The following is a 203,339-nucleotide window of genomic DNA, read 5'->3' on the forward strand; positions in this document are numbered from 1 at the left end:
AAATCTACTTCGACGGACGGCGATCCTTCCGCCCTCCTCTATAATCATTTTAACTGGTCCCACATCTTCAGACTATTGGCTCTAAGAATGCAATTTGTAATGGCACGACAAGAAAATGCCCACATTTCCACGACCCCCCGTCCTAGATGCTCCGCAGATTCTCGACAATTATACTGGATAAGTACTACTGTTAAATTCAGGAAAACGCTTCAATCGGTAGAATAGTAGTTCAGTATCAAGGGAAATGAGTTCTTTAGTTTGAAGTTAAGTTTGCAGTTTGTGGTTTTGCGGGTCGACAATGAAAATTTATGTGCTACGTTATCTCTTAACGATAATTGGTTTCTGATGGACCAATTTTAAAAGAAGGTGCCAGAAATCAAAGTAAGGTATTCTTAGAGAATTGAAAATTGGTAGATCTGTTTTTTTTTGTTTCGTTTCTTAAATTTTATCGAATTTGAGTTTAATAATGTATACTTTGGTCTTCAATTTTGTGATAAATTCATCTTCACTGCGAAAATGTTACAACACAGATAGATTTCTTCTCAATTCTTTAAACAAGAAAACAAGAGAGTTTTCATGATAATTGTATGACCACAATAAAAAGACTCACTGCTTCTTGGTGATGAAGAATCAGAATACATAACGACAGCCAGGGAGATTCAATATGATTTATTTCGCACGTTGTTTCCTTTCTTTTTTCCTATCCTTTATCTCAAAATGATTGATACCACCACAACGTACGAATGGGTAGAGATAAATGAGCTTTCTCCTCTTCTCAGAGCATGGAGGGCTCTGGGTGAGTCTCACGTTGACAGACTTTGCCCCACAACTAACTTATTGGATATAAATGAACTGATCCGAACTCACTTCCCGCTTCTCCATCCATTTTCAATTTTCTTTTTCTTTCTTGCATCCTGCATTTGCACTCAATTCAATTGCAATCACTGTTTTTACTATTTTGAGAAGGAACTTGTTCTTTCCAAAAAATGTATCTCTCTCCTTACCAATTGTTAAATTTGTCACAAGTATTAAACTAAATCAAATCATGTCCCGTTCGGAAATCAGAAAGCTATACGAACATATTAGTATATAACCAGAGAGAGAGAGAGAGCAGTTAGTTGTCATCAAATTGTGCTCTTCTTGAGAAAGTTACGTTGTTATTATAATGATGTTACGTATCCCCAAGGGGTTCGACAGTAGTCCGTACCCAAAAACGTTCCCTCCGTTCTGGTAGCGTTTATATAGTTGAGGCACGCCAAATTTGTTAGGCTCAAGGCTGTGAAAGGGGTGCAGCGAAGCGTTACAATGAAAAATTGGTTGTCCATCACATTCCACGTATTAAGAGAAAAAAAACTTATTGAGATTAAAAGAAAATGGATATTCGTAGAAAGCAGATAGTTAATCAAGAAAAATTAATTCACAAGACAAAAAAGAGTTTGTGAACCTAGAGAATCATAATAGGGTTTGCAATTCGTATTATTTTTTGGAGAGAAAAAAACTGAAATTGAGGAGTTCAGAAGGTTCTCAAGATAGCTTTAGTAAAGTTCTGAAGTGTTTTGCATTACTAGTTCTTTAGTATACAAAATTGAGCCGAGTTTTTTCTCAAACTGTTTATATTAGGCAAATCGCTCATTAAAAAAAAAAGTGCAAGAGAAAGAAGTGTGAAAAATTTAGATCTGTGACAAGAGCCATCAAACCTTGATTGTTTCTGACCTGCTGCTACAAAACAGATGCGCTCACCTCTTTTATCTCTCTGTCACTTGAAACTGAAATCCGCTTCCAACTAGAAAATCGCTTAGCTCAAAACAAATAAATAAAAATGATGACTCTGAATAGAGTAGCCAGCTTAAAACATGATATATAAAGTATTTGGAAAGGAAGTAAAAACTGAATTATGAATAGGAACGACGTTCAATGAAACTATACGTTTTTGATGATTCGGACGGATGACCATGAATTGAAATAAAAACTACTGAAAGTGACCACTACGATGTTTTATGTTGTAGGTCATATTACTTTTTTGACATTTCGTATAGTATACTAATCAAATTGTTTAGTCTTAAATATATAATGCTTAGTGAGCTAATTTTTCTTTCATCGATGAAGATGATATGAAACAACAGTAAACTCACTTGAGGATGAAACTTCGCTTGAGGCAAAGCGTAGTTTTTGTTTCCGACTACCGCCAGATTTGCTCATCTGTAAGAATCTTGTTTGTAGAGAAAACAATTTTGAATGAAAAAAAAGAAAAGAAAAGATATAATCACACCCAAAGTAGACCAGAGAGAAGACAAGTGCAAGCATAAAACCAAAAAAAAAGAAGAGGACAAATCGCGTTCATCTGGGTTTTTTAATAATTCAAAAGCTAGAAGTGAAGAACAATAGAGAAAAAAGAGATGCGTCTTCAGACTCGTTGAAAATCTCAAATAAAAATTGTATCGAATTGCAAAGAAAGATGAAAAGTCATGTTTGTTTCGAGCCTACTACTTGTTTAGTGTTCACTCATAGGTTGCCATTCTTGACCAAAACAACAACTCGAGAAGTGTCAGAGAATGTTCACAAAAAGGATTTATGTGAAGAACAAAGTGTTGAGGAGTAGGAGACTTGTTTCTGGAGTGTGACTAATTCGAGTTTGATAGTGCTCGCAAGTTTTTTGTAGAAGATGTGCAACTCGGAACACTATTATATTAGTGATGTCAGTAAAAATCTTTTGTTAGCTTTAAAATTGAAACAAATTGAACATTGTGGAAAATTTATGTGGATGACTATTATTCTCTTTTTGTGGATTCATCAGAAAAAAATTGTGTCATTACTTCTGGGAAAAATATGATACTCTGAGATTTCTGCAACTCCTCAGACTCTGTCGATGCCTTCAAGGAAGTGTTGTTTTCGCGTCCTAGTGTACTCATCTTGCCATCAAAAAAGAGTTACACACAGGATGGTCAAGATTTATCGGCACCCTCAATTATTGACTAATTATTCATGGCGGAGAAGCCGAAAAAAGAGAAAGACATCACAACATGTTTTTCATGTGTGATGCTGTTTCTGCAATATGGATAAAGTATAAAACAAGTGTTTGAGGACAAAAAGCAGTATGTGAATTGTACTAAGAAAATGTGAAAATGAATGTGAAACACCTGCTCTTTTTCATTTGTCATAAAATATCAGAAGCAAGATTCAGGTGAAATATAAAAGTGTAACTTAAAATTGATATTTTAGATTGTAGAACAAAAACTAAAAAGGGATATAAGGAAGGTGCGTGGAGCTGACGGAAAAAGTCAAAGTATAAAAAAAGAAGTTGACTTGTTGATTGAGACGGAAATGTCCGTGGGATGGCTGACTAGTCCTTTTTCTTCTGTATCAAAGAAATGAATAAGAGAAATAAGCGTGGGAGATAGTTTAGGATGGATTCCGTCTGTGACCCCCCGTCTCACGTCTGCAAATCTCATCTTTCAACATCGGAAGTAGTTGTTTATTTGATTCCTTCCTAGAGAACATAGCAAGAAAATTTTGAGCAGTTTTTGAGCCATGCGGAAGTCTTCCCAAATTTCTTCAGACAGATGTCTCCCAAAATTTTTATAATTATAGCAATCCGGTGAAAAAGATTGTTATCCGGTTCGTAGACTTGCTGAACCAAAACAATAACTCAAAACAAGAAGTTATCTGCTAAATAAACAATTTTTGGCAGAGAAAAAAGTAATTTCACAGACCATTGAAGTTTCAGGAAAAAATATATTTCCTACATATCCAGAAGTAGAATCTACATGAACGTTCCCCAAAAACTCAAAACACTCGTTCCCTAGTTTTTTTTTTTCATTTTCATCTCAGCGCTTTCATTTTGAGCACAGAAAAATTCAATGTTCGGCATCGGGAATAAAAACAAAAACATACAAACAAACTTGATATATTATAAAAAAGGGCTTGTTGATTTAAAGTGAGTAGAAAATGATATCGAACAAGTTTAGGTTCGGTTCGAGAACGGAATACTTTAAAATAATTCAACTGCACAGAAAATTAGTGTCAGATTCTCCAACATATCTAATCATTTTCTATTTCTTATTCTGTTCTATTTTCAAACGACTCTAAATGTTATTCTAAATGTTATCGGTATCGTTTGATGTCCAAGAACTCTGAACAAAAATAAGTCTAGCCGTATCTCTTATTTTTCTCATAATCGCCCACCACCAAGTACTACAGCAGATGTCACACTGAGATCCAACAAAAAAATCCACTTGCAATCACAACTAGAAAATCAAGCATCACAAGGGAGGCCAAGAGTTCTTTTCGTTGTCTCCTACTTTTGTGCCTGTCCTTACTAGTTTTCGGTTCATCACTATGCAAATTGCTTGCTGTATACAACTTATGCACATTCTGAAGCGCCTTTGCCACATTTTTAAGGATTTCGAATGCGGGAACAAATAGATAAGAAACTACTGAAAAAGAGAAACGCGACCAGGAAAAGTTTTTGGTGGGACGTTCACGAAAGAGGATTATTAGTATTGGAGGGGGAAAGACGAAAAAAGAAAAGATAATTTCGAATGACGGATGAAGTGTCAGATTTTTCACTCGAGGTAGGTAAAAAAAAGCATTTCGATAAAAGTAATAAAGTATCAATGCTTTTTTTCTATTTTTATAATTGTGACAAATTTGAGGTATTACACCAGAAAATCAGTAGCGGTGGTCCAAAAAAGAACAGTATTTTTTGGAAAACTGCAAGGGGTTGTATAATATCCTGAAAACTAACACTTGGAGTCTAAAATTTCTCACGGTTCACAAAGAATTCTGAAAAACAAATAAACGCTGGCGTTTTTTCGCCATTATTGCGGTTCTCAAGCATGTTCAAGATGTCATCATGTCACATCTCAATGTCTATCATTGTTGACCACATTCTTTCTTCAAAATATAATTTCTCGTGTTCCAGGTTTCGAAGTTCACCGAGTTTTCCGTCTTCCAATCTTTCTGCCAAAAGACTATGCAAATGATGACAAAATTTCGACCGACTCAACTCAACGCACTGCACATTTTTCTTCGATCTGTCATGATTTTTTGTCTTATCACCATGTTAACAGGACAGACGAATTGATAAAGAGTCTTTTCTGTCATTGGAGTAAAGTTGCTGGTTTTAGTCACTTTTTTCACTTTTTATTGATGGAGTGGGTGAAGTTATTACTGGCTCTCGGAGCAGTGGCTGTTGTTTCCCAGGCTGCGAGACATCCCAAACTTCCACCATATCTTTTGGGACGGCCAACTGCTCATGGATTCGTAAGACACGGTGACCGGTTTTTTGACAACTTCGATACCCCAGCCACGAATTTGGTCAGATCCAATGTTACTCAAAAGGTTGACAACTTTGATGCAACCAATGGTGCCACGTACATTCAGGTATTCTTTAAGAATCAAACATTTCATTATAGCAAATGTTATTACAGAGATACTGGTACAACTCAAACTTCACTCAAAACAAGAATATTGTCTTTTTAATGATCCAAGGAGAATCTCCAGCCACTGATACCTGGATCAGTAACCCCAACTATCAGTATTTGCAATGGGCCAAGGAATTTGGAGCTGACGTTTTCCAACTAGAGCATAGATGTTTTGGAAAAAGCAGACCGTATCCGTAAGTTTATACGATTTTTTATTACAAAGTATTTCATCAAAGTTATAATATTTCAGAGATACCTCGATGCCTGGAATCAAAGTTTGCACAATGTCGCAAGCATTGGCTGATATCCATAGTTTCATCGGAAAGATGAACGATAAATACAACTTTAGAAACCCGAAATGGATTACCTTTGGAGGATCCTATCCAGGAACTCTTTCTGCATTGTTCCGTCAGCAGTACCCACAAGACACTGTCGGAGCTGTTGCTAGCAGTGCTCCGTTGGACTGGACTCTTGACTTTTTTGGTTTCTCGATTACTAAGAAATCAATAGTTACTGTCTTTTTCAGAGTATGCCATGGTTGTTGAAGATGTTTTGAAACAAACGAGCACTCAATGCTGGCAAAATGTGAACCAAGCCTTTACCAACATGCAACAACTCAGTCTCACAAAAACAGGAATCCAACAACTGAACAAATACTTTTCGTAAGTTTAATATCATTAGAGATATTTTGTTCAAGTTCAGAATTTCAGACTCACTCCAGCATTTGTTGACGGACAATACACCCAACTTGACATTGACAACTTCTTTGCAAATGTGTACAGTTACTTCCAGGGAGTCATTCAATACACTTATGACGGAAGAGTGAGTAACTCAAAAAATATTTTATCAGCTGCAATGCGAATCTATGTGAATACTTCAGAATGCGGCCACATTGGGAGGATTAAATGCTCAAAATTTGTGCGTTAAAATGAATGATGCTACTACTCCAGATGTTATTACTCGTGTCAAGAACACCATTGACTGGGTATGAGAAATAGAATAAGCAATTCTTCTGACTTTAGAATTGTTTCAGGTCAACACATTGAATGGAGATCCAGTCGGTGGACTTGACAACTCTTACACCGATATGATTGCTGTATTGGCTAATGCAACCTACGACGATTCAGGAGACATCGGTATGTTTTCAGATGTTGTTGGGTTGTATATGTAATAATTTTAGCTGCTAACCGAGGATGGATGTGGTTGTGCTGTAATGAACTCGGAGCTCTTCAGACTACTGACCAAGGAAGAAACATTTTCCAGCAAACTGTTCCAATGGGGTATGTTTCAATTTTTGGAACAAGGGTTGTCATACCTTCAATTCATTTATCCTTTGTTTGTTTCAATTCATATATTTACTCGGTTTCCAGATATTACATTGACATGTGCACGGCTATGTTTGGAGCCGATGTCGGTATCAACTTCATTCGCGACAACAACAAACAGACTTTGTACAAATACGGAGGAGCTGACAACTACCAAGCGACTAATGTTGTCCTTCCAAACGGAGCATTCGATCCATGGCATGTTCTCGGAACATACAACAACAACACCGCTAACCACATGACACCACTTCTCATTCAAGGTATTCATTAACTAGTTTTTCCTCAACAAACTTTTTATTTTTCAGGAGCTGCCCACTGTTCCGACATGTACCCAACATATGCAGGAGAACCAGCTGATCTTGCAAAGAACAGAGCCATCATTCACGATGAGCTGAAATACTTCCTAGGCCTCTCCTCTTAAAACTTCGATATTTTCTATACTTACATATCAATAAATATTGTAATAATTAATTTAATAACCGAATGACTTATAGACTTATATATTTTCAATAATACTATGAATCCGAAGGAGCCATTGAACCGTTCGGACAGCAAGATTTGTCCCCAGTGTAATGTTTCTCCTTTTTTCGTCATTTTATGAGCAGCCATTGGATATGCCCTGAATTGTCGGAAATGCCCTGAATGATATGAAAACCATATGAAAACAACTTTATAAATATTTCTGAAGTTGAAACTTATGTACAAGAGATTTATTGAAAAGAATGACAGTTGATTGAGGGACTTAGAGGCATTGAAAAAATATGAGGCACAATAAAAAAGAGTTGTGAAAGAATGATACATTGAGACATTATACATATAAAATTGATTCCATTCCTTGATAATTAAATGAGAATTAATTGATACACCTGGAAACTAGCATTATATACAGAAGATTGAACGTGAATTTATGATGAAAGTAAAATAATTGATGAATTGAGGCAAGAGTAAACTAACTGAAAGAGTGTGCTCGATTAGATAGTACATATGGCAGAAGCCGTCTACATTCTAGAACCTGAATAGTGTTTGTTTATAGTGGAACATATTGTTCCACTTCTCCCCCACTTAAAACTGAATGAAATTCAAAATTTTGTGGTTTCGGAATAAAAAAAAGGCAAACTAAATGGAAAAAAATAGCAGAGGCAGTTTGTAAAGCGAAAAGCAATAAGGTGGGCAATTCCATAATTATTCACTGATGACTGGATAAGCATACGATTGAATTCCAGAGATTCCTCTCACACGATGATTTTTGAGATCTCCAGCTTTGATTCTTCTAAAATATTTTATTTAGAAATTTCGAACTTCAATTTTTGTTCTCACTTGATTTTTCTCCTATGCACTTCTCCTTCGGAAATTCTTTCCTGTACATTGGACTTAAGGTTAATGGACATTTTGAATCCACATATGAAAATCTGAAAATGAAAAAAATTAACATAACGGACTTCTGAAAGAATTCACTTACAGTACAACTAGATTTCTTCCGAATGTAACTTTCCTCCAAATACTTCTCGTTTTTTGGGTCGTACCGATACCATCCGTAGTCGGTTGCCTGCACGTTTTTGGTAAGGAAGTTATTTTATTTTCTCAACATTTCTTACCTGATAAATCCAATAGTACTTGGTTCTAGTAGATCGTTGAGATCGGCGTAGTTGCACAGACGAATTTGCAGAGCCTGTAAAATTTCTGTTAGAGATTAAAGAAACAATCTCCACAATTACCTTTTCCTTCTTCCGTCAATGCGAACATAGAGGTACAATCATTAGCGTACTCGATTGGACACTCGATATCAATTGGTAGATCATATCGTTTGGGATCACGGAACAACTCGGATGGAATTCTTCCTCGGCATGTTGGACACTCCAGACCCATCATGTAGTTGCCTGAAATTACTTGAATAAAACGTTTCTTTCAGTTTTTTACCGCACTTTTCAAGCAAGCGAAACAAAATTCATGTCCACAATCTTGAATTCTTGTTGGAATTGATGGTGGGTAGAGACAAATGTTGCAAATATTGTCAGTTTGCCGGAACCCTTCCATTTTCTCTGAAAAATGTTTCTCTAGGAGAGTTGTATTTACTTGAAACTTACTGTAATTTGCTTCAGATATTCCTTGAAGCATATATTTTTTTGCCTTGTTTGGGAGAATCCTTCTGAAAATTATATTGTTATTTTCATAGACGTATTTTTTTCACTCACTTGATCTGATATTTATCATGATCATCTTTCTTCGTTCTAATCATTTGAACAAAATCCAAATCCCACGTATCACCAAAAACGTAAATTTGACACATTTTCTTTCCTCTATTGTACGACGTCTCAATGTGTTCTTGCACATTTGGGTGAAACTCGAAGCACCCTTCCTTCAGCTGAAAATTATATCTTTTCGAATACACATATGAGTCCTTAACATACCGTAGGACATCCGTAAATCCAAATGTATTCTCTCGTGTTTTTCTTTTTCTTTGAAGCCGGTGGCATTATGTTGACGTTGAATTTAGTAGCTGTAAAAACAATATTATCGAAGATGATGGTCAAAAATAAATGCAAATGAAGAAATACAGCAGAGAGAAGAAAAACAAATACAAACTGATTGTGAGCTACTGAAAATACACTAAAGACTCGTTATCTATATAGTGGTTGAAATTGTTAGAAAAAAAAAGAAACACTGAAATATGTTCAGTGAATAGCACAAAACTGAGAGTGTCGACAAACTGATATATGTGAAAATAAGAGATAAGGTGGCGTGTTCCAATAGGCAGCATGACATACTAAATTAAGTTCCGATTTTGCCTGCAGCCGGAAATTGAAGCAAAGCTACTTCATGTCGGTGAGGTTGATTTAGAAATATCTAAATTAATCCTCATTATTTTTAACGGAAACCGACATCATTGCTATTTTGTATAATCTATCGTTAGCCTTGTGACTCGTTACATAATGCTAATTTAAGAAACAAGAAAACCAATTGACTCTGTCGCATGCTTGGGCGGAAATGAATAATGTCCATAATATCGAAATTCCGAATTCAATAATTGACCTCGTGAGAGGGCACATGACACGCCATTGTTGTCCTGTCAGACGTTACCGAAGTCGTAGAACGATGGCATAGGAAAGAGTATGTAGCATGGTACAAAGGGTTTGGGAAAAAAGGATTAAAGGAATGAAGAAGGAGTTGGAGGACAATAAAAACAATTTCCAACAACAACAACAGCCACATTGATTTAAACATAGAGATTTGTAAAATGGTGAGTAAATGAGATTTGGCAGAATCAGAGAAAACTGTTTTTTTCTATCTTATCAGTTTTCTGGATTATCAATGATAGTGAGAACTTAAACGCTATCACTTTTTCACTGGATGCAGTGGAAAGCTTTTTGTTTTCCAAAAGAAGGGTTCCTGCGTTCAATGCTTAAGCAGGGTGTTCCCCCAAACGCTAGCAGACCTTTTTAAGTATTGGAAATCAATATAGAACAGCATTGAGACTGAAAACAGGAAATTGTGGCTAATATCAACCTGCTGGATGAAATTCGCAGGATTGTGTCATGATCGACAATCAGAAATATGAAGATGAAAAAGAAAAGAAAGAGCGTAAGAGAGATATTGTAAAATGAGAATGTGTAATAATTTAGACGAACTTTCGTTCACCCCTCTTTCCACCCCAACCCACATTTTCGCGCACTCTCCTCCGCTCGACTCTGGGTCTCTGCGGAGCGCGTGATGTGTGGCTGTATTCGTGTGTGGCGGGTGTACAATGTGTGTCCGTCCGTCGACCCGTTATACCCCATCTCTCGCAGTCCCCCTTGTTGTCCATTTTTCTTGTCTGTCTCCGTCCCGAAAGTGTATACGACGTGGTGTTTTGGAGGATGCAGTATGCCGTCTCTTATGGTGTTTGAAGGTTTACAAAATGCTATACTAAACGGCTTGTTGAGTGATTGAAACTGATAACAATAAAACAAACAGAGAAACAACAATACAGTTTTCAACAATGTAATTTTTCATTAAATTTAATTTCACTCCATTTGTAAATAATTTTTTGCGACAAGGGTCATGCGAAGCCATTTTTTGAGATAACATCGGTATCTCTAACTTGATCGATTCCATTTTTTCTGGTAGCAAATTCCGTCACTGTGTAACATTTTAGTGTAAAAATGAAGGATGTACCTCAAAACTTGAGACACAAATTAGTTATTTTTCGAAAGAACGTATTTTTGAAGTAAACATGTCACCAGAGTAACAAAACAGTTTCAGCGGCAAAAAAAAATTGTGTTTTATATTTTTGGGGACTGTTCAGTATTCTTTAAGAAAATTTCAGAGTCAATCTGCTACGGAAGTCATTCAACACAGAATTTTACGAGTCCAACATTTGCCAGGACATCCGATGTCTCTACTATGATTCCGCCATTTGTGCCGATACAGAACGTTTATTTAAAATCGCTATCTTCTCCACGGTATATCACTTTTATGTATAGTTCCAATTGCTTGAAGGGATAAAATCAATGGGCGTTATATCATTAGAAGGTGTGTACACTCAGGACTAGTGGGAACGATGTCAGCGCCGTCGCGCCGTCACTGTAGACGATTGAAGACGGTATGATGTGTGGATAGACGGGAGAGAAAAGGGGAAAATGAGATAAAGAAAAGTGAAACGAACTGGCATTTTCCGAAGGGGGGATTGTGAAGAGATGAAGAGGCGCGGACGACTACACAGCCGATAGGCGATGCAGTCCGTCCGGTGTCCGCCGCGCACCATACTGATCCACACTTTCTCCCAAAACATGCGGGTCTATTCGCTTATACTTCTCTGTTTCATTACTTTTGTCTATGGACAAGAAAAAGCTGAAGTGGATATACGAGTTTCAGGAGCATGCTCTCCAAGTGAGTTATTTATACGTTTCTTTATTTTCCTTAGTTGAACATTTGAACTCTTCTTTTGGTACTATAATATGAAAAACTAGGTATCTCATTAAAAGTTATCACATGACTCTGCTTTCATCTGGTCAAGATCTCTAACCAGAACGTCAAAATGACTTTCTAATCAACCAAAAAACCTAGCCACTGTGAATATTGACATTCAAAGAATGGAATTTTCAGTTTACTTGTCAAGAAAGGGAATCGACATCAACAAATACCGGCCGAGTATACGCTTCAACCCAGACAAAATCCAACTAATTCCAAAGAACCCAGTTATTCCAGGATGTATCAAAATCAAAGCAGAGGGTACTGTCAAAAATGATTTTAAATTTTACCGAATTTTATTTCACAGGTGTTGAGATTACGAGACCAACCAAGAACTTGATTGCTGAAGTTGAGATGAGAATCGGAGGAACTCCAGATCCAAACAATCCATCCCTCCCTTGTTCAAAGAAAATTGATGAGAAAGTGAATCAGTGTCCATGCGCTAAATTAGAGGGATCTTGGTAAAATTCTGCTAGTAATTTTCTTTTGGCTCATTTTATATTTTCAGTGTCTTCTGTGATTTCTGCAAACAACTCAAAGCCCAATCGTCTAAAATCACTGCTAGCAAGCTTAGCAGACCCGAACACAAACTGATCGATGAGGATTGCAAGTATGTAATGGTGTTTTCACTTCAGTCAATTATGTCAAAAGTACAAGTTTTCCTCCAGTTGTTCCGTTCATTAATTGCTAGTGAAAACTGGAGATTTGCGTGTACTTGTACGCAAACAGTCAGCTTTGCTTTTCAATCTCGCATGTCCGTATCATCCATCAATGTCACATATCAAAACATTGATGAATAAAAGTGCGTACACTAGACATGATACAAAAAGGTGACGTGTGACCAAACGAGTTCGGTTTCAGATGTGGTGACATGCAACCAGGACTTTACGACATTGAAACTGAGATGTGCACCCCAGAGATGGATGACTTCAAAGATTACATCCCACCAGAGATTCAAAACAATATTCTTGAGAAAAGACCTGTTAGTTTAATTTGTTTTTAAATCACAGTATTAACTAATTGGTTACAGATTTCAATGTTCATTACGGTCTACTTGATGGATATGGAACCAAGATCTTCAAAGGAATCTTACTTGTCAGCATTCGGAAAAGCTATCCTTCAAAGAAGAATGGCACAAAGCACAGTGGCCTGCTTCTTATTGGGAATTGACGTCAAACTTGCCCTTCCGTCCTTTGATTGAACGATGATTTTAATTATTATCACTATTAATATTTTCTCCTCACAACCTCAACATCCTCATCAGTAGCTTGTAAATTGGAACTGTCATCTTAATTTGAAAACCAAATAAAACTGAAACTTAATATTGTTACATATCCAAGGGAATTCATCGAAAACATCCTTTCGGTGATATCCAGTCTATCCTGTTTCTTTCTTCTGGGAAGAAAAAAAATGATAAGAATAGAAATCAGAAAGCAAGAAAAGAAAGAAAAAGCTGGCGCCTCGAGAAGAATAGAGAAGCAATTCATTTCAAACATGGAACCTCCGTTTTTGATTCTTTGTGTGTGTTCTATTCTGTTCTTTCGATGTGTAGCCTATAAGGACAAAGACAATAGTTCTGAAGAAGACAATGGGTTTTACAAATTTTTGTCGGACTCTTTCCAGGTATAGAATACGTTTCTGGAAATTATCCTCACATACTAACCCTTCAGAAAGATGAAGAAATTCGCCGTGCCCCTGAAGTTTTACCAAAAGAACGGAACAAACCTCCAAAAGAACATGAACCCGTGAAACTTGCGGATATAGTTCAGTTGCCAGGTAGAAATTACAAAAGTTGGAATTTAATGTTTCAAATTATTCCAGGAGGTTACAATCCACTTCCCGGCAGGACGTCTTTTGGAGACTACTGGCCTCTTATGCCTATGTCAAACCAATATCATGCTGCGGTGACCTATGATACGTCAAAAGGAAGAGTAGGGTTTCTGTATCGGGTGGATGAGGGATATATGAAAAGTTTTCTAGCACGTCGGCGGTGACATCCTTGTTCCTGTTCCTTATTGGAATAACTTTCTGAACATTGGAGGACATTACATCGAACGTTTCCAGGTTTTGAATTTTAACGCGATTGGAAATTATAAAGTTGTGATTTAGGAAGAATGGGTAAAAGTGGGATATGTGAACAGTCCAGTCAACATGCTTGGTTTAACAAAGGAACAAATCACTCGACTACTGTCAGACCCATCATTGAACTATAATAGACGTAACGTTTATTGTTGTATTGTTTTATAAAACAAATTCTTCCAGAAATTCATCCGAAGCTGCCAGTTGGTGCATTACCAAGAGAGTATGAACCAATTTCTTGCAAGCCACCACTCTGTAATCCATATCAAGGAACTCTTGGAGTAGGAGTGAGTTGTTTTCTTAATCAGCTAAAACGGTGTCATCATGTTTCTAAACTTTCCGTTTACAGGTTGAAGCAAATTACCACATAGAAGACGGAGTGGAAGGAGAACTTGATTTACCTATTCCACTTGGGAAAGATATTGCCTATCGATTCCCATTATCTGGAAATATACATTATGGTAAGTTTACTTTTTCCTTTTTTTGACACTATTGTTCATTTTCAGATCACGACGACACTTCTGTTAACTATGGTCAGAATCTGAGTCCTTTGGATCCGTTAGCACCAGGGTTCCCGGATGAGAAGAAACCTAACAAGAACACTTTTAAATTTCACACTTCTCAATGATAATCTCATTGCTGATAAGTTTCTAATAATAATAAAACGTTAATAAATTGTTATTTCTTGTTCTGTTCTTATCTCGACCGACAAAAAGAGAACAATGGAAAAACTCGCTTGATAAACCCGATCCTTGTGATATCAAATGTCACTTTTTGAAGGAAGGTGAACAGGAATCGAAATCTCGGGATTTTAAAAGGAAAAGCGATTTGGTTTTCTTGTCACATTCAAATAATGTTAAGACTTCTTGCAGTTCTTTTGATTATTTCTCAAACTTTTGCACAAATATATTTGAGTAATGATATAATGTTCGATTATCCAGAGGATCCTTCTCCAAGTTGTAAGAAAAACCCTTTATACATATGTTCACAATAAATTATTCTATTATTCAGACGTTCCTGTATTTGAAAATTACCCGGATGTTCTTCCAGACTACCGTGTGATTCCCTATCCACCACAAACCTATTCTTATTCTCGTCAGGTATGAATAACTCTTATCGTTCAAGTAATCAAATGTTATTTCCAGATGTGGAATGGCTGTGGCTGCGCAACCGCTAAAACTTATGCAGACTACATAAAATCGAGGCCAAGATCCAGAAACCAAAAATTGCTTTCTTATTACCAGTTGATGTAATAATGATATGAACAATCACTGTAGTTCCGTGTTTGTCATATGAATTGTATGTATTGTTTTTATGTTTGTAATATTAATAATTTATTTTGAAATAATAAGAATAATAATGGAGTTATGCCTATTCTTACATTTTTGTTTGTTGAAAGCTTCGAATCATCATTCACAAGACATATATAAGCTAGCCAGGTACGCATTATAATGAGAAGCCACTGTCATTTGTAGGCATAGACACATATTATGGACTATTACATCTTTTTGTTTCCTGGATCAAAACAATCAAAGTTTTTTTGGCCGAATTCAAAAAAATTGAAAAAAGTAAAACTTTCTGGACGAAAAGGTTTTTTATTTGATACATACACCTCAATAGAAAACGTCATTTTTTTCAAAACATTCTGTCTTCCAGTGTTGTTCTATTGATGTTCTATTGTTGTCATGACGTTGTATTCCTCTGCTTTCACCTTTTTTTCTTTTGAATGCACTCCGTTGGGATGCATTTCAGAAACAATTTTTGTTGTGGTGCTATCAATTTGAATGAACCTAGTATAAAACAATCAGATATTTCAGAACTTATGTCATGTTTATTATTGAGAAAAAAAACATGATGGCTGAGAAAACAAGCATAGATCCAGGCGAGAATACCCAGTGTTGACACTTTTTTGAGTCACTCTGGCTATTTTGAGTATTACAACTTTTAGCACTATCAGGTGTTGTATGGTGATAACACTACTAGTCACTTTTACTAGTTAAAGTTTTAAGGTTGTATGGTTCTCACAAAAAATGATTTGAAATTCATTGACCCAGTAAGTTCTGACAACTTAATACTGCATAGTATCATCCCGAAGTAAATAGTGTTCCAATTCCTTGCGCGTATCCGATCAAACAACCACCGGACGGACCGGACAACACACTGTACATGAATAGACACGCAGGTATGGTCAGACACCAAAAGAGTCTTACAAATCACACGCGGTATAGAGAGGGCATTAGGGTGCGCATAGAAACAAAAACATAGCGACACTCGCGCACCTCCACCTTTTTATGTTTTCTTTTCAACTTAAGACACTGGATTTTCATCGAGTTTTTTGTTTTTTTTTCTCTTAAGGCAAGCCAGTCGTTTTTCTATTTGTTCAATTGGCATATCACTCAAAACAATCTTATATGGTTGAGAGAGAGAAACGGAGAAGATATTTTTGCAAAGTTTTCTTTTCAATTTGATACATGAACTTGCAATTAGTTTGACACTCCATCAGATGAAGTACCTCTCGCTTTGTTACTTTACCGTCTTGAAAAGAAAAAAAAGATTTGTCTATGGAATCTATCTCTTTTTTTTGCGTATCATCATTAGTCTTAGATACAGTTCTTTCTCAATTCGTTCTTATTCTTCTCATTCGTGTTTGATATTCGATATGAACTACTCGGGTGATCATATTTTTAGACTTTGTCCCCAACTTGGTCTGCGAGCCGTGATGGATTCAAACAATGAAGCGCAAAAAGGTGAGTGGTGCTGTGTGACGGCATTTCTGTGCATTGTTTCGTCGCGGTGTTTGCACCACTGCATTTTATTTTTCTCGCTCCCTCTGTAAAAATTCATCGAATGTGGTTTTTAGAATGAGTATATAACAAAATTTCATGCAAAAATTAATTTAAAATGTTCTTCAATTTTTCTTGTTTTGTTTACTGTCAATTCCATAATTTTCAGAATGGGAGAAATTCGACGAGGTTTCGATGGAAGAATTCTCAATTGCCAGCAAAGAGGAATCTCGAAAAGAAGAAGAACCAAGTAGTGTAAAGAAGGATGAAAAAGTTGAAATACCTTCTCTAGATGAAAAAAAAGAAGAAAAGAAGAAAAATGAGGAGAAAGAAAAAAAGAAAGAGAATAAAGAAACAGCGGATCCACTTCAGTCGAAATCTGATTCAGAAGATGAGATAAGTGTTTCATCTTCTGCAGAAACAAAACCTCCAACTGCATATGAACCTAGGTCAGATTATTGTTTAATTTTGTACAAGCAATACATATTTTTCAGAATTGCGACGATTTCGCCTGTTGCATGCATGCCAATAGTTAAAACAAAAGCTCCAATTCCTTTGGGTAAGTACTTATAGATGCCAGAAGCACTGAAGGACATTTTCCAATTGTTTAATTTTAGACGTAAGTCGATTGGAAGAAGGCGTGCCAGGAATAGCAAAATCCAGTGTCATCTCCGATCCAAAAAATGTGAATGCGAAGGTACTTGCAACGGTTTTCCCGGATAATGTTGTCTGTGACTGGGTCACTCCTCCACACTACGATGCTTATAGTATGCCATCCATTCTGGCTATCGATATACCAACAGTAAGAATTTTCTGATTAAGAGGCGTTGTCTGTAAGATGAGGATTCCTCTTGGCACAGTTGCAAAAAGTTGTTTCAATCCGAACTCTTTTTGCAGCATATATACCCCTATGGTAGTGGTTCACAAACAATCTGTCACCTTTTTCAATTAAAAAAAAAATTTTTTTTTTTTTTTTAATTTCAATTTTTCAAATAACTTCAGGAAACTTTCGCAACATGTTAGGAGTGTTTTTGACTACCCCTACACAAATTTTCAGCCCCTCAGACACACCAGAAACCGTTCAAGTGAATTTCACTTTCATGTTTTTCCAACTTTTCTCGAAAAATCCCTCTAGAAGTACTCAAATTTCAAATCGTATTCGTATTCTCCGCAAAAAGTTCTATTAGCTCCAATTAAAATCATTGAAAAACCATTGCACCATTTTGAGATATTTCAGTTTTTTCAAAAATCACATAAGGGTCCCCTCTTATGAAAAAAAAAATTTCACGAAAAATTCCGAGAAAAAATTTGTTCCGAAAATAATTAGAATATTGATAAAAGACTCAAAATAAACCAAATTCGAGATTATACACCTCAGAAATTGGTTTCAACCGATTTCGTTTTTTTCTTCATCGAAATTTTTTCCCATTTTTTGACGTTTTCATCAATATTTTGTACTGAAGTACACAAATTACAAGTAATGTACTTATTGCTCGCTGAATTTAACAAATAATCAAAATAAGACAAATGAAAAACCATTGGACCATTTTGAGATTTTTCTATTTATTTCGAAAATCACATAAGGGTCCCCCCCATGGAACAAAATTTTTATCGAAAAATATTTCAACATTATTTTGATTCAAAAACGTCCAAAACTTTTTTACAAAACATTTTGTAATATTGCATTAATGTTCTGAACGTTTTTGAATCAAAATAATGTTGAAATATTTTTTCGATAAAAATTTTGTTCCATGGGGGGGGACCCTTATGTGATTTTCGAAATAAATAGAAAAATCTCAAAATGGTCCAATGGTTTTTCATTTGTCTTATTTTGATTATTTGTTAAATTCAGCGAGCAATAAGTACATTACTTGTAATTTGTGTACTTCAGTACAAAATATTGATGAAAACGTCAAAAAATGGGAAAAAATTTCGATGAAGAAAAAAAAACGAAATCGGTTGAAACCAATTTCTGAGGTGTATAATCTCGAAATTGGTTTATTCTAAGTTTTTTATCAATATTCTAATTATTTTCGGAACAAATTTTTTCTCGGAATTTTTCGTGAAATTTTTTTTTTCATAAGGGGGGACCCTTATGTGATTTTTGAAAAAATCGAATTATCTCAAAATGGTGCAATGGTTTTTTGATGATTTTAATTGGACCTAATAGAACTTTTTGCGGAGAATACGAATACGATTTGAAATTTGAGTACTTCTAGAGGGATTTTTTGAGAAAAGTTGGAAAAACATGAAAGTGAAATTCACTTAAACGGTTTTTCGGGTGTCTGAAGAGCTGAAAGTTTGTGTAGGGGTAGTCAAAAACATTCCTAACATGTTGCGAAAGTTTCCTAAAGTTGTTTGAAAAATTGAAATTTTTATGAATTTTTGGGTGAAAAGTCAATTATTGGTCATATTTTCCTATGATGACGTCATAGGCGACTGGTGACATATTTTTTTTAAATGACTACTATAGGCGTACATATGCTGTAAAAAGAGTTCGGATTGAAACAACTTTTTGCAACTGTGCCAAGGCCCAACACAAACATTCTCACTCTTACAGATAGTGCCTCTTAAGTAATACTGCTTTTATCAAATGTTTCAGCTGAATGGCGATGACTACATTGCGACAATCAAGACAATTGTGGAAGATACTCGATTCAAGATGTGAGCTTTTGAAAAGACTTGATTAGTTCATTAATGAACTAATTTTCAGGTTTTCCACAATCTACTCTCGACTGATTGCCATCTGGATGACATTCTGGATACTTTCTCTCACAATCACTTTACTTCTCCAATCAAAGGGTGGATGGCCTGTCATGATTTGGTGTCTCGTTTGGGCGGTGCTTCTCTTTGTTGGAATATACGTGTGTGCGATGATAAGAAGAAGAGTAAGTGGCGATAAAAAGGCAACAACGAAAAAGAAGCAGCACGACTCTTGTGGTAAATGGGGTAAAGAGCGAAACGTTTTTCTTTTCTTGCAGATACGGATCGGACTGAATCACGTTGTTGAGAAAGCAAATAAGATAATTGTTGATCGACACTTTCTTATTGGAGTGGAGGATCGCGGACAATTGAGTTGCCACAAAACTGTGGTAAGAGGAGAGCAAAGAAACAGATGAGCGTATTCTATCAATTTCAGATTCACTTCATCCGATTCAATGTTGGAGAATGCACAGCAGATGTAATCAAACAGTTGAAGATTCGAAATACTGGAGGATGTGTATTTGGAGAAGGTGCACAACCTGAAGTGAACGATGAAAGTGTTGAACGAGAAGCCGCTGCTTTGATATTACAATACAGCCAAGAATATGTAAAGAGCGTTGTTAAGGTTTGTAAGGTTCCTATTTTGGAGTGGAAGTGGAACATTTTATTTCAGAAACGTATAATTTTCCCAAGCAAACCAATTCACGGAGTTTCCAACTATACACCAAAGCACTGCAAGACTCAGATGTGCCTTTGTCAGTTTATTGATGAGGTAATAATTTTGGAAACAATTTAAACCGCCTGTTTGGCAATTCGACCAGTTGTGTCATTATACAAATCATGAAAACACAAACTTTTCCCATCCAAATACCGATATTTCAGAGAAAATTCAATGCAAAGCCAAAACGCTGGTACGTCAAATACATCTAACTGGTAGCCGACAGCTTCTTTCCATTTCAACATTCAACATTTGCTATTCTTGGACCTCCCAGTACCACAATGGACTTCTACTAAAATTTGTCATGTTACGAGCTTCTATGGGTCAGCAATGAATCCATTTCTTTCCGCACTATTTTCATCTTTTCCACTATTTTTTCATGCTCTTTTCTCTCCGAAAACCCCTAAAATTTCACATTTTCGTCCATTTCAAATCTCATTTATTGCGTTGCGTTTGAGCTCAATTAGTACATGCCAGTGCATGTTCGTTTCTTCAAATTGCCCACCATTTTCTCTATTCTTCCATTTCATCTTCTTTTGTAGCTCACTTCTTTTTTGATGCCCTTTGAATACTCTTTGCCGTTTTGTGCTATCCCATTCCCATCCATTCGTTATTCTTCTTCGATTTTTTTGACGACTTTCCAATGAAACATTTTCTCAATATATGAATGAAATGTTTTTGTTTTTTATTACCTTTTCATAACAAATGGGTCATATTTTCCAATTTCTACTTCCATATTTTCACTATTGTATGCTGCATGCCAAATGAGTTGGAAGAGACGAAAAAAGTGTTGAAAACAAACAAGCCGACATTTGTTGGAAACCATATTGTATTGACCGAGTCAAGCAGCAGTTTCCTCTTCCTCTCGCTCGCAAATTCTCTGATTTGCCATCTTTTCGCGGCATAGGTTTTGAGAAGAAAGTGGTCTGAGAAGAAAAATAGTGTTTCACAATTCATTTCTCGAATTTTCGGTCTTTTATCCTAGCTGTCTGTTTCTCATTCAGCCAACCAGCTGTTTCGTTTTCTCTCATTTACACGGCCTGTCAGGCCCACCCACACATGTTTTTCGATTCTTTGAATTTCGAACATTCTTTACTGATACGAAACAGAAATAGCTATCACAGAACGCCTTATTACATTCGTTTGATTATTGTTTCTGTGATAATACACTGCAAATCCTTTGAAGAATTCTGAGAGATAGATAGCATATTATCAGTGAAACATTTTTCATTTTTCTCTGGGTGCAGTGTGCATCACACTTTGAACTTACTTAATCTTTAATTATACGCATTCCTTGAATCACTAATGTTTCTATTTTCAGAGTTTCACCGTAGTCAACAATGCCACGAGATAGATTACAGGAGTTGAGGGTGAGTGATATCTTGATTCAGCGTGAGTCATCATGAAATATTCCTTACTTCAGGAGAAAGCTTCCGGAAACCATATTTATCATGAACCTGAGACAAAAGATCCAGCCAACCAGCCTCTCATCGACCCATCTGCCGATTTTGGAATGGTAAAATTTGATATTTTACATCTTTATTGCAAAATTATTTTTTTTAGCAGATAATTCACTTAAATTTTCTACATTTTCAGTTTCTGGAACGATGTTCGAACCTCCGACAAAGTCTGAAAAGTCTAGATGATGAGTATGACGCCATAGTACAACTTCATGGATCTCTTCTCTCAACCCCTGGAGCGGATGCAGATAACTCCGTCAAACTGAATAATCACTCACAGATGTTTATCACAAAAGCAGATCAAATACAGAAAAGTTTGAAAAGTGAGTTGTATTTCTAATTTGAAACATTCTTCATAAGTCATCTTCAGTACTATCGGAGGAAACTAGGAATTTACCTGCAAACGCGTGTGGAATCTCTCGGGCAAAGAACGAACAAGTACGGGCAATCTACAGAACATTCGAAACTATGATGATCAAGTTCAATAAGGAACAAGAAGAATATAAAGACAAGGCAAAAAGGAAAATAGTTGACTACTTGAAAATTAGTGAGTTAGAGATGAGTTTGAAAATGATATAATGCCTACTAATGTGTTCCAGGAAACATGCAGCTTAGCGATGAGGAAATCGAAGACGCAGTATCTTCAGGAAACTTGTCAGAACTGACGAAAGGTGTTATGCTGGCGTTGAATGAGAAGAAGGCACTGTATGATGATGTCAAATCACGTGCTGACGAATTGAAGAATCTGGAACGACAGATGGGAGAACTCGCGCAAATGTTCCATGATCTCCACATTCTGATTGTCAGTCAAGTAAGTATTTCAATAGTTTTTAACAAAAACCATGAACATTCATTCATTCAGGGCGAGATGGTGGACCATATTGAGAATAGCGTTCATAACGCTACTGAATATGCTCAGAGAGCCCGTGGAAACGTTGAAGAAGCTCGAACACTGCAGAAACGTGCTAGAAAGATGAAAGTGTGCATCATCATCGGAGCAATCATTGCAGTATTGATCCTTCTTGTCTTCTTCCAAGCTGCTGTGTGTCATTTTACTCCAATTTGTTGATTATTTCTTGAAAACTAGCTTTGTCGTTCTCATTTGTCTATTATTTCCTATTTTCTCAATTTTCTCAAACATAACAATAACAAATTGGTTGTGCATTTCATAAGTGGCACCCTTGACAGTTTATTCTGCTATTAAATTACTGTGTATCTTTTCAATTGATGTCAGTCACAATTTCGATCGCTTTAAGATCTTCTTCCTTTTTCGATTCGTCTCTAATTTCTGTTTCTCAAAGTGATTGTCTCTCATGAATTGCTTGTGTTCACTTACTTGTTTTATCTCTCAGCTTTTCCGCCAAATTTCTTTTTGATATATTGCGTGCCTTTTCTTTCAACTCTTGTAATATGTGTGAATCTTGCGTTGTTCATCAACATTAATAAATTTATGAAATTATTACTACAGTGTCAAAATATGTTTTTTAGTGAACCAATGTGTTCAGGAAAATTGATAATTTAAAAATATATTTTGAGAAAAATTAGATTAACATAAACAACCGGCTTATTTTAGACCGTTTTCCACAAACAAACAAGAATTTCATAACAAAGTTTCCCAATTGTCGTAAACAAATGCACATATTTCTTCCGCCTAATTTAATTAAACGGATTTATTACTCTGATCGTTTATTAAATGGCAATAAATATCCTCTCATATTTATATCGTAAACAAAAATAATGAAAAATCTACAACAACCACTCTATGATCGCTTGCATACTATAAAAATTTCATTTCTCAGCAAAATAGAACCATGAAAAGCGGACGGCAAAATGAATAAAAAGTCATATGAAATATCGGAGCGAAGCGTCACTCTATCTTTTCGACTGTGAATCGTTCCTTTCTCTCCGCAGTGGTTTCTTCTTTTTTTCAAATATTTCAGTGAGTAAAGGTGACCAGTTAAATCATGTATTGAAGTTTCAGTAAAAAAATCTTTCAGAAGACAATGACCAATCATCATATCGAACGTGATCTTCACAGCGCTTCTGTATACACTCATCAAGCTCGTTCGGATGTCGCAGAGGCAAGAAAACTCCAACAACGAGCCCAAGCCATGAAGGTGTGCATTGTCATTGGTGTCATCATTGCTATCTTGATTCTGATTTTTGCTTTTCTTGAGTCAAACATGTGCCAATTCTTGTCCATTTGCTGACTGATGCTTTTAATAAATTATTTTTTGTTTTCGCTGGTTTTCTTCAAAGTCAATATTTTCCACAATCGATAATCTTATCGGCTGTAAAGATGCAATCTATACAAAGTTCAAAAAACCGATCAATGCAAAATAGTTTATAGAAAGAAAAATCCGTTTAAAGAATCACTTAAGAAAATGAGTTAATTTTTTGGAATCAATTCGGAATGAATCACCGAAACCACGAAAAGTTGAATTTAATATTAGGAAAGTGAAAAGGAGAAGGAATTCAGCACACAAAACAAGGGAACGTTACAAAAAAACACAGATACAAAAAGATTAACGAGTTGATGAATAGAGCGAAGCGGCGTGTACGATTGGAGCAGGATCTGAAATAATACTTTGTGCTAATTGGCTTTGGAATTATTTATTGAAAGTATAAAATTACCTTAGAAATCTAATATCCCGCGCCCAACAGGTACTGGGCAATGTACTCGACTCCGGCGCGTACGGATGCGGATTGAGCGTTGTCTCCCTCATAAATGGCAATGACGATAGCTAAAAAAATAAATTTGATTAGATACCAAAAAGAAGTAAGGTAACCTTGGTTGGTCTTGGAAGCAAAAAATCCTGTCTGTTCCTTCTTTCCGAAGATTAGCTTCTCCTCGACACGTGGAACGATGTAATGGATGTTCTCAAGATCAGCTCCGGTGCCTGGAACGGAGTTGATGTCGTTGAAGAGAGCCGCAAACTTCTTCAGTTCTTGTTCGGAGGCCTGCAATACTTTCAACGTGGAAAATTATTTCTTTTTTAGAGAAAAACTCACACTAAAAGCGTTGGAATCTCCGGATCTGGCCCATACGGATCCATCCAATCCAATAATGGCAGCTCTCTTGATGGCTGGGCTCTTTCCGAACAGAAGCTTGATGTAGTCGTCCCAACCAGACATTTTAGTGGTTCTGGAAAGAAAAGAATGTAAAAAGTGTACTTCTGTATGTTTTTGAAATGAAACGAAAAGATGGTGGGAAGAAGAATAGGAATCAGGCCAGCCGTTATGAATCATTTCGTTGAGGAAAAAGCTTTTCAGCCTCCTCCTCCACACAAGTGATGCTATTGAAGGAATGAATCGGAGAAGAAAACATTTGTGGGAATATTTTCAATGTGGCCGCCAAACGCGGTATACAATACCAAAAAGTAAGTTATGAAAGACTATCGGGTGGAGGTGACAGTCGCGGGGGTTGATGACCGTTATCAACGCGTTGTGTATGTTGTTCTTGTAAGAAAGTGAGAACGCGCGCCCAAATGTTTTGATAAAATACAGGGTAACTTTACGCGGCGAGAAAGAAGGAAGAATGGTTGGGAAACAAGAAATTCGTGGTGACGTTGATGGGAAAAAAATAAAACAATCGTAGATTTGGTGGACACGTAATACCATCGATCGATGCTCGGTGTCTGTTCCATAGACACACAGCGCACTCTGCCTCCTCATTCCCAATACACTCCTCACACTACCCGCGCACACACCGAAAAGACACTCTCCTCACTCGCTCACCAATACACTAACGCATCTCACGGACGGATGGATGGACGGGGACGGGGCGACGGACCGGCCAGTGGACACAACAGTGAAGGAAAGGAAAGGAAAACGAAAAGAGAAACAAGGGAAGGACTAGAGAAGTGAAACACGGAGAGAGAGATGCAAAAACGCTCCTAGACCTCCCTTCAGACCCAGTCTGAATGCAGTCTCTGTTGCGACAAAAGGAGGGCGCAAGATGGTGTGCGGGTGTTCTCAACCGGCGTAGTGTCTCTGTGTCTTCTCAAGAATTATGAAGCTCGAACAATGAAGGGCACTGGCCTAAATGAAGGACAGGTCGGTGTTTTTCGCCAATACCTAGATTGGCAATCGGACGGGGAATGGGGACACCAGGACAAGTAATTGAAACGGATCATATCGCAACAGTTTTCAATAATAAAATGGTTGTAAACTGGAATGGTCGAATTGGAAAGTGAGTTATCGAACTTCGTAATTGTAATTGAACACAGACAAAGCGACTGAGAAAACTGAAGTATTGAAACGTTTCTGGAACAAAAACAATATAACATTTGAGAGTCTGTACAAAATCTACAAAAAAAGCTGATATAAAACTTTTGAAACTGTTAAAGTTCGGAAATCATGAGTTATTGTCATTTACGTGATAAAACGAACAGTTTGAGCCGGAACTTCAGGAAACCGAGGAGAAAAGCAGTGAATCGTGAAACAGTGCAAACTGTTTGTGGGAGAAAAGTGGCGAGCGCGCGACACTAAACGGCAAAAACAGTCGAATAGTGTATGTGTGTGCGGATGGAGCGATAGCGCCGTGCGCCCCGGGCACCCGTGGCAGAATGACGAATGGTTTGTGTTCCATAGAATGTTCTAGGAGTCGACTGAATTTAAATTCAAAAAAGTCCGGTAGGGCAGGATTGCATCTAGCCGAGTGAACGGTATAATGGGATCAATTATATTTCAAATGGTGTCTTTAAGCATGATGACAGTCAAACTTCGGTTTTGTGCATTTCGCCGGAAAAAAACATGGTTGTTTGGTCACACATCTTCATTCGGAAAAGTTTGTTTTGTTCTGAGGTGCGTAGCGCTAAATACTCCGGTGAAAGACGAGAAAAGTTGAAAAAAATCGGTTTGGAAGAAAAAACACATTCATGAATAGATAAAAATAGTGGTTGGGGAGCGTTGATAGGAAATTTACATGACATGAAAGAAAGATAAAACAAGAAGGTGAGTATGGTGGAATAAGTCAGCGGAGGGTGAAACCGTATTTGAAATGTCTACGACAGAAATTGGTAATTCTACCTACAAATACACGTGCAAAATATGAATCACGGGAAAAAAAAAGAAGAGCGTTTAAATTATACAGGACACATGAGTGGGAGGTTTTTGGCATGTAAAGCTGATATGCACACGGGGATTTCGAGATCATTTCGTATGAAGAGGGATTTCATTTTTGGTGCCAAGAATCTCAAGAAGCTTCTCGGACATGAAATATGGTCGTTCCAAACTTCCGTCGTTTTGTTCACTGTCTTCCACTAGAAAAATTAGAAAATTAGAAACCGAACGATTTGACAAAGTGGTTTGCACTTACGGAAACAAATGAAAGTAGTATCGACGGCCATTTCATAGACATCAAAGAACAGGTCGGCCATGAAGTAACTTCCTGAAATGGGAGAATTGTTTGTTTTTGTGTTGAAATAAGTAGGATTAGGGTCTTACCAATGACAACAATGACAATTGGCACAAAGTAGTAGTAGAGTTCGACTTTTGGAACACCTTCAACGACCCACCGGCCAGAGAAGTAGTAGAAACTGAGGATACCTGAAATAAATCATTTTTATTGAGAGGAAAACAAATTTGAACACCGCCAATTTTATCGATGGTGTCAAAAAAAAGTTTAAAATGCTTACCCATTCCAAGAGTGATCATAGCCTTTCCAAGGAACAGAAGTATTCCAGCAACCTTGTGGACCACTACAGTTCTCACAATATTCCTTGTTATAAGCAGGAATGAGTCTTTGGCGGATGAGAAGAAGTTCTTTCCGTAGATAGCAATCTGAAAAAAAAACCATTATGAACACTTAACAAATCCTCTAGCTTACCATAATATATGCATTCTTCGTAAGGAATTTGAAGAACATTTCCAGACACCAGAAACAGCATTTTAGACACATCAGGAAGTACTTGATAGCCTTGTTCTCCGACTTTCCAAGCTTGTGGTCGATATACTCCAACATCACACGGATGATTTTGACGATGGCGATAATGAGAGATCCAAAGGCAATCGATCCGAGGTTGTATCGAACAGCGCGGTTCAAAGCACGAATCACTGGGAACGTTGGTACATCGTGTCGTTTGTCACGAGCCCAGTAGTAAGAAGCAAAGGCTCCAGCCAGAGCAATGTCACCAAGTGCAGTGACAAAGCATGATAACCAAAAGAAAGCGAACAAGTTGTAGACTTGGAGCCAGAAGATGGTTTCACTTTCCTTCTCGATTCCAACGTAGGTACATCCAGCCAATTTGGCAGTGCAGTCACATTTGGCTGAAGTGTTGTAGATTTGTCCATTCGTCTCTTTCATTCGGCATACTTCTTGTCCTGACGAAGCTAACCAGATTGCGATTGTTCCCCATAAAGCGAACACTGCGATGTGTAAAAGGAACGGGAACAGAGGGAACAACAAGGTAGACATCATGCTTCCAATCGCTCTAAAATGCAATTATTGCTTAGTTTTCGTTTTTGGAAGGTGTTGTAAACTTACTTGCTGGATTCAGATATCAATGCGCATGCAATACTGATTCTCTGACGTATAAACAAGATGACTAGCAAGAAAATGACCAACAAGACGGATGTAACGATAGCCACCACAAACCAAGTGGTTGGCATCTCAAAGTAAGCATCGAATGCTGGATGGAAAGAGTAGTCGTCAATTGCTCCAGTTGATTTCAGAGTGTTCCACTTGATCCAACTGAACGCGGCTCCAAATCCGAGTGCTCCGAGTACCAGAAGAATCGAGATCCAGATGAGGAGAGATCCAAGAAGTCTCATGATGACTGTCCAGATGAAAGACAGAATTCCGGCGGCGAATATGAGGATCAAAGTTTGCCACCAGGTTTGTGACAGGTCATGGATCACTTTGTGGGTTACTGGTTGGTCTTCGACAACTGACTTCATAACTCTGAAAAAATTAATTGAATTTCTGTAGTGGTGGTCATGAAATCATACTCTGAACTTTGTCCAGTAATTTGAATGTCTTGAGGAATCAGTACATCGTCTCCGAATGTTCTCTTCAGATAATCCAATGAGTTGGAACTGTTGAGAACAGTGTTTACGTTGTCGACAGCATTGAATATAGCTTCCGGAAAACATCGTTGAAGTACTGGAACTTTTCAATTGCTCAAAACACTGTTCTTATTGGAATAGAACTTACCAGGTACAGACTTGACAGTGTAAGACACACATTTTCCTTTCTGGACAAGAGCTTGAAGCGCTTGGAACGTGGTGACCGAGGCTTTGTCGACATCGTCAGTACAGTAAACCACACTTTTCATCTTTGCTTGAATTTCGGAAGCCGATGCGGTTCGGAGCTGGAGGTACGAGAAGTACGTTGATGGACACTCCTCAACACAGATTTGAGTAGTTTGACATCCTCCGAGAGCAGTGGCGTATGAGATACACTTGGTGAGATCGAAGTAGAAGAGGTATGGGCGTTTGCTGAAATTTTTCGGTGATTGGATTTCGAATATAATCGATAAATTTTACCTTAAATTGTAATAGCCGTCCTGATTGACTCCACATCTTCTGAATTCTGAATCGGTTGGGTAGATCAGTCGCTGTGGATCTCCCCACATGACTCCCAAGCAGGCGACGATGACCCATCCGACGATGAAGACGAAGAACAAGAAGCAGCAGAAGACATCCGTACAGCCTCTGGAATTCAAGATTGTTATTACTATTTCAATGTATTTCAGTTGTAGTCTGAAAAGCAGGTGCAATTTTATGTTATGGAAAACGTCTAGTGTTTGCTTTTTAATAAGAGTTCTGAATAAAAACTCGAATAAGAAAATATTTTTAATGCAAAAATGCTAGTTGTACAATAGAGCGCATGTGCTCACCCCCATTCAACTGCCAAGGTTTTTCAGTTTCCAAATACACTTTGTATTTATATTACCTTTTAGTATACAACTGTGGGTTATGTCTTTTAGCCAAACGATCCGGTTTGATCACGTTGAATCGGGCAATCTGATCGGGTACATAGTTCGCTCTAGCCGGCTGAACATGGTAAGCCTGGTGCATCGGCGGTCCATAATTATCTGGATAGACATTATCCATACGAGTTGGGGACAATGGTGGAGCGGTTGGCATGGGCGGAAAGCTGTCCGATTTCTCGTAAACTTCCGTTGCCGGTACGGTACGATGCTTCTTACGGGCCATCTTTTCTACTGTCTAAAAAGTAACAAATAGTAGGAACGATTGGCCGAACCGAGAGAAAAAATGAGAGGAGGGCATTACGGTAAAAGAAAATTGACAGTGAAGACGAAATGAAAAAATCCAGAGACAATAACCATTATCTGTCTTGAAAACACTCGAAACACATGACCTTCAAGAACTTCTAATGCGCAGGCCAAAACCCATTGGGCAGAAGGCAAAGATAATTGCATTATTGAATTCGTTTCTTTGGACGTGAATGTCTATTTTATGAAAACATTTAACTAGAACAGTTGTTCTTGACTTTAACGCTTGAGATGTAAGACAACAAGAAAAAAGAGATGGAGGTCAGATCTACGTCACGCTTAGGTTTCAAATTTCAAGTTAAGCGGCCGATTGGGAGCAAAAAGTAGTACACGGCGACAAAAAAGTCGAGAATTGTAGTCGGATTGTGTTACTAATGCAAAGTAAAGAGTGTACAAAGTTTTCCTTTTGATAAAATCTAGAAGAGGTGAAAAAACAACGGAAGAATGGGAGAAGGTCAACTACCTCATCTAATTATTGGAAACAAAAAACTGCAAATGACCAAACAAGAATGGTCCTTACATAACACACAAAGGTGAGGAAGAGAGTAGATGACAATAGGAGTGCAAGAGACGCAGCATGCGAAAGAAACGGACCGTCGACTGTATGAGGGGTGCACTGTGCAATGCGGGAGGATGAGTAAATGAGTAGTGGTCACGGACGAGGACGCTCCTTTGCATGTCAACCCTCCTCCCGCCAGGAACAGTTTTTCCCGCGCAACCCGCCGTTGCAAACAATACGACCACTGGTCAAAATATTTCTGAGTGAGTGACCGCCGCCTATTTGAATTCAGTTCCAAAGAAGGGAGAAAATGAGCGGGTGGTCAACAGTGAGTATGACTCACAATACAATGAAAACAGTGTGAAGAAAAAAAGCAGAGAAAAGAGATGTAGCCGATTTAGGACGTGCTTAAGTTGTTTAATTTTGTTTATTTGTCCGGATTTTTTGAACCGCTGAAGATGAAGCAAAACTGAAGAGAGACTAATATGCGTGTGGATATTATTGAATGAAAATTGAAGAGCAGGAAATGAAAGAAGTGCAATGCAAGAACTTCAATAGGAAATTATGACGTTTCGTCTGATTTATCGTTATCCATGTGATTTCTTTTAGCTATCCTGGTGAAAAGAAACATGTTTGAGAGAAGTTCATTACACGGAGACAACCGTTATGATTATGAACGAGATGACTAAAAATTAACATTTTTAAAGGATGTTTCACGTTGGATTTATTTTCACAGATATTCTTCTAACCATTGATATTTGGAAAATTAAAAATAGTGGTTTAAATAAGACATTGCAGGAAGCGCAACTTATCAACAAATTATTCCGCTTCAAAAAATTCCGAATGAATTGAAAAGAAATCAACGTAAAAAGTTTTTGATAGTTTGAAAAAAGGTTGCGAAGAAGTGAAAACGAACACCTGATCGGATTTCAAATAGAAAAATGAAACAAAAACCCGCCGAGAACAACGATTGAAAAGTGTTGGATATCTTGCCGCACTCTCACTTCCCTCCTAGTCTCATCCACACCGTTCAGCATACATAAACTAGTTTTTTTTTCACGTAAATACATATATAGTCATGATGAGGTCGAAGGTTGTGAGAAAACTATCTTTTTGTCGCATCTAATATGAGAAACAGGCTAATGGAAAAGTGAGAGAAAGAAAGGAGTGGACTAAAAGGGAAAACTTGATAATGACGCATTGATGGAAGCTGGAATTCTTAGTTTTTCTCCTGATGTTGTGACGGCGGCAAGACGCGAAACCAGTAATAAAGTCAAGTTAAAGCAAGGAGACAGAAAAAACATATTATTAAAGTGTTTTTCAGGCGTAGAACCTACCAGAAGACAGGTGAATCTGCTAATGAGAAATTCGCAATTTAAATCAAAAATAAAAACAAGTGACATGTGAAAAGTCTCTATGGTTATATAATTCCTAATGATTTCTATAGAATTCCAAGTCGGAAGAAAATATAAGTTTTCTTTTTCCTTCAAAACACACGCGTTAGATTGAGGGAATCTTAGAAATCTTCTTTTTCCCATAATGATTTTATGAGGCAAAAGGAATCCATTGGTGGCAAGAAAACAAGTTTGAAGGAAGGTATTTGGTATATAGCTCATGTTCATTTTTGTTTTGTTTCAGTTACAATGTTTGCCGAACGCTTGACTAATAGTGGGTGTCGAGAAGTTTCAAAAAGTTCATGTGTCAGTGACATTGTTAAGAGAACTGGTTCAAGTGTTGTTGAAAAAATGCAAGAATGTTTTTAATCCTTTGGTACATCGTTATGTCGAAGTTATTGCGCTCAATTAAAAAACAAAATTTTTAATCAGACCTAAGTTCTTCCCGGAAATTAATAAATAGTTCCTATTCCTAATTAGTTGTTTTCCCAGACAAGATTATTCCAACTCCATCGTTTTCAGAATTACGCTTCTCCAATATGGCTCATGGGATATCAGGGCAGTTGAGAGGAAAACGAGACTCAAATGTCAGTTACGTCATTCCCCCAAATCAGAACTTGTGAAAAACGTCACACGTTGAAAAGAAATGCACACATTTCGAAAGAGATATTCATAAATGCCTCAACTGGTGAAGGAAGAAAAACGGATAGAACACAAGAAGAGTCAAATAAAAAATATTGCTCGAAGAAATAATAATTGCATCTATCCATCTATACACCTTTCTTTGAAAACCACTTTCTTTGAAAGAATTGCACCTGCTTTAGCTTCTCAGTTTTTAGTCACTAGTACGAATCCATTCTTCCTTTTCTTTTGAAAATATTTGAACACACAAACTGACCTTTTTCCCAAATTGAAGTCGCTCATCGGGTTGTTGTCCCGCCGTTTGGACTCGGCGGTCCCTGAAAATAATAGTTGAGCTTAAAGGGATTCCGAAACTGGGGATAGTTTCTTTATAATCCTGATGTTCCATACATGCAATACTCACAGATGTCTTATAGTATTTTCATAGTGGGCAGAATATAAGGAATTGAAAGTCCAGGAGCATTTTTTTATATTGAGCAAAAAGAGCAAAAAGTTTTGCAATGTTTACCTGCACTTTTGCTTTTTTTCACTCTCTCGAACTATACTTCCTGGAGCAAAATCTCAAACTTTTTTGCTTTTCAAAGACTCGTTGCGAAGAATATTCTTTTTTGTCTTCTCCTTTGATCATTATTAAGAAGCCCACCAATACTTTTATAGAGAAACAAAATTTCACCTGGGGCAGTTTGATTCGCCATTGCAGGGTAACTCCAATCTTGAGAAGCAGCTGAAATATCAATGTGACAGGTGGAAATAGAAATAAATGTGTTAAAAAAACAAATAACAGTTCAAGATGAGACTGAAAACGTTTTGTCCGAGAGTTGAAGTTAAAACTGAAGCCTTTCAGTCCTCTCTCTCTTCTCATATCTCTATAGTAACCTGCATAACATTCAATTTTCTAACTCTCACACAATCACACGCTATGCTTCCAACCTTTTTCCGTTGTTGATAAGTTTTTTGTCGGTTGTGCGAATCGAAACGGAACCCAATTAGTGGGTTGGCGGAAATCACTATGGAAACTTACTCATACACATCATTTGTCTGTCTGGCAAACGTGAGATATTGAATTCTCCTTTGGTTTAGAAGTCTGTCATTACACACATCACCACCAAAATTTTATAAACTTTTTATAAAATATGGATTTTTTACATGACGTAAGATTTCTTAGAAAGTAATGTTTTAACCTTCATCTTGTACATATACCTTTCTAACAAGGAGAACAACTGACCTTCATATCTGTAGTTGTATTGTTTCATAGCTATTGCAAGGCTAGGAATCAGAAATAAAAAACTGCGGCACAATGAAAGCGAAACACAACTTGCCACGGCTAACTATGTATTTACTTTTGGCCTACTCTTCCTTCCGAATGTTCAAAGATGAAAACAAATAGATCCTACGGGTTTGTAAGCAAACCGTGTGAATTATTTTGGACTGTCGAGATGTCAATCTAAGGATAAGAAAACAGATAAAAGAAAGTGAAATTGAAAGTACACACGAAGAGGAGCAGCACAGGTTTACACTGGTGCGATATTGAAAAAAAGTCTTTTCAGATGATAAAGTTTCAGAAACGGCAGAACAAAAAGATTTATTCAATCAATTCAGTAACGAAAAAAACTTTAAATTGTCTGTGTGTGTGCAGTCCTGTGGGAAAATGTGCTCATTAGAGTGGCTTGATGAGAATCTAACGCGGATGATGTGATGAAAAAGGAAAACAAAAAATGGTGGAACCGAATAGTACATGATTTTATGACGTCGGATGTGCTTTTGGGGGAACGGAACAGTGTTAATCTGAAGTACACAAGCAATCTGAAAATACCCAATTTCCACTTGCACTTTGTTCGGAACTCTCAGAAAAATCAAATGAATACATTTGAAAAGGGCAATACGATCTCATCAGGAATATCTATGAGCACTTTCAGAATTTTTTTTAATTTTTGAAACAACATGGTATAATCATTAATATTTGAGCAAGTCCAGAGTTTTGAATTTCACATTGTTCAAGTTGCTCAATCTTTTTCATACACTGAATTGATATCATACATTGTTCTTGTAAGTCAGTCAGTTTTTTAATATCACAATCAGTATCTTCCTTTTATTTGATTTGTGAAAATGAAAAATGTGGGTGTTGTTTGTTTCGAGGAGATGTGTTATGTTTTACGCATTTTTAGTTCAAGGTTTTTCTAAGATTCACGCAAACCATTCTTTTTATCAATATTACTTCAGTTTCTTATAACTGTCACAGTTCTGTTTTCAAAAATAATAATTTTAAGTTTGCTTTCCTTATCAATTTGAACATGTGATCTATGTCTGACCTAATTGAACAGTATTTCGCATTTCACATTTCTCAATTTCTACCAACATAAACCACGGTTTGTGCCGTAAGTCATGGAAGCTAATGTAGTGTAGTGATTTTTTTTTGTCTTTCACTGCTTCTCGTTTGCAGTACATATTTAACATCATACGTCTTTCATTTGGCTTCTATCTGCCTTCTTATCATTAACCATTCAAATGATAATCAGACACATAGTTTCATTTTCTCAGACCATATTTATTGTTGGTTTGACGTCTTTTCGTGGCTCCATTCTAACCGTTAGCACCGTTTACGTCTTGATTTTTCAGAATTTACTTCCTAATTTTATAATTTTTCATTTTCAGATGTTAGACCTATATCCAGTTCAAAATTTCACCGTTGAACAGATTGAGTACGAGAAAAACACCAGATTTCTTCAACCAGCATGGGATTGGATCAAGGTATAATATTTTCATAGGTTTATATCTAAACCGTCACATTTTCCAGAATGGAAATGAGCACATCTTGAGTTCACCACTCTTCCCACCATTTTACGCTCTCTCCATCGACTACACCTGGGTTGCCATATTCACATGTGAGCACGTACCACGGGCACGGTTAGATAACATAATTTCCGGTTTCTTTCAGTTATTGACCTTTGCCTCTATGATGTTCCATTCTTCAAAAACTCAAAAATACAAAAGGATCGTAAAGTGACATGGGAGTTGATGAAGCAGTCACTGAAACTTCAAGGATGGAATCAGCTTCTCTGGATTTATCCAATGGCTCTCGTTCAATTGATTTGGGTTCCAGACACCGAGTTGCCGATTCTTGCACCAACTGTATTTGAGGTGGTGTCACAAATTGCTATCTTTTTTCTGGCCTTCGATTTCACCTACTTTTGGTTCCATTATATCAATCACAAGGTTTGCCACTTTCATTCAACCTAAGATATGATTCACACACAAAACACGATTCTGCAAAATAAAGTAATGAGGTTATCAATGGAATAGGTTGTTGAAACTACGTATACATCTGAAAATGTATTATTACTATTATTATAGTTTTTTTTCAATATTTCTCCTACAGACGTTCTTGAAAAACACTTGGTTGTGATGCATATCAGGCTTATTCATTTTGGAAAAAAAAACTTGCTAAATAGATTTTCTGAACTTTGAATTTATTGCAGTTTTCTCTGAATTATCATATAAAAACACGTTATCTTGGAGATGACTAACTGATAAGTTTATAATTTCAAAAAGTACAAAAGTCATGACATCATGGAACATCTCAAATATGAAATAAGTTTTCAGGTGAAATGGCTGTATCGTTGGTGCCACTCGGTCCATCATATGTACTCATCTCCGTTTGCCGCTTCTGCTCAACATCTCCACCCGTTTGAAGTAAGGTCGCCAGAAGCTTATCCCAAAAATGAATTACATTTTTCAGTTGTTCTTTGTTGGCACATTCATCACCACAGTTCCATGGATTTTCCCAACTCATTGTTTGACCTACTGGCTTTGGTTCTTCGTCGCACAAAGTGTTTCCTATGAAGTGAGCGACTGAAACCGAATACACCAGTCTTTTTTCAAAAGTTCATTCAGAACATTTTTTCTTTCCTTCAGGTTCACATCGGATACGACTTCCCGTTTGCTCTCCATCGCATCTTCTGGTTCTATTCCGGCGCCCCTGCTCACGATATGCATCATTTGAGACCATTGACGTGCTTCCAACCATGGTTCAATTATCTTGATCGTCTTATGGGATATCACATCACATATGAGGATTTGAAGAGAATGACAGAAGCGAAATTCAAAAAGTTTGGATTGTATTCTGCTGAAGACGAGAAAGGTCTTATCAAAATCAACTGAAATTTCTGTTAATATGTGTTTCCATTTCTATTCAGTAAACGTTTGTTGCATTATAAATGACGAATTCGTGTTGCACGCAAAGGAAAAAAAAAACTCTTAAGAATGCGTCTCGCTCCAGCTCCAGACACCAGAAAAAGTGAAAGTAACCGAATTAGGGGAAAATGTGAAATGGAAATGTGAAACCATGAAAAGAAACTGGATCAAAAGATGAAAGAGGTCATGTTTGTTCAAAAACTTTAAAAGGCAAGGTTTTCATGTTTTGTTCCTCGATCCAGGTACTGTGTTCTTTGAACTTCAAACCTTGTTCAACATGCTCGTTGTGGCTTTCTCGTTGATGAGATTTGTACGACGGCCTCCTTTCTCAATGTGAAGTTCTAGTTGGCACAAAAAGATAGAAGAGATGTCGGCGGACTTCTGCCAAACTCAGAATCCTATTCAAATGGACGATTAGCGTTTAGTCTTTCTCTCTCACAGGGCCACCCATCAAAGCCGCAAAGATTCGCGCATCCAAAAACGTCGAAAGAGGATGAGGACCAATTGGAAATGAGACATGGCCAAGAAGAAGAAGAAGAAAGGAGCAGTCCTTCCCGCATATTTTCACTAGTATGTGTGTGCATTTATAGCCTTCTTCTTCTTCTTCTTCTTCTTCTTCCACAGCTCCTCCCACGTCGTTGGTGATGAGAGCGAAGAGGGCCCAGACGGGAGCCCCTCTGCGCTTCTTCCACTTGCATTGTCCATTCAGAATCGATAGCTGCGAGTGTCTTGCCATTTTGTCTACTGCATTTGGCGGCTGCTGCGAAGAACCTCACATACGTCTTCTTATTAAAATTTGGAACAAGCGACGACGGCCAACGGGTCATTTTCTTGTTTTGTCGTTATTCTCTATTGCGTGTCACATATAAATGGATAATGTCTGTTTCCAACAACGGCTACGAGGTAAATTTCTAATTTCTGAGCTTTTTTTATTGCTGGTTGCGTGCAGACAGGTTATTAGACGGGGAGAAAAAGAAAGAATGAAAAGCACATGCTATAATTGCAAATATTTGTAGGTACATGTTGAAAATGCATTTAGAAATGACGGAATAAAAATTCAAATAGAGATTCAAAAACAGGAGCAAGTGTACTGTAGTTTTTGATATCAAATGTATGGGATTCACGTGAATTTTCAAAGAACGGACTTCGCCCTTTTTATGATAACAACAAAGGTCCACTATAGTCGCCCAAAGTATTCGGCTTCATTTTATAGATAAGGGCCCAGCAGCCTTGAAATTGACAGTTCTCATTAAAAAAAAGGAAAAGATAACAGAAACTTTGCCGCTGTATAGAACTCGTCATACAGATTGAAAACTGAAAATAGAAATCTAGTGTTCCAGAGGGGTCGACATGTCAATCAACCGAAAACTCAAAATTTGAGAATGGGAACTTGTATTTGTTTATTGTTAGTGAGGTCTCACTGGGTGGTGTCTTGGCCTTTGCACACACTCTGTAATACATACGTCGTCTCAATTTTCAGATTTGGAAACCAGAGTCCGCAAATGGAAGTTCTTGAAGTTGGGGTTGACTGAGGTCCGTTTACGACCACGGGACCGAAGGTCAACATCGGTGGATCAGAAGCACAAAGGTATGTTTTTAAACTTTTGCTAATAAAAATTAGAGCATTTTTTCATGTCTATGTTATGAAGTAGATAGTATTCTTCTAATTACCAGCAATATTCTTTTCAGAATGCTCGTCTACCTCCTCAAGTCCACAACACCAACGGCCAAATAATATCGGCTACTTAACAAGTCCAATGGAAAGAAAATGTAAGTTCAATTCAAATGTTGTTGAAAACAACGGTATTTTTCCAGTCACACCCCTGACCATGAAACCATCTCCGTCTAGAAGGGATACTGAAAAGGATGCTCTTGAGTTTGAATTTCTAGAAGGGTGCAAGAAATCCGGAACGTTAGATATTGATGGTATTTTACTTTAAACTATTTTTCAAACACCCCCGATGTTTTTAATGTCAGGTGTCAAGCAGGCAGTAGATCCAAATGAAATCCATATCATCGGCCTGCTCGGAAGTGGTTCTTGTGGCGTGGTTGAGTCGGCAATGGTACGATCGAAATTGATGGCTGTGAAGGTGAGCATTACCACGTCGGAAAGCTTGATAGATGGTTGCTATAAATCTCATTGAGCTTCGTATCGAAAACCCTGACGTGCAATTTCGGCATGGAGGAAATGAGATTGACAGAATCGTTGCATACAGAATTCAAAAAATAGTGGGCCCTTGTTTTCAATGGGTTAATCTTGAGTGGAACGACCAATTGTAGTGGGGCTCTCGTGGTAGTAGGGAGCATTAGAAATTCCATTGTTTTTTTTTTGTTGATTCAATTGACAATGCAAAGAGAAAGGATGTGAGAAATAGAAAAAGGACCTCCAACCGACATTCGGGGGGAAAATGCACATTGGGATTTTTCTCTAGTTTCATTCAACATGAAAAATGAGAAAGGAAACCCGGAAGAAAAGGGTAAGAACAAATTTGAACTTTCGCATAGTGAGAACAGAAAATGATACATAGCACCCATGAGAGTTACTTTACTTGACACAGAATCATATATCTGTACGTCATTGCTCTCAACTTCATCTTCTTCAGACTATGTACAAGAATGACAATAAAGAAAACTTGAAAAGGATTCTCCGTGACGTCAGGATTATGTCTCTCTGCAATTCTCCGTTTATAGTAACCAGCTACGGATATTTCATGTTCAATGTAAGTAAAGGACATCCTTGGATATACAAATACTATTTTTCCAGTCATCAGTCAAAATTTGTATGCAAATAATGGCAGCTTGTTGTGAGAAACTATTACGGCGCATATATCACTCAAAATTGGATTTCTTCCCCGAATTCGTCGCCGGTCATATTGTCTACTCGGCGATTAGTGCGTTAGATTATCTGAAGGAAAAACATGTAAGTGGAAGAGGAGTGTAATGCTCTCAGAGCAAGATAAACATTTCCGGATTTGCAGTCGATTATACATCGCGATATCAAACCATCTAATATCCTCTTTGACGACAGTGGTAATATAAAGCTGTGCGATTTTGGGATAAGTGGTTTTATGACTAATTCGATGTCACACTCCAAAAGTGCAGGATGTCCTCCTTATATGGCTCCTGAAAGATTAACGATCGAGGTGAGAACAAAAATCAAAAACGGGGTTTTCGCATTTTGGGAAAATTGTGAGAACTGGTGGATGTCTCCCAAAGTCACAACTTTACATTTTCATTTTCCCAGACAAACTCCAAATATGATGTGAGAAGCGATGTATGGTCATTGGGGATTACAGTATACCAGTTGGTCACCGGACTATACCCTTTTCCTTTGAACGATATGGAATTCACAACACTAACTATCATTGCCAATTTGAATCTTCCATCACCAAGTTTGAAAAAAGAAGTAAGCTCTGGATATCGGGAATTGAAATAAAAACTTTCGAAATTTCAGACAACAAGAAGTTTCTCGCCACTTTTCATTGAATTTCTAGACTTTTGTCTGAGAAAAGATGTTCGCGAAAGACCGGAGTACAAACAACTTATGGTGAGAACTAATTTATAATTACGGAAAACCTGACGTTTGTTTCAGAAACATGACTTTTTCCTCGACTATGATCCTGCCAGTGGAGATTATTACAAACTGAAAACGGTATACTTGAAATGTCTCCAAGCCATGTTTTATGTGTAGTTTTCCAGATTAATGGTAACACTAATCAAGTAGCAGATTGGTTCAACGATATAATAAAACGATCAAAAACTGAAGACGAGCTGAAACCGATCCCCAATACACCTTGCGTTAATTAACAAATCAATTCAAATTTTTCTATGTTTATCATTGCAATTACATTTTTAGACGTTTAATACTTTGAACTTTTAGAATAATTTTACGAGTCAAATCATACCACGGGTTTTTCACAACTTTGCTTATGTTCTTCTGTTTTTCGGTTTGCTTTCACTTCCTTTCCACACCCAATACGTGGAAACACCCAGATGACTAACTTTTTCTTATCAATAAATATAATGGTCGTCTCTTATTGACATCTTCCCATTCTTTCTTCTTCGCTCTTTTTCTTCCGCTTTTTTATTAGAGCAACCACATCATAACTGGTTTGAATTTTAACCGCAGCTCTTTTTTTTCAATTCAGAAAAAGTTTGAAAACATTTTGAATATCAAATTTCAGGATGCCTCAACTTATTCCAAAAAGAATAGCCAGACCAAAATTAGATCTCCCTGAACTGAGAGAGCCGGAAGTTGACTTTTTGAAAAATGGACCATCTGGTCACATCTGTCTCTCTGGTGTGCGACTTGGTGTTCCACCAGACATGATCACCGGTGGTACAAGGATTGGAAGTGGCGAGGGACATGCGGCAGTTTATCGTTTGGTTTATAATGGAATTGTTATTGCACGAAAAGTTTGTTTTGTAAAAAAATTATTTTGAAAATATCGAGGAAGTATTAAGGATGTTCGTGTGCAATTAACTTTTGGAGCCGATAATGAAGATATCAATAAGATGTTGAACAAGAAATTACGTGAAGTTAATGTTATCAAAGGGTGCTCTCCGTGTCCGTTCATTGTTCATTTTTATGGATATTATGTTCACAAAGTAATCGGAGTAAGTTTAATTTCAAATTAGTTCTGTAAAAAGTTTTTTTTTAAATTTCAGTGTGTGAATATTCATATTTTCATGGAAGAATTGGCACTGAGTGCATCGTTCCTAAAGAGAGAAATTAGTGAGAGAGGGCAGCAGATACCCGAATTTGTAATTGGTCGCATCGTCTGTTCTGTCACTCATGCCCTGTGGTTTCTGAAGGAGAAAATGGTACTTTTATTATTGAAAACCACTGTCTTTAATGTTGAAAGCTTCCAGCAAATCATTCACAGAGACATCAAGCCATCCAATATATTGATCGATAATGATGGAAGAGTGAAGATTTGTGATTTTGGAATCAGTGGAATCCTTCAAAACTCTCTCGCTATCTCCGCAACAGGCGTTCAACAATACACAGCGCCGGAAATCAATGAAGTAAGTGCATTGGGTTTTTCACTACCATAGTGGTAAGTTTTAGCAATCGTTGGTTCACTCGCCAGGTTACTCTATCAAAAGTGATATTTGGTCACTTGGTATCACTATCTTCGAGTTGGCCACACTAACGTAAGTTCTTTGTTTTTATGATTGCTCACTCTTATCGAATACAAAAATGTGGTATTGTGTCGAGTCAATAGACTATTCATGTGAATAAAACAGTAAACAGCATGTTTCAGGTTCCCGTACCCTTCTGATATCTCAGGAATATGTTTGTCTGGAGCAATCTATAATTCAGCACCACCGCGTCTGCGAAGAGTAATTCAGTGATGAAGAAATCAATAAATTATTTTTTGTTTACAGGGAGCATTTAGTGACAACTTGGTGGACTTTGTCGAGAAACTACTTCAGAAAAGCAAAGACGATCGACCGAATCTCAACGGAGTTATGGTAACTAAAAACAACTGCACTATGCCCGCCGAGTTTCCAATTTGTTCTAATTGGTAATATTTGCAGGAGTTGGCTTTCTTCAAGGAGCATGACGTCCCGTTTTCTTGCATTGGTACTGGAGAGGGAAATGCGACCAACGCGAATGCAGAAAGACCGTCTGTTGGAAAATGGCTCGATGATTTTCTTTTCCCTGCTGAATAATTTTTCCGGTTATTTTTTGATATGTAAGGTTTTTAGTGAAACTTAATTCCTCTCTATGAATGTACATGTTAAAATACGGCAAGTCAAAGATTTTTCATCTTTCTGAAATATGTTTCTACTCTGTCATCATAACACAACTCACATTCTCTGTTATCATAAATCTTCTGACCACTACTCCAAATTTCAAAAAAAAAGTAGGCGGTACTTGAGTATTGTGTCTGACTCAATGGAGTAAATCAGAATTTCTCACGAAAACAGCAACAATGATGTCATTGAGATTTTTGGCTCGTCAATTGCTTATGAGTAATTGTAGCCTAGCATATTATTATTTGTATTTTTGTGATGGACACACGAATTCTTTCCCGTCAAATTACAACACTCGTACTAGGATCTGTAGTTGGTAGAAGATTCTTCTCTGACTCATTTCCTAATTCACATTACACCACGTTCTCTCATTCATTATCACTGTTCCTCTCAAATCCGAATGGAAATTTTTATTTTTCTCTGTGTTGGTTCATCTTGTGTGCATCGGAAGTTGTGTTGACCAAAAACGACTTGCTTATCAATAATTTTCGAGTTCTAGATATAAAGCTGTCAGGTCAATAGCGAATTCTCGAAACCAAAACTTTTGAATTCATCAACTTTGGTTTTCCAACTTCTACATATCTCCTTCACTAATCTCTGCTATTTATAGCGGTAAAAACCAAAAATGATCAGGATGTAATCGAAAAATCTGGAGGGTGAAAGGAAGGCAGACGAGGCAAAAAAGGAAAATAAATTAGCTCTTCCGGACTTTTATGACCTCTGATTCTATTTTGTTCCTTTGATTGCATCAATTGTTGCTGCACATCTTTATACTATTCATAGATTCATTTATGAGAAAAGTTTTGTCATTTTTTTCAGTTTTCAATAATTCCACCTAAGTTGAGGAAGAAAAACATAAAGGAACAAAAATACTTCCTTATGAAAATATTATTTTGGATCAAAACGGATATCCATGGAAATTTTACCGTGTCAAACAAACGTTCAACTCACATTTGTCTGACATCAAATATGACTCGTCTAGCTATTTTTCGCATTTTTTAATCCTGCAGGATATTGAGTATGCGTAGACATTTGGAAGAATAAAATATAACAAAGACCAGAAAATAGTTCAATTTTGTGCTGCTGTTCAGCGTAAATTTCATGAATGTCCTCTGTCTAAGCACCACTTTCTTATTTTTTTATGAGTTGATTCTGGAAGAGGAGTGACTTGGCAAAAGACACAAAAACGGGAGCACACATGCACTTTCCTTCAGTTTTCCCAGCTTCGCTTTGTCATCGCAGGAGTTGAAGCAGTTTTTTAACGATTCAACATGTGTTTTAGTTGTTATTTTTCCTGCAATGTTGTTCTTCTAAGTTATTTCTTCCTGAAAAAAAACGTCGGACGTTTGAGCCTGTCCTTCTGATACTCCCAGTGATTTTTGAAACTTGCCGGGGCTTCTTTGAGAAGGAAACGGGAGGCAGATAATGAAATAAATACATAGCTTCGAATCAAAAGAATGATTTTCTCACATTACTCATGGCTTCACCCTCGTATCTCTTCTTCTCATTTTTAACTCGTTCGTTGAAACTCAGTCTGAGATATTCTCAATTCAAAAACGCTGTTTATTGATACGTAATTCCATTACTTTTACTCAAAAGATAGGAGTAAACGATTAGTTTATGCTTGTTTTTAAGAAAAAAGGATTATTTATGAATTGGCGAAGAAGATAAAGACGGAAAGCCAAAATAGGAGAAAATAGAAATCTCTAATTTCTCTCTTGTCTTCAATTATCCTCATCTGCCAAAATCCTTTTTTGTCTGGTAGCTATGGTGACTTTCTAGGTGAGAGATGAATTTTCAGAAGAGACATGTGTTGAATATTCTAAATCCTTTTCTGTGATCTTTCCTCGCAATGTGGTCTCCTACAGATGTGGGATTATTAGAAGGGGAATGTCACTATTTTAGGTTTTCTGAGTTTCTGAGCTTCAGCCTTTTGCAAGATGTGAGAATATCATTGAGTACTAGTCAAAGGTATGAGAATGTTTTTGGTACATTTTTCTCGTTTTTCTCATGATCTGCAAGACAAAACTTTGATTTATTGAACAAGTCTATGAAACTTTTATAATCTTCATTTCTGCTTTCTCCTATGAACGGCATGCTCTTGTATATTTTGTTATTTCAAATAAAAGGAAGTCAAATAAGTCTTCACGAATCTGCTGAACCTTTGATAATCCAGGATAAGTTATTTTAGCAATAAAGTTTTTTACGCGAAAGAAATCTTTGTGCGAACGTCATGCTAATAATCACTAACATCATTTCGCTTATCTGCCGCCTAGAACATCCTCTTCATCGTAATAGGATTGCATAAATCTGTGAACTACTGAGCAGCCTCCTTAACACATTCCCAAATTTATTGCTTATCAACGTTATCTCTGACGTTAGTCTTCTCACAACACAATTGGTTTCTTTGAATAGATGTTTCTTAAGGCTATTTTTATAGAACCAGCCATGAAATTCTTCCAGACTTTTGTTGGTAGAGAGGTGACGTCAACTGATTTATAGAATTTCTAGACCTTTTGTTCATACAAGGTGAGTATGAGCTGTTCCTCTCTGTTCTTTTAGAGTTCGTTAATTAGGAAAATATAATGAAAAGAAAAAGCTGTGATGTCTTGCCCTATACCTCTTTAGTTCATCTTTTTTATAACATCTGTTTTTTTCAGCTTTTACTTTTATCCCCTTCAAAATGTATCTGTTTTTATGAAGATATGTGTCATCGTCATTGTTAAACGAGAACCGCAAAATTTTCTTGTCCATTTTCTTGTTTTTTTCTTTCCTGCTTTGAATTTTGTGTTCACGACCTCACATGGTTATTTCGGATTACTGACGACACATCCTCATTTACATGGCTACATTGATTTTGTTGAACGATGAATTGGCTATCTTCTGGAAAAAAACCAAAATTGATAAAAGTGTACGCGTGTGTGTCACATGATGTTTTTAATCCTTGCCTGGTATTAAACAAAAAATTCTTATGGCTCGCAGGGGGTTGTCTATAGCTGTTTTAGATAAAGATGTACGTAATCGGAGTGCCAGAGTGAGTTGATTGTCTTTTGCCTTTTGGACTCGTCCGAGTTGATTTGGTAATTTATGGAATGTCATGTGAGTGTCGAAAAAGTCCATGTTGAGCCAGCCTCCCTCTCTGGGAAACCGCCGGTTTTGCAATAGTTATCAGCTTTCCATGAAGATATTTCTATGATTTATTCATTTATCATCTTCTTATTTGCAACGTGTTTTTAACGGCTACCCACGATTTTATCAATATTACTGGGAAGTACCTTCTGAGCATCATATTTTTCATATTAAACCCTAAAAGTCTACTATCCAGCTGTATGTAAATTTATTATCCTTTTTAGTTCATTCTCTCAGTGTTCTATTCATTTTTTGCTCATCCAAGTGTTTTTTGAAGCCGGAAAGGTGGCAGAGGTCATTTCCTTTTTTCAAAGAACGGAATCATATCAACTCACGTTTTGGCTGGGTGTCATCTATATAAATTTTTCAAAACGACTTTACCAACCCATTTTGAATTTCTGAACTTGTGCGTTTTTTTCCAGACCATTTGTTATGTTGTTTTTTGAAAACAATTTAAACCAGAAGACAAGCGGAATTACATCTCCTCTCAGGCTGTAATTTTTAAATCCTACGTTTCCACTTTCCTTTATTTTTTTTCGTTTTCACTCCATTTGATTCTTTTTTCTTTTCTTTCCCATCTTACATTTTCTAAAAGAACACAATGATTTTCGGTTTTCATTCTGCTCAGTAGATGCCGTTTATTTTAGTTGCACCCATTTCGGAAACATTCAGAAAAAAAGCTAGGAGTGGTTTTGGATTTTTGGATTTTCAAACACTTCTGATTCATTCAAAGTCCATGTGTTTCGTTTTCTATTGAAAAGAGTACCAATTTCTTTTTGAGAGTGACGCTATTTGGGAACAAAAAAGCTTTTGAGATGTAGGGGGCAGCGTCAAGTTTTGAATTACTTTCAGAGTGTGTACCTACCATTTGTTGACTCGGTTCCTACCTAGTTCATTCTGAAGGCTCCATTTTGTTTTTCAATAGTTACATGTATGGTTAGCTATGCATTTATTGAATTACTGGTCTCTCGACAAGTACAAAAGCGTTCCTTCAAACAAAATGAAAAAAAAAAGTTCGTTTTCCACATGAATGTGACATGATGATGTTTTTTTTCATTTTCAAATTTTTGATATTTCCTAATGAAGTGTGACCTGAAAATTTCAATGATAGTATGACCAATGTATTACAGACTTATCAGAAAACACGAAGAGCCTTGTTCTTAAAAATAATACAAATTGTTCCTTCATATTGTTAACCTATTTACCCCCTTCAGCCGTCCTAATTTTATAACTCGTTCCAAGTATTTCTTGCTACTCACACTTTCAAATTATCTTCTACAAAATTGTCGTATTTCAGACGTGATCGGGATAGAACAACACAAAGGACACGGCTCAAGCATAGACTTATCAACTATGCAAATGGAGGTAATCGTAATTTGATCACTTCTCCCCTTTTTTTCCTTCTATTCTCATTTCTTGCTTTCCAAAGAAATCTCACACTGAGCAGCCACTACTCTCAAGTCCATACTCGATTCGGACTTTTGTCTCCGCCAAAGAAATTTTCTTTTCTTTTTTCCATTTCATTCCTGTTCTGGTTCTGGCTCATTGCCAGCTAATTTCTTGAATTTTAGTTTTTGTCTCGTGTACATTGTTGTTTGAGCTTTGTTCTTTCCATTCCTCTCCTCTTACATTACCAGCTGTATCAGGAGGCAAAATACGAGAAAAAGAGTAAGAGAATGAAAAAAAGACATATAAGAAAAACACTGAATCAGTGAGTGAAAGCTACTCAACCTCATTCCTCGCTATCAGCACACCTCCTAATATTTCTCTCTCCGATCACATTTTCTTCTCACGCCCTCTAAGTCTTGTGTTTTCCGTTTTCAGCCGGATCTCTCCTTCTCTGATGTTATCACTGGTAGCACTGACATAGACATGGAACGGCCTAATTCACGACTACATTGTCATCCGGAGGTGTCGTACAAGTGTACTGTACAGCCATATTTCTCTCTTCATACTCATACTCCAACGGTGTACAGCAATGTAACAAAGCATCGGCCTAGTCTCGGAAGTGAGTTTTACTCGAATTTTACATATGGTCAAATTTTTTCGAACTGTGTTAAAAGCAATACAAAACAAGATTTTTACACTAAAATTGTTTTCGTATACTAAAAAATCAAAAATCCTTTTTTTTCCTAATCCATATGTTTCTTCATAATTGTTTACTTATTAAATCAAAAAAACTAATTTATGCAACATAAAAATGTTGCCTTGTTCTTTAGTCATTTTCTAAGAAATCACGATTACGCAAGGAATTTCATTATTTTGCATTTTCGCAGAAAAAAGAGTATTTATCAAAATTGCTTGTCATTCTACCAAAAATTAAATAATTTGTCATTTTTTTCAGCACTTCAAGCAGCTGATACTCTTCATGCAAGGCGATTTCTCAGTGATAAGCGACGGAGTTACAGGAATCGAAGTCTTGTAAGTGCAAACGTATTTTAAGATTCAATTTTTTGTTGACGATTATAAAAACGATTGACCACTTCCGCCTCAATATTCAAATTTCGAAATTTGAGTAATCCAAAAATAGAGTGTTGAGTGTCGCTTTTTGTTTTTCACGGAAGCAGAAAACGACAAAATGGCGTTATTCGGGTGATGTCAAAATAGAGTGAAGAAATGTGCCGAAAATAGGAAAAATAATCTGTAGATTTGAATGGGCGGAGCTGAGAAACCAGAACCGACTTCTGGTGTTTTACTAATTGTGAGACTAACCAGGTTAACCATATCTCAACTAAATTATATTAGCTCTCGAGGTAAAACTCGCCTGGAAAACAAGAGTTCTCTGCCGTAAAGCAATGCATCGAGACTCACTAGTATGCTCGTCTCCGGTACTTTTTTTTTAAACTTTCAGCTTTCAATAAAAATAATTTTCCAGGGACCCACAATTGCATCCGCTCCATCAGTGGAACAAGAAGACTACCGAACACCTCGACCATCTTTTGATAGCAATGGATATGCTGGAAAAAGTTTCGATTTCAGCAGTGCCTATGGACACCATGGAGCATTTGGAGCAAGTGAATCTAATGGACTTGTTAAGGTACAAACGTTTTGTTTTTCACTGGTAACCTAATATCTTGAGTTAGAGAACTATGTGCGAAGTTCTCAATTTCCGTTCAAATATTTGGAAGTAAAATTGACTTGACTTTGTTTTACATGCATTTACAACAACAATGTGTAGGTGTATATCTGTAAATCTCGTAATTTTTGTTCAAAATGCAAAAATTATGTTCGAGATTTTGTAGGTGTACTCGAGATTGATGTGTTTCCCTATATCCGGTAGTTTGAAGCTTTTTTCGCTTTTCAATGATAAATGAGGTACAGATCTCTCATTGTTTTTTCGAGACCCAAGATTAGTTGAGATGCGATTTGATTATTCTCAGCTTTTTCATACTCTTATTTCTTAGCGATTTTAGTTTTTGATTTTTTGAATTGTAGCTTGAAAGCTCTTTTTTAAGCGATGCTTCATACTTTAATTTACGAATCATTGACATCCATGCACTTTTAAAAATCATGATATGATTTCAGGTTTCTGCTGATTTTCTCCGGTTAAACGGAAGTCGACAACAATTCAAAAATCTTCTTTCTGCTCGGAAAAAGCTGGGTTCCCTTCCGCCTGCGTACACTAGGATCGACTATAGTCGGGAGTCATTGGATTCACACTCCGGTGAGTAGTAGTCAGGTGGAGATGAGACAAAATAGGGATGTAATTGTACTTAAAAGCACTTGATACGGTAGTAACAAATGAGAAATATGTACGACCACAATAAAGATTTGGTATAAAATATGGTCAGCTGTACATATAGAATTCTACTTTTTTGAATGAGATGCTAGGTTATCAAAATTCGGTTGAGGAAGATGAAAATACTGAATGCTGTAAGTAAGTTTATTAAAACTTGATGATCCCTAGATCAAAAGATATAACATCATAATATTGAATCACTTTTCAGCTCGAGTACTCCCACAACATCATGGTCCTGTGATAACGGTGGAAGACACGGGTTCCCAATTGCGGATCAATAACATTAAACCGAGTGTGAATCAGAATCTGCTGGAGACATCATGTTCTTTTGAGAAAAGTAAGATTTATCTAACAACGAGGTATTGTATTTGGAAATTCTAGGAATTTAAGTTTGAGCCCCAATTTTCCTTGAACTTTTTTCAACTGTTACAAAAAAATCAAGAACAAAAATTGAATTGTGTTAGGATAAGCTCACAAACAAACAGCTCTGAGAAAAAATATGTTCTTCACAAATTCACACGTGTGCTTCTTGCCAAACCAAATGAGGGTGTGAGATTTCCTTCAAATGAGATTTCTTTCACATGTGTAATGTTTCCATTCTGTTTTCTCTATGATCAATTTGTTTGGTGTCACAACTACTCTTTTCACTAAAATATTAGTGAAATTTTGGAAATTCATCAAAAGTGCAAACTCAGTCATTCTCTCAACTACATTAATCAAGGACTCTGATCATGAAACATCAGGTGATGATTCTTATTCATTGCTATCATCTATTATTCATACTAGAATTGTTGGGGGTCTGGGTTGACACTGAAACTAACATCATTGAGAAAATACAATTTACACTTTTGTCTGAATGCATGCAAACCAGTTTTAATTTCCGGAAGGGAAGTAGGCAGTCATATTTTTTCGATTAACAACTGAACTGAAGCTTTCGAATTTTTGAAAAAGAAACGTTTTCTATCAAAAATCCGCTATCACCATGAAACATGAGCATCGCATGCAGTCCGATTTTTGGAAGAAGCGAAAAATATCGCAGTCAGGTAACAAGTTCTCTGAGAATTAGCTTAAAACTGAGAGAAAAGTCATTCGAAAACCAAATTTGATTTCAGCTATGGTAACACAATGTGAGAGCAATGGATCGGTGACGTCACACAATACAACTTCCGCTTTTCAACGAAATAACAGCAGGTAAACTAGAAAATGACTTCCATCTCTGGTATTGTTTTTTTTTCTCTATTTCCTCATTCTTTTTCCCATTTTCCCATGAGTTCTGCAAACACTTCCTTCTCATTTCTAATGATCATACAAGAATGTATATCCAAGTAAATCTCGGCTTCTCAACTAAAGTTTATTCTGGTTACAGATATGGAGTCCCTATTGATAGTATTGCTGTCAAACAGGTTTATCGGGTTCGATCGGAACGTCTGACCAATCGGTAAACTTTTGAAAGCAGCAAGTTTTTTCCAAATCGTTCTTTTTCAGAGTTCGAATCACGGATAGGTCACTTTACTTGGCTCTTTTTGGTGTCATACTAATGCTGGTTGAATCAGAAATTACTGCTGAAAGGATTTATGGTGTTTCGAAAGCACATTGGATCTCTCAATCCCTTCGAGTCGGTGTCACTTGTTCTACAATTGTTCTTCTATATCACATCATCCTATATCATTTAAATGATATTGTGGTAGGAGATAAATGGAAATGTATTAACTCTAAAACATATTTTTAGCTCGAACTGGTAGATTGTGGAGCTGATGATTGGAGAGTAGTGGTGACAACAGAACGTATCATTCAATTTTGCATTGAGTTCATTTGTTGTGCTATCTGTCCGTTACCTGGTAAGTGCAGAATACAAGTAGTAGATCAAAAAGATCAAGAACAATGTTACGTTACTAGTACAAATCGTGAATTTTTAAAATACAAAATCTAGTTTTTTGAATGAATAAATATATTTAAAAATAGAGAATTAGTGATTCATGTGTTAGAACGAACTCTTGTCCCCTAGAAAAATTGTTTTAATGAATAAGCTGATTACAGGGAGTGGTGATATGAAATGGACATTTATCGAACCATCGTTACACAAAGATGGTACAACTGAAGGGCGAACAGTGTCAACTCGGAGTGTAGAACTTCCAGTGGATGTTATTCTGTCCTGTTTCATGCTTTGTCGATCTTATTTGTTTGCAAGATTCATGGTTCTGCATAGCAAACAATTCCAGGTTTGAATCTTTCATACACGGAAACAAATCTAATGCCAACAATATTTTCAGGATGCATCAACGAGAACTCTTGCAGCATTGAACAGAATTCAAGTCAACTTTTCGTTTGTAATCAAAACTTCTCTCGACCAACAACCAGTTTTGTTTCTGACCTCGTTTACTTTTATCTTCTGGATCATCATGTCCTGGATGTTTGTACAATGTGAGAGATATGGATTTTCCGGGAAGAACCCTCAATCAATATTGTACTCGAACTCTCTTTGGTTCATTGCAATCACATTTATGCTGAATGGGTATGGTGACATTGTGCCACAAACTAATGCTGGAAGGTTTATTGCGATTTTTGTTGGAGTTGTGGTAGGAGGAATTGTTTCTGTTTCCACTAATCTCAAATTTTATATTTAGGGAGCTGTGATTTCCTCGATTCTTATTGCGGTCATTTCTCGGAATATCCTGCTTTCTCAAGGCCAACGTAATGTGAACAACTTCATGTACGACAGCAAATTAGCGAGGGAGCACAAGGAAGCTGCCGCACGGGTTCTACAACACACATGGCACATTCACAAATGTCTTCAAGGAGGGGAAGGCGGTAATCGACGACTTCGAACCTATCAGAGAAAGTTTTTGAAAGCAATTCACAAGTGAGGAGCAAATTAAGCTATAAACTATTTCTGATAAGACGTTTCTCAGGTTCCGAGCTGTTAAAAGTGAAATGCGAGAATTTTCCGAGAACAACAGTCAGAACAACCCTCAAATGACTCGTCTTGTTACTGATATGCACACTTCTATGCAGAGATTACTGAATGTTCAAGAGGAAATGAGAATGCAAATTGAGGTAGGAAAGCGGAACTCTGTAATGACTGATATACAGTTGTTTCAGGTTTTACAACAGAGTGTCCGTAATCATTATCATCATTCTTCTCCAAATGTTCCTCAACTCCAAGGTACATAGTACAAACTTTTAGCTTCTAATTTTCTATCAATGGTTTTCAAGGTCTTACCTCCTCTCCGGTACCATCTGAGCGCCACGACAGTCGCTCGTAACTACTAATCAGTGTCTTTTTTCCTAACTTTTGTTTCTTCGGTCACGTTATCTTTCATCAATATATTTTGCTCTAACCCTAATATCAACACATTCTTCCACACCCATTTCACATTGTATTTTTTTTCCTATTTTCCAAAAGTCAGTCCCGATTGAAAACAAAACATTTCGTGTATTTTTGTTTATTGTGTAAAAAGATGAAACAGAAAATTTAAATGAATATAAATTAAGTTTGAACACGTTTCTTCACATTTTGGTTGGGCTTGCACTCAAGTACTGATTCCTGAAAACATTGTTTTTGTGAAGTTTAACAACTTCTAAACAATTACCACAGCTTCGTGAGGGTTGTTTGCCATTTTTTGAAATGTGGCATCATTTTTGCGACTTCTGCTTCATTTTGTGGTTGTTTCAACACATCCGACACTCTCTTTGCGAAGTTTTGAACCATCGGATGGATGTCACCTGAAAAGTCTGAAAAGATCCATGTATTTTGGAAAATCTCTCATGTTTTCTACCTGGAAGTTCGATGTAGTTTGCATTTTTCTTGATTTTCATACCAAGTGGCGGTAGATTTTCTTGGGTGTCAAAAATGAGCTCGGTTTCAGATGTTGATGGTGTTTCTGAAAGATATTCTCATAAATTAATGTTCATATTTGAACAATTACCAGCTGTTAAATCTACTGTGTAGAACATCGATGTTGTCGTAGCATCAGATTCCGATGAAGAAGCAGAAGTGGTTGGTGTGGTTTGTGTGGTTGTCACTGTTGTTGGTGTTGGATCCCGGACATAGTTGGACGACAGTGAGTTGGCAGAGGAAAACAACGTCTCCGCTGGCTTACGAATCACTGGAAGAATTACAATTATGATAACTACCAACTAACTTGTGCGCAACCTTGCTCGAGAGTGTTTTCGAATTGAGGAAGGCTCTCTATAGTTTGACCCTCTGAATTAGTTTCATATTTAGTGAAACAGTCCGCAGCAGTTTTCATATCTTGAGTAATTCTGGAAATTTCTCTTTAGTTTGATGAGAGGATATGTACTTTATACCGGAAAAGTTTCCCATGACCAGGAATCACATAATCCGCATAACAGATCACTTTGTTTCGACTAATTTTTCCAATAATTGGGTTCCATGCTTCTTGAAACCAGATACCTGCAGCCTCGTTGGCGTCCTCTTCGTTGTAGAACAGGTCACATGAAAAACACATCATTTGTTTGCAAAAGAAAAAGAGTGAGATTTATTTACCAGCAACTGCAATTATTCCGCAACACGAGACATTGTGGACCATGACCGTCACATCCTGGGCTGTGTGGCCAGGGGTGTTCCAGAGCTGAACGTTCGCAGTCAGTTGCATAATATCCTTCTGAAAAGTTCAGAATTTGGAGAATTTCATGTCATAACTGATTTTTGAGACCCCTGATGTTCACAGTTATTCGAATTTGACAGTTTACAATGGACAACTTTGTTTGCACAACTGAATTAACACTAATAAAAATCCATAGTTTCCGTATTTTATTATTAGCATAATAGGATCAACGCCTACTAATAGGAAAATCGAATTTGATTGTTTCACCGAATTACTGTTTCTTACTAACCGTGTGAAGTTCTGTGGAGATGAAATTAGTGTCCGAATACTCATAACTTCCAAAAAAGTGTCTTGCGTTCGGGAAGAAATTTCCTTGTCCAAAATGATCAGGATGACCATGAGTAGTCACCACGTATTGTATTTCTCCCGGAGCGATGTTTCTCGATGCGATGCCTTTTAACATGAGCTCTTTTGAATGCACATCCGTTGCGGAGGGTGAATCAACAACAATGTAATGGCCACCATCATATACCATGCTGACCGACGCTGTCAAGTTCATACCCTCAAACGGAAAACATCGATTAGGGAAGAAAGAAAGAAGAGGGATGTATATCTAACAAGCTTCTAATTTTGGTTTGACTCACATGCTGAACTCTTTTAAGACTTCCTTCTACTAATTGCTGCACGTACGTTGGATTTTGTTTTTGTGCTGGCTCAATGTAGAACTGAAAAGATTTCATTTTGTTTTCAGGTTACCCACGGGGGCGACTACATATTTCCAAGATTCAAATTGTTTGACACTTGGCACTATCAAATGCAACGATAGTGATAACTATATGATATAATGATAACATGAACATTTTTATTACCTGAATCGTTCTACAGCTCACAAAACTAATGCAAACAGAAAGTAGATAGAATGAAGGTGTCATAATAAATAATTATCCGGAAAAGAAGTCCGGTCGAAAAGTTGTTCGTTAAAGAGAGAATAGTGAATGGCAACCAACGTAATCACAGGCGGCAAAAGAGGGGCTGTGCCACTTTTCTAAGGTTAAAGCTTTCTGTCGGCCTCTCTTTGTCCTACCGGCGACCGCATTAGCTCGTCCGGAATACCGAACAAGCATTGTGTGCATCGTCTATGAGCATTGTCTTTGCGTCTTCAAACAATACACTGATACACATCATGCTTCTGTCCAACTCGCGCCGTTTTTTTTTGTATTTCTTCCGTGCCGCTGACCAACAACCTACTAAGCACCGAGAGCAGAAACCATAGTATTGTCGTAAAATTTGAAGAATTTTCATTATAGCGTGGAAAAAGAAAATGATAAAATACTAGAATTGGGAACTGAAATGAATTATGAAACTTTGTGATGTTCGTCTTGGAAACAGCAGAATGATACAACAACCATGACAATTGACAGAGCGATGAGACCACCTGCAATGTTACAACAAATTCGAAACAAAGAATTGTTAACACTTACTTCCAACTCCAACTGCAACCCAGCAAATCGTGTGCACAGTGCTAACAGGTCCGAAAAGTTGAGAATTCAGCTGATCAATAGTGTTCTGGTCCATGTAGAAGGACTCGTTAACCCAAGCCAATGGATATGCTCCCGGTCTCATAACAGAAAAAGACCTAACGTGTTTGTATTGATTCACTAACATATTGATTTGAAGACGTTTCTGTGCTTGAAGTACTGTTCCGGTGTTCTGAAACATTGTATTCTCGATCTGTGATCAGTTGAATATAAAGCATACCGGCTCAATATCCAACATAGTTTCATCATTATCATAAGTTGGTTTGAACCTTGGTACAAATCTTGAAACCATTTTATCGGCTTGATAGAAGTGCGGTTTTGACATAATAATTGGGCCACCAGTACATCCGCTGATATCCAACAAACCACTCGGAAGACAAGCACTATGTGGTGGATACTCATATGCTCCATACTTCAGTGGAATACAGAATCTGCAAAACAAGACACATTTTTTGTGAAACAAATTTGACCAGATCTTTTGCTCAAACAACTGATCTACGCAACAAATATTGTTTTCTCACCCGCAATTTTCGTCCAAACTATAGTCGAATTGAGTTGGTGGCATGATGAAGCGATATCCAGTGAATCCTTTTACGGTAACCTCACGATCAAATTTGAAATGTATTGTTCTGCAGACATCTGATACAAATGCTGGTAGAACATCCGTCTTCTTGACAAAGTTTTTGAAGAAATCTCCATCTGAAATAAAAACTGATACAGCTCTGTGAAATTCCCTTCACTCACTTGTTCCCACAATAGTCAGAGCAGATATTGGGTCTTTGCAGTATGTTTTGTTAGCAAATGGCCACCTGTTTATTTCAAGCAATTTAGGATTTTTTATTTTGATTAGATAACGGTAAATACCAACCACATTGGAGGGAGGGTGCTTCCAACACTATTGAACATTGAATCATTTGAAATACTTCTAAACGACGTCATGTATCCAGCAAGGAGAGGATCTGATTTCCCTGTTAGTACAGTGTTTATAATGTCACTGGTACCATTAAGTGGCTGAAATGATATTTTCGTGGTGTTCATATTTTTTCCTCTAATTTCTCACATTTAGTTGAATCGGAGGGTTTGGAATCGGGTTGGGTGGTGTTCCAAAAAGGAAGTGAAGCATAGCCAACGCCTGATTCACAAATTTGTCAACAAATGGAGTCTTGTAGCCGGAGAACAATAATTGATCAACGGTCTAAAAATGTTATTGTTTAATGAAAACAGGTCAGATTCAATACCACAGTTACGAACGGTCCAACGTTGAACAGACTAATAAGTGTTCCGATTTCTCCTTCGATCAAAGCCGCAAGATTTTTACAGGACTGCGCTGGATCTGGAGCATTTCTCTTCTGAAATAAAAAATGTGATATTTTATTTTTTTGAAAAAGAAGAACTGACTGTCATGATAAGTTGACAAATCTGAACAGCTATCGGATTCTTTAATAGAGCCTCAATAGTTGAGTCAAGCGTGTCAATTCCTACTTGGAATCCCATATCAGGAATCAAAACTTTATCTTTGTACGGGTCACACCCTAAAAAATTGTTGTATTACCACTGCAAACAAACAATTAACTGTTTCACCTGGGCAAGACTTGTTGGGATTGAACACGAAGGTTTGAACTTGCCGGAACTCCATGAAATTTCCATTATCCGTAAAATTCACATGGTCCATAGTGATGATTTCACTGAGAATGTCTAAATCGTGGGCGAAATTGTTAGAAAATGAAACTCACTCATATGCGTATGGTCCCTTTTCTCTAACATCCGGGTATAGGGCTCTGTTCATGATACCAATAGTGTTTGTGTAATCGTACACCCAATATTGCATTGTTGAAACATATTTTGAGTTTACCCAACTATCGGCAAATGAGTTCAGTGTTCCGTCATCATTCAGTCCTAATACTTTTCCCTATAAACAAATTACCATGTGGATGAAAATGTGGAATTTCATACGTCATTAATTTGATTGTTGACAATATTCGGGAACACTCCGAGAACAATGACGAGACCAGCAACTAGGAGAAGGGCACCGATCAAAAACAGAATACCAGCAGTTACCCGACAGATGCATGTTCTGCTGGTCATTTTACCCAGTTAATCTGAAAAGAATTCGGTTATTCGGAAGTTTGAAAATGTTTGAGTTACAGACTATAAAACAGAAAACGACAAGGTGAGAGCAAATTTCTTCCAACCGGCAGGTTATCTATATGCTCGCGAGAAAAGAGTTAATAGTCAGTCGATAGACTGCAGTTTCTGACCGAACAACAGATAAGGCTACGCTCGCGTTGGTTTCCTCTATCAATTGCCAACTGGGACGGTGCTGATTGGAAAGAGAGAAAGAAAGAGAGAAATGCCGGAATCACGCCGGGCGCTCACATTTTTTCTTCGATCACAAATTGGAAAGTTGTGAATAATGAACAAACAACGGGTTTCAAATACTTTTCAGGCTTCTAATGTTATGATGTTTACCACAAAACACAACACTGAGGGACACTAACACCCTTGACAATACTAAAAAAAACAAAGGATCTTCACTTTTGTAGTCGAAACAGCTTTTTACTTTATGACTATCCAGAAATTAAATCAATCTAAGGCTTGAACCGAGTTCTGAGTTTATCACACTTTGCAATTAGCGTAAATACTTGTTTACTTCTGGATGAAACATTTTGGAGAAATCGGGAGTGATATATCACCATCGAAATCTTTCAAAATCATAGTCACGGCTATCCTCTATCATGACTGACGCTTGAACACCCCTCATATGCACAAAAACATGTCCGTATTCTCTTATTATTCTCCACGCAAAAGATGACTGGACCCGTCTGGCTGTTATTCAACGACGGAATACAGTATGCCTTATTATTCCCACTGTGTTTTGAAGACGGGTAAAGACAGTATTTTCAAAAAAATCTGTCGCACTTTGTGTTTTTCACTGAATTGTTTTCGATGGATTTGGGAGAAAGCACTCAGCGACGTCTACAGTAGGCTCCCTGAAGAATCTATTGTGACAGTCTCCAACAGTATAAATAGGAGAGATCTCCAAATTTAGTTCATTTCTTCATTTTCATCTTGTTAAATGGGCGGCTATTTTTCCAAACTTGAAAAATCTCCATCAAAGGGCGTATCTGATGTTCCCAAGATTCTCATTAATGATACCCCGATTGAGAATGCAGCTGAAAGCTTCAAAACCGGTGAAAAATTGGTGAGTATAACTTTTACAACTATTAAACTATTTATTGTAATTTTCCAGATCAAACCTGATCCTGATCACCGTGGTAAATGGATTCAATGTGATGGAACTTATGAAGAGATGAGTGCCGAATCTGGAAAAATGATTGCAACATTCAACCTTTTGCAGTCGTGCTATAACTGCATCCCACTGCTAAAAAATTACCTTTGTGAAGTAATTTTTGTATTTTTTGTTTGGATTTCATCACATTTGAACATTTCAGGATTTGATCAGCTTCACCTTTTCTCTTGCAAACATGTGGAAAACTTACTTCGTGAGAAACGGTTGGGGTGAAAACGGTACAAATGGAGAAGCTGAAATCGTTGAAATAGGATACGGTAGACTCTTCATGATTCGTGGTGAAATCGAAAACATGCAACAAAATAAACTTCAAGATTTCCAACGCCGAGAACTAGTACTCAAAACTTGGATTTACGAAGTTTCGGACGCCATTCAGCTTTTGAAACTCCGCATCGATGTTTAATGTCTTTTACTCGATTGTTGTTTTCAACAAAGATGAATATTTCCAACATCGTTCAGCTAAAGCAGTGACAAGATTAAATTTTTTTTTCAGTTTTTTACAGTGTTATTCTTTATGATTTCATGTGTAAATTTGAGATTTCCACCTGTCTACAGACAGGCTATTTACAATTTAGCACATTGCTTAGCTTAGATGAAAATACAGATTACACTTCTTCACTCTCCAGCAAGGCTGTTTAATCATAGTAATTTAAAATACTCTGACAAAAAAACTTTCATAGACAATCAATCGTTACATTATAATTTGCTTGATAAATTGAATAATTCTACACTCGAACCTCCTAAAAACGAAAATGACCATTAAAACACTTACACGTCCTATAAAATACTTAGACTTCCTGATCACTAAAAAAGAAGGAGTTTACTCTGAGAGGGAAGTAGTGATAACCTATAAACAAAAACACCACAGAGCTTGCTTTGGCATTTTTTTGAACTCAGCACCCTGGAAATAGCAAATTTTTCAAAACAGAGACAATCAGAAACTTGTTCACAATTTCTCCCAAAATTTTGAATAAGCTCCTGGATGATTTTGTTTTGAGGTACGCTCTTCTCCCTGGGTGCCGAGTCTAAGAACAATGGCAGCCCAAGCTCTTGGTTTTTTTTTTTTAGTTTTTGAGACGTGTGAACATCGTTTGGGACGTCTTATAATTTCTGAGTACCTTGGAACCTCAAAGGACGTTTTCATAATTTAAAAGACGTCTGAATTGGAATAGAGCCGATTTTTTATAACTAAATAAATTGTTCTATAATCACGATCAATTTTCATTTTCGAATCTTTTATAAGAATGTGTTTATTGATTGGAAATATCGAATATTTTTCAGTATTTACGCCAGTAACCAAAACCAATTCACCGACAATCATAAAGTTGGTGTTAGATTAAGAATTTTGAAAAATAGTACTGAAAATTATATAATTAGGAGTAAGCTCGAATGTCAATCTTTTTTCATTTGATCGGATGTAGTATCCACGACATGTTGTCAATCTGCTACAATCAATGTATGGCTCCAGCATCTGTTTTGTGTTTTCCATGTCGTGGCTGATTGTAATCTCATGATCTATTCTTTGCTGAGAGGCGAGAAGTGCCTGAAACCAAAAGCTATATGATTAAAAAAAGAGGCAGAAAGACAAACATCTCTATAAGCCTTAATATCTATTGGAGAAGTGCTAGCCATTTTGATTCTTAAGTGTGGAATATGACGGAGATGATGTATGGGGCAAATCAGCTCACAAAAAAAAACAAGAGAATGATGAGAGATGTTTCCACTGAGGTAGAATTACAATGTTAGAAAAGTCGAACTTATCATCATCATACATCAGAGGCCCGCTCACAAACAGTCTTTTCAAAATGTCCGGCTTTAGGGAGCGTAGAAGATACTCCAGATGTTCCACAACAATAACATCGATTGTCAGTTCTTCAACATGCACTTTTTCAACAAAATCAGCTAAGGAGACTGCCAATGATTTTAACAGTTCGTCATAACTTGCTCGATTTTCTTCACTGTGCACCCAGTCAATTTTCAGATGATTGATTTTGTTGTTGGGTTTACTGATTATTTTTTCAAATTTCTTCACAGCGTTGTCAATATGATTCACCCCAGGAATCACGGAAACGTTGAATGAGAATGTTTCCGGTTTTTCCTTTGTGACCTCGTGAACTTCAATTCCCACTGTCTGCGAGCACCAATGAATATGCACCCGATTGATCATTGTGTCCCTTGCATCAACGATTTGCTTTAAATATTTAGCAGTCAATCTGACATTTGGGTCTAATATAGGTCAGAGTCATGAGTCATTTACATACGTTGAACAGCCTGCCATAGGTTCGGATTTCTGAAAGAAAAGTTTTGTGAATTACACATAATTTGGAGTCTATTCTATATTTTCGCACGTGTACGCATTAGTGCTTGTGAAGTGTACACATGAACGTGAAGACGTACCATAAAGTATCCAAACGTCAATCAAAATCCCGAATGTAACAGTTTTTGGTACGTCTGAATATTTTTTTTTGGGATTTTTAATCATTTGAAAGGGCGTCTTTGTGTTCGGAAAAAAATTCGGACTTGAAAGGGCGGTCAAGTGTTTCAAAGGACGTTTATCTTTTTAAAGGACGCCTAAACTGGAATAGAGCTAAAAACGCGTACTTATTCCGGTTTAGTTGTTGAAATTCATCTTTATTTTGGCGGTTCTCCGTTGTTCTAATTCCACTTCTTGAATTGTTTTCCCTAATTTTAATTTTACGGGGAAAACAGACAAGGACCATTCGAAAACACAGCAAACCTGCAAATGTTTCGACTTTTGTGTTATTGTCGTAGATTCTTATATTCAGGACACGACTGTGTATGTTCAGTTATCGAAAATTATTCTCTAATTTGTACCGGAACTGAATTTATGCTAGCAGGAGGTTAAACAGTGGCCTACAATGATGGCTATCTCGGTCGCTATGATTTGGAACGGATCTGCATCAGCATCTTCTTGATCAACCGTACTCAGGTAAATATGTCTGCTTGCTGACGTTTCAAATGTCACATTGCACAGAAATTTGCAGAGATCAGTATTTATAGATATGGTTTGTGACGTTTGATTTAACGGACTGTCCGACAATTTCACATTCTCATTTTTAGAAACTAACAGACAACAGGTTTCAAATAATTTCCAGGTGTTTTAATGTTATGATTTTCACCACTGAACAGGACACTTTTAGAAAGGTACTAACACCTTTGTCGAAACTGAAAAAAAGGAGAATTTTAACTTTTGTAGTCGAAACAGCTTTTTTATTGATGACTAATCAAAAAATGTTATCTATCTATTCTAAGTTGATCAAACTTTGTCAATAACGTTATGACATGGTCTTTTCTGGGAGAAACATTTTGGCGAAAATGGTGGTGATAATCCTCTATATGACTCGCCACGGATATCCTGAAGCATAATTTAATAATTTTTGAATAAAAAACCATACAATTATTGATTCTTTGTATGAGTAATCTATATCTGATAAAAAACCAAAACTGGAGATTGAAAGGGCAAGACCGCTATGCAAACCCATGAAATGTCGGCCACACGACCCTCTGGGAAGTTAATGTGTCCTGATGAGAAATTAAAAAACCGACAACGGGCTGAAAACACGCCTCAAGGTTTTTTGTGACGTTGAGTTTTCAAATGACATCTAAATTAGAATATATTGATTTTTATTTTTAAATACTTTGCTCTGTAATGACGACCAATTTTGTTATTTTTCTTGGATTTTACTTCAAAACTAAAAACGAGGTTTTCCAGAGAGAACATGTTTATTGATTAAAAGTATGGAATGTTTTTTATTAGTATATGAACCAGCTAACGAATCAAATTAACCGACAATTATGAAGTTGATGTCACATTAAAAACTGCATAGTACTGAAAATTATTTTATTATGTTTCAGCTCGAATGTCAATCTTTTTTCATTTGATCGGATGTAGTATCCACGACATGTTGTCAATCTGCTACAATCAATGTATGGCTCCAGCATCTGTTTTGTGTTTTCCATGTCGTGGCTGATTGTAATCTCATGATCTATTCTTTGCTGAGAGACGATCAAGGTCTGAAACCAAAAGCTATATGATTAAAAAAAGAAGCAGAAAAACAAACATCTCTATAACCCACGATATCTATTGGAGAAGTGCTAGCCATTTTGATTCTTAAGTTTGAAATATGATAGAGATGATGTATGGGGCAAATCAGCTCACAACAAGAAGAAGTGAATGCTGAGAGATGTTTCCACTGAGGTAGAATTACAATGTTAGAGAAGTCGAACTTATCATTTCCACATGTCGGAGGCCCAATCACATACAGTCTTTTCAAAATGTCCGGCTTAAGGGAACATATAAGATTCTCCAGATGTTCCACAGCATTAACATCTATTGTCAGTTCTTCAACATGCACTTTTTCAACAAAATCAGCTAAGGAGACTGCCAATGATTTTAACAGTTCGTCATAACTTGCTCGATTTTCTTCACTTCTCACCCAATCAATTTTCAGATGATTGATTTTGGTGTTCGGTTTACTGATTATTTCTTCAAATTTCTTCACAGCGTTGTCAATATGATTCACCCCAGGTATCACGGAAACGTTGAATGAGTATGTTTCCGGTTCCTCTTTTGTGACCTCGTGAACCTCAATTCCCACTGTCTGCGAGCACAAATGAATATGCACCCGATTGATCATTGTGTCCCTTGCATCAACGATTTGCTTTAAATATTTAGCAGTCAATCTGACATTTTTCCTGAAAATTGAAATTTTTTTGAGATTAATTTCTCAATAGCTCACTCAGATTCAATGTCGATTGTTCTAACAATCATTTCCACAACATCTGGTGGAATGGTTGTCAAAGTGAGTTTACTGGAAGTTTCCGCTTGATCGTCACTGAAAATTCAAAACATCAGAAATATTCAATACACTTTAGCCAGAACAAAATTAAATTTTTGAAAACTGTAGAAACATCTAGTAATTGCTTACCTCGCAATTTCGGAAACCTCGTCTATCTCAGTTTTCAACAAATTTCCCCATTCAGACACTTGTTCTTCCGTAATATTCGGAGTGACAAGACAAAAAAGCTTCCACGCGTCACTTGGGTTTGATTGTCCGATAAGGTTCAAAAAATTAATTCTTGCTAAATGAAGTTGATCTTTTTCCCGTCTCGACATGTCGGAAACTCTGAAAACCGAATGATTGTCAAGTGGCTGTCAGAAATCAAAAATGTCTTATTAGAAACGAGAAAACATTGTCACGTGAAAGAAATCAGATAAATAAGTGCAGCATATGTTGTGAATTAGACTCAGATGAATAATCATTGCGGACTAAACACCACAATTCACGACAGCTTGCAGATAAAAGGGCATTCTTTGGAAGCAAAGGGACAACTGGAGAAAAAAAAATCATAGTTATTTTAAACAGTCAGGGAAAAAAATAAACTGGTAAACAAAGAAGGAGTGGTGACTTTTTGAAAAAAGGATGCAAAGTTGTAACAAACAAAATGGGTGAGGGGAAAGTAGTAGGGCAAAGTATAAAATGAGAGATGAGAGTCGATTATTGGAAACAGAATGCAAGAGGTGTAAAGCATGAAAAATCATGATTCGCGAATTACAAATTATTGGGGGTTAATTCTGCGTTGTTGAATATAGGATGACTTCTAGCCGACTCGGGAAGAAAGAATATTGTTGTCACACCCGTATTCCACAAATCAGATAACATAGGTGCCAAATAAGCGTTTGTGAAGTGTACACATTTTTTTGCCTTGTGATCGTTTCAACGAAGCATAGCTATTGATGGTAGTTTTATGATATGTTGGTTGAATTTCAGATGACAGTTCGTTAATAGTCATAAAACTACCAAGTATTGTTTAGGCGTCCAAAAAACGTTTTGACGTCCTTTAAAACTTTTAAATGTACCTCGATATGCCGATATTAAACGTTGTTTAGACGTTTCAGCATCTGAAAGGATGTCTAAATTTTTAGAAAAAAAATAGGGCTTGAAGGACGTCTAAGTGTTTCAAGGGACGTCTTAGTGTTTCAAGGTACGTCTATGTGTTTCAAGAGACGTTAATGTTTTCAAAGGACACCTAAACTGGAATAGAGCCAAAAACTGTTATTTATTCTGTTTTTGTTGTTGAAATTTATATTCATTCCGGAAATTGTTCGTAGTTCCAATTTTTCTTGTTCAATTGTTCTCCCTGATTTAAACTTCACAGAAAAAATAGACAAGAACCACCCAAAAAAAACATATCGACTTTTGTGTTATTATCGTAAATTCTTAGATTCAGGACACTACTTAGGAAATAAAATTATTGAAACTAATTCTTTAATATGTACCGGAGCTGAATGGATGCTAGCAGGGAGTCGAACAGGCATACAATGGTGACTATCTTGGTTCGTCGTGCTCTGGAAGTATTATGAGCATGCTCTTGATCAAGCGTGGTTCATAACATTTGATTAACCCGACAACATCACTTTTCCTTAATTGAAAATGAACTCGATATTCGAAGGAATTCCTTTTCAGAAAAGTCCCAGAACCAGGGTCAAAAACGAACAGATCTTTATTAAAAATGTAAATGCCTCCAATGATCATCACAATTAAAATACAAAGTTCAGAAAAAAGACAATATTAAATATGAAATTATACATCGTATTGGAATGGAACCGGTCGTCTTGATTCCAAGAACCAAGCCTCCATTAACGCGTAAGAAGTGTTTTCTCTGAATGTGTACAAGAACGCAGCAAGATCAGTTGAAATTTTGTATTGTTTCAAAAGTTGTCCGATAGCCATGTACCCTTCTCTTAAAATTTTCTCGTCAGAAGTAATGTTGATAGTTGCTGCCATCTGTAAAATGTAACTTTTCATTTAGCTGACTAGAATGGAAATGAAACTCACGTCTGAGAACACGAGAAGTTTGTTTCTCACAAATCTGACCGTATTGACAAATTGATCTGAAAGTTTGATAAGTACATGTTTTTAAACTACAACGAGGGGTTAGTGTTATTATGGATAATGAAGATTATAAAAAAGTACCTGTCTCTGGAATTCCAGGAAGCACCTCACAAACAAAAGTGAAGAAGTTTTTCTCCAAATCAGTACTTTCGGAGGTGGGAACCGTGTTCTCTGAAACAAATTCATTTCTTATTACCGTACCCGCATATCTCTCCTTACGTTCATAACCCGCAAAAAAGTATTTGAGCATCGCTAATTCGAATTCACAAAATTCTTCAGAGGTCTCATCGAGACTACCCAAGTACATGAAATATTGGAACAGACGTATACTTTTGTATATAAGGTCCTGATGAGCAGACAACAGGTCCATTTTGGCCATAAGCTCTGCTCCGACGTACATCTAAAATCAAATAATTCATAAACAGTTGCAACCAAATATTTCAAACATACAGTAGTACACTCCACGGTTCTTGTTTCAAAGTACTGATCTCTCAAGGTTGTCCTTTCCATGTCATTAGTTTTGTCTACGTAAATTTCAAGATCATTATCCAGTTGTTTGATTTCCTTAGGCAGTTCCAAGCCATCTGTTTTGATAATCAGCAGAGCCGTTTTAACAACTTTTCTGAATAATTTGTGCCGATCACTTGTATCTACCTTCTCCAGATGGCATTTTCTCTCGGAGTCCTTTTTTTCAAACTCTCTATCTTTTTCTTCTTTTTTCTTCTTCTTTATTGCCTCAATTTCTTCTACTGTCATTTTTGGTCCGGTTTTAGGTTTCTTGCCCTTTTTGCCTTTCTTGGACCGTTTTTTGCGATTAGCATGAGGAGCAACAGCACGGCTTTTGTTAGCAAGTACCGGTTTTGGAGAGTGATTTCTGGAAAACGATTGTGTTGAAGACTTTGATATAAAGTTATTCCTTACCGATCCTGTGTTTCAGAATCTGCGGTAGTCGAAGTGTTGGTAGTTTCAAATGACCTAAAAATAAATTTAAATTTGAATATTTTATGAATTTCCATACTCTTCCGATCGTGCAGTCTCGAAACATTCATCATCTTCATCTCCCTCTTCATCGCTTCTCTCATCCTCACTATTGTCCGTTTTCACTAGTGAAGCGATGTTATCACCATTCGAATAAACACCATTGCTATTCCTGAATTCATTATATTGTTTATTTTATTACTGTAACTTAATAAATGCTAACACACCTCTTAATTCCATTCTCTGAATTGTTCAAAGCAGCTTCTTCTGGATTTTCTTCATGGACTGTTTCCAGTGTCCTCTTAGCGGCCGTGTTCATGACATTGAGCGCTCTAATCTTGTCTATGTCGAATGCAACATTGTTTTGATGAATTGCTAGCATTTTTGTCAATTCAGCAATTAGAACCGAAATGACCAATTTTTTCCTGTAATAGTTTTATTCATTTTGTGATTGTACGAAGCAGTATAAACTGAAAGAGAACAATGAAAATCCATCATGTTTCATGTTATCAAATATAAGAGATGCTCTCACCCAACAATATGTCATAAACAAAACAGTCGTTCACGTTTCCTCATTTCCCCGTAATTTCTATCAAATTCACTCACTCTTTTTCCTTCTCTTTTTCTTCTGCAGTTTCTGCTTCAACATCAAGCACAGCTCGATTATTCATTTCATAATCTTCGGATAATTTTTGAGTTATTGACTTGAAAGTATCGATACTTTTCTTATCCAAAATAGAAAATCCTTCCTTATCATCCGGGAAATTGATATAGAATGGTTTAAAAATGTCGTCTTTCTTTCCTAAAGTGCTAGAATCCCGTCTGCAAAATCAAAATAGTACTTTTCTACGTTTGTACATACATTACCTTTCTTTATGAGAGTTTTCATTTTCAATCTCGTTCTCTATCTCGCTGTCTGTTTCGTTTTCTGTCTCGTCGTTCTCCGTGTCGCTGTCTTTACCAGAATTTTCTTCACTTTGACTTGATGTGTCAACAGTTTCTTCTGCATTCTCAGATTTTTGGTCTCTAAACATAGACTGTTTTTGTCAACATTCTGATAACAAAATAAAAACTTACAGTTTTTCAACCGGAAGTTGGATCATTTCTTCAGGTTGTATGCTTAGCAGATTTCTTTGGGAAGTAATACTTGAGTTTTCTACGCGGTCACTCTTCTCAATTTCAGAGTGATGAATAACTTCTACGCCATTCGGTTTTTTCTCGAATGCTACATTGACTACCGTTGTTTCATTTACACTATCATCCGATTCTGAATGCGCCGGCAAAGTATCTTCTTTGCAAGTTTTTTCTGTTATATTCTTCATTCCGTTATCTTCTTCATCATCTTCACTTGTTAGTTGGTTACCATACTCATCAATTTTATTGATGGATGATAGCAAAGTTTTCAACGTGATTCCATCTTTTGCCTTCTTTGTCGACATCCAACTGAAACAAAGAATTTGAATATAGACAAAGAAAGACGAATCTTACTCATGATCGGCGCAAAAATTGTCGATCTCGAATTGTTCGATACTTTTGTCGTCAGTTTCTAGAACTTTGATGAGCAAACTTTTTACATCTCTTTCAGTCACTTTTTCGAGTGACTTCCAGCTCGAATTTATCTGGATTACAAGAAAATTCTGAAGAAAGAAAATTTTAAAACATACCTTCTCTATTTCCCGTATTTGTTTTTTGAGATCAGATATTCTTTGATTATGTTTATCAGTAATATGTCGTAATCCGTCAGTGATGTCTTTTGATGTGGCTCCATTTTTTGATTTGTTGGCAAGATTAGCTTCTCTAACGCGAAATTCTCGATATTGATAATTAGGAATGTCAACAGGCCCATAAAATTGTATGAATTGTTCCTGAAATACAAATATTGATTTAATAAACTCAAAATAAACAGATGAATAACTCACCTTGGTCGATGTCTCGGCAGCCATCTTTCGGTATATTTCTTGGGGTAAGATTTATTGCTGCAATGTCACGAAGAATTGAAAATGAGAGATGAAGAGATAGAAAAGAAAAAGGAAAAGAGAAGAAAATATCGAGGGGTCAATAAATCACCCGTTCTGATAAAATTTCATCGAAAAAAGAGAGAAAGAGAGAAGTGAAGGAATCTGTTAAAAAAAGTTCATTGGGTTTCACGGGACAACGAGTAAAGTTCGTTTGGTAGGAACAAAAAATTTGGAAATGTTGAAAATGGAAGCAAAATTAAAGTGCAGATGTATAATTGGTTGAGTGCATGCATTGTATAATGAGATGTATATGTAGAATACTATAGGGTCAATCTGTGTCGTTGCGGATCTGATTCAGTCGGCTAGCGGCAGCATCGAAGCAGCTCTGACGTCGTATGTCTCTCCGTCTGTCTGGCAACACATATCGTGTACTTCAGGTTTTTCAAACTCTTCTTCGTCATCTGTTTCATCCCCCTGATACCCACATATTTCACTCTCCGTGACCGTCAGCAAGTAGTCCTCTTCCATGATGAATAGCTCGGTGTTCATACGTGTTCTCAGATAAGATGTCAATCCCATGATATCAACAGCCTCAGTATACAACATTTTATAGTTGGTTAGAATTTCGTTGCTTTTCTCAATCATTTCTGATGTTTTACGTACCTGGAGATAAGAAAAATGAGAAGATGGGAAATCGTTGGATAGAAAACTTACTTTTCCCATTTTCTGCAGCAACGAATCAGCAAACTGGCAAGCTTTTTCCATAGTTTCTGAAAATCGAAAGTAATTAATCTTGTTTTCGGGAGAAAAACAACGAACCAGGATTTTTCAAGGTAAAGTTCTTGCAGAATTGAATGAAAGTGGTACGAATTGCTTCGTGTACAGCATTCAATGGCTCTGCAACTGTTGTTAATTGTGAAAACATGCTTTAGTGAAAAAAGACTGGAACGTTTCTTTAAAATCTGCGCAGGAAAGTGGAATTTCGGAAAGAGAGAAGAGAAGTTTGAACAATCACAAAATTGAACGACACTACTATTATCTGGCAACATACCTTTTTTCTCAGAAGACGAGTTTAAATAAGCAACTAAGGAAAAGGATTAGGTCAAAATAGAGAAGCATACAAAGTAATAAAAAAGACTCACCTTCATTCACATCTAAACTTTTACTGGTGAAATAATCCAGAAGTTCTTCCAGTCTGAAATCCTTGGTGTTTTCCGTGAGATCGCTCATGAAGATCAGAAATGTGTTCATTCTATCCATCGTTTTTAGACGTCCTTTGTACGTATGCAATATCTTGTGCTTGTTTTTGTTGATTTCCATTGACCTATCTGTTGCTAGTTCCATTAGACGCTTGTCCATGTAAATCTTCGACCCGATCATCAGATCTAAATAATTCTAAGATCATTTTTAATTATAAGTATGTTTCACTCACATCGAAGCGGTTTTTCTTTGACATGAGCGACTAATCTTTCTTTGCTTTCGAGCATGTCTTGAACTTTGCTAGCTATAATTCATCCATTAAAGCTATAATTAATCCAAAATCAACAACTTACGGTCACATCCTTTCTGTTTCCGTGTGAGCAGTTGGCTTTCTCGCTCCCGTTTGATTCTTTGAATTTCTGCCTTCTTCTGTTCATATTCTAAACGTTGCTTGACCTCTTTTTCTTTCTTTTCTGATAGAATTTGAAGTTCATGCTCAATTCTCTTCTGTTCTTTTAGCTTCTTCTCCTCTTCCTTGTTTTGTTTCGCAGAAAGTTTCACTTTTTCATGAACTCGTTGACGACGTTTTGCACGTTTTTCCGCTTTGATAGCATCATTACTGAATTGGAAAATATTTTTAATCACTTCTGTGGAAATCCCAACCTGGGCTCTTTTGCTTGAATCTCATCTTTGGGACCATCCTCAACTTTTTTTTCTCCGGTATCAGTAACATTTTCAGGAGAAACATTAGAACTTTGTGCAATTAAATCCAAAGACTGCATCGACGAACTGGTCGTTGAGTCTTCACTAGATCTAGTCAAAAACGACGTAGATTCTTGTTTTTCTAGATCTCTCAAGAATGTTCCGTTAGTTGGACGACCTCCTTTCTTGGCAGAAAAAGTGATCCAACCATTTGAGTCAGAAGGTTTCGGAGGCTCCGTTTTGAGTTGTTCCTTTTTAGATTTCTTGGCAGCTCGTTTTGAAATAACACCATTTTGAACAGTTTCACTGTAAGAAAAAATCATTCAGCTGTAATAAAAAAAGTTGACCAACATTTTCGATTTTATCATAGCATCGCTAATTGACAGAGTATTTCCGTTTGTCTGAGATCCGGGTTTTGGATATTGCTGCTCGTATTTCTCTTCCAATTGCTTCTGTTCCCTCTCGGCAGCTTTACGCTCCCAAATATTACCGCTCACTTTTGGAACTGTTACTGGAACAGGTTTCACATCAACTGAAGACCCGCTTGTCAAACTGAAAATTAAAAATAAGGCTTAAAATTGATTACATGTAAAAGTACCGTAATCTAGAGATTCCTGAAACGTCGGCAAGTGGTTTCTTGACTTGAGATGAAAAATTTTGAGATACCGACGCATTTTTAGTTTCACCGTTTTCACTCTTTTTCTTAGATTCTTGAACAGTTTCTTCTTTTTTGATAGTTGTGTCCTTTTCATTATCTTTCATTCGTACTTTAGGTGGTTGTGAAGATTTCTCCAAAGTTGAATCAGTCGCTATCCTCTCTGAATGGATGTCACGAATTGCTGGAGAACTAGCATTTTGGATAGAGCACAATTGATCATCAACTTCTTTTTCTGGAGCTTTTAGTTTTGATGTCTCTAATTTTGTTGGAATTTCCTCTAATTGCTTATTGCTGTTCCGCACTGTTTCATCAAAGACGTTCACTTTATTTGTGTTTGAGACGCTAGGTACAACATCATCATCAGTATTCTGGTCCTCTTTGAGATTGTTTTTCTTGTCTTTAGTATCAATTTCTATTCCGTTCACAACGACTGCGTTCAAACTATCAACTGGTTGAGAAGAATTGGGCCAAATTTCAACAGGAACAACGTCACCTTTCTTGGTTTTCGTAAAACCATTAGACATTGTTTCCTTCACTGCACTAGACGTGACATTTCTGAAATGAGAGAGCTGGTTTCTCAGGGATACGCGAATATATATTTAACATTTCAAAAATGATGAATCATCTATACGAAAAGAAACTTAGGAGAAAACGTATTTGTGTCAATCAAAAAATTTTTGAAAACGTTTGCTAGGCAACTACTAAATGACCACCTCCTAGTGGAAAGATGAGGGAGTTCGTGTTGAGAAAGACTTAAGAAATAGTAACATATATAATATTAAATTAAAACTCAAAGTAGAGATCACAAAAAGATTTGGGTTGAATTGACACCGAATTAATTTTTCGATCACAAAATAAAAGTGATAAGACTGACCTTGTGTGAGAATTTCACAACTATAAACTTTAGTCCAGACCAACACACTAATAAATCAGTTCTTTACTTTTAGTGGTTGTCGGTGTTTTATAACCGATCAATGAGGGATTATAAACAAAACAAACCTGTCCTCTCTCTCGGTACTTTGCTGTCTCGAACTCGATAACCCGACCGACTTTTTACACATCCACTCGTAATGTCGTAACTTATTCTCTCCGTTTTCATTGACATCATCCGTTTTATCTGGATAAAAATGAAAATAAACTTTAAAAGGTTATATCAATTAACTAACAGGGTTCTACTTCGTTATCAATCAAGCTCAATTCATCTTTCTCTACCTCCGATAGCTCTTCTACATCTCGAAGCTTTGACCAGCTGGAATAGGTCATTCACTTACTTATATATTATTTTGAGTCATTAAAAATACCTTTTCTTTGAGAAAAAGTTCAACTGTTCAAATTTTTCAAGATCCTCATCTGAAGCCGAAAGTGCATCGAGGAAAAAGTTTTCACTTTTTCCGTTAACATTTTTTGCTAGTGACAACCAAATTGATTGGCTCTGAAAATTACAATTACAAATATAAAATAATATAATGAATCAGAAAACTTACTTGCTCTATTTTCTGAATATAACGTTTCAATTCTCCTATTTTTAACTTCTTGTCTCTCACAATATCAGCGATTCGTTGGCCAACCTCATCTGCAAGAACACATTATAAGAGTGAAAGTGAACATCAAAAATGTTGACAAACGTATACATTTATCAACATAAAGATATAAAAGTGGTGAAAGTGTGTTGGCTCCGAGAAAGAGACACACATGGAAAGAGCTTAGCAATTGGTCGCCGTGAATTCATATAAGCTTTCACGCAGATTTGAGCTCATTCTAGTTATAAAATACATATATCTTTCACACGCTTTTGAATATTTCAATTCTTGCCTTTTCTCCTACATTTTGAAATTATCAAATGCACATAATTGAGTACATACGTTTCTTTACAAGATACAAATTAAAACACTTTCCCACACGAAGGAAAAATGAAAAACTCACGTTTGGAGCCCCAGAGTGTAGGTCTATCTGTGCATAGTGAGCTTGGGAGACGGTACTCTCGGTACTTGCCATTCCCAACAAGCACTTTCACAGAAACATTCCATTGCTCATCTTCTTCACTCGCCATTATACCGGTTTCTCAGAATTGAATTACCTGAAATTTTTTATTTTCTAATTTTTGTGCTTATTTCATATTGTAATATACAAAAAGTGATGTGAGTGGGATTATAACATCTTCATGTTAGTGAATAAAAATAGATTGAACTTTGAACGCCCTATCCTCTCAGAAACTGACTGAGAATCGACAACTGTTGTGAAAATGTTTTCTCGAGCCGGCCCGCCAGGACACGCTAAGATATTGCAAAAAAGTTTGGCATTGAAGAAAGAGATCCACGAAATGAGGGAGAAAGAGAGAAAGAAAGAAAATGAAAAACTGAGAGCAAGCGAGTCGCTTAGGTTTAGGGAAAAGGAAAAGAAGAAAAAGAAGAAGACCGCTAGTGGGGCAACCAATACAGCAGATGTTCTTTTGCCGCATGCTCCCGTTTTAATTGATCGATGTTGGGAGGATAAAATCCCATTTTTCTCTCACACCTAGCAACTGTGCGAACGAAAAAAAAATAGATGATGAGATTTGAAGAGGCAAAAAGAAAGCAAAAGGAGATGAGGAAAAAGATGAAAGAAAATGGAAGAACATGTGAGACGAAAAGACGTAATTAGAATTTAGCGGTTGGCGCTGAGCATGCTTAAATGAAGAAGTCTTTGAATAATTATTCAATGCGGGAGAGGGAAAGAAAACAGATACGAAAAAAGAAGGGAAAGGGCAGCACACAAACAAAACTTCCAAAATTTCATCCGGGAGTTAGCACTAATTAGAGAAACCAAAAGATTAAATATGCAGTGATTGAGAGCAAAAGAGGAAAGTTGACATTCATCGCATCGTACACATTCCATTCAACTTTTTTTCAATATTACACAGTTCGATGAATAAGCTCAAAGTGTCAATCGAACAATGTGTTGAACTGACAATTGGCGCCTGTGGGTGTACAGTGTTAAGATTGTGGGTTAGTTTGGAGCATGTCTGTTTAGTGTAACATAACTGTGAAAACAATTTGATATTCTAGTGTTTAAGATTTCATAACAACTTTTTACACATTTACGTTCAGATTTGAAAGTTGGTATTTGCGAAGCTTCAACTAGTACTACGAAACATTGGAAAAAAAACTGACCAGATGAGAGTGACGGGAGCAGACAGATTTTCTCAAAAAATAAACATTTGAGAAAGAGAGAGAGAAAGCTTTTGTTGATTGGTTCAATACGAAGAAGTTATACAACACCGCACTATCTAATGAATTATGAATCCTGAGAAGCTGGGGAACTAACTGATACCTTCTCCTTTTCTCGCTCCTCTCTTCTTCCCACTCAACACATACAAAGATGCACACTTTTTGAGGGAGAAATGGAAAAAGGGCCGTCTTGACAAGACTTGACACTTCTATATTGAATGCTTTTTTGAGCCAACACTGCGCTTCAATATTAGAGCTAATTAGATGAAAAAGGCGTCTTCAAGCACTGCATTTTTTTTCTATGCAATTATAGAAGAGGGATGTCTTGAAACAAAAACATTTGAATTGATGTCATTATTCAGAAACAAAGAAGCTACAGTATGACAAAGCTGTTCTTTGATGGAGAAAAGTTTTGAATCAAAAAGCAAGAGATATGAAACTGCGATACGAAGTCAGATGATTGGAAGAAAATAAAATGTGAAGAATACTGAAAGGGTGGGAAAATATTGAGAAAACTGGTGTGAAAGAAAGGGAAAAAGAGAGTGCACAAACCTGAAGGGTGTTGAAAGATTAATAGGCAAAAAGATTGTGATATGTGATGGATGAAAACTGAACGAATACGACTTTTTTGCGGAGAAGAAATGGGTGTCATAAATCTTCCTGGTCCCTCCAATTCTTATTTTTAAAATAGCTGTCGTTGACTCATGATGAAAATAGATGTGCACAGACGAACACATTACAATTGGCTCCAATTCGAAAATGCACTTTCACACTTTTTTGGTATCGTTGGGGTATAAAAGGAAATATGAAAAGAAGCAAACTATCAGAGTCTCTCTTTTTGAGAATCATGATGCCGTTTATTGCTGTCCCCCAATCTCGAGGTGAATATTTCGCATATCTGTGAAGTCTGCGAGCATAATGGGAGCTATATAAACGTAATTGGCTGGTGTTAGACAGTGGACGGCACTGTCAACAACCACAAAGTGGCTCAAATTTAAGATAGATGAAGACAGTTGTCAATAAAGAATTTTCTACCAATATTTAGTTTTACGAGCGTTTGTTCGATTGACTACTGTATCTATTTGTTTCAGAATCGGAGAAAATGGATGTCTGCCTAGTTGGAAGCTGGGCAAAAATAGCGAATGGTGAAGATGGTCATGAGATGGCGGAAAACATTTTCCTGAACAGGTACATTGAAAATCATGACTTCACTAAATATGTTATTATTCAGGGACAATATCGTGCCACTACCAATTGATAAAAGTTACCTTTCCGATTTCCGTGAGAAGCATCCCGATGTGAAAGCAGCACTTGTCAATGGAATTGAGTACTTCGATGACCAGTACTTTGGGGTGAGCATGTTTAGATTCCAGACGAATAAAATATCAGTGTTTACATTTCAGACTGGCGAGTCAGAGGCCATCTGTATGGACCCTCAACAACGAATGTTGATGCAGGGAGTGATACAAGCATTGGAGAATGCTGGAGTCACTATTGAAATGGCTTCAGAAGCGCGCGTGGCTGTGTACACTGCCGCCTGGTGCTATGACTATAAGGATCTCCTTCCACCAGATCAGTATATGGCGACGGGAAATTCGGCGAGTGTCATGTGCGGAAGGTACGTGAAATTATCCGCATGAGCGGTAGAGCTGAGATAATGGAAGTGTATTGCATGGTATAGTGAATAACTCATTAATTTTAACGACGTTAGAAAGTACACAGAGATAAAAATGTAACATCAGATATCAGGAACGATTACAAAATTTTGTTGAATGAGAAAATTGAAATAATACAAGTTAGGATAGTTATGTAAGAATGTGTTGGTTGCAAGAGTAATATTAAAGCCTTCAAAACTTTATGTTTAGAATAACCTACTTCCTGAACTCTCGAGGAGCCGCTGTTGGAATTGAAACCGCATGTTCCTCATCTCTTGTTGCTTTTCATCTTGCTCGACAAGCAATCATGTCTGGTGAGACAAAACTTGCTCTTGTCTGCGGAGCTAACCATGTTGGATCGAGGTACCTCTAGAACTTAACTCAAGCGTCTCATTAATCTGTTATCAGATCATTCCACTCGTTGTACAACTCTCACATGGTTTCCCCTAACGGACGTCTGGCTGCATTTGATCGTTCTGCGAACGGTTTCGTTAGAGCAGAATCATTTGCTGTTGCAGTTCTCTGCTCGAAACAATTTGCAGAGGAAAACAATCTACGCATTCACTGTGAATGCATTGGCTCTGCTTTCAATAGTGACGGAAAAACTCCATCGCTTACCGCTCCAAACCCAATTTCGCAATATGAGGTGAGATAAAATATTATGATAATGAAATTAGACCATGAAAATGAACTCAGAATTATCAAAACAGCAAGTAAATCCTCATATGAGAAATTACAGGTACAACTTGAGGCATTGAAAGGAATCGACAGAGATACCGTACAGCTGGTAACATGTCACGGAACTGGAACTAAACTAGGAGACCAAGTGGAACTGACCGCCATCAAAAAATCGTTTAAGCCGGATATCCGTGTCATGAGCCCGAAGAGGTGAGATTAATATGCAGCAATATGTGCAACTATTGCTATTTCAGCTCCATGGGACACGGAGAGGGCGCCGCCGGACTAATCGGAGTGCTTCAATCTCTATATTCAATGGAACAGGGGATTATTCCTAACCAGCTGCACCTCCAATTGCCGTCTGAAGATTTGGGCGATGAAAAGTCAATGGCTTTTGTGAATGAAGAGATGGATTTGAAAAAAGTGGCAATTAGCTCATATGGATTCGGTGGAACCAATGCGTGTGCAATTATTACTAAACCAAAACCAAATGCCATAAAAACCGAGTCATATGCAGAATCGAAAGTGCTCTTTCTCTCTGCCAAGAGTCACGAGTCGTTGAAAATTCAAATTGAGGAAATTACGGGATTTTTGGCTCAGTCAGATTCTGACTTGGAAGATATTTTGTACACTATGAATGTACGAAAAACCAAATACGATGTACGTGCTGCTGTATTCGGTAAACACCAAGAAGAGATTGTCAGAAAACTACAAAACCATGAATATTCTATGACAAACTCTCAAGAAGGCACATTCGAAGTGGAATTTGGAGAAGGAAACGAGAAGCTTTGGTTGTTGAGAATGCTCTATGAGAAAAATGAAACATTCCATTCGGCAGTGGATAAATATTGTAAACTGGCTGAATCGTGTGGCTTCCCTGAGGCGAGAACAGCTCTTTTCTTCCCGTTTAAGCTGACTCTCACTCCACTCACTTATAATGTTTCCCGTCTTATATCGAGCATGGCTACATTTGAGCTCCTCGTGCAATATAACACTTTGCCGTCTAAGCTTCGAGGAAAGGGACTAGGACAGATTTTCTGTCTTGCCGCTGCCAAAGTCATCAGTTTTGAGAATGCAGTTCAACTTATCAAGGGAGTCGTTGCAGAGGCAAATCTGACTGATATTCTTTCGAACATTGATTTGAAAACTTTAAAAATACCAATCGAGATTCAACATTTGAAAAGTACAGTCAAGAAAATACTACCAATTCATATCTCTGGAGAGTTAAAAGAAACTGCGATTCCAAATTTGATGACGTTCTTGGTGAATGGAAAGGAAGTCACCGAACTGGACCCAATCAAAAAAGTGCAAAGTCTCAATTGCCAACTATTTGCTTCTGGTTTTGACCCAAAACTGATATTCCGTGGTCAAATCGTCAAAACACCTGGATATTCCTTCCTGAAGAGAAAGTTCTGGCCAGACTCAATAAAAACTGGATTAGCTATAACAGATACTATTGATGAAGAGGTGACATCAGGAATCTCAGCATCAGAAATTGAGTCTGCGGTTAGAGCAATTGTGAAACAGTTTCTGGATATTGAGAATGATGACGTCAATTTGTTGGAGACTGGTGATGTAGACTCATTGACCTCTATTGAGATGGTCGAAGCATTTGGAACTGCTGTCAACCAAACAATGCCATTCGACTTATTAGAAAGTTACCCAACTGCTAGAAGCATTATCGAATTCTTAAAAACTCTTGTTGCCTCTGTTCCAACAGTTCAACAAAAAACAAAAAGTGCTAAGAAAAAGTCTATCGGACATTCAGTGGAAACTGATATCAACGTGGCTGCCACTGACTTTATGTTTGCCGGTGTTGAAGGAGAAAAGGAACTTTGGGATACTTTACTCACCTCCAAACTCGTAACCAATAAAATCTCGGATACAAGAAAAAAGCAATGTGAAGGTGACGCTGGACTGGAAGTCGGCTTGTTGAAACAAGACATTTCGTTATTCGATAACTCATTCTTCTCCGTCGCAAAAGATGAAGCGGGATTCGTAGATCCTCAACATCGTCTACTACTTCATTCTGCTTACAACGCACTTGAGAAATCAGGATTGACTGCAATTCCAGATGCAGATCTTTTCCTTGCAATCAGTGCGCATTCTGAATACCGCACGTTGGCTGAAAAACATGTTGAAGAACTCGATGAACGACTTTGGATGGGAACTGTACACAGTATGGCTGCAGGAAGATTGGCTGCACTTCTGGGAATCAGAGGTCGGGCAATTATTGTTGACACCACTTGCTCATCTATTGCTACTGCTTTAGAAATGGCCGTCAACTCTATCAGAGAGGGTGAGAAATTGCATAAAAATTTTATCCGGCTTTCATATGTCTTATTCCAGGAAAACAATACGCTGTTGTAGCTACAAGTCAGTTGATTCAATCCTCCAAATGGTTGTACTCTCTGAGAACTCTATTGGATCATCATAATACAAAATCATTTTCTGTTGATGGAACAGGATTTTGTCGTTCTGATGGAGTTGGAGTTATCATTCTGAAGGCTGCGGAACCTGGGGACTCAGCTGTTATCAAAATTTCGGAAGCAAAGAGTCATCACTGCGGAGCTGTCATCACTCCAGTGGTTAGTGCAATTTCTCAGCTCCTGGAAGATGTTGGAGATGTAACTTATGTAGAAGGTAGTTGTCCAATCAAAAAACTAATGAACGGAAGATAATTGTAGGACACGGAACTGCAACATCAGCCGGTGACAGTGCTGAATCACTGGCTTATCAAAAACTTGGAAAAGAACTTATCATGTCTTCAGTGAAAGTGAGTTCGTAAATAAGGAACGTAAATTGAAATCAAAAATTTAGGCTCAATTCGGACATTGCGAAGTTGCATCCGGCCTAATTCAACTCATGAAAGTTGCCTCTTTGAGCAATCATGGAATAGTTCCTGCCGTTGTTCACAATTTTTTGCCGAATGAACATATAAGGTTGATCTCAATCAAAAAATATCGAAAAACTAAAAGTTTATAGGCACAACAATGATATTCGGTTGCCATTTGTATCTGAGGAAAGTGAAATTCGGGAATCTGCTATAGTTTCATTTGGTATCACTGGTACAAAAACTGTGGTGACTACAAAGAAAGTGGATGTAACGGAGAGCAAGAATCAGGCCAACTGCTTCATGCTACCAATTAGTGCAAAGACTAAAGACGCTCTCAAAAATGCTTGTTCTTCTTTGATTGGAATGATAGAAAATAGTAGCGAGAGTCTTCACGATATTTCCACAACACTTCAAAAACAGAAAACAAACTTCAAATGGCGTGCTGCGGTTGTGGGAAGCAATCACTCCGAAGTAGTTCGCAATTTAAAAAGGTGATTGAATACTTCTAATACTCCCACTATCCAATTTGATTTTAAATTCTTCAGGATTCTGACGAGTGAAAGTGGAAGCATAACATCAAATTGGCACATTTGCACTAGTCCATTTTCCATTGGATGTTCTTCATTCTTTAACAACATTCCGGAATTTGAAGATCATTACTCCCTGTTCTGCCATCGCCTTCGCTTTGAACCACATTCTGATACAGGATCCTTGTATCACTTGCTGTCAATAACATATGCTCTAATCAAAATTATTATTCAACACAAAATCACTTCATCATTTGCCGTTGGAGGATTCAACAGTTTAGTTGTTCTTGCTGCCGTTGATGCAGCACCATCTCACTACCTCAATGATCTACTTCATGCTTTTGTAAACAATGACGTCAGAATGATGAAGAGAATCGCTAGAGATGTCACTATCAATATCGAGAACTTGGAAATCTTCAATTTGAAGAGAGAATCTATCACAACTGCCAGACAAGCAGTTGATGCCACAATTGATATCAACCCGACAAATGTTCGTCTGTCAGAGGATGCTGTGATCTTATCTCCAAACGAGACGTACCCATATACTGAACCATTGCAAAACATCACTGACTATTTCAAACTGATCGGTGAAAAGTTCACGAGAGGAGCTAAAATAGACTTTGTCAGTATTTTCGGGAAGCCGTCAAAACTGATAGATCTTCCTGAATATCCGTTTAACAGAAAGTCTTTCTGGCTTCCAATTCCGGAAAATGTTCAACTAAAAAACAATGAAATTCATGCATCTCTACCAAATGATTACGAGTTTCTGCTGAAGTCTGAAAAATGGAGTCATGTGAAGAACCATGTTGTGGATTCAAAGATAGTGCTGCCAGGAGCAACATCTATCCGTTTAGTCTATCAGCTGCATGGGAAGACATATGTCGGAATGAGCAATATTGATTTCTTGAATAAAATCACTCCGACTGAAACACCAACTATTGTGAAGTTGAGGGAACAAAACGGATTGGCTACATTGTGCTTTGGAGAAACAGATGCCATTAGCTTCAGTTTCTCCGACTCTCAAGATTTCAACCTTGTTCCAAATGAGCGATTGAATTCCGAAGTTCATCACGGTGACAGTATCTACCAGCGATTTTCAACCAGTCATTTGACCTATCGAAATGAGTTCCAGATGATTGATTCTCTCAGATTCACAATGGGAAGAGGAGAAGCGAGATTTGCGGAAATTACTAACTTGGACATTCTTATTGACGGTACGCTTCAAGCAATTGTCGGAGGCTATTTCTTTGAGAATCCTCATGACCAAAGTCCTTTTGTTCCATTCACTATCGATAAACTGTCGATTGTGACCGGTGATATTGCTCAGAAGCAGTTGCATACTGTCTTCACCTATGATTCTTCCGAAAACTTTATCACTGGCAATGCCACAGTCTATGACGTGTTTGGAAACGTGAGTTGTTGTTATTTTCTTTTTTCAAATTTTATAAAAAATTTTGTTTCTAATTTCAGGTAATTCTGCATATATCCAATGTGACGTTCAAGCGACTCAATGGACAATCAGCACCGTCCATCTCCTCTAAAACTGTTGATACTTCAAAAATTACGAAGAAAATTGAGAATGAAGATTTGAAGAGAGCGTCGAAGAATATGCTCCATTTGTGGTTTGAAGAAAACTTCGGATGGACTGATATTGATAACACAACTGGATTCTTTGATCTCGGGTTAACATCGATTCAAGCTGTGAAACTGAGGAATACTATCAAATCAAATTATCCAAATGCTTCATCCACTTGTGTGTTTGACTACCCAAGTATTGAACTTCTCTCAGGATATTTGTCTACATTGAATGATCCCCCAGCATCGGAAAATCAAGAAGATGAGACCACCGATGAAAGAAAAGAAATGGAAGAAGATCATCCTCCAACACGATTGGCCCAAAACCCTATTGGAGTTATGGCAGCAGCATGTCGCTTACCAGGTGGAGTTTCATCTCCAGCCGAACTTTGGGAGTTGCTGAAAATTGGAAAGAATGCATCATCAAGGATTCCGGCAACAAGAGTTCAAACAAGAAACACGCTGATATCAGGTAAATCTCCAAAAAATAAGTTCCTTGTCAACAATTTACGCTCAGGTTCAAAATATGGAAACCCAGTTGAAGGTGGAAACTTCATCACCCAAGATGTTACACAGTTCGACCCTGCATTCTTCAAAATTTCTAAGAGTGAAGCTGAACTTATCGATCCTCAGCAGAGAATACTATTGGAATGTGTGCAAGAGTGTTTAGAAAACAGTGGTGTCACAGAAACGAGTAGTGTTGGAGTATTCGTCGGATTAATGGAGAAAGAATATCAAGATATGATGGAGTCGTCTTCAATTCTTGCTATGCTGGGATCTATGGCTGCTGTTATTGCAGGTCGTGTAAATTACGTATTTGGATGCTATGGTAGGTTGAAAAATGGTTAGATCAATGTGAATATACTGTTCCAGGACCCTCCGTGACTATTGACACTGCATGCAGTTCCTCACTTGTTGCTCTGGAAATGGCTGTGAATGCTCTGCTTGATAATCGGTGCTCCAAGGTTATTGTTGCCGGAGTAAATCTAATTTTGAATGAGAAAGGTATTTTATTTAACTGAATAAGATAGTTGACTTGTTTGATTATTCAGGACAAGGATTAAGAACTAATGGAAAAATGCTTTCTCAACACGGAATGTCTTTGAGTTTCGATTCTCGTGCTTCTGGATACGGAAGATCTGATGGTTGTGTTGTTTTGATGTTAGAGTTGGCGAAACCCAATTTCCATTACATGTCAACTATTCAATCTGTAAATGTGAATCATGGTGGGCGAAGTGTATCCCTAACAGCACCAAACGGAGTTGCTCATAAAATGTTGCTAACATCAGTCATCAATCAGAGTCCATCTCTAGCAATTGACTACTGGGAGGCTCATGGAACAGGTACACCACTTGGAGACCCTATTGAATTTAACACTTTGTCTTCTATTCTACAAAACATTATCATCGGTTCCGTGAAAGCGTCACTTGGACATGGAGAAGCTTCAGCAGGTACATGTGGATTGCTAAAACTTTTCTTGATGCTGACATACCAATATGTCCCAACTCTGATCCACTTCCATGTCCTCAACAAAGACATTAACGCTGGAAGCATTCGTCTTCCGATTATTGGAGAAGAAGCCGAATTGGTGTCAGCTGGAATCAGTTCATTTGGAGTCAGTGGAACAAATGCTGCAGCAATCGCTTTCAATGACAATAACAAATTGAAACCATACACGCATATCCACAAGTACTACATTCTGCCGATATCTGCAAAGAATCAAACTTCTCTCGATCAACTAGAGAAGCAGATTCTTTCTGTTATTCCAATGACAGATGTACCTATCAGCAGTATTGCTAGTGCGCTAGCCAACAATCGATCTCATTTCACTATCCGGAACGCACTGATGATTTCTCATTCTGGAAGAGTGATCTCCAAAGTGGAAGGAAAACCACATCGTGTTGCTAAGAAAGACAGATTCCATGTGAAACTTGGTGAAAACGTTATGGATGCAAGCCTTCTACAGTACGATGTTGTCAATGAAATGTATACTGTTGCTTCATTGAAAAATCCACAGTCGTTTGCCATGAAATTTGCTGTTATCAAGTTCTTAACTTCACTATCTGAGTATGTTGAAATCGTTGCATCGTCCACTGAAGAACTCCTGGCTATTCTCTTAGCAGATGGGTCTCTGAAATGGGATAAGTTTGACAAGAAGCTTCTGGACTACCCAACGGGAAGTTTATTGAATGAACTTGCTGACTTAAACTTGAATGGAACCACCTGTTCTGCAATCAAGTGCTATCAATCTCAACCGGAAAGTGTCATATTGAACAGTCCGTTAGAAATAATGGAAACGATCATGAATCTCTATGTCGCAGGTTATGAACTTGATTGGAGTACGGTCTATTCACCTGTTGAGCAGTTTGTAGCTTTACCAAATTATCAATTCAACAAACAGGTACTTTGGTTTGAGGATCGTGGAGAGATTGTAGATCACTATCTGATTGGAACAGTTGACGAGGAAACCGATAATACTATTACTCTGAAAAATCAAATATCGGAGCTTCGACACCCTCAATTCTTCAAGGGAAAACCGATAGATGTTGGAACAATGACAGAAATTGCAATTGAAGCATTGAAAATTAGGAATGAGATTCCATTTTCTATCCAGAATTTGAAAACTGAACAAATAACTCTTATCAAACCTGCTTGGCTGGAAACGATTGTGAAGAAAGAAGAAGAAGATGAAGGATTCACTGTTTCTGCATTTATTGATGATAAGAAACTGTTCACTCTGAGTGCCTCTCCAGTTGAAATTGATAATATTGAGCTGCCAGCTGTCGAAGTCCAAATACCAGATAAAGTTGTTTATTTGAAAGAATGCCCGAATGCTGTCATTCGAAGACAACGAAATATGATCTACGTTGACTCCAGATCGGAACCATCTCCCTTCCGTACTGCAAATATTGTACTTAATGAGATCATTGGATTTGCCCCAAATCCATCGGACATGTTTGTGGAGATTCTTGGTGTATTACCAGCGGTTTACTATATGGTTCAAGTGGATGATGGAGCATTGTGGCAGTTCCAGGTAGCAAACATAATAGGGAATGAATTTTAAAAATACATTTCTTCCAGATGATCTCTCAAGAGAAACGTGTTCTTTCTAATATTTATGTGCTGAAGGATGCTAAGGGATTGGAAGTTCCAACTGTCCGAATGCACAAGAAATCCACTTTATTATCTTCTCAGGAAGCCGGTATTGTTGCAGCCAGAACTCTTCAAATGGCTGTTAGAAGCAAGGTGGGCCTTTTTTAAATATACTTCAAAAATTATAGCGCAAATTTTAGGTGTGTCTCGCAGTTGGCGATGTAATTGACTCTGGAGTAGAAATTGACGATAGTCAAATGAGTACTGGATTCTCTGAACTTGGAATGGACTCTTTGGCAACAGTAGATCTGTTGAATCGGCTCAATCAAAAATATTTCCCAGGTAATTTTCACTTAATTTGTATAAATATGACAGAGTGTTTTTTTTTTCAGAAATTGAGTTGACTACAAGTGACTTATTCGACAATCCAAACATTATTGATCTTTCAATCATGATTGAACAACTGCTAAATGAGAAAGGAATCCAAGCACCATCGGAACCAGCGACTCCAAAACTCTCACTTCGTGAACGAAAACTGTCCATTCCAGCCATCAGAGCTCAAGAACTAGCCCAAATCGAGTTTGTGACGAACTACAATGCGCAACAGAAAGAAGAACAAGAAGAAGAGCAAAAATTGGCTGAAATGAAAAACGAAACCAGTGCACCAAAGGAAGATGACGTTGATAGAACAGATATTCGTCGTAAAATATCCTCTGCAGTTTTTGATTTAGCAACTGAAACACTGTCTGTTGAAGATCTCGACTCCAAAGGATTTACTGAACTTGGAATGGATTCTCTTTCGATTGTTGATTTTGTAAACCGTTTGAATGAGAAATACTTCCCAGGAGATGATATCACCGCTAGTGATGTATTCGATTACCCGACTGTTGATGAACTTGCTGATCATATCGTTCGAAAGAAGAGTATTTCGTTATCAACTGCTCCGGAATTGGTTGCAGATACGGATAGAGCTGAAAAGGTTGAGATCACTGTAAATGGAAAAGAGCACCCTGAACTTGAACAGCTCACTCAGTGCTATGTACTGACGGACAACAAGAATACCACATTCACTTCTGATATAAACTTGACTTCTTCTGGATCCAAGTTTCATTTGATTAATTCATCGACTCAAAAACCGATTATTGAACTAAATCCAGATGGTGGTCAGGACAAGGAACTTCAAAGATGCTTAGACGGGAAAAATAACATATTGATTTCCCTTGATCACTTTGAAAACGCCGTGGATGTTCTCTACATGACGCTTCTGAATTTGATGAAAACTATCTCTAAGAACAAAATCAAGTGTCACTTTGCCGTATCCAACAAGTTCAGTCTTGGTAACTCGATTGCTAGAGCTTTCATGAAAACTGTTACCTCGGAGAAGCACCCACTCATCAGTTTCGAATGGGACCAAAAAATTCAACAAGTTAGTTTTGTTGACTCTGATTCTGGAATCAGTGGTAACTGGTTGATCACCGGAGGATTGAGTGGAATTGGATTTGAAATTGGAAAGTTTTTGGCGAACAACGGAGCTGAAAACGTTATACTCGTCAGTAGAAGACAGCCGACTAATGATGTTCTCAAGGAGATCAAAAACTGGAAAGCATCGGTAAGAACATTTGTTCTGAAGATATTTTCCATTATAACTTTTTTCAGGTGAAAACAATTGCTGCCGATATTAGTGACAAGCAAACTCTGGTAAAGGAACTAGAGAAAATCAGAGTAAACGTCACAGGAATCATTCATTCTGCTGGTGTTCTGAAAGATTCAAAGATTGAAAGGCAAACAAAAGATTTATTCAATCAAGTTTTCAAACCAAAAGCTGATGGCGTTCTCGTTTTGGAAGAAATTGAAAAGCATTTCAACTACAAGGTGAATTTTATCCCACATGGCGTGTCATTGTTATTTTCAACTTTTTCCAGATCGAGAACTTCATCATGATGTCATCATTCACTGCAGCCTGCGGAAATGAAGGACAATTAAACTATGGAGTAGCCAATGCGTACTTGGAGCACCAAATTCAACGTCGTCGGCGTGAAGGAAAATCCGGATGTGCCATTCAATGGGGAAATTGGATAGACACTGGAATGGCTACCAACGCTCATGTACGAAAGTTCCTTGCAGACCTCGGATTCTTGGGACAACACAACAAAGATGCCCTGAAATATCTGAAAGTTTGTATCGAAAAGAAACCTGAAGTCATTATGGTCGCTAATATTGACTGGGACGTGATTTTGAAGAATCGAAAGGACTTGCCAAGAGATCTTATCAACAATGGAATTATTTCATTCGAGAATTTAATTGTTGAAAGAAAAGAAAGTGAATATTCTGCATCATCTCATGAAACAACTGACTTTGAAGAAGTTCCAATAAATGTTGCAGTAGAAGATGAAGAAGAAGTTTTGGAACTCATCAAAGAGAAAGTGTCATCTATCTTGAAATATGCTCCAAGCAAACTGAAAAGCAACAAGAACATCATGGATATTGGATTAGACTCCAGACTTCTCGTCGAATTTTTGAACTTTATCAACGCTACATTCAAGACTAAACTGAATCTGTCCGATGCTTACAACTATTCGACACTTGAAAAACTGGCATCTCATATTTTTGAGAAACTGACTGCAGTTGATGTTGCCGTTACTTCTGAAATTGAAAACCATGTGGAGGAAACCAAAAAATCTACAGATTTCTGTTCATTTTTTGGTGTGAATCTTTTCTTCAACGACAAAGATAGCATTGAGAGATCAAAATCAGAAGCTGTCAGATGTTTGGAATCTGGGAAACCGCTGCCAACTTCTGGAAATTTTGCAATTCCTGTCGTCGGAACTTCCATATCAGATGTGATCAAGAAAATTGAAACTGTTACTCCACAACAAGCTAAAACCTGTCAACAAAACTCAAAAAGTGTTATGATGCTCACTGGTCAAGGATCCCAATATCCTCTTATGGGAAGACAACTGGTAGAGAACTATGAAGTGTTCCGAACAACGCTGAAATCCTGTCTTGCCAAGTGTGATGAATACTTACAAGGAGATGTCAGTTTGTGGGAAATTCTGTTCAACACTGACCATTACAAACTGCTACAATTAACCAAGCACATGCAACCCATCATGTTCTGTTTTGGTTATGCAACTGCTCAATTATGGCTCTCTCTTGGCGTTGTACCCGACTATTACTTAGGTCATAGTGTTGGAGAACTTGTAGCTGGTGTTCTTGCCGGGATAATGTCAATTGAAGATGGTCTTCGTTTGATTGTCGAGCGTGGAAAAGCTATGGAGAACATTGCTGGACTAGGAGCTCTTCTTGCAGTTCAACGAGAAATTGCCGATGATGTTCTTCGGAAGTTTAAGGTTTCAGTGGCCACGATTAACAGTCCAAAACAAGTAGTCTTTGCGGGAACCAAGCCTGAGCTTGATATGGCATTAGCATTTGTAAAGGGGCAGGGTGAGTGTCTCATTGTTTTCCCGTTTTCCTCTAATCCTCCTTCCTTTTTAGGCAAACAAGGCACGTTTGTCAACCAGACGTACCCCTTCCACTCCAACCTTATCGAAGACATTCATCTCGTTTCTCTGCGCACATGTCTCGCCGAAATACGCTTTCGGGCAGGGACTACTGCGTTGGTCAGCAATGTGACAGGCCAGATAATAAACACGTTCTCGGAGGCCTACATCATCAAACACACAATTTCTGCCGTCAAGTGAGAGACCCTGTCGCATTGCCCTATCCAAATAGAGATTATTTAGATTCGTAAATTGTGTGGAGACGCTGAGAAACGAGGGTGTCACAGTGTGGATAGACGCAGGGCCGGCTGCAGTCCTCGCAACATTTGTGAAGAGAATTATTGAGCCAGCGGAACTTGCGAAACACAGAATTGTTCAGACTTGTAAGGAAAAAGATTCAGACGTCGAAACTCTGGTGCAAGCATGTCTCGAGTTGGAGCAATCTGGATTAAACATTTCATGGCCAACACTTTATGGTTGTGACAAGAACGAAGATGCTCCACTTGTTCAGTTTCCCGTGATTCAAGAAGATTCAATTCACGATGATGAATTTGAAGTCTTGGAGGGTCATCGGCTCAATGGAAAAATAATTGTTGCTGGGGCATATCAGATGTTCAAAATGGACCAACTTGTCAAATCTCGAGCCCCGGGATTAGATCTAGTATTGAAAAATGTGAAGTTTTTGAAGCCGTGGTACATCGAGGACTGTAAAAACTTTCAAATCCGCTGGAACTCTGATATGACGATTGAGTTGGTGGTGAAATCAGTGACAATGTGTTCTGCAAAAGTTGATATGAAAGAAGGACAACTGGTTGCAGAGAAAATCGGAGAAAATGAACAATCTTTCGACGTCCATGACTTCTATGAAACACTGTATCGGAATGGACTGCAATATGAAAGTGGTTTTAGAAGAATGGACACAGCAAAGCGATCTGAAAAACGTTGTTTCTCCGAATTGAAACCATCTACATTCGCTTGGCCTTTGATTGACTCTGCAATGCATTCTATAACTGCAAGTGTGGTCCCTCGTCGTCCGGACAGTTACTTTTTACCAGTTGCAATGGGTCAAGTAACAATGAGAAATGAACAAGATTTCAAACTATCGAATCTTCACTCTCAAACTGTAATCACTTCGGAAACCGAAAAATTCATACAAGTCAATGTCATTTTGTTTGCTGGAGATCTGATCATATGCGAGGTGCGGAACATGACAATCGTGGTTTTGAAACTGGTTCCAATTGCAACTCCAACACCGACTCCAACTGCAACTGCCGCATTGGAGACAACAAAAACGGAAATTGAAATAGTAGGCTTTGATATCACACTGCCTTATAATCAAATCTCTACGAACTCTGAAAATTGGCAGTTTTTGAAAACAAACAGAGTCAAGCAACCGCTTCAGAACCGTTTTTCTGAAAAAGGAGATAATCTTTGCGTCGGTTTGCTCGACACAGACTCACGTTACTGGGATCCTGAATATTTTGGGATTCGTCCTAGCGAAGCTTCATACATTGATTTGCAACAAAGGCTGCTTCTTGTTAGTGTTGCTAAACTTCTCGATTCATTGCTTATCGCTAACCTTCCCAGTAAAACCGGAGTGTTCATTGGATGTTCCACTTATGAATTCTCTCAAGTTGTGTACGCTCATAGTCATGAAAATCCAAGAGCAGAGTGGGGTGGTGGTACCTCGAATTCTGCTTTGGCTGGTCGGATCGCTCATTGGCTAAAACTGAAAGGCCCAGTTCTTACTGTAGACACTGCTTGCTCTTCTTCATTTTATGCTTTGACTTCCGCTTGTGATGCTATTCGTTCCGGACAATGCGAATATGCAATTGTTGGAACAGTCAACTTAGTTCTGCATGAAATGACTACAAACGTGCTTCAAAACGCCAAAATGACTGTTCATGATTTCTGCAAAGCTTTTGATGTAGATGCTAATGGATACAAACGGTCAGAAACAGTTTGTACAATGCTTTTATCAAAGCCTCAAAACATGAACAGTGTTAGTACGTTAGTTGATTGGGCTACCGGACACAACGGGAACAGTTCATCTCTATTCACTCCGAATGGTACGTCTCAATTGGAAGTGATGAAGAAAGCTACAAGAACTGTTGAAGATATCGTTGCTGTAGAAACGCATTGCACTGGTACCAAACTTGGCGATCCAATTGAATTAAGCGCAATTTCAAAATTGATTTCTGCTGAATGCTCAATCAACAGTATCAAATCAAATGTTGGTCATTCCGAAGGTGCCAGTGGACTGGTTTCACTCTGTGCTCTTTTGATGTCAACACATTCCAATTATAAACAAGCACAACTGCACATAAAATGTCCAACCGAAGTGATAAGAAGAAGTAATATGCATTGCCAGTTTGTTGGCGAAGAGTTATTTCTAAATACAAATGCATCGGTTCTTATCAATAACTTTGGTTTCACCGGGTCGAATTGTTCTGTGGTCGTGAAACCAAAGTCAAGAAACTTGGAAACTTTAGAAGAATGCCACATTCTGTATCCAATGTTGATGTCTGCTCACACAATGGAATCACTCAGAAAATACATCGACCAGTTTATCCAGTTTGTCACAGCTTCCTCAGCTTCGTTGCATGACATCATGATCAGTTTACTTCAGAAAAAAGTACACGTTCACCGTCATTTTGTGATATACGACTACAGAAGGAAAATTGTTCTGGAAAACCAAAATGAAATAGTTTATCACAATGACGATAGACTTGAAATGTTGAGAAAGAAGTGTATGCTGTTTTTGAAAGAAGGAGCAATACCATTTGATCGAAAAACCAGTTTTCGTAAAGTCGAATTACCGCCAATCATTTTCAATAACAGTTTGCACTGGAAACTGAGACCGTTCCACGATGACATTTTCAAAACTCGTCAAGTCTCGTTCCGTGAAATTTTCTATGAAAAAGTTCTTGTTGAAAAGCAACCTCTTTTGGAAGCCACCACTATCAGAAATGTGGCATGCATTGGGAGACTGAATCTTATACCAAAAATTGAGATGGATGAAGTATCTTGTTTTGTGAATGGAATAATTGTGTTCCACCCGCTGACAAACAGTATTGAAGAGTTTTTGAAGCTGACTGATTTATGGAGTCGACTGAAGCCAGATCAGAATAATGTGGTAATTGTATGTTGCTTCAAAAATGGAACATCTCACACTGAATGGACAGGAGTGCTACGGTCATTAGCTTCAGAGAAGTTAATTCCCTACAAGTTTGTTTCCATCGAACGAATTGATGAATTGAAGAAAGAACTCAACAATCATGATGTCTTTGAGACTATTTTCTATAGAAACCATGCCCGTTTCGTGGAGAGAATGAAAAAATTCACTCCAAATTTCAAAAAGAAATCTGAGTATAGACAACTTTTAATATCTGGTGGAACTGGAGGAATTGGCAACGCTGTCTTGAATGAGCTGAAACCAAAAAGTTCAACTATACTTACACGACAAAACAGGAGAAATGTAGAAGAAGAAAATACTTATGTGAAATCAGACGTGGCGATATACCAATCTGATACTCAATATGAACATGTTTTCCATTTTGCTGGAAATGTCCAAAATGCATCACATTCCAGTATGAGAAAAGAAAAAGTGGAGGAATTATTGTTAACAAAACTACAAGGAGCCAGAAATTTGGTCAAGTGCTGCTCCAAGCAAGGAACATTTGTGTTCTCATCTTCAATTGCATGTATTCTAGGATCGTATGGACAATCAAATTATGCTTTTGCAAACGGTTTGGTCACTTCGTTTTTAGAAACGACCCCATTAAAGTCAAACGTTATTCATTGGGGTCCCTGGAAAGAAGTTGGAATGTTGGCAAGGTCGGAATGCGATGAAATAAACAAAGCACTTGCTATGAATGGCTGGAATCCGTTATCCAATTCTGATGCACTTTCGGTATTCTCTACTGATGTTATGAATCCAAAAAGTCAAGTAATAGTTTTTGATGGAGATTTTGAAGAAATTGTAGCAAGACAACCGCATTTACGGAAATTCCTCTCAGAAATCGTTAAAGAGAAGAAAACTCCAATTAAAGAAAACCCGTCTAATTTCGATAATGTTTTTTCTGATGTAGTAGGTATCAAAGACATGGAGAACAAAACTCAAATTCCCTTCATGGATCTTGGAATTGATTCTTTGTGTATGGAAAACCTAAGACACACTCTCAACGTTGAACTCGGTTTAGACCTGAACGTTTCTATAATGTTTGAAAACGCTACGTATGAAAAACTGAAGGCTTACACATCAAACCTATTGAAATTGAAAACTGGAAAATCGAAAAACTCAGAAAACGAAATCAGCTCAGAACACAAAATAGACAATGACAACCGTGTTGCTGTAATTGGATGGAGTGCTGAATTTTCTGGAGCGCAGAACATTGAAGAATTCTGGAACAACTTACTCAATGGAATCATTTCAACTAACATAGGAACCAACCTTCTGAACTCTCCGTTTGGCTTCGATAACAAGTTTTTCAATATATCTGATGAAGATGCGAAAATGTTGGATCCTCAAGTAAGAAAGTTCATTCAACATGCGTATTTGGCTTTGGAAAATTCTGGATACATTGAACTACGAACTGAATTGAAATGCGCCGTTTTTGCAGGAGCAGAACCATCCGACTACGGTAGACAAGACGAGCAAGATGATGCCATGAGAAAACTTTTTGTGATGAATATGAACAATTATCTTGCAACTTATGCTTCTTACTGTCTCGATCTGAAAGGGGAGGCTGTATCAGTTTACAGTGCGTGTTCTACCACTTTGGTAGCTGTAGCAAATGCAATAAAGTCGATTCAGACTGGTTCAATTGATTATGCATTGGTAGGAGCTGCATCAATAGCAGAGGTTTCGGAGTCTCTCAATGGATATGGAGACTCAAAAAAAACTATATTTTCAAAGTCAGGAGTATGTCGACCGTTTGATAAAAACTCTGAAGGAATTGTGAGAGGATCTGGTGTTGGATGTTTAGTTTTGAAAAAGTATTCGAAAGCTGTTGAAGAGAAAGACCATATCCATTTTGTCATCAAGAACTATTCCATCAGCAACGATGGACTTTCACGAGCAAGTTTCATGGCTCCCAACCCAGCTGGCCAGTTGAGATGTATGACAAGTGTGCTGAATAAACTGACTGATGATGAAAAACAAAGAATTGAGTATGTTGAGTGCCATGCAACTGGAACTAGACTTGGAGACACTATTGAAATGAGTTCTCTTCAGACTGCTTATGGTTACAAGAAGAATTTACTAATCGGATCTTGCAAAGCCAACATTGGACATGCGTATGCTGCCTCGGGGCTTGCATCATTGATAAAATGCGGCATGATGTTACAGACAGGAAGAGTTCCTCCGCAAGTGAATTTCTCTGAGTTCCGTGATGGTTTTGGAAATTTCTTCAGAGTGAACACCGAAGAGGCTGAGATCAAGAAGAATAGTCTAATTGGTATTGATTCATTTGGAATTGGAGGAACAAACGTTCATATGATTCTCGAATCTCATTGTGTACAAGAAACCAATTTGAGAATGCAGTATGAATTGCAAACACACATCTTTCCGTTGTCTGCAAAATCGGAGAATGCTTTGAAAAAGTTGGAAGAGACCGTCATAAATTATTTGAAAAATGACGATCGAACTTTGAGAAATCTATCATCCACTTACATTCACGAGAGAACATTGATGGACCATCGGACATACTTTATTTCCGATATAAAGAACAACCAAACCATTATCAATAGAGGTCCAAGAATCAAATGGCAACCTAAATCTCCAAAAGTTGCTCTGTATTTTGCTCCTCAAGGTGTTCAATTTTCGAATATCTTACCTGAAGAATATCATAATAATGTAATCTATCAAAAAGCAATTCAACGACTTTGCAACTCTGCAAATAATCTTGGATTGAGGAACTTGGAAAGAATTCTGTATCCTACTAATATGGAAGACGATCTCATTCAATCCATTGAATATTCTCAAGTGACTCTTTTCGTCCAATGCATGGCTATTTACGAATCACTCAAAAAAGTATTGAAACCCCAATTGCTAATCGGGCACAGTGTTGGTGAGTATACAGCGGCAGTGATTTCAGGAGTGTTGAATGAAGATCAAATGATAGATTTATTAATCAAAAGGAGTCGACTAATTGGAGAGACTGACGAAGCACGAATGTTAATGGTGTGGAACTATGAAAAAACTCTTCCCGTAGATGTCGAAGTCTCTGCAATTATTGATATCAATACCAAATGCGTTGTTGGGCCAATCAAAGCAGTAGACGAGTTTGAAGAATCACTCAGACAGCAGCATATCAAGTATCGAAACATCAAAACGAATTACGGATTTCATTCTCAAATGATGCAGCCCATATCAACAAAATTCAAAAATGTATTCTCCACACTACCGGCTAAAAAGCCTGAAATTCCAATGATTTCTAGCATAACGGGTTCCACAATCCCCGATTTCAATGCAACTTATTGTCACAATCATCTCACAAGTCCAATCAATTTAGATCGGGTCGCCGATGCTATAATTAAATCAGGCGTGGATATTGTAGTGGAAATCGGTCCAACTGGTGTGTTGTCTAACCTCTTGGCAAAGAAAAACTCAAAAACCGTAGTCATCCCCACATGTGGAACAAAGAAACACCCAAAACAGTCACTTATGGAGTGCATTGGAGAGGTTTGGAATCATGGAGTCGACATACGTGGATTATTCAAAAAAACAGACATTGACGGTAACGCACCAGGATATTGTTTTGATGAAACCCAGTTCAGTAAAAACAACGACTATGCCAAGAATATAAAGCAAAATATTGAAAAACAGTTCAAACTGTACACGGAAGACTGGATAGAAGAAGACAGTTGTGATGCCATCGACTCACCTGCCTCTTTTGAGATTTATGACAGAAGTGTGACAGCCACCACGTCTTCTATTTTGGTTTTTCTGCTCGAAGAATCTGAAGGTCTTCATACGAACTATTTCGACGTTGAAAGGTTTTTAAAATATTCTCATCAGCATGAGACGATTCTTTTTATTGCTAACAGTGATCACCCTTCCAATCAAATGGTTCTCGGACTTCTTCGTTGTCATCAATTGGTTTCCAGAACAAGAATCAAGTACATCGAGAACCTGGATTACCTTGAAGTATCAAATATTGTTGCAAAAACAGTGAACTGTGAAGGATTGTATCTTCGCTTGGCTTCAAGTGAAGTTTTCTGCCATCACTTCAAGGAGATGCTTCCAAGATCACCTCCAAATAGTCCTGTTGAAGGTCATGCATTAGTATTCGGAGCAAATGGATTTGTTGGAAGAATAGTAGTGGAATATTTGAATTTATTGAAGATCAATGTCATCCCTGTTGCTCGTAATTCAAAGTATACTTGCGACATCACTGATTCGGAAAGTGTCAAAAAAATTATCGAATCAATTGGCTTGAATCACTTCACCCTGGTTGTTAACTGTGTCGGGAAAGAGTCCTCACCAAGTGTTGTCAAATCATTTGAAGAGCAGGAATTGGTACTTTCGTCAAAAACAAGAGGCAATCTGAATATTCTTAATTGTTTTGAAGAAAATCAAATCGAAGTTGACAAATACATCACGTTCTCATCACTAAGTTCAACCATCCCATTGCTTGGTAACTCGGATTACGCTAGTGCGAACTGTTTTATAGAGGCTTTGTCAAGGCAAAAGTTTGAATACATTCAGAAGTTATTGGTTTTGTCATTGCCGCCCCTGGAGGGAAGTAGAATGTATTCCGAATCGACTTCATCAACAAAGCAAATGTTGAGTCATGTGTTGATGAGCAAAAAATATCTTGTGGATGTGTTCAAGGATACATTCTTCTCGGATATAGACGGATCAATATTCGTGTCCCCCTCTAATCCTTCTGAAATTGCATCGAAAAGTCTAAAACATAATAGATCTGGTGAGAATGAGGATGAACCGACAATCAAAGCAGAAGAAGTCATGAAACAAGAAAATGGTCTAGAAGATTTGATCAAAAAAATTTGGAAAACGACGCTAGGCCAATCATTGGTAATTGACGATTCATCTAACTTTTTCTCACTTGGAGGAGATTCTCTGAGTGCTCTACAAGTTGTATGGCAAGTGCAAAAACAAACTGAGATAACTGTGGAAGTGAATGACTTGTTTGATAACCCCACTCTGGTTGAGTTTGGAAAGCATATCGAACGCTTGAAATCAACTAAACTCGAAGATGGACCAATTGACGAAGACGACCATATCCCAGACTACAATAATATCCGACTGACACATTCCCAGACGCAGATGTTTATGCTCCGTCAAATCGACGCTACTTCAAAATACAATGTAATTTTCGAAATTGTTATCAACTACGACAATGAGTTTAGCTGGGAAAACTTGAAATATTCTCTACTCTCCCTGGTCGCTTATCAAGCAAGTTATCGTAGTTTGTTTGGTAACACTAGCCCCCCAAATCAGAAGTTGTGTTCCCTCACAGAAAGTTTTCACAATCTTGATGATAGATGTGATCTCATCGAAGCGATTTCTCATGAAACGAATCACTCGTTTGACATTGGGGTAACGACACCATTACGAGTACGAATTGGTGAGGACTGTGATAACAATCGAATTCACATCGTTTTCAATCAACATCATATTCTCACCGACGGATGGTCTATGACTATTCTCGCAGATACTATCAACACGTTTTATAATTCCTATAAAAATGGAATTGATCTCCCAAGAAAGTCACATCAGATGATCACTAAACTAGCAATCAAACAAAGCCAGGAATTTGAAAAACTGGAAGACAAAATCAAAGAAGTTGTGAAGTATTACAAGAATTCAAATCACACTGTGATCCCTTATGATACAAATTATGGCTCTGAAGAGAATCACACGAGATTCATTAAGAAAATTCCTGCGAGATTGTGGACCAGAATTACCGACTTGTCGAAAAAGTTCAGTACTACAACTCACCACATATGCCTGGCGTTTTTCTGTGAGTGCATCCGCTATTTTACTGGACAATCTGAGATAATGATCGGGTATGCTGACTCTGGAAGGAACACGGAAAATTCGAATCTCATCGGATATTTTTTGAATAATGTATTGTTCAAAACATCAATCTCCCATGATGTCGTAGAATTTGAAAAAATTTTGAAGATTGTATCGAAGTCTCTTGAAACTAGTCGGAAGTTTTCAAATGTGCCATTCCACAAGATTGTTGAACAGAATAGAGAATTGAATGCGATATCTATATATTTCAACTTCCGCCAAAAACTCGACTACCCAACAGTGTCTATTCCAGGAGCAAACTGTGAAATCAAGCATATTTCCTTGAACAATGCGTTTAGTTTTTCATTCACCATTGATGAAACCCCTTCCGGTTCTCTAATTTCAATCGACTATGATTGTTCAAAATACTTAAAGTCCACTGTCAATATGTTCTCGAACATGTTTTTGAAAAAGGTGAACTTTTCCAAAAACAAAATCATACCCGTTCGTCGAGCCGACTACCCTTCTCATCTTTTCCAATGTGACTTGTTGACCTCTTGGAAGCTATTTTCGGAGGAACCTGCACTTTTGCTCTCATCAAACACCATTTCCTACTCTGAACTGGCCCAAAAAATTGAGTGCACGGCGACAAACATTCAGAAACAATTTCACATTTTGAGAGCGGTATGTCTGAGAGAGGATGATATGATTGGGATTGATTCAAGTTATCCACCAACTGCTCTACTTGCTTGTTGTTATTTGGGCATCACTTATTCTCCACTAGACCCAACTTGGCCGAAAGACCGTCAGAAGTTTAGTGGAGAAAAAGTTCAGATGCTTTTCAAATATGATGCACTACCAAAGTATTCGAAAATCAGAAACTTTCAAACAAGAACCCTCTACGGTGGAATGTACACCATTTTTACGAGTGGCTCCACTGGAGTCCCAAAAGGTGTCTTTATGGCTGAACGTTCGGTCTCCTCATTTCTGACATCAGCGACAAAACAATGCATGTTCCGTGAGAAAGTGCGTGTTCTCGATTCGGTCAAACAAGTGTTTGATGTCAGTGTTTCAAACATCTTTGGAACGGTGTTCAATGGTGGTCTTCTCATTGCTCCCGACCACTCAACAACAATAACCGAAAAACTTCCAAAGTGTCAATACGTTTTCTTACCGGCCGCCGTGTTCAATGGATTTACCACCAAAACAATGAGCAGGCTAAAAAATGTGGAGACACTAACAATCGGCGGAGAGACAGTCTCGAATGGTGTTCTGCAGAAAACGTTGCAACTATTACCGAATATGAGAATCATACAGATTTACGGACCCACGGAAACATGTGTTTGGTCTTTAACAAACCGTTGTCAATTATCATCGGAGAATATTGGATCAAGACTTGGGGCTTCAATGGAAAACGAAACATACCAAATACAAAATAATTATGTACGTGGCATTCTGGATATTCGAGGAAGGTCTCTGGCTCGTGGCTACATAACATCGGACCCCACCGGAACATCGTTTATAGATAACTACTCTACTGGCGATGTAGTTGATGCTAGATCAGGTTACCTACAATTCATTGGAAGAGTTGATAACCAAGTCAAATGGAAAGGTGTTCGCGTGGATTTGGCGGAACTTGAAAAAGAGTTCCTTATGTGCTTAGGCTTGCTTCAGGTTGCTATTGTTTATTCGAATCAAATGCTTATTGCTTTTATGGCTGGAAACAAAGCGAAAATGCAGTACTCCGTGCTTCTGGAAAAATTGAAAGATCGGACACAGATACCTGACCATTTCTTGCAAATCGAAAAAATGCCTTTGAATTCTAGTGGAAAAATCGAGAAGTCTCTACTTTTACAGGCATTTGAGAAGATTCGAAAGTCCTATAAACGAGAAATGGTCACATTGGAGAATTCGTTGGAAGAGAAGGTACAGCGATTCTTGATTTTTTCAATTTCAGAATTTTTATTATTTCTAGGTATCAAAAGTATCAAGTGAAGTTCTTGGTCGTCAGACATCGTTGACTGACAAGTTCACAGAAGTTGGTGGTAACTCTTTGACCTCAATTCAACTTGCGCATCGGCTCACCGATGAGTTGAAATTTGAAGTCAAGGCTCATGATATCCTTCAATCAAACAACTTCAAGGATTTGAGCAATCAATTAGCTAAATCTGTTGAAAAGCCATCTTCAAAAATTCCAAATGTTATCACCAAACTGAGAGAGGTTGAGTGAATACTAAATGAAAACTGTAACTTTAAGAATTTAGATTCCAAACTCAAAATTCAACATCTATCTGGTACATGCTATAGGCGGAACCATCTACCCGTATTACTCATTCCTGCAAATCTTCCCGAAAAACATTTCCCTTTATGGAATCGAGTTCGATTTGAAATACCCATCAAACGACTTGAGAGAACTTGCTCATTTCTATGCTCGAGAGGTATCGCATTGTTTTTTTCATTAATAACAAAACAAGTGTTCTTGCAGATTGCTGCTCATGCCGGAGAAAAGCAAATCTTTGTTATGGGTCATTCGATGGGAGGAATTATGAGTCGCGAGATAGTAGCAGAACTAAAAATTTGGGGTTATGAAATCCCATTCGTCATGCTATTTGATTCATGGGTCCTCCGAACTAATGAACTTGACATTGAGAATATCAAACAATTTATTACGGTAAGTACATTAATAAATTTGAATCTAATATCTGTTATATCTATTGCAGTATGTCTTCTCCGGCCTTCCAGACAGTGAACATCGTATTGATAGAGCGGTATGCATATTTTTGGTACTCGTTCCTTGAGTTATTTTTTAATTGTAGATCAAACTCGCCCAACTTCTTAGAGAATACAAAACTTCCGTTTCCGACACCAAATTATATTTATTCAAGAGTAAGCAGCTTGGAGATGCTGCGTTCAAAAAAGCTATTAGGTGAGTTCAAAACTGTGTTTTGAATACCATAATATGCCAAATTTCTATTCTTTTTTAGAGTCGATCTGAATGAGGAACTGTCTCGATCTATGACTTGTAACGGATTCGATGAGTTATCCCTCCAGCCGATTGAAACCTACTTGGTAAGAAATTGTTTTAAATCGGTTCATATTTCACAAAAACAAGTACTTTTCAGATTGACGGCGACCACGAATCCTGTCTCAAAGCCGAAAACTTGAAAAAAGTAAAGGATTTGATTCTTGCACCTTTCAAACCTTATTTTGATCACGCCTAATTCTGCATTTGATTTGTTTATTTATTTTAATAAAATGCATCACTTCAATAATAACTTGTATATTTGTTTAACCATAGAACTTTCTCATGCATTCATCTCATCATTCACGTCGTTCTATCCAGAAAAAAGTCTGTTTACCGCTTCCTACCTCCGGAAGTATACCAATTCATCATGTCATTCAAAGTAGGAAAAGCTAAAATAGTTCTTTATTGCTTTGAGTGGGCCAGAATGACTTCCATGAACTGTGAGGGAGTTTTGACGTTTTTTCACTTAAAATAACTTTTTTTTTGCTATTTCTGTTCATTTATTTAGAAGATGACTTCCCCTCATCACTCATGCTAAAAATGGAATGTTCCATCTGCATCTGTTTCGAAGCCACTCTTTGAAAAAATGTGATCCATGTAATTTGTCTTTTCTTTTCAGTTTTGCATTCACTTCATCATAATTCGTTATTTTTCCTGAATTCACTGATGACATCTGTTCAGTTATCCAGTTAATTGAACTGCTTTCCATATTTGATGAGTATGAGAAAATGAGAGAAGATAGAGAAAAAGGTCATCTGTTTGATTGTGAACCGAATGAGAAGTGGAAAAAAGGAGAATAGAGCCAGTCGTCCCAATTGCAAGGAGGCGACAGCCAAAAAAAGCCGTGAGGCTCTTGTCCTTTCCGAAAACAACTAGAGAAAAGATGCAACTAGCCGTCCGCCGGGCCGGCTGCTGGTGTCCGACTCTTCTTGGCTTGCGGTCCCCGCATCCTCTCCTGTTTGTTCTCGTGACCATTCCAATACTCTATCCGCAATGCACAATCGAAAAAGGTTATTTGGTCACGATCGTTTTTGTGTCTTACGCTCTCTGACCATTCTCTCAATGTCTGATTATCGTCAGAACCATTACAGTTAAGCCGCCCTCGGCTAACTCTTTCAACTGTCCACTTTTCGGTAAACACTTCTTCCGCAATGTCACTTGTTTTTCCGTCTGACGTGTTCATTTTTAACTGCATAGTCAAAGTAAATAGAGGCTAAAGTGCAGGAGGTTCGGAAATAGTCATTGAAACCTATTGCTAATTTTGAATTCATGAGAGGGATCACATAAAATAATTGAAAAAAAACCTCCTAGATCTTCTGACCTTTCAAAAGAATTGATGCATCTAAAGAAGATAGAAGAGTGCTCGTAAACGTTCCAACATCTCTTTTTTAGGACACTAAATTCCCTTTTCGAAACTGAATGCTTTTAGAAAGAATCCTATTTTGAAATGAAGAAATAAGAAGAAAGAAAAGTTCTTCGTTCTATTTTCAATTAAGGAATGGAATGGGTACGAGGTACAGCTGCTTTAATTTGATGGTACTACCCCGAACTGGATTTCATTTCGTTCTTTATTTTTGCACGTTTTCAATTTTCTCAAGAAATGTATTTTTGGTTTCAGTTCAGTATGATTTTCAAATTGGATACGTTTTCATTCGTATACGCTCTTTTTCTAAATTTTTGTTATTACTGTCACGCTTTTGAAAAGTAAATAGAAGCTACCGTATTAGCTCGAACGTTTTAGGTTCAGCGCGACCACGCTAAGCCCTATAATCCCATTGGAACGCATCACACCTGCTGCTTCCTTTGCTTCTTCTCATTAGTCTTAGTCACTCACCCCCCGAAAACAGTATGCACAGACTGAAAGGGTGACAAGACGGACGGTAAACACTTTTCCTTTACTGTTTTCCGCGTCGTTCCCTACCATTCGCCTCCTTAACTCACCGTTTCTTCACATTTTCACTCTCTATTCTCTCAACACTATTTACGTGTATTGCGCACTTCCGCCTCGAATGACCCATCGAAGAGCTACTCTGCTGTTCGTATTTAGAAGGGAGGCCCCTCTTCACCTTTCACATCCTACCCGCCCCTTTTTTGAGTAAATCAACCACTTATGGTGAACATGTCAGTTCACTGATAATCAAAGTTGATTGGACGGATAGGGTTGCTTCCTCACTTCATTCCGTACACTGTACCTGCGGTGGTTTCCTTCCTTCTTCCCCCATTTTACTCTATTGTGTTGTAGTACCTTTTGATTGGATTGACAACAAAAGTAGTCGTACAATGGCAGTACGATTTCCGCGGTTGCTGACCAATAAGAATAATAAGACGAAGAACTTTTTATTGTTTTCAATCGTTTTCTCTCTCTCTCTTTGTCATCCTGTTTTCTATAGGGCGTCCCTTTTTCCCACATGTTTTTTCTCCAATCACATAAGCTCAACATAAGTTCTTCCTGATGTACGATTCAATCATTTATTTTTGTCGATTTAAGCTTGAATCATTTCTTTGTTTTCCATTTTTGGAGAATCTAGTTCCGTCTTAGCAGTGCAATCTTCTGAAAGGTTTTGGTTTCATTACTTGATATGAAAAGAGTGTTCTTGGAAGGTTTATTGGAGGAGAGAGGTACTAAATTTCAAAAGATTCATCTTCTTTTCTCAAAATTTTCGAAATGTTTTATGCTCTTTTTGGATATCCATTTCCTGATGAAACCCATCTAGCTAATGATGCTCCCATTGAATCCCAGAGGTGGCCACTTTTTTTTTGTTGCACGAATTCACTTTTCCGTGCTTTTAATTCGGTCAAGTGCTCGTCCTCCGTCTCTCTTCTCGTTTTTTTCCATTCTCCATTGCCCAGATTTTACCAACCATTTGCAGTGTCGTTCTATTTTTGAAAATAACCTGGAGTACATTGCTGTTCCAATAGTGACTGCCTGACTCCTAAATATAACAAATTGTATACGAATTTCATTGACTGTTTGTTTTCTGCTCACCCTCCTCTGTGGTCACTCGCACCTGTTGTCATACCTCATTCGTGATTTCACTAAACACCTACTACATTTTCAGATGACGATCTTCACTAAGACCGAAACCACCGACGCCGAGAAGAAAACTGTCGAAGGCGTCAAGGAGGACACCCCAAAGGTAGGTTCATGCGTTTTTTGCTCTAGGTTAGGTGTCTGATATTTGAATTTATTTTCTGTATGAATAACTGTTCGTGGAAAATAAAACATATGAGTTTAGCAGGTGGTCGTCTGCGAAGCTGATGAGGAGAAGCACATCAGCAACTGTGGGTGGGTACCCATGGAGGGAGGAAACTTCGACCGGTAATATATGCTTAGAGATTTAATACTAACTTTTCTATTCAGACCAAAGGAGAAGAGAAGCTCTTCGTTTGGACCACTCTCAATCATTCGTCTTTCTCCATCACCATTGGCCCGTACTCCATCTCCATCTCCACCGGATTATGAAAATGCTGTGAATGCTCGCAGGTAATTAAGTTTTTTTGGATTCTGATAATCAGAGATGTATTCAGAATGCGCCGATGCACCAAGCTCACTTTCACACTTATCGCCATCTTCAGTTTCGTTATTTTGGTGTCTTTCTTCCTTTATCAACAAGGACTCATCAGGTATAAAATTATAGTTTTACAAATAGTGAGTTTGAAGTTTTCATGTCGGATAGATAACAGTTTCGAATTGGACCTCATTTTGAAGATTATTTTAATTATTGATAACAGTTATAACTAGACTCACTTGTAACTATACATAATTTACATTAAATTAATTTCAGCGTTGCCTACCAAAAAGGAGTTTACCATGGATGGAACGCGGCTACCTTCTCTAACCGTGGAACGACTGAGCGTTTGGTTCAAAATGTTGAAATCAACGCCAACGATTCGTACGAGAAGATTGATGTCCCAAAGTTCGGATCCAACAGACCAGCTATTTTCTTGCATGATTTCAAGCAGGTACTCTGTTGTTTTTGTAAATTCAACTCTTTACTTTTCTCTTTTAGAATCTTACTGCTATTGTTGATACTGTTGGAAACCGTTGCTTCGTCAAGGAGTTAGACCGAACCAAAATCAGAAACCCGAGAATGTTGATTGAGATGCTCAGAAACATTGATGTATGGTTGCTATAATAGTGAAACAGCTTCACATTTATATTTTCCAGATTATGGCTCCAGAAGTTGCTTACGCACAAACGCGCGTTGTTCGTGAAACCTACAATGTTGGAGATGAGCTCACCAAAGCTGACATTAGCGTGTTCAACAGCACTATTCTTTCTCGTCACTGTGCATTCCGTCAGACTTACAAGCTCAAGAAACAGGAAGCACAAACCCGCTCTAGACGATGTAACTTTACATTTCAGTCTAATTATAGATTAATAATTTGAAAGTTTCAGCTGCTGGTATTGGACCCGCTTTGACGTTTGCATCCATGGCTGGTGAGGAAGTGCAGTTGGAGGAGATCAGCTTCTAAATCGTTTTTCTTTTCCAACTAGATCACATGTTCTGCCAAACAATATTTATGCATATATCTAATGTTACTTAAAGGTACCAATTGAATAATGAGTTTTATTATTCCAGAGGTGCGGTGATTTTGAGAACTGTTCTTTGACTATATATATATGCTGCTAACAAAACTTTTATTATTTATTTATTTCGCTGACCTCATTTCCAGTCTCCTTTCTTTATTTTCTGTAAGTAGATGCAATCTTTCTTTTCTTATTTTTTGTGTAAAATTCCTAAATTGAAAAAAACACTTCCCTTCCAAATGTTAAAAAGAAAATCCATAACACGTTCCCGCAGTATGTATGGAGTGAGTTTTGCTTTCTTTGCAAAAAAGTACTAACTAACAAATGTTTCTCTGTCAGTAATCACCACGTGATGATTAACACCCAAATGGTTTCTCTATCCCTTTTTCCTTTTTTTGAATAAAAAGTCACACTTGATTTTTTGGCCTAAATCACGTAAGAAGCTTGACTGCCGGAAATCGAGCACTACGAAACAAATGACGACAATTAGAAAAGGAGGAGGAATGCAAAAAAAGTGTGAGACTACGGAAAAACAAATACGGAAATGTGTCAAAACTGGGCGGTAGCTATAGCTCTGCCGATATCATAAAAGGCAAATTCCGACTACATTTCAACTCCGGTTTCTGTTTTGACCACTTTATCAGAAGTGCTCGATTATGTTGGTTCCGATTTTGATAATAGCTCTATTTTCCTCAATAGGTGAGATTTGTTCTTTCTAAATAAATTATATCCATTGAAACAATGTTCAGTCACTACTTACACTACTAAACCACCATGTTGCCGTGATCATTTGGGGTCCGCGGCTTGCTCAAAGTTGATGCATCAAAATACAAGACTTTTTGCGAAAAGGTGCAATTCTGATGCCGAGTTCAGGTAAGTAACTTTTGAAGTTTAATTGAAGATGAATTTTTATTTTACCATTCCTAATATAAAATTTCCAGACTAATCCAATGTTGTTCCTCTTGTAATACTGACGGAATTGGAATGGCGTACGACTTGATTGCTCGTTCTCTTGTCTCCGAGCATTGTTTTGATAGATACGGTCCAAAATTCTGTGACAGGTTGAGCCCATCCCCTTTATTCCCTTCCAGTCTTGTTATTTTTCAATTGTCCATTTGCAGATATGTCAACAAGACAGACGTTTTTGAGCCACATAACACGTGGTCTTGTGACGGCGAAAATCCTCAAATTGCTTTCCGTACATGTCGTAAATCGTGCGGGTACTGCAATTTTAGCGTCGTCCAATACACTTTGGATAATGCGCTTCAGGTCTTTTTTTTTATTTGGCATTTGCAAAAAGAAAATTGTCTGAATTTTAAGGCGTGTCGTGTTCAACCGGTTGCCGAAGAAAAAAGAAGATGGAGATTGAAGTTTTATAGTAGTACAACAACAACATCATCACCATCACCAATGGAAGTCATAAACTCGACTTTTCAATTTTGGAATCATAATTAAAACAGCATAACAATAACTTATTGACAATAAATTATATAATTTAATACTTCCTAAAGACATTTTAAAGCCTCCGGCGCGTTGACCCAATCGAGACCACAGAATCCACAGGTAGCTCTGCAGACTCTGAAACCAAGTCTGAAATGAGAAGTGTCACATGACCATCTTCTGTTATTCCACGCGTCATCTCCGGTTTCAAAACGACTACAGTAGGCTGGACTCATACGATCAAAGCAGTTGGTAGAGTTCGCTGGTCCAACGAAAAAGCTGAAAAAAATACTGTGATTCCGCCAGAATTACAGTATGAAAACTTGCTTTTGAGCTCTTTTCCTATAAGAAATGCCTGCTTCACTGCAAGAATTGCAACACACAACTAGAGAAAAGTCTGGTTCCGTTTGGCATCTGCAAATTACATGTGTCAAGGTTTTGGTTTAAACAAAACTCACTTTTGAGTGAATAATTTGATATCTGTTCTTTTTAAATTCTTGCAAATTAATCCACCAGACTCATCTTTACAGCATGGAAGAGCTCGATTTGGGTTCAGTTGAATAGATTTTTGAATTGTTTGACTCACTGAAATGGTAATATTTTAAAAACTGGAAACAATGATAACTCTTACTTTTGAAACCCGGGTTTTGAAACATTCTTGGACGGATGATGGACATCACACGTTCACTTGGAGTTCTACGTCTTGAGTACATTGAAGAGCTCGCTGAAATATGTCTCATCCTAATTTAGTTGCTGTTTTCCACTCACCATCTATAATTCCTAGAACTCCAATCAGCATGTAGACAATAAACAATTTCGGTAGCAATCTTGAGATCATCATTTTCAAAAATGAATGGATCAGAGTGTGTGGTCGTCCGATTATTTTGCGGTTCTATTGCCGAAGGAATTTGTTTATCTATCATTGACAGGATTGGTGTCGCCTCAGAAAGAGAGCTCGTGATTCAAACAGATAAATGTCTTCACGGGCTAGATACACTGAGATAAATTTGGAAGTCTAGATAAATGATGAGACATTTTTTGATCTATGATTTGTAAAAAATGGATTGTGAAGTATTATTGGGTCGAGAAAGCATTTGAAAGCTATAATTATAACAATACATTACTCTGAAATACAGAAATACAAGTTACACAAATAGCAAATGTGTACTGTCTGAAATACCGTATTCTGATCTGGTTTTGTTTAGAATTTGTATTTATTCCTGTTTACACTGACCCAACTTCCGAATTCAAGTATTTTAATTCGTAGCGACTAAATATTATTGGCATAACCCATCCGATTTCCGTCACAACAAAAACATGCTCCATTCATATATCCGCTGCTGTTTTTCTCCGAAGATTCGTATCATCATAGTACGTAATAAACATAATAATACGAGTGGCCCAGAGCACTTCCCACTCGAAAACGGGGCTGCAACATTTTTACGCATATAGACCACCGGGGGGTCCCCGGAGAATGTGAGGAGGCCTTGTCAATCAGATTGTTTCGGCTTTTGTCCTAACGCGCACTCAAAAAGCGTAGGCATTTTAGGAATCTTCAACTTTTTGAACTTCTCCTTCTCTCTCATGGTATAAATGATGGGTTTGGTGTTTGAAGTGACAGCAACAACCAGAGAATTGTTGGCTATTTGCCCCTTTTTGCCTTTTTTTCACTTCTTTGAGAAAACGAGACTCTATTTTTACCAAGTGCATCATTCCCGGGCGGCTCTTTAGTATTCAGATCTCTTTGTATATCTTGCACTTTTTCATGACAACATGAAACAGCACCAATAGCAAGATGCTAATCGAAATACGTTGTGGGAGCTTAGATCAGAGAGTCTAGAACCCTTGATAGACAGTTCCTGATAAATACCTGTCTTATTAAGACAGCGCCTATGGCCTTTTGGTTAATGTTGATGTGAAACTAAAAGCAATAAAGAATGCAAACATCGGAACAATTTCTTATTTTCCGCCCTTTTTCTTGATAGGTTCTTTTTTTTCATCTCGCACATTTCACACATTTCCAATTTATTGCATATTTGTCGAATGCCAAAACATTTTCTACGCTCTTTTTTCCTTGCCATTTTCTTCTAACCCGTTGAAAATTAGCCTCATTCTTCTTCTCTTTTCGTTCGTGAAATCCATTATTCTTTTTCGGAATGTAAAGTATTTTTTGTTCCATTTCTCTCTTTCTCTCTTCAATTTTTGAATCCATTCCTCATCGTACCAAAAAAAGCGTATCCTAGTTTATTCGAATGAGTGTTATGCATCTCTTTTTTGTAATCGTCTCCGGTAAACCGCTATAAGTAGGAGAGGTGTCGATTCAAAATAAATATTTTATGTAAAAACATGCAACTATTAATTTCCATCGCTTCCTAATTTCCGGAATATGAATTAGATCAGAAAATGGGAATGAGAGAGAGAATGTATATATTTGGTGTCTTCTATTTCATCGCATTACTTTTTCATTATCTCTGATCAGAAATCTTCAGTCTTACATTCTCATCTAGTGAGCAGTGTCAGTGTCATAACGTAAGCTTGTTTTAAGTTTCAGATGTTTGTTTTGAAGTAATATGAAAAAAGTAATATCCAAAGTTAGGCTATTCTTAAAATCAACAGTTATTCGATTTTTCCAATACACAGGACACTCGATTCTATGTCTGGAAATTCCAAACTATGAAAATTATTATGAAAGTTATTGAGCCCACTATTGAATTCAAAATCTTCATTCAAGTCGGCAAATAGATTAATAATGGCAAGAGGGATCAGTATTATACAAGTAGTATCTTCAACCTTTACAATTGTATCTCACACTTTTCGATGGCTAAATCAAAATTTAATCCCTTTTCTCTCTGCGCCATCTTTTTCCAAAACCACTTTCCCAACCGCAATTCGATGAAACATGTACTAAACCGTATTATACAAAGACATCCCTCTTGTTCCAATGTGCCCTCTTCCTATATATCAAAAAGCTTTTTCTCTTATTGTTGGAGTGAAAATGTTGGAGAGAATATAAAAATTTTATTGACTTAACACCGTCTCTATTGTCAACTGTTTTTATTTGTTTAATTCACATTTCGCGCCCGGAGGGCCTTCGATGCTCTTCATACCGACAACATTAGGCGCTTATTAATTTGGATTAATACTTCATTCCCTTCCTTCTCATTTTTGCTTCTCAAGAAGCGCTTCCGTTTCCTGTTGCCATTGCAGTCACTGACCTCACTGTTAGTGCTTGAAAATTGAGGAAACAGATATGATCGCTGCATCGAGAACCCACTAGACAAATACATCTTGACAGTTTTTGTTTTTTGTACGTTATACACTCGAAATGTATGTTCAACATCTAATCGCGAAACTGATCTCATTGGCTTCTTCCCATTCTTCCTTCTCGTTTTCTTGTCGAGCCGAGGCATCTGAAGTGATGAATGAACAAAAAAAAATGTCGCGAAGGAAACCAACTCAATTTTTCAAAATGAAAGAAGAATAGTTAATTCATTCCTCTTTCACCCTCTACTCTACATATTTTTCTTTTTTCTTAACCTTCAACCCTTTTTCCGTTTGTCTTCCTTCTGTTTCCGTCACTCTTTTGTTTTTGTGCCCCCAGTCAGATCGGTGACACCTCAATGTCTCCTCTCTGTTTCTACCGCGTGCCAACACGTCCCTCTATTCTCTTTTCTTTTGTAAGCACATTGTAAATCAATTTGCTCAATGCTGCAGACCACTACCATCCCTCATTGTTCATATTTGCACAGAATGAGGGGTGATCTGCCTAAGTACCTTATTATGTACGAGCCGTTTCTTATCTTGGACAAGATGGACGAATATTGAACATGAGCTCGTCTGTAAATACATTATCTTTTTATTACCCTTATTCTGCATTGGAGTGTTTACCTTGTTTTCATATGGTTTAATTACCCGTGAACAAGACATGGCAAAAGCATTTCGGAGGAAAAAACTACTAATCGTCAAGTTAATCCTTCGTCGTTTCACGATGTCCGGTTACTTCTTTTTCAAATGACCACTACATGACTTTTCTTCTCTTATCGGTTCCAGAATTTAAAATTCTCATTTAAAAGAATAAGACTCTCTCTCTCTCTTCTTAATTTTTTTAATCTGTCTTGCGAGTATCCCTGTAATTGTTAATTGTAATTATTCTGACTGTCGTAGCTTTTACTAAAAATTTTTATCTTTCTAGACATATAAGATCAAACGCCACATTTGTGACTGATATTTATAATCGTTTCGTACTAATGAAACTACTAGTTTTATATTTCTGAATGACTTTTGAACTTTTCCCAATGATTCTACTATGATTAATTACTTGAATGCGAGAACCTTTCTCATTTAATATGCTCTTACGCATTCTTTTCATTCTTTTTTATTTTCCCCCAGTTTTTTTCTCTCTCTCAGCCAAATAAAAATATGAAAAGAGTGCTGAAGCATTTCGGAACCCTTCATCATTTTTGAATTGTTCATGGATTCATGAATACTCAAAAACTTTTGCTTTCACCAGGCCCGTCACTCGCATTGTCTTCACAACTACTCAAATTTCAGCAATAGCTAAAGCACCAACGAAATGTATGAAAAATAGGATTGACGCTTGACCCGACTATTCATTCTTTTCGAAACTTTTTCTTTTTGACTAAACTTCTTCAAGAGACTCTAAAATTATGCATGTAGTTGAAGGAAGACGCGAGTAAAGTCGTTTGAACGGAACAGAGAAACGACAACGTGGACCACAGAAAACCGCACCTTATTATGCATGTATGTGGGGCGGATGCACAATGCGGCCTCCTAACCAACTCGAAAATCAGCACATGAGCAATTGAGCACCGAGGAACACTGACACACGTCGTTCAGATGTCACACTAATCCTAACCGGGCGCGAACGTTTGCATGTCATTCTTAATTGAATCATATTTTTATGCTGATCCCCCGCCGCGCTCCGCCGCTCTCACACTTCAATGGCAACACATTCATTCCGTGTCGTGACATTTCATCTTCTCGTCTTATGGTAGTAGTTCAATGTCTCTCCTTATTTTCTCCAGCCTTCCTTCCCGCTTGCAACTTCCGTTCATTCACAACAATTCGTCGACACATCGGTCGCAAACTATTTTCTCGATTATACACTTTTCTTTTCTATCTTCTCACATTCTTTTATCTAGTCTATCCGTTTCGTTTTTCACACTCTGATATAGTGGATATGAACTTTTTCCCGCATGTTTGTAGATATGTTTGCCCTGCTCACAGGTGTTCTATCGTCATTGTAACCCTCCCCTCGTAGAACTAGTCGTTCTTGTTCAAACTTCACTACTATTTCGATTCCACAAACCTTTTCATCATCAAACAACTTTTTTGTCTTTTTTTCTTTTTGAAACTAAAAAAACAAGTAAAAAAATGACTGCTGTCAGAATCTGTCCATCAAAGTTTGACCAACATGATTTTTTGGGAATGTTCTCTTTTTCTCTAAAAGTAATGCTGGAAACAGTTTTTTCTGATTATGAGACATGAGTCATTTTCAGAGTACTCGTCACTCTTCTCTATCACTGATACCATCAGAACACATACCTTACGGAAATACGTTTTTCCTGTTTTTGATCGTTTTCGGGGTGTTTGTGTGTTCGAAAGTGAGGAAGTGAGTTGAAGCGCTTAGATTTTTTGGATCTTTGCCTCCAATTAGCTGAAATTTTCTTATTCTGTCCGATTTTCACTCTACTGGTGACAGGTCAAATAGTTCTTCTAAATTTCTGAAGAACCTTGCCTGCAACTATTCTAGAATAAGTTTCTAGAACTGATGATCCCTCCCACACAAAACGCGGAACCAACTTATTTCAACACAGTTACCCCCTATGCCCTTTCAATTTCCATTTCAATTTTATAATCCTATCGGCAACACTGATAACGCCACACCAAATACATTTTTCTCTAACTGTTCGCCTCTCACTTTTGATTTTTTTTTCAATTACATGATTGAAAAATAGCGAAAGATTTCATACAGCGGCCGCGTTTTTTGTTTTCATTCCTTTCGCCGCCCGCGCTTTTGGAGCATTCAGAATACATTAGCTCCTCCTCATCCAATTCACTTTTTGCGTTTTTGTTTTCTAAACGCTTTTTCTTACAACCCTCCAGTTCATTTTTCAGTAGTAGTGGTAGACGGAGGCGGCAGTGTCTTTTGATTCCACAGTTTTATATTTCTACTATGCTTTTAAAACACTTTTTCTTTCTACCATTGCATCCATGTCTCTGTTTCTCTTTATTCCTACAGCCACTTTCTGTAATTGCTGATAATTGTCTGTGTTCGTTCCCACAAACATCGGTGGCGAGAACGACGCAAGAGAAAACACAAAAAGAGTTTCGACTGTGACAGTCAGCTTTTCAATACTGTCAACAAAACTATCGCTGACTGTGAAGATTGAAATAATGTTTAAACAATTATATTATAATGGGAGCGAGAATGCGAGATGTCAATTCGGTTTTGAACCAACCTTCCTTCATTCCTCTCAATTTCCATCGTTTCTCCTCATTTTTCCTCATTTTTCTTTTCAAATCGGGTACAGATGTTTCGTCGATTGTCCCATCAATCATGCTTAATCGAGAAGTTGAACATTCTCACCTGTTCGTCGTCGATTACACAATTGGAGGTCTCTAATCTGTTTTTCGAATCGAGAACATCTAATCTCTCGTATTCATATTCATTTCCATACCACAATCCGTTTTTCCATTCAAAAAAGAAAACATTCCTCAGAATTTACAATCGAAACTATATCCTTTTCCATGTATCCCTTTCTATTTCTGGTCATCACTAAATCACAATATCCGTTACGAATTATCCTCCGCTTGGACTAACTACTTTCTATCAACTGTCGCAATCTCTACAGTACAGTCATAAGTTATCATAATTTACCATCATGGTTGCCAACGTCGTCGCCGGTTATATTATATTATCATTATTTCCTGCAGTAATAACCGTTAAATGTTTGTTCGGAAGGGTGCTACATGTACATAGTTAATAGTATAATTGCCCATTGTTTTCAATTGGGTCCTTCTGTCGGCAACCACCTCTCTTGTGACTCTTTATCCTAACCGCAATAGTACAAAACCACTGTGTATGCTAAACATGAACAATAAAACATTGATTAACTTTCTTTCAATAATGATTTTCAAAATAATTGTGCAATTTTAGATACATTTTTTGCTTCAAGTCTGGAAACTTTCCTTTCAAAAAACGTTTGCCACATTTCACAACTATTTTCCTCACTATTTTTCTATTCATACAATAAACATGTCATTTATGTTCAATTTCCCCATCATCCCTGCTCACAATCCCATCCCATTCATCCCGACCTACTTTCTAGGCGCCTGCACCTGCTTATAAATCCTACCCCTATTTGGCAGATGTCTTTGCATAATAAGATACTGAATTCCGACAAAAAAAAACGAGGCAGCCGACACAGCAAGACCAACCTCGTTTCCTTTTCATCGTTCTGCACTTTTCCAACCACCATCACCTCTTCATCTTGCTTCACCCTTCTTACCCTTCCCATCGGTTCATATCCTCTTTATTGCTCGATGATTTCATTATGAACAGATGTCTTTGATTTACATATCGTAAGTATTCCGTCACATTGCTCTAGACTCCTTGTGGTCTGCCGCTATGTACAACGGAGACACGAAGGAAAATTTGTGATTCATATGATCTCCCTATTCTTTTATTCTTTGTTCACAAATCTTTTACATGTGAACTTATGAATGTAAGGACATACATATAAGATTCATAATTCATAAATGAAAAGCTCTCATTCAGTCTGTTTTGTTCACGACATATTGTCGACATAGCCCTTTTGCATGTAGTTGTTTTCCTTGACGTTTTTTTCCTGTCGCTATTAATATACCATTCTTACATTGTTATTTTCGCGTTCACTTTCTGAACGCAAACGTACTCTCACTTGATGCTCTTGTCCAACCCATCATTAGATCCTCTTAGTAATAAAAACTTTTTGCAGAATTGCTATTCAGATGAGATGCAAATTGTACTCGTCCTCCTAGCAATTTATGGGACGACCAAAACAAATGCTCTGCGCATTGGTAAGTTGATGAATTCTAATTAAAACCATAAGCGAGTCACATAAAACTTACCTCGTTTCAACATCTCAGATCAATGTGGCGAGAGGGCACTTGGTATGCAAAATGGTGACGTACTGGATTCACAAATAACGGCAAGTAGCAGCTTTGACAAGCAGAGTGTTGGACCACAGAATGCGAGGTTGCATTCAGAACTGGCATCGGGGGCCTGGTGTCCAAAACCTCAGATTAACTCCAAGAGCTATGAGTTTCTGCAGGTAATTTTAAGTTTTAAGAAGACTGAAAACTATAAGATGTATTTTAGGTCACTCTGAATGACACTTTCTTGATAACCGCAGTGGAAACTCAAGGGAGATATGGAAATGGAACAGGGCGAGAGTTTGCAAGCAACTATATGATTGACTACCTCAGAACTGGAAGTCAATGGATAAGATACAAAAATAGAACAGGTCATGTGGTATGTTTTTGTTCAAATCGGACCTAAACCAACTAACATGTTATAATGTCTAGTATATGGATGGAAATTTCGACACCACTACCCCAGTGATCAGAGTGTTGGACCCTCCAATTGTTGCATCTCGCATTCGAATTGTTCCTTCTTCAAAAAACACACGGACAGTTTGTATGCGTGCAGAACTTCATGGATGCAAACATGATGGTAATTTATCTTTAACTATACACATCGGAAGCCAGTGTTTAACAAACCACAAATCATTTACAGGTGTCATCTATTACTCAACTGTGCCAGATGGTTCTCGTCTTGACACTCTTGACTTCAAAGACAATATGTTTGAAAATAGTCAAATGTACACTGAATCAGGCATCAAAAGGTTCGTTCTACCACTCCCTTTTTGTATCATAAGGACATCACAAACCAAGAATATAAAAAGAAAAGAAATAAAGAAAAGTTTTAAAGTAGCGGTTGATAACAGTTAACTTGATTGATGAATGTGATCGACAGTTACAAAATGTTGATGATTTCCAGGGGTCTTGGACTGCTGACTGATGGGTATGTGGCGCAGACGTCACCGTTTGAAAAAAATCAGATGAACAATAGTTGGATCGGCTGGAATAGGGACACTACTGGTAGGGATTTTGGAGAGAAGGGGATTTGAGAATAAAAACATTTCAGATGGACGCGTTACAATACTATTCGAGTTCGAAGATGTTCACAATTTCACTGATGTTGTTCTAGCCACATTTGGAAACAGAATTGATGGAATTGATGTCATTTTCAGGTATGAATTAATTTTTTGCATTTTAATAGGCATCCATTAAAAATCTCATATTTCAGCCAAGACGGAAAAACCTTTCCATTGTTCTCTCAAATATCTTCAAGTGAACGACAAACTATGAACAACACTAGTAGACGGTAAGTTCAATTCAAATCCTTCATCATTATTTCAATTTGTCCTTTTTAGTTATGACTTCCGTGTTCCTCTTCACAATCGTGCAGGCAGAAAAGTACGGATATCAATCAAGTTCTCGTCAGACTGGATGTTCCTGACGGAAGTTCATTTTACTTCAGGTACTAACTTAATATTCACCCCAGATTCAAGTTTTATGATATTTCAGCTGCAAACCTGACATTGATGTCTGAAAAGATACCTTCACCCCAATCCTCAGCCACTCAACAACTTCTTGTGATATGTGGAATTATCTTCTTGACAATTTTTGCCTGTGTTGCATACTGTATTTCAGTTTGTCTCAAACGCCGACAGAAGAACAAAAGTGTTGACTCGGTATGTGACTTACAGTAATTTCTCTGGAACCAAACTGATTATTTTTCAGAATGTCAAAAAAGATCTGATCATAACTCATATGGGTAACAAGCCAACATGTCATGTCTTCCCATCAAACAACAAATTATCAAATGGTTCTTATGAAGTCGCTAACGACATCCTCTATGCAAGATCACAGAAATCTACGCTGTTAAGTGTCTCGTCAAAATCAAGCTCTTCCTGCCGAGCTATTCCTCCGACATGGAATGATTTCAATTTCCCGCCACCACCAGAAGGAAGAGGTAACTGACTGATAGTCCAGCCGTAACTGAAAAAGTACTTTCAGAAGAGCACACCTATTCACAACCTGTTTCTCCAGAGAATACGAGCAGCAGCAACGGATCTTATAGAAGTGTCAAGAAAATTCCAGCTTTGTAAGCAAATTTAGCATTTCATATATTTCAAACTTCAAAAATTAATTCAGGAAAAAATACCCAACTAGTGCGCTGCTAATAGGAAAAGCAATTGGAGAGGGGAAGTTCACTATGATTAAGGAATGTATCATATTTGGAGGTTTGAAATGTGCACACAAATCGACAAAGGAAGAAGATTGCGTGCATGGTACGCGAGCATTAGGGGATGAAATAGCATGTCTGTTAAAATGCGGAAGACACCCTCGAATAGTGGAATTATTTGGAGTCGATGAGTCATATAACTTGCTTTTGGAGCATGTTGAATACGGATGTATCAGGAATTTCTGGTTGGCTTCGGATGCACCTTTAGAGTAAGTTTTTTATTGAGACTAGTTCATACAGCGATTTCATGTATTTATTTCATTTGAAACTGTTCAATTTTCAGCACCGAATTCTTAGCCAGGATATGCAAAGACATTTATGCCGCAATGGCATATTTGGAAAGCATCCGGATAGTCCACGGTCACTTTACACCCAATAATATCCTGCTTGACGGTGAATTTCATGCAAAAATTTGTTCTCCTCGAGGTCCATCTCATCATGCACAGCTTCGATATTCTGCTCCAGAATCTATTGTGAATGTGAGCATTCTTATTAAAAGGCCAATAAAATTATTACACTGTTCAGAATGAATTCACTCACAAATCAGACGCGTGGGCCGTGGCTACAACAGTGTACGAGATGGCTTATCAATGTCGACAACGTCCTTACGAGGAACTAACCAATGAGCAGATAGTTGATAACGCGTGTGCTCTCTTGGATCAACAACCAAATGGGGTGAGACTATCAGACAGTGGGAGTAATTCAAAAAAGTATCTTATTTTCAGGTGGTTCCATTGATGCCAACAGTTTTCAACTATGAAATTCTACAACTTCTCACTCGATGCTTCAGGGTGGATCAGTTGGAGCGACCGACATTCGAGCGGTTTTCAAAATCATTTCACAACTGAACCCAATCTTCTCAAGACATATTCCACATTGACCAATTGATCTCCAACCCCCATTTCTCCTACTTAATCAGGAACGATTCCCCAACTCATTCATTGAGATCCCTCTCCCATTTGCTTTGAAACAATGACATTCACAAAATCTTTCCCAAAGTTAGAAACTACGAGTATATACATTCAGAATCTATTGAAAACATAGTTTTGAGACCGAAGTGCAGGTATTGGCGAGGGCATTGTCAAATAGAGAAGAACAGATACAGTATTTTGCATTTCGGCAACGGTGTAAGAAGAAACACGCGGTGAGAAAAAAAAGAGAGAGAAAGAAATAAAACTGATCTTTTGATTTGTGATCTCTCTTTTGTAAATGCCTTCGCCATTCTCCTAACGGTTCAAAACGTTTTTCGACCAGTTGTAAAATTTGACCTAACCCCTTCCTAAGAGCAAATGAGCCTTACCCAAGACAACACATGATAGGTGTCCTATCGATTTGGACCACACAGGACAGAGGATGCAGGTACCCATACCGCGCACCCTCCCTCTCTTACTATCTTATCCTCTCATTTTTGCTTTATTGACCCGGGCTCTCTATCTCTTTGTTGACTGTAGTTATTTGATGTCTCTGCAGTTTTTCTCAGTTTTAGAGATCAAAAAAGTATTTTCCCCCCCCTCTTCCATTGTCCAAAATCAAACTTTTATTAGTCAACTCTGTGGTGTATTCTGTTTAAATGGTCTTTACGCGTATTGAATTTGTCTACTCAATAAAAAGTTATACCATGATCTGTATTTTTTGATAATATCTAATCACGCGACTATAATCACTCTCCAACCCTTTTTCTCCGTCTAATTTCTCCAATCAGTATCAAAAATATCACCTCGAGGATAGTGTATAATATCTCTCTTCACGATACAATGAACCTGCTTTGAAAATAGAAAAATTCGCAGACTTATCATTTCATCTTTTCCAACTGAGTGACAAGAACCTGATAAATGAACACGTGGCGCCTCGATGATTTGCAGTATATAGGAAAATCGGCTGTAATCTTATCAGTTCTGTTCGTTGATACAATCTCGGCATTCATTACCTTCTCTTTTCTCTTATTTTATCAGTTCTCATTTTCTTTCATACAGTCCCCGCTCATTTATTGGACAGACGACGCGCGGGCTGCTGCCGTGAAAATTTTTCTGCCGTTTTCTGTTATATTCGTGACTTGTACTTTAAATTTTCTGTAATACTATTCTGATTGTAGTGAACAGTGTTTTTCACAGCTAATTAGTACTTCTTCACGTCTCCAACGATGAATAGCAGTTTTTCTTACTTTTTCAACTCTTGATCCATAGATTGTCTCATATTTCAGCCATGACTCCAACACCCAACACTTCAAGTCCAAACGCTAATCTTCCACTTCTCAGCAAGGACTCTCCGGATATTGAGGTAGAAATCAAATTTAGAATTAAAACATGTTTGAAGTACTAAAACAAAGTTCTAACGCAGTGCCTTCTTCTTTTCGTTACTCAATTTTTCCGATAAGACTGTCCGATAACCAGCGCACGTGCGACGTGCACATGCAGCCTGATAGCAGCCTTTTAGAGAAACCTTTGATCTTCTGCAAGAGAGATGGACATGTATCGTTGAAACTTTTCTGTTGAAATGATTTCGAATTTTTAAGAGTATTATAAAACAGACACACTTCAAAATATCAACAAAAAGTTTTCAGAGTCTACTCATCTTGAATCCAAAAGTTCAGTTGAAAGCTAATGCTATCCCAAGTGCTGTCACCAAGAAAAACAAGCATAACTGGAAGAGAAACGACGAGAAGGGGTGTGGAGCGGTAATAATCTCTCAGGAGTTTCAGGTTCTCGAACAAATACATGATATTTCAGACATGTGGAGAATCCAAACTAAAGAATGACTTCCGTGACATCAAGCATACAACACTCAGTGAACGTGGAGCACTGAAAGAAGCTATGAGGCATGTACAGAAATCACACTGTTTCATTTTTTTCGTTACAGTGACGTAGTGATCTATGAGAAATCATTTTCTGATTTGATACTGATATACCTTTTTGCGCGGTGATAGAAAAAAGTAGAAACCAAAAGAACACTTTCTGCAGAGAATGGGATAAAGATCTATTATATCGTACTTCAGATGTCTGAAATGTGCGGATGCCCCATGCCAAAAAAGTTGCCCAACTCAACTGGATATCAAAGCTTTCATCACGAGTATTTCAAACAAGAACTACTACGGAGCCGCCCGTCAAATTTTGTCTGACAACCCATTGGGTCTCACCTGTGGTATGATTTGCCCAACTTCGGATCTCTGCGTTGGATCATGTAACCTTCAAGCCAGTGAAGAGGGAGCTATCAATATCGGAGGACTCCAGCAATACGCTTGTGATGTCAGTGGTCTTTCTTGATAATTCAATTCAAACAATATTGTTTTTGCAGGTTTTCAAACAAATGAATGTCCGTCAAATCGTTTCCAAGGAAATTCGTGAAAACCGTAATGCCTCTCATAAAGAGCAAATCGCTCTCATCGGATGTGGACCAGCAAGTATCTCGTGTGCTTCTTTCTTGGCTCGTCTCGGATATACTGACATCACCATTTATGAAAAGCGTGCTTACATTGGAGGGCTTTCTTCCGCTGAAATTCCACAATTCCGTCTCCCATATGATGTTGTCGACTTCGAGATCCAACTTGCCAGAGATATTGGAGTAAAGATCGAAACCAACAGATCTCTCTGCAAGGAGGACATCACTCTTGACAAGTTGAAAGTAGGTTTTGGTTCTGATGTCATGAGAAAATAATATTTTTTTTTATTTCAGGAGCAAGGAGCAGTTGCAGTTTTTATTGGAATCGGAAACCCAGAACCAAAGATTGATCCACTGTTCGAGGGACTCACAATTGAAAATGGATTCTACACCAGTAAGAACTATCTTCCAGCCGTTGCAGCTGCTAGTAAACCAGGTATGTATCAATAACATGTTCCTATGTTTCATTTTTTATTCCAGGTATGTGTGGATGCAAGCGTACTCCACTCCCAACCATGAGAGGACGTGTTGTGGTCCTTGGAGCCGGAGACACAGCTATGGACTGTGCTACGTCTGCTCTCCGTTGTGGAGCTTCCCGTGTTACTATTGCATTCCGTAAAGGATTTACTGGAATTCGTGCCGTACCAGAAGAGGTATTTCCCTTATCATACATCCAATTTCCCATTTTTTGTTTTTCAGATGGAAGCTGCTAAAGAAGAGAAATGCGAATTCCTTCCATTCTCGGCACCACGCAAAATCAACGTGAAAGACGGGCGCATTGTCTCCATCGAATTCAACAAAACTGAACAAGACGACAACGGCAAATGGTGAGTAGTGTGAAATGAGGGCAAATAAGTGAAATTCGCAAGTGAAATTTGTCATTTCGTTGCAGGTACGAGGATGAGGAACAGATTGTTATCTTGAAATGCGACTACGTGATTTCCGCGTTTGGATCCACGTTGAAAGAAGACGCAGGTTAGTACGGGCGGTTTTTTTTTCTTCTCCCTTTCAAAAGAACTATTCCAGTTGACTTTGTAGATTTTAATCATTGCAAAAGAAATTTTGACTTTTTGAGAGACAAACAGTTGTTGATCTCTGATTCATTATAAAAACATGTTGGATGAAAGCTTAGATTGGTCATTGAACTATTACAGTATTATCGGCCCTTCAACCATGCCAATTGAACAAGTGGGGTGGAATTGAAGTTGATCCAGTTACTCAACAAACATCTGAGAAATGGGTGTTCGCTGGAGGAGATGTCGCAGGAATCGCTGAAACTACCGTCGAATCTGTCAATGATGGAAAGGTAGTGTGGAACAGATGAGGGACTTAAATTCAAATTGTATTTCAGATCGCCGCATGGAACATGCATCGTCACATTCAAGCTCTTCACGGAAATGTTGTGTCAGAGTTCCCAGAGCTGCCAAAGTTCTTCACTCCGATCGATGAAGTCGACATTTCTGTTGATATGTGTGGAGTGAAATTCGAGAATCCGTTCGGACTCGCCTCTGCACCACCAACCACCTCCGGTCCAATGTGTCGTCGTGCTTTCGAGCAAGGATGGGGATTCATTCTCACCAAGACATACGGATTGGATAAGGACTTGGTCACGAATGTGTCTCCACGTATTGTCCGTGGATCTACCAGTGGACCAGTCTATGGACCAAACCAAGGATCATTCATGAACATTGAGTTGATCTCTGAGAAATCTACTGAATACTGGCTTCAATGCATTAGAGAGTTGAAACGTGATCATCCAACAAAGATTGTGGTCGCTTCCATTATGTGTACTTACAACAAGGCTGACTGGGTTGAACTTGCTACACAGAGTGAGGAAGCTGGAGCTGATATTCTCGAGCTCAATCTTTCCTGCCCTCATGGTATGGGGGAAAAGGGAATGGGTTTGGCTTGTGGACAAAGTCCGGAAATTGTCAAGGAGATCTGCAGATGGGTTCGCGCTTGTGTGAAGGTAACTGTTCTCCCAAAATTAACATGACACAATCATTTTTTCAGATTCCATTCTTCCCGAAAATGACACCAAACATAACCGATGTCCGTGAGATTGCTAGAGCTGCCAGAGATGGAGGAGCCAGTGGAGTGACTGCAACAAACACCGTTTCTTCCTTGATGCACATGAAGGCTGATGGAAATGCTTGGCCAGCAATCGGAGGAGCTAAGAGAACCACCTACGGAGGAATGTCTGGATCTGCCATCCGCCCGATCGCTATGAAGGCGGTATCTTCCATTGCCAACGAACTTGACGGATTCCCAATTATGGCCACCGGAGGAATTGAAAGTGCTGAGACAGGACTTGGATTCTTGATGGCTGGAGCTTCAGTACTTCAAGTCTGCTCTGCTGTCCAAAACCAGGACTTCACCGTCGTTGAAGACTACTGCACTGGACTCAAGGCTCTTCTCTACTTGTCTGGAGCTGAATCTCTTAAGGACTGGGATGGTCAATCTCCACCAATTCCAAAACACCAAAAAGGAAAACCAATCTTGGTTCAAGGACAGAAGAACCTTCCATTCTTCGGAAAGTTCAGAGATGAGCGTGAGAAGCTTGAATCCATCAAGCTGTCTGAAACCAACCTTCTTGATACTGAGAACTATCATTTCGCTTCAAGACCTGACACTCAAGTCTCTAATATTCCAACCGTTGAAGACGTGATTGGTAAAGCTCTCCCAAGAATCGGTCCATATGTTACTTTGGATAACCAACAACAGAAGGTGGCTATCATTGATGACGTGAGTGGCTATTTAAAATATTCAATTCTCATTTTTACAACTTTCAGGATATGTGCATCAATTGTGGAAAGTGTTACATGACATGCAATGACTCTGGATACCAAGCGATTACTTTCGATGCTGTCACTCATCAACCACATGTCACCGAAGATGACTGTACTGGATGTACTCTTTGTTACAGGTAAGCTCTTCACATTTGTTTTTCTTAGAATACAAAAAATATGTTTTCAGTGTATGCCCGATTCCGGAATGCATTGAAATGGTGCCAAGAAAGGGACCATGGAAGGCACCAAAACGTGGAGTCAAGCCAACCGTCGAGCCAGGCACTCCAAAGGTTGTTAAAGTTGATCAACGCGGGAGAGTCATTCTTGAATCCACTGGTGGCATGCAGTAATACATTCAAATTGGTAGTTTCTTCGATTTTTTTACATTTATCTACATAAATTCTTGTTTTCGAAACTATATCATATACATTCTTGTTTCATGATTTTAGCTTGAAATTTTTATAACATCTTCACTATTTTTACTTTTGTTCCATGTATTCCAAATTTTCCAAATAAACAAGTCATTTTGATTCAACACATTGTATAGTTGAGACATATTTTGGAGGAACGGATGAGATGCTTCTTGGCGCATCCTTACTCTGTTATTGACAGTTAGGCTATTGTCTTTCAACTCATTCGTTTGCTCAAAGCTCCACACTAACTGTTTGTGTGACCGAGAGATTGGTGGCGAAAACGAAGGAATCTTTGTCCAAGCATTCCCTGCAACTGAACTATGGTGCCGAGATTCAAGAACAACATTTTTCCAGAGAATTATATACAAAACTTCACAAATGACACATACTGAGATGACATCATGTGCAAGGGCAGATGCCAAACAGTTTCGGTAGAAGGAGTAAATACCTGACCCAGATCGGAAACAATGATTCATATTATGTACCTAGATGAACGGAACCTTCTAATTATGAATAAAACTGACGTCACTTCTTTGCGTTCAAATAGAAGAGAATGGCGTTCACAACAATAGTAAACAATGACGTGTGTTGTGCCAGTACCGCGCGGAACCAAATGCGGTAAACGGCAATAAATAGGCAAGGAGATAGGTTCAAAATAGTCATTCAACTATGATAGTACATACCAAACCAAAACTGTTCGAACCAACTTATTCCCTCTGAAGATTTTCGTTTTTGAAGAATCAGCAAGCTTTGAAGAACTTCATAAGGTAAGTAATTTCCTCTTTGGCACCTAAATTTTCCTAACTTTCGTTTGTTTTCTAAATCAGGCTAGATATAACTATTATGTTTTCCAAAATTTAAAAGATCCAAGTTGTTGAGCAATGGCGTACTACAATCACTACAATCTTTATATGGGAATTTGTATTCTACCCGCATTTACAGCTATCCAAGATTGAAGGGTTTCATTCCATTGAATGCGAGTTTTTCTTTCTAATCCTCTCCTACTCACTTATCCATTTTCCTCTTCAGAACTCCTCACACTTTTTTCTACCAGTTTTTGTCGTTTTTCGTCTGCTTGTATTCTAGATTCATACACTCCAACTGCCAAATCCGCTCATCCTCACTTCTCTCATCAACCACTTATTCTCATCCGACTTCAACAAGGCCGTATTTTTTATCCGTATTTCTGCCAATGTTGCAGTTTTCGACACTTCATACGGGCGTGCATTCCACTCATGCCGAACGGTGTTCATCCGTATGGGGTTGTTAAAAGACACAACGATAGGCAAGGTCACCGGGGGGTTTCAACGATAAGTATGACCTCTCTAGAGCAGAAGGTAAATGAAAGAGAGTAGCAGACAGGTAGAGTCAAACACGTCACTTGACGGTGTGTTGTGTACGGAGGTCTGGTGGTGAGGTGAGTGTATGTGTGTGTGCCGCTAGCGTTTGGGTGTCTGTTTGTCTCTGAAGCGTCCAATATCTACATCCGATGAGTCTCAGCGTCTCTATACACCTGACGTGGTCCCGCTGGATCTCTCGCTCTTCTTGAATGACCGCTGGTTCATTTTCCTCCCTCTCTCTTCCCTCGCAAAACCGTTCTGCTGTGAGGAAAAGTGAGTGAAGAGATGAGGAGGGGGGCCACGGTTCGTTGTAAGAGGAACGTTTGTCCAATGATGGTGACCTCTACCTGCCCCCGGTCTTCCTCTTTTTCACCTTGTTTTCTGCCTGTTGTTAGGAAGGACGTGCCTTTAATCCGAGCTGCGGCCCATTACCTTCCTACCGGCACCACCTACCACAGACTGCTTTTGTTGGGCTTCCAAATTTGGTACTAGCGTGTTTTTCTACATTTTCTGGGTTTTCTCAAGCTCAAAGCTTCTAGAGTAGTTTTCAAGACAGAAAACATATGAATTTTTTAATGCTCCAATGAGTTTAGGATTTTCTTCTTTCTTCGTTGTATTCGAACTAACTTATTTGAACCGGTAAAATTAGTTTATTAGCTTTTTTCAACTGTTAAGCTGTTTCAAATAGAAAGGGTGACCAACTTCAATATTTTTTTTCCTGCATGATCTGATGAAATTTTCTGACCATTCTCAACAAAATCAAACCAACTGTATGGGCGGAATGTTAAGTAAAGAATTTATTTCAGTTCTATGTTAAACTTTTATATATGCTGGACTTACTTCTTCAACAAGATCTCCAATACATTTTTTTTCCAATTATATGTTGTTAATTGCACTTTTGAGTCCTTGAGTACTTCTCTGTTAGGTTCAAATCAGTAAAAACTGGCCGCTCTGCTGCTTTTTTCAGAAAAAGTATTCAAGTTGCATTTTGAACAACAATGAGTTCTCACACCAAAATGAAAACAGGGTCATCAGTTGTCAGAACAATAATTGATCAGATAGCATTGAGAACAGAAAGTGAAAACATGAGGTCCCACTTTTTTCCGTTTTCTTGATCTCTCGTGTTATCTAGTTTGTTTGCATCAAACTTCCATTCGATTTCATATGTTAGTCGAAACAACAAAGTAAAAAGTACCCCGATAATTTTTATTTTTAAACTTCTTTCTGCTGCACTCTATGCTATTTCTGGAAGTTTTAATCTTCCCAACTACTATCGCTTTTTCTTTTTTTCCTCATTAAAACTATAAAATGAGCTATTTTTAGTACCTGATTGATATGGAAGTTGCTCTAATCGGATGCCAATTTAAACAATTATTGACCGTTTTGATTGAAGTTTGAGCTTGAAACCAATTATTCTTCAATCTATCTCTCAAATGAGACAATTTTCGAATCAAATGATAAAAAATACTTCGTTGTTATCCCATTTTTTCTCATGTTTCTCTCGATGTATTAATGATTTGACTCCGGTGGCTCACTTGTCTCCACACAAGTCGGCCAACAGATAAGAGGTGATTGTAAGTCGGCAAAACGGCTCTTTGAGAAACAACTAGAGGCAAGAAAACGAGGAGAAAAGTGACCGGTCCAGGTTTTATCCAAATAGAAAAAATGAGGCACCATTCATAATCCTTGTGTTTTCTCCGCCAATTTTCTATTTTTCTATTTTTCTTCCATAGTATTCCGACTTTCCATGCTGCTTTCACCTCGCTCGCACAGTCTCTTATTTTCCATTATGTTTGTTGGGAATAGTGAGTGGGCGCCTCCTTAGTGATCACTAAAACCATGTCCTTCAAACATCTTTACACTATCCACGGTCGACTCTTATTTTAAATTATTTTCGCTTCATCTCTAACCCCTCTCCTTCCTTCCGCGTATTTCTTCTCCTGAGTTTTATTAGTCTACTTATTAATTTTCAGACTTTCACTTCAACTTGACTTTTTTCATAACCAATTCATATCTGGATTCCTTTTTCTTCTTATGTTTATTTTGATTCACCGACGTTGGCATTAATTTGGTTCTAGTGATTAGCCAAAATATCGTAATACAGGTCGCTAAGACCTCCTGCTGCTTCCAATTTTAACGTTGTGAATGATCTTCCTTTTAGAATGCGCAAAACTATTTGTCAGCTTGGAAAGTCCCCCACAGAGAGGAATATGGAAGAAAAGATGCGTAAGCATTTTCTCTCTACGCATCGTTGCCTCTGTCTGTCTTCATACTGTCAATACTATTCCATCTCCCATCTTACTCCCATATTTTCACACGTTTCACACCTTATCAATAGTCAACCTCTCTCTTTTCAATCACACTATTCCATATTTTGTTTCCGTCAATATATCAAACGGCATTTTCAAAGAGCTTGCTATCTATAGGTGTTTTGTATCACTTTCTTTCAAGATTGTACCGCTTGAACGCTCCAGCTCATTAGTCGAAAATGGTTGACTCATTTCCGTTTCTAATGACACTTGATCTCCAACACAGTGTCGCATTTTCATCGTACCGATTGTTTGTCATGATAATATTTGTTGAGAAACTATTATCTTGGGGCAGCAAAACCAGCACCCCCTTTCTGCTTCTCCGCTCGTTGTCTTCTACTTCTTTCTTGGGGCCTCCGATTTTATGGCCATCGCTAGAGAAACCACTCTCATGTAAGCAGTTTGATCGTCGTTTGGTTCCCATTCCACGCAATCGCTCTGTTTCTGTATACCGAATCAATCGATTCACAGTTCCTTTTTTTACCGCTGCTCTTCCCTTTTGTGTCTCTTTTTTCTATTTTACTTCTCACTGCCCCATGATCGAATTGTTGATTCGATTCAGTTCGATGTTTGTCATCTCGGTGTTCTAACATTCCAGTTAGATAGTTACTTGATTGTTCCATTTTTGGCGCAGTCTTGTTTTACAAAACTTTTGTACTCCAGTGTTTACTAGTCGTGAAATCATAAATTTTGCGAAGAATAGTGTATTAGAAATTCAAACTCAAAGTTCACAGACTAAAGTTTGCTTCCGGTAGAATTAAACCTCCTTTCCTTCCAAGTAGTCGTTTTCTTAAGGGATCAGTGAAAATATACTTGACTATCTTATTTACTCCGTATAATAACACGTGTGCCACATGACTAAATGCAGCAAATCTGCATATTCCTGTCACTTTTTCTAATTTCGAAATACTAGTGTGTTCGCCTCCCACACAGGCACTTTTTTGGCGCGCTCTCATTTGTTCCTTACATGTTTTCGTACAATAGATGTTCTCTCTCCTTCAACTATCCTCTTCTTCCCGCATGTCGTGACTAATGTCCCGTTGGCTTGTACATGTTGAATATAATTTCACACTGCGTGACTCATAAGTTAGTGTTGTTTTTTCTAAGGTGGTGTCTTCCTTCCCTTTTGACCATTCTTGTACCACTACAGTTGTAACATGCAGACTTTGTCTGCTGAGCTGGTATATATGCTCTTTTTCAAAGTCTTGGCTATTTAGATTGTCTTATTTTGGAGATAAGATGGATTACAGATTTTGGTTCCTGGAAAGACTTTGAGAGATTCCAGTTCTATGTTTTAGCACCCCCAATCCCAAGCAGTAAAATAAGTAATGTTATTTGAGATCTAAACTATCATCACCTTTTACTTCTACTTTTTTTTGACACCAATCCTTTTTCCGTGGCACACCAACACATCAACCATCTTCCGTCGTCGGAGAGGGTTGCGGTTCCCTCCATTCCGTGCCTCCATCCTATAATAAAACCATCCGCATAGCGGGGGTTGGTGTCCAATAAACGGTGAAGACCCCACCGTTTATACTCAAACGCCCTTCTTTTTTACCTCTTCTTCCACTCAAGCATATCTATCAGATCTCCATTCCCCTCTCTCACTGAGTCCCTCCGGTAGATACTAATCTAGGAGTAAAAGATGCGACCCGCCCGGAGGAGGAAGGCAAGGGGGATATTTATTTTTCGTCTTCCAAAACTACTGATTCCTACCAATACTTGTTTGTGAAACAGACCAAAAAAATGCAGGGAAAAAAGTATACGTGACCCAACATTCTCAGAATAGAAATTTGATACCAAATGCCATCTATGTATGAGAAATTCAACCATTTTTCCACGATGGATTTATGAATATTTTCCCCCGGAATTTCCCTCCCTTCCTCTCCCGAAAATTTCAATCCCTTAGGTGCTTTCTGTTGCTCTGCATCTTGTCTTCTCTATTATTTACATCAAGTTCGCTAAAACAAACTCGCTGGCGGCTTGCCTGTGTGCGTGTGTTTGCCGTAAATTCTTGTTTCTTTCTGATAAGTTATGTCTTATCACCGCACAGTTTTCCTTTTTGTCTCCATCGTCTCTTTTTTTCTCGTGGCTCTGTTTTTGAAATAGTAAACCTCCTCCTGATTATTTTATTTTCTTTCTAATTTGCGCTAAACTTTGACTCAATAATCATTTTCATCATTTTCAGCGACAAGCATCGAAAAAATAGCAGTGGGATTGGAAACATCACCGAAGGAAGCATGTCCGTCGAGTCATCGGAAAGTGAGTTTTGAAGAAAAGAAACAGAAAAATGGAAAATGAAAATCTGGGTCACTATGGTTATTAGTACGAAATGACCGATTTCAATTACCAGAAATCACCATAACAAGTTGTCAACTTTGGTTATTGGTTTTGTTGCGCCATTTGTTTTCTCTCTTCACGACTTTCCCCCTTCTACAAACCAATTATCACTAAAACCATTCTTCTACCGTCGCCGTGGTCGTTAAACTCAATGTCACAATGACCAGAATTAGCCGAGACACAACATGTACATTCTTGCGTTTTCTACCTCCTCGTCTTCTTCTTCTTATGACTCCGATGCGATGATCGCATCTCTCAATTCTTATCACCTCTGAAAACTGCCAATACGGCCACCCTTTTCTTCCACAACCTCATGCCGTTTCTTGTTGACACAATACATCTCGATACACATATATATACGTAATAATTTTGCTGTATACGTTTTTCGAAAAAGTTCACGCTACTCGGAGCCCTCTCTCTTCTCCAACCTTTGAATGCTTTCTGGCGCGCATGGTGGTGGCGAGGATGCGTCTCTGAATGTGCAAACATTATATTTGTATAAGAAGACGAAGTAGAAGAAGAAGACGCAGTGAGGAAGAATAAGAAGAAGGCAAAAACGATGGAGGGCAAAAAGAAAACAATCTGTTTGTGATGGTGCGCGTACGTGTCCGACAGTCCGACCGGGGGTCTCTTCGATATTCAACGCGACGACTTTCCGGGCTAGTCTTGTACATTCCGAAAAGAAGAGAAAAGAGGGAATTGAGGTGCGCGCATCCTCGGAGATGACTCATCGTTATTTGCAAGGATGGGAAAGAAAATATGTCGATTGTAGAGGCGCGCATGATAACTTTTTTGTTGACCATGTTTTGCCGCAAAATGATTCATCGGAGGGAATATGAAACATTGATACATAGTACTTTGACTCAGTGTAAAATGTCATTGAGATCAAATGTGAAGCATCACAAGTTACCATACTAATTGGACGTTTTTTTTTGCAGGAGCGCATCAGGCGATAGAGCGTCTGGAGGAATACTTCCTGACACTCAGCAGACACACCGATGAAGAGCTCCGAAGCAGCGTGGAAAGACTCATCAACACCTTCAAGTCACAGTTGATGCACACGTTGATTGATATTCATGACTTGTACGAGGGTACTTTGCTCAGCGATCGAAAAGGATATGCACAGAAAGTGAATGAAGTGAAGCGTATGTGTGACAAACTGGATGCACAACCACTTCTCTACAACAACCGTGCAGCAGCCACAACGACTTCCACATCAAACTATAATCTTTCAAGCACTACTCCACTTGTTTCAGATGTAAGGAATTCTTCAGGAAAATTTCAAACATTCATACTTTTGATTTCAGCTCAGAGACCGCGGAGGTTTCACATATTTGAACGGAGGAGATCTTGGAACTGTTGGACTTGGAAATGGACTTGGAAACGGACTTTCGTCTTCTCCATTCAACTCATCCAGCACACATTATCTTCATGAGCGTCAACGTCAGACCAGCCATGATGGAACTTGGAAGGAAGTAACCACCAGAACAGTTGACACTCCAAGTGGACTTGAGAGACGTACGATTGAGGTACTGGTTTCTTAAAATTATTATTTTCAATTCAATGTTGGTTTTCAGCACACCGGAATCATTGATGATTTTGGCCGCAGGTGGGAGATTGAGAATATTGTCTTGGAGAAAGGTCACACTGGCCTTGGATTCTCGATTACTGGAGGTATGCGCACTCAGCCAATAATTATGACATAACTAATCTGATTATAGGTACGGACCAACCAACCGAAGACGGAGATAATTCCATTTATGTGACTAATATTATTGAAGGAGGTGCCGCACTTGCTGATGGCCGTATGAGGTAAGATGATTATCTTTTAATGACCCGTCTCCACAACATGATAGTTTCCAGAAAGAACGATATTATCACCATGGTGAACAATACGAACTGCGTGAATGTGAAGCACGAGGTTGCTGTTAATGCTCTCAAAAGCTCTGGAAATGTTGTTACTCTCACATTGAAGCGTCCACGTCGTGAAGAGGCCGCTATCCCAATCGGTGGAACCTTTGGAGGATCCACATCGTACCTCCGCACCGGAATCACACCATCTGTGAGCGCCGGCAACTTGCAACACGCTATTCATTCTCCATCGGCTCCATTGCATCCACCACCACCGCCACCAGTTCATCACGGATCATTGAGCCAATTAGCGGTCGCCCCATACCGTTCCACACGACCGAATACGACAGTCATTGATCTGGTCAAAGTTGGTGACACCTTTTTTTGAATAGAGAACTATATCTTTTGTTTTTAGGGAGCACGCGGACTTGGATTCTCAATTGCCGGAGGAAATGGAAACGAACATGTCAAAGGAGATACTGACATTTATGTCACAAAAGTAATTGAGGAGGGAGCAGCTGATACAGATGGAAGACTCAGAGTTGGAGATAAGATTCTTGAAGTTGATCATCATTCTTTGATCAATGTCACTCACGAGTATGCTGTTGATGTTCTTAAGAACACTGGAAATCGTGTCCGTCTGTTGGTTCAGAAAGGAAATGGACCAATCTTCAGTGACTCAGTTAGCCAACAGTTCAACCCAACTACTCCAATCCTTAGACGTAATTCTTCATAAAAAATGAACACGTTGGATCGAAACTAATAATTTTTCTTTTCAGCAAGCTCCGTCCAAGACTACAACCGTTCTATGGGATCCCAGAGCCACATTTCCTATGGAGCTCCACAAAACACCAGCTACAGTTCTCAAACACCAGTTGCCATTCCACTTGAGCCAAGACCAGTTCAATTGAACAAAGGACAGAATGGACTCGGATTCAATATTGTTGGAGGAGAGGACAACGAACCAATCTACATCAGTTTTGTTCTCCCAGGAGGAGTTGCTGACCTTAGTGGAAATGTGAAGACTGGAGATGTTCTTCTCGAAGTGAATGGAGTTGATTTGAGAAATGCCACTCATAGAGAAGCAGCTGAGGCTCTTAGAAACGTTGGAAACCCAGTGTACCTTACTCTTCAGTACAGACCACAAGATTATCAAATCTTTGAGTCGAAAATTGAGAAGCTCAGAAACGACGTCATTTCTCAGTCCAGAATGGGAACTTTGAGCAGAAAGTCAGAATATGTCAGGTAGGAACTCTCTAAACGATATCCTCAAATAAATTTGAAGTTGTTTCAGAGCCCTCTTCGACTACGATCCAACCCGCGAGAACTCAGTTCCACCACACAGATCAATGGGATTCAACTATGGAGATATCCTTCATATCATCAACTCATCTGACGATGAATGGTGGACAGCCAGAAAGGTTCTTGATAACGGAGAAGAGACCACAGAAGGAGTGATTCCGTCAAAGAAACGTGTGGAGAAGAGAGAACGACTCCGAAGAAAGCAAGTCAACTTCAACTCTGGATCACAATCCCTTGGAAGAAACTCCAGCAGCACTGGACTTGAACACCGTAGAGGAAGCCGTAGCCAGCTCTCCTTCTCCAGAAAGTTCCCATTCGTTAAGAGTACCGATAGACTCAACGATCTTGCTGAGGAGACTAACAATGTTACCGAAGAGCCAGTATTCTCATACCAAGCTGTTGAGCAACAGGCGATCAACTATGTCCGTCCAGTCATCATTCTTGGAGCACTCAAGGACAGAATCAATGACGAGCTTGTCAATCGTGACCCAGCAAGATTCAGCAGCTGTGTACCACGTAAGTTCCACTAGTCAGGAGTAACAATGTCTATTGATTTTTAATTTACAGACACATCACGCCCACCAAGAGACGGTGAGGTCCACGGACGTGACTACTACTTTGTGAATAAGCAAATGATGGAGGAGGATGTGAAGAATAACTTGTTCATTGAGGCAGGACAGTTCCAGAACAATCTATATGGAACCAGCATTCAAAGTGTCAAAGATGTTGCCAGTCAAGGAAGACATTGTATCTTGGATGTCAGTGGAAATGCTATCAGAAGACTCCAGACGAATGCTAACATTCAACCAATTTCCATTTTTGTCAAACTCAATTCACCAAAGCAGATTCTGTAAGTTTTCCTGCTATACATAGATAGAACCAATTTATTCAATATCTTATTTTCAGTGACTTGGACACCCAACTCGCTTCCACACGACCGGATGATCGTGCAATGAGTGAAGACGAGGCTCAAGCTCAATACTCCAGATGCCAAAGAATCGAGCAAACTTTTGGAGATTTATTCACTCGTTCGTTGAAATATCATAAGAATCTCATGAAGCATATTCCTAAATTTTAACAATTTTCAGATGAGATTTCCAACGTCCACAGTGCCAATGAAGTTCTCGCCCGAGTCTACTCTCTCATTGGCCGTGAATCTCAGAACACCATCTGGGTTCCACGTCACTAGACAAATCGCCTAACTAGCAGCCAAGCTCCCCAACCACTCATCGTTGTCATAAATGAGAATTAATCACCGGAAATGCATATAATCAAATATTTTGGTTTATCTAGGTCCCCTTATGTGTTGTGATATCTTTTGAGAATAACAAGCTCTTGAGAGAAAATTTTGATGTCATCTGCTTTATCCCGTTATCCACCCTCCATTGGAGTCTCTATTCCCTAAATTCACTTTATCTTAATCTTAAACTATGCATTAATTTACATGACCTTTCCATGTTCTCAATTCTTCGAATATTCAATCGAACTCAGAAATACGAAAGGCCAATCTTTAAATTTGGTATATTTTGGATTTTGACTTTTTATCCTTTGCTTCCACTTTGCTCACTGTGCTACTTTATTTCTGTAACCTTCTTTTTCACCTGAAATCACTGCCAGAAAACGGTGACCGTTCTATTTTATATCTGCACTCGAAAAGCTATCGCCGTTTGATTTTAAAAATCAATTTTTCTTTCTTTTTACTACAAAAACACGCATTTTATCCTTTATCTTTCCACCCTCACTTCACTTCTTACCTGAAATTGTGACAGTTTGTGATATTCTTCATTGCTTTTCAATGTTTCATTATTCCATTTTACTCTATTCCAACTCATTCTGATGAAATACTCTGGCTCATTTATTTTCTGTGGGAATCATCTTACTTTTTGAGCATTTAATTTTCATCCATTGGTTTCAAACTTTTCAAAAAATATATATTTCGGTTTAAATTGCCTTGAAATAAAGATTACTATGAATACTTCTGTGTTGTCAAAATGGGGAAAAAATCTTCGAAACAAAATAAATTTAATCCCATGCACAAAGATCCACATAAATTCTTCATGGACTTGGCCTAGCCTTTGCCTTCTCGTTTTTTGTCTGTTTCTCTCATTTTCTACTACTTAGGGACACTACGTCTCAAGGTTTGGTGTGCTTCCGTAGCGCAGTACACAGGTAGACCGCAAAGTCCCAAAAACGGACCAGCGCCGGTTCACCGGCGAACATTCTGTGGCTGGCCGACGGGCCGTCAACGGTCCGTCGAACATCCGTAGACGGCCCGTTTTCTCGCTTTTTGAGCCGCTGACGGACCGTTTTTCATCCGTTTTCAAACCATTCTGGTCCCTTCCCGCTCCCCATTAGGCTTATTCAAAATGGTTTTTTGCGAACAGTACTCGTTATTATAAATACTCATTTATTATAAAATAAAATAAATAACAAAAAAGTTGACAATTAAAAAAATAATTTTAAAAAGAAACATAATAACTAGGTGACTAATAATTTAGAAAATTCGCCGTTCGGCTCGTTGCTCATCAATTCTCTGCGTCAAACAGGCGAGTCGTGCCTGACTGTCTTCACTTCTTCCTCTAGTCGCTTCTCCTGATGTCCTTCTTCGTTGAGATGAATTCGCTTGTAGTCGAATCGAATCAACCTGAAAGATAATAAGTTACAATACAATTCATAGTTATTGGACAACTTACTTATCACTCAAAACTTGCTTCTTGGTACTCGGCACTTCTCACTTTGTCCTGAACGTTCATTATCCAAAAGCCAGAAGTTCGTGATGATCGAATTGGGAAGATGTCATTTGACAACATGGTTGGCTGATGAGAGCATTGATGGCGGGGTATCGAACAGAGAACCAGTGAATTGTTGAAATCCCTGAATCGACGAAGTAGCCGTTTGACCGAGAAGACGGTCTTGATGATGATGACGACGTGGTCCCTCTCTTCCAGATGATTGTTGTTGTTCCTTCTTCCGTTTCCATTGATGTTATTGCCTAGTGGTGATCATCGCCATTCGACAATAGTGTATCCAAGTCTCAAACTTGGGTCATTAAACCATGTGGACCTTGACCGTTTGATCTCTGAAAAATACTAGCTTAGTTTCCACTACTTGAAAAAGCGCGAATATCATACTTTTGGTTTCCCAATGAGTCCAATTTCCACTGAAGACTTCTTCTCCTCATCGATTAACTAGCTCTTTCGCTTGTCGATTTGGACACAAACTTCGGGCTTCCAGTGGTATTTGCTGAAAATATCCACATTTTTCACTTAGGTTACGCAATTATCTGATACAAACCTTACGAATCCTTTGAAATTCTTCGTTTTTGGTGTCAAGTAGAGCCGCGCCAACGACGACATTCTCGATTAGTCTGAAAATAGACAATTTCGTCGAAATTAATAATAAATAACGAGTGAAAACGTTTCTGACAGATAAATAAACCTTTTTTACTGAAAAGAATGTAAGAAAAATAGAATAAATACCATAAAAATAGAAGGAAAATGAACGGAATAAAATGTTAACGCGGAAAAAATTCAGTGTCGATTTACGACAAACAGGGCGCGCTGCCGTAATTTCGGAGTGTCGTTGCAAGCTTCAGCTTCAACGAGTCGACTCGAAAAATGCGAATACTCGGAAATTTCAGTGAAAAATGATAGTTTTTTGAGAAAAACACATAAAATCATGAAGCCTGATAATTTCTGAAACAAATTCTTGAAAAAAATCAAAATTGTCTGAACAAAACTAAGAAGTGATCAGATAGCGAATCTACAGTAATACTTGTGAGATTGTGAATAGAAGATACACTAATGTATCCTTCTGGTTCGGTTTTGTGAGTTAACAGATTCTTGAATATGAAAAGCTGAATGTTGTACAAGGTCAGTAAACCAACTATAGACATTCCTCTCGCTCTATAGCTGTTAGTTGTACCACTAGCAACATTATTTCTTTACATGATTTCACTTAGTTTCAAAAATCAAGCATAAAGACTTCTATATAGTCACTGGAATACTAAAACTACTTTTGTATAGATTTCAGTATTTTTCTACACCAAATACTTTCTCAGGCTGTTTGAATACTATGAAACGCCAATAAGTCGCTATTAGTCCGTTTTTCGGCCGCCATTAGTCCGTTTTTCGGCCGCCATTAGCCCGTTGTTCGTCCGTTTGCTTCATAACATGTCAAAAACAAGAAAATGATAGCTTCAAACAACTTCTACTGACTCTAAATGACATAACAATGATTTTGAAGCAGTATTTCAAAAATCCATTTTTTGACTGGTTTTTAACAGTGATTTGGCGGGCCGGTAACGGACCGTCGTTGGCCCGTTTGCGGTCGTTTAGCCGCCGTTCGTTCGCCACTCGCACGCTTGCGGCCGCTCAGCCGTCGGTCGTCCGTTTTTGGGACTTTGCGGTCTACCTGTGGTAGGCAGCGCGTCAGTCTCATAATCTGAAGGTCGTGAGTTCGAGCCTCACCGGGAGCAATCTTTTTTGTTTTTCTTCATTTTCGAGATTGTGGGACTGTACCTTACTAAGTTTGAGTTAGCAGTTATAGTCCAGTCAGACAGATAGTCTTATTATATATCGTCTATATTCGCTTGTCTGGCTTTCTAGAGCTTCCTCCAGCGGTCACTTCGAGTATATTTCCAACCAACAAACGCAGTTTTACTTTTATTCGCTGCTTACACGTCACATTTTGTCAATGTCACTCAAATTTGTCACTTGAATGATTCCTTTGTTCTTTTGTTCCACGTTGAAGGCAAAGTTTTATGTGTTCACGTTCTTCTCAGGTATCATTCCTGAATTTCACCGTTCCATGATATCGATGTGCTTCTGTAACACAGTAGGCAGCGCGGCAGTTTCGTAATTTGAATGTCGTAAATTTGAGCTTCACAGGGATACCTTTTTCCCCAAACGATTTTTTTCAGAATTTTCAAAAATCTCATTGTTAATTTTTTTCTGTTTGAAACACCCCGTTCGTTCATTTTCAGTATAAGAAAATTATCTGATATTAAAACACTAGGCGCTTTTATGTTTCATCAAATGAGTATTATCAATGTTTGATTTCAAAAATTGAGCGGTTTGCCGTATAACGTCAAACTAATCAGTTCTTTTCTCAATGTTTCTATCTGTGAAAAAACGTAAATTTTAAGAAGATTGTTAGCAAAAACATATTATGCGCTTTCTTTTGCTGACGTCTTTGCAGTGTGTGTGCGCTTTTTGAGTGCATCACTGGTGTCCTTGCTGAGGAACACTTATGATACATAGGATTTATTGATTCTTTATCTTCATATCACTTTTTTTGTAAACTGATTTTACAAAGCAGTATGTCACGTTTGAATCTTTAGTTTAGTATAGAAATACTTATATATTCTAGATGATGTTTTGCAAATTTTTTTCAAAAAGTTTGAATTTAAAATTGACTTTATAAATTCCAGATGTCCAATTGCGCCTATCATTTTTTTCGTAAACAACAACTATCTTTTGTCGTTTACTGTACTCTTTTTTATAATATTTTTGAATTTTCAGGTAACAAAATGGCCCGATTCAGTCAAGACGAGCTGGTGAATGCTTTCAACAAATACATGCCAAAAAGACCAATATACCCACCACTTGTATACGACCAAGAGAGTTGTGACAACTCGAGTACTGAGTCGGAAGGTAGCGGTGACGAGGAGGAAGACTATAGGTCAGTATTTTTCGTTTAATTTTGAATTTCAAAAAGAAACAGTCATCGAAAACATGTACTTCAAGCTTCATAGGCTTTCAAAGAATAAATCATGCACCAAAATCTATAGGAGAAATTAAATTTTCACGAATAGTACAGAATCTTACTCGCAACCCTTTTTTCAGCAAACGAATGACGGTTTCTATTTATTTCAACACTGAGATGTCACCGGAGTGTCTCAAAGCATGGAATCAAGCTCCCTTCTGCAAGATTCCAGACGTGTATCTCTACGATAATATTCAGGTGGCTCTCAGATTGGTAAATTTGATGTTTAATGTACGATTATTCATATTTTGGATTGCAGGCTCTACGAAAACTTGTCAACTTGAAAGTGAAACCATCGAATCCAATTGAATGGCTTGGATACTGCTTGCTGAACATCAATGTGAGAGAAGAAATTTTACCGACAAACGATCACAAAATCAAATTGAATTCGGATCAACGGAATTTCACTGTTGGTGCAACCTTTATTCCGGAGCTACTTGCCCACGTGAATCGTCCATCTGTTGTTCGCCACACCCAAGGTAAAGCTGTCTCTATCATCGGAAAGAGAAAATTCCCGTCTGACTGAATCGACGATATCTTTTGAGTTGAAATTCTATGAGCACGGTTAGAAACTCTTCCCGATTTGAAATTTTCCCAAAGAAATCCATATGTATCCTTTTCATTTTACTTTCTAAACTATACATTTCCAGTGATAGTATCATAAAGTAAACTTGTATTAGCTGCTTTTCTACACATTTCTAATCAGTTTTGACATTCCCAAACGTTTAGTTTTCTAATATATTTTTTGTCACCCTTTTCACGGGCAGTTCTTGATTTGTAAATTGACTTTAGCCATTCCCCTTTTTGCATTTTTATCGATTTGTTTCTTATGATGACCACTTGCCTTTCAGACCACATTTCACTTTGTATTTTAAAATAAAATGAATCATTTCAAAAAAAAAACCCCTAGTGAACTTTGTGAGAAGAAATTGAAAGTGCGGGTTTGGGTTAATGAGCGCTTCCTTTTTACCGCTACCTGTCGGGAAATGAAAAAGAAGACCGATAAACGACAATTATTCCGGATCGCCCGCAGAAGACATTGCTGACCGTGACTTGATTCTTATCGGGCTCTGAAAACGAATTTGTCGTTGTCGCTTTCATTTAAAACTCTCAAATTGCCCTCGTTTTTCAATGTAACCTGCCCTTTCACCCAGCCATGCCAGATTTTAAAGATATGGGCGGTACGCGGTGTCTGACAAAAGTACAATTTGTCGGAAAAGTTTGCAAAAAGAAAAATGAAAGGAATCTGAGATGGTAGCGATTGGAAATAAGAGAGAACATAGATGGAACTGACGAGTACGGCCGTTGAGGTACACGGTCAGAACAGAAGATCGGAAAATGATTGGAATGACCGTAATTAGCGAAATGGGGAAAAATAAACAGGCTATCCTTGCAGACATGATTAAACGTCCGGAAAACTTGTTCAAGTATTTTCAAACGAGACTTTCTCCACATGTTTCCCTCTACTGAACACAATAATTGAACAGTTGTTAACTACCGGCTCCAAAAATGTTTTCTTTAAACATCAGGAAGAAAATATTTCAAATTCCACTTTGAAAAACTGGAACAACAGCTGCCATCTGTCTTGAAGTCCAAAAAACCGTTTATAGTTTTGCCGCAAATTAAAAGAGCGTGCGTGTGAATAAATGTATGTCCGTTGAACGCATGCCTGCATTTTATCAGATCCAGAGATCGTCTTCATTTGCCGAGCTAGTCCTCCATTTCATTTTCTGCATTCTTGGAAAAAGACGGCATAAACTGGAATCCTATTTGACGCACAAAGGTGGATGTAGATTGATGAAAATGTCCATGATCTGCCGTTTAGATTGCGTGGATTTGCTGAAAAATCAAACTCCGAAGAGAAACACTAACGAGTCCACCTTGGTGGATTGGAATGTGCCGTTCTTTCTGTACATTTGAACATTTTTCTTCATAAAAAGTGTACGTGAAGTATCTCCTCTGCTTATTATAAACTATGCTTGTGTTAAAGAAAATTGGCATATCGGATGCTGCTCTTACTCAAACGTTGTCAGTAATAATTAGAAATTTTCTAAAGAGGTATTTGACTTTAGAACTCGGAGGAATAGAACTGTGACAAAATAAAACTGAAGCAATATAGAACAGACAAAAATAAAACTGAACACAATGGAACTGTAGCAAAATAAAACTGCTACAAAATAAAACTCTAGTTCAAATGGAACGCGTTTGAAATCCCAACCAATTTTTAAGGTTAAAAGTCGACTAAAACACTTATTTCATGTAAAGGTTGTTTTAGTACAGTTCCATTATGTTCAGTTCTATTTCGTTGAGTTCTATTTTGTTGTGGTTTTAATTTCCACTGTTCCAAACATTTTTGTCCGTTCTACAATTTCTCAGTTTTATTTTGTCACAGTTATATTCTTTTGAGTTCTAAACTCGAATAGCTCATTTTTTAAACAATCTGTCAAAAATTCATAGAATTGAACTCCAAGTCTTATTTTTCAATGTCAACAGGTGAAAAGCTCCGCTTAATTCACAAGTTTTAAGATTTAAAAAGGGAAGTAACAGTTCGAGAAGAGCATGACTCATCAGAAATTTTGTTACTTTCAAAAATATCACAATCAAAAGAGCAAGGCATGAAGAGGAATGAGTTTTTTGTATCTAGACTTTTCCAACCTGTTGATTGAGAAAACCAAAAATCAAAGAATTCTTTTTCAACTTTATGCAAAACACGAGCAGATCGCAAAAATACACCGTTAGAGAAAAAACCGAAATTCCATATCCAAGTTTCCATCTTCAAGCTATATTACATTCCTGTTTCTGTCTGCCATGACGTGACTAGAACACATAATACACCAGTCGCAAAAATTTATTAGTCATGAATTCCGATCCTGAATCGAATATTTGAGTGTTGAAGCAACTGGAAGTAAAGAGTTACAGATTGAACTGGACATGGAGTAACAAATACCGTAACCGCGCTTGTTAGAATTACATGAAAAGATTCCAAGGGTATCTTATTAGAATCCGCTGCACCAATTTTTACGAAATTGCAATTGTTAGAATTATGTTGAGATGTACGTCTTTTCGGACTACATGATAATCAGTATAACACCATTTTTGAGAGTTTTGCTAACCTCATACGACAATAGATTTTTCATTCCATTATTGTATCGACTTGCCTTTCAAATTTTGGTTTTTTGAAGTTTCTACTCATAAAGGCAGTCACAGTGACAAACCACTCAGTAGTACGGTACTTTCCCTTTACTTATCGGCTCATCAGGATAGCCGTCTTCACTTGTGCGTAACGTAGCCTACATGTCTCGAAAAGTTTTTTACCGGCGAAGACGTGCAACGGCGTCGGGAAAAACGTGCGGAATCCGTACGATTTGCACTTCTTTTGAGACATTGTTCATCGTCCCGGCCGCACCGAATCTCAAAATTTGATCGTGTTTTTAATCTGTAGCCTCAAATTCTCCATCAGGTTCGCTTCGCCCCACGGACCAAAAGCGGGGGAGACGGAGAGAAAGCAGTGGGATGACTTTCATTGAGGGCGGAGTGAAACTCTGTTTAAAACAAGATTTTCGGTATTGGCCGACATTCTGGGCGGAGTTTCTTTTCCGAGGACTCGAATTGCGCCTCATCCCGTCTTCCCTCATTTCACAGTGTTCGATATCGAATAGACGGTCTATTGTCGCATCTAGAGCGCAGTCCGACTGTGCTTTATCGCCATCCATCTGCCGGCTGCTTCCATTTCCCTGGGAACAGTGTCAGTTATCCCTTCATGTTCTCCGAGCTAAAGCGCTACTCGATTTTGGCTCTTTACACCTGCGCTCTTTTTTTTTCCGTTCCACTCTCACTTTGCATCTGGTTCGTTCGTCGTGAGCTCTGTACCGAAACTTCCGTCGCTGGCGAGAAGCAGGTAAGACTTTTGAATTACTTTCATATTTTTTGGAATATGAGTTTTTTCCTGATATGATCAATTTATAATTTTCATTTTAGCTCGGAGGAGTTGAAAATAAGAAGAAGCTCCCTTCCAACGAGTCCGCTACTTGTCCCGATGTCCAGCTCCACATTGAATAACAACATCACCACAAAAAAGGTTTGTTTGTGTTTTTTTCAATCCTGTCAATCAATATTCTCACTTCTCCGTGACTTTCCGTGACTTTCACCTCTTCCTCATCTGTCTCATCTCCTTTCGCCATCTCAAAATTGTTCCCATTTCTTCCTTTTCCTTTTATATTGGCTTTTTGTCGGCCCGCTGTTTCGAATGCACTAGTGATCCTATCTTCGCGCATCCGATTCGTCAGTTTTCACAAGATTCATTCATCCACGAGTAATCCAAGGGAAAAACACACACGCATATATTCATTGATTGTTTCAGATGCACGTGGTCATTGTTCATCCAGAACAATGGAACGGTGGTTCCGATCGGTGTACTGTTGCATTGATCAGACATTTTGTCTCACAAGGACATCGTGTCACTTGGCTCACAACTATGATTGATGAGTATTGGAAGAATCACACTTTCGATGGAGTTGGTAAGTTTGAGAATTCTAATTCTGTGAAAAGCAATAAAGAATTTCAGAGATTCGAGAGGTTGGATTAAAACTTCATCCAGGAGATTGGTGGTCTCAAAACGTTGCTCTCGGATGGCACATGGTTTTCAGTAACTTGAATCCAGATGTCGCTATCATTGATCATTCTGCTAGGTAAATTAAGTTTTCTTGTAGCCTATGCAAAACTGAGCATTTTCTAGTTGTGTTCCGATGATCAAATGGCGTTTCCCACAATGCAAAATTCTTTTCTACTGCCATTTCCCACAACAATTGGTCACACCATCTCGCTTTTTCTTGTACAGATGGTATGCCAAACTTATCGGAATTGTTGAGGAAGAACTCTTCGGACAGATTGATCAGATCTTTGTTAACAGTAACTTCACAGGTAATAGTCATTGAATTGGCATGCCACAACATCAAGTTTCTTTCAGCTAGCCAGTTCATCAAAGTGATGCCGAACATTGAGAGAAACAAAGTTCGAGTCGTTTACCCACCATGCGACATTGACTGGATTGTCAGCGCGGTAATTCCCACCAGACTCGTATTCTGAAAACTAAATTTTCCCGTTTTCAGTCTGATAGACCGGTTAGCAGAGCTGAGCGTGCCAAGAACGATGTCTACACCTTCTTGTCGATGAACAGATTCTGGCCAGAGAAGCGATTGGATATCATTATCGAAGCGACATCCATACTCAAACAGAAAGGATACAATCTTCTTGTTCAGTTGGCTGGATCAGTCATGCCACACATTCCAGAAAGTAGGATCTACTACGATCAACTTCAAGAGATGGCCAGAGTAAGAATAGTGATATTTAAATAATTGTTTCTTTAAATAATTGTTTTCAGGAATTGAATGTGACCGACATGGTGTCATTCATCCCATCACCGTCTGACAAAGTGAAGTTCAAGCTTTACCAACAGTGTGATACTGCTCTCTACACTCCACCAAATGAGCATTTCGGTATTGTTCCAATTGAGGCTCTCGACCAGAGAAGACCGGTCATCGTTTGTGACAGTGGTGGTCCAGCCGAAACTGTGTTGGAAGACATTACAGGAACGAAGGTTTGTAAAAAAGTGGCCAAAATGTGTACTACAAGAATTGCCAGACAGATAACCATCTCTCGTGTTTACAGATTGCCAAGCCGTGCGGAGAGCTTTTGGCCGAAGCCATGCTTCATCACATGAACAAGCGCGATTGGCCAGAACTGGATACAGAGGAAGGATACGCTAAACAGGTTTGTGAGTCGGATCAGATAGGCAAAAGTCAGGATGAGGAGATGTTTCAAAAAAGAACAATAGCTGCTATCGACTCTCGGATCAGAAATGATCGAATTGAAACTATCCTAAAAAATGTGTCTTTTTCTTTCAGCGGCACCGTCTTGAAACTGAATTTTCCACACGCGGATTCTGTGGTAATATTGATAGAGCAATTGCTGAGATGATGGGAACAATGGACATCAATGCAACAGAACCAGCACAGCCAGTTATCGAGACAATTGTTCATCAACCAGTTGCCACAGAAGTGTACGCCAAACCGTACCAACAGAACAAGTCTGCTCACATCAGACGCGCTCAAGCTTAATCTTCTAGTTTGCAATTTTATTTTGTTTTTTTTGCCCTCCCTACACCCGATTCAGTAAAAATTCTCTAGTAAGTGGTCATCGCTCTCAGATTTTCCGAAATTTCTAAATTCATTCTACACTTTTCATATTCCTTTGATTTGAAATTTGAATTGCCGCCTCCGTCCCCCTTCACCCTATCCACTGCGCCCACAATTACGTTCATTCTAACCAACTCTTTTTTTATATTAACCATTTTGAAAATATTAATTCTACTTGATTACATTATTCATTTACATGATCATTTTTTGAATTTCTGTTTTCACGGGATGTCGCTATTCATAGCATTCTTTTCTACTTCTTCTCTTTTCCCTGTTCTCCTCCTGCTCACTTTTTGTCTCTCATTTTGAAATTAGTTTCCTTATGAAACAACTTTTCCGACACTTTTTTATGCATATCCGAGATCTTTCGCTCAATTTCTGAATCGATCATTCCACCAATAATCGTTCATCAATATTCTCATTCTATTGAAATATTAATTATTTTATTTATTTTTATTTTATATAATAGATAAACAATTAAAATATAAAAAACAGTGAAGTTTGAACATGAATCAATTCAAATAATTATCCCAAAAATCGAATCAAGAAAGCAAGTTTTACAAAGCACCCGATACAAGAAAACAACGGAGTTAAGGCATTATTAATTTTTTGATAGAGGTTAGATAATACTCATATGAAATTTAACAAAAGTACTACTATTAAAGCTCGAGAACAGGTTGGAATGATATTTTAAAATATAAAATGCTGAACGAGTTTGGGCAAGTGGAAGCAGTAACAATAATATTATAATTGAGATGGGGACCGGAATCAGTTTGATCGACCACGTTTACGATTAGCGATTTCTGATTTTTGAGCAGACGTAAAACCGAGAATTGTCATCATAACCTGAAACAATATTATTGCTTTTAGGAAATTCATCTTCTACCAGTGCTTACCGATAAATGTTCTTGAGAATCTCCTCGATTCAACAAGTAATAATAGAACGCATCATGTAAAAACTTCAAAGTAACCCTGTCTTCTGTCATTGCATCCATCAACTTGTCTTCTTTCAACTCCATGTTTGCCGCTTGTTGTCCTTTTTTGAACATAACCAAGTACATTTCCTTTCTTTCGTCTTCAATCTCGGTTATCTTCTTTTCATACATTGCACTTTCCTGACGCCGAATGTCCAGTTCATCTTGGAGTAGTTTCAGTTGGCGGTCGTAATTTGGAGTAGCCTAAAAACTATTTCAGTATAAGTTAATCAAAGGATGTTACCTGTGACACTCTTTGCAGTAAATCCCTCACTGTTGTCTTCAACTCCTCCGTTTCCTTTTCTAACTCCAACATTTTGGAAGAATCTGGTTGTGAAGCTGTGAAATATGTGAGTTTTGCACTCAAATCTTTATTCTCTCTTGCCAGCTTTCCAACTTTCTCTCGAAGGGATATCACCTATAAACCAAAACACGTTTTCAACTCTTTCCGAACAAAAATTGTGAATGATCGAACGAACCCGGATATTTCTTCGATCGTAATCCGTGTCTCCATCAAGCAAATCGTTTTCCAAGGCTTTTTCATGCCATGAGGCTGACATAAGGGGCAATTTCCTGTAAATATTTTTCCGTGTTATCTCATTTCTTTTTTCGGCTTCTCAAATTCCACTCACTGTTGTTCCTTTGATGTGAGATACAGAGAAGTCACAGATGAAGATCGCGATACGCCTTTAGGGAGCTGAAAAATGACTCAATTACATGGAATTCTTAAAATTCTTGGATGACTCACTCTCATTTCCCTTCGTTTTTCCCGTTTCGTGAGTTCATCTTTTGAAATTGGAGGCCTTCGGTTAACACTTCGACTCCTTTGACGACTTGGTTCTCTCGGTTGACTTTTTCTCTCCAAACTATTACTCCTGATCATTATACTACACGACAAGCTGGCCTTAGAAGAGCCAAGTTGGAATGGTTCTTGTGGTTCATGAATAACAATATCATCTTTTCGTTGACCGTCGTGTGCGGTGTGGTAACTGAGTGAAGGGGAAATTGGATACTGTGCATCTCTGGAAACATCAAATTTATTGAATATTATGATATTTTTCATGCACAATATCTTACTTTTCAATGCAGCTCGACAGTTCTCTTTCTCCTCTTGCCAGAGCTAGTTGATATCTGAGCTCATTGTTCTGTTCGAGAGCTTCTGCCAAATTTTGTCGTATTCTGTTCACCTCTCGGAATAACGTTCCAGATTTTTCTTTCCATCTGAAACAAGATTTGTATTCAGACAAAAAAACTTATTATGGGCTAATCTCACTTTTGCGTGTCGTTCTCAGTTTTGATGTGGTTAAATGAAGAGAAGCTAGAGCTTCGTTCGAGTATCTTTGGCTCATCTTCCTTGTGAGGCTTTTCAGATCTGTATACATTGAGTTCTGCCATCGCTACTTGAAGATCTTTCGACATTCGGTTATTTTTATTCTGAAAATTAACAAAAATTGTGTCTCCAACACATTCTCATTCAAAAAATACCTTTAAAATAGTTCGTTCTTCTTGAGATCGTTTCAATTGTCTCTCCAGAGTTTTTCTTTCATCTTCCGCCCATTCGCTTAACACATCGTTCAGAATACTCTGAAAAAACCATTATAAAACTAACAAAACCCACCGAAAGCCACTTGTAGTCTAAATGAAACTTCAAAATGTCAACTTAAAATTTTCAAAAAATTGTATAGAAGTTGCACGGCACGTCGTTAAAAAGGGACTCGTAAAATCTATTGTAGACCATGCGTGATGTTTTAATATCTATGACATATTATTCAAACTTCAAATGAAAGTTTTTTGTACCTTACTCACTTTTTTTTCTTTTTTTCATTGGTTTTTGAGTTTGGTTTACTCATTTTTGTTCTGAAAACTCTAAAAACTGAATGCTACTACTCTGAGTTTTTGAGACAGGTTTTCTGGACAGAGGGTATTGACTCACTGTAGATGTTTCAAGTGAAATGTGTGGTTCTTCTGTTTTTGCTGCTTCCGGTTCCTCGATTTCAGTCAGAACTTGTTCTAGATCTGATCTGACCAAATTGAGAACATCAGCTAATTGCGAAAATGGTTGTTCAGACCGCAATGAAATAACTGGAGCTGTGACACTTTCCACCATGAAACTGAAATTATTTTCTTACACAAATGTCCATAAAGCCATGAATCTTACTCAGCACTGTCATTAGTGGATCCTCCATCCCCTTCGGTACTCATATCGTCACCGAAGTCCGGCTCTGACATAGTTTTTCTCAAGTTTGATTTGTTCAGTGCTTCCTGAGACTTTTCCAAACTAGGTTGAATCTGTTTCTGAAGGTCCGAGTTATCCTTCTCCAAATTAGAAATCCTCCATTGCAGCCACTGCTTTTCCTTACTGTAGTTACTCATGTCATTATCCAGTTTTTGCTTCAAATTGTCGAACTCGCTGACCAATTTCTGAATTCTGCTCTTTTCAATCGAGCTTGCAACAAATCGTTCGGCTTCTAATGAATTTATCTGAAAATTAACATTTTTTCGTTACTTGGAAATTATATCTCTTACTCGTTCCATTAATTCAGTATTTTTCAATTCGACTTCTCTTAACTTTGTATCCAAATCATCAGAATGAACAGTGTTTTTATTGGAATCTTCCACAACCGCTATCCGTTTCTTGATCTTTTGTGAGCCTTGTTGTTGAATAATAGACACGAGTTTCTGTTGTAGAACTGTGACTTGTCGACGAGTTGTTTCCAATTCTGCTTTACAAATCCTCAGTCGTTCCTCATTCTCATCAAACAATGCACCCTGCAACAATAATCATTTTGTTTTGACTCAATTCATGAATTGGCTACTTTTTCTATTGTTGTTTCCTTGTTTTTCACATTTGGTTTGCATCCAACATACTTATTGATTTGTCGTGGGATTGCTTGACATTCAACATCTCTCTGCGAGTGATTTGTCTGAAGTTTTGAGAATAAACTGAGTGAAACTTATGATTATAATTACCTTGCTCTGAAGTTGCTCAACATGATCTATACTACTCAACAACTTCTTCTCAAGTTCTGCTTTCTGAAGATGAGCCTGCATCTTTTGGTCTTCTAAATCTTTCTTGAGACTGCTGATTTCCAGTTTCAGCCTTTCAATCATTGCTTCATTCGCTCGTATGTGTTCTGTCAAGTAGTCGTCCCGTTCTTTTTTGATATTCATAGAATCATTGAGAAGTTTAGCAAGTTCGTCTTCGAAAAACTCTTGATCATGTTTTAATCTGGCTGCTATCTCGTTTTTGTCCTGAAAATTTGATTGTTGTGGAATTAATTTCTGGTTACGAGTTTTACTTACCTTTGACAATTGGAGAATCTCCGCTTCCAAAATTGGAACTTTCTCAGCTATCAATGTCATTTCCTCGAGAGATTTTTTATATTGATCCCTCTCGTTCTGTTTCAACGACAGTTCTCTTGTTTGTTCTTTTCTGATATCTTCCAGTTGTTTTGTCAATGCATCAACCAATTCCGTTTTTGCCAGAAGAATCTCTTCGACTTCTTTGAATTTGTCCACCAAAGTCGTGTTTTTAGCACTGTATTCTTTTTGAAGATCCTAAATACAAATATGTGAAAAAAGAACATTAAAAATAGTAAGCGTACGTGTAACGTCTGTTGAGTGCTCAAAAAGTCCGACTCATGTTCGGAAAGTTGTTGAGAAGTAAGTGTTGTTTGAACCTCTTTAGAATGCATAACCTGGTACCTGCAATGAGAAATTGTGTCGTGAAATGGTCATGAATAAGAGAGCAAACCTTGGATCTGACATGGTTTTCCTCCAGTCTTCCATTTTCTCATCTGTCACAACTAAGTGATGGTCCTGGATGGTATTCCGGTACACTTGCATTCTCTCCTCCATATAAGAGATGGCACGTTGCATTTGATCCTTTTCATGCTGGAAAACATTCAAGTTTTTCTTTTTTTTCCAAATTGAAAAGAAAAAAACAAAAAATAGTTAACGCAACGAGCAGGATTCGAACCTACGAGGGCAAAGCCCAGTGGATTGGGGTAAGGTCCACCTCCTTAACCACTCGGACATCGTTGCACAAAAACAAAAAGTATATGGGATTAGTGATATACTAATAAAAAGTTGAGGCAGTCGCGTGTGAACCAGCAAAATTTAGAAAAGTACGTTTGGAGTTTAATCCTCACCTGCAGTCGGTTGGCTGTGTTGAGAGAGGCCACAATTTCTGCAGCCTTTGAGTCAATGTCATCGTTTGCGTCTTTCAAAGCGGCTTCGAGTTTCAATCGGTCATCATCTGCCTTTTCAAGATCTCTTCTGAATATATTGGCATCTTCCTCAAGTTCCTCTATTCTAAATTTTGCTTCCGAAAAAGTTTGGCGAAGGTTGTCAATTTCATTCTTCATCAAGTTTTTAGTTTCCTGACAAGCCTCGAAGGTGCAGTCTGTGATGATGATAGGATCCTGGAACATTAAATTTATAATGAATAACATATTGTGAAACTCACATTATGAGAGTCCGCTTCTTTATTAGTATGAGATACGTCTTCCACAATGAATGCGTTGGGAGTCATCGTGATGTGGCTCTGGAATAGAATAAAGAATGAAAAATTACTTTTTTTGAGTGAAACCTCTGGTGGTGGTTCCATCGCTTTTTGGAGAACATCTTCGAGTTGTTGAATCTTTACCAGTTGATCTTTAGCGACTATTTCCAACTGGGCTGCTTTGTTTCTCCAGATGAACGCTTCGTTTTGACAAGCCTTAAATTTCATTAAAAAAGTGTTTTTTAATCAAAGCATTTATTACCTGAATATGATTCAACGCTTCTTGACTGCAGTAAATTGTCTGATTTTTGTTATCACCGGTCACCAGCGGAATCATCATTGGACTTGGACTGTGGAGATCTGGTTGTGTGGCAATGATGGATAGAGGCGTTGATGGATCTGCTTGGATTGTTTGAGAAACTGAACATAAAATGGATGAGATAATTGGAAAGTGATTATCTCATACTTACCAAGTGTTCCGTTTTGATTGGGGTCAGATGGATCAGGTGGGTTATGGCGAAGATAAAATTCACGTTCCATTTCATCAGTTTGGGTCTCACCGTCTGATCTAGGAGGGTTTAGTTGTTCCTCCAGATATGCGACTCGGGAAGTCAGTTTTACAGCTTCTTCTCTGCAAAGTATATGAATAAATTGATACAGAAATTCAATTTCAGAATTAAAATGTTCATCAAAACTGAAAAAAATACAAACCTCGCCGTCATCGTCTCTTGAATGAGTTGGTTGACCCTTACTGCATGCTTTTTTTCCAGCAGTTTCTTCTCCCTTTCGATGTATTCTTTCTCCATTTGCTCTTTTCTCATCATTTTTTGACCTTCGGCCAGCGTATGCTGGGTCTCGTTGAATATTTCGATCTGGAGGGAAATAAAATAAAAATATTATGGGAAGTATCAAAAAGAAAAAAACTCGATGACACCACAACTCTCACCTCTTTGACTTTATCTCTCAAATCTGAAAGATGTTTGTCCTTCTCATCTCTTTCGGACAACGCCTGTCGGAGCTCCTGAAAATAGTGAAAAGTTTTGATTTGTTGCACATCAAGATAATATAAGCTGTCACACCTTTTTCAACTGCGCCAACTCTTTATTCCTTCTTTGTGTTGGTGTGATATATTCTCCTTGAAGATCGTGATGAGCATGATTGCACCCTTTTTTCTGGCAATGTGGGACGTATCGAGTATCTTTTCCATTCCACCATCTTCCAACTATAGCTGATGCAGAACTGCATGTAGAACTTGTTACACTCATCGCATCGTCTAGGTCTGGTGTTTGAAATTGTGCGATCAGATCTTGTTCATTCAAATCTGAATCTTCGGAATCTAGAATTGCTGTTTGTCTGAAAAATTGAATAGGTTATGTAAATGTGAAGGAAAAATAAACAACCTTATTTGTAAAGCTCGAGAAGGTTTTTCTTCTTCTCTCCTTCCATTCCCCAGATCTCGCATCAAATGTTCAGAGTCTGTGTTGTTTTCATCACTTGTTTCACCAATGAATGCAACTGAAATTTAATAATTTTCTCCTGGAAACAAACCTGAAAGAAGTAACCAACCTGCATTTTTCTCCCACCATGTAACTTGTAGCTTTGGTATTCGTGTCGTACCCTTTTCGGGAAATCTATCTGGTGAGGGTCGGAATCCGGGCAGTGGAAATAATTTATCCCGTTTTTCATCGCTAACCACCGATGGTCGTTTCAAAATACCCTTCTTTGGTGGTGGCTCACCGTTTATTTGACTGAAAAATGAGAAAAAAACTGATTAATGATCTTCTCACTTGTTGTCCACAAAATCTATTTTGTGTTCTTTTCTCTTTTTTAATCCGTTATATCTCTCCTCCCACAGAACTCCAACAAACAAATTGGAAACGTTGAGGCTCACCTCGTAGAAGTGGTCGCCAACTCGTCATCTGCCGACGTTGATAGTTCCTCTCGCATCATGATTTGTGGAGGCGCTGGCGAGAGCAAAAACAGCAGCGAACCTATTAAATTGTATGTCCCGCCACTTTTTGTTCTGCAACATAATAAAAAAGGTTAGAAGTTGCAATAGACGACGGCAGCGGGGTATGTAGTAAAAAGTAGCAGCAAAAAGTGATGAAGATGATGTCGTAAATGAGAGGAAGAAAATGAATGTAATAAAAAGAGAAGAGTAGATAGTGAAAAACTTGTATTGCAGAAGAGGGAAATAGAGAAATAAGACCCACTCTTCCTACTTCAGTTTGTAACACCTCTAATGGAAAAGCCGGATTGGAAGACTACGAGAAAAAGGGGAAAGGAAAGAATGGGAAGTGAGCAGGTGCAAATGAGAACCCTAAAAAAGAACAGATGGTGGAAAAAAGACAATGCGGGAAATGAGAGTGAATGAAAAACATTTTCCCTTTTTGCAGCTATTTTTTCAATGAGTTCTGCAGAAACTCCATATTTGGATGTTTTCATGAAGTTTGAAACTAGATCCCAATTTTCAAAAAAAAACTGAAATTTGATTCCCATTCAAAACAGCTTTAGCTTTTTCTTTTTTCCAATCGTGATTTCGTAATTTAAAATATGTCTACAAAATGTGCGTATGATTGTAAATAAAACAGAAACATGTGCAAAAAGTGTGGCCGATTTCTCCCCCCTCCTTCGATCCCATCACAGAGTCGTCTGTCCGAGATTAGCACGAGGCCCTCTTTCATTTTCTCCGGACGGAATTGAGAAGCGATAGATAAATGTTGAGAAACGATGCAACGCGGAGAGGATGAAGTTGATCCTGCCAGGAGAAGCTAACCTTCCCGCGACAGAGAGAGAGAGAGAATAATCGAATGTGGCTAAGAGAGACACGGGGTTTGAGAATTGATGTGTGCGTGAGTGAGTATGCTCCGGGAGAGGTCTATCTGTTCGGTTCACACTTTTGATGTAAAATAAAAACGTCAAATGATGCGTAACCTACGCAAGATTCATGTTATGTGTTTTTTGTTATGAACTCAACCAAAAACAACTGATCGGGTAAACATAGATCTAAAAATGAACATTGTTCAAGTTTTTAGCAGAAAGAATGCAAACATTGTTGTAACAAATCAATTTCAACTCAAAAAATCTCAAAAATGATGGAAAACCTGAACTTCCATGAGTTTCTATTTTCTAATTGCATATTTCTTACTTGTCAAAAAATCTATTCGAAAAATGAAGTAGTTTTTTTCTAGTAAAGAAATATTATAGTGAAATGGAAAGAAGAGATTCCACTTCTAGACGGAATTCCCATCCCTTTCAACAAAAAAAAGAAGGAGCAAAAAAGGGACGTCAGAAGAAAAACATATGTGGGATGAAAAAAGAAAGAGAAGAAAAACACACAAGAGCAAAAAAGAGAAAGAAGATGCACATTAAAATAAATGTAAGAGCGTGTGAATACACAAATAGAAATTGGCCGCCACTAAAGACAAGAGAGATCTCAATGAGCATTTTTGGGAGAGAAGTCAATTGGCATGTTGCCAATTTGTTTTCGCATTGCCAACTGAACACATACACCAAATATGAAAGAGGCATTGCCAACCCGACGTGAGCTCGCCCCCGCCGTATCGATTTTTGTGCCTCGCCATTTTCTATTTTACTCCATATTCCGGTTTTTCAACCACCTAGCGTGCGCGTACGGGACAAGACTTCATACAATACAGAAGACAACAACAGTCTGTTATTATTTCGACTGTCACTACTATTCACGTTCCGCTATAGAAAAAAAAAGAGTTTCAAAGTGGTGGAATCGTTGAAGAGGGGTTTTTGATGAACGCGAAAAAGGAATAAAGCAGAGAATTCTCACATTTGGGAAAAATTTCAAGTCGGTGGGAATTTCTAAAAAGAAGTTTCAAACGCCGTAATTTGGCAAATTTTGAAAGTAATAAAAATAAAAGGGGTATTAAATTTTTTCCAAGTTTCAAAAAAGTTCTTAATTATTTCGTTTTATTGTATACTTTTGTAGGTTCGATAGTTATCAGATTTTTGCTTACTATCTACAATTTTTTCACAAATCTATATCAGAAACGGTTTTTTATTTTTCCAAACTAGGAAACGTAATAAATAAACTCTGAAAAATTTCCTTATTCTACAGGAGGTGTAAATACAAAAAAAAATTGAATTCATTAGAGACAGACGAAATAAGCGGTATTATCAAGTGGCGCAGTTCTACTGATAACAATGATAAACTTCATAAACGATTGTTTTTAAAAACGTCTTTACCTGTTTCTTGAAAACAAGACCTCACGGTAAACATCATAGTCGGGAGAACTGGAAAAAGAGAAAACCGAAAGAGAGAAGATACACAGAAGAAAAGTCGTCAAAAGTTACGATGTGCATATATGGAAAGCAAATGTGTTTTTCCAGAGGTTCTGGAAATGTGAAGTGAACGGAGAAATGGTGATACGTCACTAGACAAAGAAAAAGAAAAATAAGAATTAAGACATTGAAAAAAGTGAGAAGATAGTTCAAAGCACGACGACAGTTTGCCAGTAATTCGAGCGCTATCCGTAGTGACATGTCGTCGGGAGCACAGTGTTGTGCTCTGCTAATGCCGTGACAACTGGTGCGACGCGGAGAAAAACGAGACATGTACGTGGCGGTCTTCTTCTCTTTGAGAAACGGAGAACCCGGACGCGGCACCTCCCGAAACATGCTTTAAACACTGGAGAGATCACCCAGCTCATTGCTAAAGTGAGTTGGGGTCTCCAGTATTCTTTCTGTGACTTTTTTATGACGAGCGGATAGTGGGTTGAGAGTGGACTGTTGCAGTCGGGTTGGCGTGGTTTGACAAATGTGAATTGGGTCTGCGTCTCCAGTTTGGTATGGTGACATTGCGAAAAGCGGAAATATGATAGATCGGCGGACCGACTACCCGATGGCAATTCTATTAGGTTTTGTCCCGAAAAAAACCACAAAAAAACCGAAGATTTTGCCACCGAGTGTAATTAAACTTTGGTGGTGTCACTTGGTGTTCCAAAACATTTTTTGAAAGTTTAAACACCACTAATACACATGTTTGTTGTAATGATTTAGTGAGGCTGTGAGATACAACTATTCTCACATAAAATACTGTGAAACTGATCCATTTTCCATTTGTGATAATTATAAATAAAAGAAATGCAGCTATAAAAAAGTGGATCAAAGAAATAATAGAGAACGAAAAATCTTATGACCTACTCAACTGAAAATGTTGTGACCGACGGGTGAAAAAGTAAAGGATGGTCGAAAATCCTGAAGGATGGAAACGTTAGAACAGTTGTCAGTTGAGTGGACATGTTATCGAGATGAGTTATTGGGTAATAATGTCCGATGAGCTTTTGAGTTTCTTTACGTTTTCCTTGATAGTGTGTTTCTTGTGTAGTATTCAACATTTTTTTACCGTCTCTAAAGACCGCATCGCAGAGCCTGATTTATCAGCTTAATCCGAAAATGATGTGGGCAGGTTACATGGTGCCCAACAATTGGAATTAGTTTTATTTTAACTCTTCTAATCCTGAAGTACTTACGTGGATGCGCCTTCCAAATGGATTACGCTATCTGAATGTTGACATTATTTTGGTCAGTTCAAAATTATGAACCATCCTGCTCCTTGGCTACACAAAAAGCTGTTATTTAAAGCTTTACTGTTCCAGATTGCATAAATTTTGCTCGAAACTATATATATTGAATACATCTCTCTACTCGAACTCTTCCATTTATATCTTTTCCTGGAAAATGGGAAAAATGACCGGAAAAACGACAATAGAACAATCGGTTCAATCTTTCAGAATTTATTGGTAAGATAATATCCCACAAAGCAGTATTTCAAAAGAGTTCAGATTGAAGAAGAAAAAAAACAGTCATCAGTCGTTTAGTAGGCGAGGATGATGTAGCAAGCGTAGATGATGCCTGGGATGTATCCGAGAATTGTGAGAAGGATACAGATGGCAAGATGATAGGTGCATCCCTTCTCCAAGAAGACTCCGATTGGCTGAAAAGAAGAAAATAAGTTTAGTCTTCACTTCTGAGAACAAAGATCTGAATATAGAAACTTACTGGGAGAAGAACGGCGCAGATGAACTTTGGAATGTCGGTGCAGGTGAGAGCCATGGCGAACAGAAGTTAGTCTTACTGAAAAATAATTGTTTAGTAAGGTTATCAAAGGTGGAGAGTGGAAAAGTTGATGAGAGGAAGGAAGTGCATTCATGAAAAAGTATATCCGATGGGGGGATGTATGTGGAAATGAATGAATAAGAAGAGGCCAGAAGCATAAGGCGGGGCTAACGTCGCCATGGGGATGGCAGAAAACGGCAAATGTCATGGGTGACTGTGAAAAAAAACAGCAACCAATGCTATGGGAAACTGTGGGAAAATAGCAACGTGCTTTGATTTTTTGGGCATATGACTAACGCGGAGAATAGCTTTTTCAGAAGAATCTAGGTTGTTTGACGTCCGTGTTTGGGAATATTCCAATGTTGTTTTCAACAGATCAACGTAAATAGGTGATCTTACGAAAAAAGAAAAAACTGTTGTTTGTGTTCTTGTAGTGGGATGGCTGACTAACTGACTGTAAGTGTTGCACAACTTGTTGCATCTCAGATCACCAAACTTTGATGATGTTCAAATCTGTGTTTGAGGTAATATGAGTCAATAATACCTATTGGTTTGAAAGAGAAATTGGTTGACTGAGTGAAACGAAAATATGAACAGAAAACCGCCGGCAGGTCGAGTGACTGGTTAGAAATGGGTGGAGTGCCGAAGAGGACTTCAATGTTTGCGGAAAGTGAGGAAACAATGAGAGGAGAAGTGGAAGAGAACATAGAATTGATGTTTCCATAGAAATGACATGACAATTCGAAAGTTAGCCTCTAGGGGTGTATCATACGATAATCAGATTTCGTATTTTGTGTTCAATGAAACGAACAAATGTGATTAGCAAAAAGCTCGTGGTTTCAAAGCTTTTATAACAGATGGCATTATTGGAAATTTTTCATAAACAACATGTTGTTCTGTTCATATGGCCGGAACGTTCCTGTCATAGAGACCAGAGACCGAGAACGGAATAACAGAGGTCATTGGTCGAAAGAATACAACAACAAGGATATTGAAACTTGGTGTCCGTTTCTCTCATGGAAATATACTTCCTAGTGCAACTTTTTTTTATTCCGGAATGTTGTTAAGTACTCTACAACGCCCATACTAATACCAACAAAACACACCTATTCTTCTTTTTTTATAGCAACTCTGATAAGAAAAACGTTCAACCTAAATATTTATAGTCATGTTTTTCTACTATTATAAAATAGAGAATATGAGCGTGTGGGTAAGTTTTAGTCTTTAGATCAAACATAAAATTTGCGGATGGCAAAGAGAAATCACCAGCTGATAGAGCTTTGGTACTAAACAAAGAGGTCTCTGTTGGCAGGTTTATATTCGTTCCTGCGAAAACTTCAAATGAGAAACAAACATTGGCTAAAAAGTAATATATTACTGAATAGTATAATTTGGATAGGCTTTAAATATTCTTCACAGCTGCAAATTTTCGTATTTTTTGCCACTGGACTCTTGAGTCACACCGGTCTAGTGTAAAAGTGTTGAAATAACCAAAAGTTTTTCGTTCAACTGAGTGATGACTACTCGTTAAGAAATTTTCTTCGAAACGACAAAAACTTCTCGAAACTAATTTTCTTAGAATACATCTAAAAGACAAAACACTAACATGCCAAACGACTAGTGTTGAATTTTTCACGACTGCCGAAAAAGACCAAAAAGTCAAGTTAGGAGAATAAGATATTTTTGTGAAAAATAGGAATTGAAAAATAGAATCTTTGCGTTTTCTAATTTTCTCTTTACCTATTTATACGTTTGTGACAGGATGAAAAAAAATCGCTGCCGAGAGGTAAGAGGCAGAAGACATTTTTCTTTCATATGTGCACTTAACAAACAATCTACTGTTTCTTTGAACGCTGAGTAATACTTGGCAGTAGTCGTAATTTCACAATATGCAGCCAACTGACTCATTGGGGTTTCAAAATTTCTGAGCAGAAGGCATGTTGGAAGAAGGAAAGAAAAGAAGGCAAGGAAAAACAATTACTGCTAACTGAAGATGCAGATGAGAATAGTGGCTTCTCAGTCCCTAAATTGAAAATGTAGTGAATGTAGGGATGTGAGGCTGAGAAGAAGCGGCAACAACAACAAAATAAAGGACCAGAGGTCAACTGACTGGTTGAATAACGCGGAGTCTGCCCTATGGGTTATCCAATCTTTGATCATTGAGTTGTCAGTGGTGAATAACAAACGAAAGGAATATATCACAGAATAGAAGAAGCGTCATGATAATTTTTTCGAGGAAATAAAGCGGAGGGCTGAATAAGGGAGCAACTAGACACCATGTTGCCTTCTTTTTCATGTACGAATTCCGCGTGCTGAAGGACAAAACAACGAAGACACGACAAGAAGAAAGAGAGAAGAAGTTTGTCCTTCCAGTCTCAGTGGACCAATTTTTCAATTTGGAATCTTCTTTTCCCCTAGTTTTATACAACATAGCCGTGGCTTCTTCTTGTCAAAAAACAGACCGAAAAGTAAAACAAAACTTTTTTCAAATTTATGTCAAATTTATGTCGAATTTGTGTCGAATTTGTGTCCAGTTGCGCAAAGTTTTCTAACAATTGTAACAAGATCAGAGAAACAGTATATCGTGACTGGCGAAAACTTTTTAGCCAGGTCAAAAGTCCAACTACCAGATTTCCTCATTATGTCGTGAATATTATGTCGACCTTTGTATCTATATCAAAATATTAACAAAAAATTGCTGAGTGAAAGTGAAAAATAGAGAAAACCTGACGTTGCTAGTCTCCACTTTTCTATTTCCCTGCGTTTCCATTCTCTGCCAATCAGTCAGCAGTAAACAATCTATTTTTCTATTTCCCTCCATCATTCATCATTTTCAAAGGATCTGTGGTTACAGTTCATTTCTTTTTCAGAAAATGTTGAGTCACAATGACTTTCGAAAACGTTTCATTATGTACACAAAAGAAATTTCAATATAAAGATGACAAAATCTCAGGTGAATTGCTCGGGAGGAGTGTCATTATTATGAGATGGGTAGAGATTTCGAGAAGTGAACAGAATTTGATGAAAGGAATTTTGATTTGAAGAATGGGATGTCATAATGATGATAAGCAAGGTTTGAGCATAATTAATAAAATAGGATGATGTAGCACGCGTAAATGATGCCTGGGATGTATCCGAGAATTGTGAGCAAAATGCAGATGATGAGATGATTGTCGCATCCCTTCTCCAAGAAGACTCCGATTGGCTGTAAATACGAATTTTTTTCCGATACTGATTTTCAATATCAGTTGCTAGAAATGAAACTCACTGGGAGAAGAATGGCGCAGAGAAGCTTTGGAATGTCAGCGCAGGTGAGAGGCATGATGAACAGAAGTTAGTTTTTCTGGAAAAGAATAATCTGGTTACGATCTTATAGGAAAGGGAAAAAGAGAAAAAAAGTGTCATCATAAAGAGGAAGGTCATATGCACATCTGTTCAGAAACCAATGAAATGAGAAGAATCATGACAGGGATGGGTAAATGCACAAAATGTCATTAAAAATTTTTGAGAAATGCGATTTTTTCTATTGGGAGTGTAAAAACTAAAACGTTTGTATGAAAAATTAACGTTGGTAGTGAATTTGTTACTTCATGAGCCGGTTTGTTGAAATGGTTCACATGTTAAACAAGAATAGTTAAGAAAAATATCATCTAAACATAAGAAACTTAATGGAAACATTAGTCGACATTGAGCACAAATTTAAAATTTGATACAACTTTGAAAAAAAAAAGTGAAGTTGAAAGTGTAAAAAGCAAAGATTGGGAAACATTGAAATGACAAAATAGAGCTCCGCCAACACAATATATAGATGAAGTGGGAGGAGCCTATAAGGCATCACCAAGAGACCAATGTTGTTTTCATTTTTGTGATGTTCTGTTTCCGTGTGCTAAAGCACTAAACAACAGCATGGAAGAGGTAAACATACAAAAAGAAGCAGCTTGTGATGCCATAATCGTTGGGTTGATTATTAATTTAGGTTACTGTTTCCAGAACATTTATTTCAGAAATTTTTTTATCTACATGACATCATTAAAAACCAATTTCACATTTTTGAGACATTTGGTGGTGAAACCCAACATTTTTGTAGCTTTGTTCAAAACTATGCTTGTTACAAATGGAATCTATAAAATTATGACTACTGAATATCGTTTTGAAAATGTCTAAATTAGAGCATAATCCATAATCCACATACATCGGGGTTTATAACACAATGTATTTAGGTATTTAGTTCTTTTCAAATTCAATTCTGTCTCTTTGGAATATTATGAAATAAGAAATTTGCGTTGGCGAGTAAATATTTTTCTTTTTCTGACCGATTATGGGCTGAATTCTGGCCAACATTATTCCAACATTCTTTTTCTCCATTTACCATTTTCATATGGCAACTAGTAGGTTCTTTTTCGAAATACCCTAAGTAACAGAGTTTGATCGAAATTGTTTTATTATATACACACAAAAAATTTCAATTCAATGTAAAGGCAACAAAATCACAAGTAAATAGCTTGGTAAAAGCATCATTATTATGAGATGGGGGAGATTTTGAAAAGTGAATGAAAATGGTCTCCGTGTCAATGTTTGGGCATGTTTAGTAGGCAAGAATAATGTACAACGCGTAGATGATTCCTGGAATGTATCCGAGAATTGTGAGCAAAATGCAGATGAGAAGATGATTATCGCATCCTTTCTCCAAAAAGACTCCGATTGGCTGAAAATGAGAACTTGAGTTCAGTATTCACTTCTGAAAAAAATCTGCGAATAAAAACTCACCGGAAGAAGAATGGCGAGAAGAATCTTTGGAATGTCTCCGCAGGTAAGAGCCATGGCGAATGAAAGTTAGTTTATCTGTAAGAAAATAATTAGAATGAGTTTTTCGCCGCTGATAAAAAAACGGAAAAATGAATTATATTCAAGAAAAAGTGGGTCCGATCGGAAGGTATTTGAAAAACAATCAAATGAACAAGACTGGAAATATAGAGTCTCCAAAAGAGTTATAGAAAGTAAAGATTTAACGGATGATTGTGAAAACAGCGGCGTGTACTTACGCAGCTGATCTTGTAAAAAAACCTTAAAACTAGTCAGCAACCAAATGTAAGTGGGAGATGAAGTTCTTGAAACATGAAAAACGAGGAAAAAGTTAAACTTGTTCTTTCTAAAATAAAAAATATATATAAAAACGTGATTTTCTGCTCAATAAAAGGATTTCAAATAAGTTTTGAACAGTCTTCCGAGCTACACAACTCTCGGTACTAGGAAATGAAAGAGTTGTATTTATAATTATTCTCAACCACGAAAAGGAAATAAATAAAAGATTATCACTATTTATCACTGAAAACTACCAAAACACTAAAATAATCTTTAAACAATTGAAAAACAAAGAACAAAAATAGAAAGAAAATGGCAACGAGTGGAAATAGGAAAACAGTGTGTTGGAGGTCCATTATAAAGGGAAAAAAAAGGAGGAGTCTAGAAGCGACCACCAAGACACCATGTTGTTCTCAATTTTTGTCATGTATGAATGGCGTCTATTCAAACACTAAACAACAGCATGAAAGCAGTAAACAAACAAAAAAAAAGAGACAGATAGCTATTTTACCCAAAATGAATTGATTAGCACTTTGGGTAATTGTTTTCAGGAAATTCGTTTCAGAGTGTGTAAATTATCGAGATAGTATCATTTAAATGTGATATCAATTATTTTGAGAGTTTTAATAAAAAATTCTATAGTTTTTAGTATTATTCGGAGCTATATTTTTTCTAAATTTATTAAAATTGACGAACAACCGCATGAAAGAAAAAGAGACAGATATCTATTTTACCATAATTTAGTTCAGAGTATGTAAACTATCGAGATATTATTATTATTATTATTGAGATTTGATATCAGTGATTTTTAGTATTGGAATTCACGCGAAGTATGCTAGTCAGATCAGAAATCCAAGAATTTTTTATCTTGTTTTCAAAATGAAATTCAAATTTGTTTCACTGTCTAATTAAACCTGTCATTCCATCTTTTTTCTTGTATCTCATCTTTCTCTCAGCTTTACCTTTTACGGTTTTGGTTTATTTATACTCAGCAAATGTAAAGTACCAAAAGGAACCGGTGCATTACTTTTATCCACAATCACCAAAATTCATTGAAATTGATTTATTATTATGTACATAAATTCTGATTCAATATAAAGGCGACAAAATCACAAATTAGTTGCTTGGGAGAGGTACCATTATTATGAGATGGTGGGAGATTCTGAGAAATGTACAGAATTAAAATGGAGTTTGGTTTGAAAATAAAGACATCATGTTGAAGAAAAGCGGTACTTGAAAATATTTAATAGGCAAAGATGATGTACAACGCGTAGATGATGCCTGGAATGTATCCGAGAATTGTGAGCAGAATACAGATGATGAGATGGTTGTCACATCCTCTCTCCAAGAAGACTCCGATGGGCTGAAAATAACCGAAATAAGTTTTGTCAAAATGTTTTATGATATGGATCTGGAAAGAAAAACTCACTGGAAGGAGAATAGCGAGGAGAATCTTTGGAATGTCGCTGCAGGTAAGAGCCATGGTGAACGAAAGTTAGTTTCTTTCTGTAAAACAAAGATGTACATTATTTTTTGTAACAATGAAGAGTGACACATGTAAGAAAAAGTAGTTCAAACGTTAAATGTGAGAAAAATGGAATAGACAGGAATGACAAAAAAAGAAGGGGGCTTGAGAGAATAGCAAAGTTTGTGTACTTTCGGACACAGGGCCAACTAGGAAAACAATTGTTTCAAAAAACTTGGATTTATGTGAGATTTAGACAGGTTCAACATGTGTATCTGAGTTAAAAAAAAAAGAATATCAACGTAAACAAAGTCTACAATCTGAACCCAACTTTTTTGAAGAAGGTTTTACGGTTCACGCCCAAAATTAAGTGTGACACGAAAACGCTGACAGTTTCAGAAAAAATGAAAAACTTTCTAATTAGAGTAAAAATTGGCTCTCATCATGATACATGATTAAGAAAATCTACTAAAGTCAAGTCGAGGCATTGGAAAAACTAAAAAGTATGAGAATTGAGTAAAAAATTGAAACCGAAGTATAACAAAACAGTGTTTTGGAGGCCCATTATAAAGAGAAATAGTAGGAGGAGCAAATAAGAGACCACCAAGGCACCACGTTGTTTTCAATTTTTCTGTCATGTATGAATTCCGCGTGCTAAAGAACTAAACAGCAACCCAGAAAAAGGTAAACAAACAGAAAAAAAGAAGCAGTCTGTCCTTTTATTCTTATTGAGTTGATAATCATTTCAGGGGACTGTTTTCAGATGATTTATTTTTGACTGGAAACATATTTATAATCAAAAAACTATTTTTGTGCTTTCGGAAAATTCAGTAGTGAAGTCAGAAACTGTTGTGAGAGACGTGTTCATTGCAAGTTGAAAGTCCGCCACTATCTAAATTATCCTTCTTTGTTGTTATGATCAAGTTCAATTTATCATTTATGTCAAAATATGAACAATTGATGATTGAAGTGTAAAATAGAAAGAAACTGTCGTCACTATTTTTCATTTCTGTTTTTCTCTGCGTTTCTTTCCAACCTGTGAACAGTAAACAATCTATTTTCAATTCTTTTTTTCCATTCATCGTGCCGAGGGTCTTGGTTCATTTAATTTTCTGAATAGTTTGAGTCACTAAGTTTCTTCAATCTTTTTTGTTCGTTTCTTTATTCCGAGAAAAGATTTCAATTCAATATAAAGGTTACAAAATCACAAGTTGATTGCTTGGAATAGGTGTACCAATATTATGAGATGGGGAGAGATTTTGAGAAGTGAACAAAATTAAATTATGATGGAGTACGATTCGAAAATTATGACGTCATGTTGATGGTGGTTGGTATCCGGATAGTTTAATAGGCGAGGATGACGTAGCAGGCGTGGATGATTCCTGGGATGTATCCGAGGATGGTGAGAAGAATGTTGATTGCCAAGTGGTAAGTGCATCCCTTCTCCATCCAGACTCCGATTGGCTGAAAATAGAGATAGGTGATTCTGTGATCAGTTGCACTATGAATTATCTTACTGGAAGAAGAAGAGCGCAGAGGAACTTTGGAATGTCAGTGCAAGTGAGAGCCATGGCTGCAGAGATGAGTTCTGAAATGATATGAATTTGAATTTTTGAATAATAAGAAAAAACAGGAGGTAGAGAGTGGAAAAGAATAAGAGTGATGAGATTAAGGGCACTGAGTACGCTCTTTAGGCAGTCTGGTTTATAAGTGCGAAAGGATGGATTTATGTGAGTGAATTGGCAATCTATCCTTCAAAAGAAGGTCGTTCGAATAGAAACCCAAAACGAAAAATATATACGCCAGATGCATAAAAAATGGGAACGTTCTTCGTCCAATGCTCTGTTTTATATAACAATACTGAGTCACTTGAAAACAAAACGTCTTTTTTTTCTCGAAATGTTGGATACTGTGAAGAAGCAACACCTTTCTTCACATTTTCAGAACATTCCTAAGAAAAATTTCGTAATATGAAATCAGACGTCTCGTGGTTCCAATTTCTGTGAACAGCTGGTAAAGACGGGAATAACAATAATGGCTTTGAAATAGGAAAGTAGTGATTTAAAGTTAGTCTGTTTAGAACACAACAAGAAAAAAACAAGGAGAAGTAAGAAAGAAAATTAGACGTTCCTTTTCTCAGATTTCTGATCTACAAAATGATTCATTCTGGGATTCTTATATCTTATAAGTCACAACTTGTTCTGTTGTTTGTCATGAGGAGTCTCGCGCAAATAATCAAGGGAAAACTCAACAAATGGTTCATGTTTGCATTTGAAATTTGCTACCAGCAGAGTCCACTAGACAATCGTTTGGCATTATGTACTGCAAATAAAACGTGACGAGAGAATAAGTCTCCGGCGAGGACTTGTCTCGAATGGGAAACGAAATGAGAAATTGAAAAGGCGGAGCCCATTACTGACACGCAATATCTATAACAATCCGTAGCGACGGGCACATAACATTGACGAGTCATTTTTGGATTAAATAGGAATACGAAAACAAGACCAAGAGATCAATTGAAAATAGAGGCAGAAACAAAGAGCGGAGGTCACTACATGCCGTTGGGTTGGGTTTTCTAACGATGAGCGTTGTCTTAAAAGAAAGTGAAATTGATGGGAGATGGCAAGTGTTTCGTGTTGTTTACAACCGATGAGGAGTAGTTGAACTTGACGATTTGACCTTCTTCTCAAAATTTGAAGAAACATGAATTACTGCCATTAATGAGTATCCTACTTCGCAGAATCTTGAAATAATCAATCAAAGTTCTACAAAAGTGAATTTGAACTGATCTGACTGGTTTCAAGAATCTAAGGAATTTTGAGAGTACATTGAAACTTAATACTTGTTTTTTTTCAGAAAAAAGTTCCGGGTCCTAGCCTATTTCAGTATTACCAGTTTCCTTGATAACCGCAACCACTCTGAACCTTTATGAGAAACCGTTCCTAGAAAATCCCAACGTTTCTTCTAGAGACAAAAATTGTCCAAACTTTCAAGAAACATGTTCAATGAATCAAATCTTGTTATTCCAATCAGTCAACTCATAACAGCAAGAACGACTGACTTTTGGCTGTTTACGTGAGTTATATACTAATATACTCTGCCTGAAAATGTTTCAGGTTTGTAGATTAATCAGAAATGTATGTTTGGGAAAGGGCGGGAGTGTATTTCAAGAATGTTCTGCTTCAGCATTCAATTGAATTAAAAAACGTTTCCAATATCCGCTAAGAGCAAAGATTCCAATCCCATGACGATTCAGAGAATAAAAAAGAAACGGGAAACATTGAAGAAAATTGAAAGCGGATTTCCAAATCATTGAAAAGAATAAGTGAAGCCCTGATTGTAAGTCCACCAGCGGTATAAAAGGGCTTATCTGTCATGTGAATGCAAATGAGAAAAGACGAGATAGCAAGAGGAAAGAGAGAAACTGAGAAAGAACACAACAACAGAGGAACGGTTGTGTAATGGTGTATAGTGCCTCAAAGACCGAGCAGGGGTCACCCAATCCGAGGTCAACATCGATTCAAACGTCATGTGGTGTAGAGGGCCAACACAAGTAGGCCTGTGGGAAAGGAGAAAAGACGCATCCTCCGCCAAATGGTGCACGTCTCTCTATCTCTCTTACTATCTATTTTCTTATTGCGAAATGCGATCATCTCTAAGAGACCAAAGCTCGCAAAAAACAACTCCATTTCTAAAAGTTGTTGTGAGAAAAGTGGAGAAATGAACACTGAAATGATGTGACTGCGCACCAGAGAAGATAGACAAAGTAAAAGAACAAAAAAGTGAACTTAACGAAAACAGACACCAAGGATCGAGATTACTGGGGGACCGACACCAAAAATGAAGGCTGTCACTTGAAATTCTATCATAAATTCATCATTTGAAGTGTGGCAAGGGTTTAGAGACGAGAAGGGACTTTCTATCCAGACATGTGAAAATTTTTGAGAATTTTTTGAGAACTAACACATTCCAGCTGTATGAAATATACCAATTGAAATTTTATATGAGTACGAAAAACGGGACAAGAGACTTCTAATTTATTCATTGAAATTGGCCACTATGTCAATAGAATTTCCTTTGCCATGTATTCGGTTTTTAAGGTTCCCCTCTAAAACAGAAGCTATGAGTCACACGTATGTTTACAACAACATGAAAAGATCAAATATGTTGAAATATATGTAAATGTGATTACTTAGAGACAAAAGTGATGTGACTATGTCACAAGTCCTCGAATATTTCATTTTGTGAAGTGTTGAGGGAACAAGAGTTCAGAAGTTCAAACGCTTTTACTCAGCAGAAGCAGTGAAAATAGTAACTGTAATGTACAATAGTTCATCAGAAACTGCATGTTGTGTAGATAACTTTTACCGACACTAGTACACGTCTCAGATAAAAATAACAAAAAGAAAAGATGAAACAATAAATATCGTATAGGGTACCGGTCAACGAATAAAAGTTGAAAGAAACCTGCATGACGAAGAAAAATTATGATTTATTCCTGCTTGATCTGCTTTTCGTCGATAATCTCCTTTTCAATCTTGGCAGGTTGTGTCTTTTTAAGTGGTTTGAAGACTTTTGGTAGGATGAAAATGACAGCAAATGCAACGATGTGTGGAATGAAATAAACTCTCTTCAATACATCATAAGCTGGATACATATGCATTGTGACGAAGGAGTAGGTAGCATAAGCCAAAGCGATTTTGCTGATGATGAAGGAGAAGATGTCATAAGCAAACTTCTTGTCCACGTTGTCCAAAAATCTCCAGCGCATCGAACGACGGAACTGTAACACAAATTTTTAGTTAAGAAATTAACAGTTTGTGTTCTAGACTGTTTCCGTCCCCATTCATGCCAATTAAAAAAAAACTAACTGTTTGAGCAGCAACTGTGAACAATCCGCAGGTAAAGAACGCCATGTAATATCCAATTGAAACTCCGTGCCAAACAGCAGAAAGAGAGTATGTTGCAACAGTACGGATTGACTTTGGTGCACGTTCATATCCAACTTTTCTGAGCCAGAAACCGGTTTGAATATTCCATCCATCGAGAGTTTCCTTCAAACTCTGAGCCATTTCAACTTGGTATGGAAGCACGTTGGTGCAGAGTTTCCATTCGGCGTTTCCTTCCTTATCGTATCCACTGAATCCGAATCCAGACATGTTGCAAATAGCATCAGCAAACACCCAAGCGAAGTAGTAGGCACAACGGATGAAGAAGATAGTGATGAACCACCAGAAAAACCATTGGTACATTGGAAGATCGAAGTATTCCTTGGTTCCAACATCTTCCACTTTGTATCTTCCACCGAGTGTGACAACGATAGCTAGGAAACCGAGAGCTTGATAGAACTTTGTCATGGCGACACCAGTTGGTGATGGCATTTTTCCGTTCTTATTAGCGATAACGTGCTTCTCATCCAAAAACTTCACATAGTCGTAGTAGTTGTTTGCTGGTCCGGAGAGAACTGTCTGAAATAATACAATTTATTGTAATCAAAGTTTTCCGCTGGTTATCTCACCTGGAAGTTGAACATGAAAGACATGAATTCCAGAAGAGATGGAATTTCTTTCAAAGCTTCTTTCCGTTGCTCTTCAGTTAACTTGGACTCATCTTTCACTTTTCCATCTTTCAAGTTAAATGCCATCATTGTTACTTTCTCTACAGCGACCATAATGGGACCAGTGACATCCAGACTGTAAGTGTCGAGAATCATCCAGCGGTACGTGTGAATGAAGAACAAGTATCCCATTGAAAATGTCATAACAATTCTAAAAATGTATCATTAAAAGTATTTTCGTGGATTCTTTGGGCACTTACTTGTGAACTTGAGTTGGTGGGGCGAAATACATAATAGCATAACTTCCGAGGGCATTGGCAAGAAGATGTTTGATAGCTCTGAAATTTTGAACATCAGTATTCAATATTATTACTGTAAACCTTCGTACCTTCCAAAACAGAAGAACACCAACGACAATCCGACCACTGCTGGAACGACTGTCCTAACTTGCCGATTTACTTGCTTCAGTGAACATGTTTTTTGGTAGATGTAGGAGATTCCAAAACTGGCGAACAGACTCAGCACGAAATTTACCTGAAATAACACTATCAGTTACATGAATATGTAATTTCTGTGTAACTCACTCTATCCACTTCAATTCCAACTGTTTCAGCCAGCGGTTCCAATATTTTGGATCCATCATAAAATGTGTGTATTCCCGGCATTTGGGATGTCGGAACCTGAAATTAGCGAATTTCAAAAATAAGTTGTTAAGTTTGAAACGTGAAGATTAAGTATCATAAATCAACAGATGATGGATAGTGAAAAAAATAAAAACAAAAAACAGACTAGAAAACTACCCAACATAAATTCTGGCCCGTGTCATATTACTCGGACAAGATGATTGATGCTGATAGTACAACAACTTATCGGAAATCATGGAAATCGTTGCGAAAAGAGCTACTTTTGATAAGAAAGTGAGAGAGACCCGTCGAACTTTGAGAAAGAGTGAGAAAAGAAAGAAAAGAGACAATTGGTTGGATGCGAGTATCACGCCACCAGTGGGTTTGTGTCGTGCCGTTGGGTAAAAAACTACACGCACTGCCGGTCAAGGTCTAATTTGAAGTCATCATCCCGGTTGTACATCCGCTCTAGTTTCTAAGGATGGTTTGACTACGAAAATCGCAGATTAGGTTCACTTACAAGAAAAGAAAATCAAATTACTAAACTGTACGAGTCTATAGAAAAAAGAAGAGGGAGAAAAGAGTCATACGGCGAAACTCAGCAATTTTGTTTACTTTCGAAATGAAACGTCACGTGATAACTCTCTCGCAAAACTGTTCCTTTCATAACAAACTTTTTTTTGGGTAAAAAAAAGAAGGAAGAGATTTGAAAAAAAACTGTCTTTTGGTGTATGAAAAATCAATAATAACAGTAATACCAACAATTATACGTGACAGCGAGCCTGTGCGCGGACTGTTGCCTCCCTCTCTCTTGGACCGTTTGCAGTAGAGCGCAATTTCTGAGTACCGACCAGAGAATGGTTTCCATACTACAAGTATTCTACAAAATTCCTTGTCAAACTGCAAACAATTCATCGGTAGGCCTCTCATCTATCATTTTTGCGTGAATATTTGGTGAATGTGTGACTGATAAGAACTGAAGGCCGATCAAGGGTCGGGAAGAATTTAATAAGGGGAAAGTACATACTCCTATAATGAACATTCATTATCAGTACAATTTACACGCTTTTTTTCCCGTTTTCCCTTTCATTAACCAACACGGTTGAGAGTTGGAAGACGCAACGATTTGCAAGAAAAGTGAAAATAGGCTGGGTGAGGTCATGACGCAAAAAAGAATATGTGGAAAATTTATGCTAAGCGGGCAGAAAAAAAACGAAGAAAGAAGAAAGAGGAGAGGGCAGAAAGCATTCATGTTCAGGCACATATGCTGGTAAGAAATGTTTTTTTTTCTGCTATGGATCTTGTGTAAAGCGAGATGCATGAATATATTTATATATAAGTAAACAAAAAACTGAAAATCAAAAAGACAACTAAATAAAAATTGAGGTTTGAAAACTACTTTTTAAGTAGATGGAGGTTTGAATTCCAGTAGATACATACACGTGAAAGACATGGGTATTATGATATTTTGAAAACATTAAAAAATGAAGAAAAGAAATGAATAAATAAGAGAAATATTAATATTTAATAAAAACGAGTAATATGAGTTAGACTATACCACCGGCTGGGTTCTCAAGCCAAGGATACATAGTTGGGCATGGCAAGCATGTCAAGAACTGATGCTCCTGGCTGGATAACGACGGCGTACTGTAGAGACATTTGTTAGGTTTGTCGCAAGTGGATAAAGAGGGGTTGCGGTTGAAAGATATTGGACAACCAACTGCTTTCGACTGAAATTTCTACTTTGAACGATAAAAATTGTGGTTGGAGTCAACTCACGGATTTCATTTGATTCACAGGAACTGGGCGTTTCATCCAATCAATCAATTGCTTAATGGTAACAATGTAAACGTCTTTATGAGCAGACATCTTATTCAAGAATCTCTGCACTGCCTTCATTCCTTTATTGTGTCCACCAAGTTGCAAGAAGTCAGCATTCAATGACAACACATATGGCGCTCGGTTTGCGGAGTAGCTTCGTTCGAAATTTCGCATTATGATCTCTTCCTAAATTTGAATTCACTAGAATAAATCCTATCCTATGAAAAAAAAACTAACCAATTCATCAACAGTATTGTTCAAATCAACAGCAGCACGAAGCATACTTGCTCTTCTGAAGCTGTCAATTTGTCTCATGTAAGAACCGTGAAATTGGTTCAATGGGACTGTCCAAATTCCGGGGAATGAACTCTTAGGGCAGGATGCCTCATGACAGTCCCATGCCACTTGGTAATCCATTGTTTGAGGCCAGAATGGCTCACCATGGATCCCTGGGTTTGCTGACATTGAGTTGTCCCACAGGAACTCAGCTCCAACCATCATCTGCAATTGATTGTTCATGTTTCTGGACATTTCAGAATTATCACGCACCTCAAATTGATTGTCACCTCCCAGTGCTAATTGTGGAGAGCGGATTCCAACAACTTGCTCTTCTGGAGCACCACCAAACTTTGCCAAAATTCTTCGTTGCCCATCCATTTCATTCAACCATCTGTTTGTGTTTTCATTCTCCAAAGATTCATGTCTAAAAAATTAACACATAGAAATGAAAAATTTGAATTCCTTACGAAATAGAGTTTGAAGCAATTTCCATATTCTTTTGAACAAGCCAATTGACTGCGTCGTAGTTGGTCCATTCATGAGAAACGAAGAATGTTGCTTTGACATCACATCCATTTGGGTTCCTTGAAAATAATGTCTAAATATTGTTTTTATTTTATTTAACTCACTTTAAAACATCATTCTCAAACAGTTTTTTGTAATCTGGGAATGTTTTTCCGTTGACAGCATCATCAAAGGTCAAAACAATAAACTGTGGGGTTTCATCAGGACGAAGTCCTCCTGGAGCTTGTCTTCCTAAAATTTATCAGCTGCTTAATCTTGTGTATTCCTCATCTAGTCCCTACCATTGTGACTACAGAAACAGTTGGGAAGTTTGCATTCAGCTTCATTACACGGTTGGGCTCTCTGTCTATTTGGTACTTGCATTGAAGAGAACCTCAATCCGGCTCCATTCACGAATTGCACTTTCGAACTGCGCGCTTCTGTAAACAACGACTATTTTTAGAATGATGATGTCATTGACTAACCAATTGGTCTACAGTAGCCATCCTCAGCAAAATGATGATCATCGCAAGTGCACATTCCTTCGATACAGGTTGCTCCTCCGGTACATTTCTCACGCATGCTGCAAGTATCTCCTGGAGCTGCAAAGGCTGGAGCAGCTGAAACCAAGAAATTCTTTCTCCCTATATATATATATATATATATATAGCAAAAACTGCCTACATTTCTGTTTGCAAATTCCTCGAATAGCTACATGCTGAGCTGCGCAAATGCAACGTTTTCTGTCATAATCACAAATAGATCCTCCTGCACAAATCTCTCCATTTTTGCATGTTTCGCCGACCTTGGCAACTTTATGTTTGCTCTCCGCTGTAAATTCAATATAACTAACTACTCTCGATCTTTGTATCTCACTTGAAATGCACTGCCCGTTTTGGCGGATGTAATTTTCAGGGCAATGGCAGAATCCGTTAGTGCACACACTCTCGCCAAGACAAATATCAATTGGCCGGCAAGCTGATCCAACAGCAGCCACTTTTGGTACCATTTTAGTTGTTCTTCTATCAGGAAAACCGAAAATGCTCGACGGAGGGGTTGGGAAGTCTTCTGGAACCGTTTTTTGTTGGACTGGAGCTCTGGTAGTTGTGGTGGTAGTTGTGGTATAAACTGAAAAGTTGAGATGATTCTGAATAGTTTTGAAGATAATTCAATTAAACCTTGTTGCTTTTTGGTCTGAACAATGCGGTTTGCCTTTGTTGGAGGTGTAGTACCAACCGATTGCTTGTTGTTTTCAATTGCCTGAAATGGAAAAAATATATAATTCCTATCTATGTGATTCGAATAAACCTTCGCTAAATCGAATCCTTCACACCACCCGTTTGGAGCCAGTAAGAATCCTGGAGAGCACTTGCAGATCTTATCAATACACTTAGCGCCGTTGGTACACTTGTCTTGATAGCGGTCGCAAGCTTGGCCGTATTTCAATGTTCTTCCTCGGATACCTTTGAACATTTATTTATATCAAACATTTAGTGAGAAATTCTGTGACAGAATACATAATCCACACGTGTAATACAATTAGTGATGTGGGGGGAAAGGAAATAAATAATTGGAGGGAAGGACGAGAAAGGCAGAATGGGGGAATTGAATGGGTGATATTTGGATACAAAAAATTGAATTATTACAGTACAGTTAATATTTATCACCAGTGAGATTTTGAAGACTAAGAAAACGTAAATCATGTGTGTGAAGTTGTGATAAGGAAAGAGAATCATAGAACATCTGATATTTCAATAAATTAGTGACACTCTGACACTCTTATGTATGAGAAAGACGGGGGTAGGATAATAAATAAGAGAGCTCAACACTTCTATTACCAGAAAACGTTAAACTCAAATTATTTCGATATTAAAATCTGGTCATGAGTAAAACAGCTATATAAAAACATCTACCACGACTTGCAGCAGTTATACTCTTCTGTGGCAAAACCTCCAGAAGTGATATAGCAGTATGACCTAGGCGGGCAGTTGGGTTCAAGTCCATTACAGATAATTAGTTTTCCACTGTCATCTCTGGTTGGTTCATTTCCAGGTGGGCAGTTTGCGCTTCCATTTCCAGTTTTGTATGCTCTGCCTCCAGTTCCGGTTCCACTCGCTCCTCCACCGGATCCTCCGCTGTTCTTGTTCTTTGGTCGTGGTCTTCTGATTGGTGGACCCACAATTCGAGGTTTCTGAGTTTCAGACTCCTGTCTGGCTGGTGTGGCAACAGTGGCCGGTTCAATGTTAGAAATTTCAATTTGCTCTCTGGGTAGCATTCTTTCAGATAGGGTGGCAACCTTATGTTTGGCATATGAAACAGGAATCGGTCGCTCAATGACGTCGATGTCTGAAATGTCTAGTTAGTACACACGGGAGGATAACAACAACAACAACTCTGCACTTCACAAAAACGTGGTTGGTCTATTCGGTTTTGGGAGAAATGAAAACTGTCAAACCACACAAGTTGCTAGGTTCAGGTTCGGTGATGGGATATGTTTTCACTTACCTTCTAATGGTTCACAGTTTCCCGAGTTGTCTACAAATCCTGGTTTGCACTTGCATTTTCCAGAGACACAGATCTTATTCTCACCACAGTTAGCATCTTGTTCACAGTCAGCTAAAATTTAACAATCAATAAATGGTTTTGCTAGTTGAACGACTCACTTGAATGACGTGGCTTTGGTGTGACAACTGGAGCAGCTTTAGTTGGTACGGTAACTCTGGTGGTGATTTGTGGTTGAGTTGGTGGCGGCATACATTGAACATTGAACACAATTTGTCCTGGTGGGCACATACAGATTCCGGTATCGTAGTCGCAGCTGGATCCTCCTTCACACACTTCTCCGCTTTCACAACTTTCCAATGGTTTAGCCATAACTTTCATTTTTGGAGTAGTAGACATTGGAAGTGCAACGCAAGTTCCAGACACAGCGATGTAACCAGGTTGGCAACGGCAAAGCCCGCTTTCACAGCTAAAACGAAAATAGTGAGTGGAATAAAAAATAGTATGGTAAAAACATACGTGCTTCCTTTGGTGCAGAAAGAGTTTTCATTGCAGGATGTTCCTGGAGCAGCTTCAATTTTCTTTGGGGTCACACATTGTCCATTTGAAATTTCTGATTTGTCTTGTGGGCACTCGCAAAGCTGAAACTATTATTAATGACCCAGATGTCCTGTTTCTGATATGAACCTTTCTGAACGAGCAAGTACTTCCTCCAACACATGTTTGTCCTTGGGTACAGCTCTCTCCTGGTTTGGAATAAAGTCTAGCGGTGGTAGCTGAAATGTTGTTTGTTATGACCTATTCGGTTCAACAAAACAAGTAGTTTCCTGTTTTGTAAGTGCGAGCAAATAGTTCAAAAAGTACTGCGCGTGCTGAGTTCTTTGTGCTGTAAGCAGCGAGTGAGAGTGGTGTACTTTGAGTTTGAGTATTCTTATACTACTTATAGATTGGTCTTAGTGAACTATAATACAAGAAGCACAGCAAAACATTTTCAAACACACCAAGCAATTAAAAATCAGTAAAAAGAGAAAAAGATAGTTGGATATCATTCAAAGTTTCGAACCTTCATGTCGTGCTTTCCCACGAGCTTTTCGTCGTGCTGCCTCTTCAGGTGAGACACATCCGTCGTGATGAAGCACATAGTTCTCAGGACACTGGCAGGATTTGTTTATACACACAGTGTTACCCTTGCAGATCAAACCGATTGCCGTGCACTCATCATCGGTCTGTATAGCTGTGGTGGTTAGAGGTACATGCGTTGGTATTTCGATGAAAGCGGGCTGTCGGCGAGTGCTGAGCAAGTCGGCTATGGTAAACGAGAACACACTTGTTGTTGGTGGTGGTGCGGTTGTTGTGGTATACGTGGTACCTTGGGTGGTGGTGGTTGACGGCAAAGTGGTTTGTCTTGAAGTGGTTGTGAACTTTTCACAACGCCCATTGTTGCTAGGCTGTTGACCTGCTGGACAGAGACAGAACCCTTCTATGCAGTTACTCCCACCCACACAAACATCAATAGGTCCTAGAACAAAGGAAAAGTTAATGATAGAACAGAGAAGAGACACTTCAAACCACATCTTCCTCCGGGCACTATTTTCTTGCCTTGTGGTGGAGCTTCGGTGACAACAAATGGTTGAGCCTTGGAGATGGTCACTTGTGGGACATGAACAGAGATTGGAAGTTGTGGTGGCAATGGAACTTGTGGGATAGATGTCTAAAGTTTAATATTGTCAAAATACTGTATCCGTCAAGTTACTCTTGGTGGCAATGTTGGTTTTGGTCCGGATTGGATGCAAATTCCTCTGTTGACAATCATAGATGGATCTGGACAGATACACCATCCTGAAATAAAGAACTAGAGGTTTTACTCGAAAATGTTATTTAAGTACCTTCTCTACAAACTGATCCACCGGTGCATTCACGAAGATTAGAGCAAGAACCTCCTGGTGGGGAAGTGACTGGTTCATTAGCTGAAAATTGATCAATTGTAAAATTTGATTAGCTCTTTTTTAGAGTTACAATAATAATGAAATGGGAAAATGGGAAAACTACATGCAAAATAGTTATTGACTAGGGAGAGAAAAACTCACGATTACAGCTCAAGTCACCAAACTTGCACATGCAAACACCGCCAAGACATGTTAGATCCTCACGACATCTAGTTACATTACTACATTGATAGCCGAAGCCAACATGCCAATCCCGAGAAACACATCGGTCGTCTTCCGGTAAGTCTTCGTAACTACATACACAGTAATTCTTATAACAAATCGAATCATTTCCACATTTTCTGATTCCATCACATCCACTGCCTGGGGGTACTAACTCCTTTTGTTCTACAATAGATTCTAGGCAGTTCTCTGTGTTGCCATCACAGACACAGACGTATTCCTGACATTTGAAGTTTGGTTGACACTCCGAATCATTTGCACAGTCAATTGACGCGAGCTCTCGACGGACTAAACTTCTAAGACTGTTCTCATCATCATTACTCGGCTCAACTGCCAATTCTTCTTCCTGCTCCTCGTCATGGGTCTCATTTCGTTCCTCTGGCTGCGTTCTTTGTGAAGTTACGCAGTTACCATTGTTATTCACTGTACCTTCTGGACATTCACAACTCGAATCACCACATATGGAACCATTGATGCACACTTCACCATTCTCACAGGAGGTTTCTGGTAGTGCGACAATCACACAGATTCCAAGAATCAGTCGTTTGTCCTCAGCACATAAACATTTGCCCTCGGTGCATTCACTTCCAGAAAGACACATGGAATCTTCATCACATGGACCATCAATAGGAACTAAGGAATAGGAATCTTCAGTTTCCACACATTCGCTATTCCATAAAACTGTATTTTCAACACACTGACAAATCATTCCCAATCCAAGAATGCTTTGACACGTGGAGTTGTTCTCACATGTTTCACCGTTCTGGCAGTTTTCGAGTGGAAGAGAAGATGTTCTTTTCATTTCAATTTTCTTTCCTTGACTGAAACGAAATTCTCTCCCCAATGGTTGCAATCCAAGTACTCGTAGATCATCGACCTGTGGTGGACAAATCCCATTTTCTGCTGCCACATCTTGAAGGCATCTACAGAAGTGATTTTCACACACTGAGTTTCCGAGACAAACTTCTCCAGTTCCACAATATTCTCCAGGGAAAGCAATTTTATATTTCATTGTACTGTTATTCTCTTGTTCCGCAACAGTTTTTGCTCCATAAGCAATAGGAAAACTGGAAAAGATTTGGGGGAAGTTGGAGTTAGGCTGGTTAGTATCAGGAGGTGGAGGGATCATGGTAAAGGATAAGATTTCTGGCCATTTCGTAGTTGTGTGGAATAATCCTTCGTTTGTCATTTCCTGTAGACCTCTGAACTCGTTTTTCAGATTATTTTGAAGCGGTGTATTTTCCCCAATGTTCTTGTCGAATGGGAGTATGCTAAAACTTTTGTATTCTGGAGGACTGTTAAAGCACATATTGTCAGCAATCTTGTTTCCATTCTTGCATACACAGTATCCGTTATCACAGTAACTGGATTTCTGACAATTTCTCGAGGTGACACAATCCTTTCCAATAGATTCAAAAGTGTTCTCACACTTCTTTCCTTTGGTTGCCATACCGGAAGGGCATTCACAGACGCCACTCATCAGACTACAATAGCTGTTGTAACTGCAGACTGTTTTGAGAGATGTGCAGTCTTCTCCGGGATGAGCCATTGTTGTATCTTTGCAATTTGATCCGGTACATGTGCAGATTCCAAACAAACACTCGGATTCATCGAAACATTGGTTTGAAGACATGCAAGGTTCTCCAATAGCAATAGCAGGCTCGCATATTCCCGATGTTGCACGGAATCCGGCCATACAGTTGCAAGCATTGGCGAAACAGAACGAGAAAGACGGGCATTCAGAGTTTTGGGTACATTGATGACCAGCTAGAATCGACGTGGATGGTCGATGAACGGCAGGTGGAGTCATCTCTGTTGGAATTGAATTTTTAAATTCCATTTCCATTTTTTCGAGCTCATCTATTTTCCTTTGAACATAGATATTATCGACGGTTGTCGTTGGAATATAAGATGTTGTAGTGGTTGTTGGTGGAGCGGTGGTGGCAATCGGTTTGATCTTGTTGAAAACCGAGATCACCGAGTGTTTCTTTACACATTTTTTGTTCACATCCGCAACTTCATCATTCGGGCAACGACAGATTCCATCTTTGGCACAATAGGAACCTCCACCACATGGCTCACCACTGGCACACGATTTTCCAGGTATTACCAATAGTGCAAGATGAATAGGGACACACTTCTGACCATCATTTACTAATCTCTTTTTGCATCTGCAGACGCCGTACTGACAGATTGATTCTCCAACACAGTCATAGCCATTTGATGGATCACAAGTCAGTCCTGGGAGTACATGATGAATTGCTGAGCGACAAGTAGAATCGATTATAGTCTCTCCTTTTTTGCATCGGCACACTCCTTCAATGCATTTTGTGCGGAAGGAACATTCTGAAGTGGTGCTGCATTGACTACCGGGGGTTGCCTTTCCAGGGTGAGAAGAGAATGACACTTTCTCCTTTTGACAGACTTCACCATTCATTTTAAATCCTGAAAGGCATATGCAAAGACCGTCTGAGCATTTTCCGTTTACTGGACAAACGTCATCTGAGAAACATTTCAAATCGTTTGGTGTGTCATCATTTGTAGTTGTAGACGTAGATTCTTGAGTAGTTGGTATAAGACATCTATCATTTTCCAGCACCAAGTCTGCATCACAAAGGCAGACTCCATCGCGACAAGCGGATCCTGCTAAGCAGTTGTCTTCTGTTGAACACGGCATCCCTGGTGTTTTGTCTTCACCAATTTTGTTATCCGATATTTGGTTGACACTAGTTCCCACCGCGTCTACTCCATTCACACATCGTCCCAACACCGCAATGGTTTTTGATACACACATGCACATCCCAAACCGACACGCGGCTCCATTCACACATTGTTGTCCTCTACGACAAGTTGATCCGATTGGCACCGCTGTTTGGACGCATCGTTGGTTGTCAAGTGTACGCGACGGATCACATCGGCATTTGCCGAGATAGCAGCTACTGCCACCGGAACACATCTCGCCATTCGAACAATGACCGCCAGGAAATTGTTTGCACTTTCCAATGAGCTCGACAGCTCCGTCGACACATTGGCAAAGGGCGTCTTTGCACTTTGATCCGCCGGCACATCTATCTTTTGACGTACATTGATTGTTGATGTTTTTGAATGCACCGTAAAATTGAACAGGTTGACAGTTTCCATTCTGGAACATAAAAAATAGTCAAGAACTGAGAAATGAAAAACTTACAATGTCAAATTCTTCGGATTCGCAGCGACATTTTCCGTTTTCACACATATAATGCTCAGGACAAGATGATGAAACGGTACAATTTGTGTCTCGCATTCTAGTCAAGAATCCCGAGTTATCCGGTACGCAATTTCCATTTTTCTCGTGGAACCTTGGAAGACACTGACAAAATCCATCAATACATGCAGCATTTCTGCTTTTGCAAACATCTGGATTTGCAGCACAGTCTTCTGTCTGTCTCTTCTTTCTGGTCTTAGACGAAGTCAAGCAGTCAATATTATCAGGACATATACATATGTCGTTAACACAAGCACGAGGGTAGGAGCATGCCTTGGAACATTCCGTCGGTTCAGGGAAATAAACTTCACAAGATTGGGAAGACATGTTATACGAATAACGATCGGGACAAATACATAGGTTTTGGAAGCACACACTTTGATTGGAACAAGGATTAGACGAGGTGAATCCGCAGGGTTGGTTAGGGAATGATGTACCTGTTTGAGGGAAAATGGGATGGTTATTCAAGGGATAGTAATGAAATAAAGAAGTAACCTGAGACACAAGTCTGATCAACCGCCTTTTGTCCCTCCGGGCATACACAAATCCGATCGATGCAATGGGTGCCACTGTGGGCGGCATGGCATTGCAAGTCACTACGGCAACCAACTTGTCCCGGATAGATAACTAGAAGGAGAAGAGAACAGAAAAATAGAAAATGTAGAAGTCCCAAAACAAACCCTTTTCGCATCTTCCTTCGATGTTTACGTGAGTTGACAAGCACTGGCAGGATGGTGGATTGGTGTTTCCGTTACAGTATGCTCCAATCATACAGTCTGTGTTCAAGGAGCATCGGACTCCAACTCCGGCTTGCTTACTTCCTCCTAGAATATTATTCAATCTGATAACTCCAACTAAAAAAGTTTAACTTACCAATTTTCATTTGATTAATCTTGATCGAACTTTTTGGCATTTGTGGTGGTGAAGTGTAAATCTGTTTCGGGATGTATTGAGTTGTTGGTGGAGTAGTCATGAAAGTTTGCATTGGTGGCCGAGTCGTTTGGTAGAAGATTTGTTGAGCCGGTGTTTGGATTGGTGGCTGCAATTAATAGGTTAGAATTCCTCACGCATATAATTCGTTTTACCTGAGTTTGGACTGGCGGCGATGGTGGAGGTCTGGTTTGTGGTGGAAGAGTTTGAATTGGGACTTGGACCGGTGGGAGGGTTGGTGGTGGTGTCATGATTTGGACTGGAAACATATCACTTTATCTCTTCGAGTGAGCGTTGATTGTTTTTTTTTCATGGGACGAAATGAGTTTCACAAACTTCAATGTTTAGATTTACTTTCAAGGAAATACAAAAAACATTCAATGGTTGGAATAAAATTTTTTTGAGGAAAACAATAAAACTACAAACCAGGTTGTGTTGTTTGAGCGGTCACAGAAATGCATTCTCCGTTACTCAGATCAGTATGAGCTGGGCACACGCAAACGGGAATCATCACGTCACAAACACTGCCTTTTCCACAGATCTCTCCGTTGTCGCACAACTCGCCAGGTCCTAAAAGTGTTAGAAGATTTGTTTTTGCATTCAAAAAACCATGACATTTGTGAATATATTAGAAGAGAGGAAGTATTTTCACTCACCGACAAGTTTTTGTTGCTGACGAAGCACACATTTTCCTTCATGCTGGACAAGTGGGGACACGCAGGTACATCTTCCCATAACACAGGAACTTCCGTGGTCACACTCCGCAAGATCAGAGCAGAGAGCACCGATTCCAACTGGAATGATATTGAGAAATTATAAAGGAAAAATTGCAAACTTTTTGTGCTCTGGGCTAGCACATCACTGTTTTAAAACTAAACTTTAACGAAAAAAGACTTGAAAAATAATAAGAAAAGGAGAACCCAGGAAAACAAAAACTAGAAAACTAAGAAAGATAGAAAAAGAGACCCTTTTGAACAGAGATAGTCGAAGCAGCAGGCAATACACATTCTCCATCACGAGCTTCAAGATCACCAGGACAGAGACAGATTCCAATTGGAAGGGTACAGATCGAACCACCAACACAGATTTCGTTGGATTTGCACGAGGCACCAGGAATAGCTAGAAAAAAGGAGAAAACCAAAGAGTACCGAAAAGAGAAAATGAGAGAATTGAACCGTGCAATAAAATATGAGAAGTGACTCACCGAGAGTGGCAACCTTAGGCTTAACCTCTGGGACTTGAACATTCTGATTATTGTTATTATTGTTATTATTGTTATTGTTCATGAGATTCTGGTTGTTTCCATTTTGTACTTCCTGATTTTTGTTGAAGTTGAATACGAATTTCTGGTTTGGATTCGGTTGGAATGGGTTGAATTCACTGGAACCTGCTCCATTATTCATGTTGTTCATCGGAGCTTGTTTGTTGTTATTGTTGTTATTATTATTCCAGTTGAAATTTGGATTCCAGTTGAAATCATTGTTTCCGTTTCCATTGGTATTGGGAACTGGGTTGTTTCCAAAATTGTTTCCATATTTGAAATTGTTATTTGGCTGGAAATCTGGAACCTCTTGCTGTCCGAATGGTAGAAAATTGTTGTTATTATTATTGTTTCTCTGAAAAGGTCGTTAATTCGCTTTACTTTTTTTCCAAAATCCACATACATGTCCATTGGCTCCGTTGAACGAATTGAAGAATTGTGCTGGTCCATCAACAGTGGCAGAGACAAATGGAGGTTGAGAGGATTCACAAGACAAAGTGTCTAGTTTTGGAGTCGTTCCATATGGACACATGCATCGAAGGGTGTCCAAGTCGCACACAGAACCTCCAATGCACGTTTCTCCATTTGCACAACTATTGTTGAGGATAGCTGGAACATTATTTTATCGCTAGGTGAGTGAATTCTTTAACCAGACACTCACCAATACTCAATGTTTGTTGTTTACGTGCTTTTTTCTTCTGCTCCTTGCATTGTTGATTGATGAAGTCAAATACCATGTTATTCGGGCACAGTTTTCGTTCCCAGAAACCAATTGTTCTGGAAAAATCGAAAGATCAGAATCTTCTCGTTTCTATTTTCAAACTAACCCTACACCGACTCCTTGACAACTCATGAAGGCACGTTCATCACCATCTGGATCAGCTGTTAATAATCCATCGAGTTCCTTATTACATGGCACATTGATTCCCACTTGTTGAGCTAAAAACCATTTTGTTAGTTCAAATTCTGGACTTTATCTGAAATACCTATAGTTATGTGATAGATAACTGAAATAGCGAGAAGCACTCGCATCGTTATTGTTGAAGCTGATTGTTCCCGCTAGATCTTCTGTCGTTGGAGAGCCTAAATTCAGAATTTGAAGGAAAAAGAAAAAAGTTGTAAGTTTCGAATACGGAAGTGAGATGCAATGGTCACAGCTCTGAGCGGTAAAGTAGGGAAAAGGGAGTGCATGAATATATCAAGTACTATTGAAATCATTTTACGGTGCGACTACTCAACATGTTTACAAATCTCGGTTGTGCCTCAAGAAGACTTGTACTTGTGGAACTGGGCGGATCACATTAAAAACAGTGTGCACCGGTCAGTTGAATTGGCTCAAATAGACTAGGTGAGTAATCGGGTAGGAATGGGGATGTGAGGTGGTGAGGAAGATTTGAAATGTTCGCTTTTAGAATGGAGTCATGAGATATTAGAAACTGTGAAAATTGTAATATAAAAAAGAAAAGTAGAAAGAAGGAGTAAACTTGAAAAGACATAAGTAATTTTGAGTGGTTCACGAATGACCACAAAAACGGGTGTCATCATTTGTTTACAGTCTGCTCATAGACCCTCCCGATTGGTATCAATATAGATAGTTGAGACGGCGATTGTGGAGGGAAGATAAGATGAACGCGAGAGGGCGCAGCCAAGAGGTGTTCTTAGTTTTTGCGCAAGGAGTCCCCTCCCACGAGAAGGTTATTCCTCTTTTCTTCTCGGATTTTAGCACCCTACTCATTGGGGTTGGTCAACTCGATGTTGACTCAACAAGAGAGTCTTTTCCAATGTCGGTGACCATATACCGGCGACAAAAGTTGGAAGAGAGATGAGAAGGAGCAGAGAGGGTGCGTGATGTTATGACAAGGAGATGGAGTCTCGATCAGAAGTGAATGAAGAAATGGGTGGGCTCGTCTCGGTTTCGGACGACTTTTTTTGGAAGCTGAGAACAAGTGTTGAACTAACGGATTAGAATCTACAGGTGGTTTTTCGAAACGAGGTGTGAATTCGGAATTCAGTGAAACGATATAAGGAGAGCATTCACGGATCAATTGTGGAGAAAACAATAGGGTGGACATGACTGCATTCCAAGGGAATTCCGGAAACTTCCTAACTCTAACATGAGATGAGAAATAAAGAAACGAAGGGAATGACGAGGGATCGGTAAGAAATCTGAGACAGTATATCCAATCAAAACTCAGAGATCTGAATAAAGAAACATGAAACTGTCGGATGGAACAATAGTGGATTTAAAAAGATGAGTATCGTAAAAAAGACTATAGTCGGAGAAAGACTTGGAACGTCGCATCTCGGCTTGTTGAACATCTCAATTACAGGAAAGAGTGGACTGGACTCTAGACCGGTGGTCAAATAGAGCATACAATCGAACGAGTTACCTGGATTTTTCTAAGAAATGGGAACGAGCGGAAATCGGTAGGCAAAATGCTCAAGTCTCGAATTTCAAAACCGATGAACAGGGTCTACCGAAGCGATTCACGCGTTTGCACTAAGCTGCTTTGATGACCGCACGCCGCGTTATATTAATCATGTATAATTCGCACGATTGAAATGATGAAAAGACAACGAGAAAACGATAGATCACTAGTTTTTTGAGTTTTCGGGAAAATAATCACCAAGGAGAGACAGAATAGAATATTATTTTGAACAATGCTTGATTTGATTTGGTTCAAGATATTAAACAGAAAATTTTGGAAAAATTGAGAAAACGAATGATTAGGAGGATCTCAAAAAACTGAAGACCCGAGGCATGTGAGATATATGACGAACAATAAAACAATCTTCAGCTCTCGGCAGCTCACCCTTACCGCATCCCTTCTAAGCCCACAAATATAAACACAGACCGTTTGGGGAGCGCAGCCGGCTCTGCTTCAGCCACTTTCAAAAAGACTTGTTTGATTGTGTATATACCCGAATTTCTTTATCTTATCCACCTCTCGCTGACCAGCTCTCGTCGAGAGCTCTGCCCTCCCTCTCAAACGGAGAAAAAAGTGGGAGGCACTGTGTATCGAAAAGCATGAGGCAAAAAAATGATAATGACTAAATTTAGTGAAGATGGATCTAGATCAAGAAATCAAGCTTTACTATATGTTGACCGTTTTTGGGAAGTGAGGTGTTTGAGGTGGTCAACGGTGGCAAACATGGAATTGGGATTGGCACGCGTCAAGAATAGTTACTAAGACTGTTCAAATAGAGAAATGCCCTTATTTTGACACATGTCAAAAGACAACTGCAAGATGGAAAGTGCACCAACACCGGATATGAACAGTTCGGTTGGCAATGGCAGAGAGCGAAGAGATCATTTAGTACAAGCTGCATGTACATGTTAAGCTTGGAAAAAAGGCTGAGTGAGAAATCTTCTAATAATACAAATGTGGAAAACAAACGTGAATGTTGAGTTTAAAATGTTTGGATTTTTAGCTTTCTATTGCAGATGAACTCACCGTTTTTTTAATCTTATTCATAATTTATATACATAGTATAACGTCACCAGAAAAACTATATGTTCTTACTATTTAGAAGTACTCACGTGAGATTAAGAAACTATTGAGGGACTTCCGTGATTTCAAAGACTATATAATATAGATAAGGGTGATTGTTGCTCTCTGCAAGAACTGGTCAGAACTAGTCCACTCGAACATATCAAAAAACGTCGTTTCCACTTTTTTATCAAACCATGACACTTGAGATAATCATGTATTCTTCTTGTCCCCCATTTCCCCGCTGCTTTTCGTTTTCGACCGCCAGTACTTTCTACCCACCCGACTCTTCCAGTTTTTTTGGCCTGGTCAAGCCAAAATACAAGCGTGATAAGCATACAAGTGGATGTGGCGGAGAAGAAGGAGGGAGAACCTCTCGGCGGCTCGTCACTGAAGAGAAGAGTAGTGTGCGGAAGATCTAGATGGACATATGTTGAATTGTCGTGAGCGCGCAACACTTGTTGCTGAACAGTCCGTGCTCGAGCCTGCAGCAAGATAAAGCTGTGTTTCGAAACAAAAACAGTCTGAAGTCTTGTTGTTGAAGGATGGATTTCGAAAATGAAGTTGACACATACAAGAGAGGGAGCAAAGAGGGCAAGATTTGCACTGAAAATAGAAACGAACGCACACTTGAGTGGCAAAGCTCGGGTTTCAATATCGAACTGTTCACAATGGCTTTGGTGGATATACAGTCATGAAAATATGGGGCGAGACTATGGAATCGCTTCTAGCTGGGAAAACTGTACGAATCCAATTATTGGGATGCTCAGAAGTTTTTGAAACAAGCGATAGGATTGATAATATCAGATCTCATAGTGATTTGTACTTTCACAGACCCTTGCATACCCGGATGTAAGAGTTTCTTCTAATTGCGTCAATCATTTCTTCATTTTCTCGATGCAACAACAAGATGGAACTCTTCGACTCCTCTATATCCGGAACGAGTTGCTTCTTCGCCTTTCTTTTCTTTTTCATCTTCTCCACTAAATATCTTCAAAACCTTGACCATGCAATTAATTTGAATATTCAACCCGTTTTTCCGGGAAGCGAAGACATCGTGAGTGAGTGACAGGCCGACCCGAAAACTCGACTAATTTTACTTTCTTCTACAATGTTCTGTTGCCTCACCTTCAAGCTGGGACCACGGCTTCTCCTCTTCACACTCACACTCCCCTTTCCATCTTCCTTCCTCATTCATTTTTTGCATTGGAGCACTCACCACCACCACCAACCCCAATACGCCCAATTGCATGCTTTCAACTTTTTGGTCTCGATATTTCACCCGAGGTTTTTTCCCGGAGAAGTTGAATGATAAATTATCAGAACTTTTTGAGACTGACCGCACGAAATACTATTTATGGATACGTGTTTTTGGGAGAATGTGAGATGCATCTGTGTCTGTGTTTATGTGTGCGGTGCTTCAAAGTTTTTCCCAACGTCCTCACTACTACGCCTAACCCGGAGGCTCGACCCCTTGCGCATGCTCCCTAAAACTTCAAGTTCCCGCTAATTGTTCCCCTGAGCATCAGATTCAATTGTGCTCTTCATGCTCATTCACAACATTCTATTCTTTCTTCTTTTTTTTCTTCGTGTTCAGATTTCATGGTTCATAACGCTCTCCTCTTTTCAACTCGTTTTATTTTTCTCCACACTTCTGTAGACTCAAACTGAAATGGGTCAACAAACCAATTAACTTTATTACTTGTATTCTTCTATTCTTGAAATTGCTTTTCTGCAAAAAGAGTACTGAATGTATAATTCGTATCAAATTGGAAAACAGCTACTCGTATATTTTTGATTGTCAATGATTTCGAATTTTATATACTAGTTTATTTCAGAAAATGTGGCGAGAACTTGATATATTTGTGATTTTCATAACTTTTAATCTTATTGACACACTCCAAGAGCCATGTTTTCTCAAATGCAAAGACAATTATGTAAGTGCCTAATTACAGTGATCCTCATATAGATTGTATAACAATGTTGCAGATGAATGGAATGCAGTTCGACATGGGAGACTTCCATGAATGGTCAATTGATATGGTTACTCCAATGAACAGCCTTCTGAAGTAATATTTTGTCTATTTGTTATTCATTCATTATGTTTTCTTACTTTACTTTATTGTTTTCAGATTTGGGCAAGGCAAAATGGCACTAAGATTGACTCGTGCATGTAGAAGAAACGACGAGTATCATAGTTGTCTGCTAAGGTGTCCAAACGTTCCAGCAAAAGAGATACTGATCAAAGGACAAAATGTTTGGATGATATTATGCCATGATTTCAGAAATGATACTGGTTAGAAAACTGCCGTTACCTTATCCAATATCACTAATACATAGTAATTCCAGATTTCCGAGTAAACATAGTTCCATGTTGGTCGGATTACGGTCATCAAATATCTACTCGTTGTGAATCACTTGCTTCATTTCTACAGGCGGAAGTACTGCAGCTCCTTCAAGGTGGTCCCACTGGAATTCAAGAGTCACTGGATAGCTTGTGCAAGTAGGCATAAGACAGAAGAACGTCCCGTTTTGCATATTCTCATTTTAGAAGGGTTTATGAATACGACAAATGTTTTGTGAATGAAAATTATGACTTTTGTGGGTCTTCAGCAGCTCGATTCCTTGTCAAACTAAACCATCAAACATCACAGTGAGTTTTTTTCAATTACTTATTTTTGTGTTAGCTATGTTTGAATTGAGAACGAAAATGATTGTTTCAGTACTATTCTGGAACTCCTCGACCAGACTAACACAGTGGGAAAACTACCAAGAAGTTGCAAAGATTGGCTTAATCAAAAAGGAATGACAGGGTGGCAGAAAACAAAAACTGTTCAGCGGAAATTACGAAACTCAGCACAACTTCCATTTTTTGCGTTCTCTCTAATTGCGGTATTTTTTGTAAGAAATTGATTTTTCTTTGCTTTCCACTTGATTGGTTTCATTCTCGAAACCCTATTCTAGAATAAGCTGTGCTTTTGAAAAAACGTGTAAACATATATATTTTAATACTGAATCACTGATTATGTAGTTTTTTTCTCGAGATAAATAAATACTGCAAAATGATTGAAACTGAAAATTGAATTATTACGTTATAGATTGGAAGGATTATTCATGAATTGGCAATCTGGACAAGACATGTTTCTAGTTTTTGATTGTTCAGAAAAAGTTGTGCATTTGCTTTATTATCGGCGTTCAAAAATACGAGTACTGTATTCATTCTTCTCTAGTACGTCCTTGCTAAAATAGAGAAATTCATAGATCTGAAAAATGAAAGTTGCTAGGATCTTCTTATTCCGATTGAATGACAGATGTCTGAAGTGCGACTTTATTGAACCTAGAAATAGAAAAAAGTTCACTGAACCAAAACACAAAAAAGTTCTTACGACTCTCAAAGTTTACACTCAGTAAAACTTAAACTAATATTTAAAAAGGTTGCAAGAACCGTGAAATGGGGACCACTCCATCTCTCTCATAACTTCACTATGGTTCCTCATCACAATTTCTCAAAAATGTATCATTATTTAACGTTGTAGTGAGGCGCCCCTTTTTTTTATTGATGGCAATCTAGAAAAAATTGTGAGGTTAGAAAAAACTGGAGGAAATTTTTACAGAAAGCTGTTTTTGCATCAACAAAGTGTATTCCTGCGTTCATTGTTTAAAAATGAAAGTGCCTCTTCAATGCTTTCTGAAATAAGTGTCACTAAAATTCTGCAATTTCTACATTATAATTGAACAATTGGCCAACCCTGGTAAAAATGTTGCGTTCACAAGCTTTCTAAATAGAGAATTGGAAAAAAAAACTTGTAAATCGAACCAAATTTCTAATCAGAAAATAAAAAAGTTTATTTACCCATCTCTGTTACTGTATTTAAAATATCGATTTAACTCCTAGTCCAAGTGTTTCTGAATCTGTGATATATTAAAATGTATCTTCTAATATAATCAATTAATTGACAGTGTTTTTATTGATTTATTCATTTATTTGGAATTCGATTAAAGAATTGTGTAAAAGAGAATGAAATACAGCCGAGTATAATTCAGAATAAATAAATGTAAAATAACAATGACAATGAATTTACAATAGAGGAATGTGGGATTGTGGTAGTAAACCTTATACAGTTGAGATTTATAATTCCTAACTGGAGTACTTTGAAAGTGAAACGAACAGGTACAACAAATAGAAAAGAATTATCAATGAATGCTCTGTAATTTTAATTTTGAATTTACAATGTAGCCCGTTAAATCCAAATGAACACAAAAACTCTTGTTAATGTATGAAAAAACAGAACATCGACAAACGAAAAGTTGTAAAAAGCATGAAAACCAATAAATAAAGATTGATTGATATACGTATCAATCAACTGATGTGATAAAATCTAATGATTTCTGAGACCACAAAATTGTAGAACCTGAGTGAAACAAGCAGAAAAGTAAATTTCAGGTTCGAGTCAGTTCAAAATTTAATTATGATTTAATATTGCTGAAAAAAATTCATGTGGAGATAAAATGTACATAAAATGGAAACCATTCAAAATTTGAAGCAATTTTTCATCGTTCTACACAGACCAAACGGTTCCAAAATAAGAAACAAAATAAATGGCTCTGAACAAAATAAAACCTGGTAGCAAAGAATGTGGATTGGTCATTGTTCTTTTTTTTCCGAGTTTTTGTCTTTGTCCCCCGGTCAATAAATATTGTTCTGTGGTCTGTTCCTAGTTTAAAACTACTCTTGGTGTTTTTTTAACTAATGAAGTATCTAAATAAATGTTGCTGTGTAGAAATTTTGAAGTGAAATGATTCAGGTCAAACAAGTATTTATGTTAGTTTTGTTGTTTACAAGAAGCACTGAAATTTATTGTGAGTGTTCAAATCTTCGAATTTGAGCAGCTATTCAGAATACCAATTTCGCACACAAAAGACCTCCATCAAAGGTCTTGTTTTTTTTGGTTTGGACTGCATTCCCAAACTCTACAAGACTTGATCAATTTATTGAAACTTTGTGCTTCGTTTTTTTTTTGAATTTCTGTTCTTCCTAGTTCTCTGTTTCCATATACATTTTCTCTTCTTTGGAGTGCACAGCTTAAACTTCAATCTAAATTTCCCACAATCGGAAAGACCTCATTTCAACTTGGTCATCATTATTCCGGATGAAATAAAATAGCGGAAATTGAAATCAAGACCACTCGGATCTTTTGAATAATTCGTTTTTTTTTTGTCTTTCATCGCATGGCATAATTGCGAACTTACTTTCCATTGTTTCATCCCATTTCTTCTCTCATGAACCTAATGCATTTGTCCGAAGTTTCTCCGCATGTGCCGCAGATGTTGCACTTTTTGTCGGCGGATTGCCAAAACACACGTTTCTCCTCAATCGGGGATAAATGCACTCAATTTGCTTAAGCCTTCCAATGTTTGAAAAGAAGATTCGACTCAAACTTTGAAACAAAACACACTTTTTTTTGAGTTACTGATAACAGATGAACTTCCCAGTTTAACACGAAAAACTAACTCAGCTAATAATCTCAATCTGTTTTTCGTTCTTTTAACATCTTATCCAAATATTCTCCCTTTTTCTCTGGAACTACCAACTGACATCAGTCGATAACCGACAGCAGTTATCTATCACATCCGCTCACATCTTCTCTCAAATTTGTTATTTGTAATACCAACGAATCCAAGGAAAAAGATTTTCTGAAGACTATAAAGTATCTGTCCATTTTGAGACTTGTTTGCATGTCTGATTCTACGAACACGAAATTTCATTCATTGTTTTGGAATATATGATACCAGTTTTCATGTTTTCCTTCGAATGTAGTAAGAATAACCAACTTCTAGAAGCCATTGAAACCCCTCCTAAGATGTGAATTTACTATTCAAAAATAACACTTTTGAATCAGACTCCTACTTACCAAAAAAAAAAGATTATCCTTATCAATTTGTTAGTTTCTTGTCTGGATGGCACTTATGAATCACATCTAACAAATCCCCCCTTTTTAAAGCTTAGATGGACGAGGAGTCCCTGATATTGCTTATCAACAAAACTCGTGAGAAGAAAAGTGGAAAAGCCTTTTCGCATCTCTATTATCAATCTCTATTATCATACGATCAGAGGAAATAAGCCATTTCCTCAGGAATAGAAATCCTAAAATCCATTTTTGGCATTTGTAGTTTTTGATGACGTTTGAGGTGTGCGTGAGTTGAAGAGTTGAAATTTGAGAAACAATTGGTCAATCGGTCGAACGTACATGACGAAAGTTTTTTGGTTTTTTATTCTTTTCTCTCTTGTTGTGTTGCAAAATTTTGTGTTCTTAGTCTTTTTTTCTGGTTACACTTTTTCCGAAGAATCCCTTAACTAATCTCAGATTGTCATGCAATTTTTCAAAACTTGCATTAGAAAACAGCCATTTTCATTTGTATTTTCTGAAATAATCAAGAACTATTCAATATCGGCTATAAAAGTGGCATCTCTCATGAAGGTAGGCAATTTTTTGAATATAACACTTCCGAATGAAGTTAACGAGTGCTTGTGAAGCGATGTGAGAGGATTAATATTGCTGAGAATCGATAGCCGCATGTCGATTTGAGAGCATCCTGCCCCCGCTTCGGAAATGCCATACCTCTTCACACCTTTCCCCGTTTTTCTCTTCTCGATAAAACATGCAACTAGAATTTTATTATATGTTACTAGGACTAACTGGTTGTTCAATTTATTCGACATAAAATCAAATTTCAAGAGCATGAAGAACTCCAACCGAGGTATTGGGACTAAACTGGACCAAAAACACACCCTCATTCCTTTTCTTCCTCTCCTCCTCTTTTTTGTCTTCCTTTCTTCATTTTCCTATTTTTCTTTCCTCTTCCCATACGCTACTTTTTCCGTGGCCTTCTGAAAAAAAACGAATTGAAATCCCAGAATGACTTCACCACCGAGCTCACCGTCTCATTTGCATGTCCGAAAGTTGAGCACCACGAATGAGGATGAGGCGAAAACGACTTCGGCTTGCCCCCGAAAACCGGGTAGAAAGGTATTGTTGAATGCTTGAATTGAGTCATGAATGTGTTTGAATGAAGTGATTGCTGTTGAGTTGCGTATTTCACTTATTTTGTTAATGATATACAAACGTATATGACGTACCACATATTCCAGTCGTATTGTTCCCGCATCATATTCTTTTATATACCGATAATCCTTTTTGCGGTCTTCGTTGATATCCGCCGGGTTCTGACATTCTGCACTTATGGATGAAGACAGAGATTTGTTCATAAACATGCTTCATTCGATTATCATATTCAAATCCCCGTCTGTGACTGAAACTGAACGCCTGGCAAACATTCGAAAATTTTGAAATGATAGTTTTGAAATTCAGTAAAAGTGTGAAACGATGAAGAAGGAGTATTCCAAAAATTTTTGATTTTTAACAAGAATATGTAAATCATAATGTTCATTCGATGTATCCACATCACTTTATCCACTTTTTTTCCGTATTCAACTTATATTTTGTATCACATTTATATCAATGAACTCATCCTTCTTTTTGTACAGCTCGTGGCACTATCCGGAGAAGAAGATATCATGAGCGGAGGACCACCACCAGTTCAACAACCAAAGAGATTCCGTAACGGGCATGCTTCGTTCCGTCTTCGGATGCTCCAGGAGCAACATGGTCCTGCTAGTGGAACTACCACACAATCTGGATCTGGATTTGAGCCGGTGAGCTATGTCAACAAGTTATAATGTCTTACTGGAAACACTTATCAGTATATTATGAAACATTTCAATTTGATATTTTTTGTATTCATTTATTATTTCGTTTTGAATTATTTCTTCGAAGTTTTGTATATTATATTATTTGTTTCCTGATTATGTTATTTCTCACTGACCATTACTACAATTGTATCGCACTTGTTCACACATTAATTTGTGTTTTCGACCACATTATATTGTCGATGTAGGGTCTCGAGTCCGTAGAATTTCAAAAATTCTATTCTTGTCTCTTCATTAACGAGTACAAACACTCCGTTTAGCCGTGTTCAATAAGAAGCCTTCTTTTGTATCGTCTTCTTTATTTTTCACTACATTTTGTCTTCTTTCCACCTAAACCACATACGTATTCAACTAGACATATGTTATTGTAGATACAAAATTTTGTGCTTTTCAGGAATAGAAAAATCAATGTTCTGAATGAAGACGTCGACGCGAGTAGAAGATGAAAGTAGAAGAATTATGATCCTTATCACGCGTTGACTGACGGATTAACACTTTTCTTCTCTGCCAATACGAATGGAAAGAGTGCGGCAAGTGTGTGCTTGTATCAAATCAGGATTATCACCCAAGAATCCAAAAGAATAGAAGAGCGAGAGAGAGAGAGAGATAAAATTGTGAGCATTAGCAGACATGGATGTCGTTTTCTATCCCGACCGATAATCTTTGGCATGTGCTTCATAGTTCATCGTCGGTGTCTTTCACGTTGTATCCCTCATTCACGAAGTTTCTCGCAAGAAATAGTCCAACTTTTCCGGTTCCGCTGATTCTGCAAACTTGATATCAAAAAGGTCAAACTTTTCCATTTCAACTATTCAAAAATGGAAAATGCCCGCCGGATGACCAAATAATTTCCGATATATTTCATTATAAAGTAGTTGAGACGAGACAAATCCTTTCCATATCAATTTCCAGAACCCTCCATGACCAGCAAACTAATCCCTTTGTAGTTTCGCAGCGCTTGCTCGTTTCCTATTTTTGCGGATATCACCCGACCGCCTTTTTAAATTAAGTCCGTATTGTTTGCGATCATATTGCACTACCCGTTTGTAATCCGACTAAATCCAGAGAAGAAGGGGCCTATTCGAAATCTTCCTCTTTTCCATATTTTTTTCATCGCCATCAAGATATTGCTTTATTTCACTAGTCTTCGCATCTTCTTATTTTAATTTTTCTCTAGACACCTTCTTGTATAAAACAATGTCGTGGACTGCGGCAGGAGACGGATCATCTTGGGTTTCTTCAAAAGTAAAGGATAAGGTGGGAATGAATAGAAATTGATTTCTTCAGAATTTACGATAGAGATGCTAGTTTTAGGCGGAAAAGCATAAGCTCAAACCTCAATCTGTGCCCACATCACCTGCAGCATCCGGACGAGGAGAATCGTCGTTATCTCCACTTGATTCGGCACTACAAGGGTTGGTGGCATATCATGTGGCACTGCTTTTCGAGAATATTCTTTGGGAGCGAAGCCTCAAAACATTTTTAAGCCCGATTTTGGAATTAGTCTCTAGCAACTGATCATAGTTTCATAGTTTCAATTTTCTAATTGAAACAAAACTTTACTATTTTAGATTGAAGATGAAAAAACCATCAGTATCAAAAAGTTCATCTCCTCCTGGAACTCCATCAAAAGATCATCGTGATTCTTTTAGAGATTCCTTTAAGAAATCATTATTTCGGTAAGATTCAATCTATAATTTTAATTTCCGATTTTCAACCCATCAGCTCGTTCAGTACAAGTTCGGATAAAAGGAAGCCAACAACTTCAGCAGCGGGAGATATTGAGCAAGGACATGGAAGTCATCATGGACATGGAGAACATGCTGAGAATCCAGCTATCAGAGCAGTTCGACAGTTCAAATCCGCGCATGAATCCTTCCGCCTCCGCATGTTCCAGGAGCAACATGGATTTGAGCCGGTAGTATGTGCCTGATGTGGACTATCCTGTCTAGGCAAACTTCTTTACTAATAAATAGGAAAACAACAATTTCTCTCTTTCTTAAGCTAACACAATCACATTTCCAAAGTACAGTCATGTTGTGAATCACTTATACAAATGCTACCAATCGATAACCATCCATTTTTTCATAAATCATTTTTTCTTGAAATTTCACAACAACAAAAAATAATTTCCAGAGAAACTAACAAATTCGTTTTGAACTCCTCTAACTTTCCATTTTTCAGGTCTTCATGACCAAGAAACGGACAAGAGACAACAAATCCGTCATGAGTGAGTTCAAAGGTGGAGATCTCAATAAGTACACCGCTAAGACTTATGCCATTCAAAATGGAAACGAAGTATTTGGAGGTTAGTTGTGAATTAGGGTGACAGGGGTACAAAGAAAATACACAGTGACCAGAAAAGTAGGCAGATAAAGAATGGTGGTACTCAAAAATTTAAAAATTGGATACGTGCAAAAAATAATAGGTTTTATGGCCCATTAAACTTATTCACTGTTCTCAATAAACTCAGGAAATAGAATACCACCCACAAAAAAACTTGATGTTCTGCACTTTTGTGTTTTCAGTTCTTCAATACATTTAAAAAATACAATTTTCACGATCCCTGTGGAAAATACAATGCAAAAAAACATTTCAGAATGATATTTTTTAGTTTTTTCCGTTTTTTTTTCTTCTTGATTTCTCATTTCACATTGAAAAATCTGTTTTTTTTTGTTATTTCATTATTATCACGTCATTGGACAATAGATGGACACCACCGCCACCCGCTTCGTTTTCTTCCATCCGTGTGTGTCTACAATGAATTATTTAAAAAGGACCAATCAGATTTATATATCTCATGTAGATTTTTATTTAGGATGTATAGGACAAATGAAAAATATTAAGAAATCGGATAGTCTCTGAACGGAAATGTAGCCTTCCGCAGGACTTCTAAGGTCTTCTTGTTTGCATTTGCTCCTACTTTTATTGAATTAATTCATGTTTTCTTCAATTCACTCTCAAATCTGTTTCAAAGAGTTTAACTTCAGTGTTTTTTAAGAAAATCTTGCACTCTCTCCCAATAGTCTAGCCATCCGAACATTTTTCCCTTTTCCCATGTATGTAATACATTGATGGATATGCCAACCAGAAATGACAACTTCGTGTCAAAAGTCGGAAAAATATTCCATTCCGTTTTCTGGTCGAATCACCCACAGAAAAAAAAACCGAAAAATTTGTAGCAATTTGTTGCCATTCTGATTTGGTTCGGGGTCAAAAAGTGTGAGAAGACTGACAAAAACGACAGAAACGACCCCTGCCGATGATTGAATTTGTGTGCTTGTGTCTGTGTGTGAAGAGCAGTTGAAACTGAATCACCACACCGAGAAATGTTGGAGGGTAAAGGGGTCACACATCCCGAAAATGTTTCCATTTCCATGTTATGGATTGACTTTTCTTCTGCTTGCCCAGCTTCTTCTAGTTTTTTCTCACCCCCTTCTTGAGAATATTCCTATTCTGACTCGCATTTGTACCTTGTTATTGGTTTGGTGTTCCTATGTTCTAGGACTCGGTTGCGAGCCGTCAGTCAGCAGTCGGCAGTCATCAACTGAACAACCACTCTGACAAATCTCAAATCACATTTTCATAATGATCCACAAAAGCTTTCGGTGCTGGTTGTGGTGACAGAAACACTCGGAGCGTTCTTCCCAGTTTTTTTCATTCGGATTTGGGTGACCACCACCTACTTACCTTGTGGGCTGAGAAAATGGCAGGAAATAGATAAGTGAGCACCAATGACCATAGAGACTCATTCTGTGCGAAGGTGTATGTGTACTTCGTGTTAGGGCTTAATGGAGTTCCTAGATTGGAATTTGCTTAAATTTCTAATTTATATGAGCGCCAGTCTTAGGAGTCAAACGTTTTAAAGATATTTTGAGTACTATAATTATTTCATTTCTTCATCTATAACAAGTTATTATCAGACTGAATACTTTTATTGTTTTGAATTTTGGTTTACTCCTGACAATCATTTATTTTTCTCAACATTACTTTTACAAGTAGCTATATTTGCCTCGCTTGATTTTGCCAGGAGTGTTCAAAGAATCTCGGATAGTAGTTTACAGTCTAATGAGAGTGGTCTAATAAGAACAAAACGTGGACCTTTTCTAAATGACCAACACTAAAAGAGTTACCCAGAGTAAGCAAAAGCAAAATGTTTAGGATTCTCACTAGAACATGAATAACCGAGTGTTCCCTCCACTTTGGACTGCCGAAGCGTGAAAGATTTGATCGTTGTCTCAGCCTATCCTCTCTCACTCATCCTTCAACCCATTCTGTCCTTTTTGAGTATTTTCCCGTGTTTTTTTGAAGCAACGAGTTGTCAAGTTTGTCCAGTGTTTTTTCTTCGCTGCTTGGCTTATATAGTGTTACACCGTTAATTTCGAGGATGCTTCTTCTTTCTGTCTACTTTTCTACTTTGCTTTCTACATTACCAGACAAAGCATAACCAAATTAAGTGAGTGTACAGATTTGATTACTTTCTTTTTCCTTTTCCACCACCAAGCTTTATTCTACAAACCAAACACAAATCCACTTCATTCTTCCTCTGCCCGGTCCACACCACTCCTCAACTCGCGATTTGTTCCCGCTAGTCAGTGGGCATCATGGAACTTGCTGATTCGTGTCTACTTACTCATAATCTTTGTTTCTTCTTCCCGTTTCCTTTTTTCAAACTGAGCCCCCGTTTTTAACAACAATGCGCTCCTTTTTTCCTGATATGAGAGAGGATTTAGAGTGTTGAGCGCCACCCAACATGAAAAACAGATGTTCCGTTTCGGCATTTACTCAGAATCCATTGCGGAGCAGTTATACTTTAGGAATTTTGAGTTCTAGTTGTGTTTCAGCTCTGAACAGTCATTTATGTACTGTCATCGGCATAGTTTTGTATTTTTGTTCTGAAAATTGTGTGTCTGCGCAATTGAGATGAAGAGAAAGTTCCCGCAATACTTTTGGACTTAACTTGAAATAGTTCCACTAACTTTTCAAAAACTTTGAGTTCCAATTCAAAACTCTGGTTCTCGAATAACCCAAGCAAACCTAATAAACTCGTCTACTCGAAAATGCTCTTTTTGTTTTCATCGCTCCTTTCTTGAACCTTGTTTTGTAGTTTCCAATTTCGTTTCCGTTGCGACTAGTCTCCCAATAGCTATCTATTCTAAAATTACACATTCATCACAGATTTCAAATTTCTTGGTGACAAGATGCTTCCTATTTTTTCGATCTACCACCGAAAAGTGCAATCTGCTCATAAATATGTAAATTTCTTCATTTCCGGTGGAAGGAGACGAAGAAAAAAGCAGATGGAATTCAGTGAGCAATAAGAGAGACAAAAATGAGAGATAGAGAGGGTGTGTTGAACTGTGATTCTCTGATGTACATATGTTTCGCGTGTTCTGGAAAACGAGACGACACCAACACATGTGTTTCAAGACTCATCAAGTCTTTTCAAAATGTGCTGATTTATGTCGAATTAATTTGTTTTGTTTCTGTTCCGGTGCAATTGATTTGTGAGGAGTCTCTCTTGTTTTGCATTTTTTTCCCCCATTTTTCATTCTTCTTCTGGTTACAAAAACAGACTCTAACCAGTTCAGTATATTTTCTTTGAACAATTCTCCACTTATCGTAGTTTTTTTCGGAAAACTAGTAAAAGAATCCCAGAAGCTCATGACTTATTCAATCACAACCCTTTTTCTAGTGTCGAGAGGGAAACCAAAGAAAAATGATAAGCATCAGTTCTGAATTCCCACCAAATATCCCCTCTGATGATTTAAAAGTGCGGAGCAATTTGTCTCCTCTGAGAACACCTTCAGAGATACTTCATTTGAAATAATTAATGTCGGAAAAGATCAGATTTCCGGATAGCGTCTTCGGAGGCGGTAGATCTATCGGAGCGCGTATGTGTGTATGGGTGTAAAGTAGGGAAGACTTCACCCTTTTTATCAGGTTAACTCATCAAACATTTTTGCGAGTGAAGACCGACTCACTTTTCAAGAATTTTGACGAAGAATTGTGATGTTTTTACAATTTCTCATATGTTAGAGTGTCTTTTCACATGATTATTGAGTTATCTTCTAACTGAGAGACGAGCTCGGTGTAATCTTGTTTTGTACACAAAAAGCACAAAATTCCAAATTCATTTTTTCTTGATTCAGTCGGAATTTTTCATATGATGGTGTCTTTTTTCTCAAAACAAAAAACGGTACGTATAAGCTATTAGATTGTTCATGATACTCAGTTTAAGTACATTTTTGCTTGAATATTCAGATATAGGTGCGAACAATCATAACAATATTAAATTGCAGTATCGAAAAGCAATTCTTTCAAAATTTCAGTTTTCATATCAGTAAATCTATTTGAAAATAAAAACACCTTACAAGTTCTACAGTATCACTTATCTCAAGCAGATTTTCTTACCTAATCCTAATGTTTCTTACCAGTATTCGTGGTTCTTATCCTCGTTTTTGTTCCGCTTACCAAGTTAGCTGCACTCCAATTGTTCTCTTACTTCATGATGTGTCCTTATTTTGTGGAGTGGATGAGGGTGTCGAGTTTTGTCAATGTGGAAGGATAGCTGTGCTCTCAGTAAGAAGCGACAAGAATGTTTCTTTTTTTGCCGTCTTGCTCTTCTACCACGACGTGATGGTGTGGTGCACTGACTGTGAGCTCGAGCCCTGAGCCTCTTCACGACCGGAGAGGGCCGCTCCCTGGGGAAAATCCGGAAATAAGCGCAAGCAATGTGTCAATTCTTTTCTTTTATGCCTTACCACAAAAAGTCTTCGGGCTCCTCATCTCCGGTTCGATTCTCACACCACGTCCTAAGTGGCTGCCAAGAACCTATTATTCTAGTCCGTATTCTTATCCAGTTATGAGGCAGTTAATAGAACCAAGCGTATCGGCTTCTCGAAGACCTTCAACTTTTGATCCCGAGGCATTGGCACATCATAACTCACCTCCACATTGGGCACCAAGTAGTAGTGTACCAGGAGAACAGACAACATCATCAAGTACCGGTCAGAGAACTTCTTTCTCTGGACCGTCTCCATTCTCATCTCTATGTCTTTCCGTACTAGCAGCCACTCCACAACCCAGAATGGTATGTTTATATTCCTTAATTCTGCTTTGTGTCTTGTCCATCTTTTGCTCTCCAAACTTTACTCTTTTGTTCTTACTCTCCATCCGTTCTATTTTTCATAACATTCGTACATATCAGATCAATGCGAGGATTGCGATGACAGTAGACGCTCCAAGTATTCGAACAGAGAATATCAGATATTTTCCAAAAAAGGGAAAAGCTCCCAAAAAACGTGAGTCTTTTTGTTTCATTTCAAATCCGCTCACTTCTATTCGAAAGACAGTGGCGGGTCACAAAATAAATGAGACTTGAATGGTGATTTTTCACCGGTAAGTGGTTGACATCAATCACAACGAAAGCCCACAATAAAGTGAATGCAGGGAAACGAGTGAAAAATGGGATTTTCAAAAATAGATTCGTGTTGGAAACAATGAAAACCTGAATAAAAACAACAGTGGAAATACTCAGAAAACAACATGAGTTTGTGTTGGAAATGCATTGCTCATTCAACCTTTCATTATTCCAGTCATATATTGGATTCAAAGTGAGAATCCGTGATGGCATCTTTTTTCTTGTGTATTTCTGTTTTTTTTACTCACTTCCGCTTTTATTTTTACTCTGTGCATATTTTTGTTGTTTTTGACGCGCGAAGCAAGTACGCACTTGTTATGCAATGGAGGATACAAAGAGATGTTCTTCTGACAACCAATCAAAAATAAAGCAAATAATAGTGCTAGTGGCAGTGAGTTTGAGCTGCGAATGTTAACACAGGACTTACCATAATAAATCAGTTGTAATAAATTGTGTAATTATATTTATTAGACAAGAAATTATTTACTTGTACAGTAATTTTGAAATTTTCTGACCTTCTTTCGGGCATAAGATATTTTCTACAAAAACTTCGTTTCCGCAAAGCAGGCAACCTAGAAAATGTTTATTTCAGAAAAAACGGAACTGTTCTCTCAATTTTTTTCAAAATCTTATAGTGTGCTCATTTTTGAAAAATTTGAGTTTTGGTACTCTTTCGAACTTTTAGAATATTCAACAAAAACCTAAAAAATGTTTCTTGAGGTTTTTCACCTGGAATCTTGCTACCCAATTTTTTTTTGTTTTCTAAAAAAAGCTTACAAGTCAGTATGTAACAAGTCCGTTTATCTTTTTGATGGAATAATTGGAATGTAATAGCAGGTTCCAAGTGCTGGATTCCCGTACATTTCTACCCGGAAAAAGTACTCGTTCCTTTTGAAACATCAATCTGTGTGTAGCAGAACCTCTTCAGAAGTCTTTTTGTTCTTTTCCAAGCATTCCGGATTTCTTGAACCCTTTTTTGTGAACTCCTTCATGCAGCCGTGAATTATTGCTCCTTTCCACCAGTTTATTGTTTTACCACGCGACACAGCTTCTCGAAAGGGCATAAGTCATTATTTTAGTCTGCCAATGCTATCGATCAGCGTTTGTTTATTTTACCAAAAGTTTTTGAGTTGAAGTTTTCGAAAGAAAATAGTTTTTTTTTCATGAAATAAAAAAGTTTTCAAAATCGCATTAGCAATAAACTGAAACTCTCAACATTTCTTGCTGCCTAATATTTTGTCAAAGTTTATAATATAAATTTCTTCACTAATTCCTTGAGTCCACGAAATCGCCCACAAAGAAAATGAGAAGCATGCTACTATTCTTTTTGAAAATGGAAATACTTTTTTCAATGAAAAATCAAAAAGAAGTCGTTTAATTCAATTTCGAAGTCTTCAACCAAAATTTTGTAGAAAGCGAACCCCTTACATCACTTTTTTCCAGACTTTGAAATTGTTTTTTCCGTTTCTTTTTGTGTATCTTTTGTCTTTCTTTTCTTAAGTATTTGAACGATTTGGACGCTCCACATTTCAGTTTCACTCAAAACTCTCGACTTCTCATTTCAGTAACTCAATTTTACAATGAACCACAATAGTTCATCTAATTTCACAAAATTTCCGGTGCCTTGACATTCCATGTCCAGTTTCATTTCAAAAGACGGTTTATTTTGAATGTTTCAAATAATGTTTTCCTAGCTTCCCCCATCATTTTTGAGAACGATGACAGAAAAAAACATAGAGATTTGAGATGCTGAGTTAGAGACATTTGAGATCCTGACATAAGCCAAAAATGGGTCCGATTTCCATTCGAAATGCGTTTTCTCCGTTTTCTCCACTATGCCACCAGAAATATGTTAGATCTGAAGAAGGAATTCAAATTAGAACATTGAAAAAAAAGCAATTCAAAAACAACACCCGCTTCTGTTTCTATTTCCATTTTTCAACACTGAGTGTCTTCTTCAAGATGTTTTTTCTTTCTTGTGCCCTCTCCACCTACAACAGTGAAAATGAAGAGAAAAAATAATCCAAGGTTTTTTTTTTCTCATTCCTCAACGAGCGGTAAAATTTAACAAGAATTTTAAATCAGTACACATACTTCGCATTATTTTACTAGTGTCGGGCAGTGCTTTCACTCGGAGGTGTAGGTGAATTTTTAATTTCAGTGAGAACATTTCCAAGAATATTCTCTGCAATATAAAATGAAAGTAGTTCGGTCGGTGCTCGTCAAGAAAACAGCAGAAAAAAGTGAAGGCCTCAAAGGTCCATTTTGTTGATTAGAATCCACACGGCGAGGAGTATCAATCGGTTGTAGTAGTTAACCGCGGATGGGAAGTGCACATTTTGGAAAAGAAATAAAACAGGTGGAACGTAGGTTGGCTTTTGATTAAATTGAATGGCAAAGGGTGATCATTTCAAATGAGAACGACACTAGGACTTCGTTGGATTTTGGCTGAGGTCAACATTAGAAGTTTTCTTATTTTTGTTTCTATTTTACTTTGAAACATACTTTGTCAGGCAGAATTTCAGAGTAATTTCTAGTCAGAACGTATGTTGTCCTATAGATTTTGAAATTGGACCATCTGTTAAGAGATTGTTCTATAATTGTAATATCCTACGCAGAGGATTAGCCAACTGCTCATCAAAGGAATATATGCTCTCACAATCTGAATCATCTCTAATTTTTGTCATCGACTTGTTTTTTTCTTTCTAGAAAAATGGGGTCAACAAAAAGTCATCGAAAAGTCTAGATGTTTCCGTTCTGATCTGCTTGTCAATCTCAAACTCCCTGAGGATCTTCCCTTTTGTTTTTCATCTCAAACCGATGATCTTTTCCTGGCTAAGTGTTCCAAAAGCGGTGTACTTTTTCTTTACCCCACCGCCACCTCGCCGCGCGAGAAGAGTGAGAAATGCGTCGCCGAAAATTCAACAAATTAATTAATTGGACCGAGTGAGAGGCTCCCCGTCGAGTCAGTCAACTGCCCCGAAAAACAGCTTCCTATACATCCGTTCTTGTCTTTGAGGCAAACGCACCAATTGCTCTCGGGGTGCGAATTGAGCCATTAGCCGATTCGGCTCCACCCCTTAGCGCTAAGAAACGTGTGCTCGCGCGAGTGTGGCACAGCGCAGGCGGAGAGGCCTCAATAACTCATCTTTAGACACCTTCTGTCCAACAACTCCCGCGCATACGCCTACCATAATAGTATTCATACATCCCTAATAACTGTATTATATCACTATACTCTCTTCCGTACTGTTCTGCTAGCTCTTATTCTCGCATTATTTATCTTCGACTAACCTAAAATAATTATGGAGTCAAATCTCGAAGTTGGGAGTTGTCTACTGGACGAGTGTTCAAGTGCAGGATCACTTCGAAAATTTTCTGCATTATCTGCTGCCTCGAGTCTTCACGCCCCATCAGAATCCTCAATGAGTCGAAAACGAAGTATCCGAGAAAGAATGGCGGAGATGGCGGACAGTCGAAGGAACCCGAAAAAACCAACACCGCCCAGTATATTTGAAGCAGCGCAGTTAATTGGCAAATTTTCAGGCCAACGTATTGATTTATTATCAGGTTAGTCAATTTTCGGTTTATCAAATTTTATTATAACTGAATTTCCAAAACTTGTAATTTTATCAAAAAATGTGATTGTCCAATGTTCCACTTGTCGTTTGAAGACAGCAAAA

The 203,339-nt window shown here is 37.9% G+C and overlaps 36 protein-coding genes and 1 pseudogene across 37 annotated transcripts; 23 read left to right on the top strand and 14 right to left on the bottom strand.

The window, feature by feature from the left end:
- Positions 1 to 5,148: 5,148 nt before the first annotated feature.
- On the top strand, positions 5,149 to 7,169 carry GCK72_024405 (uncharacterized protein; the record flags this gene model as incomplete). Its single annotated transcript, XM_053735869.1, has 10 exons — positions 5,149 to 5,382; positions 5,430 to 5,617; positions 5,674 to 5,906; positions 5,950 to 6,085; positions 6,134 to 6,245; positions 6,304 to 6,408; positions 6,457 to 6,559; positions 6,604 to 6,703; positions 6,794 to 7,008; positions 7,054 to 7,169. 10 exons carry the CDS (start codon positions 5,149 to 5,151, stop codon positions 7,167 to 7,169), a joined length of 1,542 nt encoding a protein of 513 aa, XP_053579435.1.
- Positions 7,170 to 7,930: 761 nt separating this feature from the next.
- On the bottom strand, positions 7,931 to 9,222 carry GCK72_024406 (uncharacterized protein; the record flags this gene model as incomplete). Its single annotated transcript, XM_003117731.2, has 9 exons — positions 7,931 to 8,018; positions 8,066 to 8,157; positions 8,208 to 8,294; positions 8,344 to 8,417; positions 8,464 to 8,625; positions 8,671 to 8,787; positions 8,833 to 8,894; positions 8,941 to 9,110; positions 9,157 to 9,222. The coding sequence occupies 9 exons, from the start codon at positions 9,220 to 9,222 to the stop codon at positions 7,931 to 7,933; spliced, it is 918 nt and encodes a 305-aa protein (XP_003117779.1).
- A 2,292-nt stretch (positions 9,223 to 11,514) lies between these two features.
- Positions 11,515 to 12,896, top strand: GCK72_024407 (uncharacterized protein; the record flags this gene model as incomplete). Its single annotated transcript, XM_003117747.1, has 6 exons — positions 11,515 to 11,614; positions 11,831 to 11,956; positions 12,003 to 12,156; positions 12,204 to 12,305; positions 12,557 to 12,677; positions 12,726 to 12,896. The coding sequence occupies 6 exons, from the start codon at positions 11,515 to 11,517 to the stop codon at positions 12,894 to 12,896; spliced, it is 774 nt and encodes a 257-aa protein (XP_003117795.1).
- A 293-nt stretch (positions 12,897 to 13,189) lies between these two features.
- On the top strand, positions 13,190 to 14,402 carry GCK72_024408 (uncharacterized protein; the record flags this gene model as incomplete). Its single annotated transcript, XM_053735870.1, has 8 exons — positions 13,190 to 13,318; positions 13,366 to 13,471; positions 13,517 to 13,626; positions 13,676 to 13,759; positions 13,805 to 13,913; positions 13,958 to 14,061; positions 14,124 to 14,235; positions 14,281 to 14,402. 8 exons carry the CDS (start codon positions 13,190 to 13,192, stop codon positions 14,400 to 14,402), a joined length of 876 nt encoding a protein of 291 aa, XP_053579436.1.
- Positions 14,403 to 14,627: 225 nt separating this feature from the next.
- On the top strand, positions 14,628 to 15,027 carry GCK72_024409 (uncharacterized protein; the record flags this gene model as incomplete). Its single annotated transcript, XM_003118019.2, has 3 exons — positions 14,628 to 14,733; positions 14,786 to 14,874; positions 14,920 to 15,027. The coding sequence occupies 3 exons, from the start codon at positions 14,628 to 14,630 to the stop codon at positions 15,025 to 15,027; spliced, it is 303 nt and encodes a 100-aa protein (XP_003118067.2).
- A 1,406-nt stretch (positions 15,028 to 16,433) lies between these two features.
- Positions 16,434 to 20,190, top strand: GCK72_024410 (uncharacterized protein; the record flags this gene model as incomplete). Its single annotated transcript, XM_003118081.2, has 10 exons — positions 16,434 to 16,521; positions 16,727 to 17,006; positions 17,052 to 17,116; positions 17,175 to 17,359; positions 19,160 to 19,221; positions 19,271 to 19,445; positions 19,539 to 19,649; positions 19,697 to 19,885; positions 19,934 to 20,032; positions 20,143 to 20,190. 10 exons carry the CDS (start codon positions 16,434 to 16,436, stop codon positions 20,188 to 20,190), a joined length of 1,302 nt encoding a protein of 433 aa, XP_003118129.2.
- Positions 20,191 to 21,318: 1,128 nt separating this feature from the next.
- GCK72_024411 (uncharacterized protein) lies at positions 21,319 to 23,648 on the top strand (the record flags this gene model as incomplete). Its single annotated transcript, XM_003118384.2, has 7 exons — positions 21,319 to 21,348; positions 21,402 to 21,494; positions 21,575 to 21,761; positions 21,809 to 21,985; positions 22,038 to 22,249; positions 22,301 to 22,480; positions 23,436 to 23,648. The coding sequence occupies 7 exons, from the start codon at positions 21,319 to 21,321 to the stop codon at positions 23,646 to 23,648; spliced, it is 1,092 nt and encodes a 363-aa protein (XP_003118432.2).
- A 433-nt stretch (positions 23,649 to 24,081) lies between these two features.
- On the bottom strand, positions 24,082 to 24,573 carry GCK72_024412 (uncharacterized protein; the record flags this gene model as incomplete). Its single annotated transcript, XM_003117850.1, has 3 exons — positions 24,082 to 24,182; positions 24,228 to 24,399; positions 24,451 to 24,573. 3 exons carry the CDS (start codon positions 24,571 to 24,573, stop codon positions 24,082 to 24,084), a joined length of 396 nt encoding a protein of 131 aa, XP_003117898.1.
- Positions 24,574 to 34,865: 10,292 nt separating this feature from the next.
- On the top strand, positions 34,866 to 40,211 carry GCK72_024413 (uncharacterized protein; the record flags this gene model as incomplete). The annotated part of the gene is made up of 17 exons (XM_053735871.1): positions 34,866 to 34,961; positions 35,008 to 35,095; positions 35,149 to 35,426; positions 35,814 to 35,903; positions 35,950 to 36,054; positions 36,126 to 36,351; positions 37,885 to 37,992; positions 38,094 to 38,174; positions 38,220 to 38,330; positions 38,382 to 38,494; positions 39,008 to 39,124; positions 39,169 to 39,324; positions 39,383 to 39,547; positions 39,649 to 39,810; positions 39,859 to 39,951; positions 39,997 to 40,056; positions 40,104 to 40,211. The coding sequence occupies 17 exons, from the start codon at positions 34,866 to 34,868 to the stop codon at positions 40,209 to 40,211; spliced, it is 2,157 nt and encodes a 718-aa protein (XP_053579437.1).
- A 378-nt stretch (positions 40,212 to 40,589) lies between these two features.
- GCK72_024414 (uncharacterized protein) lies at positions 40,590 to 42,083 on the top strand (the record flags this gene model as incomplete). Its single annotated transcript, XM_053735872.1, has 8 exons — positions 40,590 to 40,820; positions 40,869 to 41,021; positions 41,073 to 41,228; positions 41,277 to 41,432; positions 41,476 to 41,561; positions 41,672 to 41,750; positions 41,796 to 41,882; positions 41,949 to 42,083. 8 exons carry the CDS (start codon positions 40,590 to 40,592, stop codon positions 42,081 to 42,083), a joined length of 1,083 nt encoding a protein of 360 aa, XP_053579438.1.
- A 5,085-nt stretch (positions 42,084 to 47,168) lies between these two features.
- On the top strand, positions 47,169 to 52,298 carry GCK72_024415 (uncharacterized protein; the record flags this gene model as incomplete). The annotated part of the gene is made up of 15 exons (XM_053735873.1): positions 47,169 to 47,304; positions 47,641 to 47,717; positions 48,172 to 48,333; positions 48,822 to 48,960; positions 49,244 to 49,372; positions 50,148 to 50,226; positions 50,402 to 50,473; positions 50,521 to 50,719; positions 50,765 to 50,873; positions 51,073 to 51,254; positions 51,306 to 51,611; positions 51,660 to 51,895; positions 51,945 to 52,089; positions 52,135 to 52,198; positions 52,249 to 52,298. The coding sequence occupies 15 exons, from the start codon at positions 47,169 to 47,171 to the stop codon at positions 52,296 to 52,298; spliced, it is 2,085 nt and encodes a 694-aa protein (XP_053579439.1).
- Positions 52,299 to 52,542: 244 nt separating this feature from the next.
- Positions 52,543 to 53,507, bottom strand: GCK72_024416 (uncharacterized protein; the record flags this gene model as incomplete). Its single annotated transcript, XM_053735874.1, has 6 exons — positions 52,543 to 52,579; positions 52,626 to 52,758; positions 52,812 to 52,916; positions 52,962 to 53,141; positions 53,189 to 53,298; positions 53,344 to 53,507. 6 exons carry the CDS (start codon positions 53,505 to 53,507, stop codon positions 52,543 to 52,545), a joined length of 729 nt encoding a protein of 242 aa, XP_053579440.1.
- Positions 53,508 to 53,534: 27 nt separating this feature from the next.
- Positions 53,535 to 54,138, bottom strand: GCK72_024417 (uncharacterized protein; the record flags this gene model as incomplete). The annotated part of the gene is made up of 2 exons (XM_053735875.1): positions 53,535 to 53,660; positions 53,893 to 54,138. The coding sequence occupies 2 exons, from the start codon at positions 54,136 to 54,138 to the stop codon at positions 53,535 to 53,537; spliced, it is 372 nt and encodes a 123-aa protein (XP_053579441.1).
- Positions 54,139 to 54,958: 820 nt separating this feature from the next.
- GCK72_024418 (uncharacterized protein) lies at positions 54,959 to 57,226 on the bottom strand (the record flags this gene model as incomplete). Its single annotated transcript, XM_003117751.2, has 12 exons — positions 54,959 to 55,038; positions 55,085 to 55,313; positions 55,362 to 55,572; positions 55,663 to 55,840; positions 55,886 to 55,950; positions 56,010 to 56,152; positions 56,202 to 56,336; positions 56,380 to 56,490; positions 56,540 to 56,673; positions 56,723 to 56,826; positions 56,875 to 57,050; positions 57,095 to 57,226. The coding sequence occupies 12 exons, from the start codon at positions 57,224 to 57,226 to the stop codon at positions 54,959 to 54,961; spliced, it is 1,698 nt and encodes a 565-aa protein (XP_003117799.2).
- Positions 57,227 to 58,217: 991 nt separating this feature from the next.
- On the top strand, positions 58,218 to 58,854 carry GCK72_024419 (uncharacterized protein; the record flags this gene model as incomplete). Its single annotated transcript, XM_053735876.1, has 3 exons — positions 58,218 to 58,343; positions 58,392 to 58,544; positions 58,594 to 58,854. The coding sequence occupies 3 exons, from the start codon at positions 58,218 to 58,220 to the stop codon at positions 58,852 to 58,854; spliced, it is 540 nt and encodes a 179-aa protein (XP_053579442.1).
- A 933-nt stretch (positions 58,855 to 59,787) lies between these two features.
- On the bottom strand, positions 59,788 to 60,729 carry GCK72_024420 (uncharacterized protein; the record flags this gene model as incomplete). Its single annotated transcript, XM_053735877.1, has 3 exons — positions 59,788 to 59,994; positions 60,241 to 60,664; positions 60,713 to 60,729. 3 exons carry the CDS (start codon positions 60,727 to 60,729, stop codon positions 59,788 to 59,790), a joined length of 648 nt encoding a protein of 215 aa, XP_053579443.1.
- A 1,550-nt stretch (positions 60,730 to 62,279) lies between these two features.
- On the bottom strand, positions 62,280 to 63,588 carry GCK72_024421 (uncharacterized protein; the record flags this gene model as incomplete). Its single annotated transcript, XM_053735878.1, has 4 exons — positions 62,280 to 62,486; positions 62,534 to 63,167; positions 63,212 to 63,307; positions 63,401 to 63,588. The coding sequence occupies 4 exons, from the start codon at positions 63,586 to 63,588 to the stop codon at positions 62,280 to 62,282; spliced, it is 1,125 nt and encodes a 374-aa protein (XP_053579444.1).
- Positions 63,589 to 65,056: 1,468 nt separating this feature from the next.
- GCK72_024422 (uncharacterized protein) lies at positions 65,057 to 68,289 on the bottom strand (the record flags this gene model as incomplete). Its single annotated transcript, XM_053735879.1, has 14 exons — positions 65,057 to 65,260; positions 65,312 to 65,367; positions 65,450 to 65,539; positions 65,588 to 65,768; positions 65,819 to 66,242; positions 66,290 to 66,343; positions 66,387 to 66,518; positions 66,574 to 66,771; positions 66,953 to 67,168; positions 67,214 to 67,372; positions 67,424 to 67,789; positions 67,835 to 67,965; positions 68,011 to 68,211; positions 68,266 to 68,289. 14 exons carry the CDS (start codon positions 68,287 to 68,289, stop codon positions 65,057 to 65,059), a joined length of 2,436 nt encoding a protein of 811 aa, XP_053579445.1.
- Positions 68,290 to 68,658: 369 nt separating this feature from the next.
- Positions 68,659 to 72,914, bottom strand: GCK72_024423 (uncharacterized protein; the record flags this gene model as incomplete). The annotated part of the gene is made up of 14 exons (XM_053735880.1): positions 68,659 to 68,967; positions 69,019 to 69,074; positions 69,124 to 69,201; positions 69,447 to 69,689; positions 69,737 to 69,808; positions 69,858 to 70,123; positions 70,168 to 70,512; positions 70,558 to 70,758; positions 70,805 to 71,419; positions 71,864 to 71,981; positions 72,031 to 72,113; positions 72,166 to 72,296; positions 72,349 to 72,437; positions 72,788 to 72,914. 14 exons carry the CDS (start codon positions 72,912 to 72,914, stop codon positions 68,659 to 68,661), a joined length of 2,733 nt encoding a protein of 910 aa, XP_053579446.1.
- A 2,006-nt stretch (positions 72,915 to 74,920) lies between these two features.
- On the top strand, positions 74,921 to 100,141 carry GCK72_024424 (uncharacterized protein; the record flags this gene model as incomplete). Its single annotated transcript, XM_053735881.1, has 31 exons — positions 74,921 to 74,951; positions 75,162 to 75,258; positions 75,302 to 75,422; positions 75,474 to 75,688; positions 75,936 to 76,088; positions 76,134 to 76,371; positions 76,465 to 76,613; positions 76,658 to 78,702; positions 78,753 to 79,046; positions 79,091 to 79,179; positions 79,224 to 79,345; positions 79,389 to 79,730; positions 79,785 to 81,177; positions 81,237 to 81,813; positions 81,859 to 82,170; positions 82,215 to 82,346; positions 82,394 to 84,375; positions 84,423 to 84,587; positions 84,635 to 84,776; positions 84,827 to 86,043; positions 86,091 to 86,306; positions 86,357 to 87,878; positions 87,930 to 88,131; positions 88,178 to 98,846; positions 98,896 to 99,141; positions 99,185 to 99,358; positions 99,406 to 99,591; positions 99,641 to 99,688; positions 99,737 to 99,846; positions 99,905 to 99,989; positions 100,043 to 100,141. The coding sequence occupies 31 exons, from the start codon at positions 74,921 to 74,923 to the stop codon at positions 100,139 to 100,141; spliced, it is 23,373 nt and encodes a 7,790-aa protein (XP_053579447.1).
- A 2,863-nt stretch (positions 100,142 to 103,004) lies between these two features.
- On the top strand, positions 103,005 to 104,421 carry GCK72_024425 (uncharacterized protein; the record flags this gene model as incomplete). The annotated part of the gene is made up of 8 exons (XM_003117781.2): positions 103,005 to 103,082; positions 103,182 to 103,264; positions 103,307 to 103,429; positions 103,474 to 103,569; positions 103,731 to 103,908; positions 103,956 to 104,066; positions 104,114 to 104,294; positions 104,345 to 104,421. 8 exons carry the CDS (start codon positions 103,005 to 103,007, stop codon positions 104,419 to 104,421), a joined length of 927 nt encoding a protein of 308 aa, XP_003117829.1.
- Positions 104,422 to 105,132: 711 nt separating this feature from the next.
- On the top strand, positions 105,133 to 105,931 carry GCK72_024426 (uncharacterized protein; the record flags this gene model as incomplete). Its single annotated transcript, XM_053735882.1, has 5 exons — positions 105,133 to 105,175; positions 105,226 to 105,349; positions 105,418 to 105,537; positions 105,598 to 105,745; positions 105,797 to 105,931. The coding sequence occupies 5 exons, from the start codon at positions 105,133 to 105,135 to the stop codon at positions 105,929 to 105,931; spliced, it is 570 nt and encodes a 189-aa protein (XP_053579448.1).
- A 50-nt stretch (positions 105,932 to 105,981) lies between these two features.
- GCK72_024427 (uncharacterized protein) lies at positions 105,982 to 106,757 on the bottom strand (the record flags this gene model as incomplete). The annotated part of the gene is made up of 4 exons (XM_053735883.1): positions 105,982 to 106,195; positions 106,375 to 106,501; positions 106,548 to 106,640; positions 106,685 to 106,757. 4 exons carry the CDS (start codon positions 106,755 to 106,757, stop codon positions 105,982 to 105,984), a joined length of 507 nt encoding a protein of 168 aa, XP_053579449.1.
- A 7,177-nt stretch (positions 106,758 to 113,934) lies between these two features.
- On the top strand, positions 113,935 to 117,139 carry GCK72_024428 (uncharacterized protein; the record flags this gene model as incomplete). Its single annotated transcript, XM_003117943.2, has 16 exons — positions 113,935 to 113,998; positions 114,068 to 114,252; positions 114,300 to 114,452; positions 114,506 to 114,653; positions 114,717 to 114,825; positions 114,981 to 115,081; positions 115,128 to 115,233; positions 115,290 to 115,367; positions 115,417 to 115,523; positions 115,571 to 115,737; positions 115,787 to 116,018; positions 116,063 to 116,150; positions 116,201 to 116,500; positions 116,575 to 116,770; positions 116,817 to 116,966; positions 117,017 to 117,139. 16 exons carry the CDS (start codon positions 113,935 to 113,937, stop codon positions 117,137 to 117,139), a joined length of 2,307 nt encoding a protein of 768 aa, XP_003117991.2.
- A 1,354-nt stretch (positions 117,140 to 118,493) lies between these two features.
- On the top strand, positions 118,494 to 122,805 carry GCK72_024429 (uncharacterized protein; the record flags this gene model as incomplete). The annotated part of the gene is made up of 14 exons (XM_053735884.1): positions 118,494 to 118,568; positions 118,852 to 118,965; positions 119,018 to 119,106; positions 119,284 to 119,533; positions 119,583 to 119,909; positions 119,961 to 120,102; positions 120,147 to 120,319; positions 120,366 to 120,493; positions 120,559 to 120,641; positions 120,821 to 120,972; positions 121,018 to 121,635; positions 121,680 to 122,411; positions 122,459 to 122,592; positions 122,643 to 122,805. 14 exons carry the CDS (start codon positions 118,494 to 118,496, stop codon positions 122,803 to 122,805), a joined length of 3,180 nt encoding a protein of 1,059 aa, XP_053579450.1.
- Positions 122,806 to 128,757: 5,952 nt separating this feature from the next.
- Positions 128,758 to 133,199, top strand: GCK72_024430 (uncharacterized protein; the record flags this gene model as incomplete). The annotated part of the gene is made up of 12 exons (XM_003117996.2): positions 128,758 to 128,779; positions 129,796 to 130,115; positions 130,165 to 130,386; positions 130,435 to 130,531; positions 130,579 to 130,669; positions 130,721 to 131,075; positions 131,124 to 131,430; positions 131,488 to 131,953; positions 132,003 to 132,526; positions 132,578 to 132,860; positions 132,917 to 133,038; positions 133,099 to 133,199. 12 exons carry the CDS (start codon positions 128,758 to 128,760, stop codon positions 133,197 to 133,199), a joined length of 2,910 nt encoding a protein of 969 aa, XP_003118044.2.
- Positions 133,200 to 137,540: 4,341 nt separating this feature from the next.
- Positions 137,541 to 138,302, top strand: GCK72_024431 (uncharacterized protein; the record flags this gene model as incomplete). The annotated part of the gene is made up of 3 exons (XM_003118265.2): positions 137,541 to 137,692; positions 137,857 to 137,989; positions 138,036 to 138,302. The coding sequence occupies 3 exons, from the start codon at positions 137,541 to 137,543 to the stop codon at positions 138,300 to 138,302; spliced, it is 552 nt and encodes a 183-aa protein (XP_003118313.2).
- Positions 138,303 to 141,536: 3,234 nt separating this feature from the next.
- On the top strand, positions 141,537 to 141,835 carry GCK72_024432 (uncharacterized protein; the record flags this gene model as incomplete). The annotated part of the gene is made up of 2 exons (XM_053735885.1): positions 141,537 to 141,674; positions 141,755 to 141,835. The coding sequence occupies 2 exons, from the start codon at positions 141,537 to 141,539 to the stop codon at positions 141,833 to 141,835; spliced, it is 219 nt and encodes a 72-aa protein (XP_053579451.1).
- Positions 141,836 to 142,136: 301 nt separating this feature from the next.
- On the top strand, positions 142,137 to 143,892 carry GCK72_024433 (uncharacterized protein; the record flags this gene model as incomplete). The annotated part of the gene is made up of 8 exons (XM_003118293.2): positions 142,137 to 142,293; positions 142,341 to 142,464; positions 142,512 to 142,696; positions 142,743 to 142,834; positions 142,885 to 143,106; positions 143,157 to 143,372; positions 143,444 to 143,545; positions 143,680 to 143,892. 8 exons carry the CDS (start codon positions 142,137 to 142,139, stop codon positions 143,890 to 143,892), a joined length of 1,311 nt encoding a protein of 436 aa, XP_003118341.2.
- Positions 143,893 to 144,738: 846 nt separating this feature from the next.
- GCK72_024434 (uncharacterized protein) lies at positions 144,739 to 151,398 on the bottom strand (the record flags this gene model as incomplete). Its single annotated transcript, XM_053735886.1, has 28 exons — positions 144,739 to 144,816; positions 144,867 to 145,148; positions 145,219 to 145,362; positions 145,424 to 145,517; positions 145,577 to 145,641; positions 145,693 to 145,966; positions 146,022 to 146,165; positions 146,218 to 146,378; positions 146,430 to 146,528; positions 146,878 to 147,055; positions 147,103 to 147,425; positions 147,471 to 147,713; positions 147,761 to 147,868; positions 147,915 to 148,196; positions 148,248 to 148,502; positions 148,550 to 148,649; positions 148,699 to 148,838; positions 149,096 to 149,368; positions 149,413 to 149,490; positions 149,536 to 149,664; positions 149,711 to 149,868; positions 149,919 to 150,079; positions 150,160 to 150,320; positions 150,395 to 150,469; positions 150,528 to 150,801; positions 150,849 to 150,963; positions 151,015 to 151,196; positions 151,340 to 151,398. The coding sequence occupies 28 exons, from the start codon at positions 151,396 to 151,398 to the stop codon at positions 144,739 to 144,741; spliced, it is 4,635 nt and encodes a 1,544-aa protein (XP_053579452.1).
- Positions 151,399 to 161,944: 10,546 nt separating this feature from the next.
- GCK72_024435 (uncharacterized protein) lies at positions 161,945 to 163,687 on the top strand (the record flags this gene model as incomplete). Its single annotated transcript, XM_053735887.1, has 2 exons — positions 161,945 to 162,092; positions 163,437 to 163,687. The coding sequence occupies 2 exons, from the start codon at positions 161,945 to 161,947 to the stop codon at positions 163,685 to 163,687; spliced, it is 399 nt and encodes a 132-aa protein (XP_053579453.1).
- On the bottom strand, positions 163,430 to 164,542 carry GCK72_024436 (annotated as a pseudogene). The gene is made up of 3 exons: positions 164,506 to 164,542; positions 163,603 to 163,673; positions 163,430 to 163,549 (listed from the first exon to the last, which is right to left on the bottom strand). Coding segments are annotated over exons 1-3 (228 nt in total).
- Positions 164,543 to 166,577: 2,035 nt separating this feature from the next.
- GCK72_024437 (uncharacterized protein) lies at positions 166,578 to 168,307 on the bottom strand (the record flags this gene model as incomplete). The annotated part of the gene is made up of 6 exons (XM_003117659.2): positions 166,578 to 166,868; positions 166,957 to 167,553; positions 167,604 to 167,853; positions 167,903 to 167,980; positions 168,031 to 168,176; positions 168,227 to 168,307. The coding sequence occupies 6 exons, from the start codon at positions 168,305 to 168,307 to the stop codon at positions 166,578 to 166,580; spliced, it is 1,443 nt and encodes a 480-aa protein (XP_003117707.2).
- A 1,505-nt stretch (positions 168,308 to 169,812) lies between these two features.
- Positions 169,813 to 172,342, bottom strand: GCK72_024438 (uncharacterized protein; the record flags this gene model as incomplete). Its single annotated transcript, XM_053735888.1, has 12 exons — positions 169,813 to 169,995; positions 170,045 to 170,272; positions 170,324 to 170,587; positions 170,636 to 170,789; positions 170,833 to 170,949; positions 170,995 to 171,121; positions 171,172 to 171,309; positions 171,355 to 171,489; positions 171,554 to 171,700; positions 171,746 to 171,997; positions 172,048 to 172,129; positions 172,178 to 172,342. 12 exons carry the CDS (start codon positions 172,340 to 172,342, stop codon positions 169,813 to 169,815), a joined length of 1,992 nt encoding a protein of 663 aa, XP_053579454.1.
- A 13,964-nt stretch (positions 172,343 to 186,306) lies between these two features.
- On the top strand, positions 186,307 to 186,972 carry GCK72_024439 (uncharacterized protein; the record flags this gene model as incomplete). The annotated part of the gene is made up of 4 exons (XM_003117717.2): positions 186,307 to 186,402; positions 186,455 to 186,534; positions 186,598 to 186,761; positions 186,815 to 186,972. The coding sequence occupies 4 exons, from the start codon at positions 186,307 to 186,309 to the stop codon at positions 186,970 to 186,972; spliced, it is 498 nt and encodes a 165-aa protein (XP_003117765.2).
- A 4,410-nt stretch (positions 186,973 to 191,382) lies between these two features.
- GCK72_024440 (uncharacterized protein) lies at positions 191,383 to 194,546 on the top strand (the record flags this gene model as incomplete). Its single annotated transcript, XM_053735889.1, has 6 exons — positions 191,383 to 191,493; positions 192,012 to 192,179; positions 193,548 to 193,648; positions 193,805 to 193,912; positions 193,968 to 194,154; positions 194,418 to 194,546. 6 exons carry the CDS (start codon positions 191,383 to 191,385, stop codon positions 194,544 to 194,546), a joined length of 804 nt encoding a protein of 267 aa, XP_053579455.1.
- Positions 194,547 to 199,098: 4,552 nt separating this feature from the next.
- GCK72_024441 (uncharacterized protein) lies at positions 199,099 to 199,863 on the top strand (the record flags this gene model as incomplete). The annotated part of the gene is made up of 3 exons (XM_003117981.2): positions 199,099 to 199,326; positions 199,444 to 199,537; positions 199,832 to 199,863. 3 exons carry the CDS (start codon positions 199,099 to 199,101, stop codon positions 199,861 to 199,863), a joined length of 354 nt encoding a protein of 117 aa, XP_003118029.1.
- Positions 199,864 to 203,339: the final 3,476 nt, after the last annotated feature.

The sequence above is a fragment of the Caenorhabditis remanei genome, chromosome X (genome assembly GCF_010183535.1).
Source record: "Caenorhabditis remanei strain PX506 chromosome X, whole genome shotgun sequence".
NCBI classification, from domain to species: Eukaryota; Metazoa; Nematoda; class Chromadorea; order Rhabditida; family Rhabditidae; genus Caenorhabditis; species Caenorhabditis remanei.